The following is a 288,358-nucleotide window of genomic DNA, read 5'->3' on the forward strand; positions in this document are numbered from 1 at the left end:
GGGCGTCATGTCTATCTTGGCCATAATAATGCGTTCACTATGCTGTTTGTAGTAGCTTACCCGCACTCCTATTTTTTATTCATTATTAAACCTACTCCTGCATTACCCCTATTTGACTTTGTATTTATAACCCTGTATTCGCCTGACCAAAAGTCTTGTTCCTCCTGCCACCGAACTTCACTAATTCCCACTATATCTAACTTTAACCTATCCATTTCCCTTTTTAAATTTTCTAACCTACCTGCCCGATTAAGGGATCTGACAGTCCACGTAGATCCGTAAAACGCCAGTTTTCTTTCTCCTGATAACGATATCCTCTTGAGTAGTCCCCGCCCGGAGATCCGAATGGGGAACTATTTTACCTCCGGAATATTTTACCCAAGAGGACGCCATCATCATTAACCAAACAAAAATGGTTCAAATGGCTCTGAGCTCTATGGAACTGAACATCTGTGGTCATCAGTCCCCTAGAACTTAGAACTACTTAAACCTAACTAACCTAAGGACATCACAAACATCCATGCCCGGTGCAGGATTCGAACCTGCGACCGTAGCAGTCACTAACCATACAGTGAAGCTGCATGCCCTCGGGAAAAATTGCGGCTGTAGTTTCCCCTTGCTTTCAACCGTTTGCAGTACCAGCACAGCAAGGCAGTTTTGGTTATTGTTACAAGGCCAGATCAGCCAATCATCCAGACCGTTGCCCCTGCAACTACTGAAAAGGCTGCTGCCCCTCTTCAGGACCAACACGTTTGTCTGGCCTCTCAACAGATACCCCTCCGTTGTGGTTGCACCTACGGTACGGCCATCTGTATCGCTGAGGCACGCGAGCCTCCCCACCAACGGCAAGGTCCATGGTTTATTGGGGGGGAGGGCGATTAAGCTATTGCTGAGAAATTATTGTAGAGTGCATTTCTGAGAAAAATTATATGAAATTCATAACGAAAAATACCGTAGTGCACAGCACTGCGTATGTAAATACTTATTCGGTTCAGACGGAAAATGAGATTGTGGAATATGTAATGTAAGAACCAAATTTTACTTTTTAGTACGAATTATCCGAAATTCGGTTTAAGTGGTAGATTTTTCGATTTAATTCAACAGAGACCGAACAGTTGCTACTCGTTAACGGAGTTTTCAGTTCATCCGATTTCGAAGTAAAGAGTATCTATTGTATCATGGTGCCATTTACAGTACTCCAATGCTCGTCCATACATGCATCCACTGTCTGCGTAATGCTGAGATACTCCCGTGGCCAGCAAGAACTACAGAGCAGTCCTCGATAGAACATGTGTGGGACACGCACGGACATCAATTCCATCAAAGACCAGCTACAACAGTTGTAGGCCAGTTTGCCTCAGAAGGATACAGCAGAATTACGACACCCTTTCCAACTGAATCAGCGTATGCGTGCACTCCAAAGGAGTGTAGTGAACAAGGCAGCATGTCGTGAGATAATCGACTTTTAACACGGGACGATAAATGATGGAAGACGATCCGAGATTACGTAAGAATTCTGGTTTCGAGATAAACCGTGTCTTGTGGGTCCTCAATATCACAGACATAACGTTTCTACAGGACTTCCATCAACGGACGTCACGTCACTTCCGCAGAGCCTTACGGAGTGATCGACAATACGCCGTCGAGTTGAATGATGAAGGACAGGACGCTATTTTTATCCACGAAGACTGTACGGAGACACAGGCTTCAGCAGCCGACTGACGACTCGTGTCCAGTGGCTTTTCAGGACTGTTGGCGACTTGGAGTACGGTGCCTTGTCTTCCAGCTATGCCGAAAAAATCTGACATTAACTGTTGCTTCACTATTCCTTTCAAATGCTATAGTTTACAGTCCGAGACTGTTCTGACGCAGTCTACTGCAACAACATATATCCAATTCAAACTGCTTAGTGTAATTAACTCTTGGCTTCCGCCCCCCCCCCCCCCTTGCAACGATTCGCCCCGCCCTCCCGACCCCCCTCTTTCCGACACACACACACACACACACACACACACACACACACACACACACACACACACAACCTTCCATTCCCATAGTTGATGATGCAAAATGCGGCTTATCAGCAGGTCTGCTCTTTTAGTCACTTTCTGTCATAAATCTATGTTGTCTCCAATTCGATTCAATACATCATTAGTTACCGAATCTACCAATCAAATCTTCAGCAACCTTCTGCAAGACTACTGCTCAATTCTTCTGTATCCCTTCTTGTCTATACTGTTAACCGTTCGTCTCTCACTTGCATACAAGGCTAAGACCATAGAAAATACTTTAGAAAAAACTTCCAAAGACTTGTGAGAGTGAGGATGAGGATGCCTGTGAAGGTCACTTTCTACGTTTTTCTTGAAGAACTCGAGAGCCGTGGACTCTGGCGTAAATGTATACCAGCACAACATTAAACTACATTAAGTTTCCTACAAAAAAGACCTTCTTCATTTTTGGTCTAGAATAGTTTGTACAATGCATAGGATTCAAAAATCGCAATTTATTAAATACAGTGCTTTAATAGTGCAGAATTAATATTTGTTGTTAAACAAATTGAGTAAACATTCGACACACTTAGTGCACAGATCTCCTCTTCCCCGTTCTCAACGTCCACCTCTTCCTGCCCTGTCCCTCTGTCGACCTCATCTTCCCACGCCTACCTGTCCATCTCCTCCTCAATATCCTCTCTGTCTCCCCATATCCTTCTCCCCCTCTCTGTCCATCTCCCTTGCTCCATCTCTTCAAATATATCTCCCTCCCCCCTCCCTCTGTCCACATGTTTTTCCCTCTATTCTCTGTCCATCTGCTCCTCCTCTCCCCTATTTCTGCCCTTCTGTTCCTCCCCACCTCTCTGTCCATCCCCTCCTGCCCCTCTCTCTGTCTGTCTCCTCCTCCCCTTCTCCCTCAGTACATCTCCTCATCCTCCTCCCTCTGTCCATCTACTCCTCTCCATCTCATCCTCCCACCCTTCCTATCTGTCTCTTTCTGCCCCCCTGTCCTACACCTCCTCCCTCCATCTCACCCTAATAATCTCCTACATTCCCCTCCCCTCCCCATCTATCTCCTCCTCCCGCCTCTCCCTATCTGTCTCCTCCTCCTTTTAATCTCTCTGTCCTCCTTCTTAACCCTCTCTCTGTTCCTCCCCAACTTCTCCCCTCTCTCTGTCCATCTGCTACTGCCCCTCCTTGTCCATCCCGTATTTCGCTATACATGCCCTCCTGCCCCCTCTATTCCTGTCCATCCTTTCCTGCCTCCTCTCCATGTTCCTTCCCTCCTCCAGCCATCTCAGACTTTCTCCAGGCATATTCGTCTACATACATAGCTTCTGAAAAACAGATATATAAAGCAAATCACAACACCCTTGTCGTGACAGGCAGCCTACATGTCAGGGACTTGAAAACCGATTTTTGGCCTCTGACATATAGGCTGTCCTACGAAGCAGGTCGATAGGGCAAGCCCATATTACTCTAATGCAACACAGCTGTCATAAAGGATAGCTTACATGTCAGGTGTTGGATAGCTACTTCTTACCCATGATATGCAGACTGACCTGCAAAGCAGATCAGTAAAACAGACTGATACTGTTCCCACACCACAAGGGCAACCAACATGGCAAGTAAAAACAAGTTTTTTTCCTGTATCTCCACTCCTACTGGAGCTAGGAGGCTGTAAGTCCCACAGTGTTGATAAATGTGAGACCTGCTGTTTCTGTGCCAAATTTGGTTGATATCGACCAAGGAGTTTAGGAGGAATCCTAAACATATACGTGTACATATGTACACTCTACTTTATGATGTATAACAGAAGAAACAAATGAAGATGTTAAGAGCAAATGTTAAATATATGTACCACATCAGATTGTAGTAGAGCCTTGTTAAGGGATGAATTGTGCACTGGGAGTGTGATGGGACAGGGGACAGGGGTAAGGGTTGAGGGTTGACCTGTCTGGGAATGCAGGTACTGGATTGTGGTCACTCTCACTACCACACTACATCACGAGAAGCGGCTACAGGGTTTTTCACAAAGCTATACCGACCCTTTCGCAGCGTGCATCTCCTGTGCACTTCCGATGTTGGCCTCAGGCACACCTCTGGGGTGTTTCTGTTACACAACGTGCGTTACCAATACACTATACAGATATGAGCTACTAATGATACTAACAAGAACCCATGTAAACCCTTGCATATTGTTCTATAATGTTAGAGGGGAAACTGATTCTTAATCATCTTGTATGGTAGTTGTAGCATTCTTCAGGGAAAGGCGACTGCTCCTACTCTGAGTGCTGCTCGTTTTTCAGTTTACATATTGACTATACCTCCCCAGCATTTCCGGTCCTGGTTTCTCATGTGCCTCGGCAAAACAACGTCACTGAGCTTGTGTTTATATAGTGGAGATATTTTCAATTTATTAATCTTTTGTTGCCTGAATTTTCCAGTAAACAGTAATAAAACAACAGTGAACCTTTTTGCACTTGGAATTATTTTTTCGCCATTCACCTATTCAGTACCTCCCGGCCCTCCAGTGGCTTGCCAACCAACAATTCTCGGTACAGCACTTTTTGTAAGTAAAAAATAAATATGTGTTTGAGTGCACTAAAGCTACAAATCCGTGACACTGAGGAAGGTAATTACACAATTAAGAAATGGAATTCAGTGAAAATATTTTTATTTTCATTGCAGCTGAGAAGTACTCCACAAAACAAATATTTTGAGTGTGGGTTAGAGTAAGAATTTTTTGTACTGCATGCCTCATATTTTCGTGTGTTTGCTGCAAAAGCTATCAAATGATCAACTTTAGTTTCTAATCTTACATCCTTTGGAATTCATTTCTTCCTTTTCTTGCTTTCTGTAAAACTGGCTTTGCAGTTGTGGGACTGACATTCTTTGCATTGGTCTTACACATCAGTCCCTGAGCAACAGTTCTCCTAAACTCCAAAAGTATAATCTTTCTATACATCTCACTGTACAGTTCATGATCATTTACAAATACTCTTTGGACCTTATTCCCAGCAGATCTAAGAATGCTGGCGTGGTTCACGGCTCTCATATAAAATTCCAACCCTTTAGTTCAGGAGAAAACTGCATATTGATTTCAGTGTTATACTTCTGCTTTCTGCACACAAACATTACTTCTGTTCCACGGTAATTGGAAACCAGATACAGGTTTCTGTTAGTCCAGGCATTTATTTCTCTCTAGACAGATATCAAAGGCAAGAATGTAGGCTTTCTGGTTTGCAATTCACCACAGTTTGTAGCCACATTACACAGGTTTCATTGGGTTGTATTGTTTCAATGACTTTCTCCCTTTGAAGAAAATTATTGAACCACCTAAGTTTCCCTCGCCATCAGTCAGTTTCGGTCTACGGCAATTTTTCACGTTTCATGTAAGCATTTGTCTGTGGCGTTTTGGTCCGCAGCTCGTGGTCGTGCGGCAGCGTTCTCGCTTCCCACGCCCAGGTTCCCGAGTTCGATTCCCGGCGGGGTCAGGGATTTTCTCTGCCTCGTGATGATTGGGTGTTGTGTGATGTCCTTAGGTTAGTTAGATTTAAGTAGTTCTAAGTTCTAGGGGACTGATGACCATAGCTGTTAAGTCCCATAGTGCTCAGAACCATTTGTGGCGCTTTGTATTTCTGTATAGTTTCAGTCGAATTGATTTGGAGCACCACTGGTACACATTGTATTAAATCTCTTTCAAAACTTAAATCAAAACATTAAGCTTTTCTAAAAACTGCGTAAAAACGTAAAGTTGCGATATTATTAGCGTCATATGCTTCAGTGTCATAGTCTTCATTATCTACTTCCGCAACGTCATTATCTCTGGCAAATCTTCGAAAACAGCTGCAACAATTTCGCTGGTCATCTGTTAGTACCTTTTATGCACTAAAAGTGGTATTTCTCGGTGAAACAACGTTTACAACAATGAAAATCATGCGAACATTAAAAGGAGCTAGACCTCGTGCAACTGGATCGACATAGCTTGCAATATACAATGAAAAACATCGGAGAAAGCAACAAACTACATTTGTGCAGTACTACACTGAAAGTGCAACAAGACTCGACGGTATTCTCAAGTTATACATAGTTTCCGATTTATTCTGCAAATAAAAATTACAGGTTTAACAAAAGCGGTGTATGAGATGAAAATAGGACCTAATCTTCATCGTATCTGTGCTAGTAAAGACAAAAATTGCTAAAAAATTTACGATGGTAAACGCAACAAACACAGTCTTTCCGGAGCACATCTTCAGCTGTCACCAAAGATTATACAGGCATGCTTTTTCAACAGGAAAAAGTCTAGAAGGCGGTGAAAAATTTTCCACTCAAAATAAACGTGTACTTAAACGTACCATCATTCCAGGATGCGGGATATGTGTGTGCCACCAGAACAAACACGGAACGAAAGAAGTGGTTCTCAAAAGTACCAGCAGGCAACAAAGTGTTAAGCGAATACTTTTTGCAGTTGTTAAGTGAACTTGCAGTTGTTAAATCAACTTTCCTATGACAAATGACTGAGAAACGTTTAATTTTTAGTGTAATGTCGTTGGGACCTATGTAAAGTTGGTGGGAACTGGACTGAAATGGTTAATGAGGCATCTTGCAGCTAGCCATCGTTGACAGTGTACTGTAAAGCCCAGTAACCGTGTTCCATTCATTTGGTGGTGAATTATGAACTGTCAGAAAGTTACTGCATAAATGTCTTTCAGCCAGGGACTGCTGGCACTTTTAGATTGAGCTGCACTAAGTGTAGCCACTTTAAACTCAACCACTGTACATCTGCAAGGTTTGTGTGAATATGGCTGATGAAACAGGACTGATAATGTTCAAGTCTAGAACGTAATCTCCTCTATCCATTGCTTGTCTGATATTGAAATATCCCAGGCGACATATTTCTGTTGCAGAGGGAGCCAATTTGAACTTCTAAGCCTCTTTAAATTACGGAAGAGCTGAGGCAGGGGTGATACATTTGATACCCCTCATGCTGCAACCAATGAAGGTGGAGACAATGAAATCGACTACATCGTCTTGGGGCAGCCTCTTCGCTATATTAGACAGCTGACAGCTCCAGCTGTTGAGCTTTCTTTACATAAAAGCTTACTTAATAACTGCAAAGAAATACTAACTTAATAAAATGAAAATAACTCCACTATATAGACCCGACTTCAGTTAAGTTATTTAGTACAGATGTTATTTAGTACAGGTTGATTCTGCAAGAAAGAAAACAGTAATCAACCACTATTGATAAAGCTATTTATTGACAAAAACAGCGCCGTTACCGGTTTCTTATAGGTAGCTTCATTTTCAGACGGTTGCTCACTTGATGATACACACTGGTCGATGTTTATACTTAATTTTAGTTCTTTATCCTCCTCTTGTGGTAAAAGTTTCTTGTCACGGGGTGCTGTAGAAAATCCCGCGTCATTCTGCGGCAGTGCTGTTTGCTTGTGTTCATAAAATGCTGAAGAGTTCAAATGGCTCTGACCACTATGGGACTTAACATCTGATCCATCAGTCCCCTATAACTTAAAACTACTTAAACCTAACTAACCTAAGGATATCACACACAACCATACCCTAGGCAGAATTCGAACTTGCGGCCGTAGCGATCTCGCGGTGCCAGACTGTAGCGCCTAGAACAGCTCGGCCACAGCGGCTGGCTGCTAAAGAGTATTTGAAGCATTAATTTGATGTATGTACAGTGCGTCCCATGTGGAATCGTTAGAATTCACGGATATGACAGGAACTATCATTGGAAGCAAAAGCGTCTACTAAACATGGGGCTAAAATGCATACCTTAAGAGCTATGAGCACTTTTTCATCTTCGATACTGTGAAAGCAATCTCTTCTGCTGCAAACTCTCTGCCTCCATATTTTGAGAGGATATGGACCAAAGTGGAAGAAATGTCCAGCCAACATGGGCTCTAAAGTGAATAACTTGAGAGCTATGAGCACCTATTACCTTCACTCCTCTGACTCTTATTTCTTGAACTGAACAAATGCTTGTATACTGAAGAGCCAAATAAACTGGTACATCTGCCTACTATTGTCTAGGGCACCCGCGACCACGCAGAAGTGCCGCAACATGACGTGGCATGGATTCGACTAATGTCTGAAGTAGTGCTGGAGGGAACTGACACCATGAATCCTGTAGCGCTGTCCTTAAATCCGTAATAGTGCGAGGGGGTGGACATCTCTTCTGAACAGCACGTTGCGAGCCATCCCAGATATGCTCGAAGATGTTAATGCCTGGGGAGTTTGGTGGCCAGCTGAAGTGTTTAAACTCAGAAGAGTGTTCCTGGAGCCACTCTGTATCAATTCCTTCACACCTCTACCGTTCTTCATCCTGCCGATGGGAGGGGTTCCAGTGGAACAAGATAATGCGCCATGTCACAAGGCCAGGAGTGTGATGGTGTGATTCTAGGAAGACAGTGCCGAGTTTCAATTGTTGTACTGGCCCCCAACTCGCCAACTCTGAACCCGATCTAACATATCTGAGAAGTGACTGAACATGGCCTCAGAGCTCATCACCCCCTCCCCGAAATTTATAGAAATTAGGGGACTAGTGGGTGCAGATACGCTGTCAACACCGTCGAGCGACCAAGACCTTACTGCTTCCATGCCACGACGCGTTGTCGCTGATATCTTAGGCAAAGGTAAACATGTAGCCTATTGGGTAAGTGATCATAATGTCCTGGCTGATCAGTGTATATAGAGCCGATATGTGTCAAGGTCCGATGTTACGTCCATCTGCAAAGCATACTGTAATACACTCCTGGAAATTGAAATAAGAACACCGTGAATTCATTGTCCCAGGAAGGGGAAACTTTATTGACACATTCCTGGGGTCAGATACATCACATGATCACACTGACAGAACCACAGGCACATAGACACAGGCAACAGAGCATGCACAATGTCGGCACTAGTACAGTGTATATCCACCTTTCGCAGCAATGCAGGCTGCTATTCTCCCATGGAGACGATCGTAGAGATGCTGGATGTAGTCCTGTGGAACGACTTGCCTTGCCATTTCCACCTGGCACCTCAGTTGGACCAGCGTTCGTGCTGGACGTGCAGACCGCGTGAGACGACGCTTCATCCAGTCCCAAACATGCTCAATGGGGGACAGATCCGGAGATCTTGCTGGCCAGGGTAGTTGACTTACACCTTCTAGAGCACGTTGGGTGACACGGGATACGTGCGAACGTGCATTGTCCTGTTGGAACAGCAAGTTCCCTTGCCGGTCTAGGAATGGTAGAACGATGGGTTCGATGACGGTTTGGATGTACCGTGCACTATTTAGTGTCCCCTCGACGATCACCAGAGGTGTACGGCCAGTGTAGGAGATCGCTCCCCACACCATGATGCCGGGTGTTGGCCCTGTGTGCCTCGGTCGTATGCAGTCCTGATTGTGGCGCTCACCTGCACGGCGCCAAACACGCATACGACCATCATTGGCACCAAGGCAGAAGCGACTCTCATCGCTGAAGACGACACGTCTCCATTCGTCCCTCCATTCACGCCTGTCGCGACACCACTGGAGGCGGGCTGCACGATGTTGGGGCGTGAGTGGAAAACGGCCTAACGGTGTGCGGGACCGTAGCCCAGCTTCATAGAGACGGTTGCAAATGGTCCTCGCCGATACCCCAGGAGCAACAGTGTCCCTAATTTGCTGGGAAGTGGCGATGCGGTCCCCTACGGCACAGCGTAGGATCCTACGGTCTTGGCGTGCATCCGTGCGTCGCTGCGGTCCGGTCCCAGGTCGACGGACACGTGCACCTTCCGCCGACCACTGGCGACAACATCGATGTACTGTGGAGACCTCACGCCCCACGTGTTGAGCAATTCGGCGGTACGTCCACCCGGCCTCCCGCATGCCCACTATACGCCCTCGCTCAAAGTCCGTCAACTGCACATACGGTTCACGTCCACGCTGTCGTGGCATGCTACCAGTGGTAAAGACTGCGATGGAGCTCCGTATGCCACGGCAAACTGGTTGACACTGACGGCGGCGGTGCACAAATGCTGCGCAACTAGCGCCATTCGACGGCCAACACCGCGGTTCCTGGTGTGTCCGCTGTGCCGTGCGTGTGATCATTGCTTGTACAGCCCTCTCGCAGTGTCCGGAGCAAGTATGGTGGGTCTGACACACAAGTGTAAATGTGTTCTTTTTTCCATTTCCAGGAGTGTATTTAAAGGAAAGTCATTAAAATGTCCAGGAGAGCCATTCCTGACAAAACTCTACAATCTGGTGAGCAAGATGTCTGAGACAGGTGAAATACCCTCAGACTTCAAGAATAATATAATAATTCTAATCCCAAAGAAAGCAGGGGCTGACAGATGTGAAAATTACCGAACTATCAATTTAATAAGTCACAGCTGCAAAATACTAACGCGAATTCTTTACAGACGAATGGAAAAACTGGTAGAAGCCGACCTCGGGGAAGATCAATTTGGATTCCGTAGAAATATTGGAACACGTGAGGCAATACTAACTCTACGACTTATCTTAGAAGAAAGATTGAGGAAAGGCAAACCTACATTTCTAGCATTTGTATACTTAGAGAAAGCTTTTGACAATGTTGACTGGAATACTCTCTTTAAAATCTGAAGGTGGCAGGGGTAAAATATAGGGAGCGAAAGGCTATTTACAATTTGTGTAGAAAACAAATGGCAGTTACAAGAGTTGAGGGGCATGAAAGGGAAGCAGTGGTTGGGAAGGGACTGAGACAGGGTTATAGCCTCTCCCCAATGTTATTCAACCTGTATATTAAGCGAGCAGTGAAGGAAAAAAAAGAAAAATTCGGAGTAGGTATTAAAATCCATGGAGAAAAAATAAAAAACTTTGAGGTTCGCCGATGACATTGTAATTCTGTCAGAGACAGCAAAGGACTTGGAAGAGCAGTTGAATGGAATGGATAGTGTCTTGAAAGGAGGATATAAGATGAACATCAACAAAAGCAAAACGAGGATAATGGAATGTAGTCGAATTAAATCGGGTGATGCTGAGGGAATTAGATTAGGAAATGGGAGACTTAAAGTAGTAAAGGAGTTTTGCTATTTTGGGAACAAGATAACTGATGAGGGTCGAAGTAGAGAGGATATAAAATGTCGACTGGCAATGGCAAGAAAAGCATTTCTGAAGAAGATAAGTTTGTTAACATCGAGTATAGATTTAAGTGTCAGGAAGTCGTTTCTGAAAGTATTTGTACGGAGTTCAGCCATGTATGGAAGTGAAACGTGGACGAGAAATAGTTTGGACAGGAAGAGAATAGAAGCTTTCGAAATTTGGTGCTACAGAAGAATGCTGAAGAGTAGATGGGTAGATCACATAACAAATGAGGAGGTATTGAATAGAATTGGGGTGAAGTGGAGTTTGTGGCACAACTTGACTAGAAGAAGTGATCGGTTGATAGGACATGTTCTGAGGCATCAAGGGATCACCAATTTAGTATTGGAGGGCAGTGTGGAGCGTAAAGGTCATAGAGGGAGACCAAGAGATGATTACACTAAGCAGACACAGAAGGATGTAGGTTGCAGTAAGTACTGGGAGATGAAGAAGCTTGCACAGGATAGAGTAGCATGGAGAGCTGCATCAAACCAGTCTCAGGACAAAAGACCACAACAACACCAACACATCGTGAAACAAGGGACAGGTCAACTAGTCAGTGTACAAGTAGGCACAACAGTAGTACTAAATCTCCATATTGTGATTGATAATTCAAAAGTTTCAAGTACTTTTTACAATTACATTCTAAATTTAGCAGTAGAAATATCATTTAGTGGTTCAGTTGAAGAAGCAAGAGAATATAGTAGAAATGTCATTCCGCAAAACATTAAGCTTCTACAAGTACCGCCAACATCCTTCACTGAAAGTAACAGAATTACAAAAATTCTAAAATAACTTAAGCCTCAAACAGAATTCCGAAAAGTTATTCTAGCTTAGTAAGTAACCTCATTAGTGGTTTATGTAATGTTTCACTGAAATATGGAATTTCCTGTGACAGATTAAAATACACAATTGCTAAACTTCTTTTTAGGAAAGGTGACAAGGAAGGCGTCGATAATTATCACCCAATTCTCCCACATATCCGAAAAAGTAACATACCGAAGAGCTGAGGAAAAGGTCAAAATATGGGCATTAGTCTAAATATAAGGACTAGAAGACCTGAGGACACAACAAGTACTACCATCTACGTGGGGGATGTGTGAACCTACTCTGCGCTACCTCTGAGGATGGCTGTAAGCAGTTGAGTGTTTGAACTATATTTTTCGAGTGCAGTGAATTTTCACACATGAAAAACTGGATTGTGTGGACTGATATCTATCGAGAGGTATGTATTTCACGGTTACTTTAGATTTGGTCTGAATTTTGCTTGCAAATTATTTCTAGAACTTTTTTTTTTTTCTTTATTGTGATTTCATTCCCCTGCCCCATATGGGCAGGGGAGGGCTGTCAGCGGCACAATCAGCCGCTCTTCAGCCGAGTGACACTACAACTAAAACAAGAATAAAATGATACATACATAAGGAGATACAAAAGGGGAACAGAAAACAGAGTAAGGGGAGAAAATGGAGGTAAAATATACATTGACATGGAGACGTTCATGGGGGACAGTTAAAAAAAGTCAGCAGGAAGTTAAGAAACACAGTTGGCGATTCTTAAAACACAGAGAAGACACTGAATGCGCAGGCACAGGTTAAAAGTCGGCCACAGTAGTAAAAAAACTCCAGAACAACACACTTAAAACCCAGTTGGAGCACACACGACAAACAATAAAACTGCCAGGTGCGACCTGCCGAGGGATAAGGTCAGAGAGTATGGAAAAGGAGGGGAGAGCATGGGGCAGCTGGGAAAGCGGCGGGATGAAGAAAAAAGGGACATCAGTGGGTTCACGAAGAGGCAGGAGACACGTGGGGCGGGAGAGGAAGAGCGAAGCCAGGGCAGGAGGGAGCGCAGAGACAATGGAAGGAGGCACAAGAGATGGCGGGGGAGTAGGAGGGGGAAGCCGCTCAGGAGGTGGGAGGGGGAGAAAAGGGAGCCCAGAGGAGAAGGCAGGAAGAAGGGGTTAGAGTTGGTAGGAAGGGTAGATGTCAAGGCGAAGCTCATCATCCGGGAGGGGTAGATGGTCGAAGTTGTGTTGGGAAAGGAGATGGAGGATGTGGAGATGGAGAGAGGGTGGGACACAACGCTAAAGGCGCAGCAACTGGTTGAGGGTGGAGAGGATGGGAGAAACCAGGGGGTGAGGGGGATCAAGGTATGGACAATATATAGTGTGCGGATGTGTTCAAGGAAAAGGAGAAGGTGGGGGAAGGGGATGAGGTTGTAAAGGATGTGTGTGGGGGATGGAACGCGTCTGCAAAAATAGCTTGTTTCTTACTTGTTCATTACAGAACGAAAGTTTCTCGGTTGTACTTTATCCAACTCGAAATGAATGGCGTTTCTTTTAGATGAGAGGAATGGCATTAGCTCACCTTTCACCACTAACGAAGCCCGTGCGCGATGGGCAGATCGGTTTCTGCGCCGTTCATATGACTTATCAATTCGTAAGCCCTTTCTTCTTTTTGAAGAGCATTGGCTTTTAACAAAGAAAATGTCACATCTCCTACTGAGCTATTAGAAGACGATTACAGTCAACATCACTATCCATCAGTCATATCCATAAGATGGGACTTGAGTATTGTGAAGAGCAAACTGCCTCGAGTAATCATAAGAAGAAAGGTAAAGTGTCAAGATGCAGTTCTTACATCTGCAGAAAGACGTTCTGTATGGACATTCACAGCTTGAATGAGCGCATCAGGAAATTTTATTCCTTCTTATATTAATTATCATATATCTAGAATGTCAGACCAAATGATGAAAGGAGACCCTCCAGAATATTGCGAAAAGAAACTGTTTGGGAAAGCTTATTTTCAAGTACAAATGGGTCATATTGCAGTAAGTGGATTCATCCTCTGAACAAGCAGCTCTTCACTGCCGCCGATTTTTCTAGCTGCTCAGCAAGGAGCTCGCAAATCCTGTAGCGATCTACCATCGCTTGCTTCTACTGATGTGCTGCAAGACGCTGCTGACGTGCCCTTACCAGCACAAGCGCCTCTTGTCTCATCCAACCCTCAGCCAGGATCGTCATGGATGGATAACACAGGATCTCCAACCGAACCGCCGTATCCAAGATTTCTCTCTCCTCAGCCAGGAAGGTCTTCAGAATTTCCGCTGCGCATCCCTCCCTCATCAAAGGTCCGTCCTGGAACGTCAGCAACTGTCGTCCCTTTTGACGTTACCTCGCCACGCACAAACGAAAAGAAAATATCCACAGTAGTCGGAAAACTGCAAAAGCTAAAATGATAACTGGCTCACCATACAAACAGTCGGAAATCTGCAAGATATTACATGATCACTGGATCACCGTACAAACAACAGCGCTGCTTTTTTTAAGATCCAAAAATGAAGCAGAATGAAAAATCAAATAAAGGAGGGATACAAATGAAAATATCTACAGAAGTATCTTCGCCTGACATATACGAAGGATGAACCTCCCATGGACGACGGGGAAAGAGATTTTGAGTTTTCTGGAGACCGCACGCATTCTGGGGAAAATGTGTTGTTCCTGTCCTCTGACAACCCATTTTCAGCAGACGCTAAAGGAGAAACTTGGATTCAATGTATCCAGTGGTTCCATACTGAGTGGGAGGGTGTGAACAACGGCATATATGTTTGTGGTTATTGAAAATAAAATTGAACTCTCCTTTTTTTATTTTGTTTTTATTTCATGTTAGAGGAAGCACATATTTGGATCCAAGTATAAATATGGTGTTCTCGGAATGGTTTTGAGAAAAAATTATTTAAAATAACAAAATTTGCTTTTCAATTATTTAATTCTTCATTATACTGAAGTGCATAAGCAATAGTACAGTTCCAGTAGATTTTCAACTATTTAATCTGCACAAGAAAAATTTCATTGCCTTAAAACGAACGGTAACCGATATCTGGACCTTCTTCCCTAGTCTCAAATTTTAAGTTGAAACCATTTATTAGTATGTCACAGATTGGATTCCACATCGGTTGCTAGACTGAGAATGATATTTCTCCACAAATATTACATACCGTAAATACAAACATATCGCCAACTGATATTTCTTGTGATGTTTCCATGGCGTAACACTTCGCAGATCATGTTACTCTCTTAGAAAACGTAAGTTTTATGAAACTGATTGCTTTACAGACAACTGATCTGAATCACACTTAACAAACCGAATGCAACACGTTGTGTAGTATAATTGAAACAAAGCTGAAGGCAGAGGAAATTTTAGTGACGATTCAGAAATCACGAAGATTCAGTTTTGTGTCCACTTTTATTTCTTCTGAATGAACCACTTAACGTTCATCAAGCAGAATTGGTAATTTTTGTAGTTGATTATAGTGTTATAATAAGCCCCATTAGACAGAAAACCACAGAAGAGATTGTTTATGATATTTATCGACGAACTATTAAGTATTTCTCTGAAAATGAAGTCTCCCTTAATTCTGAGAAAACACATTGCATTCACAAATTTCGTTGTGTGGCCATCCTCCGCAGCAAGCACAGAAATATTTATTTTGTAAATATAAACCACCTTTTCTTGCTGCATTGTAATTTATTTCTCCCAGACTCGTTTCGCCTTTTTTACTCTAAGATGTCGTCAGTGGGATTTAGAACGATACTATTTTGTTCTAATATGAGTTATTTTACTTATAAAATATGTTAATATATGTTATCATAAAACTGTTCACCTCACCTTTCTATATAAATAAGTAATTATTTACAGTTATTCGTGTTTCTGGGTGGTATCTGCATTTCCTCTCAACTGGTCTGAAACGTCGCACTATCACTTCATTTACGAAACGTAATCATATTTTTATATTCCAAACTTTTTCCTCCACACGGTTCATTTGTTTGTCCTTATTTTTGCAGATGGTTATAGTGTTATAATAAAATCCTCTTAGAGAGAAAATACAATATAGTGCACCACAAAAATAAAGCTAAACAAGATGAACAGCGTGAAGGAAAAAGTCTGGACTATAAAAACTTGATTATGTTTCGTAAATGAAGTGGTAATGCGACCTCCAGATCAGATGAGAGTAAACGCAGATGGCAACCAAAAACGCGAAGAACTATAAGTAATTACTTATTCACACAAAAAACGCGACATGAATTGTTTTATATTCTAAAAATAACACATATCAAAACAAAACTCTGTCGTTCTAGATCCCACTGAAGATGCCTATTGTTGCTGTTGTGGTCTTCAGTCCAGAGACTGGTTTGATGCAACTCTCCATGCAACACCTGGTTCAAGAAACATGAAAGAAGGTTGTATACATGGAAGAAGCGTGGAGATACCGGAAGATCTCAGATTATATAATGGTAAGACAGAGATTCAGGAACCAGGTTTTAAATTGTAAGACGTTTCCAGGGGCAGATGTGGAAGATGCCTAAGAGTAAGAAAAAAAATGGTTCAAATGGCTCTGAGCACTATGGGACTTAACTTCGGAGGTCATCAGTCCCCTAGAACTTAGAACCACTTAAACCTAACTAACCTAAGGACATCACACACACCCATGCCCGGGGCAGGATTCGAACCTGCGACCGTAGCGGTCGCGTGGTTCTGGACTGTAGCTCCTAGAACCGCTCGGTCACCCCGGCCGGCGAGTAAGAAAAGGCGAAACGCATCTGGGAAAAATAAACAACAGTGCTGCAAGAAAAGGTAGATTTTATTTACAAAACAAATATACACTACGTTCATTTGTGTACAGCAGACAGAGTCATACTAAAAAGTGACGCTACTCATGAACAGGAATCAGTAAACAGGGCAAAATGCTCCAAATTTTTGGTTTTACATATTGATGAAAACTTCATCTGGAAGAAGCATATTAATGAGCTGCTCACACAAGTTCAACAACTTATGCTCTTCACATAATTGCTAGCGTTGGAAACAAAGGAATCAACGACCGAACATAGTTTCCACATTTACGCTCACAAGGGGAGGCCGCCAATTGTGAAATTCAGATTCGATTCACACTGCGCATAATAAAAGCTCATGGACAGAGGTGTAATGTGGTAATGCACCAAGATGCACTTCTCAGCCGTTGTCGAGAAAATCGACAGTTAAATGTAACCGTTGCGGTGAAATACTCTCTACGCTTGATAATTTTACACCTCTGACCATGAGCTTTTATTATGCACAGTATGAATCGAATCTGAATTTCACAATTGGCGGCCTCCCCTTGTCAGTAATATCTGATGGAATAATTTTATTGGGTAACTCATTACTTAGAAACCACTGATTGCACAAAAGCGAACAGTATGAATAATATGTGGTGTTCATCTACGGTCGTCATGTAGGCACCTCTCAAGGAGTTAGGAATTTTTAACTGCACTGTCCCAATACATGCATTCACTAATGAAATTCGTCACAAATAATCTATCACAATTTGAGAACAATATTGATGTCCACACCTAACACACTAGACGAAAAAATGACTTTTTTTTAGCCATTATTAAAGCTGTCAGTGGCTGAGAAACTAATTCAAAATGTAGCAACAATTTGCTCAGTAGCATAAAATGTCTGATAGATAGCTAAACACGTTTTAAATCTAATCTGAAATAATTTCCTCTGGATAACTCCTTCCATTCCATGGACGAATTTTTATTTAAAATATTAATATTAATACTAATCACTTATAAACGTCCTATAAACTGACTCGTTCCGCCTCATTTAGATAAAAGAATCATTCAGATGGTGCATGGAACATGCAAGTAACTAAGTAACTAATTGTAAACTGTCAAGCTAAGTGTCGTGGTAAGATTTGTGCTTCAGGATAACACCTCAACTTAATCTCCACAGTACACAGGGTTTTCAAATTTTAGCCTCTTCCCCACTTCTCCTGACATGTTACCTAGTGGCTTCTTTTCTCAGACGAGGAAACCATTGCGTTTTTGGCATTTCGAGAGTTACGATGGAGCGATTTTTGAGGTGGAACGTTTTCCGAGAAACCAAAATTCAGACAACAAATGACTCCAGTAAGTCATCCATCGTTGGGAAAATTGTGTTGAATAGAAGGGTGAATACGTAGAGGAGTAAGAAGACCGTCGCCTCGTTTCATGAAGCTCGATTTTTTTTTTTGATAATTAACACTTTATTACTAACCTTACTACGCATTCGCAGGGGATTTGATGGACTCCGGACTATCTCAGACCATGATCGTCCTAGACATTAGCAAGTAGTCTTTGTTTTTTAATCCGTGCATAGAAAAAAATCTTTACAAGGTATTTCCTGAGAATTCTTCCTGTCTTCTCAGACAAGGCGCCACTGCGTGGGCAGAGGAAGGGCTCTGGACAACCTCTCCTACTAACAATGCAAAATCCAGATTAACATGACGACCCTGTGAAGATACGAGGCCAGAAAAAAGAAGGAGAAAGAATACATACATCGCGATTAGATCAGCCACTTGTCCCCGTTTGCTAACGTTAAATGTGCTCATGAGCAGAGTCTGTTTGCAGATTTGCCAGCTTGCGCCAGCCTGACTCGGCACGTGCCCTGAGATAACTCAGCAAGCTTGTCAATATTTTCGATCAAAGTGCATCTTTTCCACCGTTGACTCAGACCGTTCGCTGAGTCAACAGAATAATAAACTAAACTGTTTAATCAATCACGGAAGTGACACGTTGTTCAGAGACTTTAACTAAGAGAGAGACCGCTCTACACCGCTACCACAAACTGAACCCATATGACGTAACCCCCCCCCCATGAACCCTGGACCTTGCCGTTGGTGGGGAGGCTTGCGTGCCTCAGCGATACAGATGGCCGTACCGTAGGTGCAACCACACGGAGGGGTATCTGTTGAGAGGCCAGACAAACGTGTGGTTCCTGGAGAGGGGCAGCAGCCTTTTCAGTAGTTGCAGGGGCAACAGTCTGGATGATTGACTGATCTGACCTTGCAACATTAACCAAAACGGCCTTGCTGTGCTGGTACTGCGAACGGCTGAAAGCAAGGGGAAACTATAGCCGTAATTTTTCCCGAGGACATGAAGCTTTACTGTATGATTAAATGATGGTGGCGTCCTCTTGGGTAAAATATTCCGGAGGTAAAATAGTCCCCCATTCGGATCTCCGGGCGGGGACTACTCAAGAGGATGTCGTTATCAGGAGAAAGAAAACTGGCGTTCTACGGATCGGAGCGTGGAATGTCAGATCCCTTAATCGGGCACGTAGGTTAGAAAATTTAAAAAGGGAAATGGATAGGTTAAAGTTAGATATAGTGGGAATTAGTGAAGTTCGGTGGCAGGAGGAACAAGACTTCTGGTCAGGTGACTACAGGGTTATAAACACAAAATCAAATAGGGGTAATGCAGGAGTAGGTTTAATAATGAATAGGAAAATAGGAATGCGGGTAAGCTATTACAAACAGCATAGTGAATGCATTATTGTGGCCAAGATAGATACGAAGCGCACACCTACTACAGTAGTACAAGTTTATATGCCAACTAGCTCTGCAGATTACGAAGAAATTGAAGAAATGTACGATGAAATAAAAGAAATTATTCAGATAGTGAAGGGAGACGAAAATTTAATAGTAATGGGTGACTGGAATTCGAGTGTAGGAAAAGGGAGAGAAGGGAACATAGTAGTTGAATATGGATTGGGGCTAAGAAATGAAAGAGGAAGCCGCCTAGTACAATTTTGCACAGAGCACAACTTAATCATAGCTAACACTTGGTTTAAGAATCATGAAAAAAGGTTGTATACATGGAAGAACCCTGGAGATACTAAAAGGTATCAGATAGATTATATAATGGTAAGACAGAGATTTAGGAACCAGGTTTTAAGTTGTAAGACATTTCCAGGGGCAGATGTGGACTCTGACCACAATCTATTGGTTATGAACTGTAGATTAAAACTGAAGAAACTGCAAAAATGTGGGAAATTAAGGATATGGGACCTGGATAAACTGAAAGAATCAGAGGTTGTACAGAGTTTCAGGGAGAGCATAAGGGAACAATTGACAGGAATAGGGGAAAGAAATACAGTAGAAGAAGAATGGGTAGCTCTGAGGGATGAAGTAGAGAAGGCAGCAGAGGGTCAAGTAGGTAAAAAGACGAGGGCTAGTAGAAATCCTTAGGTAACAGAAGAAATATTGAATTTAATTGATGAAAGAAGAAAATATAAAAATGCATTAAATAAAGCAGTAAATGAAGCAGGCAAAAAGGAACACAGACGTCTCAAAAATGAGATCGACAGGAAGTGCAAAATGGCTAAGCAGGGATGGCTAGAGGACAAATGTAAGGATGTAGAAGCTTATCTCACTAGGGGTAAGATAGATACTGCCTACAGGAAAATTAAAGAGACCTTTGGAGAGAAGAGAACCACTTGTATGAATATCAAGAGCTCAGATGGAAACCCAGTTGTAAGCAAAGAAGGGAAAGCAGAAAGGTGGAAGGAGTATATAGAAGGTTTATACAAGGGCGATGTACTTGAGGACAATATTATGGAAATGGAAGAGGATGTAGATGAAGATGAAATGGAAGATATGATACTGCGTGAAGAGTTTGACAGAGCACTGAAAGACCTGAGTCCCGGGAGTAGACAACATTCCATTAGAACTACTGACGGCCTTGGGAGAGACAGTCATGACAAAACTCTACCAGCTGGTGAGCAAGATGTATGAGACAGGCGAAATACCCTCAGACTTCAAGAAGAATATAATAATTCCAATCCCAAAGAAAGCAGAGGCTGACAGATGTGAAAATTACCGAACTATCAGTTTAATAAGTCACAGCTGCAAAATACTAACGCGAATTCTTTACAGACGAATGGAAAAACTGGTAGATGCGGACCTCGGGGAGGATCAGTTTGGATTCCGTAGAAATGTTGGAACACGTGAGGCAATACTGACCTTACGACTTATCTTAGAAGAAAGATTAAGGAAAAGGCAAACCTACGTTTCTAGCATTTGTAGATTTAGAGAAAGCTTTTGACAATGTTGATTGGAATACTCTCTTTCAAATTCTAAAGGTGGCAGGGGTAAAATACAGGGAGCGAAAGGTTATTTACAATTTGTACAGAAAGCAGATGGCAGTTGTAAGAGTCGAGGGGTATGAAAGGGAAGCAGTGGTTGGGAACGGAGTGAGGCAGGGTTGTAGCCTCTCACCGTTATTACTCAATCTGTATACTGAGCAAGCAGTAAAGGAAACAAAAGAAAAATTCGGAGTAGGTATTAAAATCCATGGAGAAGAAATAAAAAATTTGAGGTTCGCCGATGACATTGTAATTCTATCAGGGACAGCAAAGGACCTGGTAGAGCAGTTGAACGGAATGGACAATGTCTTCAAAGGAGGATATAAGATGAACATCAACAAAAGCAAAACGAGGATAATGGAATGTAGTCGAATTAAATCGGCTGATGCTGCGGGAATTAGATTAGGAAAAGAGACGCTTAAAGTAGGAAATGATTTTTGCTATTTGGGGAGCAAAATAACCAATGATGGTCGAAGTAGAGAGGATATAAAATGTAGACTGGCAATCGCAAGGAACGTGTTTTTGAAGAAGAGAAATTTGTTAACATAGAGTATAGATTTAAGTGTCAGGAAGTATTTTCTGAAAGTATTTGTATGGAGTGTAGCCATGTATGGAAGTGAAACATGGACGATAAATAGTTTGGACAAGAGGAGAATAGAAGCTTTCGAAATGTGGTGCTACAGAATAATGCTGAAGATTAGATGGGTAGATCGCATAACTAATGAGAAAGTATTGAATAGGATTGGGGAAAGAGAAGTTTGTGGCACAACTTGACCAGAAGAAGGGATCGGTTGGTAGGACATGTTGTGAGGCATCAAGGGATCACCAATTTAGTATTGGAGGGCAGCGTGGAGGGTAAAAATCGTAGAGGGAGACCAAGAGATGAATACAGTAAGCAGATTCAGAAGGATGTAGGTTGCAGTAGGTACTGGGAGATGAAGAAGCTTGCACAGGATAGAGTAACATGGAGAGCTGCATGAAACCAGTCTCAGGACTGAAGACCACAACAACAACAACATTTCAAATTTAAAGAATTTTTCTCTTACACAGTGTGTATCAAATGAACTCATCTAATTTTTTAAAAATCGTAACTATTATGTTATTTGAGATATGTGCGTGAACTACGTACCGTTCGAAAGAGCAAACTCTCGAGTCTTACATGGTGTCCGATAGGTATCAGCAGTGTGTGCCCACTTCAGTTCTAGTACAAATGGTGTCGTGACAACAGAAAGCGTTTTGTTTTCTTCGTTTTGCGCAGTGCGGGTCAGTAATAGCAGTTGAGCGTGACTTTCGTACTAGATAAGGTGTGGATCCTCCGACAGCACAAAGCATTTGACGATGGCAGGAACAATTCCGAGAGACAGGTTGTTTGTGTAAAGGAAAATCGCCGGCCGTCCCCGAGTGTCTGATACAGACGTCAACGCATCCGCCATAGTTTCACGAGTCCGCAAAAATCCGTTCACCGTGCAGCTCGACAGCTCACCATGCCGCCGATGTCCGTCTCGCGTGTGTTGCGTCGACGATTACACATGAAACCATACAAAATCCAGCTACCGCAAGGTCTTCGTGAGGGTACAAACAACAACGTGTGGAATTCTGTAACTTAGTTCTTGGCAAGACAGAGGATGACAGTTTTCTTCCACGCTTAGGGTTTAGTGATAAGGCAACATTCGATATAAATGGACAGGTCAACCGTCATAATGTAGGAATTTGGTGTACAGAATAACCACATGAAGTTGTACTACATCATAGGAACTCTCCAAAATTTAATGTGTTTTGTGCAGTTTCACGGGAAAAGGAGTTCTTTGCCGAGGACATTGTTACAGGAAGCACATACCTCGATATGCTTGACAACTTTCTTTTCGCACAGTTGGAGACTGATTCGAACGACTTCATTTACCAACAGCATGGGGCACCGCCACACTGGCATCTGGAAGTGCGGGAATTTTTAAAACAGAAGATTACTGAACGATTGATCGGTCGCACCGGACTAAATGACGCAGCCTTACATTACTGACCTCCAAGGTCACCGGACCTGACTGTACGTCATTTTCTTGTGGGGGTTTATAAAAGAATACTTTTATGTGCTTCCGTTGCCAAGACCAATGATTAAACTGAGATATCGCATAACAGAAGCTGTGGTAGCTGTAACTCAAGACATGCTCGCTGCAGTGTGGGAACAATTTCAATACCGCATTGACGTATGCCGCACATCACAAGTGAAGCATATTGAACACCTATGAAAAGATACGGAAAAAATCTTTTTGAATTTCCCGTTCATCAAAATATAATATGCATTGTATATGTTAACTAGTTTCAGAAATATAGACGTGCCACAATTAAGAACGAAACCGGATACGACTGAAAGTGTAGAGACGGCCGCTGAGGCTGAGCGGTTCTAATCGCTTCAGTCTGGAACCGCGCTACTGCTGCGGTCGCAGGTTCGAATCCTGCCTCGGACATGGATGTGTGTGGTGTCCTTAGGTTAGTTAAATTAAAGTAGTTCTAAGTCTAAGGAACTGATGACCTCAGATGTTAAGCCCCATAGTGCTCAGAGCCATTTGCACCATTTTTTGAAAGTGTACGCAGATACCTGTCATTAAATACGGGTACGCAAGAGAGCCGTTTGCGAGATAACTATATATGTGTGGTTACGAGCAGCCAGGGAATTCAGTATGTAACATGAAGTAAGTGGGTTGAGACTTCGCTCGCAGCCCACAGCTGATGAATGCGGTGCATGTGTGAAGGGGCACCGACACATTTTGCTCCTGATGCGAGACGACACCTAACGCGGCAACAAGTTGCAGGGTGGAAGGGTCGAGCAGCGCCTGCACCTTGGCCTCCCAGGTCGGCTGACCTCAGTCCTCTGGATTGTTCTGTCTGGCACTATCTCAAAAGTGAAGCGTACAGAACTAATGTAGGTTAATTCTTACAAAGAAGAAAACAGCAACCAGCCACTATTAATACTGCTATTTATTTAGGTAAATAGCGCCATCACCGGTGTCGAACTGGCAAGTTCATCATCAGACGGCTGTTCGCATGATTTTCAAGATACACTTTACCTTATCGTCCGTAAGTACCATAACCACTTAACCTCACACATTTATTTACGCTGTATTTCATCGTTTTGAGGTCAGTTATTTTCACATAGGGCGCTTCTAACACTGTTTTCTACCGTAGGGCAACAACACTCCAATAATACTTCGCCACAGTGGAATAATAATAATCGAAAACGGACGATAATGTAAAGTGTATCTTCAAAATCATGTGAACAGCCGTCTGATGATGAACTTGCCAGTTCGAAACCGGTAACTGCGCTTTATACCTAAATAAATAGCAGTATTAATAGTGGCTGGCTGCTGTTTTCTTCTTTGTAAGAATTAACCTATATTAATTGTACACAGCCACGGTCTCACCATGTCAGTTTTAGACAAAATAGCGTGCAGAACTAATATTGAAGAGGTTCAGAATCTCATCAGTGAACTGTACGGCCTTCTCAAGATTGCCGAGATGATCCGAGGACGTTTGAAAGAATTCGTAGCCCACTGCGAAGACGAGTGCAGTGTTGTATCCAAATGTGGGTATCATATGTGGAGCACGTCTACATCGACATCTACACCTACATGGATACTCTGCAAATCACATTTAAGTACCTGGCAGAGGGTTCATCGAACCATCTTCACAATTCTCTATTATTCCAATGTCGTATAGCGCGAGGAAAGTATGAACACCTATATCTTTCCGTACGAGCTCTGATTTCCCTTATTTACTACCGGTGATCGTTCCCCCCTATGTAGGTCGGTGTCAACAAAATATTTTCGCATTCGAAGGAGAAAGTTGGTTACTGGAATTTCGTGAGAATATTCCGTCGCAACGAAAAACGCCTTTCTTCTAACGATTTCCAGCCCTATTCCCTTATCATTTCTGTGACACTTTCTCCCATATTTCACGATAATACAAAACGTGCTGCATTTCTTTGAACTTTTTCGATGTACTCTATCAGTCCTACCTGGTAAGGATCCCACACAGCGCAACAGTATTCTAAAAGAGGACGGACAAGCGTAGTGTAGGCAGTCTCCTTAGTAGCTCTGTTACCACAGTGCTCAGAGCCATTTCATCCATACCAGTTTTCTTCAAAAAAACTGTAGTGGCTATTTCATGTATTTGGAGTGTTTGTACTTGGATTCCAAAACGATATGGCTGTGTTCGAATTACAAGTACACTACTGGCCATTAAAATTGCTATACCACGAAGATGACGTGCTACACATGCGAAATTTAACCGACAGGTAGAAGATGCTGTGATATGCAAATGATCAGCTTTTCAGAGCATTCACACATGGTTGGCGCCGGTGCCGACAACTACAACGTGCTGACATGAGGAAAGTTTCTAACCGATTTCTCATACACAAACAGCAGTTGATCGGCGTTGTCTGGTGAAACGTTGTTGTGATGCCCCGTTTAAGCAGCAGGAATGCGTACCATCACGTTTCCAACTTTGATAAAGGTCCGATTGTAGGCTATCGCGATTGCGGTTTATCGTATCGCGACATAGCTGCTCGCGTTGGTCGAGACCAAATGGAATCGGTGGTTTCAGGAGGGCAATACGGAACGCCGTGCTAGATCCCAACGGCCTCGTATCACTAGCAGTCGAGATGACAGGCATCTTATCCGCATGGCTGTAACGGATCGTGCAGCCACGTCTCGATCCCTGAGCCAACAGAAGGAGATATTTGCAAGACAACAATCATTTGCACGAACAGTTCGACGACGTTTGCAGCAGCATGGACTATCAGCTCGGAGACCATGGCTGCAGTTACCCCTGACGCTGCATCACAGACAGGAGCGCTAACGTGGTGTACTCAACGACGAACCTGGGTGCACCAATGGCAAAATGTCTTATTTTTTTGGATGAATCCAGGTTCTGTTTACAGCATCATAATGGTCGCATCCGTCTTTGGCGACATCGCGGTGAACGCACATTGGAAGCGTGTATTCGTCATCGCCATACTGGCGAATAACCCGACGTGATGGTATGGGTTGTCATCGGTTACACGTCTCGGTCACCTCTTGTTCGCAATGACGGCACTTTGAACAGTGGACGTTACATTTCAGATGTATTACGACCAGTGGCTGTACCCTTGATTCGATCCCTGCGAAACCCTACATTTCAGCAGGATAATGCACGACCGCATGTTTCAGGTCCTGTACGGGCCTTTCTGGATACAGAAAATGTTCAACTGCTGCCCTGGCCAGAACATTCTCCAGATCTCTCACCAAATGCAAACATCTTGTCAATGGTGGACGAGCAACTGGCTCGTCACAATACCCCATTCACTACTCTGGATGAACTGTGGTATCGTGTTGAAGCTGCATAGGCAGCTGTATGTACCTGTACACGTCATCCAAGCCCTGTTTGACTCAATGTCCAGGCGTATCAAGGCCGTTATTACGGCCAGAGGTGGTTGTTCTGGATACTGATTTCTCGGGATTTATGCACCCAAATTGCGTGAAAATGTAATCACATGTCAGTTCTAGAATAATATATTTGTCCAATGAATGCCTGTTTATCATCTGCATTTCTTCTTGGTGTAGCAATTTTAATGGCCAGTAGTGTACTAACTAGAGTGCCAGAATCACACGGAGATAAAATTCACACTCCTCATAGTATCGATGCTGTGGTCAAGATGGTACCTGCCTATCAGAGACTTGCATCTGATGCACTACTGGAAAGATGCACTGATCGCAAGACACAAAATACAAATGAAAATTTGCACACTGTCATTTAGTCCAAGTGACCCAAATAATTTTTTTATCGAAAAAGAAAATACTTTTCGGTCTTCTAGAAGCTGTTTCTCTTTTCATTACGGGATGTCTGAAAACTGAAGAGACAGTACTCCCAACACTCCTTTATCATCCTCCCAGGAAAAGATCTGCTTATCCAGACATCAACGAAGCAGTCCTCAACATTCTGCCTAGAGAAGACAAATTTCAAGAATAATCCAACTCTGCTCTTTAAATTACAACAAGGAGAAGCCTTACCGGAGTAGGGAAAGAAAACGTATGGTTCTAGTGAATTTTAATGGGTATATGTCTTGTACTAGCATTCATTTTTTAAAATTTTATAGTATTTTTTCCGTAAATTTGTTATTCTATCTTAAATGACAATTTTTTATCCCGAATATTAACCAGTCTCAATGAATTTTTTGCGGAAAGTAGTTCTAAGGTATGTGCATACCACGGCAAGAAAGGAAGAATGAATTGACTGTTGGTGTTAATAACGATCATTCTCTTCTACCTCCTCTGCATTACTGCAGATGACGTGTCACTGAGCACATTTGTTCTGTGCATGCAGTGCACGTGAGGCGCCTAGTTGTTTCCACTGTATTGTGTGGAATACGAAGGTTCTGTTATAGTTCACTAACCTGCTGTCTTCAAGTTGTTGTCCCCAGCGCAGAAAACAGCACGTAGGTCATAGGTTCTGTATCTTGAGGCTGAAACTGACTTTTAGCGAGGTTCTGCTCTGAAATAATGTATCACTTCTTTGGGATGCCACTCGCGTATTTTAATATAGCCACACGAGAAGACTACATGATCTTAATACAACACCTTCTGATACAGCAAAGTACATGATCAAACACAATGTTTACGGAAATGTATCTTTACATTATTTGTGGCACGTGTCTGTGCCTCATGACTACTGGCGTGAATCTTTTAATACTGAATACTGGCAAACACATCCTACGACAGACAATATGTCTGTTCTTCTCAACTGCCTAATCCAGAGTGACGGACAGGAACTTAAATAAAAATTGGAAACACATCCTACGACAGACAATATGTCTGTTCTTCTCAACTGCCTAATCCAGAGTGACGGACAGGAACTTAAATAAAAATTGGAAACACATCCTACGACAGACAACATGTCTGTTTTTCTCAACTGCCCAATCCAGAGTGACGAACAGCCCGAAACACTTCGCGTGCCATATTAGAAAAGGCGTGACCCAAACGCTTCCGAAGTGCTTCGTCTGCAATTTCGCCAGTCTTTTGTTTTTGATGAAAATTGTTTTTAATAATTCTAAAGTGACTGACTGATAGTCAGCTGTTGAGAGATATTTACATTAAAAAGTGAAGTCATTCCAATGAGTAGTTTAACTAATAATAATAACTATAGTTTAACGTTTTGGCGCCCTTGCTCCAAACACAGTAACCAATTACAGAGAGGTAGCATTATGTAGGCGGTCTTTCTCTCGGGGATGGTACCGAATCTAACATCTGTCACAGGTACCTCACACCACATTTCGTCATCTATATACTTCTTGCATCTCCACTGCTCTGGGAACAGCTTCTTGGAGCCTAATATGATGGCTGACTAAGCCAGAAATATTATAATACTCCTGCATTAATTATCGAAGATATAGTTTGTCTATTATCACACCAGCCGACAATCCTGACATTTTCCAGATATTCATTTTGCCAATTTTTTGTTAGAATCGGAAACAGAAAATTAACTGTGTTTGTAGTGTATTATCGAAAGAAATTCATTTTCATGTTTTCGTAAAAATACCTTTGAAATCACGAAACAGTCGTCCGAGGAGATATGCATGATACATGAATGTGTAGGTACAGTTGCTTCGTGTGTTTACAACGTGATTTTGTAAACGTCTCTATGACAACGCCTCTTCATAGCTTCACAGACTGATATTATTTTCGCCTACAGTCGTTAGTGAGCAGCAGTTGTAAGTTCTGAAAAGCGCTGCTTAAAGTATCAGGTATTCACTTAAGTTTACTCGACTCTAGGAGTGTTTCAGTAGTAAATAATAAATGTACTAAAACTTCATTCGCCGGCCGCGGCGGTCTCGCGGTTCTAGGCGCGCAGTCCGGAACCGTGCAACTGCTACGGTCGCAGGTTCGAATCCTGCCTCGGGCATGGATGTGTGTGATGTGCTTAGGTTAGTTAGGTTTAAGTAGTTCTAAGTTCTAGGGGACTAATGACCACAGCAGTTGAGTCCCATAGTGCTCAGAGCCATTTGAACCAAAACTTCATTCAGGATGCAGCATTTTTTCATGCATCTTAATGTTAATGACGTCTTATCTTTATAACTATGTGTCGTATAATTATGCATCTTTGTAGGTACATTCAGGGGGACACCCACGTGTGGATACAGTCTGCGAAATACATTGCGGATAGAGTTAGTTGCAAAGAAATACTAGATTTAAACGTCATACTTTATGCGGGAGTTTTTCGCGCATCTCATTGTTTATGACGTCGTATCTCCTGAACTATGATAGACAGATGGTTCTTACTCCAATGGCTGTTGTTTCCTGACAGTAAGGGATATGCGACCTAGTTCGGTTGCAATCGGTCCAGTGATTTAGGAGGAGATGTGGAACACACACATTCACATACACACACACACACACACACACACACACACATATATATATATATATATATATATATATATATATATATATATATTGTTATAATATGTGTGAAAATTAAGCCCAGTAAGATGGGGAAAATCCAAAAAGTTCGCAATTAAAACACATTCGTGCTAACGAGGATAATATTAGAGGCTGAAACAAATGGTGAATTATAACTACACATTCCCAAATTCCGTCGTAAAAGGTTCACTTGCAGATCCATGGTTACAACATCGTTTCTGCTTATATTACCATAACCTGTTACCTATGTTAATTTTAGTGTTTTATTACGATACGTCCTGTATATTTCCATACAACCGTGGCTATCGGTATTCCTTTTCCAACACTTGGACTCCCCCTTTTTGTTTCTTTTTTTTTTTTACCTTCGTTTTGACCAACGAAGATCTCGCAACAACTTCAGCTCCTTTTCTTTCTTTGTAATTTCTTATTTTTCCAATACTTCTTTATACATTCCCGTGTGTCCTTTTCCTTTCTTCTGTGCAAGTTGTTCCTAGTTTCTTATTTTTCCTGGAAGTCTCTCAAATACAAATATTTTATTCTCAAAATTCTTCTTTCTGTTATTTCTGATTCTTTTATGTTCTATCTTTCTAGTTCATTTCCTATTTCTGTAATCCATGTTACCATCGATTTCTTTCTCCAGAAATAAGGGAATGTTTGTTTCGCTAATGCGGTCTCTCTCATTCGGTAGCGTTGTCCAAAAAGGACTAACCATCGCTTTCCTTCTGCTTCTTATATTTTCTATATATTTTCGTAGATCTCGTTACATCTCATTTCCCAACCATCTGTAGTCTGTATTTCACCCTCTATTCTTCTAATAATTCGCTTTCTAAGTACATCTACCCTGTCCAGATACAGTTCATCTATATATATATATATATATATATATATATATATATATATATGTGTGTGTGTGTGTGTGTGTGTGTGTGTGTGTGTGTGTGTGTGTGTGTGTGTGTGTGTGTGTGTGTGTAAAAATTAAGGAAAAAATGTTAAAAAATGTTAAAAATTATTCACATACATATGAACATTAGGCCTTATCACTGTGATATAGTGCAACAGTTACGTTTTTTTAGATGTGTATTTATGTTACAGATATTATTATCAAACCATATACTCATTCCGTTTTATTAACTCTTATCAATATCTACTGCAGTTTTTCTAGTCCATTCTTCTGTATCGTTGCTCCACGATATTAAAATTTGCTAACTCATTCTATTTACCTATTTGTGTTTCTGTGAATTTTGTTGCGATTTCTATATTTATCATAAATTTTCTGCTCTCCGCTGATTTTCTGAGTTTAGCTTAATTTAAAAATGCTTATTTTCCAGTATTACTGGTTCAGTTTTGTGATATTTAGTTCCGAATTCCACCACCTTGAAATGTATTCTAAAATACGTTTAAACATACGCTGAGGTGACTAAAGTCATGGAATAACGATCCGCACATATACAGACGGCGGTAGTAAGACGTACTCAAGGCGTAAAACGGCGGTGCATTGGTGGAACTGTCATTTTTACTCAAGTGATGCATGTGAAAATGTTTCCGACGTGATTGTGGTTGCAAGACGAGAATTAACAGGCAGTAGTTGAAGCTAGACGCATGGGACATTCTATTTCGGAAATCGTTTGGGAATTCAATATTCCGAGATCCACAGCGCAAAAGCGTGCCGAGAATACCAAATTTCAGGTATTATCTCTTATCGCGGACAATTTGGTGGCCGACGACCATCACTTAACGACCAATAACAGGGGCGTTTGCGGAGAGTTGTCAGTGCTAACAAACAAGCGATAGTGCGTGAATAACCGCAGAAATCAATGTGGGTCGTTCGACGAACGTACCCGTTAGGATATTGCGTCGGAATTTGCTGTTAAGGGGCTATAACAGCAGACGACCGACGTGAGTGCCTTTGGTAACAACGCACGGTGTCTGTCCTGGGCTAGGGATCATATCGATTGGATCCTAGACAACTGCCAAACCATGGCCTGGTCACATGATCCCATTTTAGGTGATAAGAGCTGATGGAAGGGTTCGAGTGTGGCGCAGACCTCACGAAGCCATTCGCCCAAATTGTCAACGAGACACTGTGTAAGCTGGTGGTGGCTCCATAACGGTGTGGGCTGTGTTTACATGGAATGGACTGGGTTCTCTGGTCCAGCTGAACCGATCACTGACTGAAAATGTTTGTGTTCAGCTACTTGGAAAATTTTTGCAGCCATTTAAGGACTTCATGTTCCCAAACAACGATGAAATTTTTACGATTGACAATGCGTCATGTCAGTGGGCCACAGCTGTTCGCGACTGGTTTGAAGAACATTCTCTACAATTCAAGCAAATGATTTGGCGACACAGATAGTCTGACGTGAATCCCATCGAACATTTATCACACATAATCGAGAGTTCAGTTCGTGCACAAAAACTTGCGCTGGCAACACTTTCGTAGCATGGTTCAGTATTTCTGCAGGGGCACTTCCAACAACTTTTCGAGTCATGCCACGCCGAGTTACTACAGTACTCCTAGCAAAGGTGGGTTCCGTCACGACATTAGTAGGTATCCCATGACTTTTGTCCATTGAGTGTAAAGATGGTAAGCCGTCCCCTTGTTTAAGACAAGTTCATAATTCAAATGGGTGAAAGACTCTTCCCGCAAATTTCACTTAAGAAATTGTATTTTTTAGAGCTTCACGATATATGTTTGCTAATTTAGCATTAACATCATATACGCTGATGATTTTGACTATTGTTTTTCTAACGAAACTACACTCCTGGAAATGGAAAAAAGAACACATTGACACCGGTGTGTCAGACCCACCATACTTGCTCCGGACACTGCGAGAGGGCTGTACAAGCAATGATCACACGCACGGCACAGCGGACACACCAGGAACCGCGGCGTTGGCCGTCGAATGGCGCTAGCTGTGCAGCATTTGTGCACCGCCGCCGTCAGTGTCAGCCAGTTTGCCGTGGCATACGGAGCTCCATCGCAGTCTTTAACACTGGTAGCATGCCGCGACAGCGTGGACGTGAATCGTATGTGCAGTTGACGGACTTTGAGCGAGGGCGTATAGTGGACATGCGGGAGGCCGGGTGGACGTACCGCCGAATTGCTCAACACGTGGGGCGTGAGGTCTCCACAGTACATCGATGTTGTCGCCAGTGGTCGGCGGAAGGTGCACGTGCCCGTCGACCTGGGACCGGACCGCAGCGACGCACGGATGCACGCCAAGACCGTAGGATCCTATGCAGTGCCGTAGGGGACCGCACCACCACTTCCCAGCAAATTAGGGACACTGTTGCTCCTGGGGTATCGGCGAGGACCATTCGCTACCGTCTCCATGAAGCTGGGCTACGGTCCCGCAAACCGTTAGGCCGTCTTCCGCGCACGCCCCAACATCGTGCAGCCCGCCTCCAGTGGTGTCGCGACAGGCGTGAATGGAGGGACGAATGGGGACGTGTCGTCTTCAGCGATGAGAGTCGCTTCTGCCTTGGTGCCAATGATGGTGGTATGCGTGTTTGGCGCCGTGCAGGTGAGCGCCACAATCAGGACTGCATATGACCGAGGCACACAGGGCCAACACCCGGCATCATGGCGTGGAGAGCGATCTCCTACACTGGCCGTACACCTCTGGTGATCGTCGAGGGGACACTGAATAGTGCACGGTACATCCAAACAGTCATCGAACCCATCGTTCTGCCATTCCTAGACCGGCAAGGGAACTTGCTGTTCCAACAGGACAATGCACGTCCGCATGACTCCTGTGCCACCCAACGTGCTCTAGAAGGTGTAAGTCAACTACCCTGGCCAGCAAGATCTCCGGATCTGTCCCCCATTGAGCATGTTTGGGACTGGATGAAGCGTCGTCTCACGCGGTCTGCACGTCCAGCACGAACGCTGGTCCAACTGAGGCGCCAGGTGGAAATGGCATGGCAAGCCGTTCCACAGGACTACATCCAGCATCTCTACGATCGTCTCCATGGTAGAATAGCAGCCTGCATTGCTGCGAAAGTTGGATATACACTGTACTAGTGCCGACATTGTGCATGCTCTGTTGCCTGTGTCTATGTGCCTGTGGTTCTGTCAGTGTGATCATGTGATGTCTCTGACCCCAGGAATGTGTCAATAAAGTTTCCCCTTCGTGGGGCAATGAATTCACGGTGTTCTTATTTCAAATTCCAGGAGTGTATATAGTTTCACAGGCCTTTCAGGTGTCAAACATCTATGATGTATGTATGCAGTCTGAAACAATGAATGAAAATCTGTGTCAAGGCCAATATTCGAACCAGGTGTCCTGTTCACAAGGCAGATGTGCTAGCCAATGCGCCAACCAGGCACGGTGGGTTTGTACAACCGCGCGGTATACTCTAACAGGCTTCCCTACTCAATCCAACTTCCCATTCACGTTACAGCCCACCTGATATTCCCCCCAAACTCAAACAGCATTGGAAAATCTCTTCAACTGTATTGCAACAACATCTCAGCTTCGAACGAAAAAGGGTATCCTACCTGAAACCCAGGCATAGGTGCTTTCATAAAATGAAAGTACATAGCAGCAGAGAAATTTTCAAGCGTCAAACATCTATAATGTAGATATGCTGACATAAACTATGAATAAAAATTCGGACCAAGGCCAGGATTCAATCTCAGGTTTCCTGCCCGTTAGGCATATGCACTAACCACTACGCCACCCCGGGCATAGTGGAATGGGAATTTGGAAGCCACTGTGCCAGAGTGGCGTAGTGGTTTGCGCATCTGCCTAATGAATAGGACACGTGGGATCGAAGCCCGACCTTGTCACTAATTTTCATTCATTGCTTCAGTGTGCATACATACATCATTTGAGACTTGAAAATGTCTCTGAAATCATATAGCACCTATGCCTGAGTTTCAGGCAGGATCCTCCATTTTGTTCAGGGTGAGATGCTATTCCAACACAGTTGGAAAGCCTCTGCAACGCTGTTCGACTTCAAGGGGAATATCATGTGGGCTGGTTGTGAATGGGATTTGGAATGAAGAGGGAGGTGCACTAGGAAAGCACGTGCAGTTGTGCAAAGCCACTGTGACAGGGTGACGCATTGGCTTGCACATCTGCTTTGTCAACAGGAGACCTGGTTCGAAAATTAAATGGTTCAAATGGCTCTGAGCACTATGGGACTCAACTGCTGTGGTCATCAGTCCCCTAGAACTTAGAACTACTTAAACGTAACTAACCTAAGGACATCAGAAACATCCATGCCAAAGCAGGATTCGAACCTGCGACCGTAGCAGTCGCACGGTTCCGGGCTGCGCGCCTAGAGTTCGAATATTAGCCGTGGTACATTTCTTCATTTGTCACTTCAGTCTGCATACATACATCATAGATGTTTGAGATTTGCAACGAACTCTGAAACCATATAGTTTCATTTTGTAGCTGCACCACTGTTTAGGATAGGGCCAACTGTGGGCGCATACTGACGCCATCGGCCGGCCGGGGTGGTCGAGCGGTTCTAGGAGCTACAGTCTGGAACCGCTCGACCACTACAGTCGCAGGTTCGAATCCTGCTTCGGGCACGGATGTGTGTGATGTCCTTAGGTTAGTTAGATTAGAGTATTTCTAAGTTCTAGGAGACTAATGACCTCAGAAGTTAAGTCATGTTGAACAAGTGCAGGTAACAGTCCATAATATTCACTATCACTAATTAAACAGTTCATCAGAGTTTATCAGCAGAAATTAAACATTTCCAAGTGACACCCACCAATGTTAATACGTGTAAGCACAAACAAAAGTTTGAATGCACACACAATTGCTTTTACAAAATGATTATCAATGCTCTTACACTAAACATACAAATTATAATAAACACACAAATGATATCAGATAATTGTAATATTAACTATTACAAATACACAAATATCAGTAAAATAATATTATTTATATGTGTCAGTGCAAGCCACAACAAACAACTAAAATAATATTTAGGAGATAGATCGGTACGAATTATTTGGGATTAGGAAAGGAAAATACACAAAACACACTCACTCATCTCTCATCCACATATTAAATACTACTGTGTAATTGAATAGTGTTAACTGTGTAAATGCAATTCTGTCAAAATTTGATGCTTAATATGTGTATCAAGTAGTAGTGGTACAGTGTATAACAGTCAATAATAGTTAGTCAACGTCATAGTCATCATGTCAAGACCAATGTTTGCCAAGCCAAATTTTTCTGAACAACTGTCAGTGTGCCATGATATGCAAAACTTCCTTTCTCCAAAAAAAGTATCTACTGCTTATTGATTTAACAAAGTGTGTGTGTAGACAATCTTCCTTCTACTTGAGTGTTCTAGTCTGCCATCTTCATCCTCCTTGTTCCATATAAACCAACAAAAAAAAAAAAAAAAATATGCTCCTCACTTACTTTACCTCTTATCCACTAAAACTCCAATAATCATCAGCATCACATAATCTTAATACTTCAATAATACCTCTTCAATACGTCGATACATATAAACCTTGTCACCAATATCATTTACCTTACCTCTTGTCCACCAGAACTCCAATAATCATCAGCATCACATAATCTCAATACCTCAATAATACCCCTTCAATACGTCGATACCTATAAACCTTATCGCCAATATCATTTCACGTCCATAACAACTCTTTCCTCTAGTCAGTCTTCTCGAACAAGTACAGATAAAAGCCTAGTGCAAACTTCAATTCATCATCCCATACAATCCAAAGACATAATGTCCACACACAACCTCTGTGTAATCCATCTGACCCAAATCTTCTACTCATTATGAATTACAAAATACATTTTGGTTACCTTGTCCATCATTAAATAAAAGAAATGTATACATGACCTCTAACAGCCTTTAGTTTGAATAACTTTCAGTAAGTAAGTACGAGTACGGAGTGTGAATGATCGTAATATTTCACAGTGTGTGCACCACTTCAAGAATCATGGCACAACAGAAGCAAACGTGGAGTATTTCTTGTGTCAAGTGTCACTTGCTATTTCAATTGCTCACAAAGAATGCAGTGTAATAACTGTCAATGGTCTAAACCTAGTGTTGGTATGTCATGTCGTTAGCTTCCTTCCTATTAGCATAAATTTATACAGCTTCCATAAAACAACCAGCTCATGTGACTTCAATGAAGTTCCTTGTACCAACGTCGTTCGTAGAATTATGCCAGTTCATTTTCTTATCTTAAAATATAAGGCACTGAGCGTAAGCAAAACATGCAATAGCGAGTAAATGTACCAGTAGAGAACAGAATGTCAACAAGTGGATGTAGCTCAATCCCTAAAATGAGGCTCTGCCAAGCGCACAATCTATAATTAATACCATAGTGTGACCTAAACTCCATGTTCGTACACCGTACATCAGCATTTCTATATACCAAATTAAAGAGTAGTTATGACAACAAAACAGAAATGTGTAAATATGCAATCCATACGCAAAGCAGCAAATATATGTCTCACATAATAAACAGGTCGTTAGCATCATATCAGCATAAGCAAATAAATGTTGGTATGTAATCTTAATAATTAAACATGAAGGCGCAAGCAGATAAATCACAAAGTATAACCTACATACATAACCATATCAGCACAATTAATCAGGTGACAATTATAATTTAAATAAATACCCACAGCAGGCACATAATAAAAAAATATGACATCAGTTAAAAAGCATTGCAGTCAAGCGATGCATAATATATATAAGTAACAACCCTGTTCATTAATGAAACATTGTCAAAAATCAGCAAATGTACGCAAGCACGTCGCTTCACAAGGAAATTCATAGAACATAAAATTTAGCACAAAGTATAAATCACGTAATCGCGAGCAGCAAATTACGTCTAAAGTACGTACCTAACTGGAAATATGTTACCTGAAAAATAAACTCAATTAATAGTTAACTTTTTAGTTTATTACTTTCTTCTTCGAAATTACATTCTTCCTGAAATTTTCTCGATAGCAAGTCCTTTCAACGTCGAACACACACAAAATTTACCTGAAGTTCTTAAATATTTTATACAACCGTATCCTGAAAAATACTGAACGTTAATAACATAATTCATCAAGTCACTATAGTTTTATACTGAATTTAATCAGAGAAATTAGACTGTGTATTTGTTTACGGCTGTCAGTGCATTCGCACTGAGCGCTCGATCAGCTGTAGGTACGCGTGACGTAAGAAGTAATTGTTTGCGGTCAACGACTGCCTTGTGCGGCGCGCAGACTTGACTGTTACTTTGAGTATGTGCCGCCGCCGGAACACGGCGCGGTATCCTTGTACTCTCCGTGTGTTTACATATAACTGTTACTTTCTCAAAAGTATGTCATTCCACAAAAATTTTAACGTTCGATATATGGTGTATTCCCTTAGAGTGCCGAGATTTAAGAATTTCTACTTCGACATGCGAACCCTATATGGACCGTTATAAAACAGAATAAATTTGCGACACAAGCCTCTTCCTTTGTGAGACAAACGGTGAGACTTAATTAACACCTTTTGACCAACTGACAAGGTTTTTAAACGACCAGGACGTTTAGCTGATTTCTCTCTTCTAGCAGCCGCAGATGCAATATTTTGTAGAGCCAGATTGACAACATCAGAATGCCGCAGTTTCCGTGAAGGCGGAAAAGGAACGATTTCAGAAATGCGATTTGTCGGTGCTTTATTTTTTAATATCAATATAGGCGGTAAAGAAGTTGAATCATTAGGGAGTTCATTCAGAATGTTTTGAAAAATCACGTTCTGTGACTCTGATGACAATAAAGTCGACACAATTTATTGATTTCCTTCATCCATCTCTCTGAAGCGTTAGATTGAGGGTGAAAATTGGTTTAATCTTACGACGCCGTAGAGTACGAAGCCAAATTTTAGAGCGAAACTGTGAGCCATTATCTGATATAACCTTATCAACATGACCCACTTCTTTAAGAAAATGTCTGATGACAGCATTAGATACTGAACGAGCTGTTGCTTTGCGTAAATGTGTAAAACACACATATTTTGATGTCAGTTCCATTGCTACCAAAATGTACGCAAAACCATTAGTAGAACGAACCACTGGACCGAACAAATCGACTGCAGTCATTTCCTTTAATTTCGCTGGAATGATAGGAAACAACGGTGCTTTGTGAGAAATAGTTGGCGGCTTAGCCTTTTGACATAATTTGCATTTGGCAAGAACAGATCGAATACGTTTTTCCATATTACTGAAGTAGCAATTTTCCCGTAATTTATGAAAGCATTTTCTGGGACCAAAGTGTGAATAACTGAAATGTGTATACCAAATCAATTTATTAACGCACTCATCAGGAATGCAAACTAACTAACCAAACAGAGTTGCAACCGATTTTCGTTTAAAAAGAATATCATTGCGAACTAAATAATACTGTCTAATCCCTACGCTTTCCTTCCTCCTCCACTTCTCCTTAATGTCCTTCCAGATTGGATCCTTGTTTTGCTCCTTAGCGATGTCCTGGAGCGAAGACGAAATAAAATTTTCAAATGCAACACCTTGAATATACATCAAACAATAATCGTTTTCTTTGCAGTCCTCCTCAGCACTTTGTTATAACCCATAGGTGCACGTGATAAAGCATCCGCAATAATATTTGAAGAGCCCTGTATGTAAACAATACTAAAATCAAATTCCTGTAGATACAGCGCCCATCGTGACAATCTTCCATGTGTTAATTTTGCTGACATAAGAAATTCCAGAGCTCGATGATCGGTGCAAACCTTAGTATGTCTGCCGTACAAAAAGATACGAAATTTTGTGAAATCCCAAACAACAGCCAAGGCTTCAAGTTCCGTAATTGAATAATTCTTTTCTGATTTACAGAGAACACGACTTCCAAATGCAGTAGTTTTCTGTACTACAACGCCGTCTTCTTCTATCTCTTGAAATAAGTGTGCACCTTGGCCTTTGTATGATGAGTCCGTGGCCAAACAAAAATCTTTAGATAAATCCGAATGTGAAAGAAGTGGATCAACAACTAAAGCATCACGAAGTTGTTCAAATTCTGCTTGAGCTTCTTCATCCCAACACCAATTAGAATTCTTTCCAGATAGTTCACATAAACGACGTGTGGCCAAATGGTCCAATCTAACAAAGCGTCTAAGAAAATTACAGACACCAAGGAAACTACGAACATCACGTTTTGTAGTAGGAACAGCATAATTACGAATAGCGTCTAGTTTCTCTGGATCAAGAAGAATACCTTCTGTAGAAATAATATGACCAAGAAATTTCACCTGAGAACAACCAAATTCAGATTTTTCCAAGTTCACTGCCAACTCTTGCAAAAATACGTAATAATGAATCCAAAATGTTGTTATGCTCACTCCAAGAACGTTTAGCAATAAGAATATCGTCAACATATGAAGTAATATTTTCACGAAGATAAACAGGTAAATTTTTGTTTAATCTACGAATGAATGCTGCTGAAGATACAGTAAGTCCATACGGTAATTTCCGAAATTGGTAACAGTTACCAAAGGCTAAAAAGGCAGTGTATTTTCTACAATCAGGGTGGAGTTCTATTTCCCAAAAAGTTGCGCGCATATTAATAGTGGATAAAACTTTAATTCCATGGAAATGTTGAAGAAGTTCATCTAGATTTTGTGGACGGTTTCAGGAATGATGATATTATTTATCTGTCAGGAATCCATAACCAAACGAATTGACCCATCCTTTTTAAGAACGACGTGTAATGGGCTGGTATAAGGACTGACTGCTGACTCAATAATTCCTTGATCTAACATGCACTGAAGCTCACTTTTAACCTTGTCTCTAGAAGCCAAAGGAATAGCGTACGTTTTTCCTCGAAATGGTGTGTGTTCTTTTACTTTAAATAAATATTGAAAGCTTTGTATAGTTCCTGTGTGATGACTAAATACTGTAGCATCTGACGTCAAAATTTGGTGCAGTTCTTCTCTTGCAACGTCATCTGGCACTACAGCTTTCTGAACCTTTTCATTAATTAATTCTTCGCTATTAATTATATCATCCATCACGTCTCTGTATCTATTGTCGTTGTCATGAATGAACACATTGTCGTCATAATGCTCAGCGAAAACATCAGAAGTAAGAAACCTTAAACATTTTGTGTCTGATTCATATTTTGTTAAACACTCGAAAAATTTCAAACATCTCGGCATTCCGGCAACAGTCAAGTTCACACTTCCTTCCTTAAAGTTTAAAATTGCCTTATGTGTGTTGAGAAACTCCATACCTAATATAATTTGTCTACTGAATAATGGAACAATAAAAAAATTAGCAGAAAATTCATATCCTTGACAAATGAAATTTAATGGTGGAGGTGGTGGTTAGTGTTTACGTCCCGTCGACAACGAGGTCATTAGAGACGGAGCGCAAGCTCGGGTTAGGGAAGGATTGGGAAGGAAATCGGCCGTGCCCTTTCAAAGGAACCATCCCGGCATTTGCCTGAAACGATTTAGGGAAATCACGGAATACCTAAATCAGGATGGCCGGAGACGGGATTGAACCGTCGTCCTCCCGAATGCGAGTCCAGTGTGCTAACCACTGCGCCACCTCGCTCGGTGTAAATGAAATTTAAGTTGGTCTGTTGTTTGACTTCCACACTTTTTCCAGAAATAGCTCCTCAATTGTAGTTTTAGAAACAGGTAACACAGGACAAGCAATAGTTCTTACACATATACGAAAAACTGATTCACTAATGACATTCAATGGGCTCCCATAATCTAAAACTGCAGTGAACTTATTCTTACCCACACATACTTCAATAACAGGATGTAAAAATGCGTCTACATTATTTTCCTTTTCGTCTAGCAAAATGTCTCTCATGTCTTCCAGGCGTACGTAGTGTAAAGTCGTAGTGTCATTACTTTCTGAACCGTCTATATTGCTGCCAGAAGCCGAAGCTACAAGTCATTGTCGATTGTTCGCGTCACGTCTTTGATTATTTCCGTCATTTCGCGGATCAATTTCTACGATTTGCACTTGTCTCTCTGAATTTCTGTCTCGCGGATGATGCCAGTTAAGTCCCTTCTTGTCTGTTAGATTCTTGGTTGTGTTTGTTATTAAAATTTCTATTTTCCTGTCTATCTGCATGACTGCTTCTTGTGTAATTTCGACTGTCACTTCTGAAATTATTGTTATATCTACTACCCTGGTTATTTCTGTAGTAAGAATTTCTATTATAGTATGAATAATTTCTGTCTTGATGATACCGATTACTGTTTCCGTGCCCGCATCTCATGGTCGTGCGGTAGCGTTCTCGCTTCCCACGCCCGGGTTCCCGGGTTCGATTCCCGGCGGGGTCAGGGATTTTCTCTGCCTCGTGATGGCTGGGTGTTGTGTGATGTCCTTAGGTTAGTTAGGTTTAAGTAGTTCTAAGTTCTAGGGGACTGATGACCATAGATGTTAAGTCCCGTAGTGCTCAGAGCCATTTGAACTGACGCCATCACAATTCCGCGGCTGTCCAAGGCCAGCACGACACAGCACTGTGTTGCACGGGCCGGGGTGCTTCCTCAGCATTGTGGGGCCCTGTGTTGCAGACCAAGAGGAACGCGGTCACTTCAGTTGGAAACAATAAATAACTTGGAAAGTTCTTGCCGAGTTTTAATATGGTGCCTTCTACCTCTTCCCAATACATTTGGTCATCCTGATACATTCGGTGGCAGAAGTTGCCACTACAATTTGAGTAAAGCATGTTCGTCTGAATTTCAAGATGGATCCCCCCATTTCATTCAATGTTGAAGTGCTGTTCCAGAGCCTCTGCAACGCTCTTTGAGTTTAGGAGGAATATCATGTGGGATTAGGTGTGAATGGGAATTTGGATTGAGGAGGGAGACCTAAGATAGTCGGTGCAGTTGTGCGAAGCCACTGTGCTAGGACGCCATGGTGATTACTGCGTCTGCCTAGTGAGCAGGAGACCAAGGTTCGAATCGTGGCAGCCGCGCAGGATTAGCCAAGCGGTCTAAGGCGCTGGCGTCATGGACTGTGCAGCTGGTCCCGGCGGAAGTTCGAGTCCTCCCTCAGGCTTGGGTGTGTGTGTTTGTCCTTAGGATAATTTAGGTTAAGTAGTGTGTAAGCTTAGGGACTGATGACCTTAGTAGTTAAGTCTCATAAGATTTCACACACACTTGAACTTTTTTTTTTTTTCGAATCCTGGCCATGCTGAAAATTTTCATTTGTCGTTTCAGTTCTGCATACAAATATTACATTGTTTCTTGTCTACAGTGTCAAATGTTTTCTTGAATTTAATAAGTGATAATATCATAGCTTTACTTGTTAGCATTTTGTTGTGGCTTATTATTGATTTTAAGTTAAAAATATTTTATATGTAGGTTCTTCCATATCGAAAACCGCCCAGATTTTCTCACTGTAATTTGTCTAAAATTCCTTCAACTCAGTTCAGAGAGATTTTTTATAACACTATGCCACTAGCGGAAATAGCACTTATCTGTAATTGTTAACGTTTTTTGTTTTCCTCTTTGTGTGGTGTGTCAGTTAATGTTATTTTCCATTCTTTTGGAATCTTTTCTATTTTCTATATGTTCTAACAAACCAAGTGTAGATCTCTTATAATCTTTGATTTTCATCATTCCAATAATCAGACTGTCATGGAGTATTTAGCACATCCTTTGTTGATTTGAATGTTGTAGTAGTTTCGTGACTTTCCAGCTCTTCTGGTGGGAGAGCTTCCTCTAGGTTCTCCGGTGGCATTGCTTAGAATTTTAAATTAACTGTTGGAAATGGACCACTAAAGAGTAAGCCAAAAAGTGAATGTTTCACAGTTTTCTTTCTTATTTAATCCTATTTTGCCACTTTCATATTTGAAACAAATGCTTGGTGTTGGATACCCTTTAACTGCACTTTTAAAAGTTGTTGAAATGTAGATGAGTTTGTTTTACATTGTTATGTGCAGCTATGGAGAGCGAGTGAGCTTATTTCGCTGATGTACCTCCTTTTTTCTTTTCCCAAAATGTCTTCATCTTCAGACAGTGTTTATGTTATGTTATTCTGTCCATGTTCTCTTAGATGTAACACTTGTTTTAGCTTTAAACTCATGCTCATCATCTACAGTTTTGAATGTACCTCTGTCCTGTAGTATTTTGTTTGTAACGCCTATTTCCTGAAGACCATTTTCAATTTCAAGAATCCAACTGTTTTAACTTTCATTTACAAGTCATGATCGAGAATCCTTTTGGTCAGTCTATTAAAGCCCATCCTGAGCATGTGACCATGAAACTTATGTTTTATTTTCCTAAAAGTATCCAAGATTTTCTCCAGATTTTAACGTTACATTTCCGTCTCACCAGGTATCCTCAACAAAAACTGGACCAGAAGTTTTTCCGCAGTATTTTCCTTTCTTATTTTTCTATATCTTTAGTTAATAAAATACATCAGATAATTACAGTGTCTGATGTATATAATACTTCAAATTTAACTACTAGACTATTTTGCAATACAAAATTTTGATTTTTTATTGTACCTATTCCTTGTAATTCTGTACACTTTTTGTAATTTAATTATGTACTCTTTGTTAGCTTCACAAATTAATTGATGTTTTCTCCTAGATATATAAATCTGAATACTTGAGATATTTTGATAAACTGTGTACACATGGGCTGTCCACCTAGGTATTGAGGAGAACCTCCCATCCATTGAATTTTGAAAAGTAATTTTCTGTCCACTTTTACTTATTATTTCACAGAGTTCCTCAAGGAAATTAATGACCTCTTCTCAGTTATGTGAAAATTCTCTTGTATTTTCTATAAGCTGAGATTTATCGAAGATTCTTTTCATTCGCCGGATAGCTTTTGATGTGTGTTTTCTTTGTTGTCTAATTTGTTCAAGGGTTCTTACTTTCTGTAAATCTCCATTTTCTCGTTTTTAGTTCTTTGTCATGGAGCTTTTACACACTCCTGGTACCACCATGTTTTCTTTTTATTCTTTGCCGATCCTAATGTTTTATCTGGAGCTTTAGTAATTTATATCTGGAGTCCACAACATTCAATCTTCTTGGTTGTCTGAATTTCACTTCTAAAATGTTCTGTTCTTTCGTTCTTGATACTGGCTCTGCTGGAGTTGTATCTGATTACTTTCTGGTTTTTCATTTTTGTTGTAACTGGGAGGAATCGTATTTTGACCTTAGAAAGTTTATAATCTGAATCACTGATAATGATCTGATCACTTTAACGTTAATAATGTGATCCAGCTGAAATTCTCCTGGATTTAGATTTGCAAATATTCAAGTTTTTGTTTTTGTTAGTAGTTAGTAAAAATCTATGAAAATCAGTTTTAAATGAAACATTTTTCACATATTTATCATTCACTACTTCTGTTTGTTCCTAGGTATTGCATATTCGTCTAAAATGTTCATAAATTTCTTTACCTTCCAAACTTGCACATTGAAATCTCCGAGAAGTATTTTATTAACATTGTTTTTTTAGGTATGTTGAAGATTTAAAGCTCTTAATGATCCCAAAGCTAATTTACTTTCTGCAGAGTTCTTCCATTATCTTTACTGAAGCTTGCCAATATATAGGTATGTACATTTTATTCTTGTTCTTTATTGTTAACGGTCACATTCTTTCAGAATTTGACTAAAATCTGTTATAATTTCTACGAATTTTTGTTTCCATAATATTATGTTTCAAACAGTGGCATATTTTCCATTATTCTTAGTGTTAGTTTCCCTTTATAAATTCTATAGTGCAATGGGGAAACCTTGGCCCCTAAAAGCACCAACAAGGATTTTAATGTAAGGACTGGATCGGCATTCACCATTTATTGCACATAAAATGATTTATTTATAAGAAGTTTTAGAATTAAAGAAATGAACTTTACACTGAAATATAAACGTTCTCTAAACTCAAACAAAGTTTACGACTTTAAAACAGCTATTCGACAATATAAAGCGTTAAAATAGAAAAATAATATTTAATTTAAAGGAGCTTCAGAATTTCTTTGAAAGATTTTAGCAACCTCTTAGTGGCAAGAGATCATTAAGTAACACTTCATTTCACGTTAACAAATTAATAACTATTTTAGCAAATAACAAAGGATCGAACAAATAACGACAATTCCCAAAATTTATTTACAACAGATAACGAGCTCCAAGGAGTGGCAACAATATTAATAATAATATGCCCCTAGAAAAAGCAAGATGGTGGCAATAAAGGGAAAGAATTCGATCCGGGAAAATGAGGGAATCACAACCCATGATTACTAAAAAAAATTGTCAACAACACGCGATAATCGCTGTTAGTGGGGACAGGAGAACTCCATACTCTAAATGAACACTAACAGCGAATTTTTCGCGTCCACTAACATTTTTAGGGAAGCATTAACAAATTAACCTTCTTTCATTTAGAAATATAAAAATACAACAGCAGTACAAAAATTTACCAGTCTCAATAGGAAAACCCGAAGATGTGGTAAAGTAAAAAGTTAAATCCCTTTTCTTTCAATAGAATTTATTGATCGCCTGTAAAGCACAAGCTATTAAAGCAGACACACCAAAACTTTATCAAAGAGGGTTAGTACTAAACGAATATAACTTATCTTGCATATAAATTCAGCGTACAGAGTGGGCTCCGATAACCCAGTCCCACACAGCAGCAGGTAGAGTGATCGCCTAGCTATTGCGACTGCTCAACAGCCGACGGAGGAACAAACGGTGTACTGAAAAACGCGCCCAGTGGAAAACTCGGCCAGTGAGATTCGCGCCCAGAAAGGGTCGAGGACGGGTCTGTTAATCCCCTTGCCCGGCAGACAAAAGAGTTGAGGGACGCTACCTGGAGGCTCCCGAGCTGCAGTTTTCAGCCGTCAGACAGAGAGAGAGAGAAAGGGAGAGAATTAAGTTTTTACCACACACCACTTCAAATTGCAATAAATACAAGAGATTACATTATTTTTCTTCACTTGCAGTACCATTCAGCATTATCAATATCATTTTAATTATAACAACTACACTTCTTGAATTCTCAGAAATATCAAGTGACTCTATACTTGGTGATTAGTAATGTCACTTAATTTTAACTTTTAATTTATAAAAATTAGAGAGGAATTTGGGGTGGTGACTCTTGAATGAGAAGTATAATTGTAAAGGATTGACTCTGAAAAGGGTTCGCTTTTATTTTTGTGAATTGTGGAACACATATACTGTATTTTAAAAATAATCTGATTTCCATCACACTTTATCCAGGCTTTGGTATGACTAAAGAGCAAACGTCACTTAGGCGTTTTCAGAATCAGCTTATAAGCATCATCAAAAATTTTTTTAATTTTTTTTATTTTTTATATAAGTTGCTATTTACATTTGAACACTATTGTATCTATATACATTTTCTGATAAATTCAGTCAAGTTTCTGTAGATAGGATATGGCTTTCAAGCAATCCTTGATCTCACCATCATCTTCGTATTTTTTTACTATTTTTCCCAACCTTTCATCACGTCTCATGTAGACTGTTTTTTTCCCGTTTACCTTCCATACTCAGTTCTGCCCTCATTAAGGCGTACGCTGAATTTTCTGCTTCTCTTTTCAAACACCTAATAACGTCATTAATTTTCGGATTTGTTTTAGCAAGCATGTTATTAATTTTGTGGTGCCAACCTTCCATGGCGTTGGTTGTTCTGTGGCGTTGGTTGTTCTGTGGCGCCGTTTGTAGCAACTCCAAAGGTTGATAGGGGTTTCTTCATTTTCCAACGATCTATCTACGAAGTAATCAAAAAATTCAGAAAGTTTGGGGATATCCGGTGCATGTGAATGTATCTCCAGCGAACCATCACATACATCTTCAGGCCGTAGAAACGCCTGCGCAGCACACATGTGAATATGTTGTCTCACTTCTTCGTTTTCTTTGTATTCACGAGTAAGTCCTAGCTCTTGAACTTTTCTCCAGAGAAACTTTTTCGTATGGAAATAACATCCATGCACTTCAGCTGTCATAAATACAACTTTAATTGCTGAAATCACAGCTGATACGAAGTCTACGGTCACGTTTGCAGGTTTCCATTCTCGAATTTTTTCCATCAAATTTCGGAAAAGACGGGCATATGTCTCTTTTCTTATGTTTGGCAGTAGTGCAAAGGCAACTGGATAGATATTTGTCTCATTGTTTGTACTCTCAAAGACGGCGTGAGTGGTGTATATTTGCGGAAACTGTTTGCTGCAGCACTTGAACGCACCATCCATAAAAAAGTCTTGTTTACTCCTCAGAGCCTCTCTTCCTGCCCTTCCGCTAAAAACTATTATCATCTCTCCTAGTTTGTCGTCGTTTAACAGAAAACTGCTGCCATCGTTCATAGCTAGTAAATCTGCCCTTAGGTCAATTTCTTCTCTTGTCGTTGGATTTCCTTGTGATTTTACCCGCTGGTAGTACAAAGCCCTCTTCGTTGTTTGCTGCTCTGGCATTTCAGTGACAAAATCATAGCCCCGATTATGCAGGCAACCCAACTCCTCTCAATATACACTCCTGGAAATTGAAATAAGAACACCGTGAATTCATTGTCCCAGGAAGGGGAAACTTTATTGACACATTCCTGGGGTCAGATACATCACATGATCACACTGACAGAACCACAGGCACATAGACACAGGCAACAGAGCATGCACAATGTCGGCACTAGTACAGTGTATATCCACCTTTCGCAGCAATTCAGGCTGCTATTCTCCCATGGAGACGATCGTAGTGATGCTGGATGTAGTCCTGTGGAACGGCTTGCCATGCCATTTCCACCTGGCGCCTCAGTTGGACCAGCGTTCGTGCTGGACGTGCAGACCGCGTGAGACGACGCTTCATCCAGTCCCAAACATGCTCAATGGGGACAGATCCGGAGATCTTGCTGGCCAGGGTAGTTGACTTACACCTTCTAGAGCACGTTGGGTGACACGGGATACGTGCGAGCGTGCATTGTCCTGTTGGAACAGCAAGTTCCCTTGCCGGTCTAGGAATGGTAGAACGATGGGTTCGATGACGGTTTGGATGTACCGTGCACTATTCAGTGTCCCCTCGACGATCACCAGAGGGGTACGGCCAGTGTAGGAGATCGCTCCCCACACCATGATGCCGGGTGTTGGCCCTGTGTGCCTCGGTCGTATGCAGTCCTGATTGTGGCGCTCACCTGCACGGCGCCAAACACGCATACGACCATCATTGGCACCAAGGCAGAAGCGACTCTCATCGCTGAAGACGACACGTCTCGATTCGTCCCTCCATTCACGCCTGTCGCGACACCACTGGAGGCGGGCTGCACGATGTTGGGGCGTGAGCGGAAGACGGCCTAACGGTGTGCGGGACCGTAGCCCAGCTTCATGGAGACGGTTGCGAATGGTCCTCGCCGATACCCCAGGAGCAACAGTGTCCCTAATTTGCTGGGAAGTGGCGGTGCGGTCCCCTACGGCACTGCGTAGGATCCTACGGTCTTGGCGTGCATCCGTGCGTCGCTGCGGTCCGGTCCCAGGTCGACGGGCACGTGCACCTTCCGCCGACCACTGGCGACAACATCGATGTACTGTGGAGACCTCACGCCCCACGTGTTGAGCAATTCGGCGGTACGTCCACCAGCCTCCCGCATGTCCACTATACGCCCTCGCTCAAAGTCCGTCAACTGCACATGCGGTTCACGTCCACGCTGTCGTGGCATGCTACCAGTGTTAAAGACTGCGATGGAGCTCCGTATGCCACGGCAAACTGGTTGACACTGACGGCGGCGGTGCACAAATGCTGCGCAACTAGCGCCATTCGACGGCCAACACCGCGGTTCCTGGTGTGTCCGCTGTGCCGTGCGTGTGATCATTGCTTGTACAGCCCTCTCGCAGTGTCCGGAGCAAGTATGGTGGGTCTGACACACCGGTGTCAATGTGTTCTTTTTTCCATTTCCAGGAGTGTATTTGTGAAATAGACGTCTCTTCGTCTCTTGCCCTCTTCTTTGCGTGGTTCAAAGTCTTCCTTACTTCCAACCGAGCGTCATCCGGAGGTCCACATTGATGCTCGAATGAAAAAAGCACTGTCGAATCCGTTTTCAGCATTCCTCGGCAGTGGTTTGCTCTGTGTCTCGAACAGCGCCACGTTACTGTTTCATCTTCTTTAGTTCTCTTCACTATGTAAGAATAACCTTCGTAGTGGCAACATGGCTTACCGTGATTAGTGGTTGAAAATTCCATATCTGAGTTACTGTGTCAAAAATACACGAATCGCGAGATGTGAACCCTTCGACAGGCAGAGCGGCACTAAGGCTGTGTTCGTGTATCAGACAGTCGGCGGCTGTGCCTGGTACTGGCGGAGGGGGGGGGGGGGGGGGGATAGGCAGCTGGAGTACAGAGAATATATTAGCAAATATTAAATTAGGGACACCCCGACCACGTGCACACCAAACACAGCTAAGCCTAGAACACTCCAAGAAACCTTCATGAGGTGACACAATTTCAACTGAGTGTACAAAGTATAAATTACGAACACGTCAGGGTCTACAGCAAAATCAAGTAAAGAATAAATTTAAATCCTAAAACGCTCAGGACAAAACCACTTAAAAAATATCATAAAACTAGTTCTCCAACATCCAGTTATACATCTGTATTACAGTACTTGCTCATCCGGCACAGAGGCAACAATCAAACCTTCGAAGAAAATATCTGGCGGAACAACAAAGCTTTCGAATACGAACTCTGGTCGGCAATACACAGTGCTGCCTGGATCAGACTAAAGTGCCAGCTCTGAGAGAGGGTAAAACAGCACACATCCACAATGACTACGAATTTTCATGGTAACAGTGTCAGTGAAACAACTCAAACCCTAGCACGGATAAATCGAATTACTGTTCAGAAGCACTCTGAATTTAACGGATAGTAACACAGTCCTGCGCGATAAATCATGAATACGAATTCTGGATTGAGGAGCAAACAGCAGACTACGTTTAAAAGTACCCTCAGATAAAGAGGCTAGAAAACATTTCCAAATACAGTGAAGGACCAAACAAACTGGCACACTGGTACACTTGCCTAATATCGTGTAGGGCCCTCGCTAGCACGCAAAAGTGCCGCAACACGACGCGGCATGGACTCGAGTTATGTCTGAAGTAGTGCTGGAGAGAACTGACAACTAGCAACAGAGCTATCCATAAATCAGTTAAGAGTGCGAGAGGGTGGAAATCTCTTCTGAACAGCACGTTTCAAGGCATCCCAGATCTGCTCAATAATGCTCATTTCTGAGGAGTTTGGTGGCCAGTGCAAGTGTTTAAACTCAGAAGAGTGTTCCCGGAGCCACTCTGTAGCAATTCTGGACGTGTGGCTGTCGCATTGTGCTGCTGAAATTATCCAAGTTGGTCGGAATGCGCAATGGACATGAATGGATGCAGGTGATCAGACAGGATGCTTACGTACGTGTCATCTGTCAGAGTCGTATGTAGACGTATCAGGGATCCCGCGTCACTCCAATGGCACACGCCTCAAACCATTACACAGTCTCCACCAGTTTGAACAGACTCCTGCTCACATGCAGGATCCATGGATTCATGAAGTTTTGTCTTCATGCCTGTACACGTCCATCCGCTCGATACAATTTGAAACGAGACTCGTCCGATCAGGCAACATGTTTCCAGTCATTAATAGTCGAATGTCGGGCCCAGGTGAGGTGTAATGTTTTGTGTCGTGCAGTCATCAAGAGTACAAGAGTGGACACATATCGATGATGTTTCGTTGAATGGTTAGCACGCTGACACTTGTTGACGGCCGTGCAATTTGCGGAAGGGTTGCACTTGTGTCACGTTGAACGATTATCTTTAGTCGTCGTTGGTCCCGTTCTAGCTGGATCTTTTTACGCCCGCGGTGATGTCGGAGATTCGATATTTTACCGGATTCCTAATATTCACGGTACAATCGTGAAATGGTCGTATGGGAAAATCCCCACTTCATCGCTACTTCAGATATGCTGTGTCCCATCGCTCGTGCGCCGACTATAAGATCACGTTCAAACTAAGTTAAATCTTGATAACTTGCCATTGTAGCGGTAGCAACCGATGTAACAACTGCACCAGACACTTGTTGTCTTATATAAGCGTTGCCAACCGCAGAGCCGTATTCACATATCTCTGTATTTGAATACGCTTACCTATATCAGTTTCTTTGGCACTTCATTTAAATACATTCTCACCTAACACTCTCGATTCCTGCACTGATAACGTGGTTCTTCTGTAAAATCAATTCCAACTCCTTCTGTTTTCCAATTTTCGGAAGAGAATTTATATTTAATTCTCCAAAGTAGTACTTCCTGTGGAACTTAGGAGGCATTTCATTTAATGCCATTTCTTGTTCGCCACAAATGTTGAGACTCTCTACAATTCTAAGTCCCAGTGGATTACAAGGCGTACTGTTGGATTCCACATCTGAATTTGAAGTTGTGCTGTAGAGAGCAAGATATCCAGGGTCATTCCTGCATTCCCAAAATAAGATCAAATCGTTAGCCTTGAATTTTACTGACTCAGCCGCCAATAACAGGTGGAACAGACGCTGAAAGAGTACAGCCATTATAGCGTGGATATCGCGTAGTGCCCTCTGTTCATTTTAGCCTTGGACAACAGGTTGTCTCTTTCGGCAGCTCCGCCGCTTCCAAGTCAATCCACTCTGCCTTCGTTGCCGTTGAGGTCTTCACTATAACCCTGGCAAGTGGCCCTTGAGTGACGCTACCTGCTGGGCAAGCTGGGCCAAGGATTTTTTTAGGGGGTGTTACTCCTCTACCACTGCTCCTCTATCCTGGATTGTTACAGGTAACCTTCGATCACTTAGGACCCAGGTTGGTGGAGTGTTTTGTCTGTTTTATTTTGGGATTTTGTACTTTCATTTTTGTATCAATATAAACTATATAGATTGTGTACAGTCTCGATCTTACAACTCGAATTCACAGGTCGAGTTCAACATTTCAAATCAACCTGAACAAAATGGCTCAAATTGCTCTGAGCACTATGGGACTTAGCTGCTAGGGTCATCAGTCCCCTAGAACTTAGAACTACTTAAACCTAACTAACCTAAGGAAATCACACACATCCATGCCCGAGGCAGGATTCGAACCTGCGACCGTAGCGGTAGCACGTTGCCAGACTGTAGCGTCTAGAACCGCTCGGCCACCTCGGCCGGCTCAAGCTGAACAAAAACGTTACGCACATTTAATTAGTATATCGTTGGGACAATGTATCTTTTTTCCCAAGCCTTGAAGAACATCATATTCTCCTATCCCTATACCTCGGTGTGCAGCAGTTGTCCCCATGAACTCGGCACGTGGCACCTGACGATGGCTGTGCCCAGCTACCCTGTTTTGCGTATGCCTCAAATAGAATAAAACAACAAACATTATTGGAACAGTTGCGTAATATTCAGTAACCGTACTGCTGCGAGAATCGTGGCTTATCCATTAATATCGGAGGTACACACGCAAAAATATATTATCTTTTACAGCAAAAAATGAAGCTCATTAAATTTCTTTACACAGGAATGGACGGTATTCAAATATTTGAAAGGACTACAAAATTTAGGAACCGAATAGTCAAAAAACTTTTTGGCCACAGAGAATTGTTTTCCGTCATTATAATTCTACGCTAATAATGTACTGCCTCGAGTGAAGTATGTCATCACTTTCTTGGACATTTTGCGGGAAGCAGTGTATATAAAGATTTTTAAAAACCTATAAAATTTAAAGGCCGACTATGTCCAAACGTCTTTGGCCACGGTGAATTGTTTTTCGTCTGTTATAACTCTGCGCTAATGTTGTACTGCCTCGAATGAAGTCTGCAAACATTTCTTTTGACACAGTTGCTCTTTGTGAGTGTCTGATACACTTGCTTCACATCATAGGCTTCTCAGTCTATTATGAAAGGCTTAGTTATCCAATTTTGACTTACCTCTCGGCTGTCTGTGGCTCACCTATTGTAATTGGGATGATTTTTCTCACAATAATAAGTTACCTTTCTCATATTTCTTAAAGTAATTTTGAGAAAATTCAGATTATTCATTTGTGGATGCGGGAGTGTGCAATGTCAATGATAGACTTACTACACTACAGAAGTTACCACTGTTTATCCACAATTTTAGTGGTACTGCGCCGGCCGAGGTGGCCGAGTGGTTCTAGGCGCTACCGTCTGGAAAAAATTTCATTTTCAGATCATAACTAATAACCCAGAATTCAAAATAAAATTTAAAAAGTAGTATCGACAAAATGTCGAAAAACGCCATGTTACTAGTAGCTTTTTGTGGAACACGTATTCACTTCACACGATACACCAGTTTGGGAAGCCTGCCCTAGACGCTATTGTGGGCAACAGTGCCAGGGACGCGTTCCCTCCCCCTCCTGACGTTCCCAGCAGGCACCGCCCGACCCATCAACTTATCGTGAACAAACAGCGTGTTGGAAAGAATCTTTTAGTAGATGGTCTTTCTTCCACTTGAGTCCTCTTACCATTGACGAATTTCTCTCTAGCGTGAAAACTACAAAACAAGGAAATGTCCGGCAAAGATGTGTTTCTACATCGACATCCGCATTACGTATGTCACTATTAATTGCATGTACCACGTATTACAGTTCCATTTGCATATGGTGCGCAGGAAGAGTGACTGTTGAAATGTGTCCATGCATGGTATAATTAGTCTAATTTCGACATCATGGTCGCGAATGGAGCGTGATGTAGGGCGCTGTAACACAGTCCTACAGCCCCACCTGTACTTGTTCTTGAAACTTTATAAGCAGGTTTTCGGGATTTGTAAGCATTTTCGCTGTTTTATCCCATGGGCCAAACAAACTTGCGAGCATTCGTATACTCTTTGTATACTTTTAAAAATAGCATGTTAGTCCTGTGTTGTATGTATCCCATACATTTGAGAAAAATTCTAAATGGATTCTTGTCACCTAAAACTGGCCTTTTTCATGATTCCATTTCATATAACCATAAATTATCATATTCAGGCATGTGTCTGAGTTGACTTATTCTAACTGTAAGTCATTGATATTGTAGTCATGCAATACTACGTTTTTTGCAATTTTTGAAGAGCACGATTTTACATCTATGATAATTCAAAGTAAATTGCGCATCTTTCCTTTAAAGCCTTATCAAGATCTGAGTGAATGTCTGAGCAGTTGTTTCCAGGCAATATTCTATTACACATAACTGGATCATTTACAAAAAGTCTGTAATTACTATCAATAGCGTGTGCCAGGTTATCAATATACAGCATTAGCTGCAAGAATCGCTGTGTCATGCATGATGTTCCTTCTAACTCTGCCGAAACCCTCCAACCAAGACAACAAACTGCGTTCTCCCAGCCACTAAGTCCTCAACAGAGTCACAAACTTTTTTTAATACACTGTATGGTTGTACTTTCGTAAATTAGCACTGGTGCAATTGGAGTCAAATGCTTTTAGAAAGTCAAGAAATATCGTATCCAGTTCATTGCCACTGTTCATGACTTTCATGATGTCTTCTGAGTAGGGTTTCTCATGATCTATGACTTCGAAAACCATGCTGACCGGCTTGGAGGAGGCGATTCTGTTCGAGATGTGTCACGTAACAGCAAATACTTAGAATTGCATTTCAGCTATTCTACATAATCATTATCAAATCAACGGGACATTTAAAATGAGGTTTGAAAAATAGTCTCATTACATATCATTATTATAATGACCGATCAAAAAGTTTCCGTTAGAAGGCCGAACAGTCTAGGATCGGTAAGCCAATCAGGCCAAATCGCAGTGACCATTAAGGAAATCATCCCAGGAAGAAGATATCCATTTAGTAAACCACCGTGTCCTGCTGTGTGAAGAAGTCAGTAAGTGGTTCAAATGGCTCTGAGCACTATGGGACTTAACATCTATGGTCATCAGTCCCTAGAACTTAGAACTACTTAAACCTAACTAACCTAAGGACACCACATAACACCCAGTCACCACGAGGCAGAGAAAATCCCTGACCCTGCCGGGAATCGAATCCGGGAACCGGGGCGCGAGAAGTGAGAACGCTACCGCACGACCACGAGCTGCGGACAGTCCGTAAGTGCGTGCTGTACATTCTCATCCGACAGTAATCGTCGACCCTTCTGGGCCTTTTTTAAGTGACCGAAGGCGTGATATGCGCGTGGGGAGAGATCAGGACTGTGGGGCTGGTGCTCGAATGTCTGCCACTTGACTTAACGTAACTTCATTTGCAATTGCAAATGTAACTTCATTTGCAATATGTGGACGTGCATTGTCTTAAAGCAGCAGCACCCCTTGTCGCAATTTTTCCCGGTTTTCTACACTCTTGCTGCCAAATACACATTTCTCATATCTGATGGATGTCTAGCAATGCATCTCTTTCAGCAGCCGAAAGAAGAATAACAGCGCGTTGGTCCAGTTTTGACGCATTTGGTAATAACGTCGCCATAGTTAACGTTTCTGCATTTACCGCATGCACGACGGAAAGACACGTATGCCACACTAATCCCTTTCCTCTGTCGTAGCTTATACACTACTGGCCATTAAAATTGCTACACCACGAAGATGACGTGCTAGAGATGCGAAATTTAACCGACAGGAAGAAGATGATGTGATATGCAAATGATTACCTTTTCAGAGCATTCACACAAGGTTGGCGCCGGTGGCGACACCTACAACGTGCTGACATGAGGAAAGTTTCCAACCTATTTCTCATACACAAACAGCAGTTGACCGGCGTTGCCTGGTGGAACGTTGTTGTGATGCCTCGTGTAAGGAGGAGAAATGAGTACCATCACGTTTCCGAATTTGATAGAGGTCGGACTTTAGACTATATCGACATTGCTGCTCGCGTTGGTCGAGATCCAATGACTGTTAGCAGAATATGGAATGGTGGGTTCAGGAGGGTAATACGGAACGCCGTGCTAGATCCCAACGGCCTCTTATCTCTAGCAGTCGAGATGGCTATAACGGATCGTGCAGCTACGTCCCGATCCCTGAGTCAACAGATGGGGACGTTTGCAAGACAACAACCATCTGCACGAACAGTTCGACGACCTCTGCAGCAGCATGGACTATCAGCTCGGAGACCAGGGCTGCGGTTACCCTTGACGCCGCGTCATAGACGGGAGCGCCTGCGATGGTGCACGAATGGCAAAACGTCTTTTTTTTTGGATGAATCCAGGTTGTCTTTACAGCATCATGATGGTCGTATCTCTGTTTGACGACATCGCGGTGAACGCACGTTGGAAGCGTGTATTCGTCATCGCCATACTGGCGTATCACCCGGCGTGATAGTATGGGGTGCCCCTGGTTTCACGTCTCGGTCATCTCTCGTCCGCACTGACGCCACTTTGAATAGTGAACGTTACATTTCAGATGTGGTACGACCCGTGGCTCTACCATTGATTCGATCCCTGCGAAACCCTACATTTCAGCAGGATAATGCACGACCGCATGTTGCAGATCCTGTACGGGCCTTTACGGATACAGAAAATGTTCGACTGCTGCCCTGGCCAGCACATTCTCCGCATCTTTCAGCAACTGAAATCGTCTGGTCAATGGTGGCCGAGCAAGTGGCTCGTCACAATACGCCAGTCACTACTCTTGATGAACTGTGGCGTCGTGTTGAAGCTGCATGGGCAGCTGTACCTGTACACACCATCCAACCTCTGTTTGACTCAATGCCCAGGCGTATCAAGGCCATTATTACGGCCAGCAAGGGCTGTTCTGGGTACTGATTTCTCAGGATTTATGCACCCAAATTGCGTGAATATGTAATCATACGTCAGTTCTAGTATACTATATTTGTCCAATGAATACGCTTTTATCATCTGCATTTCTTCTCGGTGTAGCATTTTTAATGGTCAGTGGTGTTCAAATTGTTCAAATGGCTCTGAGCACTATACAACTTAACTTCTGAGGTCATCAGTCGCCTAGAACTTAGAACTAATTAAATCTAACTACCCTAAAGACATCACACACATCCATGCCCAGGCAGAATTCGGACCTGCGACCGTAGCGGTCCCTCGGCTCCAGACTGTTGCGCCTAGAACCGCACCGCCACTCCGGCCGGCGCCAGTAGTGTACAATGAGGTGACAAAAGTCATGCGATACCCCCTAATATAGTATAGGACCTCCTTTTGCCCGGCATAGTGCAGCAACTCAACGTGACATGGACTCAACAATTCGATGGAAGGTGCTAAAGAAAAACTGAGCCATGCTCCCTCTATAGCTGTCCATAATTGCCAAAGCGTTGTCGGTGCAGGATTTTGTGCACGAACTGATCACTCGATTATGTCTCATAAATGTTCGATGTTATTCATGTCGGGCGATCTGAGTGGCCAAATGTTCTTCAAACCAGTCGCGAATGGCCCGCTGACAAGGCATATTGTTGCTTGGGAACATGAACTCCACGAATCGCTGCAAATGGGCACCATGTAGCCGAACATAACCGTTTCCCGTTAACGACCGGATCAGGTAGACCAGAGGACCCAGTTAATTCCATTTAAAACCGTCCACGCCATTAAAGAGCCACCACCAGCTTGCACAGTACCTTGCTGACAACTTGGATCCATGGCTTCATGGAGTCTGCGCCACACTCGAACCCTCCCATCAGCTCTTACCACCTGAAATCGGAACTCATCTGACCAGGCCACGGTTTTCAATTCGTCTTCATTCCAACCGGTGCGGTCACGAGCCCAGAAGAGGCGTTGCAGGCCATGTCGTGCTGTTAGCAAAGGCTCTCGCGCCAGTCGTATGCTGCCCTAGCCCTTTATCGCCACTCTGTCCTAACGTATTACGTTCGTCGCAATTCTCACATTAATTTGTGAGATTATTTCACGCCGTGTTGCTTGTATGATAGACTGACAACACTACTCAAACGCCACTGCACTCCGTCGTTACGTGAATGCTGTCGGGCACTGCGTTGTCCGTGGTGAGAGATAATACCTAAAATTAAGTATTCTCGGTACGCTATTGACACTGTGGATCCCGGTATATTGAATTCCCCACTTTCCGGAATGGAATTTTTTATGTGCAACTACCATTCCGCGTTCAAAATCTGGTAATTTCCTTGCATATGCGATACTACTGCCATCCGTATATGCGAGTACCACCATCCCATGACTTTCGTCACTTCAGTGTGTACCCGCAACGTAGTCAGACTGCGTTGCATATACGCTGCAACAACCACTCAAATGGAGCCTTTTTAATGGCCTCTTATGTACCATTCACAAACAAGTTTTACATGTAGCGAACCAAACTGCGAAAATAGTCCAAAGTGAAAGATGTTGAAGGACCTAATACTGTGTTTTCCTTGCATCTGTTCGTACATCATCCCCTGCGCCTCGCACCTTTGGCCTCTCCGACGTAGAACCAGATCCCCGGCACGCTGTCGTTATCAGCTCTTGTTTGAGTAGCCGTTACGACATCCCGCCACTAACGGCGCTATCGTTTGTGCGTCCACGTCTACTGTCGTCAGGAGTTGAGAGAAAACGCCACGGCATCTCATCTCTCTGGCGAAAGCGCGAGTTGCTACTGCCTTGCTCATGTTCAGCCAAAGAGACAAACAAGTCGCGTGTAGCACAAATGACGATGAATCACAGTGCACGAACAGCGTAACTTCGTAGAACCACACGCCCGGAGAATTACCTTACTGCCTTTCTACGTAACCATATTCGTCAAAAATTAGTCACCCCCTCGAGACGTCATGGTAATGCCATGTATCGCTCCCTCTAACCTTAAAGCGTTCAAGAGTAGGGGTCACAAATATTTTCACGTATGTCATTCCAGCTGAAGCCACTCTTTGATGATTAGATCCCGTAGAGGCTAGAGCAAAGAAATTGCGGGGAGAATGGCCGATGCGTTTCACCCGATGTTCCAGATTATCATAGATATTTTCTTTGGGATTAAGTGTAAAATCTGGTTATTTAGCGGGCCAGTCGAGATGTAATACATTGCTTGCGTGTTCGTCAAACTAAGAAAGTGCCTGGTGGTTATAATTAAACTTTCCCTATTTAACACGTTATAACACGGAAACTAACTACCGTACAAGTACCAAACTTGGTAACATTAATGTCCAGAGTATGGGGTGTATGATTTCCATGCGCCAGAGCACCACCGTCCAGTTCTAACTATGGCCGCCAGGAGCCGTCCTCAGTACTCTTCAAGCTCACCATTAAAAGTTTTTCTCTTATTTGGGTAGTGTTCTAGTAATCGCAAAAAGTTCGTTTGTTTACTTACTGTTGTTTAGGCCTAATTTTTTGAGTGTCCATATTTAGCGTTATGCCGCAATTGGAAGTGCATTTGCTGTAGTTCAACTGATTAAATACGTTCATTGGGGTGCCTTTCAAGCTCACCATTAAAGGTTTTTCTTTTATTTGCATATTGTTCCAGTAATCGCGAAAAGTTCGTTTTGTTTATATTTCGCGGCTTTGCCTTACTTTCCGAGTGTGCATACTTAGCGTTATACCGCAATCTTAAGTGCATTTGGTATAGATTAACTAATTAAATACATTCATTAGCGTGCGCTTCAAGCTTGCCATTAAAGGTTTTTCTTTTATTTACATATTCTTCCACTTATCGAAAAAAGTTCGTTTTGGTTACATTCGGCTCTTTAGCGTAATTTTTGATCGTACATATTTAGTGTTATACCACAACGTTAAGTGCATTTGGTAATAGCTTACTTACATATTAGTTTCCAAAATATATTTAGTGTCCTTTTGCATCTGTATTTAATATATTATCGTTATCACTTAGTAAATCTCTTTAACTAATTCCCAAACTACCAGGGATACTAAGTGTGTGAGCTGCAGTAGGAAAGTTAGTTCAGGAATTTTGTGCAGCTGTTATGACAGGTGGTCTCATTGGGGAAATTGTAGCGCCATGCGAATTGGGGAAGCAAACGAGACTCTTCCGTTCTCTTGCAGGGTTTGCTCAAGAGATAGGATTATAGCTGAACAGGAGGAGAAAATTAGAGCCCTTCAGGCTGATGGACAGAGCGAGGGAGGAACTGAAGAGGTTAAGGGGGGAGGAGGGAAAACAGCGATGGGAAGTGGTAGCTGGAAACAGTGGCCACAGAGAACGGACAGTGTCTGACAGTTTCCCAATCGGCCCAACCAATAGATTTGCCTTGCTACCACAGTTAAGTTAGGAAGAGGCTCCAGTAGAAGTAGATGTAGTTAAGATGCAACAGAATTTCACTATGAAACCAACTGTTTCAAAAAAACTAGAAAGTAAGTTCTGTTGCTAGGTAGCAGTCATGGAAGAAGCGTGGGCCAGATTTCGCCGGAAAAATTAGGTGACAGGTACCAGGTCACAAACTTTTTCAAGCCAAGTGCAAGTCTTAGCCAGGTGGTAGAGGATATAGGTTCCTTGAGCAAGGGATTCACAAAGCAGGATCATGCGATGGTAGTGGGTGGAGTGGGAAACAGTATTGATAGGGATCAGGGCTACAGCATGGATTGTGATCTGGTAAAAATAGCCTCAGACACGACCCATGCAAATGCTGGGCTGGTGCCTGCTTTCGTGCGGCGTGATCGGCCCCAGTAGAACCGCTCTGTCAGGAAGGTAAATATGTAGTTGGATCAGTTGCGAAGGGGGGCCACTCTGTCAGACATTGGATTGGTTCCTGTCAGTAGGAAAGGGAAGGGTAAACTGGAAGGGTTGTTAGCGAAATCTATAAGGGGGAGGGGACACTATTATTCATGGATGTACCTCTTTTTAGGCTAATATCATTGTCCAATGGGAAGTTCAGGCAGGCAGTTGCTAAAGAGGTCCAAAACTCACAAAATTCTCAGAACAGGAAAGTAAATAATAATGTTGCCATATTTAACCAAAATATTGGTGATTAAATGAAAAAGTAGATTCTCAGAAAAGTAAAGTAAAAAATAATGTTACCATTTTTCACCAAAATATTCCAGGATTGAGTAATAAAGTAGATGAGCTCCTGGTTTGTTTAGATGACATTGAATCTAATAATGTAATGGATATACTATGCCTCTCTGAGCATCACATTGTGTTTGATATGGAAAAGGTAAATATCAGTGGTTATAAACTAGCTGCACATATGAGTAGAGAGAATAAGGTGGGAGGAGGAGTTGCAACATATGTCAAAAGCTATCACTGAGTAGAAAGCTTAGATATAAAAAAGTTCTGTCTAGAACAACATATAGAAACATATGCCTGTCAACGTAAACTGAAGGAGGGCTCTTTTATAATTGTAACAGTAGATAGGTCCCCTTCAGGAAACTTTCATTTATTCCTCGAAAACTTGGATGCCTAGTTGTGCTACCTGTCAGATAGAGCAAAGCAAATTATTATTTGTGGGGACTTCAATGTTGATTCATTGAAAGAGTGTAATAGGAAGAATGACCTGGAAGTCTTGCTCGGTTCTTTCAATTTGACATCTGTCATCAATTTTCCTACTCGAGTAGTAAAGGACAGCAGCATATTGATAGATAACACTTTTATAGACAAAGATGGGTTTAAAAACATAAATTCTTGTCCTCTTGAGAATGGGCTTCCTGATCATGATGCTCAGCTAGTTACAGTATATGACATAGCTCCATTCAGTAATTCAAAACTACCCTCCAAAGTTGTGCGTTCAATTAATGTCTCAACAATTAGAAATTTCAGAGAAAATCTTCAGCAGTTAGACTGGAATGAGGTGTACAAGGAACCCGATGCTAATTTAAAATATAACTTGTTTCATGATACACTTGTAAGAGAATTTGAAAACTGTTTCCCCAAGAAAGTAGTTAAATCTAATTATAAGAAACTATGAAAAAAACCTTGGCTTACTAAAGGAATAAAAATATCTTGTAACCACAAAAGGGAACTGTATCTAACAAGAAGAAACAGTAATGACCCAGAAACAGCCAAATATTATAAAAACTACTGTGCTACATTAAGAAAGGTTATTAAAAAGTAAAGAAGCTTGTGCATCATGTCTGAGATTAATACCTCTGATAACGAAATCAAAACAATTTGGAATATTATTACAAGGGAGACAGGGCAACCAAGAGTACAGGATGACGGGATCACCATCAAAGCAAATGGAAATTTGATAAACAACAAGCCGGAAGTCGAAAACGTTTTGAATAATCATTTTTTAAATGTTGTAGAGAAAATAGAATCTAAATGTTCGTTAGAAGAAGCAAGGCAGTTAATGGAAGAGGCCTTACCCACACCATTTATACAATTGAAATTCCACCCACCCCTCCATCTGAAATTTGAAAGATAATAAACTCTCTCAAGAATAAAAGCACTCATGGGATTGATGGCATTTCCAGCAGGATAATAAAAGCTTGTTCCCAAGAAATAAGTGGGATTCTTAGCCACATACAGGGTGTGGTAGATAAGTAATGAGACTGGCCGCCGCACGGCGCCCCAGTCGCTCGCAGGGCGGTCTCCACCTGTACGTCACGTGGTGGGGGATCTGAGCTAACAATAGAACCGGTTCGCAGTCGCGTCGGAGCTCTGGTGCAGTGAGGGTCGAGCTTCGCGTATTACGTTGTGTGCCCGTGACACTTGTGAAAACGCTGAAGATGGATCGCTCGATAGAACAGCGGTATGCAATCAAATTTTGCTTTCGCTTGGGCAAAACTGCTTCGGAAACTTTTGCTATGATTACGGAGGCCTACAAAGAAGACTCCCTATCAAGAGCTCAAGTGTTCCGGTGGTTTAATGAATTTAAAAACGGGAGGGAATCCGTTGAAGACATGGAACGATCTGGACGCCCTTCAACGAGTGGTGTGGATGAAACGGTGGCCAAAGTGAAAGAATTCCTGGACTCCGACCGTCGTTTAAGTCTCAAAATGATCGCCGATGAGGTCTCCGTGAATAAATTTACGGTTCACCAAATTGTTACGCAAGATTTGATGATGAGGAAAGTTTGCGCAAAATTGGTTCCCCGAGTGCTCACCGCCGAACAAAAGCAACAACGAGTGGACGTTTGCCATGAGATTTTGAATGATTTGGAAAATAATCCAGACTTTTTAGACAACGTAGTAACAGGCGACGAATCGTGGACATTCCAGTACGACCCGGAGACGAAAGCCCAGATCTCAGAGTGGCACACACCGGCATCCCCGTGGCCGAAGAAAGCAAGAATATCAAAGTCCCGCATCAAGACAATGCTGATTGTGTTTTTCGACAAGCGGGGGTTAATTCACAAAGAGTTTGTCCCACAGGGGAAGACTGTCAATGCCGAATTCTGCAAAGAAGTCTTTCAACGATTGCACAGAGCCGTCAAACGGAAGCGACAGGATCTTGCTCAACTCTGGCGTCTCCACCACGACAACGCTCCGGTGCACACAGCGTTCCTCGTGACCTCCTACTTGACCCGAATTGGAGTTGAAGTTCTGCCACAGCCACCATACAGCCCTGACTTGAGTCCTCCTGATTTCTTCCTATTTCCGAAGGTCAAAAGATGCCTGAAGGGTCATCGTTTCGACGATATTCCGAACATCCAACGTGCTGTCACGAAGGCATTAACTGGGATAACTCAAACAGGCTACAGTGGGGCGTATGAAGCTTGGAAAACGCGCTGGCAACGTTGTGTCGACGCCCAAGGCGAGTACTTTGAAGAATATTAACGTTTTGTACAAATTGGATCAATAAATTTGTTTTTCTAGACTGAGTCTCATTACTTATCTACCACACCCTGTATGTAATAGCTCTCTGAATCAGGGTATTTTCCCATATAAACTGAAGTATGCCATTGTTATACCACTGCATAAAAAAAGGGATACGTCTGATGTCAACAACTACCGCCCAATCTCTCTTCTGACTGCCTTATCCAAAATTCTTGAAAAAGTAATGTGTTGTAGAGTAGCTTCACACCTTTGTAAAAATAAAGTTTTAACAAAATGTCAGTTTGGTTTGCAGAAGGGTTTTTCAACGGACAATGCCATATATACTTTCACTAATGAAATATTAAATGCTCTGAGTAACTGGAAGTCACCCGTTGGGATTTTTTTGTGATCTATCAATGGCTTTTGATTGTGTAAATCATGGAATACTTCTAGATAAGCTCAAGTACTGTGGTATGAATGGGACAGTGCTCAAATGGTTTAAATCATACGTAACTCGAAGAGTGCAGAAAGTTGAAATAAACAGTTCACATAATATGCAAAAAAACTGGTGATTTCTCAAACTGGGGAACAATCAAGAATGGGGTGCCGTAAGGTTTGGTCTTGGGTCCTCTGCTGTTCTTAATATGTATTAATGACTTGCCATTCTATATTCACGAAGATGCAAAGCTGGTACTTTTTGCCGATGATACAAGTATTGCTATCATACCCGACACACAAGAATTAACTGGTGAAATTGTAAACGATGTTTTACAAAAAATCATTAAGTGGTTCTCTGCAAATGGGCTCTCATTAAACTTTGACAAAACACAGTATATACAGTTCCACACAGTAAATGGAATGACCCCATTAATAAATATAGACTTCGATCAGAAATCGGTAGCTAAGGTAGAATAATGAAAATTTCTAGGTATATGCATTGATAAGGGATTGAACTGGATAAAACACACTGAGGATCTGCTGAAACGTTTGAGTTCAGATAATTATGCTATTAGGGTCATTGCAAATTTTGGCGATATACATCTGAGTAAATTAGCTTACCACGCCTATTTTCATTCTCTGCTTTCGTATGGCATCATATTCTGGGGTAACTCATCACTGAGTAAAAGAGCGTTCATTGCACAAAAGCGTGTAATCAGAATTATTGCTGGAGCTCATCCAAGATCATCCTGCAGACACTTATTTAAAGAGCTAGAAATCTTCACTGTATCCTCACAATATATATATTCACTTATGAAATTTGTTATTAACAATCCGAACGAATTCAAAAGTAATAGCAGTGTACATGGCTACAACACTGGGAGAAAGGATGATCTTCACTACTCAAGTTTTAAATCTAATTTTGGCTCAGAAGGGGGTAAATTATGCTGCACAAAAGTCTTTGGTCACTTACCTAATAGCATCAAAAGTCTGATAGATAGCCATATAGCATTTTAAAGGAAATAAAAAGAATTTCTTAATGGCAACTCCTTCTACTCATTAGATGAATTGTTAGATATAGCAAGTGAGTAATTTCCCAACAAAAAAAAGAAAAAAAATCGAGTGTAATATTTTGTCTAATGTTATATCTTGTATAGACACCTTTTACTAACCTGACACGTTCCACATCATTACTAAGTGTCGTATTCATGATTTATGGAACAACACTATACTAATCTAATCTCTAATCTAGTTATGATTCATAGTCTCACACATCTGACCAATCACAGTACTCTTGTTGACGTGTCATGATGAGCTTGGACAAAAGGAGCAGGGCATTGTTGATGAAGTTCTATTGTCAAAAGAGCAGTAATGCTGCAGCTGCATTTCGAGAATATCTCCGGCTGAAAGGATTATGGAAGGGTCCTCTTTCTCCAGCTGCTGTGCGGAGCATGACAAAGAAGTTCGAACCAACCGGAGAACTGGGAAGAGGCCGACGACCAGTTGCACCGCAGGTGGGTGAAGAAATCGCTGTTGCCATGGTAGACAGCGCTGCTCGCAATTCTCGATCGTCAGGCAGTGCGCCTGCTGTATAACGACAGTTGAACATCCCTCGGTCCAGTGTACAGAAGGTGCTTCGAACCATTTTCAAATGGTATCCGTACAAGTTACGTATCGTACAGTAGCTTGCACCACAGGATACACAACGGCGTGTTGACTTCGCTCTCCACTTTCTAGCAAGGATTGAAGTTGACATGGGCTGGCGCTGGAGCATCCTATGGACAGACGAAGCTCATTTTTCTCTTAAAGGTTAGGTAAACGCTCTGAAGTGCCCAGTGTGGGCACCTCCAGTCACTGTGCATGACGTTCCTCTGTATGATAAACGTGTCACCGTATGGTGTGGCTTCACGGCTACGTTCATCATTGGCCCATTCTTTCTTGAACACGATGGCGCTCGAGAAGCAAAGACGTGCAGTGTGACTGGCCAGCGTTACTGCGATATGCTTCGCCAGCGTGTCATACCCGCCCTACAGGAGAGAGATGCAGTGAATTCAACAGTTTTCATGCAAGATGGGGCCCCACCCCACGTCGCTCTTGAAGTTCACCTGGTTCTCCGAAACACATTTGGAAGCGATCGAATATTCAGCCGATCGTTTCCAAATGCTTGGCCGGTACGATCACCTGATCTCACTCCCTGTGATTTCTGGTTGTGGGGCTACCTGAACGACACGGTTTATCAGGGAAACATTCACACATGTGCTGTCTGAAGCGCAGAATATTAAGAGAGGTAGCGAGCATACCTACAGATATGCTTCATTCTGCTGTACAGAACCAATCCTGCGCTTTGTGACTCTTCCCGAACCTGATGGGCGCCTTATCGAGCCCTTTTTCTAGCAGTAATGGTACCAGTATGTTATGATATGATGTACCGTAGCAGCACATTAGAAGTGTTTCAGTTGAACTGATTTTGCATTACTTCTCTTCCCTGTGTCCTTGACATTAATGGTACTATGTTTGGTCCTCGTTCGGTAATTAGTTTCCGTGTTATGACGTGTTAAATAGGGAAACTTTAATTATAACCACTCGCTTTGTCTGCACCGTATTGTTGCACAGAAATCCTGTTTCCTGGTGCACTAAAAAATTTTCGAAGCTGTTACTCAAAACAGACAGTAAAAGAACTAAGTCAGTCTCATCACACCGTGTGTCTCAACCACAATCTAGAGCACGCAAAGACTGCCAGTATTGAAAAAGCAGTGAAAGGTTTGCGGCTCATTGCTACATAGCAAGCAGAGCTATAGCAAAGAGTGCAAATGGTGCTGTATGAGGCACCCACCACGGTGTTCTGCAAACTCTACAATAAGGAATAATAAAATGCAACGTCCGAGCTCCGTCAGTCGAATATGTGCTAGTGCAGATGACAAATACTGAGACAGGGAAAACCGTCCATTCTTGAGATACAACAGTGCGCACAGGATCGCTGATATATCAGTTTGAACGGGAACAAATGGCCGCCTAAGCTGCTACAGTGATGTGATATCTGGCTTTGAACACACTTGTTTCGGACAACTCGTCCGCAATGTGTCTGTTCATTCCGTCTACAGTGATGTGATATCCGACGGAGTGACAGTTTCGCTAGTTACAGGTTAGCGCTGCTGGCGAACCGTGGCTGTCTGAAGACTTCCACTACGAAACTGCAGCTTGCCGTCTGTGGATGGACTTCGTCGCTCCACGCCGCCGCTCCTGATTGCACATAGCAGTGACAGATGGAAGATGCGGACCTATAGGACCTTCCTGTGGGGAAGTGCGTAGCCGACTGGCTACAACCTGCCATCTTCTACTTGCTGTGTGGGTACTTGAGTGCCGTCTCCCACTCTGTACGTGTACCGCTGTGCACGCTGTGTGTGCTGAAGGAGCCCGAGGCTTCTTCCTTAACTACGACCGCCGTCGAGACGATGTGGTGGGTACAGGTCTAAGCGCGCGTCCCTCTTCGAGTGCACTGAGGCCTTCGACTTCACCGCGGCACATCGGCGGCCGCACACGGGCTACCGCCAGAGTCCAACATAACAGTCGCGACACTCACTGCTGTCAAGTTGTTACCGTTTGACAGCTGGAGCGACACTAGCGCTCCAAGCGGCGAGAAGGGACAACTTTAGTTGCGTTGTAAGCATAATGTTTGTTTTGCATCCCTCTCCTACGTGATTTGCGAAATAGTTGTTTTTTGTGTCCAAGATTTGTGTAATATCTGAATACATAGATGTTTCTAAAAATGATGCTAAAATAAGCGCAAATATGGATAAAAAACATGAATCCAGTGGCAATTTACAACACATTCGTGAAGAAACAGTTGTGACGTTGGATAGAACTGCAGCTTACCACGTTGACGGAATATAAACACAAAGATTCACACATATGAAGCATAGACATGTACCTCTACTTGCAAAAGGGATCGACGCCCCATTTGTCGTTATGTAAGCCTACTGTATTTTAGTTATTGTCGCCTGTTGCCACAAGTACGCTCTTCATCTTTATATTATTCTAAGTGGCAGAAGCAACTGCCAAATAGTGGGAGAAATATGGTTCAAAATGGCTCTGAGCACTATCCGACTTAACTTCTGAGGTCATCAGTCGCCTAGAACTTAGAACTAATTAAACCCGCCGGGAATCGAAACCGGGAACCCAGGCGTGTGAAGCGAGAACGCTACCGCACGACCACAAGCTGCGGACAATGCTTCCTCCACAGGCCATCCTTCTTCTTCGTGAATCCCGCAGGCTCTAACGCTCCTTCCTCCGCACCCATGACTGGGATACACTCATCCACGACCAGCAATTGCAGCGACATCTGGAACCTCCTTAAAGCAAAGAAATGCCAAGACTGGCACCAGACGTGCACACGCCTCAACTCCTCCCTCCCTGTAAACTTCTCCAAGTACTGGTCAGCCTTCCACCGCCTTACTGGTAGCCATTCCACCTCGCATTACCCTATCCTCCATGACGATCGGCCCTTTTCTGACAACTTCAGTAAGGCTAACCATTTTGGTTCCCACCTCTCCGAGGTCTTCTCCATTCCTGACGATCCCCATTGTGATTACTCCCTCTTCCCCATTGCCCTTCACCGCACTGACACCCCTATCCCACCGCTCACTCCTAGCTTCCAGTACTTGGATCGGTTACCCCCGTCAGACATCAACACTCCCATCAGCGCACATGACATCACACTCGTCCTACACTTGAAACTCAACACTGCCCCTGGTCATGATGGCGTAATCTATCACCACCCAAGGAATCCCCCACATCTTTCCTGGTTGTCCTTGCTACCCTCCACAATGTCCTCCTCTCCACTGGATTTTACCACGACCTGTGGAAGACTTGTCATGTCGTGCTATTCCCTAAACCCAACAAACCCCCCTCTGATACCTCTTCCTATCGTCCCATCTGCCTCGCCACCAAGTTCAGTAAGATCTTCGAGACAATCCTTTCTCATCGTATTCACCACCACCTTAACCAGCACCAACTCCTTCCCCTTACCCAATGTGGCTTCCGGCCTTCCTTCTCCGCCGACAACTACATCCTTAACCTTACCAGCCTTCTTTTCCTTAACTCCTATCTCTCCCACTCTCGTATTAGTTGTCATGTCACTTGATTAGGCCGCTGAAAGCCTTCCCCTGCCCATATGGGGCAGGGGAATGAAATCACAGTAAAGGAAAAAAGTCTAAGATATGCTCAAGGTCAATCCTTCCAAAACCCAGGCAATCATCATAGGCAAAACCACCCCTTCCTTCCGTCTCCTGTATTTCTATCTTATCATCTATGGTCGCCCCATTAACCTCATACCCACCCTAAAGTACCTTGGTGTCGCCCTCGTCCACCACCTTTCCTGGACCCCCCCCCCCCCCCCCATCTTTGGGCAGTCCAAGTCAGGGCACAAACCCGTCTCCATCTTCTCAAACTCCTCTCCAGCCGGACATGGAGTCTGGAACCTTCCACAATCTTCCACACTTGTAAGCCCCTCATTTGCCCCACCCTGCTTGAATATCTGCCTCTCCCAACTATTATAAGTCCCTTCATATCCTTGAACGCCATTTGCTTCACCTCACCTACTGCATCCATTTCCTGTCCCCCAAGCACATCCTTTACAACCTGATTCCTTTCCCACAACTCCTTTTCCTCTCACAGATATGGATTCTTTACACCTCCTGCAAGCTTCATCCTCCCCACCCACTTGCCTCTCCCATCCTCTCCCACCCCAACCCACAGCCGCACCTGTACTCTTGCATCCTACCTGCTCTTCATCTTCACACTCTCCACACCCTTGTCCAATGTGGCTTCCACCAACACCCCCTTCCTGATGATGTCCTCGTTCCATCCATATACCCCTCATATCAGATTTAATCCTCCCCTTCTTTTCCTTCCCTTTTTCCTCCATGGCTCCCTCTCTCCTTCCCACCTCCCTTTCTCCCTTCCCCCTCCTCTCTCCCAGTTCTCCCACTTCCTCCCCCCCTCCCCCCAGGCTTCCTCACACTAACATACCCTCTCCTCTCCCCCTCCCTTCTTCTATCCCACTGGCATCTTCCCCACCTCCCTCCTACCCTCCCCTATTCCCTGTGGCAGGCCACCCCTCTTTATGTAATAGTGTGTCTAGTGCGCCGAAGATCGTCACCCATGTGCTAAAGTGCTCTCTTCGTCTATGTGCGTCAGTGTTTCTTCTTCATTGCTCCTTCATTCGCGTGTGAAACTGTCTGTCTACGTTTGTGTGCAATGCTGAACTTGTACCACCAGTGACTTCCGCGAACGGCTTCTCTTTGTTTCTTCTGTATGTCTCCTGTTTGTACCTTTCATGTATGTCTGTTTCTCTCTCTCCGTGTTTTTTTTATCTATTACTCTGTGGCCGAAGAGCGGCGTAGATAGGCCGCTGCCAGCCTACTTTTTATAAGTTGTTTAAATGACAATAAAGAAAAAATCTAAGATATGTGTCATGGAATGGGAGAGTGAAGCTAATGCAGCACTAGGAAAATATAATCGATAACAACTATTGCAAATGATTGGGACTTAGTCGAAGTTAAGTACAAAACTTCGTAAGGCTCAAATTAACTTGTCAAATGCCAAAATATTCTAAAATGCATCAGCAACGCAAGAAAGTATAATGTTTACCTTGCAGCAGTATCTAAATACGTAAAGGGTATTTAATCTGGTAAAATGAACTGTCATCACCTAACGCTTTTTCATCAGTAGTTTAGGAGGGGAGCAAAGATAATGCATCACAAGAAAAAATATAATCGATGACAAGTATTACGTAAACTGCTGGTGCGTTTGGACCTATGGCTTGCTAAAAACCAGCTACACCAACATCTAATAATAGTACCACCACACACACAAACCACTATATTTAGTGAAGGAAAGAAGAAAGAAGGTGTTCGATTCTACGAAGAAATAAGGTTGCTTTTTTACGTTACATCAATTAACTGAAGAGTGACACCCATTGTTTACGCACACACTCACGAGAGCCGACTAAAGGCGGTGACAGTGAGAGATGCAACGTCTCTAAAGGCAATGAAAGGGTCGGTATTTCGAAAATATATAGAATTATTCATCATTCATGGTATTATACGTTAGATTTCTCACACTATGCACTGCAGCTAAATTGTTAGTATTACTTATTACAAGTGTCTGCTAGTATATAAAAAAGAATGACCTTTTTTTAATATTGGTTTGTTTCTGCCAGTTAATAAATTTTAAAAATGTATATTAACAATCCATTTTATATGCAAGAATTGTTAATGGATATGACATTTGTTATTTCAAATATGCTCTTATGGAAACTAACACAGTATTCTGACTTACAGTACATGAAAAAAGGGAAGGTGCACATTTAATACAAACAATGGTGTGTCTCCACAGAAGAAATTGCACTCCCATCTATTCTAAGAAACAAATTAGACTGATAGGCTGATAGCAACACGCATACGAGAAAATGGTTCAAATGGCTTTGAGCTCTAGAACTTAGAACTACTTAAACCTAACTAACCTAAGGACATCACACACATCCATGCCCGCGGCAGGATTCGAACCTGCGACCGTAGTGGTCGCGCGGTTCCAGACTGAAGCGCCTAGAACAGCTCGGCACTGTCAAAAACCTTCGTTGTCACTTGTTGTTTAGGTGACGAAATACTTGTTATTTTCAGATTAACAATCGTTACAGCTTCCTGATAATATGGAGGAAGTTTAGTATTGCTGTATTCTTCGTTGTAATTAACACGTCTTTCTTCTGACATATGTCTTCAAAATCTTTGACCTTCACAAACATCACAAACAAACACTTGGGAAACACAGAGCATATTCAACCTATGGATCGTCCGATTCTTCTCAACGTTTCAAGCCTACACCACAATGGGAAAATGAGGTTTGAACTTCGTTACCAGTAAAAAAAGTTCAGCCCCACTGAGTTTGACTGGACGGTGCTTAATACATACAGAAGTATGCTTGTCTCGCCTCAATTTCTTGTGTTTAGGATTAGCTAACCTTCCGTTTCGCATCTCATACGTTGAACTGCATGACAGTGTTGTTTCAGGAGAGGAATGCGGGCGTATTTCCATTCTATATGAGTATGTCATTACTTCATGTGATGATATGCACAACGGGGATATGAAAGCAGCATTTTATATTCAGTGGTCTAGTACTGGGCCTACTCATGTACTTTAAATGTGAGGAGTCGCTTATAATTTTTCATTGCCACTCACTAAGCATGACCTCATATCATGCTTCTACAAGGTCGTAGTTATGATTGGTCACTTAAGACAGAAGGAGCGGAAACTTTATTATAATAGGTTACGACGGAGGTAGTGGTGATCTGCTGTTACCTATTGCCTTTTGCATTTCTTTATCATGGTTCGTGCTCATTGGCGAATGAGGCATAGGCTTAGCTCTCGCAGGATATGGTGGCGATTTACCTTGACTAGTTTTCGTCCAAAGCGCTGGGCGAGTTCATTCGTTTTTTTGGAAGGAGAGTCCGACAAGCGTTTTCCACCTTCCGGGCGGTCAGCGATGACAGAATTGTGGTGCGCATCCTGCAATCTTTTTCAAACAATTTTGCAGAAACTATTTGCTAAAAGAAACTCATTTTTGCTTTACTTATAGCTTTATATATCAAGTTCATAATGATGTGCCCATCATTTCGTTAATGGGCATAGTTATTATGATATTTACGTAAAAAGTAAGACAATGTGCGAAATTCGGAAAAGTGTGCAGTGAAAAGCATTGGTTGCTATAATTTTGCGTTTGATGCTTATTACGTAACATGTTGTTGCGTATGAAATTTAGCACACATACTGAATTTTTCTTTAGACTGTGTTAGAGGTATTTATCTGTCATCAATCTCGAGAAAATTTATTTGACGCAACGCCCTCATTTGCGATCGCGCCGCGCCAGCGATAAAAACAGAGTCAAATACTCACAACATTCCTCATATTTCATGAACGGTTTCAGATGGCGAAATGCGATTTTGGAAAAGATAGCATGTAAAGAGAAGAGGACTTTACCATATTCTTAGTACATAAAACTTCATTATCTATTGAGTTATTCCAATAACTACGAATTTTTCGGTGAAAGAATGTAATTTTTAAGCACCATTGATTGCTGGTGAAACGAGAAATGCTACGCTTTTTGAAACAACGCATGTGAAGAAATTACACATTTTTTCTTTTTCATAAGCTACCGACTTTACTTTTCCTTAGTTTCTTACTTAATAAACTTAATAAACCACTGTTTCAGAATTCTCTCGCAGTTGTGTCTGCGCAAAATGTTAGTGGGTGAGGTAGTGTAAACTACACTGTGTTTTGACGAGGGAAACAGCCAGACAAATGTGAAGGTTTCACTAAAAATTCGCCACTCACGGCACTTCTCTAAAAGTTACAATTGGTTAAGTAGCCAGGCAAAAATAAATGGCTGCGTTTTCGGACGAATTCCTTTAGGATACTAACGAAAGCAGAGGTGACAGTGGATCTTTTTGAGTGGTCACCATGCGAGCATGGGCGTGGAGGGGCCTCACTTAATATTTACCAAAACTGTGAGTGTAGGCTTGAGTTTAGAACGGTATTTTCTCTACAGATCTGTGAGCGAACCCCCCCCCCCCCCCCCCCCTCTCCCTCATTGCCAACTCTCTCCATTTTTCCCCAGCCGACTGCGCATCCAGGTGCACGGCATTTTGCGCGTTTTGTTTTGTCTGATGGCATCTGCCCATCGTGCTGAATGCCATGCTCCAGGCAATACAATTCCCAGCATGCGTCACCAATCTGGGTTCCCGCTTGGCCAACGTGGATTGAGATACATTCACGCTCGCATCACCAGGTGCAGGTGCGGCCGTTGGACTCTTGAGTGCTGGCAGTCAGGATGGGACAAGCTCGTATACATTCTGTTTACTCATGTTGTTAGGGTGCTCTATTATTTCTATGGCTTCTCTAATCTTGCGTATCGTCAAAGCCGACTGCTTACGCTGGTTTCATTCAACATGGTTACCTTGCCGCAGTCTTTTCGGTGTTTGGCCCCTGCAAATATACTATATTACCCCAGACAAAGTACCATTCATGTTTTCGTATGCGCCGGCCGGTGTGGCCGAGAGGTTCTAGGCACTTCAGTCTGGAACTGCGCGACAACTACGGTCGCAGGTTAGAATCCTGCCTCGGGCATGGATGTGTGTCATGTCCTTAGGTTAGTTAGGTTTAAGTAGTTCTAAGTTCTAGGGGACTGATGAACCCAGAAGTTAAGTCCCATAGTGCACAGAGCCATTTGAACCATTTTCTCGTATGCGCGTTGCTATCAGCCTATCAGTCTCGCCGATGTATACTTCTCCACACTGACATTCCACCTTCTGAACTCATACAGTGCATAAAGCACCTTTCTTGTCCTTTGTGGAGCCTACAACATCCTGAATCTTGCGGATTGTAGTGTTGCTCACGCTGCTAAATATTGCATTTCCGGGCAACAACAAAGTTATATTATGTGACAGGTGTCATTAGAGCACAGTTAATAAAGTCATTTCTTGAAATAATGGATAAACTAGGCACTCATCTTTTCTTGTTTCCCACGCTGGTCTTGTTGTGAACTCATGGCTCAATCGCCGAAAATCTAGGTAGTGATGGTTCCAAGCTCGGATGCAAAAGGACCTATGTGTTATTCTGCGATATTCAAAAGTTTTATAGATGTGTTTCATAAACCATTCTCGAAGATTAAACTTTTGCAAGTTAGGACAATGGTGATGTAAAAAAGTAATCAGCACTCCGAATTTAAGTTACACTTCTTATTTATTACTTTTGTTGCAATATCACGTATCTCATTCCAAAACATCACTTCACAATATAAAACATACTTGAAAATATCTTCCTCACTGTTAAAGTTTACATTTCATAAACTGACTACAATTTGCGTCTTTTTAACATGACGACGAAAACTTGACTCTCTAATAACCGCTTACGCGCCCAAAAATCAGAGTTACAAGTACGTCAAAGGTCATAGTGACAAAAGACAGAATACACATATGAATAATATTATTGCAATATATACATATCGATGTATCGAAGTACCTCGACATTAACGAAATCAAATCTGAATGTTGTTACAGAAATATGTTAACTATTTTACAGAAACAGAGTAGAATATTGCTGGTATCCATTGGTTGATGTGAGGTGCCGTAATGGTTACGTAATTCAAGTACCATTACACACTCCAGTTAGTGACATTTTTCACATAAGGTAACCGCACTGCTGGCTACAGTTTGGCGGTTTCTTGCCTATCTCGCTCTTCGGATTCAAAAATTTCTTCTGGGAAGGAACAAACCCGCCTTAAACTAGCTTGGTACTCAGCAATATGTTTATTAGATGAATTTCCTTGTGAAAATAACGTTTTAAGGATCAGGTGCTACTGATGTAGCCTGTAACGGTGAATGTTGTTCTTGTCTCTTTACCTTGTAAATAGCAAGGAAATGTAATGGATATTTTTAAGTCATATTACATCTAGAGAATTAATATAATGGTAGAACTGTGGGATTGCAGCACTGATCAAACAACGTAATATAAAATTTCTATAGCAGTATTGTTATGCAATGACTTTATCATACCGATTTGTCTTACGGAGTGAACCAGCCATACGTCGTTCTCTGATACTGTCTAACGTTGGCATCGTGAAGGAAGGTTGAAAACACATGGATGCTTCTTTCTGATGAGGTGCCAACGCTCAGTATTTTTCAAGAAACTGATGGTCAGACTTTCGACGCGACTTTATCAATCCATTCGCGCGTCGTAAAGCCAAGTTGGTAGCCCAACCATGACTTTCGTTTTTCTTTTGCTGTCGTAGAAGTACGTCACATCCATATTTTTTTGTGACACCATAAAATATAATCGAATTACTGACAAAATAAATAAGCATTTCAAACCTTATTAGAAACAGACTGTATCATACTAAATCTTATATATTCTAGAGTAACTGAAAAGTAAAAACATAAAATTTCTAACATTTCAATTTTCGCTTTGATTCTTATTTTTACACTTCAAGAGAATCAGAGCATTCGTACAAACATTCAAAGCATGAAAATTCGGAGCCCACGAACAATAAGCTAAGTCACATATTCAACATTCATATTACTTGTTTGAATATCATTGAAGGAACAACCTCACAACGTGCGGAGAATTTCGAGGTAAACCATTCATGTCGGAGAATTTCCTCTAAAGTCGATTTTTGATCAAGGTAAGTATTTTAATTGCATCGCTTCTCCTTGTGATTTCCCTTTGTTGTTCGATGAGTGTAGGGCCCTTCTTTAATCGCCGAATTTAATTTTTCACCTTTTAGTAAAAGTATCCGTTGCAGGGTTTACATAACGACATACACTTCGGCAGAGTTGCCATTTTTCATCGACAAACAGCCCATAGTATAAGGTGTAATCGTTTTCCCCACCCCACGAGTCAGTAATGTACAATAACGGCTCCATTTTTACGTAAAATCGAGAAACTTTGCCCAGAAACTTTTGTGAGCTTTCCAGATTTCGTGGTTGCTGTGTGCACGTTCTGACGTTGTTCCATAAATTGGTTCATGTCTTGATAGTCTCAAGGACCAAATGTGTCACTAACTTCTTGGAGACAAACGAAAACTGTTGATTAGTACGATTTGAAATCTTTATTTCTTTTGCCATTAATTCCACTGCATTTCACGATGTCGTAAAAAATATTGTCATATTCCTCCGTGATAACAAAAGAAAGGCGGCCGTTGTGGCCGAGAGGTTCTAGGTGCTTCAGTCTGGAAACGCGCAACCGCTACGGTCGCAGGTTCGAATCCTGTCTCGGGCGTGGATGTGTGTGGTGTCCTTAGGTTAGTTAGGTTTAAGTAGATGTTAAGTCCCATAGTGATCAGAGCCATTTGAATTTGTGAACAAAAGAAAAAAAACATAAGATTGGATCTGGAGACAGTAAGCAAAATTTCAAAACTGTACTATTAGCCACTGCGCAACCAGCACATTTGGTTTTAAACACTGCGCGAGTAGCTTGATGGAGTCGTGTCGGAACTTGGACCGTCATTTTCTCGGTAGCCACTGCGTGTAGACACGTACTCCAAAATAGCCGTTCTTTATTTTCATTCTTCTATCATTCTGAAAAGTTTCGACTGTGTCAGAGACCAAACTATGGTGGGTTCCTCCTGTTAATCCTAGGAAGACAGTTACGGTCTAAAATTGAAGTTTTTCTTCCATCTCTTAAGCAAAGATTCCAGAGATGATGTTGGGTCTGTTGTTTAAGACTGCTTCCTGGATTCTTGTTTCAGGCATCTGGTTGAAATGTTGGAGCTGTTTTTCTTGCCACTGATGCACGTTCTTCCATAATGATTGCAGCCCAGGTTCCGGTAGGGGCTTGTCATTTATTTTCCTATTCCATTACGTGTATCCTGTTGTTCGGAGCATGAACTTTACTTCATCTCTCAGTCCTTCTATACAAAGCCCAAGTCCCATTACCAAAACAAAGCACAGGTTTCGTTAAGGTTTTGTATAGGCGGAAGCGAGTCTATTTTCGTATAGTATTTAGTTTCCGTACAATCTTAGCACTCGTGCAGACTTATGAACTTCATACTACATTTTTATTACTCCAATAGACTTATTAATATTTATACAGATTTTTGTAGATATGGGGTTGAACCACAAAGACGCGTTATTCTGCTTTTGTCTATCGACATTCCAATACAGTACGGTATTTACCTGAAATATTTTTAATTATCCACAGATCTTTGCCAGTCGTCTTATAAAGTTATAACACCCCACCTGGCACTTATCTGGTTTTGGCGTGTGTTCACCCCAGCTAATTGACTAACAGATCAACATAGAGTGCAAAACTGCCGTAATATCGTATAACGCAAAGAAAGTAATAATGCCCTGTGACTCCTGATTGAACTGCGATGGCAGTGTTGACATTAATTGATTCAGGATTGATCACTTTTAATTAAAAAGTGGTGCACATTGATGTTACATTCAGCTATTGAACAGCAATGCAAATGTTGAACATAAAATTAATTAAGAAAGTGACTTGGGATTTCAACTACTTGATTGAAAACAGATGTAGTCGATTAGCACAAATTTATTTTAACTCCCGACCTTCAATCATCACATTACATGACTCTCCTATCAGGCAGTGATAATAAATTGCGTTTACGTGGAGTAAAGCGCGATAAATCAAAATTAATTCCTATCGACTGACCCAGGCGTAATGCGAGGTGCGAGAAGAATTCCCCAATACACGGCCCATGAAACCCTAGTGGAAACTTTGCCGACGTGATCCAACAAATTAATCAGTGGCCTAATTCCAGCCGGAGCGGGTGCAATACCACCGAATTCAGTGTGGCAGAGCGGCGGCGTTGTGAGGACGTCGGCCGGCCTCGTGGTGCTGCAAGGCTGCGCTCGTCTATTCACTCCTAGCTATCTTGCTCAGTACATAGCTGAACCAAAACTTTCTACCTCCAAGCTCAACCGTTCCATTTGCTAAGTCCTAAACTGCAGAGATGCTCACTCTTTCTCAGGCAGGCTGAATAAAGAACGCCACGTCCGCAGTCTAGGCAATCTGGGAACGGAAGACGTCTACAGAGACCTCGCAGTCCGCTCTTCGCCTCGGTTTCCCCTCCAGCAAAATCACTTACGCCAATTGCAGGGCAAGTCGCGTTAATTATGCGTCGCTTCCCAGCACCGACCAATGCCCACAAAATTTCCCTTCCTCTCAACTTTTGCTATTTATCTCCTCCCTAGCCACTCATCAAGGTTATCGTCTGCACAAAACACCAATGTTTCCGGAATTCTGACTCTCACGAGACAACTTCAAATTCCTTGGTCCTACGTTCCCATCGGAGGCCGGCGTATTTCGTTCTGTCGCTCTTCACCTGATTTGCTTCCGACTCTGTGGACTGTGAATTCAGCGTGAAGTTGCTATAGTCACGAACACGCATATTTTGGCCTCTGTTGATTGCTCCACCCTAGCTTTGCGCGGCTTTCTCGCATGTTTCCCTTAAAATGGGACGATGGACATTTGTCAACAGGCGTACAAGTTCTCCGTCTGCTTCCCGGTACACCAGCATGGGGTGAACCACCCACTCACTGTCACTCATCTTAAGGCAGCTGGAGGACGCGCCCCGTTACCGCTTTCTCAGAGCTTGAGCCGCCCTAAGCTGCCTATTGTCGCTTCCCTTTGCCGCTCTCCAGGTGGCCACGGTCAACTCTGGATACTTCCCTGGGATAAACTAGCCTCCAGTAAATCGACGCGTTTCCACAAAGTTTTCATGTTGTGTGAATTACTTTCAAACCATCACCCGACATTAATTATTCCAATACGTCCATACTATACCCTCCACAAGATGCATTGTGCCTTGTCAGTCATTTTAGTTCAGCACTACTGTTCGCTCAACAGTGACTTCATGTAAGGGGCACAGCTCTTGCCATCTTACAAAGTTGCTGTTATCTGTAAACAGTTTGCGAAAACTACCAGGGTCGTTGTTCATCAAGTAATTCGACACATTTTATTTTCTCAACAAATTTCGTATGAAAACATGCAGACTTTGTTGGGATATCATGGAACATTCCCGCTTAACCCCTAATAGTTTCATGAAGCTCTGATACGTGGCGGCACTACACGCAGCCTTCAACATGACGCCTGTAACGCAAGTGTGCTACAAGCAGAGCGCTGACACTGAGTTTCTTTTGGCGGAAAACCAGAGCATCGCAGACATTCATAGACGCTTACAAATGTCTACGGAGACCTGGCATTGAACACAAGCATGGCGAGTCTTTGCACACAGCTATGACTCCTGCAGTGTTGGAATGTGTGGAGGTAATCGACAAATCATAATCGGACAACTTGCTACTACTTAACCGGATGTCTCTGTTTTCCAATTCTTCACATCCGAGAGGAACTCACAAAACTTCATTCGACTGTTCCTCCTCATCCAGCGTACAGCCAGGATCTCGTGTCTTCCGACTTCAATCTGTTTGACCCAGTGGAAGATTGTGCGTGGACCATGGAGAGGTTAGTGTTGTAGCCAGACGTTGGCTCCGACGTCGACCAGTAGATTCCCACCATGAGGGCATACAGGCCCTTCCAGTAAAGTGGTGTAAGGCCGTCGCATTGAACGGAAATATTGTTGAAACATAGGGATTTGTAGTCAAAAGACTGAGGAATAGTATGGTGTATTGGAATCCTAAATAAAGCGAACTTTCAGGGAAAAAAATGTGTCTCGTTACTTATTGAAGGCCCGTTGTAATATGCCTAGGTACAGATTTCAATTTATGTGGATATAGACTTGTTTTGTTAATTTGAAATATTTCCTGAATAAAGCGTACTTGCTTTCAGAAAAAAATGTATCTTGTTACTTATTGAGGGCCCATTGTAATATGCCTAGGTACAGATTTCAATTTATGTGGATATAGCCTTGTTTTGTTAATTTGAAATATTTCCTGAATAAAGCGAACCTGCTTTCAGAAAAAAAATGTATCTTGTTACTTATTGAAGGCTCGTTGTAATATGCCTAGGTACAGATTTCAATTTATGTGGACATAGCCTTGTTTCGTTAATTTGAAATATTTCTTTACGCAGTTATTGCATATGTAAAAGAGGTCAGAAGATGGTCTTATCCTTTTGGGGCTCTTGTTTCCAACTTGATAATTTACCCTCAATTCTAAGTGCGATTAGGATTTTTGCGTACGTAATGTAAGTACACTCCTGGAAATGGAAAAAAGAACACATTGACACCGGTGTGTCAGACCCACCATACTTGCTCCGGACACTGCGAGAGGGCTGTACAAGCAATGATCACACGCACGGCACAGCGGACACACCAGGAACCGCGGTGTTGGCCGTCGAATGGCGCTAGTTGCGCAGCATTTGTGCACCGCCGCCGTCAGTGTCAGCCAGTTTGCCGTGGCATACGGAGCTCCATCGCAGTCTTTAACACTGGTAGCATGCCGCGACAGCGTGGACGTGAACCGTATGTGCAGTTGACGGACTTTGAGCGAGGGCGTATAGTGGGCATGCGGGAGGCCGGGTGGACGTACCGCCGAATTGCTAAACACGTGGGGCGTGAGGTCTCCACAGTACATCGGTGTTGTCGCCAGTGGTCGGCGGAAGGTGCACGTGCCCGTCGACCTGGGACCGGACCGCAGCGACGCACGGATGCACGCCAAGACCGCAGGATCCTACGCAGTGCCGTAGGGGACCGCACCGCCACTTCCCAACAAATTAGGGACACTGTTGCTCCTGGGGTATCGGCGAGGACCATTCGCAACCGTGTCCATGAAGCTGGGCTACGGTCCCGCACACCGTTAGGTCGTCTTCCGCTCACGCCCCAACATCGTGCAGCCCGCCTCCAGTGGTGTCGCGACAGGCGTGAATGGAGGGACGAATGGAGACGTGTCGTCTTCAGCGATGAGACTCGCTTCTGCCTTGGTGCCAATGATGGTCGTATGCGTGTTTGGCGCCGTGCAGGTGAGCGCCATTATCAGGACTGCATACGACCGAGGCACACAGGGCCAACACCCGGCATCATGGTGTGGGGAGCGATCTCCTACACTGGCCGTACACCTCTGGTGATCGTCGAGAGGACACTGAATAGTGCACGGTACATCCAAACTGTCATCGAACCCATCGTTCTACCATTCCTAGACCGGCAAGGGAACTTCCTGTTCCAACAGGACAATGCACGTCGGCATGTCTCCTGTGCCACCCAACGTGCTCTAGAAGGTGTAAGTCAACTACCCTGGCCAGCAAGATCTCCGGATCTGTCCCCCATTGAGCATGTTTGGGACTGGATGAAGCGTCGTCTCACGCGGTCTGCACGTCCAGCACGAACGCTGGTCCAACTGAGGCGCCAGGTGGAAATGGCATGGCAAGCCGTTCCACAGGACTACATCCAGCATCTCTACGATCGTCTCCATGGGAGAATAGCAGCCTGCATTGCTGCGAAAGGTGGATATACACTGTACTAGTGGCGACACTGTGCATGCTCTGTTGCCTGTGTCTATGTGCCTGTGGTTCTGTCAGTGTGACCATGTGATGTATCCGACCCCTGGAATGTGTCAATAAAGTTTCCCCTTCCTGGGACAATGAATTCACGGTGTTCTTATTTCAATTTCCAGGAGTGTATTTAGAATATTATGTTCTGGTATAAAATCTTGCACACTATTATTTCAGCAGCTCAGTGCAATTTAATGTTAACAGCTTTTTTATAGTCTACAATGGCAATGTACTACGGCTTTCAATGTTAAATTTCTTGTGACTTTCCACCAACAGTTTCATCTTAAGTAGCTCTTCGCACTACGATCTCCCCTTCTTCCTCCGAAATATTCTCGTAATGTCTGTATAGTTTAACATCAGTCAGTTCAGTTTACTTATTACTCTGTAGTTTTACAAGTGTTTTGTGTTTCATTTTCTTTTAATTCAGTACGATGATAAATTTTCACCAAAATCTGGAGTGTTCTTCCTGATTCGGAATTAGATTTAGTAATCTAAGGATTAAACATGAGAACAATTGAGCTGATTTCTTATAGTCCACTACATTCTTCTACATGTCGAAAGCTTCTATTATCTTTTTGTCTACATTGTTCATCATCCATGTTTCACTCCCATACGTAGCTACACTCCCCACAAATACGTTCAGAAAAGGCGTCTTAACATTTAAATCTATATTCGATGTTAATGAATTTCTCTTAAGAAATGCTTTTCTTGCCATTGCAGTCTACATTTTATATCGTTTCTACTTCGACCATCGTCAGTTATTTTGCTGCCCAAATAGCAGAACTCATCTGCCAGTTTAAGCGTCTAGTTTCCTAATCTAATCACCTTAGCATCAACTGATTTAATTCGACTACATTCTAGTACACTCTTTTTGCCTTTGTTGATGTTTTTCTTACTCTTTCAAGACACTGTCCATTCCGTTCAACTACTCTTCCAAGACCTTTGCTGTCTCTTATAGAATTACAAGTCATTGACAAACCTCTAAGTTTTTATTTCTTCTCCACAAACTTTTATTCCTACTCCAGTTTTTTGTTTGGTTTCCTGTTACTGTTTATTCAAAGTACAAATTGAAAAACATCGGCGAAGGCTAAAACCCTGCCTCACTCCCTTCTCAGTCGCTACTTCCTTTTCATGCCCCTCGACTCTCACAACTGCCATCTGCTTTCTGTACCAGTTGTAAATAGCCTTCCGGTCTCTGTATTTAACCCCTGCTAACTTCAGAGTCTCAAAGAGGGTATTCCAGTCAACAATCTCAAAAGCTTTCTCTAAGTCTGCAAATGCTATAAACGTTGCTTTGCTTTTACTTAACCTGTCTTCTAAGATAAGCTGTAGGGTCAGTATTCCCTCTAGTGTTCCTACCTTTCTCTGATGTCGGCTTTCACCAGTTTTTCCATTCTTCTGTAAAGAAATAGTATTGATATTTTGCAACCATGACTTATTAAACTGATAGTTCTGTAATATTAATACCTGTCAGCACCTGTTTTTTTAATGAATTTATTACACTCTGTTTGAAGTGTTGAGGATATTTCCCCTGTCTCATACATCTTGCAACCAGATGGAAAAGTTTCGTCACCGCTGACTCTTCTAAGGTTGTCGTTGTTCTGACGGAATGTCGTCTGCTCTGGGAGCCTTGTTTCAACTTAGATGTTTCAGACCAGTGTCAAATTCCTCTCGCAGTATCATATCTCCCACGTCATCTCTGTCTACATCCTCTTGTATTTCTATAAAATTGCCTTCAAGTTAATCTCCCTTGTATAAACCTCTGTTTATTTCTTCTACCATTCAGCTTTCCCATCTTTGCTTAGGACTAGTTTTCGATCTGAGGTCTTGATATTTATACAGTTGCTTTTTTCCCCTCCAAATTCCTCTTTAATTTTTCTGTAGGTGGCGTTTATCTTGCACTTCCTGTCAGTCTCATTCTTAGACATTTGTATTTTTTCTCTTGCTTCATTTGTTGCATTTTTATATTTTCTCTTTTCATCAGTTACATTCAGTATCTTCTGTTTTAGCCAAGGATTTCTACTAGGCCTTGTCTTTTTACCTATTTGAACGCCTGTCACCTTCACTATTTAATCTCCCAAAGTTCCTCATTGGGCTTCTACTGTACTCCTTTCGACTGGTCTAGTCAATATTTGTCTAAGGCCCGCTCTGAAAATCTCAACAATCTCTGATTCTTTCAACCTATCCAGATCCCTACCTGTTTTCAATTTATTTAGTTTAGTTAGTTCATAACGAGCAAATTGTGGTCGGGCTCCACATCTGCCCCTGAAAATGTCCTACAAATTAAAACGTGGTTCCGAAAACTCTGTCTTACCATCATATAGCCATTCTGAAACCTTCCGGTGTTTCCAGATCTCTTCCACTTGTGCGACCTTCTTTCATGATTCTTAAACCAGTTGTTAACTATCGTTAAGTTGTGCTCTGTGCAAAATTCTATTAGGCAGCTTCCTTTTTCATTGCTTTCCCCCAGCCCATATTCATCTACAATTTTTTCTTTATTTATTTTCCTGCTATCGAATTCCAGTACCCCATCACTATTAAATTTTCGTCTCCCTTAACTATCTAAAATTTATTTTACGGCACCATACATTTTTTCAATCTCTTCATAATCTGCGGAAGTAGTTGGCATATAAACGTGTACTATTGTGGTGGGTGTTAGCTTACTCGAAAGCCTGTTTTCTTATATATTATTAAACCTTCTCTTGTATTGACCTATTTGATTTTGTGTCTATAGCCCAGTACTCACTTGGCTAGGAATCCTGTTCCTCCTTCCACTAATTTCACCAATTCCCACTTTATCTCGCTTCAACATATCCACTTCCCTTTTATAAATGTTTTAGTGTAAATCTGCGATTAATGCATCTAACATCCCATGCTCAGAACCGTAGGAGCAAGGTTTGTTACTCCTGAGGACGACATCCTCCTGAGTAGTCCCAGCCCGGGACTATTTTACCTCCGGAATACTTTACCAAAGCGGATGCCATCATCATTTAACCATGCAGCAGAGCTGTACACACTCGGGGAAAGTTATGGTTCAGTTTTCCCTTATCTTACAGCCGTTGACAGAACCAGCCCAGAAAGGCTGTTTTGGTTGCTATTACACGGCCATACCAGCCAATCATCCAGGCTGCTGCCCCTTCAGCTACAGGAAAAGCTGCTGCCACCCATCAGGAACCACACGTTTGTCTGGCCTCTAAACAGATATCCGTCTGTTGTGGTTGTACCTGCGGTACAGCTGTCTGTATCGCTGAGGTACGCGAGCCACAGCACCAACGGCGAGGTCCGTGGTCCATAGCGGGTTGAGTACAGAAGGTAACTGCAAGAAATGCGCAATGAGACGAACAGAAATGATACTTATATTCAAAGACAATAATTACAGTGAAGTCACCGCGACTTGTGATGGACCCCTAGACATTCCAAATGGCGGTACATAGTTTTTAATAAGGGGTGTGGTCACCACGGATGCCATACAACGTACTTCCATGTTGGCTGCAAGGTTGGTGAGGAATTCTTATGGTAGAGCATTCCATTTGTCCATCAGCGCCGTTGACAGCTGCTGGATGGTCGTTGGTGCATGTGGACGTGCTGCAATAGCCTCCCAAATACATCCCACACGTACTTGATGGGATTTAAGCAGAGGGAACAAGCAGGCCTGTCCACTAACCAAAGAACCTCTCTTTCCAAGAGCTCCCCCACCTTCTCTGTGGGATGCGATCGCGCTTTGTCACCCTTAAAAATGAAGTCGGGGCCAATGAATCCTTGAAAACATGCACAGTGTCACAATAACGTTGACCAGTGCATGTATCATGTTCAAACATGTGGAGGTAAGTACGAACACGCAACATTATGTCTCACCGCTCCACAATACCTGGACCATCATAACGACCTTGTTCGGCTATGTACTTGGGCGCATTACGAGTTCCCACACCTCGCCTCAAGATCACTACTTAGACTGCACCTGCTGTCATCCGAAAAGAGCACGCGACCCCACACCTCGTTGGTCCAGTCCCTATGCTCTTAGCGGCGTTGCCGCCGATGCGCGGGTGTCAACGGAAGACAACGGACTAGTCGTCGGGCAAAGGTACCACCCTCGCTCAATTGCCGTGCCACTGTTGAGCGTGAGATTGCGTGTCTTCCAGTCCCCGTTACATGTGGACGCAATTGCACCCGTCGTTTGACGAGGGTCCCCTCCTGCCCGTTGCACGAGGTAGCGGGCATCTGCCGCTGTAGCTGAGCGAGGTCGATCACCTCTTTTCCTTTGGGCAGGACTACCTGTGGTTCAGAATGCCCCCTCATGCATGTGGAACAATGTCTGAGCAATACCAAACTTCCGGACTATACTTATCACATTTCATCCTTCCCGATAATTCTTTTTCGTCTGAAATCACCCGAATGTTGCCTCATGGCCATGTTGTAATGAAGAATATCACCAAAGTGCACCGTAAATGCCTGCTGATTGGCGCACAATGTGGAGACCAGCTTTTTGTGCAGGATTGGGAGACCATTTCTGTCGAGTAGTTGATATCTTATGTTATTTCCCTCGTCCTTCAGTTCTGCAGAGCAGTATATACAGCCTCTGGCCAACCCTTTTTCCACTTAATTCCGAAAACACTTCCTATTTCAAGCTTTTGGGAATTGCAGATAAGGCTTAATACATAAAATTATGATAAGGAACTCATGTCCGGAAATGTGACGTTTTGATATGAAAATGTTTGAAAATCAGAACACTTTCAAATCTACTTCACGGTACACACATGCACAAACTGAGAAGAGGACTTAGTCGTCAGTCTCCGTTGTAATTCTAGCGTCACTTAACCATTTTCATTTGCTGCGCGAAACTGGTACGTTCGAAACTGGAAGCATTGACTCTCAGCACGTTATCTTGGATGGAGGGTCATCGTCAGATGTAGAAATGACTTCGGGTGTGGCCCAGCGAAGTGTGTAGGGACCCTTGCCGTTCACATTGTATATTAATGACCTTACAGACAATATTAATAATAAAACCAGGCTTCTTGTAGATGATGCAGTTATCTATAATGAAGTACTATCTGAAAGAAGCTGCATGAATATTCAGTCAGATCTGGATAAGATTGCAAAGTGGAGCAGAGATTACCAACTTGCTTTAAATTTTCAGAAATGTAAAAATCTGCACTTCGCAAAACTAAAAAACGTAGTATCCTACGACTATAATGTCAATGAGCCGTTGTTGGAGTCGGCCAACTGATACAAATACCTCGGTGTAATACTTTGCAGGGATATGAAAGGGAACGGTGACACAGGTCCAGTCGAGGGTATAGCAGGTGGTAGACTTCGATTTACTGGTAGAATTCTGGGGAAGTGCACTCAATCTACAAAGTGTACTGCTTAAAAATCACTCGTGCGACTGATTCTAGAATATTGCTCAAGTGTGTGGGACCCTTATCAGATGTTGAACGTATACAGAGGAGGGCAGTACGAATAGCCATAGGTTTGTTTAATCATAGGGGATGTCGCAGAGATATTGACGGAACTAAACTGGAAGACTCTTGAAGATAAATGTAAACTATCCCGAGAAAGTCTATTAACAGAGTTTCAAGAACCGGCTTTAAACGATTACTCTAGAAATATAATACAACACTTTATGTATTGCCCACAGAGGTATCTTGAGGATAAGATTAGAATAATTACTGCACGCACAGAGACGTTCAAACATTAATTCTTCCCGAGCTCCATACGTGAATGGAACAGGAAGAAACGCTAATAACTGGTACATTGGGGCGTACCCTTTACCATGCACCTCACGGTTGTTTGCAGAGTACAGATGTAGATGTAGATGCTCGACGGATGTACTGCACTCTCGATTTAGAAGAGGACGTTGTTCATCATACATATGAGAACCCTAGGACAAATACTCGAAACACTGCCAGCGCCATGGTTACCTGTAGAACAGAAAATCAGTTCGTTATTTACAAGTGGCGTATTTGAAGCTACCATTTTTTTCAAATTTATTTTATATCCAAATTGGACGTTTCCGGTCGCGGGTTCCTTATCAAAATTTTATCTACTAAGTCTCCACTATGACACCTATAAGCCTGTAGTAGGAAACATCCTTGATATGCAAAACTTGGAAAAGGTTCCATCCAGCACATGTCTAAAATGCTCGTCCGAAGTCAAGCAGACACAAGAAGATGGCAGTGTTAATTTCTTGGAATTACAACTTGACGATAAATTCAGTTGAGAGAAACATATCACAAAACTATGGAATGTGCTAAACAAACGTTTGTTTGGAATGTGGATGCTGGAAGGCATATGTGACATACAAATGAAAAAGTTGCTATTCTTCACTTACATTCTCTCCACTAATTTACACCGGGGCATAATTTGCGGAAACTTATCAAAGCATATCAAAGCTTTTTGAGGCCAAAAGTCCGTAGTATGAACTATCTGTAGCAAGAATTCAAGAATGTCCTGCGAATTCTTGTTCAAGGAACTGGCTATACTATGTACTGCTTCCTAGGATAATGACTTCTCACTGATTTTTTTCATAAGTTATACATCTCTTTTTTAAAGCAGCACCTCAGTTTGTGGAATCAGTATTAGAGTTAATAATATACATAAGTCATTTATTTTCGTCCGTACTGGTGTCATTTCATTTACTCAAGAACACACAATTTCAATACCCCGCCAACAAACATAAAAAGTTTATCCAGCAATGAAGAACAGTTTAAAAGGAGCCTAAAGGATTTGTTGGTAGTCAATTCCCTCTGTTCCATCCACGAATTTCTTAGTAGAACCAAATGATGTGTTCATTACAAATGACATCAAATAACGTGATTGTAGAATATGATTTCACAAACATCTTCCATGCAATAATGCTATCCCTATTAGTCAATGTTGTAAGGTGAATTGTGTTTGTGATGAATGCCTATAGTAGCAGAAGTACTTTAGTTTATATATAAATCACATCTTTGCAATAACTTTGGTATTAACTTTTAAAAGAAAACATGTTTCAGACTTTTTACTTACTCCACATCCTTGACGATCATTTCACCTAGGATCTGTGAAAAGAACATTAACATACACCATCTAGCATAATTACATTATGTACCATGTAGTTTCATTTTAATGCATTTTGTACTCACAAAATGGAATCAAAAGTATACAGTGTGTATCATCATTAGTACTGAAACCTGATATGGGTGTAACTATATGACAAGAAGGTAAAAATTTCCCAGTAATCATTGGTCCACAAATAAGTCGTTTTCGGGATAATTTTGACTGTATGTGTGCGAGCTGCCACTAAATTCAGTACTAAATATTATCCTAGGTATTAGAAATGTACTTGAAATGTAAAATTTTCGATGAGGTCCCCATCTCATTGGGCCCAAATTTCACTCATGTTATATGGTTAATAAATTTGATACCTGATTCATAAGCACCAGCAAGTTTGCTGCTGATGTAAGACAATATATAAGTGTCAGTATGGTGCAAGATGCACAGGTGGAGTAGAGCCTGTAACTTGGCCTTCTAGTTCATCTAACCTTGGCTCTGTTGTTTTAACCGCCTCGGGTCATCTCAAAAGTGAAAGGTACAACATTGCCACTGAAAGCAGTGAGTTGCACAATCTTTTTGATATTAACGAGATTACTCGGGGATATCTGAAAGAGGCTGTAACTCATTAAGAAGATGGATGCATCACTGCATTCAATGCGAGGACAGCGCGTGAACTGCTGCTTTAATAGGTAACGGTATGCAGTATACTGTAACAGGTAACGCACTGAAGCAGCATTTTATTTCTTGTCAAGGTCACAGGTGAAATTTCAGCCTAGTTAGACTTAATCGAAAAGTTTACATTTCAAATATACAAGCAGTTTCAAGATCTCATCGACAAACTATGAGGTACGATGATCACTCAAAATCATTTTTTGTGAAGGAATATAAACGTTTTTCTTCGCCATTTAAGAGATATGCACATTGCCACGATGTGCAGTGCCAACTAGAGACGTGCAGGTTTTCTTGCTGTGAACACTCGATGAAACACTGAGTATGGACCTGATGAACTCACTGACATGATTGTGTGTTACACTGAGGTGAGGGAAAATGGAAGAGCAGCTCCTACAGAAATCAGTTATCTAACAGAAGACACCCCCACCACAGCACCTTTGACACAATTCATTGACGCTTGCGTCCTCAGTATGTTGGTGGTCGTAGGCGTAACGTGAAAACATCAGATTTTGAGGGCGAAGTGATCCGTAGAAGGGCAACGAACCTTCGGCAGCATGCGTACTATTGTCAATGTTAGGTTTTAGGACCAGCTGATTACTGCGTTATTTCCCATAAAAAGATGTGTGTAGTCAGAGTCAAGTTGGAATGCTTGATTGTATTGTGCCTCAGAATAGTAATTGCTCTGAGGCGGGAAAATCACAAATGCTGTGGCGGTAGAGCAAATAGTCCTATTTAGTTTTCAGTTAAGGTTCGATTTGAACTAACTTCCACTGTCTGATTATGTGTGCGTTTTTCCGGTTGTTATGAAACCACGCCCAGAGATCACTATAAGACAGTAATAAGTTGGGTGGTGGTTGACGGCGTTAAAATGTACCACAATACTATGAACTATGGCGCAGTGCACAGCAAGAATCATCGAACTTCGTACAGAAAACAACTTACAATGCCGGTTCTAATAGAAAAGATGCGAATATGCATAAGATAGCACGCTGATGGCGCGTGACTGTCTCATCACCGAACTTACGCTTCCCAGCAGAATTACACTACTGAAACATATAACGACCTCGTATAGGCTGTTACTAGCGTTTCAGGTACATATTCAACAAAAATTAAGTCGTTTCAACTCAGTATCAAGGTTATTCTTCACAACTAGCTTGTTGTTGTTGTATGGTCTTCAATCCGAAGACTGCTTTGATTCTGCTCTCCATGCTACTCTATCCTGTACAAGCCTCTCCATCCCCAAATAACTACAACTCTGCCTCGTGATGGCTGGGTGTTGTGTGATGTCCTTAGCTTAGTTAGGTTTAAGTAGTTCTAAGTTCTAGGGGACTGATGACCTAAGATGTTAAGTCCCATAGTGCACAGAGCCATTTGAACCATTTGAACTACTGCAACCTACATCCTTTTGAATCTGCTTACTGCGTTCGTCTCTTGGTTCCCTCTAAGATATTCAACCCCCACACTTCCCACCAATGCTTAACGCAAAGACGTAAGTATGGCGTTCTTAGATGTTTCTAATAGAAAAAGTAGGGAGAAGTAAGTAATACTCTTAATAAACTTTGTTTGTTTCATGTAAAGAAGAACGAAATTGATACATTGACCCTAATGCATCTATATCAAGGATATACATATATCTTTGCACAGTACTTAATTAAACGACAAAAATTAATTTATTACGTTACCCACATCTTATGTAGTTTGTGCAGTGGTTTGCACACCATAAAGTGATTGATGATGCTTGCCACACACACCTTTTGTTTGCAGATGTGGCCATCTTTACATTTTTTTTTTTTAAATTGTATTTCCAATTCCCCATATCGGGCTGGCTTGCAGCAGCATAGGAGCTGCTCTTCAGCTGAAAGACATTACAAGTCGACATGAAGACATTTAAAACAATATAAAGAAGAAAACATGGCGGACCATAAAAACAAAAAAGGCGGAACATCAGAGAAGAAAGCATACAAAAAGCGTCGACTATAAAACGGAGGTAAAAATCTAAAAAGTATTGTCCACACAAAAACACACACTGTAAAGTTTAAAAGACACCAGGCAAAGTACGGCCAGAGTGTAAAAAGTCGCAGAATGATTAAAACAGCCACTTGATGGACGGTGTCGCACGGAACCAATCACGGACTATATATAGATCGAGCACGCAATTAAAACCACATCACTAATGACACTGTAGAATGGCACTGGACGCAACACTAACACAGCACACTTGATGAGGTATAAAATTTGGAAAATTGGAAATTCATGGTAAGAACTATGGGACCAAACTGCTGAGGTCATTGGTCCTGAGGAGGATCTGTCATTGGTGGGGGACGAGGGAGAAGAGAAAGGAAGCGAGAAGCAGGGGAGAGAAATGGGGGATGAAGTGGGGGCGCGACGAAGGGGGGCTGGGGAGGAAAGGGATGGGAGATGAAAACAGCCGAGGAGGGCGTGCAGGGACTCAGGGAGGAAGGAGAAAAATCTGTTCTGGGAGAAGGAGGGGAGAGGAAAAGGGGGGTCCTGGGGAGGGGGGCAGGGAATAAGGCCAGCCTACATTTGATAGGAAGGGTAGATGTCTAGGCGAAGTTCAACATCTGGGAGGGGGAGGTGAAGGAAATTGCCCTAATGAAGGAAATGGAGGGTGTGGAGGTAGATGGAGGGAGGGATACAGCGATAGAAGGGTGGCAACGGCGGGGGTGGAGTGGAAGAAGGAAACCAGGAGGTGGGGACGATTCTGTCTTTAGACGTGATGGGTAGTTTAACAGCAGGAACAGCCAAACCTGGGACTATGAGGACCCACGTGCAGTTGCTGTTAGATCACACCAGCGAAGGTTCTCCATAAATTTGTGGGAGAGGCTTGTGAATAATTTATCTTCTAGGGCCACAATACTGCCACCTAGGTTAACTGGAACAGCTTACATGTAATTCCTGCAGACCTCACTTCCAGAAATGCTGGGCAACCTACTGTTTGCTGCACTCAGAGGCATCTGGTTCCAACATGGCGGAGGTTCAGCACACGGTACATATTGCATCGGCAAAGTGCGCTCGCCTGACTTGACGCTCTTTGTTTACCTTCTTTGGGACTTCTCAAGAGTATGGTTTACGCTACTCCAATTGCCAGTAAAGTTGAATTGATAGATCGGGTCAGTCAGGCATTCCACCAAATCCGACAGAATACACTCGTGCTGTCCAGAGCTGGACAGTCACTGATATGAAGGTGTGCAACATATATTAAGGCACAGGACAGACTGTTTGAACTATTCATATAAATTGCTGTCAGAAGATGTCTAATGATAACAAACGATAATTTTTGTGCAATTGTAGTTTTTCATTATTATGACCTTAATGGGGTGTTTGAGACTACATGTTCCTTAATAATAATAAAAATGAATCTCCTGATGTGGGCCATCAATCCTCACAGCATGTCAGTGAGGTCCTGAAACACCCCATATGTGTAGGACGCCCCGGACCAAAATTCTGCTGACAAAATCTCTTCTGAATCAGATGAAGAAATAGCAGGCTAACTCCACAACCTCAGTAGCCAGAGAGTGTTTGATCGCGATTTCTTTGCCAAAGAATTTACGAAGAAACTACATTTCCATCAGCAGGTTACCTAGAAGATGTTTCCTACAACAACTTGTTCGCGGATATCTATCCAAAGATGTGGAAACATGTTACCTTCGGGCAACTAAAATTCGGGAAAGTTCTGCATGCTTGTTAAAGCTACTGATCCAGTGGTCTTCAGGTGAATTTATTAGAGAGACTCCTTAATGAGGTATTATTTACTGGTGTTAATTAATGTAACTGCTGCCATTTTATTGCCTGCTCGTCTCGTCACTTGTGTTTAAACGGCTGAGGCACTCCAACAAGGCTGCTTCCACCCATTCTTTACCTCTTTTACAACGCTGCTTTGGTGACTTGGCAGATAATTTGGTGATATTTTTTCTTTGGTTTGTAATTTTCGCACCCCTACAGTAAATAAGTTACTCACTCCTGCGTAGTGCTAAATAATGCATCGAATTCCAGCCTGAGGGGTGCTATCGTCAATATGGATATTATAGTTATAATTAACGATTTTCATAACATGAATGCATACTCTGTTAGTATTCTTATTTTATCCTAACTATATTAATCCAATTGACCAATAAAATTAGCAATTCTTGTCATTGTCATCTGGAATTTACAATCATCCCAGCCTTACCGACAGACTAAGTGAAGTGGTGCACTGATTAAGAAATCAACTCGCATTTGGGACAAATGGCCTTCAGATACATGTCTGGCCAACAAATTTAATGTTTCCTTAAGCCTATAAGGCAAATAGTGGGATATTCCTTTCGGAAATCACAAGGCCTATATTCTTCTCTATCTTTCACAATACAAGCTTGTGTGCCATCTCTAGTACTCTCGCTATTCACAAAACACTCGTCACTAACACTAATCTTCTGATCTCCTTCCTTCCTTCCTTACCTAGTTTTCAAGTACCCTTTGCGATGCTCGCAGTTTCATGTATAATGCCGGAAACATGAAACCCATTCAGCACTGATCACAATAAAGTATTTGTATTGAAACTGGTAGTATTCTTGTCATGTACCGAATACAATTAGGTGCACATTGCACATTAGGGTTCTAAAATAGAAGGTATTAAGCCATGTTCGCCAAAATTTTGCAGCTGAATATGAACATGTACAAACTTCTCAAATATAACAATCTTATATTGTCATACTTTACTAATCTACTGCTCATGCACAAAGTCATTATTGGTAACAAGAAGAAGTCATTGGGTAACAAAAGACAATTTCAAAATGCCTGATCCTTTGTAAGCATATATTTTTTAACTAGTGTCTTTGGCGACACTGAACAAAACGATTTTTTCAAAGCACAATTACCAGACTTGCATAAGTTGAGGTCTTGGTGCACCTTATAGAGGCAATTCGTGACATTCAGCCTACCTTCTATATCTGAGTGCCGCATGTTAAAAACAAACCCTTTTGGTTTGTCATTTACTTGTGGTATTATAACAGAAGTGGCATATAACCTCATAAATTATTAGCTAATTTACTTTGAGATGGATACTCTGCAAAATGTAAGTAGGACTTAGAAATGTATTACAAGGGCTCAGTTAGACTTGCTGTTAAATTACATTATCATGCAAAACCAACATTGATGATTTATGAACTAGTGACCATTCATAACTTTAGTTGGCTTAGTTCAGTACACTGTACACCATATCCTCTCATCACACTGTGTAACGGAAATCAAGCACATTTCTCCCAGTAGAGTTCAATTCGAATAGGCAGCATTTTCTTGCTTGGTGATGGGACACTTCTTCGAACTTGTATGGTGCATATTATCCAACTGAAGTTCCCAAGCCCATTTTTACTACATGTGCTTGTTCGTTCAGCACCACTACCACTCTCTCCGCATATCTACTATCAACAGGCACCTTCTCTAACTCCCAGTTGGGCTAGTGTTACTGACAAATTTAGGTTTCTGTCTCATGTCTATGGTTTGTTTTCCTTATTATGCTGTGACCTCCTAACTGACAACTAAAAACCTTTACTGGTTCACGAGATGTTAAAATAATCACATATTCACAATTTTAAATATTGTTCTACTTATTTCATAAAAAGCAGTACACTAAATGAAGAAATGTACTGCTGTGGAAGAATGTTGAAGATTGGCTGTGTAAACTAAGTAATTAATGAGGAGTCACTGAAACAACCTGAGGAAAAAAGAGAATTGCTAAATAAGGGATCAGTTGATTGGACATAACCAGAGGTATAAAGGAATCATCAGTTTGGTAATAGAGGGAAGTGTGGAGGGGAAAATTACAGAGGAAGGCCTAGGCTTCTACAAGTCGCCAGAAGTGGGAGTACACAGATTGGCTAGTGTGGAGAGCTGCATCTTTGGGCCAAAGATCACAACAACACCTTACTTCTTTTTAAGAAGATTAAAGTCCATATGAATACAAAGGAACCTACTGCTACAGCAGCTCATCCAGAACTGTGATGAAAAACACTCTCAAGGCCACAAAAGTAAAGGAACTTCCAAAGAAGAATATACAGATATCTATTTTCTTAATAATGTTTAAACTACTCCCTGAAGAGTCACCAGTACACTAAAGCCATTTTTTTTTTTGCTATTGGTGTTTTTGCAAGAGGAATGCGTCCACCCATCAGTTTCTTCATCTAACAGAGCAACCAATGGATACAATGGAGTTTATGAACTGGAGCTCGTGGCAGCTATCATTTTTCATATAGCGTGAAGGGTCTCTTGTAAACTATGTTCTTTTACTTGTTACTCAGCCTTTGACCACAGTCCCTGGTAGGGGAGGGTCTTACCCTATACAAATTTTTAACCTGGCCCTTACTGAACTACACGGCAGTTCTATAAGGGAATAACATCAGAATTAGCATCACCAGATTCAGACACAGATCCAGCATTTGGTTCTGGAGGGAGTGGGGGCCACAGTTGCTTACTAGCACAATGCGCTAGGAAAGATTTCTATTTCTAATGTGTGATGCAAATATAAATATTTCACTGATACTGATTCCTACAGAAATTGTAGCTTATCATAGAAGGTGGGCTTCTGAAGACTCCACACACTTACTCTTACAAAATAAATAAATCAGCATGGCCACACTAAGGTTAAGGACTGTAAGAGCAACAAACTCTCACAGCTTTAGCAGTACCAAAATGTACAAGAAGCAAAATCTAAGTGTGCAGTTACCATTGTCAGTACATTACTTTGCACTGCAACTGCGAACATGTTTGTGGACAATGTTTATGTAAGCTTCTACATGGGAGAACGTTGTTTCATTAACCCATTTCTCCTTCATTTCGAGGATGTCTTTCTTTTTAGTTTTTTCTCTATTGGACAGATTTCCATAACCTGTCTTGCTTTATTCAACTTCCTGCATTTTGCCGATTCTACATGTGAATTCACAAACCATATCAGATTTTTTGTTGGCAGCGGGTACTGTGGTCACCCTTCGAATGGGTGACTTTTTCTGGTTGGAATGTTCTCTGCAAGTAGTCGGCAACCAAGCAAGTGACCGGTCCTCATGCAAGTAACTGAAAAGCATCATTTTTTAAATGCAACAATCTGTTGGGACCAAGCTTGGCCCAGACTGCAATATGCACAGAATAGCACCTGTGTCAAGATTTAAAAGCGACTGCTCTCTACCACCATGTGGTGGACTCGAGTTAATAATTGAGTCAAATGTCAGGAACTGCATCAGAGATTATTAAGATTAAAATGATATGTCTTTGAAATGGTAACTGGATTTCTTTGCTTCCTTGTGAGTCTGATGATGTTCCATGTTTTGTGTTCTAAAGAATATTGTATTACATTGCTAATAAAGAGTGCAGTATTATCAAATATTTTTTGTTTTGAGGTGGATGTGATACACTCCCCCGAAATGGTGAGCCTGATTCTGAACAGTAGTTAACTTTCCACATCTTCAGAGCAACACAATGGAGCCTGTCGTGAACACTGACGTGAAGATGGAAGTTTCGCTTGTGCCTATAGCAAGGAACATTATTTCTCCATCAGCTCCTGTTCATATCACCCCTGGCTTTGGCACCTCCAACACAAATGTCAATATTTAGTTTCCTCCTTTTTGGCCGACAAGAAGAATGCTGTGGCTTGCTCAGATTGAGGCCATATTTAGGTTACATAGCATTGTGTCCAACTAAGAGCAATTTACTTTAATGATTTCTCAATTAGACTCAAATGTGGTTGAACAGTTGGATGACATTTTTACAATCAGTTTTATATGGTGTTTCAAGAGGCTCCCCTGCAGTGGTTTGTGGTAACACCAGAATTGCGTCTCCAGAAAATCATTGACAATGAGACAAATTTGGGTAAATCCCCATCTCAGATCCCTCAATTGCTACATGTTCTGGTTCCTACTGAAGTTCTGGCAGAGGCATATTTAAAAATATTTTGGATATAGAGATGTCCAAAGAATGTGAGGTAGGTTCTGTCAGCTTTAACAGGTATTTCGATTGATGAATTGGCTAGGAACTATGATGTGGTAGCTGTTGTGTGTACCATATGTGTCAATGTGTAGCAGTAAAGTAGATTGTGGATGGAGGCCCCAACCCCTGCATTAATGCTGCTGGTACACAGAACATCAACCATCTATGGAGAGCTTAGCCAAAGAGCTTGCAAACAAGCTTAGCCAAAGAGCTTACAAACAGAGAACAATGAAACAAGCCTTGGTGCTGATATCACAACAGTTTTGGTGCAATGGCAAGGCAGTGTTCAGGCCCTGCACTTAGACAAGCATGATCAGAAAGTGTCAGCAGCTGCACAGGCACGTCAAAGTCGTTCACAGTGCCTACGGTACAAACTGAATGCAATGATGACTTCTGTTACTGGTTCTGCGAGGTTTATTTGTCAGAAAAAGAAACCTGACTGATTGGCATAGGGTGTGAAATTAGTGTAATACCATGATCAGAGGGCAAATACCAAAGGAAAACTAGCTTGCCTATCCTCACAGGTGCAAGTAATTTACGTATCAAAACGTTTGGCATCAAACTTTGGCTTTGAAATTTGAGAAATGTTTCCGCCAAAGAGTATATTTATTCCAGCTGCTGTGAGTTGGACAATAATAGAGGTGATATCTTAGGAGTTATCCTGTTATTCCTGACCTACTTAATAACTGACTCATTAAGGGGCCTATCACACCACAACATACTACCAAATCGGGATGCGATATGTGTGATGCCCACGCAATGTATCACGTGAAGATGTCCCAGCAAATCACATCTTTCGAATCGGTAAGTCACCTCTCAGGCCCGTGTCCATCTGAATGCGGAGTGCACATATGTGTGTTATGTGTGAAACCATAGAGTTCTCCTGGGTGTGTGTCTTTCAAGAGTTCAGAGTTAAAGGCTCATTGTAAGACACTTAAGGGGCAGATTGGTGAGTGCAAAATGATGTCAGAGGAAGAAACAAAGGCAGCAACAGATTTGCAGATGCAAAATCAGGATTTGAGAGCATGGATAGAAGTTTGTGTTAATTTGGAGCAGGTGAGCCAGGAGACACGACGCTTGCATGGTGGAGCAGGCTCGCAGGATGTGGACCAGGCGTCTTCCCTTCTTTCTACTGCTAAGGCTGGGCAAGCAGCGGATTACAACCCCAGCCAACCGTTGCTAGTGCAGTTCCCAGCGCTGACCGACATGATGGTGACAAAAGTAGGCATTCCTGAACGACTCCAGGACAACTTGTGGTTAGTTGGACCAGACATCTAACTGCAGATAAGCCGTGTGCAGTCAAGAAATAATTTGACAAGATGATCGCTGAAGGATCTACATGTCGTTCTCGCAATGCTTAGCGTTCTCTATCAAAGATGGTTAAAAAGAGTAACGGTGAACGGAGAATGTGAGGTGACTGCAGAGAACTGAACTGTCGCACAATACCTGATAAGTAACTATTACCAAATGTAACAGATCTGCACAAGAAGAGAACAGAAGCTTTCGAAATGTGGTGCTACAGAAGACTGCTGAAAATTAGATGGGTAGAGCACATAACTAATGAGGAGGTATTGAATAGAATTGGGGAGAAGAGGAGTTTCTGGCATAACTTGACTAGAAGAAGGGACCGGTTGGTAGGACATGTTCTGAGGCATCAAGGGATCACCAATTTAGTATTGGAGGGCAGCGTGGAGGGTAAAAATCGTAGAGGGAGGCCAAGAGATGAATACACTAAGCAGATTTAGAAGGATGTAGGCTGCAGTAGGTACATGGGAGATGAAGAAGCTTGCACAGGATAGAGTAGCATGGAGAGCTGCATCAAACCAGTCTCAGGACAGAAGACCACAACAACAACAACAACAACAACAACAGATTTTACCAGCAACTTGGCAGGTCTGCGCTCCTCTACTGTGATCGATTGTGCAAAAGCTTTTGTACAAATTCCGGTGGCCCCAAGAAGAAAACTGCTACAACTACGCCATTGTGACCATTTGAGCACAATGTGATGCCTTTTGAGCTACGAAGCACAGCCCAAATGTGGCAATATTTTATGCACGAGGTGCTCCACGATCTCTCTTTTGTTTTCTGTTAAGTTTATGACATTTTATTTTTTTCCCTCAACACATGAAGAACGTATGGGCATGAAATGCAGTGTTTCTGAGGTTAAAAAGCTGTGGCATAATGATTAATGTCGATTAATATGTTTTTATGAAGGAGGAAGTTCCTTTCTTAGGATAGGTCTCTTGCAACCGCATATCAACCTTTTTTGGTCTATATTGTCTCAGGTAACAGCATATCACTTACAGCAGGAAAGGTATCGAATGTCGTGCTAATGTCCCTTCTTGATAATTTCAAAGGGCTTCACCGTTTTTAGGGGATGCTGTAGTGTTGTCATAGACACCTTTCAGAGTTGGCTGAGATTTCAGAGTCCCTCGACAACCTCCTGACGAACAGAAACATGTCATGCGACATGAAGATTTCTTGAACTCCAGTGGCAACGAGAGATTACAAGGATTTGAAAAATGCAGTGGCTCAGGCTTCATTATTGGCACATCCGATTCCTAATGCTCCCATCACCCTGTAGGTGGATGCTATCCAAACAGCAATAGGAGCGGTTTTGCAGCAGTCGATATGTGGAGGGCAACAGCGATTAGCTTTCTTCCCCAAGATTATGTCTGTCCAACAACAATCACGGAGTTTCTTCGATCGAGATCTTTTAGCTATTTATTTAGCAGTGAAACATTTTCGCCTATGGCTGGAAGGTCAGAGATTCTTTCTATTTTCATTTATCGTAAGCCACCGACATCTACCTTCAAACAAGTCACAGAGCTTAATTGCACATGGGAGGTGCGCCGCATGGAGTACATCAGACAATTTTCCACTAGTATTCAACATGTCTCAGGGCAAGAAAATGTGGTGGCATACTGCTTGTCACGTAACTGTGTGGTGGTTACTGGATGGTCAAGGCTGCAGAACAGGATATGGGCCCATTCCTTATCTATTTCATGTGGACCTGGCCTCAATGAGTTTACACATTGAACGCCTACGGCGACATGGTTCAAGTGGAAGTATCTGGTGCCATACATCTGCGAAAAAAAGAGCGTTTGTTCGTTCCTGCGAAGTGACGACATGCTATTTTTGTATCTTTTCTCACCTTGGCCGACATCGGAATTAAGGAAACCGTGTGATTAATGACAGAAAAAGTCGTCTGGCTGGGAATGCAGAAGGTGTGCCAGTGCTGGGCGAGGAAATGCCTAAATGTCAGAAGTATAAAATTAATAGGCATATCGGTTCCTGTTGGTGATTTCCCCTCTCCTTCTGGGAGATTTTCTCATTTACATGTGGATATCGTAGGCTGTCTCTCTCTGTTTTACTAGATAGCCAGAAGCAGTACCTATTTAGGATATTTTGGCAATTTCAGTGGCTCACATTTTGGTTTCTAATTGGTTCTCGTGTTTTGGCATCCCACAGGTAATAACTTCAGAGAGGGGTCGTCAATTCATGTGCCAATTCCTTGCAGAGTTGTTGCAAATATGTGAATGTAAACACATCTACACTATGAGCTACCATCGCACCAATAAAACGATGGTGGAACGAATGTGCTGAACATTAAAGACACCATTAGCTTGCCACATGGAATTTTTGTCTTCTACACTACCGTTGGTTTTATTGGGATTACTCGCAGTTATAAAAGAGGGCATTGATTGCTCTGCCACGCAGCTGGTGTGTGGTGAACTACTGAAGGTACCGGACGATTTCTTCTCGCTCTCACAACCATCAAGTTTGCAGGTCAGACTATGGAGAATTTTTGGGCGACCTACACACAGATATGCACTGTCTGGCCCCATAAAATCCTATAAGGCACAATGTAATGCCCACCTTTTGTCATTAAGTCTTGAATACACGTCACTTTGTTTGAATCACAGACAATAGAATCAGACCATCACTTTCCCCCCATTGTTCGGGTCCTTTTTAGAGCATTCAGCGTGAATACAAAGTGTTTATTATTGAGGTAAATGTGTCGTTATATCACCTAAAACCTTTTTATTACATATACAATTCCGATGCTGTGAGGATGTTCCCTAATAATCTTTCAGGGAAACCGCAAGGGGTCGGGTAGAGCAGTGCACTGTTACCATCCAAAAGTGCCTAGTACATCTGGATTTGCTAGATCTGCTGAAACAGTGTAAGTGAATAAGTGAATTGTGGTGAATCTGCACACACGGTCTAAATGAACTGACGAGCTACAGCTCTCTGTAAAAGAAGGGGAGGGGAGGGAGAGAGGGGGTTATGTAATAGACTCGAGCTAATAATTGAGTCAAGTATCCAGATAAATCTATGCTATGGTATCTGATGCTCTTTGGTACTTTCTGAGTATGTAGATGTTCCATGTTTTGTGCTCTGAAGAATATTGTCTTACATTGCTAATAAAGTTCAGTATTATCTTCTAGTTTATGTTTTGTGGTGAATGTTATAAACTCCCACATCTCCACGATCATAGCAGACATACAGGGGGTTTCCGTAAGAACGTGCAAAAATTTAACAGGATGTAGAGATGCTCCACCGAACAATTTGAGGTAGGGAATCTGGGGTCAGAGCAGCCAGCTCAAGGAGATAATAGGAATAAGATCACAATACAGTGTACTTTTTTTATTAACATTGGTTACATTTAACTGGAAATACCATCACTGACACAATGAACATGCCATTTTTACTTTATCTTACAAAATGTGCTGAAACTGACGGCGATTAACCTCAATGCAAACGTGACATCGGCGAACAAGATTCTGACGCGCCCTGACAAGTATCTCTGGTGTGTTTCGAATCACATCACAGGTAGCTACAATTCTGGCATCGAATTCCATCTCAGTGTCCACTCGGGTTTCATACATAAGTGACTTTAGATATCCTCATAGGAAATAATCAAGGGGATTCAGGTCAATTGACCTCACAGACCAAGGAATAAGACCTCTCCTTCCAATCCAGCGACCAGGAAATACTTCCTAGTAATCAGGCTCGTCCCCCTCGTTTCCTTGCTGGAAAGTAAGAACGTACATGTAAATAAACAGCACAGTACATGTAAACTACATCTACATCTACATCTACATCCGTACTCCGCAAGCCACCTGACGGTGTGTGGCGGAGGGAACCCAGGTTAGCTGTAAATTAGCTGGAAAACAGTAATGCTAGACAGTAGACAAGTTTACTTCCAGATCTCTGTAAGCTGGTTTCTCTGACCACAGATTATCTATCCCAAATTGTTCAGTGGAGCATTATCTGTCTTGTTACATTTTTGCACGCTCTTACGAAACCACACTGTACGACACAGAGGTTCCGAAATGTGATTCTTGTTCTTGACACATGAATCCAACTTCTATTAACAACCCACAAAATTAATTACAAAGCAAATTTAGAAGAAAAAAAACTTCCATATGTAGTGTTCGATGAGCGAACCCTCTTTAAATCAATGCACTTAACACTAATTAGCATAATTTTTGAGTAACAACCGACCTATTTCAAGACCTTAGGTCTGTTTTAAAAACGCAAGACAATACAGGTGGTACTTATGATCTGAAGAATGTTTTTACGACATTCCACAAGGTCATGTTCACCGTACCATTTCCAAACTATTCATTGATTGGTGATTTCAGTTTTGAAGCCGCTCCATTTGCTGGTTAACATCAGCAACAGGTCGCTCAAGAAAAATCTGTGGTGGTGTAGTGGTAATAGAAATTGATCTACGGACTTACGTCAAACCGTAAATCATATCGTTCTGCAAGATCACATTAAAGTGCGAAAACTGATTTCTTTTTATATACTCCAGCCCTTGACAAAATCGTCAATGGCACATCATGTCAGGTGAGGCAAAGAAATAATATAAATAATATTATCCACCCTAACAATCGTGTGTTGTACTACGTAATGCCATCAACATTGATTAAAGGGAACTCAGAGGGGTCGTGTATCATTTTCGTAGCTGAAAAAATAACAACTTTTTATTTAATGATTTATGCATATGTTCCATATAGGAACAGGTATACCTCTCAGTTCCTTTTCAAATATGAGAAAATCCTCGCAAAAATCATGAAATGGACATTTGTTTACGCGTGTTATTCTTTGGGCAGTCTTTGAGGTTAAATATCTTTGACAAACCCTCGGCAACAGTAGATGTAGGTAAGAAGCGGTGCGGCAGTATTTCGAGGATGGAGGAGATATTGAAAAAGCTGCTGGTGTCTGAGAGTGCTGTCATTAAGGAGGTATATTCGAAGACGAACACGTAGTTCATTTTATTTTGTCACGCATTCACTTCGTATGAAATTACAAATTCCTTCTAATAAAAACTTCTATAATACACGCTTCATACACGTGTTTTCGTCGGTTGCTGTCGTTTATTCTGCTTCAGATAAAAAAGTGTTGTGCTATTTTTGCCACGATACGAAAACTTTGTATTGAAAAAACGTACTCCCACAACTTGTTATTAACTTCCAGGGCAGCAAAGAACTGAAAGAGGCTTTTAAGCAACCGGACGTTATACCACTTTTATGTAATGTTGTCGGGTCATCAGACAATCCTCAAATACGTCAATATGCTGCCGTATTGCTTAGGAAGAGGCTTGGACGAAGGAGACATTGGATGAAATTACCAGAGGATCTGAGAAATAAGTGAGTTGATTAAACATCTTGTCGTAGAGAAAGTTGCTATTTAGCGTAGTAACTGCAAGTGAATGCTTTTTTTTTATGCTAGCAAGTTTTATTTGCTATAGACAGTGCAAATCCATAGCAGTTTTTTTTGCAATTCTTGGTGTTTCCGCTGAAGCAAACAAGTCATTTTTTATGTAGTGTTAAATCTGACCTTATTAATAGTTCGTTTAAAGTCCGCTAAGAAATTAAGGGTCATTGGAAAGGATACAACAGGCATCCTTCCCTAATCAGAGCTGGAGTTGCTTGTTGGACCCCTCCACCCCACTCCCAAATCTTTGTGTGTGTGTGTGTGTGTGTGTGTGTGTGTGTGTGTGTGTGTGTGTGTGTTTTTATAAAATTGATAGCCAATGTGTTGAAATGGCAGTGAAATTTGTGTGCCCTATTGACATGGCCTATTCAAGCAGGCATAAATTTAAGTAACACATATGCAACAAAACATGTATATACCCACACACAATTTAAAATTCCAAAACAGAGGCCTTCACTTGTATTGTAATGTTACTTTGCTTATAAGGCAAATGGTTGAAGGGAAATAAATCAGTATGAGAAGTGGCAATGAAGATTAGGAAATAAAAGCTCAAAATTTTTTGAGGAAGGATTACTGGAGAAAATAATCATAATGCAAACTGTTGTCACGAAATTAAATAAGGTAACACGTTTTGGCCCAATACTGACAGTATCAGAAAGATCGTAAACATGAAATAATGTAGGGCTTGATGTGTAAAAATGATAAATAGCTTAGGCTGCATCATTCATGAAGTTCATGGTCACAGAATATCAGGAATTTTTCTTAAATAATATCTAGTGGACAAATTAGATACTGCCTGCAGCAATTTCTTCAATTGAAGTACAAATGAATGTCAAAATGCGAAAAGTTTGAAGGTGCCAAACAAATGTACTGCTTGCTGTGTTAGTCTTTAGAATCATTGGATGTAAAACATTGTCATTTAAAAGTAGTGCTCTTGAGGTTGCTTATATTGTTGGCCATAACATATTGTTCATTTTTGTCAGTAAATGACATGGGAGTTTCAAAAATGCAGCAAGTACAGAATGAAATTTGAAAGTCACTGTTCTTGGAGTTGACCTGATTAAATTGAGAGTACTTTATTTTTATTTATTTATTGTTCCGTGGGACCAAATCAAGAAGTCTCCATGGTCATGGAGCGAGTCAATAGATGAAATTGTAACACAATTGTAGAAACAGATAAAATGAAATGTAAGAAACATATTCGGGTGACAATTCGTAAGTTTAAATAAAGAAAATCAATAATATAACACTGGAATTTGCTTAATTTTTTAGCTCTTCCAGGAGCTCCTCGACAGAATAGGACTGGTGAGCCATGAGGAAACTCTTCAGTTTGGACTTAAGAGTTTGGACTACTGCTAAGATTTTTCAGTTCTTGTTGCAGCTTATTGAAAATGGATACTGCAGAATACTGCACTCCTTTCTGCACAAGAGTCAAGGAAGTGCATTCCACATGCATATTTGATTTCTGCCTAGTATTAACTGAGTGAAAGCTGCTAACTCTTGGGAATAAGCTAATATTGCTAACAACAAATGACATTGAAGAAAATATATACTGTGAGGGCAATGTCAGAATTCCCCGACTATTGAATAGGGGTCGACAAGAGGTTCTCGAACTTAAACCACACATAGCTGGAACAGCCCGTTTTTGAGCCAAAAATATCCTTTTTGAATCAGAAGAATTACCCCAAAAAATAATACCATACGACATAAGTGTATGAAAATATGCGAAGTAGACTACTTTTCGTGTTAAACTGTCACTTATTTCAGATACTGTTCAAATGGTAAATAAAGCAGCATTTAGTTTCTGAACAAGAGCCTGAACATGGGCTTTCCACTACAGATTACTATCTATGCGAACGCCTGAACTGTTCTATCTCGCTTATAATATGCCCATTCTGTCTGATCAAAATATCGGTTCCTGTGGAATTGAGTTAGAAACGGTAAAAACTGTGTCTTACTGTGATTTTGCATCAAATTATTTTCTGCAAGCAGTGAACTTATTTCATGAACTACATTATTTGATACTGTTTCAATATTACACACAAGATCCTTCACTACCAAGCTGGTGTCATCATCAAACAGAAATATTTTTGAATTACCTGTAATACTAGAAGGCATATCATTTATATAAATAAGAAACAGCAGTGGCCCCAGCACCAACCCTTGTGGAACGCCCCACTTAACAGTGCCCCATTGGGACTGAACATCACTACCACTCTCAATATTGCGGAGAATTACCTTCTGCTTTCTGTTCTTAAAGTAAGAGGCGAACCAATTGTAAGCTACTCCCCTTACTCCATAATGGTCCAACTTCTGCAGTAATATTTTGTGGTCAACACAGTCAAAAGCCTTCGTTAAATAAAAAAAACACCTAGCGTTCGCAACCTTTTATTTAATCCGTCCAAAACGTTACAGAGAAAAGAGAATATAGCATTTTCAGTTAAACCATTTCTAAAACCAAACTGAACATTTGACAGCAAATTATGTGAATTTAAGTGCTCCAGTAACCTTGTATATACAACCTTCTCGATAACTTTAGCAAACACCGGTGGCATAGAAATAGGTCTATAATTATCAACGTTGTCCCTCTCCTTTTTTATAAAGGGGGCTTCACTACTGAGTACGTTAACTGGTCAAGAATCTGACCACTCCTAAAGGAAAAGTTACAGATATGGCTAAGTACTGAGCTAACATACATAGAAAATACTCGAGTATTCTGGTAGATACCCCGCCATATCCATGAGAGTTCTTGGTCTTTGAGTTAATAATTAAATCACTAATCTCCCTCTTGTCAGTGTCATGGAGGAGCATTTCAGGTAAGTCTCGGAACACTTTTTTCTAAGAGCGCTATATGATTCCCTGTTGGGACTAGGTTTCCATTTAGTTCACCTGCTATATTCAGAAAGTGATTATTAAATACTGTACATATATGCGGCTTATCAGTAACACGGACATTCCCACTACACACTGTTTCTATATCCTCGACCTGTCGCTGGAGACCAGCCACTTCCTTTACGACTGGCCATATGGTTTTAATTTTATCCTGAGACTTAGCTATTCTATCTGCATACCACATACTTTTGCCTTCCTAATAACTTTTTAAGCACCTTACAATACTGTTTGTAATGAGCTACTGCATTTAGATTTTGACTGTTTCTAATGTTTTGATATAATTGCCACTTTGTTCTACAGGATATTCTTATCCCTCTAGTCAGCCACCCAGGCTGTCTGTTTGTGCTAGTACCCTGTTTTGAACATTCTAACAGAAAGCAACTTTCACGAGAAAAGTTTTGAGGAAAGCATTATATTTATCGTGTACTGTATCAGCACTATAAAGATCTTGCCACTCTTGTTCCTTGATAAGGTTTACAAAGGTCTCTACAGCAACTGGATCAGCTTTCCTAAAGTTGACAAATATATTTAACATACGTTGCAGCACAAAAATCTTTTCGAGTTAAAATTTGTGCATCATGATCTGAAAGGCCATTGACCTTATTTCTAACAGATTGCCCTTCTAGTAATGAGGAATGGACAAAACTGTTGTCTATAGTTGTTCTACTGTTCCCTTGCACTCTTGTTGGAAATAATATGGTTTGCTTAAGATTATATAAATTAAGGTCTACCAGCATCCTTTTCCTTGCACAATCACTTATACAATTAATATTGAAGTCACCACATATAACTAACTTTTTGTATTTCCTATAAAGTAAAGCTTTAGCAAAAATGTTGTGAAATCAGTCTGAGGATCTATAAATAACCATAGTTAAAGTTTAGCTCCACTAAATTTAATCACACCTGCACAACATTCAAACACTTTTCAGTGCAGTACTTTGAAACATCAATTGACTCAAATGGGATACTGTTTTTCACATACATGGCTACTCCCACACCCCCAAAGAGCTCCTAGAAAAGCTGCCAACCAACCTTTATCCTGGTAAAGGAAGCCTCTGAATTATCTCCTTTTTTTTAAGAAGGGTTCAGATATACCAATAATTTCAAGAGTAAACATCTATAAGCAGTCACCAACTTTATCTCTAATACCTTGTCTAATTTGATGAAATATACTAATTCCCTCATTAATCAGATACCTAAGCTTTGTCGAAAGTGGTTCCTTTGTTAGACTTCCCTTAAGCAGGAATAACTATCAACTGACTTCAATTTAAAAAAGGTACAGCTCTAACGCCCACTACTACAGGAATCTTCCCATGAGTGATCCCACCACCCCCACCTATGCCTATAGCTTTGCCATCCTCCCCTTTCCATACCTGTTGAGGTGCAGGCCATGTCTAGTGAAGCCCGTCCTGCTGATAGACTCAGACACCACTGAAATGTGACTCATGCCTTCTATCATGAGTGCACCCCCAAGTCTCGTGTTATTACACCTGACAGCTGTATTAAGATGAGACCAATCGTGACACTGAAACAGTTCCATGAAATGCGCATTCGTGTTGCCAGTCTGAGTGGCTGCCTTTTCCAGGTCACCATCTGTGTCATACTCCCCATCCCTATCAATACTATTACCAGACCCACCCACAATCACTACCTGATCCTCTTTAGTAAAATCCCTACATAGCCTTGCCTACGTTAAGTAACCTGAACCAATCCTGCATTAGGCTTCACAATGCTGGTGACCTGGTACTCAATCCCCATCACTTACTGCAACTGCTGGCCTACACCTCTACCATGAGAACTACCTAACAGCAGAATCTTCTTCTTTCTCTTAGACTTTGCAACTGACCTAGCCACTGCAACTGCTGAGGTCTGCTGCATACTTTCTACATCTACAGCTACTAGAGATTCCTCTCCACTAAACTCTGACAGTTGGTCATATCTATTGCAAACAGTAGCTTACTAGTAATTGTTTTAATCTTGCTAGCCTGACACACAGGCTACTGTCATTCTTTAGTTCTGAAGATTTCGAAATGAAAACATCCTTTTATAGGATGAATGCCCCATATAGCAATTCCCCCCCCCCCTCTCTCTCTCTCTCTCTCTCTCTCTCTCTCTCTCTCTCTCTCTCTCTCTCTCTCTCCAATCGAGTCTACTGTAGAAGGAAGATTGTAAATTATGGACATTAAGAGGCAGATGCAGTTCATTAAGTTGGGACATCTAACTTCATGGAACTCCACAGGCTGTGGTAATCATAGTAGTGAGTGCTCAACTGATTTTTGCAGAACCTAAAGTCTTGTGTGACAGCTACCTACATTGTTACATTTTCATTGTGTTTCAGCAGCAGTACTACTGTGGTAGTCAGCTCCTGAAATGCATTTTGCAACATTTTCAGTGAGGTGATGGCTCCATTTGTATTTTGTTATAAAAATGTCCACCAATAAATTTTAGTGCAGTAGTACTTCACCTGGTGGTAGCACATTTGGACCCTGATGGAGAAAATTTCAGAACCAGTATTTGGCTAGCAGTAATTTAGATTCACATGTACACTGATGCCACAGGATAATTGTAAAATGGATCTGTATTGTCTCATACTATGAGAGTATGGCAGTGGCATTGCCTTCATTGAGTATTATTGCCATTCTGAAACTAGGTTAAATCCGCTTTTCTTATCTCTTTCTGTCATACTGTTGAAACTGTGGAATTGTGCTGAGGATGTCTACCAAATGTATATACAATTACTGAACTGTTTGCAGTGATGATTAGTTGTGATGGGAAAGCAAGGGCATGTGTCCACAGCTGTTAAAAGTAGCAAATTGCAAAACAGCAGCCAGACAATGTTTTGTACAGTGAGTTGTAGCCACTGTCAAATACTGACAGATATAACCACAGAAAACATAATGTAGTCAGAATAAAGGGAGCACAATTGTAAGAATGTAAAATACTTTCACCATAACAATAAAGATAATTCATTCCCATCAGACAGAGAACAATTTAACAATGCAAAGTAATGTGGGGGTGTACACTGAGCAGCAAAAAATGGTTGCAGAAAATGGCAGCCAGTGCAATAAGCACTTACATTGTCATCCAGTATTTCCAGATTACATAGAAAATGTGTGGAAGAGGCATTATTACCTAAACTATAAAGCAAGTGTTGTCGGTATCCTAGTTAGGTAAATTTTTGCTGGTAGTCTTTGTAGCTGAATAGTCAACCTGTTGGCATTCTGTATAAAGAGCAGAGGTTAGTTTCCATGTAACATTATTTTCTATATTGCTACAAGAGAAATTTACTACATGAAAGACATCCAACCAATATGATGTATTGTTACATCATTTTCTACAGTAGGTACTATAGTTCAGAGATTGTTAGCCCACCCATATGAACTGACTGATTTCTGCCAAAAATTATAATTGATATTAGAATAGTGAAAAGCAAATTTTACCAATCAGCAGCCACCTAATCACTAGTTTTTATGGTGATTTATTACTGAAATGTCAAGAGGAGGCTATGCGTATAGACTCAAAAGATTTTGGTGCACATAAACATACTAGTAAGCGGCTACTAAAAGTAACTTCTTTAGAATGGTACAGGTCACTAGGCCTTAGGTTAAAAAAAATTGTTGGTTTATGTAATCCCTGTATAGGATAATGAACTTAAAAAACATTATGGTAAAACCCTTAAAGTGTGGTGGATTGGAAACTTAATTCTGTGTTTGATGCACACGGTGCTGGTAAAAGCAAACAGCTGTCACAGAGAAGCTCCATGATCAGCTCTGCAGAGTAAAATTTGCTGAAGAAAACATCATAAACTAGTGGAATCTGGTAGGAGCCTGCTGATTGACCAGCTACTTTCCAATGTTCATCTGTGTCTAAAGGATGGCACTCCTACCCACTTCATTGCCCTCCCTTCTTTGCTGTCAACCTCATGATCTCTTCCAGTCTTGTGGCTTCATTACGATCGTTGCTACACAGCAGTCTTAATGACATTGGCCACTTTCTAGTGTCCTGTCACTCCCTTGTCTGAGAAATTTACACAATGAGTGCTTTGAAGAACCCACTTGCAATTCTCTGCCTCTGTTGCCACCTTCACCCTCACGCTGCATTGATTAGGTTGTGGGGGGAAGCCTCCAATTTGCCACTGGAACTGCTTAGTCTCCTTTCTACAGACCACCTCCACTGTTGGCTGCTGGCATGTTGGAGTAACTGCTATTCAGATTACTGAAGAGTCTTGAATGACATCATTCTCAATCACCCTCCTCACTTTTACACCTTCATGCTAAGGCTCACAATGTAAACACAGTAAGAAGGAATGCTGGGAGCACTATCTTCTCTGTGAAAGTGTAATATGCTTCTTCATCCAAAATTAAGGCTGAGCTCAATAGTCTTCCTGGCCACCAAAGAAAGATCAGACTGTACCCCCTCTCTTCCTCCAGTGTGGTCTTCCAACCAACACATTGGTTCTTGTTAAACACCTTATGACCCATTTTGTGGTAGCATCAGTATTCTCTTCTTACCTGGAAGCCTTCCAAACAAATTAATGACAAGTTGAAGGTGTTTCCCTGTGCTGCAATCCTTAGGACACCAAATTATATAGTGAACCTTTCACTGACTGGGAATTGATTCAGACTGGTGTCTTGGCACAGGCCTGTATTCACTTCAAGATTAGGTGATCCTATGTCTGATGGTTACTCAGAGGCTGTCTATTAAAGATCCTCAACCATATTTGGCTCAAAAGTGTCTTTCCTTCACAATGATTAGAAAGTGTTGTTGTACCAGTCATTAAGCTGGGTAAAATCCCAATGTCCAACAGCTAATGACACATTAGCCTCACCAACAAGCGCTACAGATCCCTTTAAACGGTGGTTGCCCATTGATTACGCTATGTTCTTGAACCTTGGGCCTTTTAGTTAGCCTATTAGTGTGGTTTCCTAGGACGATGATCTAAAACTGACCATCTGGTTGGTTTGGAATTGACAATCGGCTAGGCTTTTAATAAACACCAACACCTCATCAGTATTTTTTGATGTACAGAAAACATAGGCTAGTGCTTGGCCCCATCACATTTTACTTATATCCACCACCCCTTTGAGCCTTCGTACCGTAGACGGTACTTAGCTGAGCTCTCCGTGGCTACAAGAGAATGTCATGCCACAGGACTCTGTGTGGAATGTTATACTCTTCCTTGCCATCAGTGGGCTAGTGACCTGTCTGGGCTACTGCTCACCTTGAATTGTATGTCAATAACTTAAGCATTTGGTACAGCTCCCAGTCTAGCCTTAGCTGAACACAAGCTCTAAGGCCCCATCCAAAGGCCCTCCACATATACCCTTTCTTATGGTTTCCAAGTCTCTCAGGCAGGTATGCGGTTCATGCATTTCTCTTATCATACTGTGGTTCATCGTGACACAGAACTCTGCATGAGTGCTATTGTGACCCATTCTTCCTTCCTGGGCTGCATTTCCTTCTCTGTGCCCTTTCTTCCCTGTTCTTGCTACTTTCCCTTCCCTGTCCCTGCTCCTTTCCCTCTGCCGCCACCTTACCTTCTCTTGGTTTTTCTTACTTAAGTCAGCCTGACTATACATTTGGTTTCTTCTACTCTTTCCACTTTTTGTTCTTCTTGCTTTTTCTTTTTCACCCTCTTTTACTTCTCCCCTTTGGGGTGTGACCTCCATTTCTATCTTTTCTCTGTGGTGTGTGAGCTATTTGGAGAACAACTCTCTCTAGCATCTTCGGTGTGGATTCCTCCTCCCTCTTCCTTCCCTGTCATAGTGCCCTCCCCCTGCTCCACTATGTCACTACTACATGTAGCCAGTCTGTGTAGTGGGGCTGTTATATATATCCATTTAGTTGAGATCCCTGACAACAAAGGTATCCACTTCGATACATGAGCTGCTGCCTCCCAGTACGTGCTTGGGACCCCCCAGGGGGCTCGCGGTCCTTTCGTGAGTACGTGCGTGGCGAGCACGGGGCCCCGAGCTATTGCAGCCTTCCTTCTTTTTCCGGGCTGCATTTCCTTTCCCTTCCCCTCCTTTCCTGTCCTTCATCCTTCCCTCCGACCTCTCCTCTCCCTCACTTGGTGTCCCTACTTATGGTGTCCCTCCTTATGTTGGCCCTGCTATTCTCCTGGTTCTGTTGACCTTGCAATTCGGCCTTGTTCTGTAATTCCTTCATCCTTTTGGTATTCTCTGGTCCCCTCTGGGGTTTGACCTCCATCACTAAATTTTCTTCCGTAGTGTGAGCCATTTGGGGAAGAGCACCTTACCTAGTGTCTCCGGCGTGTGCCATCATCATTGATTCCATCGTTTCCTTTACGTCGTTGTTTGACGCTAGGGTCCATAGCCAGCACGGTAGCCAGCCTGTGTGGTGGGGTCGCTATGTACCCTTTTGGTTGAGCCCCCTGAAAACACAGGGATCACACGTCTGATACCTGAGCTGTGACCTCCTCATGTAAGCCTAGGAGTGGTTGCTTGTCGTCCTGGAGCATCGGAACTCCCAGCAATGGCCGCCGTGCCAGACGGCCCTTGCTGTGGCTGGGTGGCGCCCATGAGGAGAGCCCCTGATCGGAGTGGGTGGTATCAGGGCGGACACTATGCTCATGAAACTCATAAGAGTCCACAACTCTGGCCGTTCTCCGGCCGTCTCTTTGACTGGAAAAGATTCTTCACGTGCTGCTTCCTCTGCCCTTTCCGCCTTCCCTTCCGTGGCTACCCCCTGGGAGGAGGGCCAGGCTCGTCGGCTGGGGGCGAAACCTTTCCCTCGCTATCTGGTTTGCGCCAGAACTGATGGGGATACTTTTACTCATACGAAACCTATGTTTTTTGTTGAACACATCGAAGACAAGTTTGGCGAGGTGGACTCTATCAGCAAGATGCGGTCTGGGTCGCTGTTGATTAAAACTGCTTCAGCTACCCAGTCTGCAGCTCTCCGTGCCTGTACCCATCTTGGTACGATTCCTGTGTCAATTACCCCACACCAGTCCTTGAACATGGTGCAAGGTGTAATTTTCCATAGAGACCTCCTCCTTCAATCTGATGAGGAACTTCGGGACAATCTAAGCCGGCGGGGGGTTCACTTTGTTCGGCGGGTTCAGAGGGGTCCGAAGGACAACCGCGTTGACACTGGTGCCTTTATCTTGGCCTTTGAAGGGGACACCCTCCCTGAGAAGGTCAAGATTATGGTCTATCGGTGTGACGTGAAGCCATACATCCCACCACCTATGCGATGTTTCAAGTGTTTGCGTTTTGGCCACATGTCTTCGCGCTGTTCGCAGGCCCCCCTCTGTGGTGACTGTGGACATCCGTTCCATGAGGGAAGTTCCTGTGTTCCCCCTCCTGTGTGCGTAAATTGTCGTGGGAATCATTCTTCACGGTCACTGGATTGCCCAGTGTATCAGAAAGAGAAAAAGATACAGGAGTATAAGACTCTTGATCGTCTCACCTATACCGAGGCCCGTAAAAAGTATACACGCCTTCATCCAGTGACCCTGACAACTAGTTATGCTTCAGTAGTATCTTCACCCCCTCCTCCTCATTCCTTACCCCAGTCCCGAACCCCTTTCCTCCCCCCTCCCCCTGCGGTTCCCACACCATCCCCTCCGGGCACCGCTTCCTCTCCCCGGCTGGAGAAGTGTCCTGCTTCTTCGGCGTCTGCCGGTCATGGGCGCCCCTCGCGGGATGCCCCTTCCCGGCACCTTCCAGGCCAAAGGTCTGCTGCCACGCGGCCACCACGAGAACCACGGTCTGCGGGCCCCCAGATCGCCCGCTCTCTTTCTGTTCCCGATCTTGCTGTGGCTGGCTCCATTTTGTTGCACAGCCCTCCACGATCCCAAACAGAAAGAAAGAAGCAGCACAAGTCCTGGGACAAGGAGTCTCTGGTGTCGCCAGAGGTCTCGTCCCCATCTTCACAACCTGTCTCTGACCTGTTATTCATGGATGTCGCCCCCTCCTTGTCGGTGACGGGTGGTGACCCACCGGCATGACTGACATTAGCCTGTTCACCCCCCAATTGACTCATCGTTCTTTGGCTATCCAATGGAACTGTAATGGCTATTACCGTCACCTACCGGAGTTGCAATTCCTTCTTTCGTTTTACTCTGCGGCTTGTGTGGTTCTACAAGAAACTCATTTTACTGGTGGTCACTCACCAACCCTCCGTGGCTTCCGTGCTTTCTGTCGAAATCGGGTCGGCCCCCTACGGGCGTCTGGCGGAGTTTGCACGTTGGTCCGAACGGACATTGCCAGCACGTGGATTCCTCTCCAAACTACATTGGAAGCAGTTGCTGTTAGGATCCACCTGGACTCTGGGGTCACAATTTGCAATCTGTATCTCCCTCCTGACAGAACTCCTACACCTGCCTCCTTAAGTGCCCTCCTTCAGCAACTTCCTCCTCCCTTCCTTATACTTGGCGATTTTAATGCACATCATCCCTTGTGGGGCAGTGCATTTCCATCTAGTCGGGGTCATCTCATTGACCAGTTTATTACCGACCACGACTTGTGCCTTCTTAACGATGGCTCCCCTACCCATTTCAGTGCCGGTCATGGTAGCTTTTCTGCCATTGATCTTTCTCTCTCTTCTCCCTCCCTCCTCCCTTCCCTAAAATGGTCACCGCACGACGACCTTTGCAATAGTGACCACTTCCCGTTGATTCTCTCGCTCCCTTCCCGCTCCCCCATGGACAGATCACCTCGTTGGTCCTTCCAACGTGCCAATTGGCCTCTGTATACTGCACAGGTCGTTTTTTCTCCCTCATTGTCGGATGGTATTGATGATGTCATACGTGACATGTCTGACGCGATTGTTCACGCTGCTAGCCTTGCTATCCCGCGCTCATCTGGACCATTTCGCCGCCGGCAGGTCCCTTGGTGGAGTTCGGACATTGCCGTTGCCATCCGTGATCGCCGTCGAGCTTTGCAACACCTTAAGAGGCATCCATCCGTTGCCAATCTTATTACCTTTAAACGCCTTCGCGCAAAAGCCCGTTACTTAATCAAACGGATGTGTTGAACGCTTTGTTTCTTCCCTCGGTTCTGCTGTCCCTCTGTCGCGGGTATGGGCTACACTTCGCTCTCTCCAAGGTTGCCATCGGCAGTCTACCCTCCCGGGTCTTCACCTCCCAGATGGCCTTTGCACGGACCCGTTGATTCTCGCGGAACACCTTGCGACCCATTTTGCAACAGCGTCGGCATCAGCCTCCTATCCGGCTGCTTTCCTTCCCCAGAAACAGCGGGCCGAAGCTTCCGCCTTATGTTTTACCCCCAGCCAGTCAGAATCATACAACGACGCTTTTACTGAATGGGAACTTCTTTCCGCACTCTCCTCTTCTCATGATACGGCCCCTGGCCCAGACTCCATTCATAACCAACTGCTTCAACATCTCAGTGCTCCACAACAGCGACATCTTCTCCGGGTATTTAACCGTATTTGGCTCCAGGGTGACTTCCCTTCTCAATGGAGGGATAGCATCGTGGTTCCCGTCATTAAGCCCGGTAAGAACCCCCTGTTCGTCGACAGCTATCGGCCAATTAGTCTGACGAACGTTGTTTGTAAGTTACTTGAACGGATGGTAGCCCGTCGGCTCACTTGGGTCCTCGAATCTCGGCGTCTGTTGTCCCCTTACCAGTGTGGCTTCCGAGAGGGACGGTCTCAGATCGATCATTTACTTCGCTTGGAATCCGCAGTTCGGCAGGCCTTTTCCCAGCGCCGCCATTTGGTTGCTGTATTTTTCAACCTTCGCAAGGCCTATGATACGGCTTGGCGCCATCATATCTTACTTACACTTCATGAGTGGGGTCTTCGGGGCCCACTCCCGATTTTTATCCGCCAGTTCTTGTTTCATCGTTCGTTTAGGGTTAGGGTTGGTACAGTTTTAAGTTCTCCGCGAACCCAGGAGAATGGCATCCCTCAGGGTTCCGCATTGAGTGTACTTCTGATCCTCATTGCTATAGATGGACTTGTGGCCTCCGTCGGTCCTTTGGTCACTCCTGCTCTGTATGTGGATGATTTCTGCATTTGCGTTAGTTCCTCTTCGATGGCCGCTGCAGAGCGGCAGCTCCAGGGTGCTATACGGCGTGCCTCTGCATGGACCATCTCACACGGATTTCAGTTTTCTCCTTTAAAATCGCGAGTGGTCCACTTTTGTCGCCGTGTGACAGTCCACCCCGATCCAGAGCTCTATCTCAATGCACAACGATTACCTGTGGTCCCACCGTTTCGTTTCCTTGGCCTTCTTTTCGACAACAAGCTCACTTGGCTGCCTCATATCAGACGCCTGAAGATAGGATGTTTCCGTAAACTAAACGTCCTTCGCTTCCTTGCCCACACCTCTTGGGGTGCTGACCGTTCCACTCTCCTCCACCTTTATCGGGCCTTAGTGTTGTCTCGCTTGGACTATGGTTGTCAAGTTTACGGTTCAGCTGCCCCTTCTACATTGCGCCTCTTGGATCCGGTCCACCATCGTGGTATCCGTTTGGCCATCGGTGCCTTCCCGACTAGCCCTGTTGATAGTCTCCTGGTTGAGGCTGGGATCCCCCCCCTTTCCGTTCGGCGCTCCCAGCTTCTGGTTTCGTATGCAATCGCTGTCCGTTCCTCTCCCACTCATCCTTCCTATTCTATCCTGTTCCCTGCCCAAGGAAGTCGCCCACCTGACTCCCGCCCTCGGGCGGGTTTACCGGTTGGGCTCCGCCTAGCGTCTCTTCGCCGTGATTTTCAGCTTCCTTCCTTTTCCTGTATCCCACGTTCCCTCCCCAACACATCTCCTTGGTTAGTTCCTCGGCCCCGAGTTCGGATGGATCTCTGCCGAGGTCCGAAAGATTCCGTTCCCCCGATGGTGTTCCGTTGTTTTTTCCGCCGCATTTTATCTTAGTTTCGGGATGCTGTTGTTTTTTACACTGATGGCTCTAAATCTGCTGATCGTGTGGGCTATGCCTTCACCTCCGCTGTAGGCATGGAAAATCATCTCCTGCCAAATGCATGTGGGGTGTTCACTGCGGAATTGATGGCGGTCTCCCGGGCCCTGGCCTTTATGAAACAGTCCAAGCTCAATCGCGTTTTGTTATGTACAGACTCAATGAGTGGCCTTCAGGCACTTGACCAGTGTTTCTCCCGTCATCCCTTGGTCTCCTCCATCCATGACCATCTCGCTGATCTCCACCATGCTGCTTGTTCTGTTAGCTTCCTTTGGGTCCCTGGCCATGTGGGCATCCAAGGAAATGAGCTTGCTGATCGTTTGGCTGGGGGAGCAGTCACTTATCCCCCATTCCCTGTCACCCCTCCTGTGGCGGATTTACGGCTTCATCTCAAATCCCACTTTGCGCAATCATGGGCCACATCCTGGGAGGCTACCTCCTTGTCTAATAAACTTCGTGCGATTAAGGTGACACCTGTCCCATGGCGTTCTTCCTTACGCCTCTCGCGAAAGGACTCAACCACCCTCTGTCGTCTTCGCATCGGCCATACCAGGCTGACCCATGGTTTTCTTTTGCGTGGTGAGCCACCCCCACTTTGTGGTTGTGGAGCTTTCCAGTCAGTGGCCCACATTTTGGTGGAATGCCCCCTTCTTTTAGCTTTGCGTACTAAGTACAGACTTCCCTGCACTTTACCCTTAATATTAGCAGACGATTCCCGGATGGTTGAACTGGTTCTCAGTTTCCTCCGTGAAAGTGGTTTTTATTCTCAGTTTTAAGGATTTTCATCTCCCTCTGGAGTAGGGGCAGGGCGGTGAGGGTTGGGATGTCTCCCACTGTAGGCTGTGCTTGGAGATTCCTGACTCCCCTCCCTGGCCATGTTCCTTCTTTTTTCCCTTTTACTGTTTTTATCGCCTTTTAGGTTTGTTTAATCCCTTCTACAATCCGCCCTTTTACACTCTGGCGGTTGAACGCTTTTAAATAGCATGTGGTCTTGCTTGTACTGCATCACAGGTGGGATATTTCCTCTCTTGAGGTTGCCCATTTACTGACTTCCCTCCTTGTGTTTTTATCATTGACGACACAACTGCACTTTTTTAGCCTTTTACCTTTTATCGTTTTTGACTCTTCTGAGCTGCCCCTCTGTCGGAACTGACCGCCTTTGTAACAAGGGACTGATGACCTTGCTGTTTGGTCCCTTCAACCCCAATCAACCAACCAACCAACGTGCTTAGGAGCTACTGCTTGTCATTCTGGAGCATCGGAACTTCTGGCAATGGCCACCATGTCGGATGTCCCCTACTGTGTTTGGGTGGTGCTCACAGGGTGAAACAGCCCCGGACCAGAGTGGATAGTGTCAAGACGCTTTGCATATGAAACGTGTTATGCTCCAAAATACTGGTCATCTCTTTGGTTGGCAATGGATCATTTGCTGCTGCTTCTTATGACCCTGTGGCCTTCCCTTCCGTGGCTACACTGAGAGGAAGAGCTCACTGGCTTGGGTGAAACACTTTTCCCCACTACCTGATCTATACTAGGATGGACAAGGACACATTCACCATCACAAAACCACAACTTTGTGTGGAAAATAGTGAAGGTAAGTTTGGTGAAGTGGAATCCCTCAGTAAGATGCGGTCGGGTTCACTGTTGGTCAGAAATGCTTCTGCTGCCACCCAAACTGCATCCATCCATTCTTATTTGTGACCATCCCAGTGTCCATTACTCCTTATTAGTCTTTGAGTATGGCTCAGGGAGCCATTTCTCATAAGGGCCTCATCCTTCAAACTGATGAGGAACACCAGGTCAATCCAGAACAATGGCGCTTTCATTTTGTTGGGTTCAGAATCACATTAATATAGTAACTTTTACTCTGGCATTTAAGGGAGGTATTCTACCAGAGAAGGTCAAGGTTGTGTGTTATCGGTGTGACATGAAGCCGTATGTCCCACCACCCATGAGGAGTTTTCAGTGTTTGCATTTCGGGCACATCTTCCCACTGTATAGATGACCCTCAGTGTGATGAATATGGACATCCACTCAGTAAGGGGAGTCCTTTGGTTCCATTGCCCATGCCTGTAAATTGTCATGTCCATCACTCACCAGATTGCCCAATTTATAAGGAGGAAAAGAAGATAACAGGAGTAAAAGGTCCACGATTGTTTATTCTACATTGAGGTTCTTTAGAAATATGGTTTTCATCCTGTATTGATGAAACATGTCTCAGCATGAGTTAGATTCTTTTCCCCCTTCTCCCTCATCCTTACCCCTGTACTACTCCTTGCTCCTCTCCCCTGAATTTCTGATGCCCTCGACTCCATGTGCCACTCTACATCCCTGGCCAGAGAAGTGTCAGCCTTCTTCCGTACCCACTGGCGATGGAGCTGCTTCCTCATTGACACATTTCATGCAGACCACGACTTATACCTACTTAATGATGGTTCCCCTACTCACCTTAGTGCCACCTATGGAATTTCATCTGCTGTGACCTTCTGCTCACTTCCCCTCCCATTCTTTCTTCCCTACACTTGTCAACACACTATGACCTTTGACAGTGACCACTTCCTGTTAGTTCTCAAATTCCTTTCCCATCTCCTGATGGCTAGGTTGTCCTGCTAAGCTTTCCATTGTGCTGATTGGCCTCTGTATGCCTGCCATGTCATGTTTACATGTTCCTTGTCACGTTGTATTTATGGAGTCATCTGTGAGCCATCTGATAAGATAATTCATGCTACCAGCTTATCTATTCCCTGCTCGACAGGCTCCACTCACTGCTAGCATGTTCTAAGTTGAAGCACAGCCATTGCCACCAGCCATTGCCACTGGCATCTATGATCGCCATCACCCCATGAAACGTTTTAAGTGGCACCTGTCCTCCACCGGTCTATGTATCTTTAAGTCTTCATGCCAAAGCCTGTTAATCACATAGTTAGGTGTGTTGGGAACACTTTGTCTCCTCCCTAAGTTCTGCTGTCTTTTCGTCATGGCCATGGGCTACACTTTGCACCCTCAAAGGTTGTCAGTAGCAGTCTTTCATTCTGGGCCTTATCCTTCCAGGTGGCCTTCGTATGGATCCATCAGTTCTCACAGAACAACTTGTGACCCATTTTGGGACAGCATTGGCATCAGCCTCCTATCCTGCTGCCTTCCTCCTCCAGAAACAGTGAGGTGAAGCTTCCCACTTAGGTTTTACCCCTTGTCAGGTGAAATCCTACAGTGAACCATTTACAGAATGGGGGCTGCTTCTGGTCCTCTCTTCTTCCCACAGTTCAGCTCCTGGCCTTGATTCCATCCATCACCAACTACAACACCTCAATCATCCAGGTGTTTATATTTGACTTGAAGGCATTTTTCCCTCTCATTGGAAAGTGGTATTATGGTTCCTGTCCTTAAGCCTGGCAAGGTCCATCATCCCTTGATAGTTATCGGCCGATCAGCATGTCCATTGTCCCCTTCAAGTTACAAAAACAGATGTTGGCTTGTTGGCTCATTTGCGTCCTTGTATGTCGGTACCTTTTATCTCCTTGCCAATGCGGCTTTTGAGCGAGAGTGTCTCGGATCAATAGTCTGCTGGCAGTCCTTTCCTTAGTGATGCCACCTTGTCATAGTTTCCTTCAATCTTCTAAAGCCTACAACACTGATTGGCACCATCACATCCTCCTTACATTCAGTGAGTGATCTCCCCCCCCCCCCCCCCTCTCGATTTTTATTAGCCAGTTCCTATCCCACTGATCACCACTTTCAGCTCTCTGCTGACCCAGGAAAAATGCATTCCACAGGGCTCCGTATTAAGTGTCCTTTTTCTCATTGATATTAATGGACTTGGAAGCTTCTGCTGGACTGTTGGTTACCCCTGCTCTATATGTGGATTATTTCTGTATTTGGGCAAGCCACCTCTCAGTGGATTCTCCAGGATGCCATCTGATTTGCTTCCATGTGAACAAACTTTCATAGTTTTCAGTTCTCCCCCTTAAGTTGAGACTGGTGCATTTGTCGCCATATTACGATCCGTCCCGATCTGGAGCTCTACCTCAATGCCCAACACCTGACTGTGGTCGACCAATTCTGTTTCTTGGGTGTTCTTTTTGACAAGGAGTGTACTTGGTTGCCCCAGATCCGTCATATGAAGGTTGGCTGTTTGCATAAACTTACTGTACTTTGCTTCCTTGCCAACACCACTTGGGGTACAGATTGGTTGACTCTTTATTTTATTTACATATCAAGTTCCGTAGGACCAAATTGAGGAGCAAATCTCAAAAGTCATGAAACATGTCAGTACATGAACTTACAACTTAAAAGTAATAACAGATAAAAATAAATGTTCATGAACCTGAAAGAAAATCAGTCCATAAGTTTAAGCAAACGCTATCAGCAATGCAATGAGAATCAGCTTAATTCTTCAAGGAACTCCTCGACAGAATAGGAGGGGTGACCCATGAGGAAACTTTTCAGTTTAGATTTGAAAGCATGTGGATTACTGCTAAGATTTTTGAATTAAAGTGGCAGCTTATTGAAAATGGATGCAGCAGTATACTGCACACCTTTTTTGCACAAGAGTTAAGAAAGTCCGATCCAAATGGAGGTTTGATTTCTGCCGAGTATTAACCGAGTGAAAGCTGCTTATTGTTGGAAATAAACAAATATTGGTAACAAGAAACGACAATAAGGAATATGCATATTGAGAGGCCAATGTCAAAATACCCAGGCTCGTGAACAGAGGGCGACAAGAGGTTCGTGAACTCTCACCACTTATTATCCGAACCGCCTGTTTGAGCCAAAAATATCCTTCTAGAATGGGAAGAGTTACCCAAAACATAATACCATACAACGTAAGTGAAAAATAAGCAAAGTAGACTAATTTACGTGTCGAAGTATCACTCACTTTGGATACCGTTCGAATAGTGAAATGTGCTTTCCACGACAGCTTACTATATATTTGAACACCTAGGAATTTGAACTGTTCAGTTTCACTAATCATCTGCCCATTCTGTGAGATTAAAACGTCAGGTTTCGTTGAATTGTGTGTAAAAACTGTAAAAACTGAGGCTTACTGTGATTTAACGTTAGTTTATTTTCTACAAGCCATGAGCTGAGGTCATGTACTCCACTACTTGAAACAATGTTGCACACAACATCCTTTACTACCAACCTAGTGTCATTAGCAAACAGAAATATTTTAGAGTTATCCATAATACTAAGAGGACATATCTTTTCTATAAATGAGGAACAGAAGTGGCCCCAACACTGATCCCTGGGGCACCCCCCACTTGACAGTACTCCACTCAGATCCCACATCACAGCCGTTACAAACATTGTGAATAATGACCTTTTGCTGCCTGTTGCTAAAGTAAGAGGTGAACCAATTGTGAGCTACTCCCCTTATTCCGTAATGGTCCAACTTCTGGAGCAATATTGTGAGATCAAAATAATGCCAAGTGTTCGAAACTTTTTGTTTAGCCCATCCAGTACCTCACAGAGAGAAGAGAATATAGCATTTTCAGTTGTCAGGCAACTTCTAAAGCCGAACTGTGCATTTGATAGCAAATAGTGTGATATAAAATGATCAATTAACCTTACATACACAGCCTTTTTGATAACTTTTGCAAACACTGATGGCATAGAAATAGGTCTAAAATTATCTACATTATCCCTTTCTCCCTTTTTATAAAGTGGCTTTACTACTGAGTACTTAAATCGCTCAGGAAACTGACCATTCCTAAAGGAAAAATTACAAATATGGCTAAATACAGGGCTAACATGTGCAGCACAGTACTTTAATATTCTACTAGACACTCCATCATAACCATGAGAGTCCTTAGTCTTCAGTGATATAATTATTGACTCAATGTCCCTCTTGTCTGTATCACAGAGGAGTATTTCTGATGTCAATCTCGGAAAGGCATTTGCTAGGAAATTTATGATTTCCTGTAGAAAATAATTGTTTATTTAATTCACCAGCGATGCTCAGAAAATGGTTGTTAAATACTGTACATATATCTGATTTATCAGTAACAGAAATATTATTACTGCGAACTGACTTTATATCATCAACCTTGTGCTGCTGACCAGACAGTTCCTTCACAACTGACCATATGGCTTTAATTTTATCCTGTGAGTAAGCTATTCTGTTTGCATACCACATACTTTTGCCTTGCTAATAACATTTTTATGCACCTTACAATACTATTTGTAATGGGCTACTGTAGCTTGATTTTGACTACTTCTAACATTTTGATATAATTCCCGCTTTGTTCTACGTGATATCCTTATCCTACTAGTCAGCCAACTGGGCTGTCAATGACTGCTAGTAAGCCGTTTAGAATGTTCTAATGGAAAGCAACTCTCAAAGCACATGAGAAATGTATTATGGAAAGCATTGTATTTATCATCTATTATTGGCACTATAAATATCTTGCCACTCTTGTTCCTTGACAAGTTTTGAAAAACTCTGTTGCTGTTGGATTAACTTTACTACGTAGTTTGTAATTAAATACGACATTGGTTTGAGTACAAAAACCTTTTTGTGTTAAAATTTGTGCATCATGGTCTGAAAGGCCATTCGCCTTTTTACTAACAGAATGCCCATCTAGTAATGAAGAATGAATAAAAATATTGTCTATGACTGTGCTACTGTTCCCCTGCACCCTAGTTGGAAAAAAGTTTGCCTCAGATCATATGAATTTAGGAGATCTACCAACATCCTTCTTCTTGCACAATCATGTACAAAATTAATATTGTAGTCTTCACATATAACTACTTTCTGGTACTTCCTACAAAGTGAATGAAGAACCCTCTCTAGCTTAAGCAAAAATGGTCTGAAGTCTGAGTTAGGGGACCTATAAAACACAGCAATTAGTTTCACTAAATTCAACTAATGCTGCACAACTTTCAAATATCTGTTCAGGCAGTGTTGTGATATGTCTATGGACTCAAATGAAATACTGTTTTTTACGTACAAAACCACTACCCCACCCCGCAAGGAACTTCCTGAGAAACAGCCAGCTAATCTGTAGCCTGGTAAAGGAAGCCTCTGAATTATCGAATTTAAATGGTGCTCTGATGTACCCCCATCACTACACTGGTGGTCCATTGTTTATTCGGTCCACTCTTACAAGAGTTTCAGGGTGCTATTGTTTTTCTGCACTGTTGGCTCTAAATCTGCTGATCACATGGGATGTACCTTCACATCTTTTGTTGGCACTGAAGATCATCTCGTGCCTGCCATGCATGGGTTGTTTGCTGTAGAACCGATGGCCTTCTGTTGGGCCCTCTACCTTATTAAAAGGTCCTCCTTCACCTGAGTTTTTTTATGTACTGACTTAAGGAGTGGCCTTTAGGTTAGGTGTTTTTCAAGCCACCTCTTGGTTTCTGCCATCCACAACCTTCTTGCCAGTCTTGGTTGCTGCTGATTGTTCGGTTCACTTACATTGGGCTCCTGAGTAGTGAATTGCCAAATGTCACAGGGAGAGCAGACATCTACCACCCGTCCTGTGACCCCTTTAGGGGCAGATTTGTGATTTGTGGCTTTGTCAAATCTCTTTTTACTTACTAATGAGATGACTCCCCTGGTGGGCTACCCCATTGACTAATAAACTTCATGCAATCAAGGAGGGTGCCATCATGGCGGAGTTCTTCCCTCCACCCATACAGGGGGACCTACCATCCTTTACCGTCTTCATATTGGCCATACTGGGTTGACCTAGGGTTGTATACTCCACAATGAATGCCCCCTCTCCACTTGGGCCAGGTTCTCCCTCTCTTCTCCCTATGTTTTATCTGGTCTTCTATGCCATTTGTTTACCTTTTTCTTGCCTTCTTCACCTGATACGATCATGGTATGGTGCAGGTATTGGGAAGGGATGGTGGCGATGCTGGTACATGTCTCTGGCGTGCCCCTACTCTAGCCATTCCCCCACACTCCTGCTGCTCTTTACTTTTCGTGCTGCCCTTACATTCTATTTACCTCTTTATTTGCCCTTTTCCCCTTCCCTCTTGGCTGTGCTGTGCTGTTTCAGTTCCTCTTTTGCTTTCTGCCACCTTAAATCATGGACCGATGACCACGTTATGTGGTCCCCTCCCCCAGCCAGCCAGCCATCCATCCATCCATCTACCTGGGTACACTGTGCTTGGCCTTAGTTGTGCAGTCTTTAGTTTTGGAACTGCTGTCTGATAAAAAGCTGACTTGGCTGCTCCACACTTTTCAGCTAAAGGCTCCACACTTTTCAGCTAAAGACTAGCTGCTTCCAGAAGCTTAATGCACTGTGCTTCCTCGCCGCACATATTGGGGTTGCAGATTGTAGTACTTATCTCTGCATTTACTGGTCCCTGTTTTCATCCTAATTGCCTAAGAGTACCAGGTCTGATTTGGAAGCACCTTCACTATGAAACTATAAGGCATAGGCCATTGTGGAGTCAGACTGGCCACTCCGGTGTATTGTGGTCTAGTCCTGTAGATAGTCTGCTTGCAGACTTGAGAATCATCCTTCAGTTCAAACAGTACCAGCTGTTACACACTTACACAATCGTGATCCTACAATTTCCTACTCATCCAACTAATCGCACTAGTTTTGCATATGAGGGCACTGACCCAGACACCCACCCGCAGGTGGTATCACTATTTGGAGCATACTTTGCAGTCCTGAGACCTGGACTCATCTCCTTAAAATGTGCTCCCTGTGTTTTTCCTGTACATTTCCCTTGGTATCCAGGCAGTGTATTAGGACTGAACTATTTCAAGGTCCTGAAGTCTGTTGCTCCCTTGAGTTTTCAGTTTCTGTTCTTTTCAGTTCTTCATTAGTATAGGCATGCTGTCTTTATTTACACTGATAGCTCTAAAACTATGAATAAGGTTGGATATGCTTTTAAGTGTCCTGCCGGTCAGGAACAACATTGGTTGCCGGGAACATGCATTTATGACAAAGCTGATGGTCATTAACAGAGCCCTAAGCTTTATTAAAGGGGCCTCCTTTGACTATATTCTAATTTGTAGTGATTCAATGAGCAGTATCAGGCAACTGATCTGTGGTATCTACTTTTCACAACGTTTTGGACCTTTCTTATATTGCCTGCTTAACTGACTTCTGGTTCCTAAGTTGTGGGTATTGCAGGAAATGAACTGGCAGACTGCTTGGCTAGACGAACCATTACTTGTCCCATATTCATTTTGACAGTCTTGAATGTGGATTTGTTGGTGCAGATAAGGTGTCTGTCTCAGAAATGTAACATTGTTCGGTAAGCTACTCCCCCACTAATCTACCATCCTCGTGCCTCTGCATTTGTCATACTGAACTAACCCATAGTTTTATTTTGTGTAATGAGCTACCCCATCTTGTGGTTGTGGAGTGTTGTAGACAGCTCATATCCAGTGAAATGCCGCCACCTTCTGGCTGTCCATGATGAGCATGATCTTTGGAATTGTTTCTCTAATATTGGCAGGCTACTCAGAGACACTTAAACTAGTTCTCAGTTTCCTCCGTGATAGAGGTGTTAATTATGATACATGAAGTTTTAAACTACCTTCGGAATTGTTGAGATTGGGGCATCTCTTGTTGCTTGCTGCATCTGGTGACCTTTGACCCTGCATACTTTGACAGCTGCCCCTGTCGTCCCTCTTTTACTCTGCATTAATTGATTTTAGATGTTTGCCCATTCTGCTGCACCCTGTTTTAAGTTTTAGGGGTGTCACTGTTGAATAGCAGCTATTGCTCCCTCAGTAATGCTTTGACCCTAATGGAAAAGGGTGGTGGTCTTAGTATGCAGAGCTCGGGTCACACCCACCTTCTCCTGTAACCATTTCTCTCATCTTGCTTTATTATTGTCAGTCCTATTGATGTCCATGAAGTTTTCAGTCTTGTCACTTTTACTGTTCTGAATTCATGACAAGAAGGCATTCTTCACTCTGTAATTATCTTAACCTTTAGTTGGATTGATTGGGATTAGGTATGGGTGGGGTTTCTTTTGCCACTGATGAGCCTTGGGAGACCCCTCATCTCTTCTGACCTACCTACTGGCCCAATCCATATCCTTTCATTACCTCATAATTTTTTTCTCCACTTTGGCATCAGTGTTGCCTTCAGTGGATAGATTTTACCACCCCTGTGTACTTTCATTATCTCATCACATTCCTGGCAGATGTCACTAACTCCATATGAACTACCCATTGACTGAGGACTGATGACCCAACCAGTTCTCCTGGAAAATAAAATTAGCAGCTAGTACCTTTTAGTAGCTCTGTATGAATAAATGTAATAATTATCAAATTTATCTTCAGGTATCTGTTATCTTCAGGTATTTTTTAAGTCTCTTTCTCTTTCTATTTCTCCCCCCCCCCCCCCCCCAAATCAGCACCTGTGCTTGTCTAAAAGTGGATGTGTGTCCATTATAGCAAATCCATATTTCATGAGGGATTTAAACTAGTTGTTAGTCCCTGAGATACTAGTAATTAATGTTTTAATAAAATGGAGGAATTATCAGTGTGAACCCAAATGAATTTCCACTCAAGCACAGTCTGTAGACTTTGTCAAAATATGATTATAGTCATGCCTTTTTGTCGTCTATTAAGTAAATAAATTTCATGTGCTACAGTACAGACTGTAGTATCAACTCTGATGTATTAACAATGAGCACTTATTAAATTGGTGTTTATGCAGGATCAAACAAGGTATACTGGAGACTTTGGTCAAAGAACAGCAGAAAAGTGTGAAGACGTCCATTGCACAATTTGTTGGAATCCTGGTGAAACATGAGCTACCAAACCAGAGCTGGCCCGAAGTCCTGCAGTTTATTCAGCAGCTGTGTTCTAGTGAAAACTATGCAGATAAGGAAGTAAGTTGATTCCACCACTGAAAAAATTTATTTTTTTGGTAGGGAAGTAAATTGTTTTTCACTGAAGCTTTTGTAAACTTCATACTACTACCTCTGTTACTTTGACCATTCATAGTGCCTACTTAGTTATTGCTCTGACTTTGTTCCCAGCACAAACCTATAAAAAGTTTAGATGTGAATTGATTCTATTTAGTCTTAAATATTGTCTAATTGTAAGTACTCTAAGAAGACTGATGCAGCAAGATGCCAATTCACTTGTCACTGAAACAGACATGTTTGTGGTGTGACAGACATGAAATAACAAAAAAATTATATGCTTATGGAAATGTTTGCACCTTAACAGTTTTGGGCAGTGCAGGGAGGACACTATTTCAAATATCTCCCTAGACGTCAAAGATACTCAACAAAGTGAACTGCAGACACCAATCTCGGTGGAAAGTAACTAATCATGTAACTGAGTACAGCCATGTTCCAGTACGAAGTAGTGTATTGTTACCTTCTACTAAAAGTGCAAAAAAAAAATGTTATGGGAAACCCCAGTGGCTTGCTGTTAATGCGTGGTGGTGGTGGTGGTGGTGGTGGTGGTGGTAGAGGAGGAGGAATAACTATGATATATATTCTAGAACAGGTTGAAAGAGTGATTTGTAAGCAATCTTCTTCGTAGACTGATTGCACTCCCCAGTATTCTACCAATAAACAGAAGTTTGCCATCTGCTTTACCCAGGACTCAGCCTATGTAATCATTCCATTTCATATCCGTACAGTGTTACACCCACATATCTGTATGAATTGGCCAGTTCCAACTGTGGCTTATTGAAATTGTAGCCATAGGATATCATGGTTTTTTGCTTTGTGAAGTGCACAGTTTTACACTTCTGAAAATTTAAAGGAAGTTGCCAGTATTTGCACCACTGAGAAATCTTGTCAAGATCTGAATGAATATTTATGCAACTTCTTTTGGATAGTACTTGATCATAGAAAACTGCATCAACTGCAAAAAGTCTGTTAACATTAACATTGTCCACAAGATTGTTAATATACAACATGAATAGCAAGGGTTGTCTCACCACACTTCCCCAGTGCATAACCAAAGTTATAGTTCTACATCTGATGATGATTCTCCATCCAAGATAACATGCTGTGTCCTCCCTATAAAAAAATCCTCAATATAGTCAAAGGTTTCACTAATAAATAAATCTCGTTTGGCTAGGACCTCCTGTTGGGTAGACCGTTTGCCGAGTGCTAGTCTTTCAATTTGATGCCACTTCGGCGACTTGCACGTCAATTGGGATGAAATGATGATTAGGACAACACAACACTCAGTCCCTGAGCAGTGAAAATCTCCGACCCAACTGGGAATCGAACCCGGGCCCTTAGGATTGACATTCTGTCACGCTGACCACTCAGCTACTGGGGTGGGCAAAAGTTTCACTTGATACCCTATATGATCAAACTTTTGACAGTAAGCATAGGGGTTGTACTGAGTCAACTGCTTTTTGTAAATCTAAAAATACTGCATCTACCTGACTGCTTTGATCCAAAGCTTTCAGTATGTCCTGTGGGAAAAGTGTGTGTTGGGTTTCACAAGATTAATGATTGTGAAATCCATGGAGGAGGTCAATCTGTTAAAGATATCGCACTATGTTCAAGCACAGAATATGGTCTAAGATTCTAAAACTAATGGATGTCAAGTATATTGGACAGTAGTTTTGTGGATCAGTTCTACTATCCTTCTTGGAGAAGGGTGTGACCTGCACTTTCTTCAAACTATCAAGCATGGCTTTTTGTTAGTGATCTAAGATTACAGTTCAAAGGGGGTTAACTTGGCTGCAAATTCAGTACCAGAATCTGATAGGGACTCAATCGGGCCCTGGAGTGTTGTTCAGTTTTGATGATTTCAGTTGTTTCTCAACACCACTGATACTAATGCTGATTTCACTCTTCTTTTCAGTGGTCTGAATATTAAATTGGGGCAATTCACCTGAGTTTTTCTTTGTAAAGGCACATTTGAAAATGGAGTTAACTGTTTCAGCTTTTACTTCACGAACCTCAGTTTATTTGATTGCCTAGGGACTGGATACTAACTTTGCCTGTAATAGCCTTTACATATGACCAGAATGTCTTTGGTTTTTGTGAAAGATAAGTTGACAGTATTCTGCTCTGGTAGTCACAGAAGGCTTGACATGTTGCTCCCTTCACAAGAGAGTTTCATTCAGCATCTTTCTGTCCAAAGCCTTACACTGTTTTACACCTGTTATACAATGATTGCTGTTTCTTTAGAAGTTTCTTCAGTGACTGTGTACCATTATGAATTGTTGGACTGGATACGTATCTACCCAGTGGATGATCAACTGTTCTTTTAAGCTCAAACCGTAGTTCCTTTACATGCCCCTGCAATGTGCTGAAAGTTTAAAGTTCCATATTGAGATATGACCCTATTTTTTTATCTAGTTTACTGACCATATATATCTTCCTGCTTGTTTCGGTCGTCCTTTGTACTTTAGTAATCATTGTTGCCATAACCGCATCATGGTCACTGTTGATGTGGACATCCTCAAAGAGGTCAGGTCTATTTGCTCCCATTAAATTGAATAATGTCCATCATGAATGTGGTTCTAAATTCTGTTCTAGGTAGTTTTCAGAGAAGGCGTTTAGTAATGTTTCACAAGATGTCTCACTAACAAAACTGTAATGTTAGCTGTTAATTTTTGGATGATTAGTCTCCACAATTATTACAATATGATTGAGGAACTTATGTACAGGTGAACTGAGCTGTTCTGAAGTTTTCAGTTATATCAGATGAGTCTGGTGGGTGATAGGATCCATTTACAGCTTTATTCTGTTGTACAGTAATGTAATCGCTCTGTGGCCATTTTAAAGTATCACAAGTCATCATTGAAATATATTAAACTTGGCTCTATAGTGCAGGTTTCACAGTGTGTAAAGACATTCTGAAATAAAACAAATGTCTGACATACAGTAATTAGCTGTGTCGTAAATTGATCACCAAATCCAGTCAGTACATGGGCAGGCACTATTACATAAATTGACGGTCAATTTTTGAGCAGTAAACAGTGTATTTCAGGACCAACATGTACCATAACCTTGTGCAACCAAAGCTCAAAACACCCTTCCTGAAACTGACACATTGAAGAGTCCATATAATTCCGGTGTAAACTAGAAGATAAACAAGGTTCTGTCTCTTGTGGCTGAGTCCTATGTTGCCATTAGTCGTTCTTATCTTACAGAAACCACTCAACTTTCCTGCAATTTGCATTGAACGAGAGTGTAATTTGAGATCACTGATACATTGTTGCATTTGTGTAAAAGTGTGCTCTTTGTTTTATGAATGCACTCTTACACACATTACATTTTCAAATTGGGCTACACCACACATCCATTGTAACTGAAACTGTTATTGTTTATTCAGAAAAGGAAGCTTTATAAAATATGTGACAACATCGCTCATCTGGGTGCAATAAAGTGGATTTGTGTTTTGAGGCAGAATTTGCATCTATATTCACTTTTATCACAAATGTAAGTTTTTCAATCTTATGTGTATTTCTCAGGTGTAAATAATGGTATCTGTTAGTAGTTACCTAATGTTCTAGGGTACTAATTTTCAGGTGAGTGCACTGGAAGTGTACGACAAGTGAGTGAGAAATTGGTTTTTCCAAATAAAAATTCTGAAACTTTTTCTTAACTGTAGTAGTTACATAATCTTAAATATTTTGTTTATATTGTGCAGCATATTACTTCTAACCTACTCTCCCATGTAAGACATTAACCATTCTGTTCACTAACCATCCACAGTTTTTCTACCATTACCACCTGGTTGTCACCTCCCTCTACACCACACCCAATCCCAATGACCTTGCTGCAATTGAATTGACTTTCCCAATGTTTGACACCAAACCTACAACTTCCGTCTGTCACTGTGTCTTAACTATATCCTCACCCATAATTACTTCTCCTTTGACGGCATCACATACAAACAGATCCTTTGTATGGCCGTGGACCTCACTTGGCACCATTTTATGCTAATCTCTCCATGGGCCATCTGGAGGCATCCTTAATAGCAACCCAGAATCCCTTCTCACCTGATTAAGTCACTGATGGCATCATTATGATGTGGATAGAGGTTGAGCACACCCTATCCACATTTCTCCAGAACCTCAGTACCTTCTCCCTCTTCACTTCACCTTCTCCTTCTCACTCTAACATGCTGACTTGCTCGGTGTCAACTTCATCATGGATAGCTCAGTCAGGCCCTCCATCCATATCAAATGTACCAGCCACCAACAGTATTTCCACTTTGACAGCTGTCGCCCATTCCACACAGAGAAGTCACTCCCATACAGCCTAGCCATGCTGGGTGTGTACCTCTTTAAGGCCTTCAAAGACCGAAATTACCCTCCCGACCACGTCCAGAATCGGATCTCCTGTGCCTTCTCTCTCCCATCCCCTGCATACCCACAGTTTGACCATCAAGCAGTGTTCCTCTTGACTCAGTACCACGTGGGTCTGGAACACCTGAATCACATTCGCTGCAGGGATTTTGGCTACCTCTCATTGTGCACTGAAATGAAAAATATACCCCCCCCCCCCCCTGCTCTCCCACAATAGTACACTGTTGCCCAACCTTACCTATGCAGCATCTATTTCTGTCCCTATTCCACCACTGCTCTCAACGTCTTGTACCACCAACAGTTGATTCCCTGTAATAGACCTAGATGAAAAGCCTTTCCCATACATTTTCCACCACCACCTCCTCCTATTGTTGTCCTGTCACAGCCATCTCCTAGCCTACTCCATCAAAGGCAAGGCTGTAACAACTATGCAGCATTCTTCTTTGGTGTGACTGCTATAAAATTCTGTCCCTGTGAATGGCCACTGCCACACTGACTGAGAAAACCGGGGCACCTAGTTGCCAAGCATGCCACCTAAAATGTAGTGCTAGATTTCAGTGATTGCTTTACTGCCTGTGCTTTCTGGATTCTTCCCTCAAACACCAACCATTCTGAGTTGTGCTTTGAGAACTCCAACATCATTTTCTTTATTTCTCCCTCCCCCCACCCACCAGGTATTGCATGTTTCTTTCGCAAGTTCGTATGTGGTGCACATGGGGCCCTGAGCTATTGCAACCCTTTCTTCCTTCCCCCCCCCCCCCCCCCCCCCCTGCAGTTATGGGGGTTAGAATTGGCCCAAGGTATTACTGCCTGTCACAAGAGGCGACTAAAAGGAGTGTCTCACTTTTCGGCCCTATGAGTTCAGGTCCCATTCTATGGTTTGACGTGCTGCTTTCAAAATTCTACAGAAGTGCAGGACATATTGGGAAGAATGCCTTCTGTGGTGCCAGAGTACCCTTGCATTCGGTCTCCTGAATCTCTTGTCATGGCTTTGTCTACATCTGCGATTCAACTATTTGGGGGAGGACACTTTCCAGTGTATGTCATCTTCTGTTGTCTCCTGTCCTCTTTCGCCCACAAGACGTTGGATTTATCTGCACTCAAAACCAGCACGTTAGCCATGCCATTGTGGTGGGGCTGTCATGTACCCATTTGGTGGTAGCCCCCTGACAACACAGGGATTGCACTGCTGATGCCCGAGCTGTAAACACCCCACGTATGCCGAGGAGTAGATGGCTGTCTTCCTGAGCATCAGGACTCCTGGCAACAGTCATCATGCCAGTAGGCCTTTGTTGTGAGTGGGTGGTGCCCGTGGGGAGCACCCCTGATCAGTGTGTGTGGCATCAGGGCCGACGACCCGCAATGAAGCAGACTGTCTTCTCTTGCTGGTGACCGTACAGTGCCAGCAGTCTCTTGAAGGGCAAGATCGAATACAATGTGGACAGGTGTGACCCTAAATCGGTCCCCTCTCTCACTACACCATGGGAGGAACGTAGAGTTACAGAACAGAGAGCCATATTCGCCTCGGACAAAGCCCCAATTTTTCACTGAACACCTTGAGGATAAGTTTGGAGCAGTGACAGCACTGTCAGAGATAAGAAAAGGTGCAGTCTTAATTCAGACAGCATCCCCAGCCAAATACCGAGTGTTACTCGCCTGTGACAAGCTGGCTGATATTTTTGTTTCCTTCACTCATGATAAGACTCAACATGGTCCAGGGGATTATTTTCCATCGTGACCCCCTCTTGCAGCCTGATGATGAGCTCCGCACCAATTTACAATGACAGGGTGTTCATTTCATTTGGCACGTTTTCAGAGGACCAAAAGACAGCGGGGTTGCTACTGGTGCCTTCATCTTGGCCTTAGCGTGTGATTCATTGCCTGAAAAGGTCAAGGTGATGGTTTCCTGCTGTGATGTTAAACTGTATGTCCCTCCTTCTATGCAGTGCTTAAAGTGCTGGAAGTTTGGGTACACGTCTTCCCACTGCACTTCCAGCACATGTCGAGACTGTGGACATCCACTGCATCCAGATACTCAATGCGTGCCACCTCCAACTTGCATCAACTGTGGTGAGCACCACTCCCCCTTCTCGCCAGACTGCCCAGTACTCCAAAAGGAGCAGAAAATCATGGAGTTAAGACTTGGACCAGTAGACGTAACACAGTCGAACCGTAAATTTGAAAGATTACACCCCATTTGGTTAATGTCAACATACACTGAAGTTACATCACCATTGCTGTCCCAAGTGCCTGTGGCTCCTCACTCTGTGCAATGAACAGTGAGCCCTGGCCACCAGAATACATCTGCCTCCTTGGTGATAGGGGGCAAATCCTCCTCCGTTGCTCCCAAGGCAACTACTTCGGAAGCAAGGCCCCTCGTTCTCCCCAAATGCAGGGAACATCGGCCTCTCCCCCCCTGCTGGAGAAGCAGCAGCCTCCTCCAGCTCCTCTCATGCAGGAGTAGTCCCTTGGGGCCCTCTCTTCCAAGGTCTCCACTAATACCACGGCAGACACTCGCCCGTGGCTCAAGGAGCCAAAAACTGCTGGACGAAGAGCTTAAGTCATCCTTCGTGCCTGAAGCTGTTCTGGAGCAAACTTCCCAGCAAGTCCCTAAGGAGGAGAGAGAGAGAGAGAGAGAGAGAGAGAGAGAGAGAGAGAGAGAGAGAGCACAAACTAAGTAGTAGTCTGCTAAGTAAAAGAACCCTCTGGTGGCCCCAACACCACCACTCCCTATCAATTTCGCATATGAGGATGCAATGGAGATCTTAGTGCCCCCTGCGGACCTGGATATCACTGGTGCCTCATCCGCCATAGAAATGGCTACAAATAATCTGTCGGAGACAGCAGGCGGCCCTGAGGCATAACCTGTCTCCTTGCGCACTTCATGCCTTCCCAGCCTTACGGTAATACCATTCTCCAGTGGAATTGTGGCAGTTTCTCCCACCACCTGGCTGAGCTACGGCAACTGTTAAGTTTTACACCTGCTTTCTGCGTTGCCCTCCAGGAAACCTGGTTTCCAGCAATGCTGACCCCTGCCATCCGTGGCTATAAGGGACATTACAGGAACCGTAGCAACTATAATAGTGTCAGATGGAGTTTGCGTCTATGCCCTGAACTCGGTATGCGGTGAACCTGTGCCCATTCAAAACCATCTTGAAACTGTGGCTGTCAGGGTTTGGAAGACACAGGAAATAACTGTCTGCAATGTATATCTTCCTCCAGATGGTGCAGTACCCCTGAACGCATTGGCTGCTCGTGATCTTCAACCAGATATGATGTGATGGGGTCTTTCCATTGCACTAGCGGGAGACATCGTACCAGTGCTCAAACCCAGCAAGAAACCACTTGATGTGGAGAGCTATCGGCCCATCAGCCTCACCAACGTTCTTCACAAGGTGCTGGAACATATGGTGTATTGGTGGTTGGGTTGGGTCGGGTCGGGTCCTGGAGTCACATGGCGTACTGGCTCAGTGCCAGGGCGGCTTCCGCCTGGGTCACTCCACCACTGATAATCTTGTGTCCGACAAGTCTGCCATCCGAACAGTCTTTCCCAGTTCCCAACACCTAGTTGTCGTCTCTTGATTTACGAAAAGCATGTGACACCACCTGGCGACATCATCCTCCTTGGCGCATTATACAAGTGGGGTATCAGAGACCCACTCCAGATTTTTATTCAGAATTACTTGTCGCTTCGTACTTTCCATGTCCAAGTTGGTACCTCCCACTTCCCAATCTGCCTTAAACTAGTAAATGACTCGCTACATGAACTTAAGCCCCCAAAATGGTCAGCAGGGCTAACTGGATGGGTTTCAGCCATCTGGCTGTGTTTAAACACTGCAACAGTGTCCAAGGATAGATGGACCACATCACACAAGTGATCTGTCATACCGTTGTCCTCTCCATCGCACAGTTTTCAGGTCATCTTAGGAGGGTACCAGTACTTCGGTGGAAAGATGAGTGCCGTTCGATGACCCCGGAAAGGTGTGCAGTTCTCAGGCTTTTTAAATGCCTACTGACAGCAGGCAACCTTAGAACCTTTAGAGTCGCCAGGGCTAAGGCTTGACGCATCATTAGGGAGAGTAAGGAAAGGTCATGGCAAGCGTTCCTGGGCTCCATCAATCGTTCCACTTCTATAAAAGTATGGGAAGCCATCCAGAAGATTTCTGGTAAACAGATGTTTACAGATAGCAACAGTGCTGAAACAGAGCTGCCTCCAAACAACACCCAGAGACATTGCTCGGACGCTATCCAAACATTTTGCACAAACTAGTGTCAATACAAGCAGAGATTTGGCATTTCATCGCTATCATGTGACTGTATACAGGGAAAAGTTGGACTTCCGGTTAAACAGTTCTGAGGTCTAAAATTCCCCTTTCTTCATGTGGGAGCACGAATAGGCACTGAGATTCATGACACTGCACACAGTCACGACCAAATCAGGTACTGCACACTTAGACATTTGCCAGCAGCAACAAAGGAAATCCTCCTTGAATGTTTTAATCTAATATGGCAGACAGGCAACTTCTCCAACTCGTGGAGGGAGACAGTTCTGATCCCTCTCCTCGAACCAGGAAAGGGCTGCCCGTGTCCCAGACGTTACTAAAATATCGCCTTAACGAGCTGTGTAGGAAAGACTGTGGAGTGAAAGGTTAACCATTGTGTGGTCTGGTTGTTAGAGACTAGGCAAGTCCTTAGCTGTTCTCAGTGTGGATTCCAAAGATTTTGGTCCCCTGTTGACAATCTGACCCTCCTAGAGGTGGCTATTCAGCAGGCTTTCCTCCGTAAGCATCACTGTATCAGCATATTCTTAGATATAAGTAAGGCATACAATACTACTTGAGACTATGTATTCTTTCACAACTGTATCAGTGGGTCTTTCATGTCGCAGCAGTTTTCTAGAACCCAAGTTGGTGGCAAGCTGTCAGATCGATTTCAGTGGGAGAATGGGTTCCTCAGGGCAGTGTTTTAAGTGTTACTGTCTTTGCCATAACCATCAATAGTATTACATCTGCGGTAAGGTGTCCTTTACAGTGATTCTTATTTGTAGACAGATTTTGCTGTTTCCTGTTTCTCCTCCTGTGTTGCAACGGCAAACTGTCAGTTGAAACTTAGTGTGGAGGTTAGAGAAGTGGGCTGCAAAGGTGGGATTAACGTGCCTTAGCCACAGCTCTTGGTGAACAGACAGGGTGTGTCTCCTTCCGTTTTATCAGGCTTTTGTGCATTCACAGCTGGATTATGGTTGCATGGTAGTGAGGCCCTCTTATTTGAAGATCATTGGTGTTGTCTGTCATGAGGATTCGGCTGGCCAAGGGTGCTTAATGTAAGAGTCCTACACCTAGCCTCTGTGCCGAGGCACGGGAACTGCCATTTACCATCCAGCGCCAGCTCCTCATGGTGTGTCGGACGTGTAAGTTCCTTGCAGCTCCAGCTTAACCCACACATCATACCGTTGCTCCTCCACCTCTGCAATGCCTGTTTTCCAACTGTCCACGAGCCACAATGCCATTTGGGATCTGCATGCAATGTGTGCTGGAGTCACTTGGTGTGAAGCCAGTACGACCTCAAATCCTGGGTTTTAACTGCCAGTCACCCTGGATACTTGAGAGGCCCGTAGTGATTTTAGTTTTGGTGCATTACACACACACACACACACACACACACACACACACACACACACATGCTATCTCTCTCTCTCTCTCTCTCTCTCTCTCTCTCTCCTGTTGCCATATTACGGTCCCTCCTGATCCAGAGCTCTACTTCATTACCTAACACCGGACTGTGATCCCCCAGTTCAGATTCTTGGGTCTTCTTTTTGACAACAAGATTACCCCGTTACACCATGTCACCTGAAGGTTGGCTGCTTGGATAAACTCAATGTTCTTCACTTCCTTGCCCCATCTATTGGGGATGGACACTATCATGGTATCCATTTGGCCACTGGTGCCTTTCACACTAGCCCTGTCAATAGACTTCAGGTTGATGCTGAAATTCCTTGCCTTTCGATTTGGCGGTTCTAGCTTCTGGTCTCCTATTCCATCATTGTCCTCTCCTCCTCTGGTCACCTGTCCTATTCTATTCTTTTCGCAGCTTTGGGCCTTTGCTCACAAGCTCGAGTGGGTTTACCCATTGGGCTCTGCCTCACTTCTCTCCACCATGATTTCCATCTCTCCTTGTCCTCTTCCCCATTTTCTCTTAAAACCATACCACCATCTCCTTGGTTAGTTCCTCGGTCCTCAATTTGGTGAGTCTCTTCCTGGGTCCAAAAGCCTCCAAGGTTCAGTAGTGTTCTGTTCTATGTTCCAGACTCTCTTATGGGGCTTCGAGGATGCCATTGCTTTTCACGCTGATGGCTCTAAATCTAATGATCCTGTGGGATATGCCTCAGAATCCTCTACTGGCACGGAACATCTCTTGCCTGGCATGTACGAGTGTTTCCTCTGGAATTGGCCATTTATCAGGCCCTCTGTTTCATTAAGTAGTCATCCAGCACCCAAGTTTTGTTATGTATTAACTTCAGGCTATCATTCTGTGTTTTGCCCTCCATCCCTTGGTCTCTGCCATCCATGACCCTTTTGCTGATCTTGGTGATGCTATGCTACTTGTTCAGTTGACTTCCTTCAGGTTACTGGCTAAGCAGGCATCTCGGGCAATGAACTAGCTGATCATGTGGCTTGAGGGTTGGTTACCAAACCCGCCCCCCCCCCCTTACGGACAGTGGCATGACTGGCTTTAGCCAGTTCACCCCAAATTCAAATTGTCGTCCTGTGGTTATCCAATGGAATTTTAATGGGTATCACTGTCATCTTCCGGACTTGACATCCCTTCCTTTGTTTTACTGTGCAGCTTGTGTGATTCTGCAGGAATCTCATTTTACTTATCACTCACCGACCCTCCATGGGTTCCTCGCTTTGTCGAAATCGGTTCGGCCCCGTGGGCCTCTGGAGAAGTTTGTACGTTGGTCTGTATGGGTGTTGCTAGCACGTGGATTCCTCTTCAAACTACATTGGAAGCGGTTGCTATTAGGGTCCACCTGGACCCTGGGGTCACGGTTTGCCATCTTTATCTTCCTCCTGACGGGACTCTTACACCTGCTACCTTAACTGCCCTTCTTCAGCAACTTCCTCCTCCCTTCCTCCTTCTCGGGAATTTTAATACTCGTCATCCCTTGGGGGGCAGTGCATTTCCATCTAGTCGGGGTCATCTCATGATCTAGTAGAAACTGGTCTATGACTTGTGCTTCTTAATGACGGCTCCCATACTCATTCCAGTGCTGGTCATGGTACCTTTTCTGCCATTGATCTTTCTTTCTTTTCCCTCCCTCCTCCCTTCATCACACTGGTCACCACATGATGTGATAGTGACCACTTCCCGTGGATTATCTCGCTCCCTTCCCGCTCCCTGATGGACAGGTTACCTCGCTGGTCTTTCCAGCATGCTGATTGGCCTCTATATGCTGCACAGGTCATTTTTTCTCCGTCTTTGTCGGGGTGTATTGATGACTTCCTACGTGACGTGTCTGATGTGATTGTTCATGCTGCTAGCCTTGCTATACTGTGCTCATCTGGACCATTTCGCCACCGGCAAGTTCCTTGGTTAGTAAGGCCGTTGCCATTTATGATCGTCATCGAGCTTTGCAACACCTTAAGAGGCACCCATGTTGCCAATCTTATTACCTTTAAACGTCTTCGTGCCAAAGCCTGTTACTTAATCAAATGGAGCAAACGGATATGTTGGAAATGCTGTCTCTTCCCTCGCTTTTTCTGTCCCTATGTCATGGGTATGGGCTGCACTTCTCTCTCCAAGGTTGCCATCGGCAGTCTACCCTCCCGGCCCTTCACCTCCTGGATGGCCTTTGCACAGACCCATTGATTCTCGCAGAACAACTTATGACCCATTTTGCAACAGCATCAGCATCAAAATCCTATCTGGCTGTTTTCCTTCACCAGAAACAGTGGGCCAAAGCTTCCGCCTTATTTTTTACACCTTGTCAGTCAGAATCTTACAACGAACCTTTTACTAAATGGGAACTTCTTGCTACACTTTATCCTCCTGATACGGCCCCTGGCTCACTCCATTCATAGCCAACTGTTTCAACATCTCAGTGCTCCAAAACGGCAACATCTTTTCCAAGTGTTCAACTGTATTTGGCTCCAGGGTGAATTCCCTTCTCAATGGAGGGATAGCATGGTGGTTTCCTTCCTTAAGCCTGGTAAGAACCCCTGTTTGTCGAAAGCTATTGGCCAATTAGTCTGACAAACGTTGTTTGCAAGTTACTTGAACGGCTGGTTGCCCATCGGCTCAATTGGATCCTCGAATCTTGGGATCTATTGTCCCCTTACCAATGTGGCTTCCAAGAGGGACGGTCTCTGATCGATCACTTACTTCGCTTGGAAACTGCAGTTTGGCAGGCTTTTTCCCAGCGCCACCATTTGGTTGCAGTATTTTTCAAACTTTGCAAGGCCTATGACACAGCTTGGCACCATCTTTCTTAAACTTCTTGATTCATGAGTGTGGTCTTTGGGGCCCACTCCGATTTTTATCTGCCAGTTTCTGCTCCATTGATCGTTCAGGGCTCGGGTTGGTACTGTTTTTTGTTCGCCATGGACCCAGGAGAATGGTATCCCACAGGGTTCCATATTGAGTGTACTTCTTTTCCTCATTGCTATAGATGGACTTGTGGTCTGTCAGTCCTTTGGTCATCCGTGCTCTGTATGTGGTTAGTATCTGCATTTGGGTTAGTTCCTCTTTGATGGCCTCTGCAGAGTGGCAGCTCCTGGGTGCTATACTGTGTGCCTCTGCATGGACCCACTCACAAGAGTTTAAAGTGACTCCTTTAAAATCACGAGTGGTCCATTTGTCGCCGTACAATGGTCCACCCCAATCCGGAGCTCTACCTTGACGCACAATAATTACCTGTGGTCCCACAGTTTCGTTTCCTGTGTCTTCTTTTCAACTATAAGCTCACTTGGTTAACTGAAAGGATGGTGGTTCAGGCCCACCCGGGGGCCCTAAAACCCCCCTGCGGGTCCGGGGACTAGAATAGGCCCTAGGTATTCCTGCCTATTGTAAGAGCCGACTAAAAGGAGTCACTCCCCCTCAAGGGGGTAGTTAGTGCCTCTGTCCGCAGATGGACGGTTCCATGACCTATATTTGCAGTCATTTTGGTTTGTTCACTTCTTCTGATTTCTTTCTTCCTTCCTTTGGTTGGTTCCTTTCTTTGTTCTTCTCCATCTCACTGTCTTACTCCTCCTCCTTGCCCTCTTCTCCTCCTCCTCCTTGCCCTCTTCTCCTCCTCCTCCTTGCCCTCTTCTCCTCCTCCTCCTCCTTGCCCTCTTCTCCTCCTCCTCCTCCTTGCCCTCTTCTCCTCCTCCTCCTCCTTGCCCTCTTCTCCTCCTCCTCCTCCTTGCCCTCTTCTCCTCCTCCTCCTCCTCCTTGCCCTCTTCTCCTCCTCCTCCTCCTTGCCCTCTTCTCCTCCTCCTCCTCCTCCTTGCCCTCTTCTCCTCCTCCTCCTCCTTGCCCTCTTCTCCTCCTCCTCCTCCTCCTCCTTGCCCTCTTCTCCTCCTCCTCCTCCTTGCCCTCTTCTCCTCCTCCTCCTCCTCCTCCTCCTTGCCCTCTTCTCCTCCTCCTCCTCCTCCTTGCCCTCTTCTCCTCCTCCTCCTCCTTGCCCTCTTCTCCTCCTCCTCCTCCTCCTTGCCCTCTTCTCCTCCTCCTCCTCCTTGCCCTCTTCTCCTCCTCCTCCTCCTCCTCCTTGCCCTCTCCTCCTCCTCCTCCTCCTCCTTGCCCTCTCCTCCTCCTCCTCCTCCTCCTTGCCCTCTCCTCCTCCTCCTCCTCCTCCTCCTCCTCCTTGCCCTCCTCTCCTCCTCCTCCTCCTCCTCCTCCTCCTTGCCCTCTTCTCCTCCTCCTCCTCCTCCTCCTCCTCCTCCTTGCCCTCTTCTCCTCCTCCTCCTCCTCCTCCTCCTCCTCCTCCTTGCCCTCTTCTCCTCCTCCTCCTCCTCCTCCTCCTCCTCCTCCTTGCCCTCTTCTCCTCCTCCTCCTCCTCCTCCTTGCCCTCTTCTCCTCCTCCTCCTCCTTGCCCTCTTCTCCTCCTCCTCCTCCTTGCCCTCTTCTCCTCCTCCTCCTCCTTGCCCTCTCCTCCTCCTCCTCCTCCTCCTCCTCCTCCTTGCCCTCTCCTCCTCCTCCTCCTCCTCCTCCTCCTCCTTGCCCTCTCCTCCTCCTCCTCCTCCTCCTCCTCCTCGCCCTCTTCTCCTCCTCCTCCTCCTCCTCCTCCTCCTTGCCCTCTTCTCCTCCTCCTCCTCCTCCTTGCCCTCTTCTTCTCCTCCTCCTCCTCCTTGCCCTCTTCTTCTCCTCCTCCTCCTCCTTGCCCTCTTCTTCTCCTCCTCCTCCTCCTTGCCCTCTTCTTCTCCTCCTCCTCCTCCTCCTTGCCCTCTTCTTCTCCTCCTCCTCCTCCTCCTTGCCCTCTTCTTCTCCTCCTCCTCCTCCTCCTTGCCCTCTTCTTCTCCTCCTCCTCCTCCTCCTTGCCCTCTTCTTCTCCTCCTCCTCCTCCTCCTTGCCCTCTTCTTCTTCTCCTCCTCCTCCTCCTTGCCCTCTTCTTCTCCTCCTCCTCCTCCTTGCCCTCTTCTTCTCCTCCTCCTCCTCCTTGCCCTCTTCTCCTCCTCCTCCTCCTCCTTGCCCTCTTCTCCTCCTCCTCCTCCTCCTTGCCCTCTTCTCCTCCTCCTCCTCCTCCTTGCCCTCTTCTCCTCCTCCTCCTCCTTGCCCTCTTCTCCTCCTCCTCCTCCTTGCCCTCTTCTTCTTCTCCTCCTCCTTGCCCTCTTCTCCTCCTCCTCCTCCTTGCCCTCTTCTCCTCCTCCTCCTCCTCCTCCTCCTCCTCCTCCTTGCCCTCTTCTCCTCCTCCTCCTCCTCCTTGCCCTCTTCTCCTCCTCCTCCTCCTCCTTGCCCTCTTCTCCTCCTCCTCCTCCTCCTTGCCCTCTTCTCCTCCTCCTCCTCCTCCTTGCCCTCTTCTCCTCCTCCTCCTCCTCCTCCTCCTTGCCCTCTTCTCCTCCTCCTCCTCCTCCTTGCCCTCTTCTCCTCCTCCTCCTCCTCCTTGCCCTCTTCTCCTCCTCCTCCTCCTCCTTGCCCCCTCCTCCTCCTCCTCCTTGCCCCCTCCTCCTCCTCCTCCTCCTCCTCCTCCTCCTCCTCCTCCTCCTCGCCCTCTTCTCCTCCTCCTTGCCCTCTTCTTCTCCTCCTCCTTGCCCTCTTCTCCTCCTCCTCCTCCTCCTTGCCCTCTTCTCCTCCTCCTCCTCCTCCTTGCCCTCTTCTCCTCCTCCTCCTCCTCCTTGCCCTCTTCTCCTCCTCCTCCTCCTCCTTGCCCTCTTCTCCTTCTCCTCCTCCTCCTCCTCCTCCTTGCCCTCTTCTTCTTCTCCTCCTCCTCCTCCTTGCCCTCTTCTTCTTCTCCTCCTCCTTGCCCCCTCCTCCTCCTCCTCCTCCTCCTTGCCCCCTCCTCCTCCTCCTCCTCCTCCTTGCCCCCTCCTCCTCCTCCTCCTCCTTGCCCTCTTCTCCTCCTCCTCCTCCTCCTCCTCCTCCTCCTTGCCCTCTTCTCCTCCTCCTCCTCCTCCTCCTCCTCCTCCTTGCCCTCTTCTCCTCCTCCTCCTCCTCCTCCTTGCCCTCTTCTCCTCCTCCTCCTCCTCCTCCTCCTTGCCCTCTTCTCCTCCTCCTCCTCCTCCTCCTCCTCCTCCTCCTCCTCCTCTGATCTCCACCTCGGCGTTCGAGATGGTCTATCCTTTTTTCCCCCTCTCTTTTTCCTCTTCTTCCTTCCCCCCTGTGTGTGCCTGAAGGCCGACTCACGCGTTGCATGTGTAGCCGGTGACAGGGTAATGCAGAATTCCCCACCCTGGGTAGACAAGTAAGGCACACACGTATCCCTTGGTAAAGGCCAGGCCCAGGCTGGGGTGATTGCCTCAGCTGACACCTTCCCACCATGCCGATTGGTCCCTCCGTTCGTTTCTCGGGGGATGTGACCTGAGGTGTGAACAATCACCTAAGGCGGGAGTGCCCTCTGAGAGGGTCCCCACAAGGAAGGAGTGCGCCATCGGAGACGCTGGCAATCATGGGGGATTCCCCCGCAATGGATTCTTCTTCTCTCTCTACTTCTGTCCACAAACGGAAACTTGACCAGCCACCAGTGACAAAAGTACTACTGCCTGCCCCACAGTTCCTTGTAGTTTCTCGATCTGAGGACGGAAAGTATTTATCCTCTGTCAACCCTTTCATTATCCAGAAGGGCGTAGATGCCATAGCCGGATCGGTCAAGTCTTGTACCATGTTGCGTAACGGTACCTTGTTACTAGAAACTGAGAGCACCTTTCAGGCACAAAAACTGCTTCGGGCCACACTCCTGTACACATTCCATGTCCGGGTGGAGGCTCACCGCACTTTAAATTTGTCTCGTGGTGTGGTATATACTAGATCACTCGACAGTTTGACTGACGAGGAGATTCAGTCTTTCCTCACTGAGCAGGGCGTGACGGCTGTCCATAGGGTCATGAAAGTCAACAATGACCTTGTACCGACCCGGACACTTTTCTTGACCTTTGATAGTGTTCAGCTGCTGTCGCGCATCAAAGCGGGCTAAGAGGTTATTTCTGTTCGCCTCTGTCCTGACACCTACGCGCTGCTACCAGTGTCAGCGTTTTAATCACACTCACCAGTCTTGTTCCAATGTGGCTAAATCTGTCACTTGTGGCAGGGATGCCCGTGAGGGTGACTGTCCACCTCTGTCTCCTCCTTGTGTGAACTGTCAGGGTGACCATGCAGCGTCCTCCTGCGACTGTCCCATCTACAAGGAAGAACGCTGTATCCAAGAAATTCAGGTCAAAGAGAAAGTGTCCATCTCGGCTGCTCGCAAGCTATTTACTAGTAGGAAGCCCACGCTGCTCCCAGCGGGGAAATACAGTACTGTCCTCGCCTCTGCTCGGACTACCAGGGAGGTGGCGATGCAGACATGCGATCTTACCTTCAGCACTACGGTTGTCCGTTCGGCCAGTGCTAAGATCGCCCGGTCGACGTCTCCTCTTCCTCCCGTCACCCCTCACCCCCTCAGACACAAGCACCTTTATCAGCTTCTGCCAAGACGAAGACCCAGAAGTCAGATGCACGAGCCTTCAAGAAGGAACCGTCTCGTGCAGACCACCTACGTACCTCAAACTCTCAGCTATCGACCAATACTTCCACAAAACGACGTTCCAAGAAGGCTCATAGGAAGCACAGTTCTCCTTTCCCGCCACGACACATTTCTTCTCCTGCACCACCCAGTGGTTGCCACCCCAGGCCGTCATCCGTTTCGCCTGGCCGCACTGCTGGTAGCCGAACATCTGACCGTTCACCAGCAGAGGAAGCTCCCCCTCCCGGCCATCTTAACAAGATGGCCGATGAACTTATAGAACAAATGGACGATGACTGTCCGCCTACTGCTAGCGGCGGCAGTGCTCGCTCGAAGCTGGGCCCTCAGCGACCTTCGAGATAACCACTTCTTGCATCTTCTTCTTCTCACGATGGCACTTATTCACTGGAATATTGCTCCAACTGAGAGGACTTGAAATTGCTGCTCCGCTTGCACTGTCTGCTCGTTGTAGCCCTCCAGGAAACGAAGCTACGCCCATGCGATCACATTGCTTTGGCACACTACACCTCTGTGCGCTTTGACCTACCCCCTGTGGCAGGTATTCCGGCTTATGGAGGGGTTATGTTGCTGATCCGGGATGATATCTACTATGATCCCATCACATTGCACACTGGCCTGCAGGCAGTTGCCGTCCGCATTATTCTCCCCACTTTTACATTTTCCATTTGTACCGTTTACACTCCATCGACGTCTGCCATTACCAGGGCAGACATGATGCAAATTATTGCTCAGCTACCTGCACCATTTTTGTTAACTGGAGACTTCAATGCTCACGATCATCTTTGGGGCTCTCCAGCATCCTGTCAGAGGGTCTCTTTGTTAGCAGACGTTTTCAACCAGCTCAATCTTGTCTGCCTCAATACTGGTAACCCTACTTTTCTTTCAGACACATCTCACACCTATTCCCATTTAGACCTCTCTATATGTACTACCCAACTTGCACGCCGGTTTGAGTGGTATGCACTTTCTGATACATATTCGAGTGACCACTTCCCGTGTGTTATCCGTCTGCTGCATCATACCCCCTCTCCATGCTCAACTAGTTGGAACATCTCCAAAGCAGACTGGGGGCTCTTCTCTTCCAGGACGACCTTTCAGGATCAAACCTTCACAAGCTGCGATAGTCAGGCCGCACACCTCACAGAAGTCATTCTCACTGCTGCTGAATATTCCATCCCTCACACTACTTCTTCTCCACGTCGCGTACCGGTCCCCTGGTGGACTGCAGCATGTACACACTTTACATGCTCGTCGACGTGCTTTACGCGCCTTTAAACGCCACCCTACAGTGGCGAATTGTATCAATTAGAAACGATTACGTGCGCAGTGTCGTCGTATTATTAAAGAAAGCCAGCTGGGCTGCTTTCACAAGCACCTTCAACAGTTTTACTCCTTCTTCTGTTGTCTGGGGTAGCCTGCGCCGGCTATCTGGCACTAAGGTCCACTCACCAGTTTCTGGCTTGACGGTGGCGAATGACGTCCTTGTGGCCCCTGAGGATGTCTCCAATGCCTTCGGCCGCTTTTTCTCAGAGGTTTCGAGCTCCGCTCATTACCACCCTGCTTTCCTCCCCCGAAAACAGGCAGAGGAGGCTAGGCCACCTAACTTCCACTCCTCGAATTGTGAAAGTTATAATGCCCCATTCACCATGCGGAACTCGAAAATGCACTTGCCCGGTCACGGTCCTCCGTTCTATTCATATTCAGATGCTGAAGAACCTTTCTCCTGCAGGTAAAGCTTTCCTTCTTCGTTCTTACAATCTCATCTGGATTGAGGAACATGTTCCCGCATGCTGGTGCGAGTCTATTGTTGTACCGATTCCTAAGCTGGGGAAGGATAAGCACTTGCCTTCCAGTTATCGACCCATCTTGCTTACCAGCTGTGTCTGTAAGGTGATGGAGCGAATGGTTAACTCTCGTTTGGTTTGGCTGCTCGAATCTCGACACCTACTACTTACCAATGTACAATGTGGATTTCGTAGGCGCCGCTCTGCTGTTGACCATCTGGTTACCTTGTCTACCTTCATTATGAATAACTTCTTGCAGAAGTGCCCGACCGTGGCTGTGTTCTTTGATTTGGAGAAGGCTTACGACACCTGTTGGAGGGCGGGCATTCTCTGCACCATGGGGCCTTCGCGGTCGCCTGTCTTTTTATTCGTTCCTTTTTAATGGATCGACAGTTCAGGGTATGTTTGGGTTCTGTCCTGTCAGACACCTTCCACCAGGAGAATGGGGTGCCACAGGGCTCAGTTTTGAGTGTCGCTCTCTTCGCCATAGCAATCAATCCAATAATGGATTGCCTCCCAGCTGATGTATCAGGCTCCCTTTTCGTGAACGATTTTACTATCTATTGCAGTGAGCAGCATACATGTTTCCTGGAGCGCTGTCTTCAGCGTTCTCTTGACCGTCTTTACTCCTGGAGTGACGCCAATGACTTCCTTTTCTCTGCCGAGAAGACTGTCTGTATTAACTTCGTCCGCTACAAGCTGGATTATGGGAGCTTAGTATACTCCTCTGGACGGCCGTCCATCTTACGCCTCCATACAACATTGGGGTTTACCTCTTGCGATTGGAGCGTTTTATACTAGTCCCGTCGAGTCTTCATGCTGAAGCCAGTGAATTGCCACTCACCTACCGGCGCAATATATACTGCTTTGTCATTATGCCTGTCGGCTGTCAATGCCCGAACACCCATCGTATCGTTCCTTTTTTGACGACTCTCTCGACCGTCAGTACGGGTTGTATGTCTCTGCCCTGCTACCCCCTGGAGTTCGCTTTCGTCGCCTCCTTCAACGCCTTGATTTTTCACTCCCTGCAACTTTTAGTGGGCCAGAGCCACACGCCACCTTGGCTCCAGGCTCAGGTTCGCGTTCACCTTGACCTCAACTCGCTCCCAAAGGAGGTTACCCTCAGTTCGGTATACCACTCCCGTTTTGTCGAACTTAATATGAACTTAATATGACCTTAATTTATGCAGATGGCTCTAAGACTAATGACGTCGTCGGGTGTTCTTTTATTGTCGGGGCACAAAGTTTCAAATACCAGCTACATGGCCATTGTTCGGTCTTCACAGCTGAGCTCTTTGCCCTCTACCAGGCTGTTCTTTATGTCTGCCGCCACCAAGATTCTGCTTATGTCATCTGCTCCGATTCTCTGAACGCCATCCAGAGCCTCAGTGATCCGTATCCAGTTCACCTTTTCGTGCACCGGATCCAGCGCTCTCTTCAGCAGCTGGTGGATGATGGGTCTTCGGTTAGCTTTATGTGGGTTCCTGGCCATGTCGGTATCCCTGGGAATGAAGCTGCAGATGCCGCGGCCAAGGCTGTGGTCCTCCAGCTTCGGGCGGCTTCTTGTTGTGTCCCTTCATCAGATTGTAGCAGGTTCATTTGTCGGTGCATTTTATCGCTGTGGCATGCCGATTGGGCTGCACTTACGGACAACAAGCTTTGGGCCTTGAAACCTCTTCCCCTGGCTTGGATGTCCTTCTCGGCGGAAGGAGGTCGTTTTGGCCCGGCTACGAATTGGACACTGCCGGTTCAGCCATCGCCATCTGCTGACAGCTGCGCCGGCGCTGTTCTGTCCATGTAGGCAATTGCTGACGGTCCGCCACATTTTAATGTCCTGTCCGGATTTTACTACACTGCGTCTTGATCTTGGCCTGCCATGTACTCTGGATGCAATTTTAGCAGATGACCCAGGAGCTGCTGCTCGCGTTCTTCGTTTTATCAACTTGACACACCTGTCTGACGTTTGATTATGCTGTTGTTTTTTAATCCTATACCTGTTAATACGTCTTTTATAGTGTTGTCCCTTTTAGTTGCTGTTTTAACCTTGTGCCTCGCGGTGCATTCCTAACTTAAGTCAGGCTGCTAATGACCATTGTAGTTCTGCACCCTAAAACCACAAAAAAAACTTACTGCCTCATATCAGACTTCTGAAGATTGGATGTTTCTGTAAACTCATTGTCCCTTTACTTCCTTACCCACACCTCTTAGGGTGTGGATCCTTCCACTCTTCTCCACCTCTATCGGGCTTTAGTGCCGTCTCGCTTGGACTATGGTTGTCAAGTTTATGGTTCAGCTGCTCCTTCCACACTGCACTGCCTGGATCCAGTCCACCATCGTGGTATCTGTTTGGCCACCGGTGCCTTACCTACTAGCTCTGTTGATAACCTCGTGGTTGAATTTGGGATCCCCCACTCCTCACTTTGTTTGGCAGTCCCAGCTACCGGTTTCTTATGCAATTGCTGTCCATTCCTCTCCCACTCATCCTTCATATTCTATCCTGTTCCCAGACAAAGGACGTTGCCAACCAGTAAACCCGTCCGAGGGTGATTTTCAGCTTCCTTCTTTGTCCTGTCTCCCATGTTCCCTCCCCAACACCCCACCCCTTGTATGATTTTTAAACCAATGGCTCTAAATCTGCTGACCATGTGGGATATGCCTTCATCCTCTGTTGCCATGGAAATCATCTCCTCCCAACTGCATGTGGGGTGTTAACTGCGGAATTGATGGCAATTTTCCAGGCCCTTCATTAAACGGTCCCAACTCAAGTGCATTTCGTTATGTATGGACTCGATGAGTGGGGTTCAGGCTATTCTCCAGTGTTTTTCCCGCCATCCCTTGCCTTGGTCTCGGCCATCCATGGCATATCGCTGATCTTCACCATGCTCCTTGTTCCGTTGACTTCCTTTGGGACCCTGGCCATGTGGGTATCCCAGGTAATGAGCTTGCTGATTGTTTGGCTGGGGGAGCAGTCACTTACCCCCTTCTCTGTAACTCCTCCTGTGGCGGATTTACGGCTTCATATGAAATCCCACTTCACACAGTAATGCGCCAACTCTTGGGAGGCTCCCTCTCTGTCTAATAAACTTTGTGCGATTAAGGTGACAGCTGTCCCGTGCCTTTCTTCCTTCTGCCTTTCCCGAAAGGACTCGACCACCCTGTGTCATCTTCACATCAGCCATACCAGGCTGACCCATTGTTTTCTTCTTTGTAATGATCCACCCCCACTTTGTGGTTGTAGAGTTTTCCAGTCAGTAGCCCACATTTTGGTGGAATGCCCCCTTCTTTTGGCTCTGCATACTTAGTACAGACTTCCCCGCACTTTACCTTTAATATTGGCAGACAATTCATGGATCGTGGAACTGGTTCTCGGTTTCCTCCGTGCAGATAGTTTTTATTTTCAGTTCTAAAGTTTTTAATCTCCCTCTGGAGTAGGGGCAGGGCGGTGAGGGTTGGGGTGTCTCCCAATGTAAGCTGTATTTGGAGATTCCCGACTCCCCTCCCTGACAAAGATCCTCTTTTCTTTCCCTTTTACTGTTTTCATCGCTTTTCGGATTTCATTCATCTCCTTTTACAATATGCACTTTCATATTCTAGCAGTTGACTGCTTTTGAATAGCAGGTGGTCTTGCCTGTACTGCATCAGAGGTGGGATCTTTCCTGCCTGTAGCATAGCCTTGGGGTTGCCAAATTGCTTACTTCCCCTTCTTTTGTTTTCACCATTGACAACACAACTGCACTTTTACATTTTTTAGCCTTTTACCTTTTATTGTTATGACACTCCCGATATATAAATCCATCTGAATGGACCACCTTTGACACAAGGGGCTGATGATCTTGCTGTTTGGTCCCTTAAACCCCAATCAACCAACCTACCATCTGCAGTCTTTAATTTGTGTAATTTTCTCTGTGTTTTGGGCTTAGCACTAAACATGTTCTCCCACTTTCCTTGTCTCGGGTGTTAGCAGAATACCCTTCTGGAATTAGCCCCTCAGTTAGCATAGGCATTGGTTATGGAGGTCGTGACTGTGCCAGCACACCAGGTTCTGCCTGCCTTTTCCCTGAATTTTTCTGGTTTCTTTCCTCTTTTTCTTTTTCCCCCTGGCGGCCCGGGGATTAGAATAGACCCGAGGTATCCCTGCCTGTTGTAAGAGGTGACTAAAAGGAGTCTCACATCTTTGAGCCTTTAAGTGATGGTCCCCTGTAGGGTTTGACCTCCATTTTTCAAAATGTTCCCGAAGAGCAAGCCAATTTGGGAAGGGCGCCTTACATGGTGCATCATGTGCATAGTGCATTGAGATACTTAGCCCACTTTCTCGTTGTGGCATTGCAGTCCTGCTCATCCTCCATCTCTTGAGCAAGGACACCTTCTGGGCTGCATTTTCCTCCACCCACTATGAAGTGTCATTTCGTGTGCCGACAAGGACCATGGAATTCCTTGCACCTTGTATCCAGCACAGTAGCTAGTCCATTGTGGTGAAGCCGCCATGTACCCTGTTGGTTGTAGCCTGTTGACAACACAGGAATCCCTCTGCTGATGGCCTGCACTGTTAACTCCCCACATATGCCAAGGGGTAGGTTCCCATCTCCCTGGGGCATCGGGGCTCCCGGTAATGGCCATCCTGCCAGTTGGGCCTTGCTGAGGCTGGGTGGCACCCGTGGGGAGGGCCCCTGGTCAGAGCAGGTGGCATCAGGCAGGGCAGATGAAATGCCATAAAGCATAGTATGTCATCTCTTGCTTGTGGTCCATCACTAGCAGTCACTAAGCAGGCAACATCTAATTTCAATGTTAAGAAACGACCCCAAAATGTTCCCCTCTCCGACCAAACCATGGGAGGAATGCCTGCCAAGGATGGCAGTGAAACTTATTTGCCTCGGTAACTCGTATGTACAAGAGTTTATTGGAAATCTTTCATGTCAATGAAGCCTCAGATTTTTGTGGAGCATTTGGAGGACATGTTCGGGGAGGTGGAGGGCTTGTCCAAAATACGTCTGGGTCAGTCTTGACAAAAACAGCATCCTCTGCCCAGTCACGGGCATTACGTGCTTGTGACAAGTTGGGGGATGTTTCTGTAACCATCACCCCCCCCCCCCAATCAGAGCTTAAATTTGGTCCAGGCCTATGAGCTGTGTGCCAATTTAGAATGGCAAGGTGTTAATTTCGTCTGGCGTGTCCATCGGGGTCCGAGGGATAATCAGGTTGCCACCGGTGCCTTAATCTTGGCGAGGGTGACACATTGTACGAGAAGGTTAAGGTGATGCTCTACCGCTGTGACATCAAGCCATACATCCCTCCCCTATGTGGTGCTTTAAATGCTGGAAGTTCGGCCATATGTCTTCCCACTGTACTTCCAGTGTCACATGTTGAGATTGTGGATGCCCATAACATCCCTATACTCCCATGTGCCCCATCACCCATCTGTATCAACTGTGGAGAGCATCATTCACTTTGCTTGGCAGACTGCAGGCTTTTACAGAAAGAGAGGAAGATCATGGAATATAAGATACTGGACTGACTCACCTACACTGAGGCTAAGAGGAAATTTGAGCTCCTGAGTCATGTGGCTATGACCACCTCTTATGCCGCTGCTATGAGAACTGTTGTCGCCCCATCAGTTTCACACATTCCTGTCGCCTCTCAGAACCAGAAGATTGCGCCTGCCCCTTTGATGGTGAGGGCACTTCCCTCCGTGTTTCCGTGTTGCTCCCACACCACCTACTTCCGGAGTGATTACCCCCCCCCCCCCCCAACCCTTGGGGATATCAGTCCCCACTTCTGAACTTGAGAATCATAAGTCCGCTTCAGCTCCTCTCACTAGGAAGGGGTCCCTTTGGTCATTCCCTTCCCAGGTTTCTGCGAGTGGGAAAGAGGACACCCACCAGTGGCTGAAGAGCCCAAAAGCAGCTGGTCTTAGGGCTTCACATTCATCCTCAGCCCTGGAAACCCAAGGAGCAGCGAGAGAAATCCAAAAAGGAGGTCCCCAATATGAAGGGATTTGCAGACACCCACACCACAGCTACTGACAAGCTCTGTGTCTGCGGATGAGGTGGAGATTCTGGCGTCTGCTGAGGACCTGGGTCTCACCAGACCCTCAGACACAATGGATATAGACTGCTCAGGAAAAGTCAGTGGCAGCAGGTGACCCTGAGGCGTAAACTGCTTCACTGAATGTTACATGCCTTCCCAGTCTCACAATGTCATCCTCCAGTGGAATTGTGGTGGTTTTATCCACTGCCTGGCTGAGCTAAGGCAACTGTTAAGCTTTACACCTGCTTTTTGCATTGCACTCCAGGAAACCTGGTTCCCAGTAATGCGGACCCCTACCCTCTGCAGCTATAAGGGATACTAGAGGAACAGTAGACTATAATGGAGTGTCAGGTTTAGTTTGTGTTTGTCCTACACACAGTCTACAGTGAAACTGTGCCCCTTCAAACACCTCTTGAAGCTGTGGCTCTCAGAATAAGGATGACACAGGAAATAACTGAGACGTATATCTTCATCCAGATGATGCATTATCCCTGAATGTATTAACTGCACTGATTGATAAACTCCCTAAACCTTTCCTACTTTTGGGATGCCTTGTGGGGTGGCACCGTGCTTCCTGGCAGGGCAGAGGTGTCGAAATTTTACTGTCTCAGTTTGACCTCTGCCTCTTAGATACTGGGGCCACGGCACATGGTAGCTACTTGGCCATTAATTTATCAATTTGCAGTCCAGGACTTACCCCATCTGTTCACTGGAGAGCACATGATGACTTGTGTGGTAGTGAGCACTTCCCCACAATTGTCACTGCCCCAGTGTCAGGTCCATGGACTCCTGCCCAGATGGGCTTTAAACAAGGTGTACTGGGCCGTCCGTCCGCCTGGACTTGGCACGGTAACCCAAGGACTCGGTTCCGCATGTGGCCCTCCGTCACCGTTTTCTTGCGCTCGTCGCCTCATTTTCAGGCTGTGAGCCTGTCTACACTGATGGTTCCCTGGTGGATCGTCGTCCTGCCTACGCTTTTGCTCACGCTGCCCATGTTGAACAGCGCTCCTTGCCGGCTAGCTGCAGTATTTTTACTGCAGAGCTGGTGGCCATATTGCGCGCTCTTGAGCATATGCGTTACTGCTCAGGTACGTCCATCGTCATCTGCAGTGACTCCCTGAGCAGCCTCCAGGCTATCGACCGCTGCTATACCTCTTCTCCTCTGGTATCCTTTATTCAGGAGTCTGTTTTTGCCATTACCCGCTCAGGTCGTTCGGTGGTCTTTGTTTGGACGCCAGGTCACGTTGGCATCCCGAGGAATGAACGTGTCGACAGGCTGGCCAAAGGGGCGGTCGATGCCCCCACTTTGGCGATCGGCCTCCCGGCTCGTGATTTGCAGCTGGCGTTGCGCCGTAAGGTGCTTCAGATGTGGTGTGACGAGTGGCGTAGCCTGACTTCTCCGAATAAACTGCGTGCTGTTAAGGATCCTGTGTCGGCTCCGCATCGGCCATACCTACCTGACGCACGGACATCTTTTGCGTCAGGAGGATCCCCCCTGTGTCGGTGTGGGTCCCGGTTGACAGTCGCCCACATTTTGTTGGAGTGTCCCCGCCTGCGCACCCTCCGGCCGACTTTTAATCTCCCGGGCACGTTGCCTTTGGTTTTATGCAACGATGCCTCCATGGCTGACGACGTTTTAAATTTTATCCGTGGTAGTCCTTTTTATGGTTAGATTTAGGGGGGACCTGTCCCTTTCCCTTTCTGTGTATCTTGTCCTCGAGTGTCTCATTGGTTGCAGATTTTAATTTGTGTATTCGGATGGTTGACTCTTTCCCAATTTTTGTTCCCATGATCAGTCAACCAGTCTCCGGCCCTCTTCTTTTCTTCCGTTTCTTTCTGTCCAGTGTTCGTCTGTACTCTTCTTGTCTCTAGTGTTCGCTGCCACATTGGTGTTCTTTCAGTGACTGGGGGGGAGGGGTGTCTCCTCCCCCCTTGGGGTTTTACTTGTTCCGTAAATTTTGTTTCGCCTGTTTTTGGAATGGGGGACTGATGACCTTAGCTGTTTAGTCCCCCTTAAACATCCCAACAACAACAAGAAGGTGGACTGGGATACTTCCACCTCTGCGGTCACTGTTGAATCTCCCCCACATGGTAACATTGATGTGATGGTTGAGTGGATGACAACAACAATTGTTTCTGTGGCAGAAAATGTGATCCCTCGCTCTTCAGGGTGCCCCTGGGAAGGCAGCCACTTGGTGGTCACTGGTAGTTGCTGAAACAATTAAGGAGTGTCAGTGAGTTCTACAGTGGCATAAGCAACCCCTTTCCCTGGAGCACCTCAGACCCTTTAAAAATGGCTCCCTGCCTGCCTTCTCCAACTTACCAGACAATAGAAGCAGGAGTGTTGCGAGAGACATGGCTCGAGCATTGCGTGCCATACATCACCTTCCCAAGTCTGGGCAAAGATCAAATGTGTTTTCGGGTACCAGACCCCAACAGAAGTTCCTGATTTTGACATAAATGGTGTGTTATCTACTGATGCAAACGCGATTGCTGAGTATTATGTTCGAGCCTCTGCCTCGGAGAATTACCCCCAGCCTTTTGTACTCTCAAACAGTGGCTGGAAGGGAAAGTCCTTCCATTTACTACATGCCACAGTGAATCCTATAACACCCCATTTACAGAGTGGGAGCTCCTCGGTGCTCTTGCACATTGTCCCGACACAGCTCCTGGGCCAGATCGGATCCTCCGTCAGATGATTAAACATCTCTCTTCTGACTACAAGGGACATCTCCTTGGCCTTTTCAACCGGATCTGGTGCGATGGTGTCGTCCCATCGCAATAGCGGGAGAGCACCATCATTCCGGTGCTCAAACCCAGTAAAAACCCGCTTGATGTGGATAGCTATCAGCCCATCGGCCTCATCAACATTCTTTGTAAGCTGCTTTAACTTATGGTGTGTCAGCAGTTAGGTTGGGTCCTGGAGTCGCGTGGCCTACTGGTTCCGTCAGGGCGGTTTTCACCTCACGCGCCTGAAGTTCTGCCAGTTGAACAGCCTTTTCCAGACGCCAATACCTGGTTGCCGTTTTTTTTTTATTATTATTATTTATGAAAAGTGTATGACACGACCTGGTGACATCATATCATTGGCACATTATACGAGTGGGGTATCAAAGGTCCACACTGCTGCAGCTCCACAGAGCCCTTGTTCAATCCCGCCTTCGCTATGGGCTGTCTAGTTTATGGTTCGGTGGTTGCCCTCAGCATTGCCTTTATTCAACCAAGTACCTTCTTTCCGAACTGGAGTCCTTGTCTATATCACCCGTACTTGAGGTCCATTCACGTACACCTCCACGGTGTACACCTAGGCTGCGGTGTTGCCTGGACCTTTCGCATGGCCCTAAGGACTCGGTTAAGACTGCGGCTATCTAGTTTCACTTCCTCTAGATTCTTGACATGTACAGAGGCCATGAAGTGCTTTACATCAATGGCTGACAGTCATGTCGGCTTCGCGTATGTCCACGGAGGACATTTTGAACAGCGTTCCTTGCCTGATGGCTGCAGTGTTTTCACTGCAGAGCTGGTGGCTATATCTCGTGCTCTTAGGCACATCTTTTCATGCCCTGGGGAGTCATGCCTTCTGTGTACTTGACTCCTTGAGCAGCCTACAAGCTTTAGACTAGTGTTTCCTCGTCATCCTTTGCTTGCTACCATCCAGGAATCCATCTATGCACTGAAATGGTCCAGTTGTTCAATGGTGTTTTTCTGGACCCCCAGGTCACATCGGAATCCCAAACAACGAACTTGACAGGCTGGGCAAACAGGCTACACAGAAACCACTAATGGAGATCGGCTTCTCTGCAACTGACCTGAATTCAGTACCATGCCACAAGGTTTTGCAGCTTTGGGAGACAAAATGGCATATCCTCAGCATGCACAACAAACTGCATTCCATTAAGGAGACTTAAGAATGTGTGGCAGTCCTCCATGCGGGCCTTTCACAGGGATTCTATAATTCTGTGCCGGCTCTGCGTTGGCCTCGCTTGGGTGACACACGGCGATCTCCTGTGCCATGATGACCCACCTCAGTGTCGGTGTGGTGCCTGGCTAACAGTGGTCCATATCTCGGCGAGCTGTCCTCCTTTGACTGCTCTGTAATGGACTCTTCAGTTACTAATGGACTCTTCAGTTACTGGACTCATTGCCATTAATTTTAGCTGATAACGCCTCATTGATTAGTTTTACGTTTTATATGTGACGGTGGGTTTCATCAGTCTGTATAATTTTTCGCATATGTCCTTTGGCCCTTTAGTGTTATGCACTCTAATGCTTTTAGTGTGGATGTTTTAATGTCGCAGAGTGGTGGGCTTTTCCTTTTTATTCTCATGGTTGGCCAGCCACAGTCATCTGCTGTCTTGTTTTTACCCTTTCTACCTGTTTCTTGCTTCTCTCTTGTGGTTTTCTTTTCCTGCTTAGTCCAAAGTAGTGTTGGTTGTCCTCCTGTCGTTCATCTGGTTCTTCCTTTCTCCTGTTGTTGTGCTGTATGTCTCCTTTCTTCCCTTCTTTTCCTTGTGCAATTATTTTACAGTGAACAAGGGACCAATGACCTTGCAGTTTGGTCCCTTCCCCCCCTCTTTTAAACAAACTAACCAACCAAGCAACCTACCTACCTTTCTTTTGTTTACAGTTAGCATAGGCATTGGTTATGGAGGCCTTGACCGTGCATGCACACTAGGTTCTGCCAGTCTTTTCCTTACATTTTTCTGGTCTGTTGTGCTGTTTTTTTACCCCTTTTCTTATGTCTGCTTCCCCTTGTGTTGTCGTATTGTATTGTATTGTGGCGTGGTGTGGTGTGGTGTCATGTGGTATCGGTGTTGGGACAGTTCAGTGGCAGTGCTAGTGCCCCATCATGTGCAATGTTTGTGGGGGCACCCCTGCTCTTCATACTTTCCCTGATCCCCCTCCTGTTCTTTCCTCTTTATGCTGCTCTAACTTACATTTTCCTTCTTTGTTTGCATGTTGACTGGACAGTGCTGCTCATGTTTCTCTCTTGATTTATCATAATAGATCATGGGAGTGATGACCTCACTGTTTGGTCCCTTCCCCCCAAATTAACCAGCCATCCCCTATATTCCTGACCTAACCCCTTTGCTGCTAACAGCATACATCTTTAGTTTAAGGGAAAGAAACCTTGATGTTTCCATACAAAATAACACTAAACCCAGCTCTGTATTTTCTTTCAATATATTTATATGAATTTTTAAAGTTGTAAAAGTCATTTTTTAAACACTCTGTACAGGGCCAGGATAATACTACTAAGTGCCAAGTGGTGTGCTCTGATTTTTTTTTTTGGGGGGGGGGGGGCACTTAGGAGTACAAGGATTGGATGTGATGGCCTGAGAAATCTGCTTTTGAACTAGGCTGGTGGGGTAATTACATGAGTGAAGGCTGAGGTGAGAATGGTGGTGTATTGCTGAAAAGATAATGCATCCAAACAAATAAGTTTGCCATAAAGTCTGCATTTTCATTGAACAATATAAAGAGAATGATAGGAGTAATTTATTCATTGTTTCCTATGCTTTCTTGTTTTCCACCTTCCCACATTTTATGCTTTTTTAGGACAGTTCCCTGAAAAGTGTAAAAAAGGAGGTTTTGCTGTACATAAAAAATCTTCAGTGAACCTTAACCAGTGTCTGAAGAATGTTACTGACTTATACTTTATTGTAGTTTAAGAGGAGACAAGATGACTGCTAATGTATCTTACCTTTTTCAGCTTGGGATGTACACCCTCAGTGTTATCACGGAAATCTCTGCGGACCAATTTCTTAACCATGGACGACACCTGGCCTTCTTAATTATGAATATGATGAACAATGAAGATTTGGGGTCTCAAGTTGTTTATTACACACTTTTGACAATGATTCATGTTTTGCCAATTTTTGAAGGTGATGTTGAAGTAAGTGAATTTATTTATCTATTTATTTATTTTCTTTATATAATTTAGGACCTGGTTAAGTTAGGTTACTGTTTAAGATTTTGTCTTTAAACATGAACAGAGCCTTTCCTTCCTATCCAGTGTTAAGTTACTACTTTTTGTCTCCAGCAAATGTGCCTTATTTGAGCAAATTTTTCCTTGCAGAGTACTTTCCTTTTTTCTTCTTGCAATTTTCTAAAAGCTACAGATTCCACTGCTTTTAAAACATTTAATAAACACCTTTCAAAAATTCAAAAAGACACTTGTTGTATAGAGAAGTTTGATGAAATACCAAGGTATACACGTACTAAAGTCAAGAGATCACGTCTACATCCGTACTCTGCAAACCACTGCAAAATGTGCGGCAAGAGATACTTCCCATTGTACCAGATACTAAGTTTTTCTTTTAGATGTGCATATGTAGCACAGAAAGTGACTTCTTCCATGCATCTGTGTGTGCAGTAATTAATATAATCGTGTCTTCGAGGTCCTTACAGAAATGATACAAAGAGGGCTGTGGTATACTTCTGGTTGCTTCATTTAATATTAGTTGCTGAAACTTTGTAAGTAGTCTCTCATGGAACATTAGACATTAAACTTCAAACAACTACTAGTTTAGGTATTTCAGAACTCCCATGAAACTCTCCAATTAGTTAAACAAACCAATGATCACCCATGCTTCAAATATCCCCTATTAGTCTAATTGAGTATGGCTCTCACATACTTCAGCAGCATTATAGGATGGATTGCACGAGTGTTCTGTTCAGCCTCCTTTGTAGGCTCATTGTATTTTGCCAGTTTCCAACCACGATTGAAGTCTGCCACCTACTCTACCTATGACTGAGCCAAAGTGATAATTTTGGTTCGTATTCCTGCGAACTTTTGACATTTGATTAGAAGGAAGAGGGTGTAGGAAAGTAATTTGTCAAGTAGAAATGGGATTGAAAGGCAAGAACTGCTCCTTTTTCTCTCACAGGAAGTTGTCCTCTTTGTCACATGTACATAGATGCTATGATTGCTTTTTTTCTTTCAGATGATGGGTACTTACCAAAAACTCATGCCAAGAATTCTGCAATCCGTTGAAGTCTTTGCGCGTACTGATGAAAACAAGGCTTGTGAGGTTATGGAGCTATTTGATTTATTAACAGAGACTGCAATAACAGCAATTATTCCATTTATTAAACCACTTGTTGAAATGTGTCTTAACTTCTCCTGCAATCAGGAGTTGGATGTCACATTGCGTGTCAAAGCAATCAACTTAATAGGATGGATAACTAGATTAAAGAAGAAGGTAAGTAAGTTGCTTATTGCTTAGAAATAACATTTAAGCTGCGTTTCTACTTTAAATTATGTACACTTTTAAACTACTATTAACTGTTAGTCAGAATGGCAAAACTTATAAATACTTAAAATAAAGCAGGTGTATAGTGATGTAAACTAGTCATAGCAGTTATACTTCCCGAGACTCGTGTGTAAATAATGCCGTTAAACAGTGGCAAGATATCAGTAACTCAATTCTCCAATGGGGAGAACTGTGTAATTATTAATCTGGGAGAAGTGGACCCCTGACGACCATTTATTCAATCACATACTAATTGTTGCAGAATGTACTAGGTGCTTGACCTTCGCTGAGTCACTCAGCAGGAGTATGTGCAGTGTTTCAAAACGTGGAGCTGATTAAAACGATGTAATGGACCAGGACAGTAATAGTTAAATGTCAGAACTGAAGCTGGGAGACAGGATGGAGTTACACCTGGATAGCTGTCAGTAACAGCATTGCTCACAAGAAGCAAAGTTCTGGGTGCCAGTCCTGCTTGGGCACACTGTTTTAATCTGCTGGAAGTTTCAAAACTTTGTGTGATCAGCCTCTGTCATTTAGACTTGTCTACAGGGTGACGGGTAACTGTGGCACTGGAGCCGAGCGTTAGCGAAAAGAGCTGATGCAGCAGATGACATGGAAAATGACATGTTCAGTGAATAGCGGCCTGATGCAAGTAGCCTATGTGGCCTATTGTGTATGTGTCGCGTGTGTAGTTTTTGTTGTCGTGTGAAATCTTCGAGGTGTTGTGATAGTGTGAAGGTTTTCTCCTTCTTGAACTAGGTCAGCACCATCAAAAATATGATGAATCCAGAAAAGATACACATGTTCAGAGTGTGGAAAAAGCTATAGCTGTAGCAAGACTCTGAGGAAACAGGTACATCCAGGAAAGTTAAATATTACTCCACAATTATAAGTGCAAAAGTTTTATAAATATTTGTGTACTTTATGTGGCAAACACTTCAACCATGAGCGCAATGTAATATGCCACGAAAGAAAGGAATATGGATTGGAAAATAGTTTTATGAAAGTGAAATTCCCATCGTGCGATATTTCAATTCTTTCGAAGAAAAACTATTATGATCACTTGTCAATGAAACATGCTGTGTTAATAACATCTGAAGAGACTGAATTTGCATCTTTCCCTTTGTATGCCATCGTCCAGACAATATGTATCTAAGAGTAAAGGTATTCGCTGCATGAAAATCCAAGGCACTAACAAAATAGAAGGTGTATATCCATCCAGCATTGAAGTAACCGAAGCTGGAGATGGCAGCTGCAAAGTAAAATTTGTGGTTACTCACGTGAATCATCAAAATGGTGTTAGACATTTAGATTTGGCAAGAAGAAAGAAACCAGTTAGTCGTCGACATCGCAAACAAGGTACACTTGCAAGCGATACTTGACAAAGTGAGAGACAATTTATCCGATTCCATGCTAGAACGTATCCATCTACTGACAAAAGATTTATAAAACATTGAGCAGTGTAATAATTTACGTTCAGAGGTAGAGATATAAAGACGATGGCATCAGTGTAGAAGTGTGGGTAAACGAAATCAATGTTAGTGATAATCTCAAACCACAAGATACAAGCAGCCAGTCATCCTCTCCTGAGGAGTGAAGACTTTGTCCTCATCATCATGAACAACGGTCATTGTGAAATTCTGAAGTACGGCCGTGACGGTATTTGCATCGATGGAACTGATGGAATTAACGGTTATGGTTTCGAGTTAATTACACTTCTTGTGCTTGACCACATGAGAAAAGGTTTTCCTAGTGCTTTTCTTATCTCGGGCAGGTCTGATCAAGATGTGCTGTCATTATTTTTTAATGAAATAAAGACTAAAGTAGGAAAAGTACGTCCTCAAGTGCTCATGCCAGATTTAGTGAGTCTTTTTATAATGCTTGGCTTTCAAAAATGGAAGAACCTGTGAGAAGACTTTATTGCTCATGCCATAAAGACAGGGCATGGAGGAAAAATATATGTATTAAAATCAAAACAAAGGAAAGACAGGCAGAAACTTTTAAGCTAGTGAGGAGTTTAATGCAGGAAGGAGACGTCATAACATTTGAGCATGTATTTCCTTTAGCTCTGGAGCACCTAGTTTCAGATCCTGTAACAGCTGAGTTTGGGTTCTACCTCTAAGAACATTAGGCCCTATGCTAAAAGCACCAGGTGCTGAGCATATTGTTAGTCAACAGTGGTATCAATACAAACATGCATATTGAAAGGATGCATTGAACAATAAAATACATACATTTGCGTGGTAAACATGTAAAAGACTTCACAAATCCATTCATGCATTAATGAGCTTCGCCAGGGACAAATTACATGACTGGTTCACTATTCTGACAAAGGGAAAACTGACAAGCAAACTCCAGGATATTCGCTCAAAGTGTGACTTCAGTTCTGAGGTGGTTCATGAATGCATAGTTAAAGAAGGAAAAGGCTGGCTTGTACCATCTACTTCTGAGGTGGGTGTCATTTTGTACAGCAAAATGTGCAAGACTGATTTGTATTGACTGTCAGGCCTGCATACATCAGTATACATGCTTGTGCGTAGATTTGAGTATCAGATAGAACATGTGTAAACGTATTCACTCTGTCTGCCTATACAAAACAAGACAGTCATCCAGTAGAGTGAACATCAGTAATTTTCATTATGTTAATGACGACGAGGATATATTACATATTTATGAAGAAGGGGATCAGTAGCAAGGGAAAATGGAAGTATATTGGTAGAACTCAGCAGAGGAAATATTGAATCTTCATATTTAACTCAGGAGAATGAGAAAATTAAGAGAGAATTTGCTGAAGTGATTGACACAGTATCTTCTCCAGGGCAACTGGAAGTTTTAAAATGCCACCTGTCAAGCTTGAAAGCTACATTAGCTGCTGTTGACTCCAATAAAGGAATTGGCCCCTGCACAGCTTCATCAAGAAGGGAACAAAATATACAGCCTCGGACGGTTGTTCTCTACAAAGAGGAGGAAAATAGTACACCATTTCGAGAAACAAAGTATAGCTGAGGCACAAGACATTCTTGTTTCTCTATTACAAGACAGTCAATAGATACTGACATTTATACAGTGAAAATTTACCTTACCTAATTCCTTTGTTTGTGACGTTTTAGTATTTTGCAGTTCACATCGTAATTATGCTGTTGCTATTAAAGTTTAGTCAGTGGCATAAGATGACTATCATCCCTTATTAGACATGAAGAAGTTAATTTAAGTCAGTGCTATATGTTTGGCTTTCTTGTTTAATAGTTTTAATTTCTGCTACATTCGTGATTAAAACAGTAAAAAATTATAATACAGTAAGTAAAAGGTCTCCTTTTCACAAAGTGGCTTGCTTGTCAGCCGCAGTTGCATGTCATCTGCTACCTCGTGCATCTTCGGTTCTTTCCGTGAAAGGTCACTCGGCTCCAGTGGTGTAGTTGCTTGTCACTCTGTAGACTCAAGTGTCATTTAGAAATCAATGTGGTGTAGTAACGTGCTATATGTTAAATAAATACTGCATTATTACAACAGTGACATTTCTCTTCCACTTGTTGATCACTCAAGAGGAAAAACTGGCCATTCCAGTTGTACTCTTGGGCAGAAGAGTATTGGCACCGAATAATTGTAGGTGCCTCTTTTAAGGTGTAGAATTTTTTGTTTTTGTTACAGCTTGAATAAAAGAACTTTGTGGTTGATAGTATGCAGAAGCTGGAGAGAGGGAGAGGGAATGTGTTGCTGGCTTGCAACCAGCTACAGTTTGCAAGGTTATGCATGTATATACAAAACAGGCAGTGCAGCAAACACTTTGAATATTTAAACTTCATACTCTGTGATATTTATTAGTTTACGAGTTAATGCCATCTGACCCTTGCTCAATTACCTCATATGCTGGTGTTTTCCCCATGATTGATATCCTGGATTGTTAGTGTCATTTAGCCACAGTTTCCATACCTGAAACTAAAAGTGTGAGTGTGAGTCGTTATGTACTAAGTAATTTTAACATAACATTGTAATTTAGATGGAAACAAACATATGATGATACGTCAGGGTCATGTTTTGTGAGCATATGGATTGTGCAGCTGAAAATGTACATTGATTAACTGTAAGCTTTTGAAATAGAATTACTCTTGTATTACAGGCTATAATAAAATATAAACTGATACCATCTATAGTGAATACACTTTTCCGGTTGATGTGTCTTCCACCTGATGTAGATGAAGTGGATGATTGCTTCATTATTGATGGCGAATCAAATACGCCAGTTACTTGTGCTACACAAACTTTAGATGTGTTGGCTCTCCATTTACCACCAGAAAAACTGTTCACTCCTTTGGTATGTATGTCATCAGATGCCAGCTTATAATAGAATACTTTAATTGTACGTCAAAGTAGATGAACTCCAATGTAATCTGCATAATTTTATATTTTCTTATTGGCAGCAAGCTAGACTTGCAAATAACATTAACAGATAATTATTGTTTTATTCTTTTTTAGATGGAATTTGTTCAGCCGGGTCTTGAAGGAGAAAACATATTTGCAAAAAAAGCATCCTATCTTGCTCTGGCTGTTGTTGCTGAAGGCTGTGCTGAATATATAAGAAATAAATACTTGAAAGTGTTCCTGCAGTTCATTTGCAAGGGTATAACGGATGAAACACCTGTCGTCAGAAATGCTGCACTATATGCATTGGGACAATTCTCCGAACATCTTCAGGTACGAGTTTGTTTCAATAAGAATGGAGAAGGACACATGCAAAAATTTGAAGTGAGCTCTGGCTTGTAAAGAAGTTGAGAACTATGAAGAAAGAGTAAAGTGGTCTGTTGAGTCTATCAGTGGAATATGGGCACCTATGATCATAGTGCAGTTATACAAAGGATTTATTACATATGTAGTAGTTAACTTGGTAAGGTCAGTGAACCTTGACCAACATGTAAGTATTATTCAGAATAGGTGAAACCGGAAACTCCAGAACTCCTCCTGAATACACCAACATGGTCAGTCTTCTACATGAAGTCTGTGCTAATTTAAACTGTACAGTTTTCACCCCCAACAGAATGACATTGTGTGTCATTTATTCTTCATCCAGCATCTGAGCCTTTGCCTTTGAAATTCACACCCTGTGCAGTGTGGGAAGTAATATGGGAACAGCAGATACACCCACACCATTTACAGAAAGTGCAAGCTTTAACTAATGTCTTCGATGCTTGTGTAACATAAAGCTAATAATGAATACAATGTGGTTGATTATTTTTCTTCATATGCGCTCTCTTAGGATGAAGCGTGTTTCACCAGAGATGAAATGTTCAATCGTCGCAGCAGTCACGTATGAAGCCGCGAAGTACTTTTGTGATGGCCAGTGAAAACAAATCTGTTGAAAAATCAACAACCAGTTGTACAAACCTTGGTTTTGTGCAACTTGTTGCCTCTTTTTCAACAAATCTGCTTAGTTTCTGAAGAGGGATGTAATATTAAGAACACAAATTTTCAGTGACTACTTAGGTGAGCATTGTTAACAATTAGGTAATAAGTACTTATTTTGGCTATGAGCCATTTTAAAGTGCTTGCTCTGTAAACAATGCACATGACACACATCACGTCGTGCTTAAAAATTTTGGGGGCTAGTGCGTAGTACTAGTATCTGCATGAAAATAACACATCACTGAAACCAGCTGAGAGTGACTGTCATGGTAATATGACAAAAGTATGAAGTGAAGTTGTCCTTTAAAAAGTGTGTGGTTGTGGTGACAAATATGAAAACTTAGGTTTCCTTCTTGCGTAACTCCATCAGTATGCTGTGTACTTTTTGAGAGACTTAAATGCTCATGGAAAACATTCACCATAACATTGTGTATGTATTTGGATCCAACTTGAGCTTCAGCTCACATTGCAGTTTCCCACACTGGTCTCTCTCTCTCTCTCTCTCTCTCTCTCTCTCTCTCTCTCTCTCTCTCTCTCTCTCTCTGTGTGTGTGTGTGTGTGTGTGTGTGTGTGTGTGTGTGTGTGTGTGTGTGTGTGAGCAAGCATGGGCCTTCAGACTGTTGCAGCAGTTAGTTCCTTTCTTGTACTGCAGTCTCCCATCTCTGCGCTGTCCACCACTTGGTATCATAATTTGATGTTGACACAGCTATTTTTCTTGGTTCTGCTTTCATTTGTTCAGATCGTCATCCATTAAGTTTCATGAAAACTTCTCTGCTGAAGTCATTTTTGGGCTGCCTTTTGAATTTGATTCCCATTTTCAATATTTTCCTGTAATGTGAATAAGTTGGGGAAGGAAATGTTAGTGTTCACTTGCCTACTGTGTGAAAAATCATCTGTCTACAGTTACTATATAAACTCAAATGTATGTTCAAAAGTAAAAATGGTAGCAAACCTGATGTGGTGAAGTTGTCACAGGTCCTCTTGGTAGATCCCATGCATAATAGGTGGATCACACTTCTGATCCCTGAGCTGCTAACTACCCACACATGCCAAGGAGTAGATTGGAATTGGTGGTATAGTGATGAATGTTTCGCATACATTAATAATTAAACTAAACGAACATAGTGGCTGTACTAATTTGGCTGTCTCAAAAGATAGGTGTAGGTATTTCAATGCAGGCAGTTACAATCCTGCTGCATTTGCTGGCTTGACTACCCCCATAGGAAGAGGGACAAACAAGACGGCAACGAAATAATTTGTTCTCTGTTTGGTGTGTAGCGGAAAAGACACTTCTAAGGTGATGAAGTCATTAATTTTTGTGGAACAAATGGAAGATAAATTTGGAGCATATGCATTGTAAAAAATGTGAAATAGGGGTAACTATTGATTATACTTCCCTCTGCTGCACAATTGTAAGCACTTCAGACTAGGAGAAAGTGGGTGACAGATGAGTAATTATTAATGGACATAACTGTGAATATGGTACAGGGAGTTATGTTTAAAAGAGATTTTACACTCCAGACACAAGAATAGCTATGAACCAATTTAGGATAATGAGCTGTAAGTTCTGTCTGTCACTTACCACAATATCTGAAACATAAAGGTGCATTCATCTTAGTTTTGTTGCTGTGGTCTTCAGTCCAAAGACTGGTTTGCTGCAGCTCTCCATGCTACTCTATCCTGTGCAAGCTTCATCTCTCAGTACTTACTTCAACCTACATCCTTCTGAATTTGCTTAGTGTATTCGTCTCTTGGTCTCCCTTACGATTTTTACCCTCCACACTGCCCTCCAATACTAAATCGGTGATCCCTTGATGCCTCAGAACATACCCTACCAACTGTTCCCTTCTCCTGGTCAAGTTGTGCCACAAATTTGTCTTCTCCCAATTCTATTCAGTACCTCCCAATTCTATTCAGTACCTCCCAATTCTATTCAGTACCTCCCAATTCTATTCAGTACCTCCCAATTCTATTCAGTACCTCGCAATTCTATTCAGTACCTCGCAATTCTATTCAGTACCTCGCAATTCTATTCAGTACCTCGCAATTCTATTCAGTACCTCGCAATTCTATTCAGTACCTCCCAATTCTATTCAGTACCTCCCAATTCTATTCAGTACCTCCCAATTCTATTCAGTACCTCCCAATTCTATTCAGTACCTCCCAATTCTATTCAGTACCTCCCAATTCTATTCAGTACCTCCCAATTCTATTCAGTACCTCCCAATTCTATTCAGTACCTCCCAATTCTATTCAGTACCTCCCAATTCTATTCAGTACCTCCCAATTCTATTCAGTACCTCCCAATTCTATTCAGTACCTCCCAATTCTATTCAGTACCTCCCAATTCTATTCAGTACCTCCCAATTCTATTCAGTACCTCCCAATTCTATTCAGTACCTCCCAATTCTATTCAGTACCTCCCAATTCTATTCAGTACCTCCCAATTCTATTCAGTACCTCCCAATTCTATTCAGTACCTCCCAATTCTATTCAGTACCTCCCAATTCTATTCAGTACCTCCCAATTCTTTATGTGATCTACCCACCTAATCTTCAGCATTCTTCTGTAGCACCACAGTTCAAAAGCTTCTATTCTCTTGTTGTCCAAACTATTTATCGTCCACTTTTAACTTCCATACATGGCCACACTCCATACAAATACTTTCAGAAATGACATCCTGAAACTTAAATCTATACTTGATGTTAACAAATTTCTCTTCAGAAATGCTTTCCTTGCCATTGCTAGTCTATATTTTATATCCTCTCTACTTCGACCATCATCAGTTATTTTGCTCCCCAAATAGCAAAACTCCTCTACTGCTTTGTGTCATTTCCTAATCTAATTCCCTCAGCATCACCCGACTTAACTCGACTACATTCCATTATCCTCGTTTTGCTTTTGTTGATGTTCATCTTATATCCTCCTTTCAAGACACTGTCCATTCCATTCAACTGCTCTTCCAGCTCTTTTGCTGTCTCTCGCTGAATTACAATGTTGTCGGCAAACCTGTTTTTATTTTTTCTCCATGGATTTTAATTCCTACTTAGAATTTTTCTTCTGTTTCCTTTACTGCTAGCTCAATGTACAGATTGAATAACATTGGGGGATAGGCTACAACCCTGTCTCACTCCCTTCCCAACCACTGCTTTCCTTTCATGGCCCTCGAATCTTATAACTGCCATCTGGTTTCTATACAAATTGTAAATATCCTATTGCTCCCTGTATCTTGCAGTTTGCCACCTTCATGATATGAAAGAGTATTCCAGTCAACATTGTCAAACCTTCCACTAAGTCTAGAATGCTAGTAATGTAGGTTTTCCTTTTCCTAATCTATATTCTAAGACAAGTCATAGGGTCAGTATTGCCTCAAGTGTTCAAAAATTTCTACGGAATCCAAACTGATCTTCCCCAAGGTTGGTTTCTACCAGTTTCTCCATTTGTCTGTAAAGAATTTGTGTTAGTATTTTGCAGCTGTGACTTATTAAACTGATAGTTTGGTAATTTTCACATCTGTCAACACCTGCTTGCTTTGGTATTGGAATTATGTTCTTCTTTGTCTGAGTATTTCACCTGTCTCATACATCTTGCTCATCAGATGGTAGTTTTGTTAGGCCTGGCTCTCCCAAGGCTATCAGTAGTTCTAATGGAATGTTGTCTACTCCTAGGGCCTTGTTTCGACTTAGGTCATTCAGTGCTCTGTCAAACTCTTCGCGCAGTATCATATCTCCCATTTCATCTTCATCTACGTCCTTTTCCATTTCCACAACATTGTCTTCAAGTACATCACCCATGTATAGACCCTCTGTATATTCCTACGACCTTTCTGCTTTCCCTTATTTGCGTAGAACAGGGTTTCCATCTGAGCTCTTGATATCTGTGCAAGTGGTTCTCTTTTCTCCAAAGGTCTCTTTATTTTCCTGTAGGCAGTATCTACCTTACCCCCTAGTGATTTATGCCTCTACATCCTTAAATTTGTGCTCTAGTCATCCCTGCTTAGCTGTTTTGCACTTCATGTCAATCTTATTTTTTAGACATTTGTATTTCTTTTTTCCTGCTTCATTTGCTGTATTTTTATATTTTCTCCTTTCATAAATTAAATTCAATCTCTCTTCTGTTAGCAAAGAATTTCTAGTAGCTCTCGTTTTTTTACCTGCTTGATCTTCTGCTGCATTCATTATTCCATCTCTCAAAGCTACTCATTCTTCTGCTACTGTATTTCTTTCCCTTGGTCTTGCCAGTTGTTCCATAATACCCTGTCTGTAACTCTACAGCCTCTGGTTCTTTCAGTTTATCCAGATCTCACCTTAAAATTCCCAACTTTTTGCAATTTCTTCAGTTTACTCTACAGTTCATGACCAACAGATTACGGTCAGTCCAAATCTGCACCTGGAAATGTCTTAAAATTTAAAACCTGGTTCCTAAATCTATCTGAAACCTTCCAGTATCTCCAGGCTCTTCCATGTATACAACCTCCTTTCATGAGTCTTGAACCAAGTGTTTGCTATGATTAAGTTATGCTCTGTGCAAAATTCTACCAGGTAGCTTCTTCTTTCATTCCTTACACCCATTCCATATTCACCTACTACTTCTCCTTCTCTTCCTTTTTTGACTGTCAAATTATAGCCAACCGTGACTATGAAATTGTCATCTTTCTTTACTATCGGAATAATTTCTTTTCTCACATCATACATTTCATCAGTCTCTTCATCTACAGAACTAGTTGGCATATAAAGTTGTAGTCTTAATCTTGTGAATGAAATATCCTTCCAGGTGAAGTTAGTTTTGGTGTATAAGTGTGGCATGAAGTATTATGTCCCACCGCCTGTGACATGTTACTGTTGCTTAAGTCATGGACACACATCATCCTGTTGCACTGCAGACATTTGCTTCACAAAGGCCGTCTTTTCAAACAATAGCACTTGTGTGAATTGTCCAGAACACCATCTTCCAAATTTCCTAGTTTGACTAATATTTAAAAATGAAAAGAATATAAAATGGCTGACCATATGTCATTTACTGAAAAATATTATTGTATTAATCCAGTTGACTTCATGACAAAATAAAGCCAAAGCCACAGCTATTGCTCCACCTGCCTTAAATTTCTCAAAGCTACCTCTTGCACCTACCATAAACCACGAACATGCAGCCAGAATGAAAAGAAAAATTAGCTGAAAGAAAAGTCTCCACCCCTATTGACTTCAGTTTGTACAGAGACAGGAGTCGTCTCATGATGGGTAGATCAGAAGATGCTGCATATCCCTCAGCAGCAAAAGAGCAAGGTCTGCTCCCCAGCTTTATCCTCCCAAAATGCAGCAGAAAAAGGACATTAGAGTGGTAATCACACCATAACATGTATGGTAACTGCCTCTGTCAACACATATTGTGCTGTGCAGTTGGTGCAGTGGATAGTTCTTTGGATTAGCATGCAGGTCGTCAAGGGTTCAATCCTGGGGGTTGGGATGCATTTTTTATTTGCTAATTTCATTCAGACATTTCATACTGTAATATACAGCGCTTCTTAGGTCACATCTATCCTAAATTTAAAACATTGTGTAATGCTGAACATAACAATGTTTCAACAAATAAGAAATACAGTTGAAACAAATGACCTGTCATAGGACAGAACTACAAAAACAATATCAGTTTAAAGAAGCTAAAGATGATAGCACAGTACAATATTCATTATCTACTTTTCATTTATAGTACATGTAATATGAGGGCTTAGATGTTGCACATTAGCAACCAGTGACAATAATAATGTGCATATTAATGACTTCATGACCTTAACAGCAGAATGTTATCAGAACAACAGATGCTCAAAGCGACCTTCCCGCACATCCAAACATTGCATCATATAGCTCTGGACACTTTGCAGCAAAGCTGTGTCCACAGTAACAAGAGCAGCATGAATACACGCTACCACTTCTTCCACATTCATCTGTAGAGTAGAGTACACGTGCTCCTTCAGATGTCCCCTCAGGAAGAAAGCCAGGGGATTTAGGTCAAGTGAAGGCAGTGGCCAGTAACTGGACCTATATGTCCGAACCACTTCCCTGGAAATGTTCTGCCCAAATACTGTCGCACATTAATTCTAGAGTGTGGAGGTGCACAATCTTGTTGGAACTATGTCCTCTCCTGAACATGTAGTGGAGCATCGACCAGCGCATGAACCAGATATTTTGAGAGGAATGTGTGATAACTTCATGCAGTCAGGCATCATGTAAGGGACCAAACTCCTATCACCCAATATTTCGACCCAGATGTTGATACCAAATCGAACATGATATCCACGGTCGTGGGTGATGCGCAGGTTAACCTCTCACTAATGGTGGTCATTGTGCATATTGAAGACAGTCATGAGTGAATGCTGCTTCATCTGACCATATTAGGGTGTTCACAAAGCCATCGTTGGCTTCTTGTTGTTGGAACCATTCACAGAATTGCATCCACTGATAGTGATCTGCAGGATATAGGTGTTCCATGAGAGCATAATGATAGGGGTGCAGCCCATGCTCATGCAGCGTTAAAGACCGTGCATTACGAGACACACAGCTGCCTTGCTACGCTACGTGTACTTTGCTGAGGTTCTTAGAGTATGACCTCCAGAATAGTTTCCTCAGTAGCTGGAGTACGGTAAGTCCGTGGATGACCTCTGTCACGCGATGATGGAAGGAGAGAGCCCAACTCCAAGGCGCAGCTCCAGATGACTAAACACATTTTTATCTGGATGCTATCAATGAGGATATCTAGCAGCATATTCACGCGGAGCAACACCAGCCCAGTTTTCAGATGCGCATAGGACCTGAAGAATATCCACATATTCATCATTTGTGTATGCCATATGTGTGCTACACTGGTTTAGAGGTTTACAATGAGAAAATTCAATACTTGTATGCATGTACATTGGAGTCTGTCATGGGTGTGTTACTTTGCTTGCAACTAGTCCGTCTGGTGGACAGAGCATACAGTGTAAACATACTGTCAGTCCTGCGCGCTGTTCCGCCTAATGCGCATTACCCCTCTGACAAATATTGTTCAGCATGATTCGTCCCAACACTGCCAATTGTGAAATGTTCAGTTTCGAATTACATTGTTTCCCTAATGGTAATAGATGTGATGTTTCCACAATCCCATATAATAATAATAATAATAATAATAATAATAATAATAATAATAATAATAGTGCCGTCATGTTCGGGGACGACGCTCGAACCTTATGCCCGCCCACAATGGTAACAACACTGCTAGCCAACTGGAAAATGATTTAAATCCAAATAGAGGTGTTTTGCAGGATATGCTTCCTGCAACCACCCTAGAAGGAAAACAGACAGAGGATGAGATGGTCAGATGAAGTTGATTGACACCTCATGTTCCGTTATTACCAAGCAACAAACTTAGGAACCAACACAACTGGATAGAGATCACAAGTACACACAACATTTATTACCAGATACCCAGAATTAAAATTTTTAACAGAACGACTAGCTGTTCAGATTTGTGTAATCAAAAATAACAGGATACTCCAGTCAGAATTAGAAAACATCAAACAACAAGTACAACAAATACTGGAACAAAATAATGTGCGATCAGAAGAAGAAAATGGAGTAATTGACTCGAACATCCCAGAGCAAACAAACAACGAACAACACGCATCAATTAAACAATCAGAGGAAAACAAAATCTTAAGACAGCCACCAGAACAAGCACAAATAGAACACGAAGTGACTCCCATGTTACATATAGAAGAAAAATTTCAGCTGACATATGTCTGTATTTGTGTTTTTGTATTTTATATTAGACCATTCTTGCATAGACCACCAAATAACCCACAAGTCGAAACAACAACAAATCAACACAATCATACACAATAAAATAAATGAAAACACAACTATGGAAGAGTTAAAACTATTGGTTTATATAGGAGCACTCACTCCACTAAATATACCCACTAGGCAGAGATCAGAACCAACCAACACACAGAAGAAACCCACAAAACCAGCATGGCAACACAGGCTACAGATCAGAATAGGAAAAACTGAGAAGACATCGGACAGCTAACACAATTTATAAGAAATGAAATATCAGACAAAAACAAAAAAGGTTAGGTAAAATCTCACAACAAGAAGCGATAGAGCAATTAGATGAAAACCGAGCGAGGTGGCGCAGTGGTTAGCACACTGGACTCGCATTCGGGAGGACGACGGTTCAATCCCGCGTCTGGCCATCCTCATTTAGGTTTTCCTCGCTCCAGGCAAATGCCGGGATGGTTCCTTTCAAAGGGCACGGCCGACTTCCTTCCCCATCCGCCCCTAATCCGATGAGACCGATGACCTCGCTGTCTAGTCTCCTCCCCCAAACACCAACCAACCAATTAGGTGAAAAGAAGCAGAAATTACAGGCATTGGCCAAAAGACTTAGAAGATACAAAAAAAGTGAAAATAGAAGGAAACAAAACCAAACATACAACACAAACCAAAAGAAATTTTACCAGACAATAGATAATACACACATTAAAATAGACAATCCACCAAACATAACAGACATGGAACACTTTTGGAGTAACATCTGGTCAAACCCGGTACAACATAAGACATACACAGTGGATACAAGCAGAAACACACATAAAAGATATCACAAATGTATGAAGTGATATTACAACATGAAGTCACCTGAGCAATTAATTCTATGCACAATTGGAAAGCCCCTGGAAAAGATAAAATAGCAAATTTCTGTCTAAAGTAGTTCACCTCAACACATTCACATCTAACTAAATTGTTTAACATATCTAAAAACAAAATGATGTGACTTACCAAACAAAAGCGCTGGCAGGTCGATACACACACACACACACACACACACACACACACACACACACACACACACACACACTCAAAATTCGAGCTTTCGCAACCGGCGATCCCTTCCCTACAGTCTAGGTCTTCGTGGCAAACGAATCTGCTCCAGTCCGGAATCCTTGAACCATTACACCAACAACCTGAAAACAGCTTTCGCATCCCGCAACTACCCTCCCAACCTGGTACAGAAGGAAATAACCAGAGCCACTTCCTCATCCCCTCAAACCCAGAACCTCCCACAGAACAACCACAAAAGTGCCCCACTTGTGACAAGATACTTTCCGGGACTGGCTCAGACTCTGAATGTGGCTCTCCAGCAGGGATAAGACTTCCTCAAATCCTACTCTGAAATGAGATCCATCCTTCATGAAATCCTCCCCACTCCACCAAGAGTGTCTTTCCGCCGTCCACCTAACCTTCGTAACCTCTTAGTTCATCCCTATGAAATTCCCAAACCAACTTCCCAACCCTCTGGCTCCTACCCTTGTAACTGCCCCCAGTGTAAAACCTGTCCCATGCACCCTCACACCACCACCTACTCCAGTCCTGTAACTCGGAAGGTGTACACGATCAAAGGCAGAGCCATGTGAAAGCACCCACGTAATCTACCAACTGACCTGCCTACACTGTGACGCATTCAATGTGGGAATGACCAGCAACAAACTGTCCATTTGCATGAATGGACACAGGCAGACAGTGTTTGTTGGTAATGAGGATCACCCTGTGGCTAAACATGCCTTGGTGCACGGCCAGCACATCTTGGCACAGTGTTACACCGTCCGGGTTATCTGGATGCTTCCCACCAACACCAACCTATCCGAACTCCGGAGATGGGAACTCGCCCTTCAATATATCCTCTCTTCTCGATATCCGCAAGGCCTCAACCTCCGCTAATTTCAAGGTGCCGCCGCTCATACCTCACCTGTCTTTCAACACTTCTTTGCCTCTGTACTTCCGCCTCGACTGACATCTCTGCCCGAACTCTTTGCCTTTACAAATGTCTGCTTGTGTCTATGTGCGGATGAATGTGTGTGTGTGTGTGTGTGTGTGTGTGTGTGTGTGTGTGTGTGTGCGCGCGCCAAGAGTGTCTTTCCGCCGTCCACCTAACCTTCGTAACCTATTAGTTCATCCCTATGAAATTCACATTGTTTGGTAAGTCACATCATTTTGTTTTTAGATATGTTAAACAATTTAGTTAGATGTGAATGTGTTGAGGTGAACTACTTTAGACAGAAATTTGCGCGCGCGCGCGCGCGCGTGTGTACACATGTCCTTTTTTCCCCCTAAGGGAAGTCTTTCCGCTCCCGGGATTGGAATGACCCCTTACCCTCTCCCTTGAAACCCACATCCTTTCGTCTTTCCCTCTCCTTCCCTCTTTCCTGAAGAAGCAACCGTCGGTTGCGAAAGCTAGAAATTCTGTGTGTGTGTTTGTGTGTGTGTTTGTGTGTTTTATTTATTGTGCCTATCTACCGGCGCTTTCCCGCTTGGTAAGTCCTACATTATGAACAGATAGACAATTTAAGAAAATTGTTTCTAGAACGAGCAGAAACTAGCAAAATACATGAAGAAAACACACAAACACACACACACACACACACACACACACACACACACCGGCTACACCATTGCAATTTCATAACCATTTCTACAACCCTTTAGATCACATCACATAACATCAACAGATACGAAGGAAGTAAATTGGAAAAAGAAAACACTACATGGCAAGCACCCGTATCGTCTAACACAGCCACACATTGATCAAGACGCATCAAACACATGGCTAAGGCAATATATACAGTGAGACGGAAGGATTCGTGACTGCAATACAGGGTCAAACAATAAACACCAGATATTACAGCAAGCATATTATTAAAGATCCCAATACCACAACAGATAAATGCAGACTTCGCAAACAACAAATAGAAACAGTAGATCACATCACAAGCGGATGTACAATACTAGCAAATACGGAATACCCCAGAAGACATGACAATGTAGCAAAAATAATACATCAACTACTTCCCATACAACATGAACTAATCAAACAACACATTGCCACATACACGTATGCACCACAAAATGTACTGGAGAATGATGCAGATAAATTATACTGGAACAGAACCATTATAACAGATCAAACACCACACAACAAACCTGACATCATACTCACCAATAAAAAGAAGAAATTAACACAACTAATCGAAATATCCATACCCACTACAACAAATATACAGAAGAAAACAGGAGAAAAAATTGAAAAATACATCTAACTGGCTGAGGAAGTCAAGGACATGTGGCATCAGGATAAAGTTGACATTATACCAATTATACTATAAACTGCAGGAGTCATACCACACAATATCCACCAGTACATAAACGCAATACAGCTACATCCAAAATTATATATACAACTACAGAAATCTGTAATTATTGATACTTGTTAAATTACCCGAACGTTCCTAAATGCAATGTAACATATAACGTAAAGTTCAAAGGAAGTCACGCTTGATCAAGATCTGCGTCACTTTCCATTTTTAACCAGACATAACTTCTGAGAAAGAAAAGAAATACTAGTAATAGAGATATTTACTAAACATGTGGTTACCAGACTCAGTGTTGAAAGGCATTGTTAGTGGAACCATGGTGTTGACACATACAAATAGTAAGAGTTTGGACATTATTTGCAAAGCACATTGCTAGTCCTACTGGTAGTGTAAGACCCTAATGAAATGTAATGGACCTGAATGAGGCAAGAATAATACTTGGTACTAATCTATGGGACCATTGGAGGAGGGTACAAAGAAACTAGGTTTCACTTCTAGTAGATAAAGTGGTGAAAATAAATTCATACCCACGACGTGGAAAGGGCTGCTTTCAAAGTTGACCAATCTTCCATTTTCACAGTGGTAAGTGCAAATGTTTTCTAGAGGACCTGTTGTAATTGCTGTTGATGATTAAGATGCCAGATACCATCCAAAGGACTACATTTACCAAATAAAGAATATATGCCTCAACCCATGATTGAACTATTGATCTCCTGTATGCTAACCCAAAACTGTATCCACTGTATCAACTGTACATCATGACTAATATGTGCTGACAGAGGTAATAGTTGTACGTTTGGTTACAGTACTGCCAGACTGCCACTCTTTAACATCCTTTTTCTGCAGGATGTACTTTTTGACACATTTTTCATTGCTGGCACATGAGGAGTCGCACTGCTAAGCGTGAGTGTGCGAATTTAGTCTCTCTCTCTCTCTCTCTCTCTCTCTCTCTCTCTCTCTCTCTCTCTCTCTCTCTCTCTCTCTGTGTGTGTGTGTGTGTGTGTGTGTGTGTGTGTGTGTGTGTGTGTGTGTGTGTGTGTGTGTGTGTTGCCAAATACCAAAAAGGCAGACATTATTGCATGCTTGTCTTGTAATGGAATCTCTCATAATTTGATATGTATCAGAACAGAATTGTAGGTTTTTGTCAATGCCTAAAGCCTGCATAGTGTGTCAGAGACAGATGAAATTGCAAAGCAGCATGGACACTAATGTTAAGTTACCCTATACCGTTCTCGCTACAACCTAGTCCAGCCGGTACGGACTTGTGTGAAAGCACATATTGTGGAAAAGGACAATAACATTTAAAATTGCAGATGTTATGGGACTTAAACACATGGCAATAAATGGCATCTGAGTGTATGCATGGACAGCTTGTGTAAGACATGTAGAAAAATTGTGGGCTGAAGATTGACAGAAACTGGCTAGAACACAATTATAGAACCTAGCATTACAAATCTTGCTGAATGTGAGTCCTTTACATTGGACAGCAAAGATGATGAATGAATTTCTTACAGTGAAGTATGGAAACATTAATTACTGGTACATAAGACTTTGGCTACCTGCAGGTGCATTAAATATATTAATAGCTTAAGTAGTCATGTTTGTCCTTGTAATAATGCAGTTTTCTTTGTAAGTCGTATTTCAGTCAGACACAGAAATTAAGATATTGTATCAGATTGCACAATGAAAGGAAATCAGTTGTTAGTAGCCCATTAAATGATCTGTTTCTGATACCCTTAAGATCCAACATTTTTAAAGGTTGGAAATGCTTTTGATGTATTGGATCACTGTGGTTGCTTAATGTAAACAATGCAAAACTTCATTTGATAACAAGAGATTGATATTGTTGACAAGACGGAACACTAAACATAGACAGTATTTAAAGGAAATATATCATGATAATTGAATGCAGTTAACTGTGGAATGAAGTGTGTGCTGGTGCACCAGCTATCAGGTTGGGTGAACTGGTGGATGCAAATTAGCAGCACAACAACCTCCCCCCCCCCCCCCCCCCCCCATCTGTGCAGAATGTGTGCCAAACCTGCATTAGTTGCTATTCTAGATTCTAGCAATGTCATCAAAAACATGCTTAAATATCCCAGCATGTGTGTGCAATGTAATTGTATATACAAAAACTCTACTCACAAAGTGGCAGCAACAGAAAACACAGGTAATATAATGCAAAGCTCTGAGCCAGTGAGCCTTACTCGTGACAGAAGGGTTTGAAAGGAAAGGAAAGGAAAGGAAAGGAAAGGAAAAGGGGTGGAGAAGAACACTAGTAAGGTTAAGAAAATGGTGTGAATTAGGAATACTATGACCCCCAACAGGAATTAAAGCTTTCAATCCTATACAAATTCCATTACTTAATACAGCTGTTCTTTTAGCCTCAAGGGTAACTGTAACATTAGCACACCACAGCCTTATGGAATCTTGCTCAGAGCCCCAGGTTGAGAGAGCCTTACTGGATGGGGTGGGAAGGAAAAATAGTTTGGAAATTACTGCTGATAGGTGTTCAATCTGACATCCATGTCTGAGAGAAGTGTTTTCTTCTCATCCCATCTAGTAGGTCTCCATGGGCACAGGATTGTGGGTGACTTTTCTGTAATAATTCCCATTTACTGAACCATGTTAGTACTTTTGCTTCATCACTCTCTCTATCCCTATAACTTCTCTGCCAGAATAAGGAGCCACTGGCTGCAAAAGCTTGCACATTATCATAACTGTTTTTCTCTCCTGCTACCACTGATTAGTAGATAATTTAGCTATCCAATTGTATTTAAATATACAGGAATTACTAATATGTATGTGTTTTTATTTCAGCCTGATATAAGCCAGTATGCATCAGACTTGCTGCCTGTTTTGTTTGAGCACTTAGGCCAATTGTGTGTGCAGTTGCAGCAAAGTGGGAAAGAACCACCAGGTCTAGATAGGACTTTCTATGCATTAGAAATGTTTTGTGAAAATTTGGAGCAAGAAATACTACCTTACCTTCCCACACTAATGGAAAGATTGTTTGCAACAATGGCAAATACAAACCTACCTCATGCACATGAGCTAGTGCTAAGTGCTTTCAGTGCAGCAGGTATTGTCAACAGATACTTTTACTCATTAGCAATTTATGAAGTATAGAAATGAATGTCTATTATGTGTGTTGCTGTTGCAATGTTTACACAAAGCCAAGAGATAGTAATTTACTTCGTAGTATATGGATAGGAAGTTCATCCTTCATAACATCTGAAAATTGCTTTCTCCAGTCCTACATTTTGTAATACTTAAACATAAAACCACATTCGAAATAAGCTGATGCACAACTGCTGGTAGACTTTGTCAGCATGACATTTATCACTTGTACAAAGATTAATGCGTGTTACATTTGTAAGACAAGGCCCTCTCATTGTGCATGACCTCAGCGGTAAGGTTGTAGTTCCTTTCTAAAGTGCTACTATCTCACGCTTACAACAGCATGTGCTTAATTTACTGTTCGTATATTAATATAATCTGTAGGCTTTGTGTGGTGTAAGAGATTTATATCATTACGGAGGTCTTCCAATTTTAGACAGCAAATGACTTGATTTACATTAAGTAATCTTGCAGTCTGATAGGATCCAGAATTAGCTACAGATTCCACACTCGCATATTTTGTGATTTAATTTTCCTACTGTGAACTATTTGTACATTGTGTCTTTCATGTATATTAATTTTTTTTCAGCAAAGTGGTAGAAAATGAGTCAAAGACTGACATGTCATTATCATCTGATGACAAAATCAAGGTTGTCACACTTCATCAATTAAATAATTAATTTTTTTACATGCTGAATAATTACACAGTATGCTAATGACACCTTAAGCTGTAAATGTGTTTAACATGTTTTAAAAACAGATTTAATCAAATGAAGAAAAATATTGTTGTTAAAGTGATGTAATATATTGGAGTGTGTGATGTGAATTACTGTGAAGTTAGCTTTTCCTTACCTTCTGCGATTAAATGTCACATTAGTGGGTACCATTAATCTGTATTTGTACTATGTGTGGTAGGGCAGCCACCTTCAGAGCTGTTGTCAATTAATTTGCTGAATAGCTGTTAAAAGTATTGAACAAATGCAATAGCATAATGTGCTGGTACTGCCTTGGACATATACACCTCTTACCTCCACCCATAGGAGTGAATGTGCATAAATAATTTAAACTTTTCTACTTAGTCATCGTTCTGACGTGATGCATTTTGTTTAGAAGAGATATCTCCCAGTTACGGGAATTTGTAATGATGCAGAGTCTACCCTTGTCAAATACTTAAATTTGTTTAGTATTTTGTCCATCCTCAACAACTGCTGTTGCATATAACAAAATCAGTGACCAGTTGCATAAAAGAAATGTAATGTCCTTACTGGTTTTGGGCACATAGGTAACTTCTTCAGAAAGTTATACCTCCTGCATTATTGCGAATGTCAGCAGTAAGATGCATACAGCAAAATTCCGTAGTCCTGACCGTGAAGGAATAAAAGTTCTTATTAGCCATAAACATTATTTGATTATGGCTAACGGCTTTGAGTGCCTTGAACCAGTAAAGAAATTAAATTTTTCGTTTGCAACTGGTCGCTATATTAATTTTTCATATAGTGACCCTCCCCCTTTACACTTTGTAAGGGACTTGAAAAATATGGTGTAAAATGTGTGAAATAATGTTTTAAGCTGTAAAAGTTACGTATAGGATACCCCATTGCATTTTCACACTTTACTCATGCTGTGTGAACATGCACCAAAAACCTTGTCAGGGACTTGTTTATTATTTAGTAGAGGGTTATTATCTAATAAAAATGGCTTATGTAAGTGAAACTGATAACTGTTTGGGAAGTAGGAATGTTTGACTTGATTTCATATGTCATAGTCAAGGTTTTTAAAAACCTGCATTCATTAAATAATGAAATACTTACTAGTTACGTATTTTTTCCATCTTAGCATGACACATTCAGAAGATTTTTTGTCATTGTCAAGTGCAAATATGTACACAAGTATTTTGTGTGCCAATTTAATGTGTTAGTTTGGCTCTTGCACTGTAGTTATCTTTTTTGCAGGTTATCGTGTACCTTGCCTCCTCAGTTACGTAGAAAACCACACACATGTGAACTCTCACTCAAATTGTTTGTGACATCACAAAAAACTCCCACATAAGTATTGCACTTAACAAGATTAAATTCTTGAAACATGGTTTTCTCAGCATGAAATAGTATGTAACCGGCACTGTGTTCAAACAAAAAACACAAAGTGAATGATGGTGTCAACTAGTGCTATAAGTGGCTAGACACTGAAACACACTAAATATGTTTTGACAAAGGTGTCAAGATGATCATAATAATCAATAAAATTCATTTGCACAGTAGACACAGTTTGGTAATGGTTGTGACTGGTCATGATATCTTCATTCCCATCAGCCACAGTGCCAGGTAGAGCTTGGCAGCGGCAGGAAATAGCAACATAAATTGTTCCAACTTATACATGTTTACCTGTTCAGATCTGCTGAGTTAAGTGCCCTGGTGTCAGGAAACTTAACCACATAATATTTAGCGGTGTTGGACGGCCAATATTATGCCAATGTCATTTTTTTTTTTTGCAATGCATTAATTGCGGGAAAATCGTAAATATTTTGGCACAAAATCAGGTGCAAATGAACATTGTGGAAATAAGAAATTGGTGAAACTTTAATTTACATAACATTAAGCAAAACAGAAATTATCTATTTTGTTAGAAAGTCACACAGCCTTTAGGAAAAGGTGAAGGGGGAAAAATTAGATTAAAACAGGACTTCATCCTTATTCCAACCAAATCTCTGCACTATGACATGGTACCTCTCACATTACGCTGTGGTGTAGCTGCATAAGAAGAGACTTCGGATTTTAGCTTAGTCTTCTGTAGACTTTACTCAGTGACATGGTATTAATTTACATTTAATTGTAACAAATCCTAACAAGAGCAACATGTTTTTAGTGATTATTTGATAAGCCCTTGCCTTAAAATGGCTTACTCTGATAATGCGAGTTCTAACACAAAAATTCTTTAACCATTGGTATTATGTTTCCTGTAGTTTTCTTACAGCAAATCATACCAATACCAGTTCATTCTAGAGACATTAAATGTGCTGGTGCAGAAATAATACATTCATGGGCTGTAAGGTATAGTATAAAACCCACCTAACATGGGCTTCCACTGAAAAAGAGTGCAATATGGCGTCTTGCCGTCTGCAGACCTCGAGCTTTCTGCTTGTGGGAGTAGATTGCATTCCTGCTTTCTGCTGGTTCTACTGACACGTCTCTGAAATATTGCAGAGCTTATTTTGTTCCACTTGATGGAATAGCTCCTTAATATGAAATAGCTGGAAGTGACTTCACAAAACTCTGAGAACCATATCAGTATTACTATGTTGTCCTGTGTGCCAATGGTTTAAGCATTGATGGCCAGAGAGGGATTACAGGAAAAAAATTGTGTATGGGTACCTTGATACCTTACTATAGGTCTGCATTTATCTTGGTTCCCACATTTCTGTGAAAGAAGTAATTCACACACACAAATTGCTCACTGTAGAATTAGTGATTGCTTTTGCTGTTTTCATAATTTATTTTTGCATCATATATCTATATATTTTTTGTTTTGTTTGTTTACTAGCAAATGCTGCCAAGGAGGGAATGATCCCATATTTTCCCAAAATAACAGAATGCTTAAGACTTTATTTGACTGATGAAATAAAGGAAGAAATTTCATGCCAGGTTCAGGCATTGGGTATGTAATCTTCATAGTAGAAATAATTACTTTTCATCATAGAAGAAACAATACCACATAACTTTCTTGGATTTTGGCCAGTTGGCGTACATGATGTAGTGCACCAACTGTTACCACGGGTATGATTAACTTTAAGGTATTGAAATGAAAATACTGAAAGTGCTGTGCCAGTCAAATAAGGTTAAAAATTCTGGGTGACTACAAAAGAATGAAATCTCATAGCTTGTTAGAAGCTCCATGAGGCTTTTTGTGGACAGTGCTGTTACCTATAAGGTGACAGCCTCAGAGGACTGCATCAAAATGCAGTAAGACCTGTAGAGAAATGATACTGGTGATGGCTGGCAGCTGTCATTCTCAAACAGATATCTACTTCCATATGCTACATGAAAGTGAGAAAAGATAACCTTCTCAATGAAAGGTTGTCTTAAGACACATGGTCCATTTCTTTTAACTGCTGTCAAATGGGTAGACGTACAAGGTTATTAAAAATGACTGAAGGAATCTCTCAGATTTGCTGTAGCTATATTATTTAAGATTGGCACAGGGCCTTGCACATACATAGAAAAAATCAATTTTTTTACAAATTAAAAATGATCAATATGTGCTTGCCTACTGATTGTGCAGATATCAAGTTGTTGATAGTTCTTCCCACATTTGACACAGCATGTCCCTATAGCATGTTCAAAAGCACTGCTGACACAAATTTACAGTTTTGGTAGATTTGTCGGTAGGGGAGGTGGTAAACACCATATCTTTCATGGAACACCACTTTAAAAAAATCACGTGGGGTTAGATTTGGAGAATGTGGAGGCCATGACATGAATTGATATCATAAACCCCAACACCACCGAACCAAACTTTCTTGATTACCTGTTCAAGAATTCATTATCATCGTGATGAAAGTCGGATGTAGCAACATACTGTTTGTTTATGAAGTCCACACTGTCAGTATCCAGCTGTGGCATGAGACAATGTTCCAGCTTGTCCAGATGCACATGTCTTGTAACTGTCTTCTCGCAAATGAAAAAGGGTCTATAAACTTCAAAACAAGATACTGCACAGTAACTTTTGATGAGTCCCCAGTTTGTTCCATGATTGAGTGGGGATTCTACCCCAACATTGGCAAATTGTGCCCGTTCATTTGCTATTCATAAAATTGTTGCTTTGTCACTAAAGATAAGTTGCTCACAAAACCCTCCTCATCCGTAAGCTGTTTAGACTATGCCGAAAATTCAAATATCTGACTTGGTCATTTGGTGTCGGGTTGTAGCAGGTGCAAGTGGTAAGGCTTAAGCTTAAGTTGTTTCCTTAAGAATTTCCAAATGGTTGATGGTGGTATGTTAAGCTCTCTACTTGCTCTGTTCGTTGACTTCTGTGAGCAACATGCAAAACTCACCTGCATATAATCGTATAATAATTTCCTCACTCACTGCAAACCAGCCTGTTGATTTCCCCATACAGAAGCATTCTGAAGTGTTAAACTGCAGGTACCATTGCCAAATGGAGTTGGCAGTTAGTGGATCTTTGTTGAATTTCGTTATGCAGTGTTGGTGCCCTACTACAGCAGTCCGATAAGAGTGCATTTCAACCACAACACATAATTTCTTGGCAGCTGTCACTGTGCTGCACAACTACTCACTCCTGTTGACAGAAATCTGATGTATGGCTACAACAATACAAAAATCTTATTTCTCTGGATGAGTTTAGAGTTTTGTTATGTGTCAGTGTAAATTAATTCAGAGAGATCCACTTCAATTGTACTAATTATATGTTCAAAACGTGACTAGTTTAGAGATTTCCCTCTTGAGGTGTATCACATTATTGTATTTGCTAACACACAGTGTGTGGTCAGGCCAGTCAGTGTAACAGCTTCAAATCGCTACATATTGGTGGAAACTGTCAGCCATCAGGCAGCTGCACAATATGAACGCCAACGATGAATGCCTGGCAGCATAAAGTGCTCTCGTCAGCATGCAGTGATTTGTAACTATTACACTGACTGGCCCGAACGTGTGTTGTTTATCAAATACTGTAATTTCATATATCTGAAGATGAACTTATAAGTTGCAAAACCAGTCATGGTTTGAGTAAATAATTAGTACACCTGAAGCGGATCTCACTAAATTAACAAGCCTCTTAGTTGCGGGCGTCTTACATACCAAATCTTATCAATGTAGCTACAGTGAATTTATGAAATCGCTTCAGTAATTCATTATAATCTTGTACTTAACAAATCAACAACTGGCTGCATGCATTTGTGCAATTGTGGGGCAAAATGAAAAGTTCAGCAATGTGGTATTGTTTTGGTGACACTTTACGTGATGAGTTATGTTTTAATTTGTGTGTTAGAATATGAAAGAATATTATAGTGATTGTCAAAAAATTCGTTTCTTGCTGCAGTGTTTTATATATGTGAGAAATAAATCAATAAAATTTACACACAAAGATTTGAGACGTCAAAAATCTATCTAAAGATTTAGTTATGTGCTGTAACAGACATATCATTTTAGTCAAAGTTTGCATTATGTGTGGTAAATGACATCAAACAGTCGAATAGCTACAGTGTGTTGTGTAGTTCTCACATTCAATAGCTGATACATTGTGAATGTTTGGGATGACTTTCTGATCATTTCACATTTTACTTTGTGAAGCCCACAAGAAAGCTGAAAGTACATAATCAGAGAAAGCTATTAAGAAAACATTTTGATAGGCATTATTAGGGCTACTGACTGGAGTAATGAAGTTTCTTTTAAGAAAGTTCTTACATCCTCAACTGTTGTGAAATTGTCTTAATAATTTTCGTTGGTCATCCCTGCTGTTACATGGGTAGCAGCTAAACAACCTTGATATTGCAGTGACAGTGGAAATGAGCGTGTTAGAATAAAGAGGAGTTACAAATCTGAGGAGGAGAGGTACCACTCGCTCAGAAATAATAATTGCATTGTTTTCTGTTGTGCCAAAAACACAAGTGAGATGTTGCCCATTTTGCTCTAAGTAACTGAAAGTTTGCAGTGGTACAGTTGATTGAGTGCATTGAAAATTTATAGGCACCTAATCACAACCACTCTTTCCACAAAGATCATAATGCCAATAATGTACAAACCAAATCTAGGCACCCTTTTTTTTTAGTTTCTTTGTGGATGGCAATTTTGGCCTCTATGCCTACATTAGGTTAATAATACAAACAGCCTTCTCCTTACCCCAACCAGTCGCCACTCCCAACATGCACTAGCGCGCTGCTTGCAGTGTGGCCTCAGTTGCCCAAGACTGGGGTTGGGAGTAAGGAGAAGGCTGGGGCGGGGAGGGACAGGGATAGCAGGGTAGCAGTGTTGGACAGAGATGTATTGTTGGGAGCACACATGGATTAGGTGGAAACAGGGTGGGCACCTATGTGCAGTCGGGATGTTAGATGGAAGGTGCAGAGAGGTGGGGAGGGAGATTGCTGAAAAGGAGAGAAGTAAAAAGACTGGGTGCAATGGAGGAATGAGGGCTTTGTAGTTGGACAAAGGAGGAGCTGGATGGGTTGAGGATAGTGACTAACTTCGGGAAAGTTCTCACCTGCACAGTTCAGAAAAGCTGGTTTTGGTGGAAAGGATCCATATGGCACAGACTGTGAAGCAGTCACTGAAATGATGTCATGTTTGGCAGTGTGTTCAGCAACAGGATGATCCAGTAGTTTCTTGGCCACAGTTGGTCAGTGGCCATTTGTGCGGACAGACAGCTTGTTGGTTGTTATCCCCATGTAGAATGCAGCACAGTGGTTGCAGCTTCGCTTGTAGATCACATGACTCGTTTCACAGGTAGCCCTGCCTTTAATGGGATAGATGATGTTTGTGACCAGACTGGAGTAGGTGGTATGGGAGGATGTATAAGACAGTTCTTGCATGTAGGTCTATTACAGAGGTATGAGGCAAGAGTGGGAGCATGGGTTGTGTTGGGGTGGAAAAGTATATTGTGTACGTTCGGCAGACGGCAGAATACCGTTGTGGGCCAGCCGTTGTGGCAGAGCAGTTTCACATTTGTCTGGAAGTGCGCTGCTGCTATGGTCGCAGGTTCGAATCCTGCCTCGGATGTGGATGTGTGTGCTGTCGTTAGATTTAAGTAGTTCTGAGTCTAGGGGACTGATGACCTCAGATGTTAAGACTCATAGTGCTCAGAGCCATTTGAACCAGTACCATTGTGGGAGGAGTGGGCAGGACACTTCTCATTTCAGGGCATGATAAGGTATTTGAAACCCTGGCGGAGAATGTAATTCAGTTGCTCCAGTTTTGGGTGGTAGGTTAAGAGGGGGATGCTCTCCTGTGGCTGGAAATTGGGACGTTGCGACTTTGGGAGGTGGTGGAAGACTGGTTAGATAAAGCACAGATTATTATTATTATTATTATTATTATTATTATTATTATTATTATTATTATTATTATTATTATTTAGATGTGACGACTGTGGGTGGCTAGGCTGTATGGAATGGAGTTCTTGGTATGGAATGGGTAACAGCTTTCAAAGTGGAAGTATTGCTGCTGGTTAGTAGGTTTGATACGTGTGGAGGTACTGATACAGCCATCTTTGAGGTGGTCAACATCTAGGAAGGTGGCTTGTTGGGTTGAGTAGGACCAAGTGAAGCAAATGTAGGCTGCAATACTGTCCCACTCCTCTCAACTGCTGCTTAACTTCATGTCCTTACTGTTAAAAATTTAGTCTCATTTATTCAAGTAGTAGATAACCTTCTGCTCTCTGTAATTTATCCCTATCACTTTCAAAATTTCAGGTTATTGTCCAGTCAACATTTTCAAAAGCATTTCTCTAAATATACAAATGTTGTAAACTTAGATTTGCCTCTCCCCAGAGTAAGTCATTGTCATCTCTTGTTTTCCTGCATTTCTCCAGAACCCAAACTGATCTTTTAAGGTCAGCTTCTGCCAGTTCTTAAATTTTTCTGTAAATTAAATATTTTGCGACCATGACTTATTAAACTGATGGTTTGGTAGTATTCACAACTGACGTACCTACCTTCTTTAGAATAGGAATTGCATCCTGCCTGAAGACTGAGGGTATGTCACCTGTCTCCGATTTCTTGCACACCGGATGGAGTAATTGTGGTAGTTCCCTTTCTCAAGGATCTCAGTAATTAATTATAAGGGAATATCCTTTAATCCAGAGCCATTGTTTGAACTTTGGTCTTTCAATACTTAGTCAACATACATTTCTGCAGATGAGTTTATTAGAAGGAAAAGTAATGTATGTCCGAGGAAGAATAAAATCAGATGATAAATTGAATGATCAGGCAGATATCCATCTGAACAATAGTGAATACTACTTGGCCACTGTCATTGCAGTCAGTTTGATGATCCTCAAGACATACCTTTTTCAGATTCTGAATGTAATGCAATGTCAAATATTATCAGTTCAAGAACATACAGCTCAAATATAGAGAAATATTTTTGAACACCACAACTTAATAGCTGAAGGTAGTAATGCTAGTGACTACAATTACGGTGGGTCTCATGTTAGTTGTTGCACTAACCTCGTTTCGATATTATGATTATTATTTTAGTTACACTATGTTTAATATTAATTACTTACTGTATTGTATTGCTAAATAGTTAGGGAAATGAGAGCTTTCAAATTATTCGGTTTCCTCACTACTTCATTTCACAAAGTAGAGAGAGGAACACTTCGGCATTATGTATTTAGATTTTTTAGCATTACATAATCAAATTAGGGTATATTGTTGTTCCTTTAGCAAATTTTTTCACTGTTTTGAATCCTCTCCCTCATGCTGCCACAGAACATTAAAAAAACTATCATATGAGGTTTTATTTATTGTCCGAGGGTAGTTTGAGAAGTTTCTGACCTCAGCATGAAGATTAGTTGGCCTTCTCAACAAAACTTGGGGAATTTGAATGTACTTAATAAGGCACTTGTCAAAAATTTCAACTATTTTGGATGCATAGTTGTTAGATAGTGGTTTCAGTGAGTCAGTGATCATTCTTGTGAAAATAGATGAAATAGAGTATCGAGCCGTCACTAGATTTTGCTTCTGAAAAGCAATACACCTATGCAAATTAACAAATATTTGACTTTACTGCAACTTGATGCCATTATTTTGGGCAGTTGTGTTTAATGTGGCCATATCAGCTTGGGTGACGAACATTAAAGCTGACAGCATGCCGGGTACCAAGATTGCTTACTCTGCACCTTGTTAAGCCTCGGCACTTGTCATTGTGAAGTTTTTTTGTTCACTTGGCTAAAAGTTGAGCTCGGAGGGCAGAAATTTTTGTCAACCGAAGAGGCCATCACTGTTGTAAGAAAACTAGCTTGCAAAGAAAGACACTATTATTATTTGGACTGATTAAAGAAATGGAGCATTGCTGGGAGAGTTTTATAGACTTACAAGAATATTATGTTGGAAAAATAAAAATAGTTGAAGAAAAATATCATAGGTGCGAAACTTTCCAGGCTACCCTTGTAGACTCCTCCACTCTGTGCTGAATTCTGTCAACAGGTTGGGACCAGTCCCAACATAATTTTCCTGTAGCATAATTTATAAATTTGTGATTAGATTTTTATGTGCGCAGATACAGGGATTTGTGTTTCTTCAGATTTTATTGTACAGTGTTTTTTTCTGTAGATACATTAGGTACAATGGCACGAGCTGTGGGAGCAGAAAACTTTTTGCCACTAGCAGAAGAAAGCATACAACTAGGTTTGAAATTTGTTCAACATAAAGATGAACCTGATTTAAGAAAAGCAGCATTTGGTCTGTTTGCCTCTCTTGCATCAATTATGAAAGAAGAAATGCATTCTGTGTTGCCTACTATTGTAGAGATTATGATGGAATCCATAAAGAGTACTGATGGACTTGTGGTAAGAAAATATTCTTTTTATTACCTTAGTTTTGATTTTAACTTTGAGATATTAGCTGATGAGGCACTTTCTGCAGGGGACATATGCTAGTGCAGACTTCTCTAATTTGCAGTTAATGAAATACATTGTTGAGTTGTTAACCTCTGTACTCACTTATTAAGAACTTTGTTGTATGTTTGTTTATAGTTCTTAACTTCAGTATCAAAAGTTGTGAAGGAAAAATCACAAAATCAAATGCATGTAGCTGTAATTTGTAATCATCTTAGTGTTTAATACAATGTTAGATGGAACTAAATTTGGCACATGATGTTCAAAAGTGCATAGTCATGAGTAGAGACCGGATTTTATGCATTTGCATATTTTAACTGAAAACTAGTGATGTATATTTTTGCTCTGTTTACAATATTTTAAAAATTGAGACGGACCATCTTGAGCTTGATTTAGTTTTGATGTCTTGCAGATTGATTGCGAGCTAGAATTGTGTGCAATGGCTAATTGAGAAGCCACTGTCTAGCAAAATCATTATAGAAGAGGAACAGGAACAGCAGACAGTCAGTGCTCCATGCCTGTGCCCCTTAGTTAATCTTCTCCACTGTCATACTGTACACATTGGCAAGAATTGAATTAAACTATGCAATCTTTTAGTTGCATGTCCATTGTTTCAGTTTAGATTTCTATTTAGTTGTATACAGTTCATTGTGTTTACAACGTGTAATGTGTATAAAGTGTTCTGCGCCATGCTGTACGAAAAAAGAAAAGTTGTTTCGTGGATTGCTGACCGTCCTGGAACATTTACATACGAGGAAATTGTTTAATGTTGTCAAGTTTGTGAGAAAAAATTTCATGTAAACAAAAGTTTCAAATAAATGAGCCTGAGGAATGCAGAAGAAGGGACCATGACAAATTCTGACAACAGCAATTTGCAGTAGCAGGGATTTGTCCAAAGGTAACCAAAGAGTCAGTTGAACTTGGGGTCTATGTGAGGCATCCATTGCAAGCAATATTCCTCTTCACAAACTTACAAATCCTATCCTTGAAGGCTTCCTGCGCAAATATTGCTTAAATCAAAATATACCAGATGAATCAACATTGCATAAAAATTACATGCTGACATTTTACTTAAATGTTCAGCAAGAAATAGCCATGAACTAGAAGACAGCATTACCTGGATTTTAGTTAATGAAACTACATACGCTTGTGGCTGTTACATTGAAATTTGTTGGTGCTTTAAGAGAAGAGCCTTCTTCCTATTTAGTGGCTTGTGAAGAACTTTAACAAGTAAATCATTCTAAGATTGACAGATTTGTGAATGAGGCCATTAGAAAAATACTTCCTTAATCTTCTCCACATGACAGGGTGTTTGTGTCTATTACAGATGCTGCTCCCTATGTGATAAAAGCAGGAAAAGCCCTCAGAGTATGTTATCCCAATTTGATTCATGTGATGTGCTGTGCTCATGGGGTACATTGCTTTGCTGGAAAAGTACATTCCACGTTTGTGAATGTAAATAAACTGATTTCATCCATAAAGTGTGTGTTCCCAAAGGCTCCTGCTTGTGATAAGACCTACAAAGAAAAACTACCAAATGTGCCTTTACCTCCCAAATCAGTAGTAACTCAGGGTACATGGGTTGAAGCTCTTGTTTTATAGTGAACATTTTGAGGCCATTAGAGGGGTAATAAATGACTTTGATAGTGTAGAAGCTTTGGCAGTTTGCCAGTGCAAGGAAGCTTTTGATTCTGGTATTAAAAAGAGACATTGCAGGTATGTAGAAGAAATCAGTGCTAATCACAGCAAGTATTAAAAAGCTTGAGACTCAAGGTTTGGCATTGAATGAGTCTGTTAAGTTACTGAATAAAATTATTCTAGTGTACTCCTCATTGCTAGAGGTATTCCCAAGAAAACGTAAAAGTTTGAAAACATTTTAAACAATAACCCAGGCTCTGAATTCTCGTGCCAAATCTATAGTTTTCTTAATACGACGGGTGAACTTTTACCAGAAACAATAAGTGCCGACATGGCACACACATTCAAATACTGCCCAGTTACCTCAGTTGATGTAGAACGGTCCTTTTCTGCTTATAAATATGTTTTGAGTGATCGAAGACACAATCTTACTACCAAACCTTTGGAATAGTACTTGGTCAATTGTTTACAATTGCTGAAAAATGTAAAATAAATGATTATTTGGTCCAATAGTAGTAAAGTCAATGCTGTTCAAAAAAATTCATGAGTGTATGTTGTTTCTTAAATAAAATATTAGTGTTTCTGAGCTTGCCCCTCTGCGTGCGATATGTCTTAAAGTTGGTCCTGTACATATCAATTGTTTCACTGTAACTCACTAGCATCACATCCATTTGTTACCAACAATAATAGCAAAGAAGTAGCAATTGTTGAAACACAGTATGCATCCAGATTTTGCAAATTTCCATAAAACAATCCAAGAAAGGCTCCCTTGTTAACCTCTACCAGAATGTATTCAGAAAATATCAGCATTCTAAATGTACCCATTTTTCACATGGGTGGCACTCATCCTCATAGTTGAATTGCATAGGTTCAACTTTAACATATAATGCACACGATAACTACCATGCTTTTTTTATTATTTGATCTTGCTTATTTCAACACTTTTTATGCACTTTTTAAGAATTGTTCATTCATACTTGCGTGCATATTTCAATGTTTTTATGATGCGTATAAGTCGGTCTCTACTTGTGAAAGAGCTGCAAGCATTTGTGCAGTCAGCTGGTGTCAAAAACTGTCCTCGTGGATAATGGCTTGTTAAATTACTTTTTATAATCGTGTTGTTAAGTCATAAGTGCTAATGAAGACAATGTTTTTTGTTGCAGCCAACATACAAAGATGATGAAAACGATTTTCAAATATATGATTTAAGTGACACAGCAGATGAGGAGGACATTGAAAATGAGTCAGGAGATGATGATGAAGATGATGATTTCCAAGGTTGTTGTTATTATTTTTACTATTATTTCTTCTTTTTCTTCTCTTTCTCCTAGTTTCGGCTGTATTGCACCACACAATGAACAAAAAAAAGAGCATTTCAGAATCTTTTTACCCATCTTTGTGTGTGTGTGTGTGTGTGTGTGTGTGTGTGTGTGTGTGTGTGTGTGTGTGTGTGTGTAATTTTTGTTCTCTCAAAAAAGGTTTTTTTCCTATTCAGGCTTAAATTTTTGCAGCTGGACAAATGTTCAGTTGTGACTTTCTGCTAAAAAGTACTTTTATTTCATGTGGTTATTCCTGCTGCTTTTCAGTCATTCTTTATTGCAATGGTCTATCTCAATCTCTGTTCCTGATTTAGAAAGAGTTTTGCGGACTTAAACTTTCTAGTTACTGTTAGATTTTATGCACATATCAAAAACTTGAGTCTAACATCACGTGTGAATAAAGGTTAGTGTATGGTGCTTCTGAATTTCATTATTTGGTCATTTTGACATCAAATTTTTGCTCTTCTTTACAGCTTTTAAGTAGAAACTCACCCATGTAGTAATATTTTTCCAGAAGGAAGGATTCTTGGATTTAAAATTTCCTTTATTACCTGTCAGACAATTTTATTTTACTTTGCTAATAAGATTTTAGTTATTGCATGTTGAACTCCTTTTTGAGCCACTATCAGCTTTAATAATGAATGATAAATGACATTTTTCACTCTAGAGTTGTAGGTATGACTCACTGTTCTTCTCAAATTGTGATGTGTTGTTTATGATGACTTCCATTAGTGATTATGTATGGTGATGGTACAGTGAAAATGCACAGCTCTTCGAATAGGTATCTAAATGACATCCTTGGTTGAACCCTCATTGTCACTGACGCTTCCACAGGGTCAGTTACCCTGGATAATTACTCCACAATACATTACTGAGTGGAAACATGCAAAATGCCATGAGTTTTATTCATTTGTTTCAAAGATTTGCAGTTACATGTAGAGCAAAAGTAGCTGAACTTAGTTTTTTGAGAAGCTCAGTAATATTCTTCCAGTTCAAGGTTTCATGAGCATGTACTCCGAAAAATTGGGAGCATTGTACTCTCATTACAGACTTATGCTATAAAAATTGTTGGTACGACTGTTTATTGTATGGAAGTGAATGTAGTATGTTTCCTTAAGTATCTGCCCGGTGGTACACCTCTAACCATGCAGTGATCATATTATTGGTGCCTGAGTTGGAAACTTCTCATGTATGCCTAGTAGTATGTACCCATTGTGGCTGGGGCAAAGGCCTGCCAAGATGGCGAGGTTGTGATGGTCCCCATGCTGTCCAGAACTGCATGTTCCACATCTGCACTCGGGGCGGAGTTCCTCGTGGCACTGCATCACCCCCCTCCCCTCCCCCTCTTCATATGATCTAATTCGCAATCAGTGCTGTATCAAAATTGGTGCTGTATCCTCGCGACCAGTGGCAGAAGACCACCCTGGGGGTATGACCTGCCGCCTTGGTCTCTTCATGTCCCCACAGGAAACTGATACCATGATACTCCAGTGGCACTGTAGCAGTTTTTTCTATTGCCTCACTGAACTATTATGTAATTCCCCTGCTTTCTGCCTTGTCCCCCAGGACACTTAGTTTCCAGCATTGTGGACCACCCCCACGGCTATTGGGGCTATTTTAAAAATTGAGCCGATTATGGCAGTGTGTCGGGTGGAGTTTTCACAGTTGTTCTGGAGTCTGCTTACAGTGAACGAGTGCCACTCAATGAAACTTTGGAGGCTGTGACTGACTGTGTGAGAACATCGGTGGATTTTACCATCTGTAATTTGTATCTCTCTCCCTGTAGCAAAGTGTCTCAGACTGTATTGTCTGCACTGATGTCTCATCAGCTCCCCTCTCCCCCATTTCTTCATTTTGGGCGATTTCAGTGCACATAATCATATGTTAAGTGAAACTATGGCCATTGGTCACAGTTTGATTTTCCTGGTGAATGCTGGTGCCTGCACATATTTCATGTGGAATATTAATCTTACTTGGTCATTGGAGAGTCCATGATAACAGATGAAACATAAAACCATATCAACCACTTTGGCATTGTCCGCTAACCCTAAAGGCAGTGTGTCAGTTGATTTGAGGTTTTGTAACAAGGTGGCCAACTTAGGGCAGCCCAGTAGGATGTGGACCACTGTCAGAATGGCACCATGCTGACAGTGGATTAGATCCTCACATCGTAGAACATGGTGATGGTTCAGCCAAGTGTAGCCAATATGAAGTTGATAGAATGGTAGTTTCTCTGCAAAAAAGCATGAAGGGAAGACTGCCACATGGTCGGAGTCCCCTTTATTGCTACAGTTTATTAGGAGAAATGAGGGGACACCAACCCATGTGCCAAGCCTTCAACAACTGACAGCATAGAGTTGACCAAAGGTCCAGTTATTGTACTCCCATCTCCAAAGTTGGCATCATGGTAGCAGACTTGGCCAACTGGTCAGCATGACCTGGGGTCCAGACAAAGGTGAACAACCATCCACACTGATGGAGATCTGAAAGGAGATAATGAATAGTCACCATCAGTGGATGTTAAGGGCAGCACTAGTCAATAGCTTACCAATTAAGAATGTCTCACCAGTGTAAGAACAGATGTAACTGAGGGCTCTAATGATGGTCACTAATTCTCGATGCCCGTTAAGCAGGGAGTGCTGTTCACTCCACCTTGCATATGTGTGGCAAAATCGGTTTGCCTGTTGACCATAAAGTCAATAGTGTGTACAATTTCTGAACCTGAAAATGAATCAAAAATGGCAAGGAAAAGGTGGCAAAAAATCTAGGTGGTCAACAGTCTATTGGTCCAAAGGATAGGTAGAGATCTGAGGATAGGGTACACAGTATAGAAGCATACATTATTGCTACTTGACAAGAGGTGGCAATGGGGAAGTCAGAGTTGAGTGCAGACATTGCGTGCGAACTGCGTTCATCACTCCAGTCCTGGGCCTGTGTTGAGAGGTGGATATCCCTACCAGGAGAAAAGGGCACGGTGGATTGAATGTTCAGGGAAGCAGTGAATGTGCATCATATAGTTGAAAAGCAGTCGATGGTGCCTGATCAGTAATAGGACACCAGCCTTCACTAGTAAACTTTCCAGAGGGGTTGTCTGCAATGCACCTGTCAGTAGTGTATTGAATCCAGAATCCGTAATGCTGAAGGCAATGCGAAGACATATGACAAACTTCTATAAACAAGACATGAGAGGAGCAGAGCTTTGTGGAGTAGTCTGTGTACCTGCTGGTGCTACTGAAGCAGCAAAGAGCAGCATGTTCATTTAAGCTGGAAAAGATGTGGAAGCCATGTCAACAGGTTATCAAATAACCAGTCCCAAAAAGCAGTAAGACAAACATACTGGGCTGCTGGTCATTGAGTTCTGATTGTGGATGGACAATATGATAGCAACAAATGCTTGATGCATGTCTTAAGAGCTGAAAACAGGAAGCGAGACGAGAGCCCAGAATTGTGCCTTTTGTATGGCACCCTGCAGTTTGCATTCAGCAACATCCACATTGGAAAAGCAACAGTGAATGCAAAAATTCAGTATACAGGGAGGATGATACTGTAGATACCAGCTGCAGCTAGACTAGTCAGTCACTACAAAAGGGACATTCAATAGGGTTGTATCATGCCAAGTGGTCTAGAGGTTCCCACATGACCACCACAGATTTTGATGAAATTCTATGGGAACAATCTCTCATGTTCATAATGAACATTGGTAAAATTTTGAGATAATTCAATATTTCCAGACACCTAGTCATTTGTTTGACCCCATAGTGCCCATAAGTTTTCAGTAACTTAGAGACATATCATCACCAGTAATGTTTTCTTGAAAGAAACTAAACTACGTCACCTTGGACAACTTTTTGTTCTTCCTGAAGTGAAAAAATTCAAAAATGATTTTCAGAGTTGTTTTCATATGGATAATTTGAAATACATCAGCAAAAAATATATACATGAAATGTGTGAAGTTTAGCTTTTTATATCTCCAGAAATAATTAAGGGAATACATGAAACTTACCATGTAATAACTTACTAGTACAAGGTCTTGAATGCAAAATTTTATTCTCCTACTGCTTTTCAATGGCTTACAAATTGATGGCAAAGTTGTCTTTTTTTTCTAAAAGATGGCAATATTTAGCCCATTTCTTTAGTAAGTGTCCTCTGCAAACACTCTTAAACCATTTTCTGTAGAAAGATCATTTTCCAAACCACCTAACACTATATTTGATTTTGCAGTGTGAGCATATATGGCCCTAAAAGATAAGGTGGAGGTGCATTGTAAATGGACCCATTTTCTGTTGGTACTCCTACAAAAACTGATATCTTTTATGATCTACAATTAGTTATTACATTCTGACGACAGCAATATCAAAAGTTATGATGGGCTAGTAAGTGAGAAAGTCCAAATAACATTTAAAAAAGGTGGTGACTTGTAACAATTGATTGTGACGTGTTTGTCAGTTTTTCTGATATAACTACACAGAAAACTGGTTACAAGCTTCACAATTTAACTGTGCTTCATACATATCATATAGACTGCAGGTTTTACACCTGTGTAAATTTTGATAAAGTTCACAGCAGTCGTCCTGATATTTTTGGGAATGGATTCATCTGCTGGAAAATTATTAGGATGTCTTTATTATGTAAAGACATTGATGTGCAAGTTTAATTCTGCTTTAAACTGCAATATTCTATTTGTTAGCCTAATCAGCAGTTAATATGATACATTAGTGAACACATGCAAAGTTACATAAATGTGTTGGTATGGGCCATGGTGGTTTAACAGCAGCCAAAAAACAGCACCCCCATCACCATAGGGGCCACGCCCGGTAGCTGTGCAACAGGAGCCGTGGGTGAATTTCTTCCCCAAATGTTCCCAAACCAAATAATGGTTCCTTTACACACGCTCCCAAGCTGATGATACATTTCAGTAAGTGTTAGAGGCCAATGGATACTAAGGATTTTAAGATACTAAGCTGTTTACTTGAAGCTACTTAAATATTTTACACTTTTCATTTATTTTTAGTGTAATTTCATGAAACCATAATATGTCAGATATGGAATTGTTTGTGAAGAAATTTTGGCGCAATAGAAACCAAAAACTTACTTTTCAAATGTGATTACCTCAAATTAATAGAGACACAAAAAGAGTAAACTATTCTGTTCATTGGATTCCTTATTCCATTTCATTTTTTACGAAAAGAATTTTGTAGCAATGTCTTAAACTCCAGTTAGGCTACTTGGAGTTTTTCTGATTGGAGCTGTTTTGCTAGTCATCAGGACTTTTGATATCTTCCACAGAGAGTACTAAGCAATTGTGGAACATATCATGTCAGATTCAATAATGGCATTGAAGCTTTGTCCGAACCTGGAGAGGAAGGGTGTGTGGTCCATACACTAATGACAATACCAACAAAACTTCACAAAATTATTAGCCAAAACCCAAAATTCAAGTGGCCACTGTAACACTCAGTGAAGTGAAAACACTGAAATATAATAAGAAATGCCAGCTGAAAACTAAAGCACAAAATTTACTAAACAACTTCAATGCACAGAAAACTCTAAAAAACACAGCGAGGGAATGTTTCCAAAAGTTTATTAAATCATTATTTTGCCACAAACAGCATGAAACACTGCTGAAAACAATTAAATTTAATAACTGTATAAAAGTTCACAAATAACTTTGTCAGTACTTAGCGTCGTAACCGCCACAGCTGCAACTGCACAGTGCAAAATCTGAACATTCCAAGCCCCAATACACACATTCTTCTGGATGCTGCCTCCCCCAATCCCTGGAGATCTAATGAGGCAGCTGTATTTGTCTCTGGAATGTTTAACAAAGGGAGATGGTATTTTGACTGTGCATTATTATTTTTATATTTTTTTTACCTTCGTGCTGACCAACTGGGATCCAGTATCTAAAATTGCTGATTTGTTGTTTGCTATTTTTTCGAGTACTCCACCTCCTTCTCACTGTTGAATTTTCTTTCGTCCACTTTTTTTATTGGTGGTCGTTATGAAGGTAATAGTTAATCTGTAGCAGATCGTTTGTAATTATGATACAGTAAGTTATTCTTTTTTTTTCCAGACTATACAGTGGAAAACTCCTATATGGAAGAGAAGGAAGAGGCTTGTTTGGCATTGAGAGAGCTGGCTCTACACACAGGGTGAGTATTGATTTGTTTTCCATATCATGAACAAAATCAGTGGTATGCACTTTCCAGCAGTGTAAGAAATTATCTACACATTATCAAAAACAAAAATAGCAGTTCATGCTATCCATATAAATTTTCGTGCCTGTTTTTGAGAAATTTAAATGGAAAAAACCATTACAATTTGCACTTAACGTACTACTTTTGTGTTAGTAACATGCATAAACAACCTAGAATAAAAATTTTTGGAGCTTTAGAATGCAGTTACAGGGTGGGCCAGAATCAATTTGGCAATAATAGGATCCTTCACAGAGAAAAGGTGAAGGTATTTAGAGTTGCCGATTGAGTGCAGCATCTTGAGTTGATAGATAGCACCATCGAGGTCCTGCTGTCTCAGATTCTTAAGGAAAAAACCTCATTTCACAAAGTGCCTAGCATCCAGAGCACATTGGTCTATCGATTATTCATATGGTTGTAAAATGCATCACTGTTGGTTTTCAACATTTTTTAACACATCCTAAGTTGATTTCCGAATGAATCATAAGTTGATTTTTGAATGCGTGCATAGTGTATGTGATGTCTGCCAAGGGAATTCCCTTCGCATCTAGAAATAAACTTTCCTGCAGACAAAAGGCGACAGGCTATAGTAGCGGAGTGGAATAAAGCTGAACAGGTGAAACCCAAGCACTGTTCATGTGGTTGAATGGGTTTGCGAATGGTCACCATTGTTGTTATTATTAGTGAAATCCATAGATTCAGACTACCAGAATGGAAATAAAAGACTAACAGCAATAACAGGTAAGAAAGATAATGTTTTCTCCTCATTGGATCCAAGAAAATGAAATGTTGACAAAGTTTTTGGCCATGCCGCTACACTAGTAAGGGTCAGTTGTACAGTTCTGTTGTGGAAGTAGCACAGAAATGCATTGTACAAATACATAATAATATCTAACCAGAGAATAATTGTGGGTAACTAAACTGGTGATTGAGGTACGGTTAGTGAAGTTAACCAGAGAATAAGTTTTGACACTGGAAGTAATAGTTACAGAATTGGTGATAAAAATATTAGAACGAGGAAAGAGATGAAATGGGGGACATGACACAAATTATGAAAGAATATGAAGATTCCAAATTTATATAAAAAATTTCGTGTTACTGCTTCTAGGTTTCATGCTTGAGAAGCTGGGAATGTGTGAATGAACTACGAAACTATTTCCTAACATAAAGCTTTTTGCTTTTAGTAGGCTATGATATTCTGTCATGTTATTAAAATGACCATTTGTGCCAAAACAGTCTGAGGTGTGTGTGTGTGTGTGTGTGTGTGTGTGTGTGTGTGTGTGAAAACTGCTGCAATATTAGGCAGGCGTATTTCATTTTATCTAACACAGTGAGAAAATACATGTAATCAGATGGAGAAACCACACCAGTCTTGGATAGAATATACAGGGTGATTCAAAAAGAATACCACAACTTTAGGAATTAAAAACTCTGCAACGACAAAAGGCAGAGCTAAGCACTATCTGTCGGCGAATTAAGGGAGCTATAAAGTTTCATTTAGTTGTACATTTGTTCGCTTGGGGCGATGTTGACTAGGCGTCAGCGTCAGTTGCTGCTAAGATGGTGACCGCTTAACAGAAAGCTTTTTGTGTTATTGAGTACGGCTGAAGTGAATCGACAACAGTTGTGCAGCGTGCATTTCTAACGAAGTATGGTGTTAAACCTCCTGATAGGTGGTGTAATAAACGTTGGTATAAACAGTTTACAGAGAATGGGTGTTTGTGCAAAAGGAAAAGTTCTGGATGGCCAAGAACGAGTGATGAAAATGTAGCACACATCCAACAAGCATTTGTTCGCAGCCCAGGAAAATCGACTCGCAGAGCTAGCAGAGAGCTGCAAATTCCACAATCTAACTGTATGGAGAGTCCTACGAAAAAGGTTAGTTATGAAACCTTATCATCTGAAATTGGTTCAAGCACTGTCTGCAGCTGATAAGATTAAAAGAATCGATTTCTGTGATTTTTATCCTTGCTCAAATGGAAACAGATGAATCTTTCGTTTCAAAGATTGTGTTTAGTGATGAAGCAACTTTCCACACTAATGGGAAAGTCAACCGTCACAATGTCTGTATATGGGGCACTGAGAATCCGCGGGAAAAAACTCAGTATGAACGTGACTCGCCTAAGGTGAACGTTTCCTGTGCCATTTCAGCCAATAAAGTTTTTGGTCCCTTTTTCTTCGAAGGTGCTACTGTAACTGGACTACAGTATCTGGAGATGTTAGAGAATTGGCTGTTCCCTCAGCTCGAACAAGAAGCACAACAATTCATATTTCAGCAAGATGGAGCGCCACCACATTGGCACTTATCTGTCCGTAACTACCTGAACGTCAACTACCCAAGGCGATGGATCGGCCGCCAGGCAGCCCCTTGGCAGAGCACTTCATCACTGGCCTCCAAGAAGCCCTGATCTTACCCCCCTGCGGTTTTTTCGTATGGGGGTATGTTAAGGATATGGTGTTTCGGCCACCTCTCCCAGCCACCATTGATGATTTGAAACGAGAAATAACAGCGGCTATCCAAACTGTTAAGCCTGATATGCTACAGAGTGTGTGGAACGAGTTGGAGTATTGGGTTGATATTGCTCGAGTGTCTGGAGGGGGCCATATTGAACATCTCTGAACCTGTTTTTGAGTGAAAAAACCTTTTTAAATACTCTTTGTAATGATGTATAACAGAAGGTTATATTATGTTTCTTTCATTAAATACACATTTTTAAAGTTGTGGTATTCTTTTTGAATCGCCCTGTATATTAACAGCTTTTTCAGTATTAGAGAACGGCATCTCATTTTTGCATGTAGCAAAAAATTTGACAAACTTCGATGAGGTAATAGATTCTTTCCCATAAAGCATATAACGTAAAGCTGCAGCAAGATTAGAGAGGAAAAAAAAAATGTCAGGACTTGAGGATTGAAGAAATGTGTACTGCCATGCTTGTCTCTAGTCTTTACTGGTTCTACGTATCCTATATTTAATTTTGTCACACAAAACAGCAAGTTTTCTGAATAGTTCTTGTTCCCCTTGTTACAAATAATCCCATCCAATATTAATGAAGAGTTGGTTTTAAGAGGGGCTGGATGTGAAACCAGCCGACTGGAGCAGGAGAGGCACCACAGGAAATCTTAATTTCCACTGTCCTGAACATAGTTCGATGACATCCACGTAAAAATATTACACATTTGAATTCCACAGAACGGAATATAATGATGTGTGATAGAACAATGCTGTGTGAAGAGGTGTGGCATTGTAATTTGGCACACTTGAGACCAAATAACATGTATTACATTTCCACGAACACTCACGTTTTGTGTGTCACTGTCTTCAGAAAGATGTGCACTACAAAATGAGCACATTTTTAAAAAGTCAATTTTTTAAATTTTTGGCATCACACCTCAAACGCCCAAGTGAGGGGAGGGGGGCCGGGGGTCCATAGATCCAGGGCTCATGCACAGAGCAGTCAGGGTTGTAGTGGGGAGGTGGGTAATCTCCAAGTGACCCGAATTTACGTTTAGTGATTTTGCTGTATCCACTTCATTTATTGCTCTCACGTCAAATGAAAACAAAATGGATTTCTGTGGCTGTGAGCTAGCAAATGAATTAAAATACATTCACATAATTACAGAAGGCTACAAGCATTAATCACCATTATAGAAAAATGAAGTTATTTTTGTTGGTTTGATAAAGAAACTTGGTTCTTACACCAAGGCAGTCAATTTATTTGAAATGAAGTGTTTTAATTCCTCACTATTGGCTAGTTTCAAGCGTTTAGAGTGCACGTTTTAATCTTCTAGCACATGTGGCATTATGCCATAATAAAGAACCAAACCTTAGATAATACAGTACTGGTACCCCAAGAAAATTTACATCAGAATCTGGACATGTGCACTTGACGCCAAACTATGCATTTTAGTATCGTTCATGAAATTCTGATGCTATTGGAGCATACTCTAATGTATTGTTTCTTTTATGACATAATGTAAGAACTCCCAATGTTTTACACGTATGAACATGCGAACTTCGTGCATCATCGTAGCTGTGCAAACGTGGTGATGCCTATTACCTGGCGCTCTCTGGCAACTACTGAAACGAACATGTCTCTAACAAGTCGCAGGAAAAAATTGTGAATGGTTGCTTGAGAAGCGTTAATTATAACATAAATTTCCTTTTATGCAAGATGAACTATGTGCGAGAATGTGTGATGAATTTCTTAAATCAGAGCATTGGACTCGCATTTAAAAATAAACTCTTTGTGGACGACCATTTAGAAGATTTCGAACCCAGATCAGACATTCATGTCATTGTTGAAATCCCCCTGCAGGTCTGGGGGTCAGAATAGGTGAGCCAATTGGGGCAGGGCGCCTTAGAAGGTGCATCGTGCATTGAAATCCTTAGCCCAATTATTCGTCGTCGCATTGCAATCCTGCCCATTCTCCATTTCTTGGGTGAGGACATCTTCCTGGGAGCATGCATTTTCCACCATGCACTATGCAGTGTCGATTTCTGTGCCGATGACCATGAACTTCTTTTGCACCTGATATCCAGCACAGTAGCCAGTCCATTGTGGTGGGGCAACCACGCGCAATGTTGCTTATAGACCCCTGACAACACAGGGATCGCTCTGCTGATGCCTGCGCAGTTAACTCCCCATGTATGCCAAGGGGTAGATGCCCATCCCTCTGGGGCATTGGTAATCCCGGCAATGGCCATCCCACCAGGTGGCCTTTGCTGCAGCTGGGTAGTGCCGTGGGGAGGGCCCCTGGTCAGTGGATGACACTCCATCATCTGTTACTGATAGTGAAACACCACCAGTCTCTATAAGTGATCACAAGCGCAATTCACCGCACACAAGTATGACCCCAAATTGTTCCCCTCCGTGGCCACACCGTGTGAGGAACATCAGGCTTAGGATGGCAGCAGATCTTATTTGCCCCGGTGCCTTGTATGTTACAGAGCTGGTGGGAATCTTTCATGACGATGAAGCCCGAGTCTTTTGTTGAGCATGTAGAGGAAAACTTCGGGGAGGTGGAGGGTTTGTCCAAAATGAGATCTGGGTCAGTCTTCATCAAAACAGCATTCTCTGCCCAGTCACGGGCATTACTCACTCGTGACAAGCTGGGGATGTTTCTGTAACCATCACGCCCCATAAGAGCTTAAATATGGTCCAGGGTATCATATTTCACAGAGACCTTTTACAGTCTGACAATGAGCTGCACGCCAATTTAGAGTGCCAAGGTGTAAATTTTGTCCAGCGTGTCCACTGGGGTCCGAAGAATAAGCAGGTTGCCACTAGTGCCTTCATCATGGCCTTTGAGGGTGATAAGGTGGTAAAGGTGATGGTCTACTGGTGTGATGTAAAGCCCTATATACCTCCCCCAATGTGGTGCTTTAAGTGCTGGAAGTTCGGCCATACATATGTCTTCCTGCTGTACTTCCAGCATCACATGCCAAGATTGTGGACGCTCATCACATTCTGATACTCCATGTGCCCCGCCTCCCATCTGTGTCAACTGCGGAGAGCACCATTGCCTTGCTCGCCTGACTGCAGGATTCTCCAGAAAGAAAGGAAAATCGTGGAGTAAAAAGCCCTGGACACACTGACCTATACTGAGGCTTAGAGAGAATTTGAACGCCTGCATCCTGTGCGTATGACATCTTACGCCACCGCTACAACAGTTCTGGCACCATCAGCTCTGCCAACCCAGGTCACCTCTCAAGAGCTGGAAGACTACACCTGCCCTCTTGATGGTGGGGGGCATTTCCCTCACTTTTGCTCCTGCACCACCTACTTCGGGAGCAACACCTCCCAAACCATCAGGGACATCTGTCCCCAATTATAAGCTGGAGAAGCGTAAGTTGTCTTCGGCTTCTCTCGCTAGGAAGGGCCCCCTTGGGTCACTTCCTTCCCAGGTTTCTTCTAGTGGAAAAGATGACACCCCGCCAGTGGCTGATGAGCCCAAAAGAAGCTGGTCGTAGGCTTCACGCTCATCCTCAGTCCCTGAGACTGAGCCAGTTAAATCTGCCCAGCCAGGAAACCAAAGGACCATAGAGAGAAATCCAAAGAGAGAACCCTTAAGACCAAGGAAATTGCAGTGGCACCCACCCCATTGCTACCTACAATCCCTGCGGCTGAGGATGGAGTGGAGATTTTGAAGTCTGCTGAGGACCTAGATCTCGCCAGACCCTTAGACACAATGAACATAAACTGCTCGGGCAATAAATCTGTGGCAGCAGGTGACCCTGAGACGTAAACTGTCTCATTGTTTCATGCCTTCCTAGTCTCATGATGTCATTCACCAGTGGAACTGTGGTGGTTTTCTTCCTCCGCCTGGCTGAGCTACGGCAACTGTTAAGTTTTACACCTACTATCTGCATTGCCCACTAGGAAACCTGGTTCCCAGCAATGCGAACCTGTGCCCTCCGCAGCTGTAAGGGATATTGCAAGAACTGTAGCGACTATAATAGAGCGTCGAATGGAGTTTGCGTTTGTCCTAAACTCGGTCTGTATTGAACCTATGCCCCTTGAAGCCCCCCTTGAAGCTGTGGCTGTCAGGATATGGACGACACAGTTATTTCCTGTCTCCAATGTATATCTTCCCCCAGATGGTGCAGTACCCCTGAACGTATTAGCTGCACTGATTGATCAACTCCCTAAACCTTTCCTACTTTTGGGAGATTTTTTCCCACAACCCCTTGTGTGGTGGTACCATGTTTACTGGCCGAGGCAGAGATTTCGAAACTTTGTCGCAATTCGACTTCTGCATCTTAAATACTGGGGCGGCCAAACATTTCATTGTGGCTCATGGTAGTTACTCGGCCATTGATTTATCAATTTGCAGGCCAGGACTTCTCCCATCCATCCACTGGAGAGCACACAATGACTTATGTGGTAGTGACCACCTCATCTTCCTGTCACTGCCCCAGTGTCAGGCACATGGACGCCTGCCCAGATGGGTTTTGAACAAGGCAGACTGGGGAACTTTAACCTCTGTCACTGCTGAATCTCCCCCACATGGTAACATTGATGTGATGGTTTAGCGGGTGACTATCATAATTGTTTCCGCAGCAGAAAATGCAAGCCCTCGCTCTTTAGGGTGCCCGAGGCGTAAGGTAACGAACTTGCCCACAGGCTGGCCAAACAGGTGACGCGGAAACCGCTTCAGGAGATATGCATCTCCAAAGCTGACCTGCATTCTTTCTTACACCGCAGGGTTTTCCGGCTTTGCGAGACTGAATGGCATAACAGCACGCACAACAAACTGTGTGTCACTAAGGGGACTGAATGTGTGGAAGTCTTCCATGCAGGCCTCTCACAGGGAAACAGTTGTCTTCTGCTGCCTCCACATTGGCCATCCGTGGCTAACGCATGGTTACCTACTCCGTTGTGAGGACCCCCTCCAGTGTTACCGTGGCTCCCAAATGATAATTGTCCACCTCTTGCTGGACTGCCCAGTTTTAGCCACTCTGCAGCATCCTGCCTTCGGTGTTGGGCGAAAATGCCTGCACAGCAGTTTTAGTTTTACATTTTATCCGTGAAGTGGGTTTTCTGTTTCTATGTAGGTTTTAGCACATGTCCTTTATCCCTCTTTCCTCCATCCTAGTGCTTTTAGGGTGGAGGTTTTAATGTGTTGCAGAGTGGCTGGCTTTCCCTTTTTATTATCGTGGTTGGACAGCCACTGTAATTTACTTTCATGTTTTACTCTCCTGTGTTTCTAGTCTCTCTCTGTTTTCTTGTCCTCATTTGTTTTAGTGTTCGTTGCCTTCCCTTTGTTCTTGTAGCTTATCCATTCTTTCCGTCTTGTGTTATATGTTTCATCTGTTTTATTCTAACACTTGAGCCATTGTTTTATTAGGAACAAGGGTCCGATGACCTTGTAGTTTGGGTAGTTTGGTTCCTTCTCCCACATTTAAACCAACCAACCAACCAATCAATGTTAAAAATTATACTGGCACAGTAAAGTATTACATGTGTGAAAAAATCAACATGACATGGGAAAGCTTAGCTTTTCTTGCAGCTTATTAATCTTGAAGACATAATATTATATGTGAAAGCTTTTTTCCTTGTAGCAATGTGATGTATATTTTTCTCTCTCTCTGTGTGTGTGTGTGTGTGTGTGTGTGTGTGTGTGTGTGTGTGTGTGTGTCTCTCTCTGTGTGTGTGTGTGTGTGTGTGTGTGTGTGTCTCTCTCTCTCTCTCTCTCTCTCTCTCTCTCTCTGTGTGTGTGTGTGTGTGTGTGTGTGTGTGTGTGTGTGTGTGTCTCTGTGTGTGTGTGTGTGTGTGTGTGTGTGTGTGTGTGTGTGTGTGTGTGTCTCTCTCTCTCTCTCTCTCTCTCTCTCTCTCTGTGTGTGTGTGTGTGTGTGTGTGTGTGTGTGTGTGTGTGTGTGTGTGTGTGTGTCTCTCTCTCTCTCTGTGTGTGTGTGTGTGTGTGTGTGTGTGTGTGTGTGTGTGTGTGTGTGTGTGTCTCTCTCTCTCTCTCTCTCTCTCTCTCTCTCTCTCTCTCTCTCTCTGTGTGTGTCTCTCTCTCTCTCTGTGTGTCTCTCTCTCTCTCTCTCTCTCTCTCTCTCTCTCTCTCTCTCTCTCTCTGTATGTGTGTGTGTGTGTGTGTGTGTGTGTGTGTGTGTGTGTCTCTCTCTCTCTCTCTCTCTCTCTGTGTGTGTGTGTGTGTGTGTGTGTGTGTGTGTGTGTGTGTGTGTGTGTGTGTGTGTGTGTGTGTGTGTGTGGGGTGTGTGTGTGTGTGTGGGGTGTGTGGGGTGTGTGTGGGGTGTGTGGGGTGTGTGTGGTGTGTGTCTCTCTCTCTTCCCCCCCCCCCCCCCCCCCCCTCTCCCTTTCAAGTGATGGGAAGTTCTGTACTAGTTAGATTAGATTTACTTTCATTCCAATTGATCCATAGTGAGGTGGTCCTCCAGGATGTAGAACATGTCACACAAACAATACATGACAAATATTTACAACTCAAATAAATAAGCTAATGTACCATTCCACATGTCCCAAGTGGAATGATTGTCATTTTTTAATGAACGCTATATGAAAGAATCATTTTACAAATACTAATGCACTGAATTTAAAATATGAAGTCTTTATATTCATGAATAAGGTAATAAATATATAATACATCTACTGTAATATATATAGAGAGAGGGGGGGAGGGAGGGGGGCATATCAGTTGGTTCTACTCAGAAAGTATCACTGGAGTAGAAGGAATTGTCCACCAATAAATCCTTTAGGATTCTCTTAAACTGAATTTCATTGGTTGCTAAGCTTTTTATTGCTGCTGGCAAGTTATTGAAAATGTGTGTTCCTGAATAATGCACACCTTTTTGTATAAGACTAACTGACTTTAAATCCTTGTGAAGATTATTCTTATTTCTGGTATTGATCCATGAATTGAGCTGTTGGTTTGAAAAAGTGATATATTTTTAATGACAAATTTTATTAAGGAATAAATATATTGGGAAGCAGTAGTTAGTGTCCCTAGTTCCTCAACAGGCTTCTGCAGGATGTTCTTGAGTTCACACCAGACACAACTCTTACTGCATGTTTTTGTGCCTGGAAAACTTTAGCTTGGCTTGATGAATTACACCAGAAAAGAATCCCATATGACATTATGGAATGAAAGTATGCATAGTATGCCAGCTTTTTCATTTTTATATCCCCCCGTCTGACACAATTCGCATTGCAGATAGAGATTTGTTGAAATACTTCAGCAATTAAGTGGTGTGCTCCTCCCAGTTGAGTTGATTATCAAACAGTAATCCCTAGAATTTAACACTGTCCACTTCTTCTATATGTTTGTCATCATATGTTAGGCATACACTCGTTGGACACCCCTTACAAGTTCTGAACTGCACGTAGTGTTTTTTAAAAGTATAGTGACAAAGAATTGGCTAGGAACCATGAATAATATCCACAAATATTGTATTAGCTGACTTTTCTAAGACTACACTTGATTTGCTATTTATTGCAATGTTTGTATCATCGGCAAACAAAACGAACTTGGCTTCTGGTAACGTTACTGATGAAAGGTCATTGATACACACAAGCAAAAATAAGGGCCCTAAAATTAAACCTTGTGTGGCCCCACATGTAATTAGTTCCCAGTTGGATGATGCCTGATAGCTTAATACATGTCTCTTTCCTAATGACAACCTTTGTTTCCTGCCAGAGACATAAGATTTGAACCATTTTGCAGCATATCCTCTTACACTATAATATTCTAATTTACTTAAAAGGATATTGTGATTCACACAGTCAAATGCCTTTGACAAATCACAAAATATACCAGTTGCCTGCAATTTTTTGTCTAATGAATTAAGCACATTTTCACTGTAAGGATAGGTAGCCTTCTCAATACCAGAGCCCTTAAGAAATCCGAACTGTGGCTTTGACAGTGTGATGTTTGAGATAAGATGGTTATAAACTCAATTTTACATTACTTTCTCTAAAATTTTTGAGAATACTGGCAAAAGTGAAATTGGACAGAAATTTGATGCTATTTCTTTATCTCCCTTCTTAAACAGCGGCTTAACTTCAGCATATTTCAACCATTCAGGAAATATTCCACTGATAAACGACTGGTTACACAGATAGCTTAGTGTATAAACCCATAACCATTCAAAGAATGGTAAGTTTTATAGTTACGAGGAAAAGTATACTATCACTTAACACGGAAAAGCTGACATTTTCTCCTGGGAAAAGGTCTTTTTAACTGGGAAAAATCTGGGAATTTTTTTCCTTGTCAGCGTATACACCCTGCATGTACATTGAAATGTCTGCACGTGCTCTGTGCTCGGATTTGGTTGTCTTAAGTGCCTGTTCTGCTTTAGGTTACAGAGAGATGCTTCAGTATTCAAGGTATCTCCCCACCTTTAAACAGAGAGCTGCAAATGCTAGATCAGTCTTCACAGTGAGCATTTCTGTTTTTCAAGCTGAATGGACTGTGTTGAAACGGGCACAATTCAGCCAAACAGTCTGTGTGTACTCTAGCTCTAGAAAGGACTAGTTCGAAAGGTAGCAAAATTGTCATGTTCATGTGCCTTTATATGACACTGGTACTTGGTGGGTGATCTTTACTGCTAAATTACATCCCACAAGGACTTTCCATTGACAGGCTTAATGTTTTTGCATTTTTACTAACTTGTTTCGTTTTTTACATGTGTAAGCATTGCTTTAATGCAATAAATGTTGGATAAAAGTATGGTTCAGCTGACTATCATAACATGATACAACTTAAATTTTTGTTTAGTCCTGCTTTCCTGCCGCACCTTGAAGGCTGTTTTGAAGAGGTTTACAAGCTCCTAAATTACCCTCAGGATGATATCCGCAAAGCAGCGATTGAAACACTTTCACAGTTCTGCATCAACTTCTCAAAGATAGATACACCAGCAGGAAAAGCAGGTACTGTTACCATTGGTAAACCAATCTGTTTTTCGAATGTCACTTGTATTTGATTCACTTACATCATTATCAAATTCAAATTAGAGTAATAATATTACATATACAGTATCTTCATATTTTGTACAATTGCGTTAAATAAAATCACTTCATATCCATTAAGTGGGAACAAGAAGAAAATTATTATTGATTTAAATTTAACTTTTCGTGTCTTAAAGGCCTTAACATAATTTGTTTTGGAAAACATTGTGAAGCAAGCATTTGAAATGGAATTGTTTCAGCTTTGATGAAAGCATTATCCATGTTCGTTCCTAAGTGTGCTGAACTGATTCGCATGGATGAAGAAAGGGAAGTAGTAACAACTGCCCTTGAAGCGTATACTGAGTTATTGAAGGAAGTAAAGCACCCTGTTCTGGAAGGAGAAGGGCATAAAGATGCCATAATTAATTGCATACAGGATGTTATGACTTTCAAGGTTGGTTACCTAACATTGTATATCTGAAAAATTTTGGATCAAGTAACAAGTTTGTATGTGTACAAATTTTCCAGATTTCAGTCCTAGTAGTTCTTACCGTCACAAAGCACTTCCTCTTGTAGTTTACTGCCTGTTTGTGAAATGGGCATGCTAGCTGAAATTTTTTTCGTGAAAAGTATGAAGCCTTCATTAAGCCATTAAAGACCGCCAATCACTTGATGGCGTAATTAAAACCTATGTCACAGCATCCCATTTGCATAATAAAGAGGCCCACACAACACGTTTTTTGATCAACATCATAATTTCTCGAAAATGCTTACCTAAATTTCTAGGTGTCACCTTCACTCACCATCTCATTTAAACAGCACTGTATGAAAATGTCAAATCTTGCACAATAGTAAATCTTCTCCACAAAATAACTGGAAAAAATTGTGGAGCACATACGCACATGCTATTCACTGCTGCAATTTAATGTGTGCTTGACTGCTGAATACTGTGCCCCTGTGTGGGGGAGGGGGGGGGGGGGAGAAGCACAAGTACAACCAAGACAGACATATTTCTGAATAAGACCATGAAGACGTTACTGTCACACACACACACACACACACACACACACACACACACACACACAGTAGTAGCCTGCTGCATCCAGTATTATTCCTCCACATCTCAGAGGACCTGCCAAGCTGCAAGTTCTTAAGTAGACAGTTCGAGAAAAATTCATTTTTAGGTAGCACTTTCCAGAATCCACCAGGTCTACGCTGAAAGTACGCAAGACAGCTTGGGCTGATTTTCAGGTTACAGAAATTTTTGACTTCACCAAGGAGTGTAATGAACACTGAAATGAACATCCCTCCCAGAACGTTCACCCAATTCAAAATCCAGTGGTGGTCTCAAACAGTGGAGACTTATCTGCATTTGAGTGGGACGAGGAGGGTGTGACCACATCTTAAATAAAATGGTTATAAAAGTGCTGCATCTGACTGGTGCTGAGCAATCGAAAAGTTGTTATAAAGAGCTTCCCACTCTATTGTTTTAAAGTTGGTTTGAAAGATTTGAATGAAGTGACAGTGTCAAATTTAAATTAATTGTGCATATGTATGCATGTCTTAAGTTATAATTTTTTACAGCATACATTTTGTGTGTCTCTTTCCAATGCTGTTAATTTTGTTTCCTTGCTGTTACGTGAAAATAGTGGTTCTTATAGTTGAGAAAAAGTCAAAGTAGGAATAAAATGTTTTCTTACTTACTCAGTAAATCACTGCTCTTGCTAAGTATTGAGTGCTAATACACTTAGTTTATCTGAGCACCAATTTCTTTTTGGTGAATTTGTGTCAAATGTAAGTAAATTGCTAAGTTGTGTGTGGAATATTTTAAACCTCCTTGGACAAGCTTGACAAATATGTAAAGCCTGTGATACACAGCTGTTTGTGCATAGTGAGGGCATTTACTCACAGTGGCTGTGTGTAGCAAACTCGTAACATTTCAGACTAAAAGTATGGAATGTTAAGCTGCACTGAGAGAATTCCTTAAACTACTTAAACAGTTGCATCTTGGGGATTCTGTGTAGTGTGGACATTTGTATTTCAGCTGTTGAGATTTATTAGTACTGATCTTTAGAAACTTAAGCTATCAACTTTAAATATTATGGAATGGAGGTAATATCAAGATATATCTGGATTAAAAATGATTATGGTTGGCATTATTCCTAGAATTCCTGAGCATTTTTTTAAATCTTACAAATCTGTCAACTTTTGCACTTGCAAGCAAATAACTCTTTTTTTGGATAATAATTCCAGCAATATTTTATGGAAAGAGGAGTGGTGGTATTGCTCATGGGGCTGTTGGAGAGTGACAACTGTGGCAGGAGTGCCTCTTCTAGTTATATCACTAAGAGGAACCAATTGGATAAGAAGGCCAAAAAAGGCTTGAAGCTGATCATTCATAAATTAGTCTTTTCTACAGACTTCATGGGATTAGTGGATCTTTGTCATCATTTGCATTATAGAGAATCAACATCAGATAGTGCTATAACTTCTATCAGCTATTTATCCACTTCATTTATATGGTGGTGGTAAATCTGAAAAAAGAGGTATATGCAAGGTGTCAAATGGCAGAAGTTGTCAATTATTCACCAGACTTGTAATATTAATTTGTGCATAGAGAAAAACTGTTTTCTGGATTTTTTATAAAGAATAAAAATTATGAAGATTAAAAGTTTAAAATCCTTAAAAATTTCATATCAGAAAAGTATAGTGTCATTATTCACAAGCCAGAATAAAAGTTATCTGTATCCTTAAATGCCTAAGTAGCAAACACACAACACTACAAAATATATAAAAATGACTAAATGTACAGGGTGTTTCAAAATGAACATGCCAGTTTTAAGGCGTTTTAGCATTTATTACGTTCAACTTAAAATTTTAAATAATACACCAAATAAAAGAGCAAAGTTTTGCTTGTGTACCTGTGCACAGTGGGAAGAGTAAGGAATGACAAACAGTAACTGAAAAAGTGTTGAACGAGTGAGAGTCTTTCACGCTTAGCCCTCAAGAAATATTCCTGCTGAAAGTTTATGGGCCTTTCTTTTTCAGTGAGTCAACTGTAACTGATGGTTATCATGCTGATGTGCTACAACTATGGCCTATGCGTCAATGGGAAGAAGCTGAAAAATGCACATTTATTTGGGAGCAAGATGGTATGCCAGTGAGGCGGCACAACTAAGTACATGACTGGTTAAAGAACATTGTATTCAACCAGGGGATTGGGCACAAGTGGCCAGTTGACACATGCATTTTGTCCATGATCTCCATGTTCACACATGTGATGTGATAATGTGTATGTGCCCCCCAGACACCAGCTGATCTATCCGACTTTAGAAACAGTGTTATTGCATTGATTAAGGTTTAGGTATAACTCGCGTATTGATTCAGTGTGTGATCGGTGTTCACACTGAATAATTGTAAGAAAAACTGTTTGTTTCTCTTTCATTTGGTGTATTATTTATAATTGTAAGGTGAATGTATATGTGCTACAAAGCCTTAAAACCCGTATGTTCATTTTTTTATCATTATACATTTGTGACCCTTTAAGTAAAAAACACACGCACACGCTCTAACCCCGCTTCTACGGTTTCGGAATTAATGTTTTGCAACGTTTACAACATTTTTTTATCACTACCGTCAAATTTCCTATGTTCCAAATGTTAATTCATACGTGATTTTGTGTTCACTTGTTTATAATTTTCCTGAAATTTATGCTTTATAAAAAAATGTTCATGGAGAGGAAAAAAACTGACGTAATTGACGTAAAGTGGTGCTGGCATGGCGTTGGCCATCAAGTAGTGTTTACAAACATTACATGGTCAAATATCTCAAATCAGGGTGCTCCACTCAGCCGATCTGAAGTGGTAAATGTGTAAAAGTCCAAAAGTCTTCAGCTTTTGTGAAGCTCATCTCGGCATGGTGGCTAATGGTAGTAACTAGGAACTTTTGAATAGAGAGATATTGAGCAATCGCAACCCTTTCTAAACTGTCTGTAATGTGCATGCACAGCTTCTTGATTGTTTTGATCGTCATTTGACCACTTGTAGCGCTAGTTGAATCTTCACTGGCTTTGCATTGTTTTTTTCATGCTTAACCAGACTCATTTTGAGAATTTGTCATTACCAATGGCAATATTTACATATGAATTTTTTGTGATGTTTCACACAGCGTGAGTGGTAGTTGCATATGTGCAGTTTTCTAAATAATTGAGGAGCCTTAGTACCTGATAACATCAAAAAGAATACTGCAGTACAAGAGACAAAAACAACACAGGTGCAAACACTACACAAAATACTTACTTAAATATTTGCAGTTAACAAGAAGTGTCTCAAACATGCTGTGGGAAGCATGAAAAAAAATACGTAATTGATGCAGTCTTTCCGAAAACGTCAATTATGATGTATGAAATTGAGTCAAATGTTTCTACTTCCCATACAGTTACCAGTTCTGATCAAACCAATTCTTTTTATTAGATAATAAACAGGTCTCCGACAAATATTTTGATGCCAGTTATGTACATATATCATACATAGTGTGAAGATGCAAAGGGGTATCCTATGTGTATCTTTTACCACTTAATGTTTAGGATTTCACTGTACAGTATTTAGAATTCTTTGTCATTATTGCTTCATAATTCTGTTCACAGAAGTTTAACTTTGATCAGTTACTGTTCCAGATTATCAATTCTCATTCTTGAAGTTGCATAGATCAGCATACTTCATCCCTTTTATGAATAGTTCTAAAATCTTTTATAGGTCACACAGATAATCTGTAAAAATCACAGTATCATTAGAAATACTACTTGATCTAGATTAAATTAGATATATTTGTTCCATAGAAACATAGTGAAGAGACCATATAGGTTGTAAAACATACTGTAAAATAGTAATGTGCCATACATACTTACAAAAGAGATCAGCTATTATTCCTTAAAGATAGTGTAAGGTAATGATCCTCATAGTTCTTTCTTACTGTAAAGAAGGCACGTCAAGTTGCAGACGGGCACAATTAAGACACTTAAAAAAGCTTTCGGCCAGTCTTCATCAGTAAAACACACTGGCACAATTAAAACAAACCTACATAAAGCTTACAGCCACAGCTTTCATCAGGGCGCGCACGCGCGTGCGCACACACACACACACACACACACACACACACACACACACACACACACACACACACACACACACACACACAGTCTTGTGTGCCATGAGGTGCGTGTGCATGCTGATGAAAGCTGTGGGTGTAAGCTGTACGTAAGTTTGTTTTAATTGTGCCAGTCTGCAACTTTACATGTCTTCTTTACCATAAGTAACAATCTGTTTCTACTACAATGTTGGTACTCTTACCTGAAGATTCCATTGTTTGATCATAATATTTGTGGCCCGAGTAAAAAATCTGAAAAACCTCTTCACTTAAGAGATGCAAGTGATTCTTCTTGGGCTAATTCAGCCACACACCAGACAGAAAATCTGTTTAAAACGTAGATTTACATTAATCACATTACTCCACTGAAGATGTGCAGAAGGCAGATTATGCAAAACACAGTACTTGGTACTTTTAAGAATGCATATACTTCAATCACAGCAGTTATCCCAATCACTGAGCAGTCTCCTTAATGCATGTTTTACAGTTGGTGAAAATAAGTTTGAATTCTTTGTGCCTTTTTAATTTTTCCTTTACAATTTGGCCTGTAGTTAAGATGTTTTGTTTTAGGTTTTATGTAACTTGCAGTGCTTTTGAGAGTTCCTCTGTACCATAATTCACTTGGCCATTGAAGACTCAATATGTATAGTGTAATAATGTAATCTTCACATCTCATTTTGGCTTGTATTGTGTAATTTATTTTAACCTATTACCAATTGGTGGAACGTCTTGTCTGAACCGTACTGGTTCTGTTGGGTTGTTCAATTCTGGATTATTTTATGATTATCAATGTAAAATCATGATTTCATAGTGATTGACTATGTAGGATATTTTTGTCTGAATTGTGTTGGTATCCAGGATGGGAACAACAAATAGGATGGAGAACTGCTTGCCTGTTAAGGAACAACTGTTAAGAAACTACACATTTAGATGAAAATAATGCACTATCTTTAGTGGTTGTACGCTTTTTGTGGCTGTTGTATATATCTTACACAACAGTTGTGCAAATGCACATGCTTCATATGTATTAAACATATATTCTGTGTTGCGTTTTGAATGTCTTTTGAAACACTTTTGTTTTATGCAGACGGAATGTCAGGATAAAGATGACGATGATACAAATATAGCAGATGATGAGCCAGATGCAGAACAAGATGAACTTCTGCTGGAGTGTGCTGGTGATGTTTTGCCAGCATTAGCAAAAGCTATGGATCAGGAAACATTTGCACAATATTATGGTATGCTGATGCCACTTTTCCTGAAAAACACAGTAAGTTCAGTTTATATGAGACTCAGATAAAAAACTTGGATTATTGAGTTGTGGCAACCATATTTTAAGCGACCAATAATTACTCCTGCATCCTAATTCTGAAACGTGCTTAATTTTGAAGGGATAGTGTTTTATATTGAGTGCTTCATTTAGTATGTAACTTACAAACTGATGAGTCAAAACATTGACTAACAGCTTAAGTTTGTCTGTCTGTCTTTGGAATGAAATATATCACTGATCCTGCATTTCAGGAATCTTACAGTTTGTTGACAGGTTTTTGGAGGTAAGTGGCATTAAATGCCTATGCACAGGTCATGTAGTTCACATAAATAACAGGCCACTGATTTGCATGTGCAGCAGTGGTGACCCAGATGAGTTTCATAGGATGTACATCAGCCGAATTTGGCTGCTGAGACAACCTGAGTTCACTGTATTTCTCCTCCAACCACTGTAGCATGGTTCTGGCTCCAGGACATACACAGTTATATTACTGAAAGAGAACATTGCTGTCAAGGAAGACATAAAGTATAAAGGCATGCAGGTGGCTCACAGCTGTCAACATTCCTTTGATTACTACCACAAGCCCCATACAAGTGCAGGAGAATCTCTCTCATAGCATAATACTCCTCCCACCAGCCTGCATATGTAGGGCACTGCATGTTTCAAGCTGCTGTTCAACTTGATACAGCATTCATGCAGACTACTAGCGACTATGTGATTCACCCAAAGAGCCAACACATTTCCAATGATAGATGGTCAAATCCCCCTGGTCATATACCCATACAATAGTAATTAACGAAGTCATTGGGTCAACATGTGAAAATGTAGGGGTGGTCTGTTGTGGAGCTCCATGTTCAGTGATGTACGATGAACAGTATACTATGAAACACTTCTGGTCTTTCGGCAGAGACAGCACAGATCACAATCTATCCTACTTTGCAGAGCAGACAAGCCTCCGAACCCCACGGTCATGGACATCCAACCGTTTAGTGCCTACTGGTTGTTTCACTGCCGTAGCTCTTTCCATAGATGCTCAAAACAGTAGCACATGAACATTCAACCAGCTTCACTGTTTCCAAGATACTCAGAGGCTCTGCTTAGTAATAATCTGTCCTTTGTCAGTCACTTATCTCAGTGTACCTCCCCAATTGCATCCCATATCTTAGTTAGGGTGATCTGCCATCCATCCATGCCTGCACTGGACATAATGTTTTGGCTTGTCAGTGAATGTTAATATAGACTAGGTTTGTATGTGCTAATGAATTGTAATAGTGTACTAGGTTGGTATGTAAACCCCTTAGTGTGGGTAAGCATACTCAAGTACTTCGACTGGGCTTTTTTTTCCATCATAAGATAGGATCTATCTTCTTAAAACATTGCATCTAATTTTAAGAACTAATCCAATTTGAAACTCGGCCATTGTTTGTTTGTGCTTGAGCCACATCATAAGCAATAATTCAAAATAATTTCAAAACATACTTGTAAAACATGCTCCATGGCTCTAATGCATTTGAGCAAATTCATTTTACCACCATAAGCTTTGTTACTTTAGTTCAGTGAGAAGTACCATTTTTATATTGACCTATGTAAAACACACCACCACAAGAAAAAGTGGTAGTGTAACATTTTTCTTGATTAGTCATATCTACTGTGCCACATAAAATATTTGACCATTGCAAGTTTTGTTTAATCTTCTCATGATGGAATGCTTGTATTTTGGATTATATAAGAGGATTGAGAATTTCGGTAATTATATATTAATTTTTTGCAAAACCAAAATTTCAGGCAGCATTTAGTGCAGTAGTATTACAATGATACATTGTATTGGAAAATAAATTTATTCTTCTTGCTGCATAATACTCATTTACACCATTGATATCTTTTTTCAAATGGACTTTCTTCTCCCAAAACATTTTTAAGGCCACCGGACAATCACATGAGCCAAACTATTTCATAATACACCTTAAATACTTTTGCAGCAACATCTCTTGATGTGAAGCAAGCATGTTGTCCTACTGCAGTAGCATTTTAAGCTTGTTCATATTTTCAATACAGTTAGTTGCTTGCTCTGCTGAAGTATTGCTTTATGGTATGGTATCCTTACCAAATAGTACTTATGGAGAACATCAAAGAAGGGCAGCTTGTTTCATCTTCCAAAATGGGTGGGGTATATCGTGCATATATCACTTAATAAACACCTTCCTTCAATTACGTATTACTTAAATGATTGAGTGTTGATCAATCAAGGACTTGTACATTAATGCACCTTCTGGGGTGGAGAGCTCATTTAGAAATCCACCTTGAAATTTTTAGCCAGTCAGACAAGGCTTTGTACTTGTTTTATTTCTCTAATTGGAAATAAGCATTCATGTGCGATTTAGATGTATCAGTTGTAGTAATTTAAGTTTCTTGCCACATATTAGTCAAGTATTCTCCTTCAATAAAAATTTTCTGGGTTTGTGACCACATTGTCAATAATATAAGCTACAGACATTTCAGTCCTTAGTGCAAGTGACATCCTGAATGAGAAAACTTTGTTTCTTATATACCTGCAGATATGGCTGTTATCTAATTCTGATAGGCTGTTTAGGATGAAGGGGAAGGATATTACAAGTCTTTATTTGTCTTCTTATTGTTTCTCTTCGTTGGTGGAAACACATAATCTTGGTGTTTTCATTACTGCTTGTGATTGGTGGAAATAAGCAAATGGAAAACCAGGCGGCAGCTGTGACGTGATGTGGCGTGGTTTTCCTGCTTTCTAGTGCCATCCGGGGCATGCCATTACTCTATGTACCTGGGGCCACTGCAGTCTCCCGTGTGCTACAGTGGCCGAATATCAAGATTTAAGCGAGTCTGAATGTGGAATTTGTCTGTGCATGAGCACAAGGTAGTGAGGAAGTGGGATTTTCCCATACCACCATTTCAAGAGTGTACCGTGAACATCAGGAATCTGGCAAAACATAACATCTCCGACATCACTGCAGCCGGAAAAAAGATCCTGCAAGAACTCGATGGACGATGACTGAAGAGAATTGTTCAACATGTCAGAAGTGCAACCCTTCCACAGATTGATGCAGGATTCAATGTTGGGCCATCAACAAGTGTTAGCATGCAAACCATTCAACGAAACATCGTCGATATGGGCTTCGGAGGCGAAATCTCTCTCGTGTACTCTTGATGACTGCACAACACAAAGTTTTACTCCTTGCCTGGGCCTTAAACACCAGCATTGGACTGTTGACGACTGGAAACGTGTTGCCTGGTTGGATGAGTCTCGTTTCAAATTCTATTGAGTGGGTGGACATGGATGGTTATGGAGACAACCTCCTGAATCCAAGGATTCTGCATGTCAGCAGGGGACTAGGGACTATTCGAGCTGATGGAAGCTCTGTAATGGTGTGGGGTGTGTGCAATTAGAGTGAATTACTAATGTGGCTCCAGGAATACTCTTGTGAGTTTAAACCCTTCTACTGGGCACCAAATGCTGCAGACACGAACATTATTGTGCATGTCTGGGAAGCCATGCAATATTCTGTTCAGAAGAGATCTCCATCCTCTTCTACTCTTACAGATTTATGGCAGCCCTGCAGGATTTGTGGTGTCAGTGCCTTCCATTACTACTTCAAACGTTAGTAGAGTCCATGCCAAATCCTGTTGCGGCACTCCTGTGTGCTCAGGGGGCCCTACATGGTATTAGACAAATTACCAGTTTCTTTGGCTCTTCAGTGTAGATGTTGATGGGAAATTAAACTCCAACCTATCTTTCCTAGTACTGCCAGCTATTTAATTTCAACATTCTGCTGCCCAATTTTAAAATACTGTGGTTAACCACTAAAAAATTTTGGTAATTGCAGATGTCTGAAAGAAACAACTATACATCACAGTAACTGCAATCATGTGCATGTAAACTTAACAGATTCAATTCACTGTGATTCATGCAGACACTTACTATCTGGTACTAAGGTGAGCTCTCATTTCTGCAGAAGATGGTTAAAGTCTAGATTGGGGCTAGTGGTGTACTTGTGTGTTTTGTGCTGCAATGTTTCTGACACTCGCTGTGACTTGACAAGAATGAAAGGGGCTGCATCAGCTACTGGCTCTATGCAGCCAATGAGAGGGTGATGGGCAGACAGTGTTCAGAAGCAAGAGAAACTGAAACATTCTAACAATGTTATCAAAGCAAACTCAGATATTAATTCAGATAAAAACAGCTGTGTTCTCAGGACTCACAGTAACCACAATGTCGGTAATTACAACATATTCGGAAGAAATAACCAAATATTTGTGACATCAGAGGTATAAATTTTCCAGTTGTGCTATTTGGATGATGATGATGATGATGATGATGATGGGGATGATGATATGATGATGATGGGGATGATGACACAGATAGCAGTGTTAGTAAGAAAAATGTAGAAAAGAAAAAACCCAAAAATTAATGTAAATCATTTCTCTTCATTTTGTTTCTCCTTGTATTATCGAAATGTAGACAATCAATAAATGGCATTTAGAATGGTACAAAGTTAAGTTTATTGGCAGATACTTTTTCAGTAAAAGTTTTCAATTTTGGAATACGTTAAAATGAATTTTTCTCTAAGCCTCTTGTGGAAAAAAAGGGTGGGGGGGGGGGGGGGGGACCTTCGTAATCAGGGTCATGTTAACTCTGGTAAATATGGTATTTAGTGTCAAAAAAGACCCATGTATTCCTATTATGCGATTTAAAATGCAGGACATTCCAAAGTGACAAAAAACACGCAATATTTGTTCAATTTTGTACCATTGCATGTGCTCCATAAGGAAAATGTTGCTTCCTGAAGTGCTGCAATTTTACAAGGTGAATGCTAACAATTTCAGATGTCCCACATTCACATGTCCATAAATACTATTCAAAATATTGTTTGTTTTTCTTGAATATTTATATTTGTAATTTGATTGTGCAGCTTATTACCTTCATAGATTCTCATGCATTCATAATTTGAAAATTGTTAATCCTATTGTTAGTGTGGATTTTTTTATTTATAGAGAGAAAACTCAGTGTTACTCTGACATGAATGTAATATTTATTTCACAGAGGAAAAGATGTTCAGCTTCACAACGTTCATTCTCAGTTGGTACTTTGGCAGAATGCTTGCCCGAATTAGGACCGTACACCAAAGAGTTCGCACCACAGCTATTACCAGTGTTCTTACAGCTCACAGAAGATGAAAGTGAGGAAGTGCGCAACAATGCAATCTTTGGAGTAGGTGTGCTGTGCCAATTTGGAAAGGAAGCTCTCTTTTCGTATCCTTTGAATTTATTTTTTTGGTCATTTTTCATTTTAACTGTTGTGTGAAACTGAATGCAGAAAGGTAAGTATCTGAGAATCACAGGATATTTACTGCAATGTACAGATGCTCCTCAAAAGAAATCCACACTTTGTTATTCTTTATGTGCTCTAAAAACTGTATGACAGAAAACTGAGACTGCTAACGCCCTTCTACCTCTTAGTGGTTTTTATTTCAGACAATTGAAAGTCCAGGTTTGAATAATAATTACAATAAGGGTAGATTGCTAGTCGCCGTAAAGATGACACATTGAGTTGCACATAAGACACAACAAAATGATTGTTACACATTAAGCTTCTGGCCAAAGCTGCCTTCAGAAAAGAAAGGAAAACACACATTCACCCAACCAGATAAACCTCAACACATGACCGCTACCCCTGGCTGAAGAATGCTTTGGCCAAAGCTTTGTAACATTCTTCATGTTGTGCTTGTCTGTAACTCAGTGTATCCTCAAGTGAGTAGCAGTCTACCATTTCCATAATTGTTATTTTATTTCTTTGCATGTTTACAAAATTCTAGGATGAATAGGGTGTTGTGCCTTTTCATGAGAAATAATTCTCTTTGACAGTTACATTGCTGTACTTTGTTCAGTGATAACAATTCAAGGCTTTTGTATGAGACTTAAACCATTAATTAGGTATTAAACTGAACAGTTCAGAAAGTATTGCACTCTGAAGCATTGTATTGTCTTGTAGATTAAAAAAGGCCCATCATAAAGCTTATCAGCTGGAAAGATCAGTTTGTAGTCTGAAACAAAAAAAAAAAAAAATTGGCACAGGCACACTGATGTAATCTTCTGACGATTCAGCAGCCTTTCATATGAATATTTTTTTGTCAAATGTTTGAATGGAGCAGAAAAAATTCCCTAGAAATAACACAGCGGAGTTTCAAATTGACAAGTGTGAGAGGTTTAGGTGGAAAAAGGCTTAATTGCTTGGAAATAATCAGGATAATTAAGAAAAACTTGATTTGTGGTTTGAGAGAAGTCGAAATATTTTAGGAACAGCTGCTGCTAGCAGTGCTAATGAAATTTCATTGATACTTTCCTGCTTTCTGTTGATTTTTATACTCTATTGATGATAAGAAAAATTGAAGCACCTTTGAATGATGCTCCAAATCATGGGCACCAAATGAGGTGCCAATTGACACTTCTAACTTACTGTTTACAGTGTTGGAGGATCTCTCTGTCACTAACATGTAAGCATCTCAGCTGCTGTACACTATTTTAAGCAGCATTCAAAGGTTCATGAAAAGCTTCTTTAATATATTTTCTCTTACTTTCAGATGAATTATTTCACAAAAATTTTCACAATTTCCTCTTTCTTTCCTGCCTCCAAAATCACTTGAAATATTCCACATATGAGCACATTATAAGCTAAGATAGTGCAACATTTTCTTCATAACATTCATCAGGTATAGCGATATGCTCTATGAAAAATAGGTATTCTGGAATATCTGCCAATAAAATAAATAATAAAGACTTGTCAGTATGTATGTTGCTGATAATGTTTTGCAATGCAGTGGAAACTAAAACCAAATAAAAATCCAGTCAAAGCATTAAATTTATCTTTCCTTATCAGGACATTAACTGCACTGGAGGATAACAGCACAAACCTGTCAAAGGGGAATCAGCCAAAAAAATTTCATTTGGTGATGTGGAGTGACTTCTCGTTAAAGTTACTTAATACACAAATCAGTTTTTTTCTGTTGTACTCTACAGTGGACCAAACATGAAGTGTACATAAATTGACTGCCCCAAACATTGTGTAAAACTTGAACCAATTTTTTTCCAGCAAGATTAGTCAAATTTTAAAGAGATTTATCAATGTGCACAAATCCTTCAGCTGTCATTATTTACCCATTTAGTTTGAAACTTTTGTGTTTTCTCGAAAAAATACTCCTTAAATACTTTGAATTGGTTCAATATAAGTTCACTGTTGGCAGGAGATCGTTATTGTAGGTCAGTCACCAGCCTCACAACAAAGTGAAACTGGTTTTTTTTTTTTCTTTTTTTTTTAAAAAAAAAGACAGTGGAAGGGAGAAGCCATATTGAGTAGGTGCCACAAAAGTGGGAAAATAGAACTTCCATACTACTAAAACATTTAATTTCCCATTACTTTAAAATGAAGTTGCTAGCATTTAAATACTGATGGTGGATAATTTTGAATGGAAGTTACACACCAACAGAAGGAAAATACAGGTTGCTACTTATCGTAAATACCGTAAATATGACAATAGTTAAGCTGCAGGAACACACAACAAAAAGACACTTAATCATAAACTTCCAGCCAAAACTTTCGTCAGAAAAGTGCGTGCATGTGAGGTGCCCCTCCCAACCCCCACCCCCCGCACAAACACATGCATGCGCATGACCGCCATGAAATACTGAAATATGGTTAATGCAGCAGTGTTTGTTGATACATTAATCATAAGAGATCTTTCTACATATATGCTCTGCCTCTTGAAACATGAGTGATATACAATCTAAATTTTCTTCATATTTGCATTCTTTTTTAAAAAGTTATTGCATGTCTGTCTTGTGTCCTAATGGCTTCCTTAACAGTAAGTCACTATCAACAAATACTGATGGCTCTGTCAAATGCTGTTGGAAAAGAGAAATACCCGTGCACATTAGACAATATTTGTGGCGCCTTGGCTAGGCTTATCATGACTAACATTGAAGGAGTACCAGTTCATCAGGTAACTGTTAGCTAACATAAGATTAAATTTTGGTCATTTGTTCTTGGAGTATCGTATTCTTCATTACTGGATTGTCTGCAATGATTTTAATGTTTAAAAGTGTTATATGACAGAAAAGACTGAATCGTGTGCAGTGATAGGTCATTTTGTAACTTGGTGCCAGATTTGTTTCGAGCAGTTTGTAAAATACTGGCTGTAAGGAAAAAAAACCAACTGTTTCTGACTGCTGTAGATGTATCTGACACTGTATATCTTCTCAAGTACAAAAATGGAAAATACTTTCCCAGATTTCAGCTAACACAGCACAGTGTCTCAGTTGGTGTAAACTAAAGATAAACTGGAAAATATCTTTTCATTAGCAGCTAAACCTCTTGCAGTTCATGTTACATACAACACTTCTGGACTGTTCTTTACTGCCAACTTTAAAATACCAATGACAGTGGCATACTTAAAAACTGCATCAGTTACACAGTAATGAATGCTCAACATAGAAATTTGAACTAAAATTGTCATTTGTGCTGTTGCCAGGTATTTCCTGTATTTGTGGAGTATTTACCGTTAAGGGAGGATTTTGATGAGAACAAGACAGTGTACGAATGCCTCTTGTACTTGTATCAGCTAGGCCATCCACAGCTGGTGGCACATCTCGGTGCCCTTTTAGCATCAAGTTTTCAAGTCCTACACAAAAAACAGGGCACCACAGGTACTTGAACTTACTGTTGCATGTAATTTTAATGCTAGATATGATTGTTTCTCGACTAATGTTTTGTTCTTTCCTACAGATACTTTGGATCTAGTCAAAAACTTTGTGCACCAAGTGCACAGAGATTTCCCACAAGAGTTCAATACAACATTAGCTGGTATATCTGCAGAGGTAGTATCCTCTTTGCAAATACCATAAATTAATTGGACTGATCGAAATAACCTTGAACATTTTTGTTAGCTTTGAATTGGCGTGATGTTAAATAGAAAGACTGCTCCATGATTTTTGTGTTATTTTGTTCATAGTTTTGTTGGTGTTCCATGTTTCAGTGTTATAAGAAAGGTTTGCAGTTTGTACTACCCATATTTTGTGGTTTATTGAAGTTATATTCTCCATGAAACTTCCTTTCGTCTGCAAATTGAGACCCAAATCCTAAGAGTTTATTGTTTGAGAGTAGCAGAAAGTGTTCACTAAATGAAATTGGACCCTTTAAATTTCATATCAATCTCAGGTGATGGAAAAATAATACATTTGTATGGCAACTGTTAATACTCATTGTTTCATTATGAAGACTGAGATTTCTTGAATATATGTTCACTATCATTGAAAGCAATGAAAATGGGATTTCTCACCATTTTGTGGATTTGTTATGAGCTAAGGTTCGAAAGAAAACATTATGTCCAAGAGCATGTAAATTATTGTTATGAGCGGTGACTGGTATAACAACTAGTCTGCATGCCAAATCTTCGCACTGTTTTCAGTGTAAACTATAAATGTTTTTGTGACAGTGAAAACTTACTGTGTGTGCTACTTGATTATTTTACAGAACAGGCAGCAAAAATTAATTTTCTGAAGTACTTTCCAATCTGATAAATATATATATATATCTTCATTTACCACAAGAGGTGCATGTTGTGACCATAAAAGAAAGTTATATTCTATAGCTTTGATATTTTAATTATTTATTTCTTATTCATTATTAGACTTAAATGTTTATATATTTTTAACGATTTTCTATGTTATGATTTAAGATTAGTGCTTGGGATTTACACCCAAAATATAGAAAATGTTGAAAATAAAAGTATTTCTTTAAAAAAACTTGTCATCTATTTATGAAGAGGTTTCCTGTGCTCAGGTCCCTCCTGCTGGTGGGCCTTCAGTGTACCACACACTTCTAATATCATTCCAGTTGTGCTTCATTTCATTATCCTTTGCTTCAATACAGTTCCTACCTCTAAAATTGTTGTAACCAAAATAAAATTGACTGCCAAAGTCCAGCCATAACATATGACGACGTTCAGAAACAATTTGTTAATGTTGAATTCAAATTTAAATGTTGGAATTCTCTTCTGAAGTTATTTGCTCAGACTACAACCAGTGAGTGAATAGGTACTAAAATGACTTTAGGAGAAAAGAAACATTAGCAGAACTTGAAAGAAAGAAGGAATCGATCGATAGGATACATTCTAATGCATCAATAAGTCATCAGTTTTGTAAAGGAAGTATAGGGGTAAAATTGTAGTAAGAGACTAAGGGTTTAATGCAGTACACCAAATAAAATCAATGTAGTTCGCAATAGTCATACAGAAATGAAGAGGTGGGTATAGGATGGAGTAGTATGGGAGAAGCCTGAAACCAGTGTTCAGAGTGAACAACAAACAATCTAGTGTTGATTATCTAAAAGCCTTATGAATATAGATATAATTCTTTTAAATGCCCTTTGGTACGGCTAACAGGGGTTAAAATGTTGTCACACTTTCTGAAAGCTCTTTTCACTTAATCAGTTTTTTGTCTGGTGTGCGCATTAATCTGAAAACCCTTTCAGGATAGTTTAATTAAGTCACAACCCCCCCCCCCCCCCCCAAATGTGAAAGAACTGGTCCATGTGATTAATTGGCACCTATTGTTATGATACCTCTGACATCACTTCTGTTGAGCAGAATAACATTTGATCTACTTCTTCAGGATGAAATACCAATAACATTAAGAGTAGGATAGATTGCTACTCATCATGTAGTAGAGACTGACAGACAAGGAAGCTTTTAGTGAAAAGCCCTTCCTATGAATTAGACAACATCCTGTCTCTGCAGAGAGTACAGAATCTGTCATTACTCACCTACTTGATGTAAGTGGTGTGTTAATGGTAGAGTTAACCATTGTGTACAGGTTCAATAGGGACCATGGAGAACTCAGGGTGGTGTTCCGATCCCTCCAACCGCAAGTTTCAGTTGTTGTCTTTCCCTGAAACAGTCGGTGGGACTCACTTCACCTGTTCTGGGAAAAACTGTCTGGTGTCAAGAAGAGGCAAATACAAAAGCATAGGGGTCTATGAATTGTCAGAAATTAAGGCGTACGGTGAATGATGTTGCCATTTCCCTAAGGGGTACCAAGGACTAGGAAAACACACTCGCACTCAATGTATGTGACTGGGGGCATTGTTCAACTGTGAAAGAGGATATTCCAGGATACAAGTAACTGCAGATTGCGGCACATGTTAGAACAAATGATGTCTGTCTCAGCCCATTCCAGTGACTGGCAGAGAAAGTTAGGGAGACCAGCATCTCGCACATGGAGTTCCAACAAAGCTCGCAGTTTGTGGCATTGTCCCCCAAACTGATTGTGGTCCTACAGTTCTGAGCTGAGTGGAAGGTCTGAACCAGATACTGTGAAGGTTCTGCGATGAGCTAGGCTGCAACTTCCTGGACTTGGGTCATATGGTTGAGAATTGTGGGGTCACCCTAAATGTCAGAGGCTGCTGCTCAGATACTTGACACTGTATGTATGTGTGGGGGAGGGGGGGCACGGCACCCAAGGGTTTTTTAGATACACGATTCCGATGATGATGATGATGATGATGATGATGATGATGATGATGATGATGATGATGATGATGATGATGATGATGATGATGATGATGATGATGATGATGATGATGATAGCTGTAGAAAACTCGTGAGTATCAATGTAAGATTAAAAGAAATGTCTCCCACAGGTGAGAGTATTAAAGCCCTAATGGTTAACTGCTGAAGCATTCACAAAAAGTACCAGCGTTTGAAGTGCTCTTGAAAAGCAGTGAAGTTCACATAATACTAGGCACAGAAAGCCGGTTGAAACATGAAATTGGTCGCAGTGAGACTTCAGTGGAAAATTTAAGTGTATACAGGGTGTTACAAAAAGGTACGGCCAAACTTTCAGGAAACATTCCTCACACACAAAGAAAGAAAATATGTTATGTGGACATGTGTCCGGAAACGCTTACTTTCCATGTTAGAGCTCATTTTATTACTTCTCTTCAAATCACATTAATTGTGGAATGGCAACATGGTCGCTAAATAGTTTCGACAAGAAGAGAATAGAAGCTTTCGAAATGTGGTGCTACAGAAGAATGCTGAAGATTAGATGGGTAGATCACATAACTAATGAGGAGGTATTGAATAGAATTGGGGAAAAGAGGAGATTGTGGCACAACTTGACTAGAAGAAGGGATCAGTTGGTAGGACATGTTCTGAGACATCGAGGGATCACCAATTTAGTATTGGAGGGTAAAAATCATAGAGGGAGACCAAGAGATGAATACACTAAGCAGATTCAGAAGGATGTAGGCTGCAGTAGGTACTGGGAGATGAAGCAGCTTGCACAGGATAGAGTAGCATGGAGAGCTGCATCAAACCAGTCTCGGGACTGAAGACCACAACTACTACTTCCTCTTCACTCAATGAATGTGATAGATGGTTGGTTTTCCGCCAGTTGTACCTCAGTACTCAAGTGACTACCCCAATTCAGACATCGGTATAAATCAATGGCTCAGTAGGTGAGACAGGGTAGGTTTTGCCGTTATATGCACCAGGAGCAGCAAACAATACACCGTGCTTGGTGGATGCAGCATCTTTACGGCGGATTTAGTAGCTGTCAAAGGTGTCCACTACATCTGTAACCAATCACAAGAGTCTTTCGTAACTTGCAGTAACTCCATGAGCAGCCTACAATCTAACCCATTGTTGTTCTCGGCATCCATTGCTACCACACATTCAAGTCCTTTACAAAAACAGGGGGGTCTCAAGGGGAATGAACTGGTGAATTGGCTTGCCAAGGATCAAGAATTATGTGCAAATAGAGACTGTGACCAACATGCAGATGACATTACATACACATTCTTAATAGTATGAAACAAAGAATGGAATGTGTCAGCCACAACCAATGGGTTATGGACTATAAAAAAAATAGTCTGTGTGGCAGATTTCCCATAGGTTGCTCTGACGTGAATTGGTTCCATGTTTGCCACAGCAATCTGACCCATGGATACATCCTACGACAGCTAACAAATCCTGTTGTAATTGTGGCACTCCCATGACAGTTGCCCATGTACCTTGTTGGAGCATCTCACCCTCACTGCTGCATGGAAAACTTCACAGCTTGCAGATTAACTCCATGGACTGTCAGTTGATTATGTCGAGACAGGGAATCAAATTTAAAACTTTGTCAGAATAGATTGTGTACTTCCATCGGAAGCCAACATTTGTATGTTCGTGCTGACTGCTGGACAGTGGCAGAGTGTCGCCTCCCTCTGCATTCTTAGCCTTGAGTGGTCCCCAGCTGCCTCAAGATGGAAACTTACTCAGCCCGTGACATACCTACCCAGTTTTCATACTACTGTGAGTTTTAATATGTTTAAAAAAATGGTGTTCATTGTATTAGCTAGCTGACTTGTCCACTCTACTGAATTAAGTAGTGAATTAGGTATTTGTCTAGTTGGGTGCAGAATGTGGGTTCTGCAGCATGGCAAGCCTCGGTGGCCCTTAAAGTGATCCTAGCTGACACCTACTATGCCTTATCATCATTTGTCCCCCAACACTCTTAATAATTTATTCCTAACACTTCTAAACTAACTTATCATGTTTGGGATACAGTCATATAATATTTCTTTAAGATATCATAGTCGCTGTTGACTATAAAATATTTATTACTACTATTGCTATTTCAGGCATGGAACAGGTAGAACAAACCAGTTTGCAAGATCAGGGGTTTACAGAGTAGAATGTGGCTTGTGCACAAAATCTTATATTGGACAAACTGGGTGGGCATTTAACGACTGGTTTAAAGAGCACATCAGGCAGACAGAGAGCAACAACTCTACCTTTAGCAAACATTTAATTGAGAATAAACATATGGTCAACAATGTAGGTTCATCCCTTAATATACTGCATACTCTATCTAAAAGTAGAATCATGAATATTCTAGAATAAATAGAGATTTACAACTGTATTAAAAATCGTCCCAATGACCTACTTGATGACCAAACTGGATCTTGTGGGACTCTAACAGTCAAAAGGCTGCATCTTGATGATGACATGTACTCACGTCAGATAGTTTTATATTCAGACAGAATGTAAGTAATGTACAGTTCTCTCCAATTATTGAGCTACTTTCTTAATGAAATGTTTGCTTAATTATGTATATACACCCTGTGCTTCACTTTTGTATTTTTGTGTTTAGATAACTTTTGCAATGTTACTTAAAAATAGCCATAAGGCTGAAATTGCAATAGTAAAAATAAATATTTTATACAGCCAATGGCGACTATGATGTCTTTTAAGAAACTAGCTTTCATTTAGTCACCCCCTCTCCCCCTATCACTGGTTTAAAACTTGATGGTTTTGTCTGCCATATTTCTGACACTGACACTCACTCACTCACTCTTACTTTATTTTAAACTTTTTTTTAAAAAAGTAGGTGGGATACACACTTCATTTCATGTTTGTCATTAAATTGGAAGATGATCATCTTAAGATTTGATGACACTGATTTCCGTACCTAATTCCGACAATGGGCACAAGTTTGTGATTATATGGACCTAGGGTGGTCTGCATTTCAATTTTGTCATGTGGAATTAACTTATCTTATTCAAGGGAAATCAATAATTATACAGCTAATGGAGACTGAAATTTGTATATACAGTTGGTAGCCCTGCGCCTGCTACACAGACGTCTGAGTCACAGCTCTTGTACAAGATAAGTAATTTAACTAGTAATAAACTGTTTTTTAACACTTTAAACTAATTTATTACGTTAATTATAGTGCTCTGCAAGCGTACCATTAAAGGTTTTTGTCTTACTCGCGTATTTTCACAGTAATCACGTAAAGTTCGTTTTGTTTACATATCGTGGCCAGGCCGAACTTTTGAGTTTTCAGATTAAACTTCATACCGCAATCTTAAGTGCATTTACTGATAGTTTAGTGTGCTAAATACGTTTGCTGCCCCTTTATATCTGTAGAGTATCGTCATCTCTTAAGTAATTTCCAGTAAAAAACTTCTGAACCACTGTTTACATAGTCGCAAGTAGGCCTAATTTTTCATACACGTATTTTCATTGTTTTCCGGTAACTTAATTGTCTTTCTGTCACTAAAATAGATTTGTACCATGAGTGTAAAGTGCCTGACGTGCCGTAGGATCGTTAGCTCCGGGGTCTGGTGTGATGGATGTAGTAACTTTTTTCATTTGGGCGACTGTAGTGGCGTGGGAATTGGGAAAATGAGCGAGACTCGTCAGTGGTTCTGTGGGCTATGCAGTAGAGATAGGAAGATTGTGGAACAGGAGGGGAAAATTGCTGCCCTTCAGGCTGAGTTGGATGAGGCTAGGCGAGAACTGGGCAGGTTAAGGGGGGAGAAGGGTAAACAGGGGTGGGAAGTGGCAACAGGCATGAGGAACAGGCCAAGAAATTCTTCTGACAGCTTTGTTATTAATGTACAAAATAGGTTTGACCTGTTGCCTCAGTCAGAAACTGATGAGCCTCTCACAGAAGTAGATGTAGACAGGGCTCAACAAGCTTTCAGCAGCAAATTGATTAAGAATGTAGGGAAGTCTGCAAAGAGAAAGAAAGTCTTGTTGCTAGGTAGTTCGCATGCTAGGGGTGTGGGCCAACTTCTGCAGGATGAATTAGGGTTGGATTACCAGGTCACAAGTTTTTTCAAACCTAGTGCTGAACTTGGGCAGGTTACAGGGGATTTAGGTTCACTATGTAAAGGTTTTACTAAGGAAGACACCGTGGTTATTGTGGGTGGGCCGGGCAACAGTATTGACAGAGATCCGAGGTACAGCATAAAGTGTGACCTGGCAAAGATTGCATCGGCATCGAATCATACCAGTGTTGGGTTTGTGTCGGTTCTGGAGCGCCACGACCGACCTCATTTGACCTCTTCCGTCAGGAGAGTTAATTTGGAGTTGGAACGGCTACTTGGATCTGGTGCAGGGTCACACATTGGTGTGGTTCCTGTTGATTCACTCTGTAGGTGGGACTATACTAGACATGGCCTACACCTCAACAGGAAAGGGAAGGGTAAACTGGCTGGGCTGATAGCAGGAAATTTAAAGGGGGGAGGAACTACATCTCATGGTGGAAACTCTTTTTTAGTGTAAGATCAGTGTCCAGTGGGAAACTCAGCCAGGCAAGTACTAAAGATGTTAAAAAAGTTCAAGATACTCACAAAAGTAAAGTGAAAAATACTGTTAGTATATTTCATCAAAATATTGGAGGATTGAAGAATAAAATTGATGAGCTTCTGCTTTGTTTAGAAGATATAGAAACCAAGAATGTAATAGATATACTATGCCTGTCTGAGCATCACATTGTCACTGATATGCAAAAGGTTAGCATCAATGGGTACAAATTAGCTGCACATGTAAGTAGAGATAATATGATGAGAGGAGGAGTTGCCATATATGTCAAAAGCTTCCACAGTGCAAAAAATTTAGAAACTAAAAAATTTTGTGTAGAGCAACATATGGAAGCATGTGCCACTGAACTTAAACTAAATGATGGCACTTTCATAATTGTAACAGTGTATAGGTCCCCCTCAGGGAATTTCCAGCTATTTCTAGAAAACTTGGATGCTTTGTTGTGCTATCTGTCAGACAGGGGGAAGCAAATTATCATTTGTGGGGATTTCAGTGTTGATTCCCTGAAAGAGTGTAATAGGAAGAATGACCTTTTAGTATTACTCAGTTCTTTCAATTTGAGCTCCGTCATTGATTTTTCTACTCGGATAACAAAGAACAGCAGTACATTGATATATAACTTTTTTATAGACCAAGATAAGTTTAAGGACATAAATGCTTATCCTGTTGAGAATGGTCTTTCAGATCATAGTGCACAGCTTGTTACAGTACATGACATAGCTCCATGCAGTATAATAAATCAGACTTTCAAAGCAGTGCGTTCAATTAACAATATAAATATTGCAAACTTTAGGGAAAGCCTACAGCAGCTAGACTGGGATGAAGTGTATAAGGAACCCGATGCAAACTTGAAATATAACTTATTTCACAATACATTTTTAAGGGTATTTGAAAATTGTTTTCCCAAGAAAATAGTTAAACATAATTCCAAGAAAACATATAAAAAACCTTGGCTAACTAAAGGAATAAGAATATCTTGCAACCGCAAAAGAGAACTGTATCTAACAGCAAGAGGGAGTACTGACCCCGAAATTGTTCAATATTATAAAAACTATTGTGCGGTACTAAGAAAAGTTAATAAAAAGTCCAGAAGCATGTGTATCATGTCTGAGATCAGTAACTCTGATAATAAAATTAAAGCAATTTGGAATATTATTGAAAGGGAAACAGGGCAACCAAGAGCACAGGAAGACTTTAGTGCAATAAAACTGAATGACAAGTGCACTAACAAACAATCAGAAATTGAAAATATTTTGAATAATCATTTTTTAAATGTTGTGGAGAAAATAGGATCTAGATCTTCACTAGAAGAGGCAAGGCTATTAATAGAAGAGGCCATACCTGCGCAGTTTGAAACAACTGTAATTCCACCAACCTCTCCCTCTGAAATCAGTAAAATAATAAACTCACTGAAAAGTAAAAGCTCTTACGGAATTGATGGCATTTCCAGCAAAGTACTTAAAGCTTGTTCCCCACAGATAAGTAGGATTCTCAGCCACGTATGTAATAGCTCTTTGGAGCAGGGTGTTTTCCCTGATAGACTGAAATATGCCATTGTAAAACCATTGCATAAAAAGGGGGATACGTCGGATGTCAACAACTACCGCCCAATCTCTCTTCTGACAGCTCTATCAAAAATTTTTGAGAAGGTAATGTATTCAAGATTAACCTCCCATATTTGTAAAAATAAAGTACTAACAAAATGTTAGTTTGGTTTTCAGAAAGGCTTTTCAACAGAAAATGCTGTATATGCTTTCACTGATCAAATATTAAATGCTCTGAATAACCGGACATCACCCATTGGTATTTTTTGTGATCTCTCAAAGGCCTTTGATTGTGTAAATCATGGAATTCTTTTAGATAAGCTAAATCATTATGGTTTGAGTGGGGCAGTGCACAAATGGTTTAATTCATACTTAACTGGAAGAATGCAGAAAGTTGAAATAAGTGGTTCGTGTAATGTTAAAACAGCTGATTCCTCAAACTGGGGTGCTATCAAGCACGGGGTCCCACAGGGTTCGGTCTTAGGTCCTTTACTGTTCTTGATATACATTAATGACTTACCATTCCACATTGATGAAGATACAAAGTTAGTTCTTTTTGCTGATGATACAAGTATAGTAATAACATCCAAAAACCAAGAACTAAGTGATGTAATTGTAAATGATGTTTTTCACAAAATTATTAAGTGGTTCTCAGCAAACGGACTCTCTTTAAATTTTGATAAAACACAGTATATACAGTTCCGTACAGTAAATGGCACAACTCCAGTAATAAATATAGAATTTGAACAGAAGTCTGTAGCTAAGGTAGAATTTTCAAAATTTTTAGGTGTGTCCATTGATGAGAGGTTAAACTGGAAGCAACACATTGATGGTCTGCTGAAACGTCTTGAGTTCAGCTACGTATGCTATTAGGGTTATTGCAAATTTTGGTGATAAGAATCTCAGTAAATTAGCTTACTATGCCTACTTTCATTCACTGCTTTCGTTTGGCATCATATTCTGGGGTAATTCATCGTTGAGTAGAAAAGTATTCATTGCACAAAAACGTGTAATCAGAATAATTGCTGGAGCCCACCCACGGTCATCCTGCAGACATCTATTTAAGGATCTAGGGATTCTCACAGTAACCTCACAGTATATATATTCCCTTATGAAATTTGTTGATGATAATCCAACCCAATTCAAAAGTAATAGCAGTGTGCATACCTATAACACCAGGAGAAAGGATGATCTTCACTATGCAGGGTTAAATCTGACTTTGGCACAGAAAGGGGTAAATTATGCTGGCACAAAAGTCTTTGGGCACCTACCAAACTGCATCAAAAGCCTGACAGATAGCCAACTAACATTTAAAAATAAATTAAAAGAATTTCTAGATGACAACTCCTTCTACTCATTGGCTGAATTTTTAGATATAAAGTAAGTAAAAAAAAAAAAACTTAATCATTAGTGTCATGCAATATTTTGTGTAATGTAATTTCTTGTACAGACATCTTTTATTAACCTGACACGTTCCACATCATTACGAAGTGTCGTATTAATCTAATCTAATCGAATCTAAGTGCTCTTTTTAAGAAGGAAAATAAGTTCTAGCGGTAGTTACATGTCTATGTAGAGAATCGGGCAAAACTGATAATCACAGTATGTGCAACCTATATGATCTAGGGCATCCAAGTGCATTACTGCATCAGTTGTGGAGTGGTGTTTAACATGACAAAAGTGAAAGGAAAACGTGTATTGAATGCAGAATTGTGATCCTTGTATCCATTTATTGTAGGCATTAAAGATAAATCCGATAGTGATGTCGCTGTGCAAAATATTCTGCTGTGTTCTCAATAGCTAACACTGAATGAAGTTAAATATTGAGACCTGTGCAAAAATTAGCATAGTTTGGGTGATAATTCTGCTGTATCAACTGACTCTTAAAACTTTATTCTGGGGGGCAAATCTGAATGTAATTGAAGAAGAATTGGCTGTGCTGACGGTTATTTTTCCTTACACCATTCAATATAACCAATGGGCGGCACATCAAAGTTGGTTCAAAAGTGTTTTGACATAAATATTTGGGTGGGTCGAAGTGTGTTATTGGGGGAACACCCCCCTCCCCTGTAATTTTGGTTGCGGTAACAGTTACAGTTTGTTAGGTTGGAACATGACCATTATTTTAAGTTGGCAAAACTAATGACTGTGAAAGCAGAGAACCTAGTTGTGGTAACAAATTAACCAGTAGCAAACCCCAGTGTTAATGTCTGTGCCATATTGAAAAGTGCAAAAGGGTGGGGGGGGGGGGGGGGGGCGGGGGCTTAACCAGTATGTAACTTTTACCTTTCTATAAGAAGACTAAATGTGAGGCTGTTGTGAGAAATGTAACTAGCTCATTTGCAATGCCCAAACTGTTAAAAGACTTTGAGGCAGTGAATTATATTACTGTGTCCACAGACTATTCCGATCACAATTCGACAAAACGTTTTCCTCTGTCAGTTTGATATTTTTATCTCAAGACAGGAGTACAGGTGCCAGTTCTGGACTTCCAAGAAATGTTCAGAGGAAATTCTGATATTGTTTCTTCGTATAGTCTGAAAGCACTGAGTGGTCATAACTTTAAAAGGAAGATTGTTGGACGTCGAGCAGAGAATGTAACCTTTGGGGGTGCTGAAATGTTGCTTTTTGAATAACTGATGAAATATGCCTCAAATGTTTTAATTAATGCTAAAAGACATTAAGAATAAATTTTCTTTGTACATTAAAGAGAAAATGTAATAATTTAATATAAAAATGTATTTTTGACTGTTCATGTGAAGAATGTTCCAGAGAAATGTTTAAATATCAAAACTTTACAAAAGACATTCTGTGAAGCAAGTTGAATCAAATGCCATAATTTATGTTGGCTGGATAAAAGCAGGAGCTGCGCTCATGTTCTCTCTCTCTCTCTCTCTCTCTCTCTCTCTCTCTCTCTCTCTCTCTCTCTCTCTCTCTCTCCTGATTGCTGTCTCATAAAATGTAAGTGTCACTCTCATATCTGTAACCTTTGGTTGAATTATTACATTAATTTAATCGCAACAGCTGTGTTTGAATCAAGAAATCTACTTTCCTCTTCCGTTAATGCCACATCTCAATTTATTACAGGGTGTTTCAAAAATGACCAGTATATTTGAAACGGCAATACAAACTAAACGAGCAGCGATAGAAGTACACCGTTTGTTGCAATATGCTTGGGACAACAGTACATTTTCAGGCAGACAAACTTTCGAAATTACAGTAGTTACAATTGTCAACAACAGATGGCGCTGCGGTCTGGGAAACTCTATAGTACGATATTTTCCACATATCCACCATGCGTAGCAATAATATGGCGTAGTCTCTGAATGAAATTACCCGAAACCTTTGACAACGTGTCTGGCGGAATGGCTTCACATGCAGATGAGATGTACTGCTTCAGCTGTTCAATTATTTCTGGATTCTGGCGGTACACCTGGTCTTTCAAGTGTCCCCACAGAAAGAAGTCACAGGGGTTCATGTCTGGCGAATAGGGAGGCCAATCCACGCCGCCTCCTGTATGTTTCGGATAGCCCAAAGCAATCACACGATCATCGAAATATTAATTCAGGAAATTAAAGACGTCGGCCGTGCGATGTGGCCGGGCACCATCTTGCATAAACCACGAGGTGTTCGCAGTGTCGTCTAAGGCAGTTTGTACCGCCACAAATTCACGAATAATGTCCAGATAGCGTGATGCAGTAATCATTTCGGATCTGAAAAATGGGCCAATGATTCCTTTGGAAGAAATGGCGACCCAGACCAGTATTTTCTGAGGATGCAGGGACGATGGGACTGCAACATGCGGCTTTTCGGTTCCCCATATGCGCCAGTTCTGTTTATTGACGAAGCCGTCCAGGTAAAAATAAGCTTCGCCAGTAAACCAAATGCTGCCCACATGCATATCGCCGTCATCAATCCTGTGCACTATATCGTTAGCGAATGTCTCTCTGCAGCAATGGTAGCGGCGCTGAGGGGTTGCCGCGTTTGAATTTTGTATGGATAGAGGTGTAAACTCTGGTGCATGAAACGATCGTGGACGTTGCCGTCATTTGGACCGCAGCTGCAACACGGCGAACGGAAAACCGAAGCCGCTGTTGGATCACCTGCTGCACTAGCTGCGCGTTGCCCTCTGTGGTTGCCGTACGCGGTCGCCCTACCTTTCCAGCACGTTCATCCGTCACGTTCCCAGTCCGTTGAAATTTTTCAAACAGATCCTTTATTGTATCGCTTTTCGGTCCTTTGGTTACATTAAACCTCCATTGAAAACTTCGTCTTGTTGCAACAACACGGTGTTCTAGGTGGTGGAATTCCAACACCAGAAAAATCCTCTGTTCTAAGGAATAAACCATGTTGTCCCACAGACTGCGTTGTCTTCTATATCTTTCACATCACTTGCAGCGCCATCTGTTGTTGACAATTGTAACTACTGTAATTTCGAAAGTTTGTCCATCTGAAAATGTACTCTTGTCCCAAGCATATTGCAACAAACGCTGTATTTCTATCGCTGCTCGTTTAGTTTTTATTGCCGTTTCAAATATACCGGTTATTTTTGAAACACATGTTTAGAGTGGTAAGGTGTTGATATAGTACTATTATGTTGCATAACTGGTAGATCTTGCTTTTTGTATCTGTAAATATGGTGCCCCTATATAGACCACATTAGTAATTGTTAAACAATTCTGAAATCCGTACATTAATTCTAATATAGTGGTAATTTCTTGTGGAATCAACCAGTGGCTGTTGGCCTTATGTCACAGATTTTTCTGAAAATTTGCTGTAAGAATGTACATAATGAGTTACGGTTTAAATATTTTTTGTGGAACTTTTTGACCAAAATTGTAATTAGGAGACCATTTTGAAATATGCGCCCATTCTAAAAACTGGCGCTGCGAAATGAAGTGCCTTGTAAGTTTGTAACCACTATAACTTTTTTTATTTATGAATCAATTTTATTCAATTTGGTGTCATTGGAAAGTAAAAGAATAAAGCTGTAATAAAAAAATTATTAAAGTGCTGTGTCTAAGCAACAAATGTTTGAAAATTTGTAATTACTGTATATTGTCACCAAATCTTTTTTTTTTCAAATTTCAGGAATTTTTTCCAGCAGAATAACAAGTTTCATCATCTGAATTTTTGTTTCAAATAATTCCTGCTGCCATACGTTTCAACATAAAAAAAAATCAGAAGGGTTTTTGTCCTCAATTGTTAGATCTTATACATTTTCAGTAATGCTTTAATAATTAATTGCTTCAAATAGCTTATCAACAATACATGAAACAACAATGAAAAATTCAGTCTAGCAGCAACATTCACATGAACAAAGGCTGTTTGTGTTATGTTTTTGTGTGTCTGTGCACTTTATATATCTGAAGGACTTTTTTGTCTTGAATTTTGTGCTTCTTACATAAGCAGCCATTCTGTCTAGTAAGTTATTTAAAAGTACAGTCAAACCCCTCAATATGATAACGTGGGAAATAGAGCCCCCCATTATGAGATATTGAAAAAGGAATGATTGAAATTAAAAAGAGAAAGAATTCATCCAATCCAATCATAGTTGCGCAGTAACGTATATCCAGGGAGACTTAATTTAACTTCAGTAACCACAATGGGTTGCATTTTTTCATTACAGTGCCCTCTGATGTATAATTTTTATGAAGCGACACTAGACCACCCAATCATATTTTAACCTACAGATGGTTTTTGCAGTATATGCTTTGTTTAATTGTGGGTTGTTATCAGATTTTTTAGTGAATTTTATTTATCAAATATTATAAAGAGTGATAAAAGATCACGTATTTTATTTAACACTGTTTTTTTTCACGTGTTTTTTGTATCAATTATTATTAGAAATAATGATATATTCATATAAATATTATTATTATTATTTATTAATTATAAATAATTTTGTTTCATACCAAATTATATTATGATCAGTGATGATTCATTTAAAAATACGTTAAATTAAAATTTAGCCATACTTATACCTCTATTTTGAAGGTTTTTCATAATTAGTTTTTGCTCTTTAAATTATTATTTATTCACTATATGATATCATCAGTTTAGTTGTAAATTAAAAAATTGAGATTTGTATATTAACTTATTTATTAAATGTAATTTATATACTTGAAATATAAATTGCCTTCAAACCAGTCATTAATCCACTCGATTTTAACAATATATAACCAAGTAATAAATAAATAATTATTGATTATTTTTGTCATTGCTTTTGTTATTGACAGTTGAAAGTTAATTTTTAGGTATTTCATTTTAAAGCCCGTTAAGACATTATTAATACTAATTTTTAAAGTCATAAGTGTTTTACATATTTTCACAGACTTTAAACAAAAAATATTTTCTTTATTTATTCAAAAGTTATTGCTTATATATGATAATTCAAATAAAATAAATGAAACAAATTATAATAAACATAATTAAGTTCCACAATCAGAGGTTTTGTGTATTATGAATCTTACTAAGCTCATATAGTAGCTTCTGATTGACTGTCATAATGTGAATATTAGAGATCACTTAATAAAGTGGTCATTAACTCTTTCTCATTTCCCCCCCCCCCCCCCCTACAGATTCTTCATAGTATATTCTTGACTAATTAGAGAACAAGAAAAAGTTTCAAACCATCCAGTTCTTTTCTGCGACATAAACAGTTGATTCAAAATACAATGGAAAACAAATGTTCTTTAGGTTTTTTGTCAGCAGTTGTGTGTCCGAAGAAAAGTAGTAGCAGTGAAGAGCTTGATTTAATAGATGTGTCAAGCCTGAATCAAGCTGATATTGAATTATTGAAACTAAGAATCACCTGTGAAAATATTGAGTGTGTTTGTTCTTTTCACAAAAGCCTCTATTTGGGAACATTTTAAGACAAGGAATTTGCTGTGACCTTTTTAAGAACCATGGTAAAAAGACTGCTAAGAAATCTTTGAAACCTATTTCTTTAACCATGGTAAGGAAATATAAAACCCTTGGATTTATCGCAGGTACCAAGCTGTGCATAACATGCTGTAAGGGCATTTTATCTGCTTTGGGGGATAACCTTCCAGGGATGGATGAATGTGAAGCTGAAGATCAAGAATATACACCAGATCCATCTGCAGCTCTTCAAAAACTTGATGAAAGTTGTGAATTACTTGAAATTTCACCATTGGAGGTTACCAAGAAAGCACAAGACAGGCATCAAGAATACATTCAATCCAAGTCTCGTCACTTAGCTTTAAAATTCCACCAAACAGCATCAGAAGTGCTACATGTTCCAGTGAAAAATGTGTCTGAAGAAATTGGCAGTGCTGAATGTACAGACTGTAATATTTTAATGCAAAAACTTAAAGAGAAATTCAGCAGAAATTCTGTTAAAGAAAAACTACAAATACTTACCTTAGCACCAGCTTCATGGAATAAAGAAAAAATTCAATTTTTTTTTTAACATTACTGAATACATGGTAAAGAAATCGAGAGTATTGCTGAAAGAAGATGGTATTTTGTCAAAAGGGAGTTATAAAGTGGGAAACAGAATAGGTAAGGACGTGGAAAACGTCCAGAATTTTTACTGTGAAGATGATGTAAGTCACATTTCTGCTAATAATAGAGACTTTCCCTTTAGAAAATGGCAGAAGAATGTATAAGGCAAAAAGACTAATTTAACATAATCTGAAAGATGTATATTTATTTATTTATGCATTTATTTTACCTGGTGAGATTAGGGCCTTCAGGTCCTCTATTACACCTAACCAGGCATACTCAGATTGAACGAATTTCAGTTTGTACAGAACTTTATGGACATACCACGTGTTGTACAGTATTAATGTTAAAGAAAAAAAAATAGAGATTATAACAGTAGTACAAGGATAATTATAACAATCAAAAATAATTATAACAATCGATAATAATTATAATAATAATATTAATGCCCATGTATATGAAGGTAAACATGTTTTTCTTTTATGAATGTCAGTCCTATTGCTGTTTGGGAATTTTCTCGTTATGTTCTTGCAGCTTACGAGTTATTCACATCGAGCAGAGACATAAGACAATAGAATGGGATGAAAAAGATTTAGAAGAGGTAGCTGAGTTAGAGGAAGAGGAATAGAATGGTAAAATTTGAAGCTATTATGGAGAGGAGAAAGAAAGAGATGATAGGGGCACTATAATGGTGGCTATACCCTTCCTAATTTGTAAGCTTTGAGTTCCCTCTTGAATGTTGCGTGGTTCTGGATAAGATGCAGATCACAGGGGAGCACGTTCCGTAGTCGTATGGCTGAGATGGAGAATGACACGGAGAAAGATTTTGTGTTATGTAAAGGTACAGCCAAGATGGTAGGCATATCCGATCTGGTATTGTGGTTGTGGAATGATGACAGGTGTTTAATGTGAGAAGATAAGTATTGGGGGCACCCTTGTGGAGACCGCATACCTTATGTGGGCGTATCCAACCTAGCTGGAAATATGAAGGACTGATATGATCATACAACCGTTTACTGCACACGTATCTAACGACAGCATTCATCACTAGCTCGAGGCATCTCGAATTTTCACTATTTGTGCTGTTGAACTACATCACAGTAGTAAAGGTTAGGCAAGACTAGTGTCTGGACTAATTTTTGTTTAACATAGGTTGGAAATATTTTATATATATATATATATATATATATATATATATATATATATATATATATATATATATATATATATATATATATATAATTTTTGGATTGCATGTAGGAAGGAGAGCGATTTCAGGCAAGCTGTGACTGTTTGTCCTTCCCAGTTTAGGTGTTCATCCATGATTATTCCAAGGTCTTTTATTGTTTTTTGGTATGGTAGCTGGGTACCATTGACGAGAAAAATACCCTGAAGATAAAATTGGTACTACTAATGTGTTACTGTAAACAGTCATGGAATGCATAACATGTGTATGCATGTATCACGGAATTCAAAACACTGCCTCTAACACAATTAAAGAAGAAACATTTGTCGCATGTCTACGATAACCAGTAGCAGCTTGGAAAAATTCTAGAGATAAGTGAAGAACACAGAGATGCAAAAGTCAAGTTCATGAGTCCAAGTGGCCCTTCCTCAAGTTATTCGTGGCCACTTCACACTGATATTTGCTGGATACTTTATGAAAACATTTTAATGGCTTTGCCTGCTCCTAGTGAAAGCACAAGTACTTGTCATTTAGATACTTTTGAGTCAGACATAATATTGTTCATTGAAAACTTGTTCGAGGGAATGAATACTTTTTAGAACTTTGTGAATGTGTATTACAAGAACTGATCATCATTTTTGACCTCTAGGTAAGAGTCACAAAATTAAATGTGTATAGTATTATTTATGTCCTTTCTGTTTTAAATGATTAATCCGAGCTAACATCCTTCTGATTTTTTTAATGTTGAGATGTATGACAACAGGAATTTTTTGAGACACAATTTAAAATGGTGAAACTTGTGATTTGACGAAAAAATTCATGAAGTTTGTTAAAAAAAAATTGAAAAATGACTTCAATTACAGATTTGCACATATTTATATGCACAGTTGCAGCATTTTTATAAAACGAAACTTCCTGGGGGATGTTTCCAGAATGAGATTTCCACTCTGCAGCGGAGTGTGTGCTGATATGAAACTTCCTGGCAGATTAAAACTGTGTGCCCGATCGAGACTCGAACTCGGGACCTTTGCCTTTCGCAGGCAAGTGCTCTACCAACTGAGCTACCGAAGCACGACTCACGCCCGGTACTCACAGCTTTACGTCTGCCAGTATCTCGTCTCCAACCTTCCAAACTTTACAGAAGCTCTTCTGCGGAACTTGCAGAACTAGCACTCCTGAAAGAAAGGATATAGCGGAGACATGGCTTAGCCACAGCCTGGGGGATGTTTCCAGAATGAGATTTCCACTCTGCAACGGAGTGTGCGCTGATATGAAACTTCCTGGCAGATTAAAACTGTGTGCCCGATCGAGACTCGAACTCGGGACCTTTGCCTTTCGCGGGCAAGTGCTCTACCAACTGAGCTACCGAAGCACGACTCACGCTCGGTACTCACAGCTTTACGTCTGCCAGTATCTCGTCTCCAAACTTCCAAACTTTACAGAAGCTCTTCTGCGGAACTTGCAGAACTAGCACTCCTGAAAGAAAGGATATAGCGGAGACATGGCTTAGCCACAGCCTGGGGGATGTTTCCAGAAAGAGATTTTCACTCTGCAGCGGAGTGTGTGCTGATATGAAACTTCCTGGCAGATTAAAACTGTGTGCCCGATCGAGACTCGAACTCGGGACCTTTGCCTTTCGCGGGCAAGTGCTCTACCAACTGAGCTACCGAAGCACGACTCACGCCCGGTACTCACAGCTTTACGTCTGCCAGTATCTCGTCTCCAACCTTCCAAACTTTACAGAAGCTCTTCTGCGGAACTTGCAGAACTAGCACTCCTGAAAGAAAGGATATAGCGGAGACATGGCTCAGCCACAGCCTGGGGGATGTTTCCAGAATGAGATTTCCACTCTGCAACGGAGTGTGCGCTGATATGAAACTTCCTGGCAGATTAAAACTGTGTGCCCGATCGAGACTCGAACTCGGGACCTTTGCCTTTCGCGGGCAAGTGCTCTACCAACTGAGCTACCGAAGCACGACTCACGCCCTGTACTCACAGCTTTATGTCTGCCAGTATCTCGTCTCCAACCTTCCAAACTTTACAGAAGCTCTTCTGCGGAACTTGCAGAACTAGCACTCCTGAAAGAAAGGATATAGCGGAGACATGGCTTAGCCACAGCCTGGGGGATGTTTCCAGAATGAGATTTCCCCTCTGCAACGGAGTGTGCGCTGATATGAAACTTCCTGGCAGATTAAAACTGTGTGCCCGATCGAGACTCGAATTCGGGACCTTTGCCTTTCGCGGGCAAGTGCTCTACCAACTGAGCTACCGAAGCACGACTCACGCCCGGTACTCACAGCTTTACGTCTGCCAGTATCTCGTCTCCAACCTTCCAAACTTTACAGAAGCTCTTCTGCGGAACTTGCAGAACTAGCACTCCTGAAAGAAAGGATATAGCGGAGACATGGCTTAGCCACAGCCTGGGGGATGTTTCCAGAATGAATCTCATTCTGGAAGCATTTTTATAGTTTAGTGATATAGTTGGTCCTTTAATATTTCTAATGACACCAAATTGAATAAAATTGATTTATAAACAAAGGAGTTACAGTAGTTAAAAACTTCCAAACTACCTTTCATATGGACACCAGATGGAGAAAATGCTAGACATTTCAAAATGCCCACCTTACTTGAGTTTTGATCTAAAAAATCTGAAAAAATATTTTATCACCTTCTATTTATGTACTTTCTTACACCAAATTTTTACAAATATCTGTGACATGGTGGCAACAAGATTTCTTTATGTTGGGTGATTTTAAATGAAATGAGCCATAGTTGTTACATATTTATATGGGTATGGTGTCTGTTCTTTTGGACAAGTGTGTTGGGGTAGGGCAATACTGGCCATGACCTCCTTCTTCTGCACACACATTCCCCGGACTCTTACAGGACTTGGAAAGAATGTCTTCCACAAGTAATAAGTGTGTTGGGGTGGGGCACTATGAGTGTAGTGTCTGGACATACAAGGTGAGAATGTGGATCTCATGGGAGGTGTGCGCAAGATAGTTACTGCAGTCTCATTATCCTCTGTGCTCTCAGTGGCACAGATGGATAGAGCATCTGCCATGTAAGCAGGAGGTCCCGGGTTCGCGTCCCGGTGCATCAGCAGCTGAAGGTGTTAATATATTTCTGATAGTTGTTTCAGGTTCCTTGGTGAATATAATATAACTGGGTGACAATGAGCAGATATCCATATGAAATCATAACGCAAAGCCCTGGATGCAATATCAAGAATCTCTTGAAAAGAATAGAGTACTACTCACCATAAAGACGACCCATTGAGTTGCAAACAGGCACAACAAAAAGATTGTTACATACTGAGCTTTCAACAAAAGCCTTCTCCAGAAAGAAAACACACACAGATTCACACAAGCAAGAACACACAAGCAATATCTCTCGCCAGAATGCAACTGTGTCAAATGGAAACAGCAACCCAGACTGGGCCGGGAGAGGGGGAGGGATAGCAGGGTGCGGGTGGGGGGAAAGAAGTGGGTGCTGCCTGGCAGAGTGTGCAGGGACTAGATGGTGACTAGACAAGACCGCCAGGTGGAATGTTAGGAGGCTTTGGGAGAGTGAGGGGGGAGTGGGGAGTGGAAAAGGAGAGGAAAAGACTGGTGGGTGTATTGGCAGAGAGGGATACACAATGAGGGTGGAGGACATGAAGTGGGAATAGGTGGTGGAACAGGAGGACAGAAACTTTTGGATGGGGGCTGTGTGACCATAGGTTGAGGCCTAGTTGATTTCAGGAGTAGAGAATACGAGGGTAATTCCAAAAGTAAGGTCTATTTTTTTATAAGTACTTAGACCTGTTTATTTCTACAATGATTTACATCAGTTTACAGCTTGAACATTTTACTTTTTGACATAATCACCATTTCTGTCGATGCATTTTTGTAGACGCTGTGGCAGTTTTTGTATGACCATGTCATTCCAGCTCGCCACCATGCTTTTAAGAAAGTTATGAAATGGTGTGATTGTTGCTTGGTCTCGGGTGTAAAGTGGGATGCCCAGGTTTCGTCACCCATGCCAATTGAGTCCAGAAAGTTGTCCTGTTTGGCTGCAAGGTGGTGAAGAAATGCGCGGGAAACATCAACTCGTTGCCGCATGTGGTCCTCAATCAGTATGTGTGGCATCCATCTTGCGCACACCTTCCGGTAGTTCAATGTTTGCATTAAAATTCTGTGAGCAGTGCTTCAGTAAACCTCAGGAACCAAAGTGTAGAGATCATCCAAGGTGATTCGCCGATCTTCATGCACGCTTTGCCCAACCTACAACACTGTCTCCTCAGAAACTGAATGTCTCCCGCTCCTTTGTTCATCGTGAATTTTGGTCTGACGAGCTCTACACCACTTACGAACATTTTTGATATCCATGCACGACTCACCATACACTTTCGTAAACTGGTGATGGATTTCAATCGGCGCACTGCCCTTTTCATTCAAAACCCGAGTAACTGCGCACAATTCGCAGTTGGTGGTAACATCCAATGGGAGCTCCATTTTCAACATCTGCCAAGCCAAGACTGAATGCCTCAGCGTGGCATGCGCATGTTTACACACAGCGCGTGAAGTACTCTTCATAACAATGTGACCAACTGCCACACAGAGTTCTGTACTTATAAAAAAAATAAGAGACCTTACTTTTGGGATTACCTTCGTATGTTGTAAGAATACTTTCCATCTGTGCAGTTGAGAAAAGCTGATAGTGGAGGGAGGATCCAGCTGGCTCAGGTTGTGAAGCAGCCATTGAAATAAAGCAGGCTATGTTCAGCTGCATATTGTGCACAGGATGGTCTATTTTGCTCTCGGCCACAATTTGGTGATGGCGTGCGTGCGTTGTTACAATCCCCCAGTCTTTGATTGGATTGTTTGGGGGGAGAGACCAAACAGCGAGGTCATCGGATTAGGGAAGGACGGGAAAGGAAGTCGACCATGTCCTTTCAAAGGAACCATCCCAGCATTTGCCTGGAGTGATTTAGGGAAATCATGGAAATCCTAAATCAGGATGGCCAGATGCAGGATTGAACCATCGTCCTTACTAATATGAGTCCATTGTGCTAACCACTGCGCCACCTCGCTCAGTTTGGTGGTGGCCATTCATCCTGGTGAACATCTGGTTGGATGTTTTCCAGCTGACCCAGTCTCTGATCGAAGCATATGACATTAGTGGAACAGGAATTGCTGAGCAGGTCTTGCACCTGGGCCTTCCACAGGGATATGATCCCTGTGGCAAGGGATTGGGACTTGGAACATGTAGGAATGGACTAGGTTGCTGTGGAGGGTGGGTGGGCGACTGTATGCTACTTTAAGACGCATGCTTGGGTAGCTTGTTCCTAATTTCAGGGCATGATGATAAATAGTCAGGGCCCCAATGAATGATGTGGCCCAGCTGTTCCAGTATGATGGGGTGGTACTGGATGATGGAGGAGGCACTCCTTTGTAGCTGGTTGTTGGAAGTGATGGGAGGACAGGTTTTGTATGGGGATATGGGAATGGGAAATCTGTGTGTGGACTAGGTCTGGGGGATAGTGTCTGTCTGTGAAGGCCTTTGTAAGACCTTCAGAATACTGGGCAGATACACAATACCTGGGTGGCCAGACTGTATGGCCAAAAGGTTTTGATGTGGATGGAATGTAGATGTCGTGAGCAGGACCTCTAGGGTAGAGGTGTAGAAGTGATTTTTTGAACTGTATTTCTAGTGTTGGTAGTCAGTGATCAACCAAGTTATTTTTCAAATATGGGAAGCCTACAAGAATTTTTGAAAAATGTGTGGGTGTGGAATTCTGCAATTGTCATTTCTGGTTTTCTGGGCAAGTGGAGCGCTTCAGTGTTTGTGTGCATGTGTGCACACATGATTAGTGGCCAGAAGCCTCAAACTAGATTGTGGAGTCAAGTAGCTAAGTAGACAGTGTGTAGTTAATGAGATGGATGTGTTGAAGTTTAATTGAACACAATTACATTCGTTACTGTGAAAAATGAAACTGGTGTTTCTGTAACTTTCATATTGACTTTGGATTGTTATTAAGTTTTTGTTTTGGTGGAGGTTACCAGTAGCCATTGTTAAAAGCTAGCTGGAGGCAGTGTATGAACTAGTAGCGATGTACATTTTCCAGTCCATTGGTTGGATTGTAGAATCTCTCTGAAACTAGTTGGATAGCTACAGGAGGTAGCAGTTAGAAGTTAAACACTGTCTTGTGGTTCATAGCAAGGCTTTTGACCCTTATGTGAACTGTAGCAGTGCAGAATAATAATCAATCTGAAATGAAATGTTTCCAAATAAATCTGCAGAGCAATACATCGCATAACCTGTCTAGCGCATTTCACAGCACTAAGAGTGTGAAGATTGTGGCCATGGCCTTGAGTTGGACTTATCACAGAAGCCCCAAGGGTGAATAAAAAGGAATGCGTTATCCTTTTTTAATCCTACCTTGCAAGAACTGCTACATAAACTGGAAGCAGGTGAGGTTGGAAGTTTGACTTCATAACACAGTGCAAGTGTAATTGTCTACAAACACTGACTGGCGTGGAGAATGAAACACTCCAATTTTTTAATTTTTTTTAAATTTTAATTTCAGACACTTTTATGACTCTTAACTACTATTTTATGATAAAATATTGTGGCACAGTTATAACTTGGTGTCTGGTGAGGAAAATACTATTATATATAAATTAAGTCAGGATGTGGAATTAACATGAATGGATTCACACTTCAAGTAAATTTTGAAGGGGTTCTTAATGTTAATGCACCTTGGTTTTGGTTTTCTACACTTCACTTCATAGACCTCTCTCCACATCTTCAAAGGTGTGTATTACCTCCACTTGCACCAGTCATGGCCTCCAACCTTTCAGCCTGATTAATGCTATGATGTCCTCTAGAGGAATCATATCCCTTTCTATCAGAAGAGCCTCTCCTAGTTCCTGTAAAATCTGAAAGAGTGCTGATGGCTCATTCTCCTCAGCTGACCTCATACATAATCAACAGGCTTCAAGCAGGCCAAGCCATAGCATGAATCTCCACTTTTTCCAAGAACTCTGACAAAAGTTTGCAATATGTTGGCATGCATTGTAATGATTTAGTGTAAAATTATCACCATTAAATAGAGCAAAATGAACAACATGCTCCAAAGGGATTCCCTCCACATACTAAAGTGTTGTCAGGCTCCCATGCTCTGCAAAGATCAAATCTGTCCTTGCAGTCATATTGATTCCTGCCCACATTATCAGAGAACCAACATGAAAAGGCATCCTGGATAGGAATGTGCAAGGGGAATACCTTTTTTCCAAGCCCTCCTCCAGACTCTCTCCTACTACCAGTTGATTGTGTCTTATTGGTGAACAACAGTTGCTCCAGCCACGATATCCCTCTGTAAAATGTAGTTGAGCTATGAGGTGCTCTCTGATGAGTTCTAGGCCTTCAAGATTGAATATTGGCTCCTTCCAGTCTTCTCTTGGTTGGATCTCTCACTCCTTAACCTTGGTGGAGTAATTTTGTGCTTCCCTGGTGGTGGAGTGATGGTTTGGAGAACCTGAAGTTGTAAGAAGTATGTGATCATCTTATCCTGATCCTCGTTTCCTTACATAGCTTCCAGTTTCCCTGTACTTCCTGACAGTTCTGGAAGTTGTGGAAGATGTAACCCCCAACACTTCTGTAATGTAATGCTTGCTGTGTCCATCTTCCAGCAAACCAATGGCTTTTGCATCATCTTTAGAGGTCAGCAGCATGTTTAAAGCAAAACACTGACAACAATAATCACAAAAGAGCCTACAAACACATGTGATTAAACAATACAAGGTACAACAATAAGTGCTATAAGAGCAAGACAACATCATTAACTCACATACAATGTTATATTATGATTAAATAGCTAATTCCACACTATTTATTGCATGATGCATTTTTTGTGCTGGCCAATGTATAAATGCATCATGATACTCTCTGAACATTTCACTTTACAAAATGGTTACATCTTAGTGCATTGTAGATAAAATTCTTCAGGGAACAATAACAGTGTTCAAAATTGCTGTAACATCAACAGTCACTTGTCTACAAACTGCAAAAGGTGCTCAATGCACCAGTTGTCACCTGGACTGATTCGTGGTTGGTTATTAATTTTAACTGCAATAACAATGCTCTCCTGCCATCTGCTAAGAAGCTGGAGAAATACTTTGTAGTTACTATTTTAACAACACAATGTTCATGTTTAGGACGTGCAGCCATAAGAAATTAATGTGACCATAGATAATTGACATAATGCACTTTGTGACTTGGCCAAAAAATTGATTACTTGTCTTTAAAGAGTTCATTGCTTCAGGTCAATTGGTAGCATCTTTGTGGTAACCGAACGATACATTTCTGTATGACAACCAATTATTGAAGTATTTGGACCAGGTAGTTGCACACTTTATTATCAACTGTAACTTTGGAAATCTCTTTTTTTTTTTTTTCTTTATGTTAAACATAGGCTGTCAGACTGCATTAGAAAAATTGCAATTTTTTCAAGGTTTGTTTCTTCCAATCTGCCGAATAAAATATACGCTAGTCATTCTTCTTTAAAGAAGCTGGGCAAGTGTTTGCATTTATTGTTGTCATACTCTTTTTCTTTCTCATGCCACAGTCCTATTCACACTGCATCTTCTCTCTGATTGGAAGAGAATACCAGCCTTGCTCACAGAGTTCAGCAAAATTCGCAGATTGCAGCATTGTTCCTAGTACTGATCATGATCCCCTGGTTCTGTGTCGATTTGCAAGGCTTGAAACAGAGACTGTGAAGGTTCTGTGACATATCATACTTGAAGCCTAGGATTGAGATCTGTAAGGTCCTCCTAAATGAGGCAGACACACACTACTCACCTGAGACACTGTATGTGGGGTGCAAACTAGGGTGTTTTAGATCAGGCAACAGTCTCTTCCAGTCCAGACAACAGTAGGTGTATGGGCCTCAGAACTATCAGTATAATATCCCAAGAAAAGTATTAAATTCCTAGTGGTTCACTGGCAAAGCATTCACAAAGAAGTGCCAAAGTTTGAGGTGCTCTTCAAAAGTAGTGAATCTTACATAATATTAGGTACAGAAAACTTGCTAAAATCTGAAGTTGACAACAGCAAGACTTCTATGGAAAATTTAAACATATATTAAAAGGATAGGCTAATGAAAAATGGAGGGGGTGTATGTGTCGCAGTGGACAAGAAACTCAAGTATACCAAAATAGAAACTGGAGCTGCATGTGAGATTGTTTGTGGAAGGCTAAGTATCAGGGGTGGGCATAAAAATATAATTGTATTTTTCTATCAACCACCAAACTCTCTCTTCCTGATGTAATCAAAAACTTTAGAGAAAACCTCAGATCACAAGTATGTAAGTACTGCAATCATCACAGGAAAATTTAAGTATCCAACAATCAATTGGGATAATTACAGTTTTGTTAGTAGTGAGCAAGACAAGACTCCCATGTAACATTACTAAATACTTCCTCTGAAAACCACCAATAGCAGATGGTTCGGAATTCCATTCATGATGGAAATTGTTAGATCTAATGGTGAAAAACAGACCTGTTGTCAAATTAGAGTTGAAACAAATGAGCCCTCGGCCACAATTTTTAGTCTTATGATAGAATAAGGGCTCATTTGTTTCAACTTTAATTTATAAACGGTCACTGTACCAAGCAGCCATGTTTAAAACTTTGAGACCTGTTATCTTCGAGGATGTCCATATCAAAACTCCTATCAGTGAACAAGAAACAGTTACAGCAACAATAGTTTCCAAAGTACAAGGGCAACTAAAACAAGCGGAAAGATTTATAAGTTCAGTAAACTAGTCAAAGAAGCAGTGTTAACATACACTGATAAGCCAAAACATTATGGCCAGTGCCCATCATGACATTGGATGCTGTCTAATGGTGATGCGGGCACATGACATGCTAACATAAGTATGTAAGTGGAGCGGACATGAAAAGCGGATCACCCTAGTGAAGATATGAGCTGCAAATGGGGAAATCCATTGAGGTAAGTGACTTTGACAAAGGACAGATTATTTTTACACAGAGCCTATGAATGAGTATTTCGAAAACAGGGAAGCTGGTCAAAAGTTCACATGCTAGTGTCGTGAACACCTACAGAAAGAGGTAGAAGGACAGTGAAACTAACTTTAGGTGTTGAATGGATGGACATCAGTGACCGTTGGGTTTGGGGTCTTGTCTGCTCTGTAAAGTAAGATACATCATTATCTGTGTCATTTCTGCTGAAAGAGCACAATGCTGGTGCACGCACAAGTGTTTCGCAGCACACTGTTCATCATACAGTATTGAACATGAAGCTCCACAGCAAACCACCTCTACGTGTTCACTTGTCGACTCAACAACATCGTCAGTTACAACTGCAGTTGGAACTGGACCATTGGGGTTCAACCATCAATCAATGAAAACATGTGGGCTCTTCAGGTGAATCATATCTATGCTACACTAGGTCGTTGGTCGTCTCCACAAAGGCTGTCATCGAGGAGAATGGCGGCTCCAAATGTGCAACACGTCATGGATGTAGGCTGGTGGAAGCAATATTATGCTATGGGAGACATTCTCCTGCACTTGCATGGAAAATGTAGAAACTGAAGATATGCTGACAACTGCGAACCACCTGCATCCCTTTGTGCTTGATGTCATCTGTCAGCAGTATAATTGTCCTTGTCTCAGAGTGAGAACCATGTTATGGTGATTTGAGGAGTGTTATTGTAAACTCACATTGTTATCTTGGTGATCAAATTCACCTGACATAAATCCTGTGGAACCCATCTCGGTTGCTATCATGCACCATCACCGCATACGCAAATCAGTGGCCCATTATTTACCCAAATTGCATGGCCTATGCATAGACAGCTAATGCCACATACATCCACAAGCCTACCAAATAACTATCAGACCCCTGATAAGCAGAAACAGTGATGTATTTCATTCCAAAGAAGGACAAACAAGCTATTAACCAGGTGGCCATATTGTTTTGGCTCGTAAGTGTATTTCAGCAAGGAACTTCAAACTTTTAGCTCATGACAGGAGGATGCAGAGGAACTATGGCCCAAGTTTGAAAGAATACTTCACCATGCACTGGATGGGTATGCACCCAGTAGAACAGTTCATGATGGGAGGGACCCTACATGGTATACAGACACAGTAAAGAAACAGGCTACTGCATAATAGGTATAACACAAAGTTAGGGCTATAGATAGAGATATGCTGAATGAAACATGTTTGGCTATCAATAGCAGAATGTCAGGGCACTGATGAACTAGCTGTTTAGCGCCCTCTGCCTAAAATCATCATCACCAGCAGAACATTATCAAAAGATCTTATACAACCCCCCTCCCCCCCCCCCCCCCCATCCCACACAAAAAATCTGGCCATATGTAGAGGCATGAAAGTTAGTGTGTAGTCACTAACAGACCAAGCAGGAACTGAAATTGAGGGTAAAAAAGCAAAAGCAGAAATTCTTAACTATTTGTCCAAGTTTTCCTCTACAGAAGAAAACTCAGGAGTATTGCGCTAGCTCAATTCTCAAACTACTGGAAAAGATGAGTGAAATAGGTATTAGTCATTGGCATTGGGAAACACTTGAATCCACTAGAATTGAACAAAGCTCCTGGAATCCCTATCAGATTCTACAGTGAATTGGCAGCTGAGTTATCCCTTCTTTTAACTAAGATTAACTACACACACCTCAAACAAAAAAACCATTGGAAGTAATAAGTCGCACCCAATTACAAGAAATGTAGCAGAAGTGATCCACAAAACTGCCATGCAATCCTTGACATCAATTTGTTGTAGTATCTTAGAGCACATTCTGAGCTCAAACGCAATGAGGTATCTCAAACACCATGTCAACTATCTTGGATTCTGAAAAGACTGACCATGTGAAACTCGGTTCTCTCTCTCTCCTCACATGACATACTGAAAATCATGGGTCAAGGCAGGCAGGCAGGTATTAGGTCGGTGCATAAGTCCATAGCATTTTTGTGTTGATGTGGATTTATTTATCAATGTATTTATTTATATAACAGAAAGAAACTTCCACATGGGAAAAATATATTAAAAACAAAGATTCCAAGTCTTACCAAGCGGGAAAGCGCCGGTAGACAGGCACAATAAAATAACATACACACAAAATTTCTAGTTTTCGCAACCAACGGTTGCTTCTTCAGGAAAGAGGGAAGGAGACACACACACACACACACACACACACACACACACACACACACACACACACACACACACACACACCTGTCTACCTGTGTCCACGAAATGAGATCCATCCTTCATGAAATCCTCCCCACTCCACCAAGAGTGTCATTCTGCCGTCCACCTAACCTTCGTAACCTCTTAGTTCATCCCTATGAAATTCCCAAACCACCTTCCCAACCCTCTGGCTCCTACCCTTGTAACCGCCCCCAGTGTAAAACCTGTCGCATGCACCCTCCCACCACCACCTACTCCAGTCCTGTAACTTGGGAGGTGTACACGATCAAAGGCAGAGCCACGTGTGAAAGCACCCACGTGATTTACCAACTGACCTGCCTACACTGTGACGCATTCTATGTGGGAATGACCAGCAACAAACTGTCCATTCGCATGAATGGACACAGGCAGAACAGTGTTTGTTGGTAATGAGGATCACCCTGTGGCTAAACATGTCTTGGTGCGCGGCCAGCACATCTTGGCACAGTGTTACACCGTCCGGGTTATCTGGATACTTCCCACCAACACCAACCTATCCGAACTCCGGAGATGGGAACTTGCCCTTCAATATATTCTCTCTTCTCGTTATCCACCAGGCCTCAATCTCCGCTAATTTCAAGTCGCCGCCACTCATACCTCACCTGTCATTCAACATCATCTTTGGCTCTGCACTTCCGCCTCGACTGACATCTCTGCCCAAACTCTTTGCCTTTAAATGTGTGTGTGTGTGTGTGTGTGTGTGTGTGTGTGTGTGCGCGTGTGCGTGTGCGTGTGCGTGCGCGAGTATATACCTATCCTTTTTTACCCTCTAACGTAAGTCTTTCCGCTCCCGGGATTGGAATGACTCCTTAATACCTATCCTTTTTTACCCTCTAAGGTAAGTCTTTCTGGTCCCGGGATTGGAATGACTCCTTACCCTCTCCCTTAAAACCCACATCCTTTCATCTTTCCCTCTCCTTCCCTCCTTCCTGAAGAAGCAACCGTCGGTTGCGAAAGCTAGAAATTTTGTGTGTGTGTTTGTGTGTTATTTTATTGTGCCTGTCTATCGGCGCTTCCCGCTTGGTTAGTCTTGGAATCTTCGTTTTTAATATAATGTATTTATTTATTTATTTATTGTCATTTTTTATTTTTAGTTCCTTTTTGCTACTTGATTGTCATTTGCAGATAAGGAGTGGAGCTGTGTATGCTAGGAAATGGAGTGCCAAGTGGAGAAATCCAACCATTCCTGAGATATTCTTCTGTTTGAGTTTAATAGAGGGATGACAGTGGCAGAGGCACATTTGTGCCATGTATGGGGATAATGCCATTAGACAGATCACAGCAAGAAAATGGTTTTCTTGTTTTAAGGAGAAAAGTTTTGACATTTTAGTGACTCTCGACATTCAGGAAGACCTTCAGGGTTGATGAAGATTGTTTAAACATATCAATGATTCAAGTCAGTGGGCCTGAGAACTGGCAAACTTGGTGAACTGTGATCATTCCCCCATCGTGCAAAATTTGCATGTGATGAGAAAGGTTCAAAAATTGGGTGTATGGGTACATGTTCTAAAGCCAAAATCACAAAAAAATGGCCATTGGACGTATGCGCATCTGTGTTTGCTCATCATCAATTGGCGCGTGAACAACACCGACCATTCTAAGCACCACGACTGACTGACCATGGCCCAGTTCTACAGAAGCTTCAAGACTAGCAACGTGAATAGAAGTGCCAACTGTATTACTTCACTTGTGTTAGAACTTTTACACTGAAGAAGCTTGTTTACTTCATGTGTCACCCTTTGCTTGTGACACATCTACCTAACTCTCAAAGTTAAGTATTGTCATTTAATTTTCATAATTCATTAATATGATGTGTCTGAATTGTTTGTCTAGCGATCCGAGAAAGCAGGTTTCCTTGACACGCCATATTCAAAGACTAGGCAGGATTCAACACATTCCTATCCTGTATTGTTACTGGTGATGGCAAATGGTGTCTTTTGGCTAACATAAGTAAAAGAAATGAATAGCTGAGGCTGAAGAAAGCAGCAACTGCCCATACAAAGATTTGCATGCATCCACAAAAAGTAATGTTACACATCTGGTGTTATGATCATATTGTGTACTACAAATTGCTTCCGCAAGCTGTAACCATTACTTCTGATGTTCATTGTCAACAACTGAGACGTCTTGCAGCCACAGTCCAAAAACAATGACCAGGGAGACAGCATTCTGGTATACTGACAAAAAATCATTATACAGGAGTTGGCTTGATAAGTCATTCTGCACCCACCTTATTCATTTGATTTTGTGCCTCAGATTTTCATCTTTTCGACTTTCTATTGAACAACCTTCAGGGATTTCCTTTCCAGATGAAAAAGTGCTCTGAACATGGCTTGATGAGTTCTTCACCACAAAAACATGTGGTTACCCAGTCGCGAAATAAAAAAATTACCCATGTTGGCAGACTGTTGTAAATAGTGAAGGAGAACTTATGCACCAACCTAATAGATGCAGTATTTCTTGATTTCCAAAAAGCAATTGTCCTAGTACCTCATCTACATTCATTATCTAAAGTACAACCATATAGGGTGAAATTTGTGACTTGAACGAAGATTTTTTGATAGGGAGGATACAACATGTTATCTTGGATGGAGTGTCATCAACAAATTGGAAGTAACTTCGGGTGTGCCCCAAACAGTGTCAGGAACACATTGGAAGCCAGTCCCATGGTGGACACTGGAAACCACTAATTAAAGAGTGTGGGCAGGTGTTCCAATGACATAAGCGTTGCCTATTAGTGGAAAATATTTGCTTTAAAAGTTTCTGCTCCTGGACATTTTACCTCGTAAATCACCAGAGGAAAGAATATTGTGAAAGGTATATTGCTACCATGGGAACTCATACCTCTCCCACACAGGTGAGGGCTGAGTTGCACTGTATCTACGATCGATGGCTACTACCAGGCTGTCGGGTATATTCATTCCTAGGTGGCAATACTCGTGCTGTTCCTACTGTTATTGCATAATACTTTGGCTCATTGCATTCAAGTTTCTGCACCTGACAACTACTCCTCGTCCTTCCATCTACACAAAAGACAGGTAGAGTGTAAAACATAACCTGCAGTACTCATCGGGTGGAACCAGTGTTCTGACTGTTGGCCACAACAAGTGCCTGGACCTACTGCTTCAGCATATAACCGTGGATACCAACACTTTTGGTCTTCAGCTGTATTTGGTATGGTTGTATTTCCAACCCACTGGAGAGGAAGCAAGACCATCCCACTTTTGAAACTGGTTAAAATCTCATGTGAAATTGACATCTATAGACCCATAGGCACAATTAATTTTCTGTTTAAGTTGCTTGAGTGAATGGTAGACCAATGCCTATATTTGACTCTCTGGAAATGACAGCACTTTTATCCACAGCAAGTGTGGAATTAGGGAGGGCCGGTGGAACTGACCACTTAATTTGACTGGAGTAAGCTATAAGAGTACTTTCACCAACACATCGCTGCTGTTTCCTTTGACTTATGGAATGCCTGTGACACCCCATGGATGTAACACATCCTTACCACATTGTACAAATGGGGTTTTTGAGGTCTCTTCCTGATTTTTATCTGGAATTTTCTGTCTCTTTAATGTCCCTGTCCAATGGACGGATCATCATCAACTGTTTCACATGCCTTCATTTCATGAGACACTGCAGAAGGCTTTGGAATTTAATATAGGATAATGGTGCCAAGATTGGTGAACAGGAACTTGATGCCACCACCCCTCCTGCCCCCTCTGCTGTGAAAGCAAAGCGGGTAATTGACAAAAGCATGCAGCATACCTGGACAGTCACCCTTCTCAACCTCCCAATTAATGGCCACAGCCAAAGTCGCTCAACTTCAGTGATCTGTCAGGAACAAGTGTATGTACAGTGGCATGGCCACTGATGCATCCTATAGTACCCTCCATACACAGGAGAACAGAGTCCCAGGGGATCTGTGCTGATGTGCTGAGTGTGACCCTTTTTCTGATAGTGAATAATGGGCTTGCAGAAGCTGTGAGGCCTACAACTCACCATCCCTACATGTAGACAACTTGCCTACAGTTCTGCAGCCACGAATGCCAGCTGCAAGGTGGCATCAGGAAAGCACAATCTTAGGATCTCACCCACATCTTCAAGTTTTTCAGTGTGAAAATATGTGTTAAATGTTTCTGTGTGAATGGCTCGGGTGTTAGTTCATGTGGTACCGCATATTTGGAAGCTTAAAAAGAATTTCCAGTTGAAACTCAACACACTCCAATGCCTTAGTCACTCTTCCTGAGGGGTGGGCTACTCCACCTTCTTGCGTCTGTACAAAGCACTAGTTTTATCTTGATTGGATTACAGGTATCATACTTACAGATCAGCAGCATCTATGACATTCTAGCTGGTGTACTCAATTCATGACTGGCGCCTCTCAGATGAGGCCCCTCTATGGATCAGGCGTCACCAATTAGTACTAAATTATGCAACAGCATCCACAACTACCTCGAACACCTAAATCAACATGCCCTGTTCCCTGCTTCACCATGTCTGATATGCCGGCAGCAGTTTCTCTGGAGTATTTTCACTCTGACCTCTGCCTCCCTCTAATGAACCATCTTTTCAGTTAGCTTCACATCCCACTCCTCCCCACTCCTTCATGATACACATGTATTTCATCCAAAGATCTGCCTGGAACTTTCTGTTGGACTAAAGGAAGTTATTGACTCCATTTCAGAACTTGTTTCTCTCAGTTATTGTCGAGTTTCTTGGTTCCACAGCCATCTACAATGATGGCTCAAAGGTTGATGGTCACATTTTCAAATTCAAGGGATCATGAAAAACACCCACTACCTTCCAGGTGTAGTGTTTTTACATCTGAATTAGAGGGCATTATTCTAGTCCTCCATTATATTTGTACCTCTCACTCGCCAAAATTTCCTAATCTTAAGTGAATCTCTAAGCAGCCTGCATACTGTAATCCAATGCTATCCACGTCAGTTTTGACTATATGCTACCTTCCTTCTCACCTTCATGGTACTGGGAGCTCAACTGTGTTCCTCTGGACCCACAATTCATGTAGGGATTCCAGGAAATGATGTTGCAGATTGGTTATTAAAAGAAATGCTAAAGATGTGGATACCAGGATTTACCTTGCAGTCAACAACTTTGCATCTTCTGGAGTCTTGGAGCAAGCACTGTAAAAGAGTCCACGATTGTATGATGATATCCCTTCGGCCTCCTCGAAAAAAAAGTCTGCATTCCTTTTCCATCTTACTGACTGATGGTCACATCATCAGGCGAGAGGATATGCCCATTATCATTGGTACCCCTCTGTCAGTGGCCCATATCCTGGTAGTGTGTCCCAACTTCGCTGTTATGTGGTGGAGATCAAAGCTTGACCACTCTTTTCTCCACTGTTAGGTAACAACATCCAAGTGGTGATCAGATATTATATTCTGCATGAAAAAGTTGTTTAAATGTATTCATTTAAAGCTTGTCACAATGGTCTCATCTTCTTTTTTCTCGTTCAGTAATGTGAACATTCAGCCAGTATTTTACAGTAAATTCTGGCTGCCTGTCAGGTGTGGTCATAGACCTCTCATCGTGACCTCTCATCGCAGTACTGCCCTCAAATACTTCCACCGCCCTCCTCTCCCCCTTCCCCCTCCCCCACCATCGGCACTGCAGTTTATTATGTTTCACCTTCTTTTCTTACGCTAAAATTATTTTACCTTTTCAATGTTCTGTGACTTGAGAATTAAGCCTGAAGCATGTATCCTATAGTGATTGGAGCACTGTTGGTCGGTTATGGAGGTTGATCTCCAGCCACAGACTAGACCTGGGGGTGGGGGATGTGTCCATCCAGCTCCTACCTCATTGCAGTTCCATACTTTTTGAAGATTTTTTCCCCTCCCTCTGCTTTTTACGTGTTTCTTCTTCTATGACACCACAAAGATCAGATTGGCAGTCCACTCTTTTCTCCTCATGAAAATCTTGCAGTCTTCTGTTGTTAAAGGATAACAAGAGCTGGTGATCTTGATGTGTGGCTTACAAAACACTCGTTCGACCTATATTTGAGTATTGCTCATCAATGTGGGTTCCGTACCGGGTCGGGTTGACAGAGGAGATAGAGAAGATCCAAAGAAGAGCAGCGCATTTTGTCGCAGGGTTATTTGGAAAATGTGATAGCATTGCGGAGATGTTTAGCAAACTCAAGTGGCAGACTCTGCAAGAGAGGCGCTCTGCATCACAGTGTAGCTTGCTGTCCAGGTTTTGAGAGGGTGCGTTTCAGGATGAGGTATTGAATATCTTGCTTCCCCCTACTTATACCTCCCGAGGAGATCACAAATGTAAAATTAGAGGGATTCCAGCACATGGAGGCTTTCTGGCAGTCATTCTTCCGACAAACCTTATGCAACTGGAACAGGAAAGGGAGGCAATGACACGCACCTTTGGGTGGCTTGCGGAGTATAAATGTAGATGTAGATATAGTTCTTTTGAAACCCTCCAAAAATTCACTCATTTAGTCTTTTGTTCTTCTGCTGCATGAAATTAGTGGCCACTCCCATATGACAGACTTCAGGCAGTTCCTGACAACTGCTTGCAGTGTTTGTAGCAGCAATGATCTTAGGTTATCAGCTTTGCTGTCTAAGGAAAAAAAAAAAAAAAAAACATTCCATTCCTCCCCATTTAAGTACCCTATAAATACCAGAATAAGCATACTGGTGGGAGGGGGGGGGGGGGAGCTGTGTGAGGACAGACCAGTGGGGGCTTAGATGTTCATCTTGAGATCAGACAGAATTGGGGGCTGTGAATCCGTGATCACATTGTCCTCTGCTTGTGGCAGGATCATAATTTCTCTGTTAGGGTTGGCTGGTGCTGGTGTTATTGTCTCCACCACCCCCACCAGTGCTGAGGGTGGGAAGGAGTCCCATTCCATGCTGGACCAGTTTCAATATCACTGGGTCTATGATTGTGATGACTAAATTTATACTGAATGAGCTTTTAGGGCAGTTGTGGTTGGCTTGGGGTGGAAACTAGACTAGGTGCAGTTGGTTTGCATGCCATGCCAGCTCAATGCCACTGGTTTCCTTGATAATCATCTGGCATCCCTTGTCAGCCTTGATGTCAGCAGGTAGCCATCTGTGTACTCTAACAAAGGTACAAGCCTGGATATCGATGCCTGGAGAGTAGTAGAGGTGATAAATATGATATTATGGGTGTGTTGCCATAACAAGAGGTCCAAGAGTGTCTATTATGAGCAGCAATGCAACAGTTCTACTAGAGTATGCCACTGTATTCGTGTGCTCCTGTAGGACTGTAGGATGCTAGGAACTGTGTCAGGACTTCAGCTTTAGGTGCAGCTAACATTTTTCACATGTGCACCTTAAAGTTGTGGATGAACTGCTCGACTTCACCACTGGAAGCAGTGTGGAATGACACTGTTAGATGACTGTGGGGTATATAGTGGCTTCCTGCATAAAACTCAGCCAGCCAGGGCACTTTGCTGTGATGTCACTGTGGAGACATTGCTACAGACCAAACATAGTCAGAGGGAGGATGGGATGGTGGAGACAACATGTTATTCTGAGAGCAGAAACCCTTAATCAAGCTAGAAGAAAATTGAGTGTCATTATCTAAAATGATTATTTCTGAGGGCCTCTTCAATGGCAAATATTTTCTGTGAGGCATAGCTAGTTTCCCTTCCTATAGCATAAGGGAATTTTTAATAGATGTTGATGATAAGCCATGTATCTCACTGTAATGAACTGGTGAAGTCCGCATGTACTTGCTCTGGACACTATACCAACAGGTTCCTATCAACATAAAGACACAGAAACTGAGCACATCAAGACTTGGAAGAATGTTGAAGCAACCAAGTAGATGAGTCACACCACTACATGGAGTCGGTATTCCAACAGGAACATCCAGCCACAAACAGCCTCCAGTTGTGGGTACTACAAATGGATGAGGACAATAAATATGGAAAATGAAAGATATCTTGTAAGTGAAATCAAAATATTTGTTCTCTATTAATTATATTTAGTATATTTCTTTTTGATGTCTCTTACATTATTCATCAAAATGTCAAGACATTTGTACTGCACAAATTTAAAATGTTGAATTAACTATGTAAAGATCATAAGATAACAATAAGAATTCTAAATACTTTAACAAAAGGGTACTGTGACATTGGTCAGATGTGGAATCATTACAGAGGTGTTGACTGTGTTTAGAGGCAAGAGTGGGCTGTTCGCTCTGTGTCCTATGTAATGCTGTGGCTCTAGGCATGCCTCCTTGTGATAACCTTCCTGCGTATCATCACCCAATGATCAGAATGCAGGATGTTTATGACACTCTGGCATATTAGCTGCAGCATTATCATCTGGAAGTTGTTATCACCATCTGTTGTCAGCATCAGCACTCCCTGTACCATGTGACCTGTGCTCTTAAAACTGTGATATTTTGGAACGGCGTTAGGTGGAAAGCTTTCTGCCCAGCCTTGGCTAATATATCCAGTAATTTTCCATAAGAGACTATCGTTGGCTGTAGCATTTGTTATTATAGCTGCTGTGAGGCAAAATCTTGTAGGTGATTTTTTTTTAGTGTTGTCAATGTAGAAGCAGTGTCTCCTTAGAGTTGAATGTGGGGTCTAGCTCCATAGCCAGTCTGGACAAGGCATCAGCATTAGCATATTGCACTGTTGGCTATAATTGTAATTTCTTAGGATGAGGACCCAGCACTGGAGGAGATACTGTTTTTCCATGTAGTCAGCTCTTATGAAAACAAACATGCAGCTACTCAGCCAGCAACCAACAACACAGATGGGTTATGTGTGCATGGACCTCACAGGAGACAGCTTTCTGGATGACTGACAAGGGATGGCTCCACTCTGCCTGGCCACCAGGCAGCATCTCAAGCACTGCAAGAAGTCACTGGCCCTACAGAAATTTTCTGCCCTACAGGCCACATGACCGAAAGTAGTACCTGCAGTATTGCTACAGACAGTGGCATTGGCTTCCCCTAAGTCTCAATCATGTCTACCATGTCTGCAGGGCAGGCATTCAAACTATGTACCTCATTTTTTCATTTGAAGGGCTGCCAGAAACTATTGTTATGGACAACAGCCCTCAATTTGCTTCTGCAGAACCCTCTGCTTTCTGTGAAGCAAATGGCATAGTGCTGATACACACTGTGCCTTTCCACTCTGCTTCTAATGATCAAGCTGAATGCTTTGTCTGTTACTTTAAATCCCAGCTATCCAAACTCCACCACCATCATCCTTTAAATGAGGCCCTTATGTTCTTTCTTGGTTCTTATCATTACATTCCCCAGGATATGTCAGCCCCAACAGAAAAACTCCATGGCCAACCAAATTGGTCACAACTGCCAATCATCCATCTCACCAATGACCACCCCTCCTGTTGGTGTTTCAGTTGCCATCATTTTTCTCTCCAAGATCCTGTATGGGTGCTTGTCTTCACCAAAAGCTGCCAGCATTGGTTTTCTGTGGTCGTTTCCAATCTTCTGGACCAATCTGTGGGCTAGATCCATGGTTCTTGAAGTGGTCCAGCTGGATGCCCAGGGGTCCAGGGGAGACCAGACGGGACTGCATGCTGGGGAAAAACAAAATTTAAAAAATAAAAAATAAATAAATAAAAATGGTGGTTCACAAGCTGTAAGTTAGAGTTCACGGAAATTTTTAACCACCTTAATTTTTTTGAGTACCTAGTGTATTTTACGAAGGTCAGTGACTGCTACTGGTAAAAACAAGCACATTCAATATTCAGTACAACGCATGCAGAGACTTGCAAAGTGTTGCCCGCGCACCCGGAATGCTTGCTTAGATGTGCGAAGGGACAAAATACGACTTGTGCTGTGCTTGCAAGCTTCACTAATATGAATACAAATCCCAAGGACGAAACGTTACTCATTTGTTTCGAAAATTTTGAGAATAAAAGTTTGAGTGAATCCATGTCAGTGCTTGCCAGTGCCAAAAAAAGTACATACCTGCCCATTTGTTAGAGATGTCTAAATTTATAATAAATAGCTTTTCAAGCTGAAGGAGTTGCTCTTATTGAGTGCAATAAAACTAAATAATAATACGGTTCATTAATAAAGAAAATCTATGCTGATGAAATGAGGCATTGGTCTCGTGAATTAGGTATACTGTGTATTTTCTTCAACCATTAATTAAAAATTGGCTATTTAATCTTGTGGCTGTTGAAGCTTCGATGATTAAACAATTGGTCTTAGCAGTTTATTGCTTTTAATAATTAAAACGAGTTTTCTGCTGGCATTGCAATAATTAACTCTATTCTATTCAGTTAAAATAACCATATCCTGTTAAAATCACCTCATGATTACTAAAACAAACATTTTTTTCTTTACAGGTTACAACGGATGCGATAAATGGCTGAATCTAAGAAGAAATGTCAACAATATAGTGTTGATTATTTGAAATTTGGTTTTCTTCCATCAAAGGCAGACAAACGATTGCCCATATGTCTTTTATGCAACCACGTTTTGTGAAATGATTCTATGAAACCATGGAAGCACACGTAAGAAGGTGTCATGCTGATGAAATAGGTAAAGATTTAAAATGCTTTCAAACATTGAAGGAAAATATGAAAGTAGACCCACTGTGGACAGCATTTTCCCTTCAACATCTCAATGTAACGATGATGGCTTGTGGGTATCTTACAATATCTCATTGCTTATAGCGAAACCCCCACCCCATGAACCATGGACCTTGCCGTTGATGGGGAGGCTTGCGTGCCTCAGCAATACAGATGGTCGTACCGTAGGTGCAACCACAACGGAGGGGTATCTGTTGAGAGGCCAGACAAACATGTAGTCCCTGAAGGGGGGCAGCAGCCTTTTCAGTAGTTGCAGGAGCAACAGTCTGGATGATTGACTGATCTGGCCTTGTAACACTAAACAAAACAGCCTTGCTGTGCTGTTACTGTGAACTGCTCAAAGCAAGGGGAACTACGGCCGTAATTTTTCCTGAGGGCATGCAACTTTACTGTATGGTTAAATGATGATGGCGACCTCTTGGGTAAAATATCCTGGAGGTAAAATAGTCCCCCATTCGGATCTCTGGGTGGGGACTACTCAAGAGGACGTCGTTATCAGGAGAAAGAACATTGGCGTTCTACGGATCGGAGTGTGGAATGTCAGATCCCTTAATTGGGCAGGTAGTTTAGAAAATTTAAAAAGGGAAATGGATAGGTTAAAGTTAGATATAGTGGGAATTACTGAAGTTCGGTGGCAAGAGGAACCAGACTTTTGGTCAGGTGATTACAAGGTTATAAATACAAAATCAAATAGGGGTAATGCAGGAGTAGGTTTAATAATGAATAAAAAAAAAAAAAAAAAAGAGTGCGGGTAAGCTACTACAAACAGCATAGTGAGTGCATTATTGTGGCCAAGATAGACATGAAGCCCATGCCTACTACAGTAGTACAAGTTTATATGCCAACTAGCTCTGCAGATGATGAAGAAATTGATTAAATGTATGATGAGATAAAAGAAATTATTCAGGTAGTGAAGGGAGACGAAAATTTAATAGTCATGGGTGACTGAAATCCAAGAGTAGGAAAAGGGAGAGAAGGAAATGTAGTAGGTGAATATGGATTGGGGGTAAGAAAGGAAAGAGGAAGCTGTCTGCTAGAATTTTGCACAGAGCATAACTTAATCATAGCTAATACTTGGTTCAAGAATCATAAAAGAAGGTTGTATACATGGAAGAATCCTGGAGATACTAGAAGGTATCAGATAGATTGTATAATCGTAAGACAGAGATTTAGGAACCAGGTTTTAAATTATAATACATTTCCAGGGGCAGATGTGGACTCTGAACACAATCTATTGGTTACGAACTGTAGATTACAACTGAAGAAACTGCAAAAAGGTGGGAATTTAAGGAGATAGGACCTGGATAAACTGAAAGAACCAGAGGTTGTACAGAGTTTCAGGGAGAACATAAGGGAACAATTGAAAGGATTGGGGAAAGAAATACAGTAGAAGAAGAATGGGTAGCTCTGAGGGATGAAGTAGTGAAGGCAGCAGAGGATAAAGTAGGTGAAAAGACAAGGGCTAGTAGAAATCCTTGGGTAACAGAAGAAATATTGAATCTAATTTATGAAAGGAGAAAATATAAAAATACAGTAAATGAAGCACGCAAAAAGGAATACAAACGTCTCAAAAATGAGATCGAGAGGAAGAGCAAAATGGCTAAGCAGGGATGGCTAGAGGACAAATGTCAGGATGTAGAGGCTTATCTCACTAGGGATAAGATAGATACTGCCTACAGGAAAATTATAGAGACCTTTGGAGAGCAGAGAGCCACTTGTATGAATATCAAGAGCTCAGATGGAAACCCAGTTCTAAGCAAAGAAGGGAAAGCAAAAAGGTGGAAGGAGTATATAGAGGGTCTATACACGGGTGATGTACTGGAGGACAATATTATGGAAATGGAAGAGGATGTAGATGAAGATGAAATGGAAGATATGATACTGCGTGAAGAGTTTGACAGAGCACTGAAAGACCTGAGTCCCGGGAGTAGACAACATTCCATTAGAACTACTGACAGCCTTGGGAGAGCCAGTCCTGGCAAAGCTCTACCATCTGGTGAGCAAGATGTATGAGACAGGTGAAATACCTTCAGACTTCAAGAAGAATATAATAATTCCAATCCCAAAGAAAGCAGGTGTTGACAGATGTGAAAATTACTGAACTATCAGTTTAATAAGTCACAGGTGCAAATTGCTAACACGAATTCTTTCTAGACAAATGGAAAAACTGGTAGAAGCCAAACTCGGGGAAGATCAGTTTGAATTCAGTAGAAATGTTGGAACATGTGGGGCAATACTGACCTTACGACTTATCTTAGAAGAAAGATTAAGGAAAGGCAAACCTACATTTCTAGCATTTGTAGACTTAGAGAAAGCTTTTGACAATGTTGACTGGAACACTCTCTTTCAAATTCTAAAGGTGGCAGGGGTAAAATACAGGGAGTGAAAGGCTATTTACAATTTGTACAGAAACCAGATGGCAGTTATAAGAATCGAGAGGCATGAAAGGGAAGCAGTGGTTGGGAAGGGAGTGAGACAGGGTTGTAGCCTCTCCCCAATGTTATTCAATCTGTATATTGAGCAAGCAGTAAAGGAAACAAAAGAAAAATTTGGAGTAGGTGTTAAAATCCATGGAGAAGAAATAAAAACTTTGAGGTTCGCCGATGACATTGTAATTCTGTCAGAGACAGCAAAGGACTTGGAAGAGCAGTTGACTTGAATGGACAGTGTCTTGAAAGGAGGATATACGATGAAAATCAACAAAAGCAAACCGAGGATAATGGAATGTAGTCGAATTACGTCGGGTGATGTTGAGGGAATTAGATTAGGAAATGAGACACTTAAAGTAGTAAAGGAGTTCTGCTATTTTGGGAGAAAAATAACTGATGATGGTCGAAGTAGAGAGGATATAAAATGTAGACTGGCAATGACAAGGAAAGCGTTTCTGAAGAAGAAAAATTTGTTAACATCGAGTATAGATTTAAATGTCAGGAAGTCGTTTTTGAAAGTGTTTGTATGGAGTGTAGCCATGTATGGAAGTGAAACGTGGACGATAAATTGTTTAGACAAGTAGAGAATAGAAGCTTTCAAAATGTGGTGCTACAGAAGAATGCTGAAGATTAGATGGGTAGATCACATAACTAATGAGGAGGTATTGAATAGAATTGGGGAGAAGAGGAGCTTGTGGCACAACTTGACTAGAAGAAGGGATCGGTTGGTAGGACATGTTCTGAGACATCAAGGGATCACCAATTTAGTATTGGAGGGCAGTGCAGAGGGTAAAAATCGTAGAGGGAGACCAAGAGATGAATACACTAAGCAGATTCAGAAGGATGTAGGTTGCAGTAGGTACTGGGAGATAAAGAAGCTTGCAGAGGATAGAGTAGCACGGAGAGCTGCATCAAACCAGTCTCAAGACTGAAGACCACAACAACAACAACAATAGTGAAATATGGAAAACCATACTCAAAAGAATTCCTTTAAGTAAGAACACTGTACAAAGACGTATTGATAAAATGAGCTCTGATATTGAAAGCTTCTTGTGTAATTATCGGCAAACCATTCGTTTTTCTATTCAAATGGATGAGTTGACTTTACCTGATAATGAAGCATATGGCATATGTTCGATTTGTTATGGACATAGAAATCCATGAAGAGCTGCTATCCGCGAAGACTTTGGAAACAGACACAAAGCCGAATCAATATTTAACGTCCTGAGTGATTCTTTTCAGAAAAAACTGATTCCATTTACAAACATTATTTCGGGGGCAGCAGGTGGAGTTCCTGCCATGTTCGGGCGATGAAGAGAATGATACGAGGACTAACTGCAATTCACTGCGTCATCCACCAACAACACCATGTAACAAAAAAATTGAGTGATAAATTGCACCAGTCACTTCAATTTGTGATTAACGCAGTTAACAAAATAAGAAACAATGCGTTGAATACCCATATATTTCCACTATTGTGTGATGAAAATGGTGAAGATTTTCAACGATTGCTCTTACATACTGAAGTACACTGGTTGTCGAAAGGTGCATGTTTATCAAGATTTTACTCATTTTTCAAGTCAGTTATAGAATTTCTGGAAACTAAAGATCCAGATTTAAAAGAATATCTGATCAAATTTAAAGCAGACATTGTGTACTTGACAGATTTGTTCACCAAATTTAATGACTTTAGCTTGCAGTTACAAGGTGATGCCTAAATTTAATAAATACAAAGGGTGTAATTTCGGCTTTTCTTTATAAATTGAAATTTATGAAGCAGAATATTGTTGTTGTTGTCGTTGTTGTGGTCTTCAGTCCTGAGACTGGTTTGATGCAGCTCTCCATGCTACTCTATCCTGTGCAAGCTTCTTCATCTCCCAGTACCTACTGCAACCTACATCCTTCTGAATCTGCTTAGTGTACTCATCTCTCGGTTTCCCTCTACGATTTTTATCCTCCACACTGCCCTCCAATGCTAAATTTGCGATCCCCTGATGCCTCAAAACATGTCCTACCAACCGATCCCTTCTTCTAGTCAAGTTGTGCCACAAACTTCTCTTCTCCCCAATCCTATTCAATACCTCCTCATTAGTTACGTGATCTATCCATCTTATCTTCAGTATTCATCTGTAGCACCACATTTCGAAAGCTTCTATTCTCTTCTTGTCCAAACTAGTTATCGTCCATGTTTCACTTCCATACATGGCTACACTCCAAACAAATATTTTCAGAAATGACTTCCTGACACTTAAATCTATATTCGATGTTAACAAATTTCTCTTCTTCAGAAACGCTTTCCTTGCCATTGCCAGTCTACATTTTATATCCTCTCTACTTCGACCATCATCAGTTATTTTACTTCCTAAATAGCAAAACTCCTTTACTACTTTAAGTGTCTCATTTCCTAATCTAATTCCCTCAGTATCACCCGATTTAATTGGACTACATTCCATTATCCTCGTTTTGCTTTTGTTGATGTTCATCTTATATCCTCCTTTCAAGACACTGTCCATTCCGTTCAACTGCTCTTCCAAGTCCTTTGCCGTCTCTGACAGAATTACAATGTCATCGGCGAACCTCAAAGTTTTTACTTCGTCTCCATGAATTTTAATACCTACTCCAAATTTTTCTTTTGTTTCCTTTACTGCTTGCTCAATATACAGATTGAATAACATCGGGGAGAGGCTACAACCCTGTCTCACTCCTTTCCCAACCACTGCTTCCCTTTCATGCCCCTCGACTCTTATGACTGCCATCTGGTTTCTGTACAAATTGTAAATAGCCTTTCGCTCCCTGTATTTTACCCCTGCCACCTTTAGAATTTGAAAAAGAGTATTCCAGTCAACATTGTCAAAAGCTTTCTCTAAGTCTACAAATGCTAGAAATGTAGGTTTGCCTTTCCTTATTCTTTCTTCTAAGATAAGTCGTTAGGTCAGTATTGCCCCACATGTTCCAACATTTCTACTGAATTCAAACTGATCTTCCCCGAGTTTGGCTTCTACCAGTTTTTCCATTTGTCTAGAAAGAATTCGTGTTAGCAATTTGCACCTGTGACTTATTAAACTGATAGTTCAGTAATTTTCACATCTGTCAACACCTGCTTTCTTTGGGATTGGAATTATTATATTCTTCTTGAAGTCTGAGGGTATTTCGCCTGTCCCATACATCTTGCTCACCAGCTGGTAGAGTTTTGTCATGACTGGCTCTCCCAAGGCTGTCAGTAGTTCATAATGGAATGTTGTCTACTCCGGGGGCCTTGTTTCGACTCAGGTGTTTCAGTGCTCTGTCAAACTCTTCACGCAGTATCGTATCACCCATTTCGTCTTCATCTACATCCTCTTCCATTTCCATAATATTGTCCTCAAGTACATCACCCTTGTATAAACCTTCTATATACTCCTTCCACCTTTCTGCCTTCCCTTCTTTGCTTAGAACTGGGTTGCCATCTGAGCTCTTGATATTCATACATGTGCTTCTCTTCTCTCCAAAGGTCTCTTTAATTTTCCTGTAGGCAGCATCTATCTTACCCCTAGTGAGATAAGCCTCTACATCCTTACATTTGTCCTCTAGCCATCCCTGTTTAGCCATTTTGCACTTCCTGTCGATCTCATTTTTGAGACGTTTGTATTCCTTTTTGCGTGCTTCATTTACTGCATTTTTATATTTTCTCCTTTCATCAATTAAATTCAATATTTCTTCTGTTACCCAAGGATTTCTAGCAGCCCTCGTCTTTTTACCTACTTTATCCTCTGCTGCCTTCACTACTTCATCCCTCAGAGCTACCCATTCTTCTTCTACTGTATTTCTTTCCCCTATTCCTGTCAATTGTTCCCTTATGCTCTCCCTGAAACTCTGTACAACCTCTGGTTCTTTCGTTTATCCAGGTCCCATCTCCTTAATTTCCCACATTTTTGCAGTTTCTTCAGTTTTAATCTACAGGTCATAACCAATAGATTGTGGTCAGAGTCCACATCTGCCCCTGGAAATGTCTTACAACTTAAAACCTGGTTCCTAAATCTCTGTCTTACCATTATATAATCTATCTGATACCTTTTAGTATCTCCAGGGTTCTTCCACGTATACAACCTTCTTTCATGATTCTTAAACCAAGTGTTACCTATGACTAAGTTGTGCTCTGTACAAAATTCTACTAGGCGGCTTCCTCTTTCATTTCTTAGCCCCAATCCATATTCACCTATGTTTCCTTCTCTCCCTTTTCCTACACTCGAATTCCAGTCACCCATGACTATTAAATTTTCGTCTCCCTTCACTATCTGAATAATTTCTTTTATTTCATCGTACATTTCTTCAATTTCTTCGTCATCTGCAGAGCTAGTTGGCATATAAACTTGTACTACTGTAGTAGGTGTGGGCTTCGTATCTATCTTGGCCACAATAATGTGTTCACTATGCTGTTTGTAGTAGCTTACCCGCATTCCTATTTTCCTATTCATTATTAAACCTACTCCTGCATAACCCCTATTTGATTTTGTGTTTATAACCCTGTAATCACCTGACCAGAAGTCTTGTTCCTCCTGCCACCGAACTTCACTAATTCCCACTATATCTAACTTTAACCTATCCATTTCCCTTTTTAAATTTTCTAACCTACCTGCCCGATTAAGGGATCTGACATTCCACGCTCCGATCCGTAGAACGCCAGTTTTCTTTCTCCTGATAACGACATCCTCCTGAGTAGTCCCCGCCCGGAGATCCGAATGGGGGACTATTTTACCTCCGGAATATTTTACCCAAGAGGATGCCATCATCATTTAATCATACAGTAAAGCTGCATGTCCTCGGGAAAAATTACGGCTGTAGTTTCCCCTTGCTTTCAGCCGTTCGCAGTACCAGCACAGCAAGGCCGTTTTGGTTAATGTTGCAAGGCCAGATCAGTCAATCATCCAGACTGTTGCCCCTGCAACTACTGAAAAGGCTGCTGCCCCCCTTCAGGGACTACATGTTTGTCTGGCCTCTTAACAGATACCCCTCCGTTGTGGTTGCACCTACGGTATGGCCATCTGTATCGCTGAGGCACGCAAGCCTCCCCACCAACGGCAAGGTCCATGGTTCATGGGGGGGGAGCAGAATATTAGTCGGCGCGAATTCTCCCAGATTCCAAACGTGTCACAGGCAGAATGTCTTGATGAGGATATTCAGACATATGCTGAACATTTAATTACCGTGCATGATAACTTCAAAAATAGATTTGACGATATTCTGGTGATGGAAATACCACCACGGATCATAAATCCGTTTGATGAAATGAAATTATTACAAGACGATCTACTTGAGCCTAGCTCCAGTGAGGAGCTGAAGGTGAAATTTAACAAAGGCTATCAAACATTTTGGCTGCAGGCATAAATACCCGAAAAATATCCTGGGCTGTGGGAAATAGGGAGAAAATTTTTGATAGCATTCCCCTCGTCATACCTTGTCGAAAAAAGTTTTAGTGTCGTTACCAACCTATTAAAAAAAAAAGAGGAGCAGATTGAACATCACATAACGGTGATTGTTGATGTTTTGTCGTATTAAGTATATAATTATAAGTATTATTTTAATAAATAGGACACAAGAAAATGTGCTGTTTTTATTTTTATTTTTACCACTCCAAATTTAGCGTTGGGTATCGATTGTTACATTTTTAAGAGTTTTGGAAATACAGTAGAAATGTAGCAGCAGGTGGTCTACCAAAAATAGTAAAACGTGGTCTACAAGAAAAAAAAGTTTGGAAACCTCTGAGCTAGGTGATGCTTCAAGATAACACAGTGTGCTTAAAAAATTTCAGCCTCATTGTGGCCCTCTTCCTGGGCCAGCAGTCTGCATCATCTTTTGTTCCAGAGATGGAGTCATCCACAACGCCCATCCTGGATACCACTAATTCGTCTCAGCTCCAGCCAGCAGCTGGCTCCCTGGAGGGGCCCTCAACTGCTCCACATGGTCTTCCAGTGCCAAAGCCGTGTATGGGGACCTCAGCACCCACTACCCCAGCCACTACAGCTACCAGGAGGCATCCAGACGTCCCAGGGACATTGAGAGGTATATCACTTCTACTGCCCTTCAGGGGGGGGGGGGGGGGGGGGAGAGAGGAATGCTGTGTTGAGGCCTAGCAAGAAATCAGACAGCCATCAATAACTGAACTAGGTTACATGAGCACAGGCCTGCCAGGTGATAGCTCTTCAGACAACAGACAAGGATGGTTGTGATCTGCCTGGCCACCAACCACTGCCAGAAGTCACTGGCCTTGTGCACCTCTTCTTCTCCTCAGATCCTGTGACTGAAAGTGGTACCTGCAGTATACTGGCATCTGGGCAGTATTTAGGTGGACATCCAGACTATGCTCTGGCAGCTCGGTCTGAGTGTGTGCTCTGACCCAGACAGGCAGTGTTTTTGCATATGTTCTTCCCCTTCCAAGTACACTTACTGTTACATTGTGTCGAGCATGACAGAACCAGTGGATGTCTCTGCCCAGGTCTTGTTACTGTTCCACCAGATGCAGCACGCCCAAAACTCCTGACTTAGTGGCTGGTGTCCATTTGCATGTCACCTCCAGAGATCTCCAATCGCCTCTGACAGATCGACTGCATGGTCAAGTGTTTCCACATGGCACTTCTCCCATTTCAACAGTTAGAAAAGAAGGATGAGGCATGGACGAACTACTCCCATGCATGGAACAACATTTCTTATCCCACAGGATCACAGGTGGTACCCAGTAGTGCGCTTTCTTTCTGTTATATGCTAGCCCGTGCATTTACCCACCTTCTGCAACAACTTAACTCTTGAAGTGGAACCCCATGCTGTGTCCTATGACAAGAAGTCCAGTTCAGTAGAATATTTTGACTTCCAGGTGTATGTGGTGGCAACCTGCTGCAAGTTTTTCAGCTGCCATAAACTTAATCAACAGTCTTAACGTGAATGGCCACCGGACTCCAGAGTTTAGCTCATGACTGTCATTACCAGTACAGTAATCCTCAGTGCAAGCAATCATATCTGGCTTCCTCTTACTGGGACATGATTCTTATGCATGTCTGCGACAAAGTACTATGAATATATTCCATTAAATGGAAGGACCCATCTTTAGAAGCATTCTTTCCCATTATGAAAACTTTTTAACAATCTCTCAGATCGTCAGCCACCCTACAGGGTTCATCACAAGTGCATGCCAACCAACTAACGCACTGTCCTGAGTGATACACCATATCCAGGGGATTCATATAATACAGGCAAAGACTTAGTGGCCAGATGCCATCCCTCAACACCTCCTCTCTTGCAGCCATTGTTTTAGCAGTCAAAAGAGACGCTAGTACTGCTACCAGCTAACTAAGTGAACGTCATGTGGGAAATCTCAACATAGGGCTGAAGTGTACCAAACAACTCTTGAAATGAATGTCAACTGTGCACGTATGGACCCCTTGGATACAGGGCTGGACAACAGGGCAAAACTGTTCCTGGGGATATCCTACATCCAGTCTGTACTGCCCCAATCAGAGGAATCTCTGTTGCTCATGATAGGTCATCAACAATGTGCCCATCGAGCTATAGATAGACACTGAGACCTCAGTGATCATTGTAGTTTGGCAGTCTTTTATCATCTGGGGTCACCTCCCTTTCAACCTTTTGACACACTACTGCATAGTTACAGTAGTGACATCATTAAAATCAATGGCAATTTACAGTCCAAGTTCAATAGCGTTTCCCATCCTCACAGCCAGGATTTTGATTTTCAATGGTCCTCCAGACATTAATCTCTTGGGCCTGGATATGTCCAATGTTCTTGGCGAATTCCATGACTCCACCACTGCCATCAAGTTGTCAAGTGCCAGCCCCCACCTGAAAGACCTCTCTTCCAAGTTTAGTTCAGTGTTCATGTTACCCTACTCTGGTGTCAAAGATTTTGAGACACATTGACTCTTTTCTCATCAGCTACAATGAAGTTCTTCTAAGACAGAAATGTTTGCTTTGCACTCAGAGGCAAAATTTGGCTGGAGTGGCAGCTGCTGCAGAATGATGGTATTGTCAGTCTTACCAGCAGCTAATGGTTTGCTCCCATCTTCACTGTAGAGAAACCAGACAGTGCATTCCACATTTGCAAGGTCTTCAAGACAACCATTAATGTCCAATCTGTCATAGATGTTTATCATGTTCCTGAGGTAGAAGATATAATGACCTGCCTAGTGGGCAACAAAGTGTTTGCCAAGACTGACCTTCATGATATGTACCTCCAGCTTCCTTTGACTGAGGATTCCTGATGGTTCTTAATGATCAATACTCATTTATTACTGTTTCAATATAACTGACAGTCTTTTGGCATTGCCAATGAGCTGGCCATTTTTCGGCACTATCTCGAGTTCCTCACCCACAGTGTACTGGGCACAGCAAACTATTTAGATGACATTCTTGTCACAGGCGAGGACACACACAACTTGGTTAGCAACCTGTTTGCATTGTTCATGGTCCTTCGACAGGCCAACTTCAGATGCAATGACGACAAGGGCTATTTTTTTTGTTCACCAAGTGGAATACTTGGATCACATTTTTAGTGCTTCAGGCATGCACCCTACCCCACAGTATACTGAGGTGGTGGAAAAATTTCCAGCACCCACAACACCAGCCAGCTGAAATCAGTATTGGGACAGCTCAACTGTTACTGTAAATTTATGTCACATGCAGTACCCGATGCAGAACCCTTACACAAAACTGTTAGCTGGCAATGGACTCATATATGTGATAAAGCCTTCTGAAACTGAAACAGGCCATCCTCTTCCTTGAATGTGTCATGGCATAGATCCTTGACAAGCCCCAAATCTTGGCAGCTGATACATAGAATTATGAATTGGGTGTTGCCCTTTCAGATGTGATTGTGTTTGAAACAACTAATTGCATTTGTGTTTAGGACACTCTCCGCTCACAGTTTAACTTTGGTCAGATAGAAAAAGAAGCCCTAGCATTCATATTTAGCCTAAAAACGTTTCATGACTATATCTACAGCTACCATTTGATGCTGTTCATGGACCACACGCCCTTACTCCCCCTTTTCGAAGTGTCAACAAATATTCTTACCAACATGGTATGCTGCCTTCAGAAGTGGGCTCTGTTTCTTTCAAGTTATAATTCTGGCATTCACTACCGTTCAACATCCCAACATCAAATCTTCAACATGCATCCCATAGTCTGCTTCCACCTGGATGTCTTCAACAAAGTAGACATGGCCAACCCCATCACACATCTCACCACCAAAGACCAAGCACTCCATGAGGTACTCTGCCTGGTGCAATGCCATTTGCCACCAGACTGGAAATAGATGGCACATCTGAAACTTGCCTACTGGTCTTGCTAGAATGAACTCTCCATGCTGCACAGGGTTAGCCAAGCGGTCTAAGGCGCTGCAGTCATGGACTGTGCGGCTGGTCCCGGCGGAGGTTTGTGTCCTCCCTTGGGCTTAGGTGTGTGTGTTTGTCCTTAGGATAATTTAGGTTAAGTAGTGTGTAAGCTTAGGGGCTGATGACCTTAGCAGTTAAGTCCCATAAGATTTCACACACCTTTGAACATTTATTTATTTATTTATTTATTTATTTTGAGCTCTCTACCCTTAGCAATGTGCTCCTGCTCCAGGGGGACAACAACTGCACCAGGCTCATGATCCCATTGACCCTCAAACAGCACACCTTGTATCTCTTGCACATTGGGCACTGGGACATTGTGCCCACCAAGTGCCTGCCCTGCCAAAAAGTCTGCTGGAGGGGCATGGGCATGGGCGTAACCCACATGGTTACTGCTGCTCTACACATCACAGCAAGCAGGCTAACCTTCTGCATTTTTTTTTCCTTGGCCAGACATGTCTATCCTTGTTACCAACTACATCTGGATTTTGCGAATCCTTCCTGGGGTACTTCTGGCTACTCGCTATAGATGCTGGCAGATTGTCATTTATAACAGTCCTCAAGTTGCTTCCACAGAATTCTCTGCTTTCTGCAAAGCAAATGGTATAGTGCTGCTACATACTGTGCCTTGCCACCATGCTTCTAGTAGTCTAGCTAGCTGAATACTCCATCAATTTCTTTACATATCAACTGTCCAAGCTCGTCTGTCGTCATCCTTTGGATGGGGCCTATACACTCTTCCTTGCTTCTTATTGTACCCCCTGCTAAGGACAGGTCAACTGCAGCAGAAATACTCCATGGTAGATCACATTGGTTGCAATTATCTATTATCCATCCCACCAGTGCCCACTCCTCCCACTGTCAGTCCAGTTGCTGCCATTTCTCTCTCAAAGATCCTGTGTCGGTGCTTGTCTTCTGGACTGGGCCATGGCCTAGGTTATGCGCCAATATCACACAGTGTACTGTAAGTGAACTGATCAATTGTGGCCATGGTCTTCTTCCTGGAACCAGTAGTCTACTGTCATCTTTTGTTCTACATGTGGAGTCTTGCGCACTGACAACTCATCTCAGCTACAGCCTGCATCTGGCTGCCTGGAGAGGCTCTCAGCTACTAAATACATCACAGTAGCTGCGATGCAATGAAGATGGACCTCAGTCCCCAGCCAACTCTGACTGCCAGTTGAGACCCTGGACCTTCCAGGAACATTGAGATATCCTGTGTCAAATGCTGTGTGTTGAGGCTTTACGTGTACTCAACCACCAACCAACAACAAAGATGGTTTACACAGGCATGGACCTCACAGGAGACAGCTTGTCAGATAACAGACAAGGTGTGGCTACACTCTTCCCAGCCACCAGGCAGCAACCCAACTACGCTCATAACTGTTTTGTGAGAAAGGACTTCCCTGAGGCCATGTTGAGAGGCACTGGAGGCCAGGATAAGGTGTTTTGACTGGTCATAACTTGTCAACGAAGGGGTGAACTTAAACATGTTGCTTCAGCTTCACAAAGCATCATGATATCGTGTTTGCTCGCTTCTTGCGTAAATTGCAAAGCGTAAATTGCAAAGTGTTCTGGGAATCTATGTGGCTTTTGATTTGAATTTAGCACAATAATTGATTTTAGTTAAAAATGACTAAAGGTTCATGTTACTGGATTAATTGCAGTCCTTTGATTCAACAAGTGTCTTGTGAAAGATTCAAATTTTTTAGATTTCATGTAAGTCGATTTTACTGTAGCATCTAGAAAAGTAAGCATAAGTTTATTACATTGTATCTCCTTTTAGTAATACGAGGAGCATTCAATAATTAATGCAACACATTTCTTTCTTGACCGATTTCGGCTGAAAAAATACTGAATTTATTATGGGACATAGCGGAATATTCCCAGTTCCGCCCATATAGTTTTCATGAAGTTCCAACATGTCCCTGAGCTATACATAACCTTCAAAACTGCGTCTGTGATGGAGGTGCATTCCAAGCAGAGAGCTGTCAGTGAATTTCTTATGGTGGAACACCAGAGTGCTGCAGACATTCATAGGCACTTGCAGAATGTCTGTGGGGGCCTGGCAGTGAACAAAAATGCAGAGAGTCATTGGGAAAGGCATCTGTCATTATCACAACAAGTTCGCACAAACCTGTCCGACCACCTGCGTGCTAGCCGGCACACGCAGCTGTGGTTTCTTATTTGAAGTGATCGACGGATCATAATCAAACACCTCGCTGCTCGACTGGACGTCTTTATTGATGATGCTGACACACTTGTTCACCAGTTGGGGTCTCAAAGGTGTTTGTTGCTGGGTTCCTCACTGCCTAACATAACACCATAAAGCGCAACAAAGGGCCATCTGTGTGGAATTGCTTGTGTATTAGGCTGATCATGGTAATTTTTATTGAACATTGTCACAGGCAATGAAACATGGGTTCATCGCTTCGAACTGGATGCAATCTACAGAGTGGTGCCACAGCACCTCTCTCTGAAGAAGAAGTTCAAAGCCAGAACCTCAACTGGTAAAGTCATGGTGACGGTCTTCTAGAACTCTGAAGGGGTTATTCTGTTTGACGTCCCCCCTCATGGAGCAACAATCAAACCTGAAGTGTATTGAAGAAACGACTTCAGCATTTTCGTCACTGCGAAGATGCAAATGAGATTCTTCTTTTCCATGACAATGCAATGTCTCACTCAAGTGTATGCGCCCGAGAGGAGCTCACAAAACTTCCTTGTACTGTTCTTCCACATCTGCCCTGCAGCCCAATTCTTGCACCTTCCATCTGTCTGGCGCAATGGAGGATGTACTCTACAGGGAGCAGAACATGAGTGGTGGGAAGGTTATTGATGCAGCAAGACGTTGGCTCCAACATCGACCAGTTGAGTGGTACCTCTGGGCGTTTAGATCCTTCCAGTAAGGTGGCGTAAGGCCGTGACACTGAATGGAGATTATGTTGAAAAATAGATTTTTGTAGCCAGAAGGTTGGGGAACAATATGGTGTACCGGATTCCTGGATAAAACCAATCTGCTTGCCCCTTGTACATCATCCAGGTAATTGACAATATTTGGAATATTTTGTATCAGCGACTCCAAAACAGGCTGCAAGACCATTACTGCACTACCAATTCCAAATGGCAACCTGTTTTATGTGCAGTAAACCAAATGAGATGTTAGTACTTGTGAACTGTTACAACTGACGGTCTAGTGTCAATTGCAAATATGCTGTGGATAGGACAATTTTGGAGAATTATCAGCTACCACATAGATTTGACATGGGCCTCTTGTGCCAGCGGAATGAGATTGACGTGTTGCCAACTGTCATGATGTGGTGAATGGGAGGCTGTCTAATTGCGTCCTGAGACCAACCCACAAAGATACTGGCACTGGTCTTGTTCTAAAGTAGCAAGGTACTGCAGAAACTTTAACTGAATGTGAGCTGTGTAGTTTTTTGTATACCCTAATCCTGGTGGAAACAGATCTAATAATTACGCGCGTAGTGATTCTGTTTCATCAAATAATACGAATGCTGATACCATGTTGATGTCGTCTATTTTAAACCCATAAAAATATAGAAGCATCGACCCTGGCCACAATGAGAAATGCTGATGAATGGCTGACTTTCTTATATAACGCTGTGACTGTGCATTTACCACACAAACCTATGCGGTGTTTTTTGTGAAATGGTAGCCATTACGATGACAGATGAAAAAACAGAGGACCAATCTGGACAAAGGTTTCCTCAAAGGCTGATGAATCAAAACCAACAAAGAAATTTATTGTCTCTGACAGAATTACAGTTTCATCAGCAAACCCCAATGTTATTATTTCTTCTCCCTGAAGCTTACTTCCCTCTCCAAATTTCTCCTTGTCTCCTTCATATCTTGCTCTATGTACAGACTGATTAACATCGTGGATAGTCTACAACCCTGTCCTCACGTACTTCTCGACTACTGCCATAGGTTCACATACTTTGACCCTTCCAATTGCAATATGGTTTCTGTAAAAGTTGTTGATAACTTTTCTCTCCCAGTATTTTATCCTTGCTACTTTCAGAATTTTTACAAAACTAGTCCAGTCAACATCGTCAAAACCTTTCTCTAAATCTACAAATGCTGTAAGCATGTATTTGGGTTTCTTTGGTCTCTGTTCTAAGATAAGTTTGAGGATCAGTATTGCCTTGCGTACTTCTACATTTCCCTGGAACCCAAACTGATTTCTCTTCTAACAGTTTTTCCATTGCTCTATAAATAGTTTGTCTCATTATTTTGCAGACATGACTTATTAAACTGATAGTTTGGTAATATTCACACCTGCCTTTTTTTTTTAACCAGAATTATCATACTCTTCTTGAAACTCAGGTTTGTTAGCCTGCCTTGTGTATATCGTGTAGCAGGTGGTATAGTTTTGTCAACTGCAGTTTTAAGGGAATGTCATGTACTCCAGGGACATTGTTTTGACATAATCACCAAGCGAGGTGGCGCTGTGGTTACCACACTAGACTCTTATTCGGGAGGACAACGGTTGAAACCCGCGTCCGACCATCCGATTTCCCTTAATCGCTCCATGCAAATGCCAGGATGGTTCCTTTTAAGGGCACAGCCGGTTTCCTTTCCCATCCTTGACAAAATCTGAGCTTGTACCCCGCCTCTAATGACACTGATATCGATTGGATGTTAAACTCAATTTTCCTTTCTTCTTCGACATAACCCTTTTAGTGTTTTGTCAAATTCTTCTCACAGCACCATATTCACCATCTCATTTCTTCTTCTGTAATATTGAACTTCTTCTCCAATAATTCCTACTTCGTCATTTCACACTTACTGTCGATATATTTTTTTAGACGTCTGTGTCCTCTTTTGGCTGCTACATTTGGTGCATTTTTATATTTTCTGCTCTCAATATCTGTTATGCCATGCAAGGATTCCTACTGGACCTTGTGTTTTCACCTATTTGATTCTCTGCTGCCTTCAGTTTTCCATCTCCTGAGGCTACACATTCATCTCTAATGTATTTCTTTCCCTTTTCACTTCGTGCTTGTTTGAAACTTTCATAATTCTGGTTCCATCAAGTTACCTATTTCCCATCTCTCTAATGAAGCTTACGGTAATTTCCTCAGTTTCAGCATGCACTCCATACGAATATATTATGGTCAAAGTCCACATTTGCATCTGGAATGATATTGCAGCTTAAAATAAAGCTTAAAATCTCTGTCTTACCATTAAAGAACCTAACTGAAACCTTCTGGTGTCTGCAGGTAAGTTCCATATATAAAACCTATATTCGTTATTTTTGAACTAGTTATTAGTAACATTTATACTGTGTGCTGTGCAAAGTTCTACCAAGTGGCTTCCTATTTCATTTCTCGCCCCTCTCCCCCCCCCCCTCCCTCCATCCATAGTCTCTCATTATTTTTTCCTTATGTTCCTTTTCTTACTGTTGAATGCCAGTCTCACATCAGTATCAAATTTTAGACTTCTTGCCTATCTCAATAATTTCCTCTGTCTCATCATACGTTGTTTCAGTCTCTTCTCCCCATCTTTCTCGACCCCTCTTTCTCAACCTCTCTTTCTCGACCTGTCTTTCTATGCCCACTATCTCTCCGTCCCCTCTCTCTCTCTGCCCTATTTCTACCCCCTATCTCTCTGCTCCCTATCTCTCTGCTCCTATCTCTGTGCCCTGTCATTCTATCTCCCACATACCTCCCGGGTCCCACCCATATCTGTTTTTCTTCCCTTAGCTCTCCGTATCTTCCTGCCTTCATCACCACCTATGCCACCTATTTCGCTTTCCTGCCATCTATCTCTCTGTGCACCCATCTATTTCTTTGCCTGCGCACCTACCTCTTTGCTCATCTACCTATCTCTCTGCTCCCCCCTCCCCCCCCCCCCCCCTCGTTTCCTCTACCTATCTTTCCACTCCCTCTCCCTATCTCACCAGTATTCCCTCTTCCTTTCGCTGTCACCCACCTTCCTCTCATTGGCAGCCCTCACCCCCTTTTGCCATCACAACCACTTTACTCCTTGGCTTCATCTGGCTAGCATGACCCCTACCCATCTTCCTCTTGCCAGTGAAACCGCCTCTCCATCTTCCTCTTGCCTCTGCGATGCTCTCCCACTTTCTTCCCAGTGGCAAAACTCCTCTCCCATCTTCTCACCATAGCCCCTACTCTCCCCCTTTCTTCTCTCACTGTGCATCCCTCACTTGGTCCCCTAACTTAGCACCCTCATTTGCACCCCCCTCTGACCCATAACGCCCCATCACTTCACCCCCTAATGTTGCACCTCGTCACTTGGCTCCTGTCACTTCGCTTTTCCTCTTTCTGATGTCCTCTGTCAGCCCACATTCCATGCCCTTCTCCACCCATTAGTTTAGAGCTGTACGCTTGTGAACAGGAAATCACTAAGCTCTTACTTACAAGTTCAGCAGACTTAAGATACAAAACTCACTTCTCTAGAATGTACTACACAAACGTTTTTTAACCTTGATTGATAACAAATCCCCACTACTTACATTTTATTTATTTATTTGGGTCGTCAGTCTTCTGACTGGTTTGATGCGGCCCATCACCAATTCCTCTCCTATATCAAGCTCTTCATCTCAGAGCAGCACTTGCAACCTATGTCCTCAATTATTTGCTGGATGTATTCCAGTCTCTATCTTCTTCTACAGTTTTTGCTCTCTGCAGCTCCCTCTAGTACCATGTAAGTAATTCCCTGGTGTCTTAACAGATGTTACATCATCCTGTCCCTTCTCCTTGTCAGTGTTTTCCATATATGGTATTCCTTTCCTTTCCAATTCTGTGCAGAACCACTCATTCCTTGCCTTATCAGTGCACCTAATTTTCAAAATTCGCCTGTAGCACCACATCTCAAATGCTTTGTTTCTCTTCTGTTCCATTTTTCCCACAGTCCATGTTTCACTACCATAAAATGCTGTGCTAGTACGTACATTCCCAGAAATTTCTTCCTCAAATTGATACTAGTAGACTACACTTGGTCAGAAATGCCCTTTTTGCCAGTGATAGTCTGCTTTTGATGTCCTTGCTCTGTCTGTCATAGCTTATTTTGCTGCCTTGGTAACAGAATTCCTTCACTTCATCTACTTCATGTTCGCCAATTCGGATGTTACGTTTCTTGCTGTTCTCATCTCTGCTACTTCTCATTACTTTCGTCTTTCTTTGATTTACACTCAATCCATATTCTGTACTCATTAGACTGCACATTTCATTCGGTGGGTCCCGCAATTCTTCTTCACGTGCACTGAGAATAACAATGTCATTAACGAATCTTATCATTGATATCCTTTCACCTTGAATTTTAATTCCACTCTTGAACCCTTCTTTTATTTCCGTCATTGCTTCTTCGGTGTACAGATTGAACAATAGGAGCGAAAGACCACATTCCTGTCTTACACCCTTTTTAATCCGATTGCTTCCCTCTTTGGCTTTTACCCGTCTCTCCCTATAGCTTACCCCTATTTTTCTCAGAATTTCGAACATCTTGCACCATTTTACATTTTCAAACGCGTTTTCCAGGTCGACAAATCCTATGGACATCTTTTCCTGTAGTCTTGCTTCCATTGTCAATCACGTCAGAATTGCCTCTCCCGTGCTTTTACTTTTTCTAAAACCAAACAGATCGTCATTTAACACATCCTCGATTTTCTTTTCCCTTCTTCTGTATGTTATTCTTGTCAGCAACTTGGATGCATGAGCTGTTAAGGTGATTGATTACCAAACTGTTAGCTGTTTATAGTATGTATATAACCTTTTCCAGGTGACACACTCCATAAACAGATTTGCATAACAAACGAGAATACTAACAGAAGGAGCAAAAAGAAAGAATAATGACACGAAGACATTAGATACCTTATGAAAATCGTGTAAAGCTCTCTCAATGACACATTCAAACATATTTTCATCTGGACAGAGTTATTCTCAAAGAAGTCCCTTTTGATAATAATGCCTT

General features: G+C 42.0%; 1 protein-coding gene across 1 annotated transcript; it reads left to right on the top strand.

The window, feature by feature from the left end:
* Positions 1-104,247: 104,247 nt before the first annotated feature.
* Positions 104,248-228,289, top strand: LOC126268163 (importin-4-like). The gene is made up of 19 exons (XM_049973740.1): positions 104,248-104,412; positions 104,645-104,817; positions 129,324-129,498; positions 160,585-160,767; positions 161,819-162,076; positions 166,245-166,439; positions 166,601-166,819; positions 181,527-181,788; positions 185,364-185,477; positions 192,106-192,341; positions 195,191-195,305; positions 201,420-201,498; positions 212,779-212,930; positions 213,209-213,402; positions 219,181-219,363; positions 224,435-224,643; positions 227,255-227,387; positions 227,916-228,090; positions 228,170-228,289. Exons 1-19 carry the CDS (start codon positions 104,359-104,361, stop codon positions 228,286-228,288), a joined length of 3,228 nt encoding a protein of 1,075 aa, XP_049829697.1. The 5' UTR covers positions 104,248-104,358; the 3' UTR covers position 228,289.
* Positions 228,290-288,358: the final 60,069 nt, after the last annotated feature.

Source organism: Schistocerca gregaria, chromosome 4 (genome assembly GCF_023897955.1).
Source record: "Schistocerca gregaria isolate iqSchGreg1 chromosome 4, iqSchGreg1.2, whole genome shotgun sequence".
Taxonomy (NCBI): Eukaryota; Metazoa; Arthropoda; class Insecta; order Orthoptera; family Acrididae; genus Schistocerca; species Schistocerca gregaria.

Bases quoted from the DNA above. Each gene is read 5' to 3' on its own strand.
- LOC126268163 (XM_049973740.1), top strand. From the start codon at position 104,359: ATGGAGGAGATATTGAAAAAGCTGCTGGTGTCTGAGAGTGCTGTCATT. The intron at 181,789-185,363 runs GTATTGTCAACA...TTTGTTTACTAG, and splicing joins AAGTGCTTTCAGTGCAGCAG to CAAATGCTGCCAAGGAGGGA. The intron at 227,388-227,915 runs GTAACTGTTAGC...TGCTGTTGCCAG, and splicing joins AAGGAGTACCAGTTCATCAG to GTATTTCCTGTATTTGTGGA.